This window comes from Rhinoderma darwinii, chromosome 3 (genome assembly GCF_050947455.1).
Source record: "Rhinoderma darwinii isolate aRhiDar2 chromosome 3, aRhiDar2.hap1, whole genome shotgun sequence".
In the NCBI taxonomy this organism is placed as follows: Eukaryota; Metazoa; Chordata; class Amphibia; order Anura; family Rhinodermatidae; genus Rhinoderma; species Rhinoderma darwinii.
The window spans coordinates 353087435-353375792 of NC_134689.1; the positions used below are offsets into that span (position 1 = coordinate 353087435).

At 42.9% G+C, this 288358-nt stretch overlaps 3 protein-coding genes across 5 annotated transcripts; all 3 read left to right on the top strand.

The window, feature by feature from the left end:
* The first annotated feature begins 5497 nt into the window (after nucleotides 1-5497).
* Nucleotides 5498-21262, top strand: TMEM230 (transmembrane protein 230). Its single transcript, XM_075855342.1, has 4 exons — nucleotides 5498-5587; nucleotides 11259-11394; nucleotides 16471-16593; nucleotides 19491-21262. Exons 2-4 carry the CDS (start codon nucleotides 11299-11301, stop codon nucleotides 19629-19631), a joined length of 360 nt encoding a protein of 119 aa, XP_075711457.1. The 5' UTR covers nucleotides 5498-5587; nucleotides 11259-11298; the 3' UTR covers nucleotides 19632-21262.
* A 33788-nt stretch (nucleotides 21263-55050) lies between these two features.
* SLC23A2 (solute carrier family 23 member 2) lies at nucleotides 55051-176338 on the top strand. 3 transcript variants are annotated; one of them, XM_075858542.1, is made up of 17 exons: nucleotides 55051-55210; nucleotides 68376-68438; nucleotides 105429-105698; nucleotides 119920-120018; nucleotides 127106-127222; nucleotides 132464-132621; nucleotides 134664-134752; nucleotides 138981-139048; nucleotides 139386-139567; nucleotides 143096-143216; nucleotides 144732-144888; nucleotides 151623-151770; nucleotides 153454-153559; nucleotides 159784-159913; nucleotides 159999-160136; nucleotides 169915-170010; nucleotides 172841-176338. In XM_075858542.1, the coding sequence occupies exons 3-17, from the start codon at nucleotides 105594-105596 to the stop codon at nucleotides 173071-173073; spliced, it is 1947 nt and encodes a 648-aa protein (XP_075714657.1). In that variant the 5' UTR covers nucleotides 55051-55210; nucleotides 68376-68438; nucleotides 105429-105593; the 3' UTR covers nucleotides 173074-176338. The 3 variants fall into 3 exon arrangements, with proteins under 3 accessions (XP_075714657.1, XP_075714656.1, XP_075714655.1); XM_075858541.1 differs by lacking the exon at nucleotides 68376-68438; XM_075858540.1 differs by lacking the exons at nucleotides 55051-55210; nucleotides 68376-68438 and adding an exon at nucleotides 82537-82702.
* A 31707-nt stretch (nucleotides 176339-208045) lies between these two features.
* RASSF2 (Ras association domain family member 2) lies at nucleotides 208046-267119 on the top strand. Its single transcript, XM_075855343.1, has 11 exons — nucleotides 208046-208252; nucleotides 216185-216275; nucleotides 220424-220499; nucleotides 223884-224035; nucleotides 230141-230208; nucleotides 251643-251806; nucleotides 253448-253549; nucleotides 255562-255613; nucleotides 262482-262603; nucleotides 263329-263426; nucleotides 265303-267119. Exons 2-11 carry the CDS (start codon nucleotides 216217-216219, stop codon nucleotides 265370-265372), a joined length of 963 nt encoding a protein of 320 aa, XP_075711458.1. The 5' UTR covers nucleotides 208046-208252; nucleotides 216185-216216; the 3' UTR covers nucleotides 265373-267119.
* The last annotated feature ends 21239 nt before the right edge of the window (nucleotides 267120-288358 follow it).

Genomic DNA, 288358 nt, shown 5'->3' on the forward strand with positions numbered 1-288358 from the left:
AAGATAGCGCCCCCGGGAGGCGCTTAAACTCCGTAGCTGAGGCCTAGGAGCACAGACCGAGGACCGTTTTGTCCGGTCCCCGGTCACATGATCGCGTTATTCAACGAATAACCGATCGCTGTAAAAACAGCGGCGGTTCGTTCTATCGTCTCAGAATATATTCTGAGACGAGAGAAATGTTCTAAATAAGGGCCAGCAGCACCCTATTACATCCCCCCGTCTACCCCCACGTGCCTAACCCGGATCTTCAAGATGGCGCGTGACTGACTGTCCCGTCACAATGACAGAACTACGTAGGTAGTGTAATGTGTTCTAGCAGCGATCAGAGCTGCAAGTCTAAGGCGGAATTCACACGACAGGGTTTTCCGGCCGTTCATAAATCGGCCAGCACCCGGCTGCATTAGGAACAATAGACCCCTAATGGGGCTATTCACACGACCGATTTTTTTTGGCGGGCCGGGAAAATTGGCCGTCAAAAAATGGGACATGCCCTATTTTTGGCCGGGTGCCCGGCTCCCATAGAAGTCTATGGGGCCGGGTAATACACGGCCATCACCGGAATGTGTTCCGAGTGATGGCCGGGTCTACCGTTGCTCGCGCTCTCCTCACAGTGCAGAGTGCATGTGAGGAGGAGGAGGAGGGTCTTTTTTTGCTCCCTGTAAGAGTCGGAATCCCCAATCCCTGGCCGGGGATTGGGGATTCCGCTACAGGAGAAGTGAGTGACTACACTGTACATATATGGACACAGCGAAGTCACTCACTTCTGCAGCAGAATCCCCGACTCTATGGCTGGGGATGCCGCTACAGGAGAAGTGAGGGACTACACTGTCCATATACGGATACAGTGACATCACTCACTTCTGAAGCGGAATCCCCGACCTGTGGCAGGGAATTCCTCTCCAGGAGAAGTCAGTGACTACACTGTCCATATATGGGGGCTGGGTGGCATCACCTACAGGGGGCAGGGTGGCATCACCTACAAGGGGCAGGGTGGCATCACCTGCAGGGAGCTGGGTGGCATTAACTGCAGGGGGCTGGGTGGCATTATCTACAAAGGGCTGTGTGTGGCAACAAATTTAAATGAAATTCATCCGATTTTAAACGGATGCAAATCGGGTCCAAATCGGCCGGTAACAACGCCAACACGGCTCGGAATGGATGCAAACCGGCTGGGAAAAACGGCAGATTTTCCTGGCCGACACTCAGACCCTGTCGTGTGAATGAGGCCTAAATGTCCCCTAGTGGGAAAAGTGTAAAGCGTAAAAAAAAAAAAAAGATAACTTTTTTTTCAAAAAGTGTAAAAATAAAAGTTAGAAGTTACATAAACAAAAAATGCTTTTTTTCCTATAATAAGTCTTTCATTACAGGAAAAAAATGAACACGTTAAAAAAGTACACATATTTGGTATCTCCGTGTTCGGAACGACCCCAACTATAAAACTATAATGTTTTTCCGCATGATGAACACCGCAAAAAAAAAAATTAAAAAAAATACTAGAATCACTATTTTTTGGTCACCACCCCTCCCAAAATATGCAATAAAAAGTGATCAAAAAGTCGCATGTACGCCAAAATAGTACCAATACAAGCTACAACCCGTCCGGCAAAAAACAAGCCCTTATACAGCTGTTTTGACGAAAAAATAAGTATGGCTCTCAATATGGTGACACAAAAAAAAAAATATTTTATAAATAAGTGATTTTATTGCGCAAACGCTACAAAACATTAAAAAAATATATATACCTATGGTATCGCCGTAATTGTACCGACCCGCAGAATAAAGTAGAATGGTAATTTATAGCCCAGGGTGAACGCTGTAAAAATCTAATAAAAACCAGTCAGAATTGCTGGTTCTTGGTCACCTTGCTTACCAAATAATGGAAAAGTGATCAAAAAAATCGCATGTACCCCAAAATGGTACCAATGAAAACTACAGATTGTCCCACAACAAATAAGCCCTCACACAGCTCCGGTGGAGAAAAAACAAAGAAGTTCTGGCTCTCAGAATATGGCGATGCAAAATGTGCAGAGTGTCCAAAAGTGAATAAGATCGGGCACCATTTATCATTGCGATGCTGGCCACATATCTGCGGATTATTGTTTATTTACCCCTTATTATTATACCCTCTTATTATGCCCTGATGTTCTCCGCACAGATAACATATGCCCCCACATTATAAACTGAAACACCAGTAAAACCCCCAAACAACTACCCAGCAAAATCTGCGCTCCAAATGCCGCTCCCTTCCTTCTCAGCCCTGCAGCGTTCACAAACAGCAGTATACGTCCACAGATCTGGCATCGCCATACCCGGGAGAACCCAATTAATATTTTATGAGTTATTTGTCTTCAGTGGCACAAACTGAGCATAATATATAGTGCACTAAAATGGCATATCGGCGGAAAATTTTAATTTTCACTCCGCCCCATCCGTTGCGCATTAACCCCCTTCGCGCACCACGACTTAATAGCATGTCGTGGTGTGGGGGTGAATTATGAAGCGGGCTCATGCACTGAGCCCGCGCCATACGCTGTGGGTGTCAGCTGTGCATTACAGCTGACACCCGGGACTAACGGACAGGAACTGCGATCTCGCTGTTACAGGAGCCTGTAAAAATGACATTATACTGCAATACATTAGTATTGCAGTGTATTGTACCAGCGACCTACTGATTGAAAAGGATGTTCCAAAAATGCTGCAAACATAAAGTAGACATATAGAAAATGTAAATTTGTAATTATTTTGTGTAGTATTACTATCTGTTTTACAAGCAGATACGTTTCAATCTAGAAAAATGCAAATTTTTGCAAATTCTCTAAATCTTGGTGTTTTTTACAAATAAATATTGAATTTATCGACCAAATTTTTTTACTAACATAAAGTACAATATGTCACGAGAAAACAATCTCAGAATCACTTGGATAGGTAAAAGCATTCCGGAGTTATTACCACTTTAGACTGGATTCACAGGAGCATGTTCGGTCCGTAAAGGACGGAACGTATTTGGGCCTCAAGTCCCGGACCGAACACAGTGCAGGGAGCCGGGCTCCTAGCATCATAGTTATGTACGACGCTAGGAGTCCCTGCCTCGCTGCGGGACAACTGTCCTGTACTGTAATCATGTTTTCTACATTTTACATCTGTACTGTGGAGCGAAGGGAAGACAATATAATCTGTCTTTTCTGTCTGAATTCAGGTCTATACTTTTTTGCCATATTTCAATACAATAAGAGCTCATACACACTCTTGTATCATAGCTCCATATAACCTCTGAGTTGCACGGAGCCCTAATATAGCATGCATAGGAGTCTATGGGGCTCTAGTTTACCTCCAATTCTATACGGAATTCAACAGGAAAAAAAAGTGCCACGTACCATCGCCTCCCGCGTTACGGAGCTATTCTCCCCTGAAAGCATTACGTCTGCAATACGGTTCTCTATGGATCTCTAGTACTGTAGGTCTGGGTCCCTATGATACTTTTCATTCAAGTCATCAAACCTGTGGTAGGGCCGGGATTTGTATCCATAATACTTGTGTGCTCCTGAAACTGCTATATGTTGGTCAATATTTTTCTTCAGTATTTGTAATCCAAAATCAAGAAGAACATAGGAAAGAAAAAAGTATAATGAAAAGTTTGGCACCTCTTCTATATTTTGGATTCACTCCTGGTTTTGGCTTCTAAATACTGATACAAAATACTGACCTAAATACGCGTGTGAATGTGGCCTAAGGCTATGTTCACACGTCTTATTTTTAGCCGTTCTTCGGCCCGTAAACGTCCCGAAAAACGTCTGAACGCCTCCAAACATCTGCCCATTGATTTCAATGGGAAAAACTGCGTTTCGTTCCAACGGGGTGTTTTTTACGCGGCTATTTTTAAAAACTGCACGTAAAAATACGCCCCGTGAAAAAGAAGTGCATGTCACTTCTTGAGCCATTTTTCATTGTCTCAATAGAAGAACACCTCCAAAAATGCATCAAAAAAAGCCTGATGCATAAAAAACGGGTGTAAATTAAAGGGTGTTTTCCCTTGAAAACCGCTTCGTATTTTACAGCCGTTTTTAGTTTACCTTAGGGCATGTTCACACGGCTTATTTTCGGCCGTTTTTCGGGCCGAAAAATCCGAAGCAGAACGCATCTAAACATCTGCACATTGATTTCAATGGGAAGAACAGCATGTTCTGACAGCTCGAAAAACACAAATTTGAATAAAAAACGGCTGAAAATCAGTATTTTCAGAGGATTTTGTGTTGGGCGTATCAGATTCACGAGCGTGAAAAACGTGCGTGAATCTGGTCTGTTATGCATCAGTGTGCTTGGCGAGTGGCATGCGTTATTCACGCACTTGCAAAGCATTTTTTTTTCAATTGAATTGATGCGCAAATCACGCATCGCACACGGATGTGCATCTGTGCGGTGCGTAGCTTTCACACACCCATTGACTTCAATGAGCGCCTGGGTGCGTGAAAACTCCTGCATATGTGAACGGCCCCATTGAAATCATGGATCCGTGTGCTGCGCGTGATTTTCATGTGCAGCACACGGCGTTATTCACGCTTGTCTGAATGAGCCTTGAGGGTATGTTCACATGGCCTATTTTGTCGTTTTTCGGGCCGTAAACGCCCCGAAAAACGTCTGAAAATACGGGGGCTGAACACATGTCCTATATTGGTGCGTTATAACGCAGCTACGCAGCCATTAAAGTGAATGGGTGCGTGAAAACCACGCGCCACACACGGATGCACATCCATGTGCGGTGCGTGATTTGCGCATCAATCCAATTGAAGATAATTAAAGATAAATATGTGCTTTGCGAGTGTGTGAATAACGCATGCCACTCGCAAAGCAACACACGGACCAGATTCATGCACGTTTTTCACGCGCGTGAATCTGATACGCTCATGTGAATGAGGCCTGTTTGTAAGTAACCTCTAATTTCCTACATGTAGCAAAGACTAGATTTCTATGATTGGGAAAAAATAATTCAGACTATAGCATGATTATCTATCTATCTCATATCTATCTATCTATCTATCTATCTCATATCTATCTATCTATCTATCATATCCATCTATCTATCTATCTCATATCTATCTATCTATCTATCTATCTATCTATCTATCTATCTATCTCTCATATCCATCATCTATCTATCTATCTATCTATCTATCTCTCATATCCATCTATCTATCTATCTATCTATCTATCTATCTATCTATCTATCTATCTATCTATCTATCTATCTATCTATCTATCTATCTATCTATCTATCTATCTAATCCATCAATCAATCTCTCTATCTCTCTATCTCTCTATCTCTCTATCTCTCTATCTCTCTATCTCTCTATCTCTCTATCTCTCTCTCTATCTATCTATCTATCTATCTATTCTAATCTATACACTCACACAACACTGTAAATAAAGTTAATTGAAACTGACAGACGAGTCCAATACTACTTCCTGCTCCAGTCCCAGTGGCTGCTTTTGGGCATGTGACAGGTCACATGATCGTGTCATCGTATAGTCACTTCCTGTTAGCTGCACTATAACCCGCTGGTTACACCTGCACTATGGACTCACGGATCAGGTAGATTGTATTATACATGATCAATTCTGTCATGGGCCAGCGTGTGTGTGGCCCCTGCAGGGCTCCGTAGTCACCGAAGCATGCCTTGTGAGAGCTGTTCTATCAGTGTTAGTGTATGGGGAGGATTAACCCCTGCTTCACTGACTGCCCTGTCATTTACTACGTCAGTATCTGAAGATAATCCTTACTAGTGTCTGTAACTCCGCGTGTTGTTACTGTGCAACTGATTGGGCTGTAGATGAGAGCCCCCATAGAAGTGGCAGGTATAGGGGATAATGTGCATAGTAGAAACCCCCATAGTATAAACGACTCTGGATTCTTATTCAGCAGTTTCTTATTCACGTTTTCAGTATTTTGTTTTTTTTAATGAACATATTAAAGGGAAATCTTATACTAATAATAAAATATGTTGCACTGAGCCGCCAGAGGTGATTAAAACAGCCTAAAAACAGAAAGAGCTGGCACAAAAATCGGCATCAAAGTGGGCAATACAAAGTGTGATATATAGTGTTAAATAAATTTGGCCAATTTATCTCACACTGCCAACACACAGAGAGGAATGCACCGCATCAAAATCAGTAGAGATCAGCCTGTCCCGAACAGGTTCTGGGCATGAAAGCTGGCATCAAAGTGGGCAAATTGACAATTTTTACAGATTTGAATAAGTAACTGGTATTTTTTAAGGGTTAAATGACTTTGGGCCACTCATTTCACACTGCCAACATACAGAGAGGAATGCCGCACTTCAAAGTCAGTATAATTCAGCCTGGCCCAAACAGCTTCTGGGCATGAAAGCTGGCATAAAAGTGGGTAGACGGATACTTTTTCCAGATTTTAATAAGTAACTGGTATTTTTAAAGGGTAAAATAACTTTGGGCTACACAATTCACACTGCCAACATACAGAGAGGAATGCCCCGCATCAAAATAAGTTGAGATCAGTCTGGCCCGAACATGTTCTGGACATGAATGCTGGCATCAAAGTGGGTAGGCGGATACTTTTTCTAGATTTTAGGTTCTGGCCATAAAAGCTGGCATCAATATGGAAAAATTGTCAATTTTTACAGATTTGAATAAGTAACTGATGTTTTTGAAGGGTCAAATGACTTTGGGACACTCATTTGACACTACCAACATCCAGAAAGGAATGCTCCGCATCAAAATCAGTAGAGATCAGCCTAGCCGGAACAACTTCTGGGGATGAAAGCTGGCATCAAAGTGGGCAAACTGAACATTTTTACAGATTTAAAGAAGTAACTGATGTTTTTGAAGGGTTAGATAACTTTGGGCCACTACTCTCACACTGCCAACATACAGAGAGGAATGCCCCTCATCAAAGTCAGAAGAGTTCAGCCTGGCCCGAACATGTTCTGGGCATGAAAGCTGGCATCAAAGTGGTTAGACGTACACTTTTTCCAGATTTGAATAAGTAACTGATATTTTTAAACAGTTAAATGACTTTGGGCCACACATTTCACACTGCCAACATACAGAGAGGAATGCCCCGCATCAAAATCAGTTGAGATCAGCCTAGCTCAAATAGGTTCTGGGCATGAAAAATGTCATCAAAGAGGGCAAATGTAATGTTTTTCTAGATTTCAATAAGTAAGTGGTATTTTTAAAGGGTTAAATGACTTTGGGTCAATGATGCTACAGTCAGTCCACAGGCTAGCGTAAATGCTGCAGTCAGTCCACAGTCTAGTGTAAATGATGCTGCAGTCAGTCCACAGTCTAGAGTAAATGATGCTGCAGTCAGTCCACAGTCTAGAGTAAATGATGCTGCAGTCAGTCCACAGTCTAGAGTAAATGATGCTGCAGTCAGTCCACAGTCTAGAGTAAATGATGCTGCAGTCAGTCCACAGTCTAGAGTAAATGATGCTGCAGTCAGTCCACAGTCTAGTGTAAATGCTGCAGTCAGTAAGTGTACGATCACTAAAGAGACTGTCACCACATTTAGTGTCCTATCTCCTACATAATCTGATCTGCGCTGTAATGTAGATAACAACAGTGGTTTTTATTTTGAAAAACGATCATTTTTGAGCAAGTTATGAGCAATTTTAGATTTATGCTAATTAGATTCTTAATGCCCAACTGGGCGTTTTTTAACTTTTGACCAAGTGGACGTTGTAAAGAGAAGTGTATGAGGCTGACCAATCAGTGTCAGACACTTCTCTCCATTCATGTCCATTTGTACTCAGCACAGCGTGATCTTACACATACACCCACTTTACTGAAGTGTCTTGAGAGTGAATAGACATTGCCTCCAGCCAGGACGTAGCTATATATGACAGCTTACAGCGTGATCTCGCGAGATCATGCTTGCTGTCATTTAGTCCCACACAAACGTTACCGAAGTGTCGGGGTTGTGAATAGAAATCGCGTCCTGGCTGGAAGCGATGTGTATTCACTCTCAAGACACTTCAGTAATGTTAATGTGTGAGTAAGTGACAGCACATCATGATCTCGCGAGATCGCTATGTGCTGAGTACATGAATGCAGAGAAGTGTATGACGCTGATTGGTCACTGATTGGTCAGCGTCATACACTTCTCTTTACAATGCCCACTTGGTCAAAAAGTAAGTAAAACACGCCCAGTGGTCTATTAGGAAAGTCATTAGCATTAAGCTAAAATAGGTCATAACTTGGTCAAAATGTATTGTTTTTCTAAATAAAAACGACTGTTGTTATCTACATTACAGCGCCGATCACAATATGTAGGAGATAGGGCATTTATAATCTGGTGACAGAACCTCTTTAACTTTATTAACATGACAACATCACCTAGGGACAGGCGGCCAGTTTATAAATCATCTAGAGACAGTGAATACAGGCACAGTGAAGTAGCTGTTCATCATTATTCCACCCTTAGGCTGGGTTCACACGACCTATTTTCAGACGTAAACGAGGCGTATTATGCCTCGTTTTACGCCTGAAAATACGGCTACAATACGTCGGCAAACATCTGCCCATTCATTTGAATGGGTTTGCCGACGTACTGTGCCGACGACCTGTAATTTACGCGTCGTCGTTTGACAGCTGTCAAACGACGATGCGTAAAATTACTGCCTCGTCAAAGAAGTGCAGGACACTTCTTTGGACGTTTTTGGAGCCGTTTTCTCATAGACTCTAATGAAAACAGCTCCAAAAACGGACGTAAAAAACGCCACGAAAAACGTGAGTTGCTCAAAAAACGTCTCGGGCTGTTTTCCCATGAAAACCGCTCCGTATTTTCAGACGTAATTGCAGTTATCGTGTGCACATACCCTTACTCCTATTCACTTAGCCCATGTTACCTAAACATATGTGTGTCATTGTAACCCTGTTGCTAACTGAATGTTAGGAATCACATGATGCATGGGGGGGTCACATGACTCACGCCATGTTTAGTCATATTCAGTTAGCCCATGTATACACAGGACTGATGTGTGGGCTATACCATTCTACTGTGAAGAGAGAGAGAGACAGGGGCAGACTACACTGATATAAGAAAGGTATGTGAGTAGAATTATACATGTATATTAGAAAACTATGACTTCCTATTATATGAATGAATAGATTAAAAAAAAAAAGTGGACAACCCCTTTAAGCCCCAGCATATCCCTGGTAAGACAATAGATATAATGTGAAAAATCCAAACCTTCTGAATGTTATTTTTCTGCTGTTCAAAGACAAATGATTGATACCTGATCCTACTGCAAATGGTCAGGTTCTCTCAAAGCCTATGTCCGTCAAAGGCCATGTTCACACCGGTCGGATATGCTGTGTTAAATTACACACTTAGAACCCGCAGGGAATTCCAGCTGAAAAACGGCACCAAATTGTGGTGCAGATTTTTGTCTGAAATCGCCACTGCGGAAACAGGCTGGAAAAAAAGCCAATAATAGCCTTCACTGGCGTTGCCATAGCTGCGTGTCCCTCTATTCTTCATGCAGCCCGGCCGCCAGTAATGACGCTGCAGCCCACGTGACCGCTACATCCTGTGATTGGCAGCAGCAGTCACATGGGATGAATCATCATTCTAGGAGGTCAGCAGTATGGAGAACAGCCAGGGAAACAAGCCGTCGCTATGACAACTCCAGGGGGTAAGTATAGATTTTTTCATTAAATTTAAACTTGAATAAAGGTTATTTTCGCAACGAAATCGACACTTTTCCGTTGAAAAAAATCGCAAGATTTGCAATTTGTTGCGGCTTTTACCTCCCTATTGAACTCAATAGGGAAAAACCACAACAAAAGTGCAACAACTCTGCAGCATAAATGTAAAAGCTGCAGATTAAAAAATCACGTTGCAGGCGAATGTATGCCCTTTTTCTCAGCGGATTGTTTCTGCAGCGTATGGATGACATTTGTTCAAATCTGATCCATTTTGCTGCTACTGGAATACGCTAGAGATTTTCCACATTGAAATCCGTTGCGGAAAATCTGCAGCAAATAAGCCCTGCGTTAGCATACCCTAAATAAAAACAGCTTTAATGTTTAGCTATGCGGGAAAAAATGGCAGTGACCTGTGGAAAAAATCTGAGTTACGTTGTGAGTTGTGGTAATGCCACGATTTTACTCAATGTTTTCTTGTGGAGCCTAGCCTTAAAGGGTTGGTCCAGTCCCTAAAAATGTATAGCCTGTCCACAAGATAGGCCATTAATATCTGATCGGTGCGGGGTCCGACTCCCGGGACCACCGCCGATCAGCTGTTTTGAAGGAGCCGCAGTGCTTTATTCAAGTTAATGGCAGAAGGCTACAATACTGTGAACTTCCACTACAAGCGTGTCGGCTATTCTCTGTACGTACGGATAAGGAATGAAGGGGAAGCAGCTGCGGCCCCCTCAAAACAGCTGATCAGCGGGGGGTTCCAGGAGTCGGACCCCGACCCATCATGTTGATGGCCTATCCTGAGGACAAGCCATCAATTTTTCTTAACTGGACAATCCCTTAATCTGAATACAGACATAATACAGTTTTCAGCACGGCTGTAATGGCAGGAAGGAGGTGAAGGGAAAGTGAGCCCTAATCTACCCACCGCCCTGTCCCTGCCTACTTGCAACGACCCGCCCTAGGCGACGAGGTACAACTGGGCGGCGGTCCCTACGCTGGCTAAGTGCACAGGAAGACAAACAGGGAACACGCAAGGGAAGGGGCAGTAGCCACGGAACGCCACGAGGAAACGGGGCGGCGAACGAACAGTCAGGACCAGGACGAAGTGAGTACACCCGAGCGGACACGGAGACAGAAGCAAGCCAGGGCAAGCAAAGCAGGTCAAGCAGAACTGCAGCAAGGCAGAAGCACGGCAGAAGCAGGCTGGAGCAAGCAGCAGTGGGGCCAGGAATCCAAAAGAATTACAAGCACTGAGGAGAGCACAGGGCAGGTAATAAAGGGCAGGGGGCGGAGCTAACTCCGAGAGACCAGGCCGCGATAGGCTCTCCCACTCCTGAGCCTGCCACCCTGGTTGGTGGGAGAAGGTGTCAGTCGAACAGGTCTGGCCTCAGGTGTGGATTGATTAATCCCAGGAGTGTAGCTAGATGAAGTACCTGGCAGATCCCTAACAACGGCACAATGTTTGGACGTAATGAAGTCCTCCTATGACAGACAATCTAGAGATGAGGGGACGCTGTTGTTTCATGACAGAAGAGCACTTGGTCTGTTACAAACATTTTGTCTCCATGTTTTTTTTTTAGGATTTAAGTTCTCTTTGGTGTGTAATAAGCCGTATATGCTATGATGCCCTCACGCAGCAATGCATCCGCCACGCCAAACAGCAAAGTGAAGTACTCCAAGCTCGCCGATACAGATGATGGCTACATCGACCTGCAGGTGAGGGACAATTATAGAGTCTTCATACCTCTATCTGGAGGAGATTTACTGGTAGTGTTGTAGGTTGATATTACAAGGTTATGAAATGAAGCCAATTGCACCAAATTTGTCAAAATGGCACATAAAGCATGCGGTGCACCTCGTACAGCGGCATCTCAGACACTTTTCTCTTCTTTTTCCACCTCATGGTTGTCCTACATATACGCCAATATGTTGTGAAAAAGATGGTGCACGGCTTTAATACATTTGGCATGTTATAAAATGCATAATAAATCTGTCTGCCGCTTAGCTCACCCCCCCCCCCCTATTGAAATAAAATGAAGTTCAGTCGAGCTGACTGTGCGTGTTAATAGTGGAGTTGAGGAAGAGCGCTGTCTTGTCTCTCAGGTCCTTTCCTCCTACCACATGATAATATTACTGCTTATATAGTCATGATTCTGTCACTTGGATTGCAGAATTATGTTATTACCACTAGATGGCGCAAACCACTAATAATCTACAGTAAAGCTACAGCCAAGTAGAAACATTGCGCTATAGAAAGATGCCAAGCAAAACCATCCTTAATGCCAAGATAAACCGCTAAATATCCAAACAGAGATTTCATAAAACTGGTTCTGAAAACAGTTGTAGCGAGTGTTCAGGGTAATAAAACAATATAGTCCAGCTTCTAAGGGTATGTTCACACAGCCTATTTACGGACGTAAATCGGGCGTTTTTGCCCCGAATTACGCCCGAAAATAGCGCCTCAATAGCGCTGACAAACATCTGCCCATTGAAAGCAATGGGCAGACGTTTGTCTGTTCACACGAGGCGTATATTTACGCGCCGCTGTCAAATGACGGCGCGTAAATAGACGCCCGCGTAGAAGAAGTGACCTGTCACTTCTTTGGCCGTAATTGGAGCCGCTATTCATTGACTCCAATGAATAGCAGCGCTAATTACGGCCGTAATTGACGCGGCGTTCAAGCGCCTGCACATGCCGGTACGGCTGAAATTACGGGGATATTTTCAGGCTGAAACATCCCCGTAAATTCAGCCGTTACGGACCCCCGCCGTGTGAACATACCCTAACACTTCAGCAGCTTCCGTAGACTGGTCATTCCAATGACTCTCACTATATTATGCATGTCCGGGCTGATACCCAGGGCAGGGGGAGCGTGAATACTAAATCTAAATGTTTAACTACATAAATAAGAAAACAATCGCAGCGCTGCGCTCTTCCAGTGTTTACGGTATGAAGACGGGTGCAGCAGTCCACCTTTTCCTCCAATTCCAGGAACAGTTGTGATCCCCGCAGACTGATATAGACTCCACGCTTTCAGTCCGAGATCATCTTGTGTACGGCTTGTGTAGAAATAGCCACGTAACAGTTATGTTTTTCTCTTTACAAAAATATATCCTTTTATCGAAAGTGTCATGTTGATGACATACAAAAATAAATGTAAATATCACCCAACGTGTTAAAGTCCATAATAAATCCTGATGAGTTCTCCCCGGTAGTTTTATGATTCTTTTGCACAGACTTCACGTGGAGGAGGATTGGCATCTTACTGCGCCTGATGCGACGTTTCCGGGGTCAGTCCTCTTTCTGAAGCATGCGTGGTTTAACATACAATAGGCCTCTACAAAGAGAAAAATACATCCGATCTGTATATTTTAATTTATTAACCTTTGGGGTTTAGTGAAATATTCCATTCATCTGATGAAAAGGATCCCATATATTTCTTCATGAAAGATCTCTCTCTTTTTAAAGGGAATGTGTCGCTAGAAAATTGTTTTCTTTTTTTTTTTTTTTTTCAGTTAAACAATTAGTATTTAAGTGATTACACATTGTTTTAATTTTTTCACAAGTCAGGAAATATTATAAATTAGATTCTATTTATCAAATTTCCATGTGCTGGCCACTAGAGGGAGCAGTTCTCAAAATTGCAGCATGGTCAATGTGGTAAAGCAACCTCATAGCTTTATGCTGCAAATTATGGGTAGACACTCTCTCTCTAGTGTCCTCACACAATCCCTCCTTCTTTATTCTGGCTAGTGCCAGGAGAAGGAGGGGGTTGAATCTTCAAACCTTCTACACTGTGTGCCGCCATTTTCTGAGCGACTGCACAGTGTAGGAGGATTAGATACAGGGCTCAGCAGACCGTATCACACGAACATACGCGAATATAATACACACATCACATACACGAACATAAATTACCTGCTCCTGCCGCCTCCGCTCCTATTCCTTGCGCCTTTGCTTCCTTGAACATATGGCCGGAAGCCGCAGCCGGAAGTCATCATTTTACTGTCCGGCAGCGGCTTCCGGTCCACATGAAAATCGCGCCGGATTTCACTCTACGAACGAGCTTAGCTTTGGTCTGTGTGGGAGCGGCGCATGCGCAGTTCCCACACAGACGGCGCACGCAACTGAGAATGGAACGGCTTCCATTCACATTCTCTATGGGGTTGTATGTGCCGTATTCCATCTCTGTATGTGTCGTTAATCGACACATACAGAGATGAAAAAAAAATGGCAGCCCCAAAGAGAAGTAAAAGTCAGAAAACATTAAAAAGTAAAACGTGAGAACACAAATAAATTAAAATGTTTAAAATATTATATTAAAAGCAATATGATAAAAAAAAAAATTAATGACACCTTCCCTTTAACATCAGATAGGATTGTTGCGCATTAGACATTTGTCGTTTAACACTAAAAATCGGTTGTTGTCCTTTAAGAAAATAAATTGCACTAGGAGAACATTATCCCTATTAAAACAAAAACGTGTTACAGACTTTTGTCTAATTTTTAACCGTCTCAATGCTTGTTTTTATAGTTTTAGGTATATAAACTTTTGCACTCTTTCATTTTTCACTTTGTACATTTAGAAGTCGTTTTTAATATTCAAGACTATTTAAACTGGTGATGGGCTATACCACACATGCTTGAGAAAGGGGGCGGACCCCCGAAACCTCACATCAGGCATAGCAAAACGCCAATCTTATTTTTTGTACGTGATCAACGGGACACTGAATTTTCGATAAAAGGAAATATTTTTGTAAAGAGAAAAACATAACTGTTACGTGCTTATTTCTACACCAGATGCATAACAGTTACGAGACATAGGAAACGTCTCGTTTAGCACGCGCTATACCCTCGTGTTATTTCAATTATGGGTTTATAATCTATTGCCTTTCCTGAGATCTTTTACACAGATCATCCACTATTTAGTGAAAAACACAACACGAGCATACTACAATATAACCTCTATGTAAAGGATCTGCCAGGCACAGCTTCGGGGTTAACTCCCAGAACTAATCAGTCAGCACCTGAGAATACATCCCTGAGACTGACTCCTGCTTCCACCATTCAGGCTGGCAGGCTTAGGAGTGGGAGAGCCTATCGCAGCCTGGCCAGACTCAGCTAGCTCCCGCCCTCGGTCTATTTAAGCCTGCCCTTCCTGACCCTCGGTGCTTGTGATTATTTTCGTGTGGTTTCCTGGCCCAGCTACAGCTCCTGCTATTTTTGATCCTGCTCCATACAGACCCTGGCTTACCGACTACTCTTCTGCTTTTCGTTTTGTACCTCGCACACTCCTGGCTTGACTCGGCTCGTTCACCACTCTGGTTGCTCACAGTGTTGCCGTGGGCAACGGCCCCTTTTCCTTGCTTGTGTTCCTTTGTATGTTTGTCGTGTTTGTCGTGCACTTACTGAGCGCAGGGACCGCCGCCCAGTTGTACCCCGTCGTCTAGGGCGGGTCGTTGCAAGTAGGCAGGGACAGAGTGGCGGGTAGATTAGGGTTCACTTGTCCGTCTCCCTACCCCCTGCCATTACACTCTAGCAAGATATAAAAACCTTGATGGGGCTTATTTATATTCAAAGACAAATGTTAACAGACAGAATGTAACAATGTGTAGAAATCCACATGGCATCCAACATGAAACCAGCCCGACTCCAGTATCACCAGGAACCGGGGATTGACATTTATTATTTTGAAAAAAAGTGAAAAATATTGCTCAGCACATCCACAATGTGAAATATAAAAAAGAGCTTTATTCGGTCATTTGTTTAAAAGTCCATAGAGGACACAAGTAGGGGGTGTCTTACTCATAGCATAAAGTAACAGATTCGATACATGTGTTTTAAAATCACAGTTATCCAATCCTGACACATCTCAGTAAAAGCAATACTACACACCATTTTTCGAAACCGATTAAATGTTTAACAAGGTTACAAAATGTGTAGACGCATGTGAAACGTATACAAAGTCATTTGAAACAAGATTATAAAGTATAATTCATATTCTGGAGAAAAGTGGAAAAAGGAGATATCAAAATATAAGCTAGGAAATGTCCACTAAATGGGAAATGTAAAATATAAAGGGAAAAAACAGTCCCTATATTAATAAATGGATTTTGAAAACTACACGTATATAGGCCAAACATAAATTATACCAAAAAATTTCAATAATCTCAAATGACTTTGTATAAGTTTCACATGCGTCTATACATTTTGTAAGCTTGTTATACATTTAATCTGTTTCTGAAAATGGTGTGTAGTATTGCTTTTACTTAGATGTCAGGATTGACTAACTGTGATTTTAAAACACATATATCTCATCTGTTACGTTATGCTATGAGTAAGAACACTTTGTTCGAAACGCGTAAGCGGTAACACGCCCTGCTTGGACTTTTAAACAAATGACCAAATAAAGATAGTTTTTTAGATTTCACATTGTGAATGTGCTGAGGAATATTTTTAACTTTTTTCAAAATATTGAATTCCTTGTCTGCCTACAAGCTCCTCCTTCCAATTGCACTCCATTGAGGAACTCCAGATCCCAGGATGAAATATTGGGTGAGCACATGTGTGGCTTCTGGCTGCTGTCTTTTTTTTTTTTCTTGTTCGTATTGACTTTTATTCCTGAAATTGGAGGAAACGGTTGAACTTCTGCCCCCCTCTTCACATTGCAAACACTGGTAGAGCGCAGCGAATGTTTCTTATTTATGACTTGGTGTTTAGTGGGTGGATTCGTTTTTCACTTTCTGATATTTTAGATAAATATTTAACATGTTTGTTTGTTTCGCCTCCAGTTTAAGAGGAGTCCTCCAAAAATTCCATACAAAGCCATTGCTTTGGCCACTTTCCTGTTCTTAATCGGTACTTTGCTGATTGTGATTGGGGCCCTCCTGCTTACTGAGCACATTGGCAATGCGGTAAGCTGCATTTATAATCTTATATTTCCCTGTGGTATTAAAGAGTAACTGTCGTTTTAAAGCAAACTTTTGACATTTCATAGTGGCATGTCAAAAGGTTTGATTGGTGGGGGTCCGGGTGACGAGACCCCCATTGATAGCTAAAACGAACGGGCAGAAGCGCCCACCCGAGCGCTTTGCTGCTTCAGTTGCGATTGGCAATCCTAGTATTTATCAGGCTGAAGACGCTCTCATTGACTTTCCATATTAGCCTGCCTTCAGGCATACTAGGATTGCCGATCGCAGGCAAAGCGCTCGGGTGAGCGCTTCTGCCTGTTCGTTTGAGCGATCGGTGGGGGTCTCTCTCTTTATCTATTTTAAATGTTCAGCAAGCATATACTGTGCAATAAAGGGGTTGTCCCAGTAAGACAACCCCTTTCCCTACGCTATATTAGGTCGTATGGACACCATAGAGGCATTCCCTGCAGCGGGAGAAATGTGTGGATGACCTCCACCTCCTCTGGCGATATCCGCTATTTGTAAAGGGTTTGAGAAGCCCGTCTGGCCGATATGATGAGATAATATGGTTGTCCTGGACTATGAAATGTCATCCAAGAGTTTAGAAAATATTTTTTGAGGACATTATAATCATGCTTCAATTTTGGACATTTTAACACCTCTAAGACATTGGAAAGCAACCTCGACATTGTGACATTCGTTAAAATCAGTGCTGACTTGTGCATCCTGTATTATATATGCAACTCTTGAAGGGGTTGTCCCCTTTGGATAATCTCTTTTTATTAGAAGGTCCCCCTAGTCATATAGGCTAATCACAGGTTGTTCTGCTGCCTAGACCCCCAGCGATTAGCTGGGGGAATTTAGCAGCAATTTTTCAGTTTCCCTGCAGCGCCACCACAGGGTAAATTAAGCATTACACAGTGCCGATTTAAGTCAATGGTTTGTCTGTGAAATACTTGGATGTGCTTGGTTCTCCAGAGATAGAGGCGCTCCTAAATATGTGACACCCCCCCCCCTCTCTATTACGTCAGTATTTTTTTTATAGCAGAGTGATTGAATTATTAACCCCTTCCCGACATTTGACGTATCCATACGTCATAGCCGGGTAGGGGAAGTATGGAACGGGCTCACGGAGTGACCGCACTCCATGTGATGCGGCTGTCGGCTGTATGTTACAACCGTAACTTCACAGTAACAAGCGGGATCGCGTTCGAGCGTGATCCCGCTCGTTTAACCCGTTAAATGCCGCGGTCAATAGCGACCGCAGCATTTAAATCGTTAGAAAGAGGGGGGCGACCCCCTCTAGCAGCTCATTGCCCCCCCCCCCCGCAATGCAATCGCGGGGTGATGATGGTTGCTATGGCAGCCTGGGGGGGGGGCTAATGAAGGCCCCCAGGTCTGCCATCTTTGTACACCTATTAAGCCCTGCCTCCAGCTTAATAGTTGCCTGTCAGAATGACGATATACTGCAATACATTAGTATTGCAGTATATCGTGCAAGCGATACAACGATCGCTGGTTGAAGTCCCCTAGGGGGACTAATAAAAAAAAAAGTTAAAAATTAGTAAAATAAACATAATTGGCATCGCCGCATCCGTAAAAGTCTGATCTATTACAATATATTATTATTTAACCTGCACGGCGAACGCCATTAAAAAAAAAATGTAAACGCCAGAATCGCTATTTGTTTGGTCACCTCATCTCCCACAAAAAATGGAATAAAAAGTGATCAAACCGTCGCATGTACACCAAAATAGTATCCTTAAAAACGACAGCTTATCCCGCAAAAAATAAGCCCTCATACCACATAATAGACGGTAAATAAAAAGTTATGGCTCTCAGAATTTGGCGACAAAATAAATTACATTTTTTACACTTAGTTTTTTCCTTATAAAAGTAGTAAAATATAGAAAAAACTATATATATATATATATTTGGTATCGCCGTAATCGTATTGACCCGCATGTTGTTTTAATTGCACAGTGAATTCTGTAAAAACGAAGCACAAAAAAGCATGGAGGAATGGCTTTTTTTTTTTCATTTTCTACCCCACAAATAATTTTTTTCCCATTTCCTAGTGCATTATACGGCAAAATAAATGGCGCTACAAAAAACTACAACTCGTCCCGCAAAAATCAAGCCCTCATAGGACTATATCGATGGAAAAATTAAAAAGTTATGACTTTTGGAAGGTGGGGAGGAGAAAATGAACATCTGACAGTTGTTTACGACGGGAAGGGGTTATTCCGGTTACCAGCTATTTTTTCAAAAACTGAAAATAATTTATTGTTCACCTGTATACTCTCTAATGTAATATGTGTGGCTGTGCCGATATTCCTCCTTACCTGATTTTCCGCTCCAGCTGTTCCGGCAGCGATGCGTTTTCCTAATGAACTAGCACGGCGCCGCCGCTGTTACCAAGTGACCTCCTCGCCTACATATCCCATCATACCCCACCGCACAAATCTGTTTGCGCGTTCACAAGATTCTCTGGTCCGTCATTGGTTAGAAGCAGAGAGTCCCGTGACTTAAACCTCGATTGTACCACTACGTCGGGAATAAAGATGAACTCAATGCGCATGTACGACCAGATACTACAGGTCGTAGCTATTAGGAACGGAGAACAAGATCAGGGCACTATAAAGTTATTTTATACTGACCGAACGATGCAAAATGGGTTATTACAAGTAATTAGAGACTTTTATATTTTGTAAAGATGTCTGACATAGGTCCTATTTAAAGTAACCGGAATACCCCTTTAATGATTAGGTTTTATTTATAAAAGACAGGACAACCCCTTTAAATCACACCTGAGTTTTTAGATTTTGATGGGATTTATGCTGCTGCAGTATACTAGGATTATAGACTGTTAAATCTGATCCTATTTCGTCTTGTTTAAGGGGAAGGAGCGCGGCATACCCGTACTGATCATCGGAGTCCTGGTTTTCCTGCCTGGGTTTTACCACCTCCGTATCGCATATTATGCATCTAAAGGCTACAGGGGTTACTCATATGATGACATCCCAGACTTTGATGACTGAATCACTGTGTGGCTATTGGAAAAGCACAAAGAATACTGCTCTACTAAGGCTCAACCGGTAGGACCAGCAGAAGAAGAAGATTGGCAGAGCAATGTATATACAATGCAACGTAAGGCAGCGGTGACAATTCTGTAGCCTGTTTTCTCTTATAGCGTACCTTGTCTTATCAGGGGATGTACCTACAAGCTGACAAGACATGGCAGGGATTATTTTTCAGAAAATTGTAAAAAAAAAATATGGACAATGATTAATATAATCGAGAAGATATGTTCTCAAGATGATACTGAGGTTACTTGAATAGAAGTCTAGGCAAATACATGAATGGTGGAACATCTGCACCTGGAAGAGTATAGTAAAGCAAGCAGAGGACTCTTCTAAGCTAAATGGATAATATTATTTGGATATTCTACAAGGCCAGTTGGAGGAGTACTTACTTATCCTTTATTGTCTTTCTGGCAGCGGCCTCTTCGAAAGGTCTATACATTCTCTACAATATCTTGTAGATAGAAGAATGATGTGAAATCAGCGAACGAGCATTTCCTGGTCCTTGGATCATCCACTTTTCAAGATTATGGCCACCTTTAAAGCCTCCATAGGTGTTCACTTACTTTTCTGACTTCTACAACAACAGGAGATCGCAGCAAACTATACACTATATCATGTAGTGGGAAGCCGAATGGTAAACCCAGCTTAAACAGTAATGGTGGTAATATTGGTTGTCACCCAGATTACCCCCAAAATATATACGGTTAAGTATAATCTTTACAATATAAAAGGAGCGGACACGTTAGATCTTTTATTCAGTTTTCAATGTAAATTCTATTTTAGAATGTATCTCTTTTTTTCTGTTTGCTCCTCAAAGATATAAATATATCAAGTACTTTGAGTAGTTCGGTCCGTAAAATTACAAATAAATAGTTATTACAGTATCAGATTAATTTTGGGTGCAGTTTTCTTTATGACCACTACTCATTGTGGCACTGTTTCTCTAACTTCATTATCTCAATGTCTAGATTAATGGGGAAGCCTGTATCCAAACTACTGCAAGGGTAAGGCCCCATTCACACGAGCGTCAATAACGTCCGTGTGCTGCGCATGGAAATCACGCGCAGCACACGGACCCATTGATTTCAAGGGGGCCGTTCACACATGCGGGAGTTTTCACGCAGCGAGAGTCCGCTGCGTGAATATCACTGCATGTCCTATGTTGATGCGTTTTCACGCACCTACGCGCCCATTGAAGTCTATGGGTGCGTGAAAACCACACACTTCACACGGATGCACATCCGTGTGCGATGCGTGATTTGCGCATCAATTAGATAAAAAATAAAAAAAATATGTGCTTTGCGAGTGCAGGAATAACGCACCCTGATGCATAACGCAGCACACACGGACCAGATTCACATGCGTTTTGATACGCTCGTGTGAATGGGGCCTAAAGTGGAGGAGTTGACCATAACAAGCAGTCACATTCATTACACAGAAGTCCCAGGGACAATGATAGCAGCAACCTGACGGGTTGCTATGTGTAACGTCTACACTTTTCATTTGCGCTAGCCTTGATAAATGTTCCTGATTTTTTTTTTTTAAGTTTGAATGCTATTAATAAAAAAATATATATATATACAGTATATGTGCGTGTTCTCTTTAATTGTGAACTCTTGCTAGATGTGGAGATTTTTTTTATTTTTCATATACTTATTGGTGGATTTGTTACATTGTGTGTTGATTCTTGTGACAGATACTTCTTACTTTTTTTGTGGCCCAGGTTAGAAATGAGGAACCTGACAACACATGACTTTCTAGGACTACGTAAATAGTAAAAGTGCGCTATAGATCAGCTGACGTGTCCTAATAGTTTCTACACGGTCGGGGTCAGTGAGCTCTTAGTGTTGGTAAAATCGATATCTTTTTTTCTAGGGTATTTCATGTTCTTCTCTTTGGAGGGAGAGAGGCACAATTAATTGGCTTATGAGTAGACAGCAGGTATAAAGTCTGGTTTACATTTGCCGATAATAACGGGATCGATCAGCGCTTGTTAAAAGGCCCTTTACATGAGCTGATGTAATGCAATAGTTAATATGATTGTTCGGTCCCCATACAGTTTGCATATTGTCAGCAGTACAACCCGTTTACAAGGGGAGATGTGCTGCTGACAACGATTATTTTTAAGGGCCTGTTCACATCAGCACTGGTTCCGTTTTGTTTTTTTGACGGAATCAATAGCGCAGTCGACTGCGCTATCGATTCAGTCGAAAAGACGGAAACCTGCCGGAACGGTGACAAACGGAAACCATTAGCAATGTTTCCGTCACCATTGATATCAATGGTGATGCAAACGGAAGCTGTGGTTTCCGTTTGACTTTCCGTTGCGGGGTTCCATGACGGAAACCTCAGACGGAAGCCCTGAACGGAAAGCGAGCACTGATGTGAGCCAGACCTAAGGCTGCATAAAACATGTTTGCTCATTCGCCGCCTGAGCGTTGCCCTGTTTACACAGGGTGATGATCGGGAATGAGCGTTTGAACGAACACTCCTTTACCCGATCATTGGCCCGTAAAGATGGGCCTTAAAAGGGTGTTCCCAGAATCATAAATGATCACATGTCCACAGGATAGGTGTTAATTTTCTGATCGCTGGGACTCCCACCAATTGTGAGAATCCCACCAATTCCTACTCACTGATCGACCACTGTAAAGAGGACATTGTATGGAGCGGCTGTTGAGTATGTGCGCTGCCGCTCCATTCACAGTCTAAGGGAATAACGGAAACATCCGAGTACAGCGCTCAGCTGCTTGCATCATTCTCATAGACAGTGAAGGTGGTGGCGGGTGCACGCTCAACCACTGCTCCATTCAAGCTCCTTCTCACTGTCACTGTGGGGGTTGTAGTAAGGCAGATCTGGGGGTTTGGTACACCCGTTCTCACGATAGGTGTGGGTCCCAGCGATCAGAAAATTAACAACTATCCTGTGGATAGGTGATGATTTATGATTCGGGGAAAACCACTTTAAGGCCCTGTTCACACGGAGTTTTTTGCAGGAGGAAAATTCCTCCTGTAAAAACTGACCCTGGAGGTTTTCATGTTTGATGTGGTTTTTGACGTGGTTTTTGACGTGGTTTTTGAGGCGGTTTTCCAGGCGGTTTTTCAGGCTGTTTTTGCCGAGGTTTTCACACGCATGAGGCTGGGTTCACACAACCATGTTACGTCCATAATGTACGGAACGTATTTCGGCCGGAAGACCCGGACCGAAGACAGTGCAGGGAGCCGGGCTCCTAGCATCATAGTGATGTACGACGCTAGGAGTCCCTGCCTCTGCGTGGAACTACTGTCCCGTACTGTAATCATGATTACAGTACGGGACAGTTGTCCTGCAGCGAGGCAGGGACTCCTAGCGTCGTACATCACTATGATGCTAGGAGCCCGGCTCCCTGCACTGTCTTCGGTCCGGGTCTTCCGGCTGAAATACGTTCCGTACATTACGGACGTAACATGGTCGTGTGAACCCAGCCTGACATCCTTCTGTCAACGGATCTGTCACCATTGAAATGAATGGTGATGCAAACGGAACTTACTTCACACTTGCCTTTCCGTTGAGGGGTTCCCCTGACTGAAAGCACCGACGGAACCCCTCAGCAGAAACCACGCTGATGTGAACAGGCCCACATTAAAAAAAAACATTGTTTTCTGTTTGCATCATCATTGACTTCAATGCTGATGGATCCGTTGCTAATGGGATTCCCTACACTGCGGTATTGGTTCAGTCGAAACGACAGAACCCTTTGCACAACGGGGACAAACAGAAACCATTAGCAACGGATCTGTCACCACTTCACACTTGCCTTTCCGTTGAGGGGTTCCCCTGACTGAAAGCACCGACGGAACCCCTCAGCGGAAACCACGCTGATGTGAACAGGCCCACATTAAAAAAAAAAAAGTATACTTACTTCTTGAATCAATTTCCCAACATCAATGTCCATTCGGTGGTACACCTCTGCTGTCGTCATTTCTGTTCCTGAAATGTTAAAAAAAAATAAAAAAGAGATGACATACATGAACAACTGCATAACAAAATTAAAAAATTAAAAATAAAAAAATCTAAAAAAAAAATCGAAAAAAAAAATCGAAAAAAAAAAATGCACAGCTCCATACATGTATAGCATGTATGGAACATAGGAGCAATTGCACTTACTTGTATTCGATTTGGATGCAGGACTTCGGTTTTCTGTATCCCTGAGTTCTGTCCACGATTTTTTTCAGGCTCCACGAGCAGACAGGAAATGACAGCCCCTTGCTGGGCTGGACTAGCAGCAGGAGACGACTCCTGCAAGAAACTCCTCCAAAACACTCGGCAATATACTCGTCAGAAAACACCTCACTAGTTCGAGGTGTTTTTTGACGTGTCCCCATTGCTTTCAATGCGGTTTTGGACGCGGAAACCGCATCAAGAAGGGTCATGTCCCTTCTTTTTGCCGCGAGGCGTTTTTTTTACTCGCGGTAAAAAAACGCCTTTGTCTCCCATTGTAATCAATGGGAGTCATTTTGGGACGTTTTTGGCGCGTTTTCCGACGCGTTTTCCGCGTCAAAAAACGTGTCAAAAAACTCCGTGTGAACAGGCCCTAAAGAGGATCTGTCACTAGTTTATTAATGCCCTATCTCCTATCGAGTAGGTGCTATGATGCTGATCACTAAGTGTGATTTGTTTTTCAAAAACGTTTGTTATTTGCAAAGTTTTGTGTATTTTTCTAAATAAGTTAAGTTGGCTATACTTGCCAAATGGGAGGTAACTCGTTCTTTTCACTCTGGCCAGTGTAATGGTTTCAGTATGACGCTGTCCAATCAGCGTCATACAGTTTTCCCCTTCCCAGCCCAGCAACACAGTGTGATCTTATAGTGTACAGCTTCCATTCCCGACTGTGTTTTCAACTGGTGATATCTCTGGTTGTTTCACAGCTAGAACTGTGATCCTGCCATATGAAAGATTAGAACTTCTAGGTGGTCCACAGCCGGAGACACGGCTATTTGAACAGATCCCCCTTCTCTCCAGCCTCAGTCTCTCACACTGTGTGAAGCAGCTTTATGCTGATAGGACAGCGTCAGAGGGTGTGAGGTGGCTCCACCTCAGGAGAATCGCTGGTGTTGACACCCACTTGTCTAGTATAGCCTCATTTGCATATTTAGAAAAAGCTCATAACTTTTAACCCCTTCCCGACGATTGTCATATGGATACGTCATGGAAAGATAGTACTTCCCGCATTTTGCCGTATCCATACGACAAATGCATGGCACCGGCTCAGAAGCGGAGTCGGTGCCATCATCGCCGGATGTCAGCGGTGTATTACAGCTGACATCCGACTGTAATGGCAGGGACCGAAATTAGCTTCGATCCCTCCTATTAACCCCTTAAATGCAGCGGTCAAAAGCGATCACTTCATTTAAGTTATCGGCACCGGCTCATCGGCACCCCAGAAATGAAATTGCAGGTGTTCCGGTGGCTGCAATGGCAACCGGAGGCCTAATACTGGCCTCCCGGTCTGTCTAGCATGGAAGCCTTTCAGGCCAAGACAGGATGCAGAGTCTGAAAGGCTTCCGTAGCCGATAGCAAGATGGCGCTGGCTCAGGAGCTGAGCCGGCGTCATCAGCGGAGGATGTCAGCTGTATGTTAGCTGTCAGCTGCCATTAATCCCTTAGATGCAGCGATCACTGCATCTTAGAGGTTGCTAGGAGATCAGCAGCCAGCCCTGCCTATGGCAACAGGAGGCCTAACAATGGCCTCCTGTTCTGCCATTACGGAAGCAGATTAGGCCCCGCCGGGAGGCGAAGCCTAATCGGCTTGCTGTCAGTGAATGACTGACAGATCTAATACATTGCATGTATTAGAAAAAAAATAATCACAGTTGGACCTCCAAGTCCCCTAGTGGGGAAAAAAGAATAAAAGTTTCAAGTAATAAAATCAAACACAATCGCCCTCTTTCCCTTATCAAGTCCTTAATTATTGAAAATATATATATATTTATATATATATATATATGCATATTTGGTATCGCCGCAACCGTAACGGCCTCAGCTATAAAAATATTATCTTATTTATTCCACGCGATGAACAGCGTAAAAAAACAAACTATAAAAGAAACTATACCAGAATTTCTGTCTTTTGGTCACTTTCGACTACATATATTGGAATAAAAAGTGATCAAAAAGTCGCATTTATCCAAAAATGGTACCTATATAGACTATGGCTCGTCTCGCAAAAAACAAGCCCCCATACAGCTCCGTCGACGAAAAAATGTAAACATTATGGTTCTCACAACGTGGCGACAGAAAAAATACATTCTTTTTACAAAAGAAATGTTATTGTGCAAAAAGTTGTAAAACATAAAAAAGTGCTATAAATTAGGTATCGCCGGAATCGGACTGACCCGCAGAATAAAGTTAACATGTAATTTATAACGTGTGGTGAACGCTGTATAAAAAAAACGATGCCAGAATTGCTGTATTTTGTCACCTTGCCTCCCAAAAAATAGGATAAAAAGTGATCAAAAAGTCGCATGTACCCCAAAATGGTACCAGTAAAAACTACAGCTCGTCCCGCAAAAAAACAGCACTCATACCACTACGTCTATGAAAAAATTAAATTACTTAAAGAGGCTCTGTCACCACATTATAAGTGGCCTATATTGTATATGATGTGATCGGCGCGGTAATGTAGATTACAGCAGTGTTTTTTATTTAGAAAAACGATCTTTTTTGACGGAGTTATGACCTATATTAGCTTTATGCTAATGACTTTCTCAATGGACAACTGGGCGTGTTTTACTTTTTGGCCAAGTGGACGTTGTGGAGAGAAGTGTATGACTGACCAATCAGCGTCATATACTTCTCTCCATTCATTTACACAGCACACAGCGATATAGCTATATCGCTATGTGCAGCCACATAAACACACTATAACGTTACTGCAGTGTCCTGACAATGAATATACATTACCTCCAGCCAGGATGTGATGTGTATTCAGAATCCTGACACTTCTCTAATACAATCCCGACACTAGAGCACAGGAAGCGTAATCTCGCGAGATTACGATGTAACCTGTCATCTCAAACGAGATTACATTTGCCTTGCTGTTAATATCACAGACGCTACAGAAGTGGTCCGGATTCTGAATACACATCACGTCCTGGCTGGAGGTAATGTATATTCATTGTCAGGACACTGCAGTAACGTTATAGTGTGTTTATGTGGCTGCACATAGCGATATAGCTATATCGCTATGTGCTGTGTAAATGAATGGAGAGAAGTATATGACACTGATTGGTCAGCGTCATACACTCCTCTGTACAACGCCCACTTGGCCAAAAAGTAAAACACGCCCAGTTGTTCATTAACCCCTTAGTGACCAGCCTATTTTAGGCCCTAATGACCAAGCTATTTTATTCGTTTTTCTATAGTCGCGTTCAAAGAGCTATAATTTTTTATTTTTCCGTGGACATAGCTGTATGAGGACTTGTTTTTTGCGAGATTAGTTGTACTTTTTAATAGCACCATTTTAGGGTACATATAATTTTTTTATTAACTTTTTTTTGGGGGGATTATAAAAAAAACCTGAAATGCCAGCATTGTTCAATGCATTTAAAATTGACGCCGTTCACTTTGCGGCGTAAATAACATGTTACCTTTATTCTATGGGTCGCTACAATTACGGTGATACCACATATGTAGAGGTTTTTTTATGTTTTACGACTTTTGCACGATAAAAACACTTGAACTAAAATTATTTGTTTTTGCATCGTCGCTTTCCAAGAGCCGTAATTTTTTTATTTTTCCATCAATGTAGTGATTATTTTGGGCTTGTTTCTTGTGGGATGAGACGTAGTTTTGATTGGTACTGTTTTGGGGTGCATGAGACTTATTGATTCATTTTTATTATGACTTTTTTAAGGGGCAATGGAAAAAAATTGCAATTTCGCCTATGTTTTTTGCGTTTTTTTTTTACGGTGTTCACCTTGCGGTTTAAATTACATATTAACTTTATTAATTGAGTCATTCCGGTCGCGCCGATACCATATATGTGTACTTTTATTTATTTTTTACACTTTTACTAAATAAAACCACTTTTTATGGGAAAAAAATGGTTTTATTTATTTTTTTACTGTCATTTTTATTAATCATTTTTATTTCACATTAATTGCTTATTTTTTTAGTCCTACTAGGGGAATTTACTGTGCGATCTTCAGATCGCTGCTATAGTGCTTTGGTATACTTAGGGCTTATTCAGACGAACGTAAAATACGTCCGTGCAACGCGCGTGATTTTCACGCGCCTCGCACGGACCTATGTTAGTCAATGGGGCCGTGCAGACAGTCAGTGATTTTTGCACAGCGTGAATCCGCTGCGTAAAACTCACGACATGTCCTATATTTCTGCGTTTTTCGCGCATCACGCACCCATTTAAGTCAATGGGTGAGTGAAAATCACGCGCACCACACGGAAGCACTTCTGCGGGACGCGCGTGATTCGTGCAACAGCAGTAAAAAGTATGAATGAAAACCACCACGTGCTTTTCTGTTTACAAACATACACACAGAGTGTCATAATGATGGTGGCTGCGCGAAAAGCACGCAGCGCGCACGATATAATCATGACACACGAAGCTGTTAAGTGCCTTTTGTGCACGCAAAATGCAGCGTTTTTTGCGTGCGCAAAACGCACGCGCTCGTGTGAATCCGGCCTTATTATACCAGAGCATAATTTCCTGTCAGTGTAAATCTGACAGGCAATCTGTTAGGACGTGCCTCCAGCGCGTCCTAATAGGCATATGTCCAGGGCAGACCTGGGGGCTTTTATCAGGCCCACAGCTGCCATGACACCCCATCGGAGGCCCGCGATTGCATCTGCGTGCCGCCGATGGGTGAGAGAGGGAGCTCCCTCACTCTGTAAACAAGTTAAATGCCGCCATCGCTATCGGCGGCATTTAACGGGTTAAACGGCCGCGATCGAAGTAAACTTCGATCGCGAGTGTTGGAGCAGGAGCCCAGCTGTCATCAGGACTTAGACTGGGACACAGTGAAAAGGTGGCAGCCTAGCCTAAGGCCCCTTAGTGACCACCGTGAAAAGGCGTATTGGTGGCCACTAAGGGGTTAAGAAATGATAGTTTTTCTAAATAAAAAACACTGCTGTAATCTACATTACAGCGCCGATCACATTATATAAAATATAGGGCACGTATAATGTGGTGACAGAGCCTCTTTAAGGCTCCAATAAGCCGGGAAAGAAAAAATATGCAGTTGTGCAGGCCCGAGGGGAACATTTCTTGTGTTTCAAGAGGCGATTTATCGAGGCCCTAAATTTAGGGAACCAGGAAGGCGAGGGCCCAAACATATCTGCTGGAAGCGAGGGTGCCCGTATTATACCAGGACAACACATCCCAGCAAAATTCCCCAAACTGCAAAGGTGCGGAGTGTGGACCAAAAGGGATAAGAAAGGACATTCATCAGAGCGACACCGGCCTGTGCAGAAAGGATTGTGTCACAGCGTAACACACATATATGGATTATTTTATTGTTTTTTAATAACCCAATTATTATAACACCTGACTATGCCCCTGATGTACTCTGCCCAGCTTACATATGCCCCCACATTATAAACGGTAACACCAGCAATACTCAAACAAAACTACCACCAAGAAAATCTGCTCTCCAAAGCCAAACGGTGCTCCCTCCGCTCGGAAACCTGCAGCGTGCCCAAACATCAGTTTACTTCCACATATATGGCATCGCCATACCCGGGAGAACCCTTTTAACAAATTTTGCGATGTGTGTCTTCAGTGGCACAAGCTGGGCATTACGTATTTCCCACTGAAATGTCACATCTAGGGAAAGATTTAAATTTTTACTTTGCACCATCCGCAGCACAATCATTTATGGAAAAGTCCTGTAGAGTGAAAATGCTCACTACACCCCTTAATAAATGCCTTGAGGGGTGCAGTTTCCAAAATGGGGCTACTTCTCAGGGGTTTCTTTTATTATTTCACATCAAAGCCTCTGCAATTGTGAACCAATACTTTGTAAACCACCAAATTAGGCCTCAATTTTACATAGTAGTCTTTCATTCCTTTGAACGTCCTTTTATTTTTCTAGGACGTTACAAGGTTTAGAACTTTAGCAGCAATTTCTCATATTTTCAAGAAAATTTCAAAAGGCTATTTTTACAGGTACCAGTTCAGTTCTGAAGTGCCTTATATATTAGAATCCCCCAATAAATCAATACATTTGAAAAACTGCACCCCTCAAAGTATTCAAAACAGCATTCCGAAAGTTTCTTAACCCTTTAGGCGTTTCACAGGAAATAAAGCAAAGTAGAGGGAAAATTTACAAATTTCATTTTTTTTTTACGAAATTCATATCTAATAAAAAAAATTGTGTAAGACAGAAGGTTTTACCAGAGAAACACAGCTCAATACTTATTGCCCAGGTTCTGCAGTTTTTAGGAATATCCCACATGTGGCCCTAGTGCCCTAATGGACTCAAACACAGGCCACAGAAGCAAAGGAGCACCTAGAGGATTTTGGGGTCTTCTTTTTTTTTTTAGATTATATTTTGGGCACCATGTCCGGTTTGAAGAGGTCTTGTGCCAAAACAGTGGAAACTCCCCAAAAGTGACCCCATTTTGGAAAATACACCCCTCAAGGAATTTATTTAGGGGTATAGTTAGCACTTTGACCCCATAGGTATTTTGCTTATTGGAGTTAGTCTGTGAAAATGAAATCTACTTGTTTTCTGAAAAAACATAGAAATTTGTAATATTTACAAGGAATAAAGAAGAAAATGCACCCCAACATTTGTAAAGCATCTTCTCCCGATTACGGATATACCCCATATGTGGTAATAAACTGCTGTTGGACTCACAGCAGGGCTCAGAAGGGAAGGGATTTTGGAGCACTGATTTTGCTGGATTGGTTTTCAGTGCAATGTCGTGTTTGCAACGCCCTGGAGGGACCAAAACAGTGGAAACACCCCAAAAGTTACCCCATTTGGGAAACTACACCCCTCAAGGAATTTTTCTAGGGGTATAGTGAGAATTTATACCACACAGGTTTTTTTCAGAATTTAGTAGAATTAGGCCGTGAAAATGACACTTTTGATTGCTTGAGAAAGGCCCCATGGAGTTGGGCTGAAACGTTGCATGTGGTGATTAAAGATCCATTTCTTTCACTGATCTTGGAGTGCTGTCCTGTGTATTGGATTTCGGTATATATATATATCTTAAAGCCTTCGGTGTGCATCTGCATTCTCTTATCCTGTGGATATGTCATAAATGTCTCTCATGGGAAAACCCCTTTAAGGATACCATACATCCACATGGCTGCTGCAGCCAATCATTGGTCTCAGAGGTCAGGCTCACATGTACGTCACCGCTGAGGCCAGTGATTGGCTGCAGGGGTTGCAGGAAAGGCCATTTTCTGTTCCAGGATGACTCTGCCCCGGTGCACAAAGCAAAGTCCATAATGGCATGGTTGAATGAGTTTGGTGTGGAAGAACTTGACTGGTCCACACAGAGCCCTCACCTCAACCCCATCAAACACATTTGGGATAAACTAGAACGGAGATTGTGAGCCAGACCCTCTTATCCAACATCAGTGTCTGACCTAAATGTTCTTCCGAATGAATGGGCAAAAATTCCCACAGGTCCACTCCAAAATCTTGTAGAAATCCTCTACAGAAGAGTGGAAGCTGTTGTAGCTACAAAGGGAGGGATTTAGAATGGGATGTCATAAAACCTCCTGTAGGTGTAATGCACTGGCGTAGCTATAGGGGTCGCAGCGGTCGCAATTGCGACCGGGCCCCGAAGCCAGGGGGGCCCACGGCCCCCCGCACCACATCAATAAAAAGTTACTATAGTAACTCGGGCCGCGGGCCCCTGTTACTATAGTAACATACTTTACTTACCTTCCTGGTTCCGGATCGCAGCGGAGGTCCTGACGTCAAGCGCTGTGCGCAGCGCATGACGTCGCAGCGCATGACGTCACAGCGCTATGCCGCCGCGCACAGCATCGAGACTACAGAACTCCCGCCGCGGCCGAAGAGGAAGGTAAGGTTAGCCCTGACTGGCGGGGTCTGACTCCGGGACCCGCCAATCAGCTGTTTTGAAGGGGCCGCAGCACTCGTACGAGAGCTGCTCCCCTTCATTCCTGTCACTTCATTCCGGTCACACTGTGAATCGGTGTCGGCGATTCACAGTGTGGGCGAGTAGTGAAATGAAGGGGAAGCAGCTCTCGTACGAGTGCTGCGGCCCCTTCAAAACAGCTGATTTGCGGGTCCCGGGCGACACATCAGCTATTGATGGCCTATCCTGTGGATAGGCCATCAATGTTTAGGGACTGCACAACCCCGAAGCCTACGATGTAGCAGGCTTAGGGGGCCGATGAGACAGGATCACAGATTGTGTGATCCTGTCTGCTGGGCCCTGTATCTAAGCCAATCACATGGTAGGCTTAGATACATGGCCCATGCGTGATCCTGTCTGCTGGGCCCTGTATCTAAGCCTACCACACTGTAGGTTTAGATACAGGGCCCCAGCACACAGTAATCTTATACTGTATAAGATTACTGTCTGCTGGACCCTGTATCTAAGCCTACCTTGTGGTAGGCTTAGATACAGGGTCCCACAGACAGTATCACACATGGGCCCTGTATCTAAGCCTTAGGGTATGTGCACAGACACTAATTACGTCCGTAATTGACGGACGTATTTCAGCCGCAAGTACCGGACCGAACACAGTGCAGGGAGCCGGGCTCCTAGCATTATAGTTATGTACGATGCTAGGAGTGCCTGCCTCGCTGCAGGACAACTGTCCCATACTGTAAACATGTTTTCAGTACGGGACAGTTGTCCGGCAGCGAGGCAGGGACTCCTAGCGTCGTACGTAAGTACGACGCTAGGAGCCCGGCTCCCTGCACTGTGTTCGGTCCGGTACTTGCGGCCGAAATACGTCCGTCAATTACGGACGCAATTAGTGTGTGTGCACATACCCTAACACATGTGTTACTAATCATTTTTTGTGTGTTTTCTTACAGGATCGGTCGTTGGACTACGGCGGATTCCAGGACTACTTCGATGACAGCTTTTTTTTTATTAATAAAATGGTTAATGAGGATTGTGTGGGTTTTTTTTTTATTTCAATAAAATATTTTTTCTATGTCTTTGTGTTTTTTTTTAAACTATATTACTACCGCCTTAGTAATGGCCGCCGGCTGATTGACAGCATCCATTGCTAAGGCGGGGCTTAGTGTTAGCGGATGCAGAGGCTAACACTAACCCCCATTATTACCCCGGTACCCACCGCCACCAGGGGTGCTGGGAAGAGGCGGGTACGATCCAGTACCTGACCATCTGTAGTGATGGTCGGCCACTGGGTTGGCCGCAGGCTGGCATTATCAGGAGGGGAAAGGCCAAAAACAGTGGCCCTTCCTACCCTGGTAATGCTAGGCTGCTGCTGCTTTATTGTATCTGGCTGGTTATGAAAATGGGGGGGACCCCACGTCATTAAAAAAAAAAAAAAAAAAATAATTGGAAAGAACGATGTCGGGTCCCCCCCAATTTTCATAACCAGCCAGATACAACACAGCAGCAGCAGGCAGCATTACAAGGGTGGGAAGGGCCACTGTTTTTGGCCTTCCCCAGCCTAATACTACCAGCCTGCGGCCACCCCGGTTCCTGCCCGTCACTACAGATGGTCGGGTACTGGCTTGTACCCGGCTCTTCCCAGTACCCCTGGTGGCGGTGGGTACCGGGGTAATAATGGGGGTTAGTATAGCCTCTGCACCGGCTAACATTAAGCCTCGCCTTAGTAATGGAGATTGTCAATCAGCCAGCGGCCATTACTAAGGCGGTGATAATAAAGTTTAAAAAGATACAAGCACATAGAAAAAATATTTTATTGAAATAAAAAAACACAACCCTCATTAACCATTTTATTGAGAATAAAAAAAAACGCCGTCATTGAAGTCCTCGTATCCGAAGTCCAACAACCGAACCTGTAAAAAAAACAAACACACAAAAATAATCAGTAACATAAAGAAGCAAAATTATTATTCTTACCTATCCTGGGTCCAGCGCTGGAGCCGCAATGTCTAATCCTATCATGTGTGATACAGTCTGCTGAGCTGTGTATCTAATCCAATCATGTATGATACTGTCTGCTGGGCTCTATATCTAATCCGATCATGTGTGATACTGTCTGCTGAGCCACTGTATCTAATCCTATCATGTGTGATACTGTCTGCTGAGCCACTGTATCTAATCCTATCATGTGTGGTACTGTCTGCTGAGCCACTGTATCTAATCCTATCATGTGTGGTACTGTCTGCTGAGCCACTGTATCTAATCCTATCATGTGTGATACTGTCTGCTGGGCCACTGTATCTAATCCTATCATGTGTGATACTGTCTGCTGAGCTGTGTATCTAATCCTATCATGTGTGATACTGCCTTCTGAGCCACTGTATCTAATCCTATCATGTGTGATACTGTCTGCTCAGCCACTGTATCTAATCCTAGTGCTATAGATATGCTATGCTGTCTCATATACACACATTTTTTTTTTGGGGCGGACACATACGTATTGGGGCTATTTCCCGGACATTTTAAGCCCTGAGGGTATGTTCACACGGCAGCGTCTGTTACGGCTGAAATTACTGTGCTGTTTTCAGGAGAAAACAGCACCGTAATTTCAGCCGTAATGGCATGTGCAGGCGTCTTTTGCTGCGTCCATTACGGAAGTAATTGAAGCTGGTTTTCCATGGAGTCCATGGAAAACGGCTCCATTTACGTCTGAAGAAGTGACAGGCACTTTTTTACACGCCGCCTTTTGACAGCGGCGCGTAAAAAAAAAATGACCGTCGGCACAGAACATCGTAAGACCCATTCAAATGAATGGGCAGATGTTTTCCGACGCTTTTGAGCCGCATTTTCGGACGTAATTCAATGCTAAAACGCCCGAATTACGTCCGTAAATAGTGTGTGTGAACCCAGCCTTAGTGACGCCCCGGCTGCTAGTGCTGCATTGTTGGGTCACTTAGGAGACCCAGCGATGCAGCTGAAAGCGGACCGTCGGCCATGAGAAGTTTGCGGGGGGGGGGCCCAGTAAGAATTTTTGCATCGGGGCCCATGAGCCTCTAGCTACGCCCCTGGTGTAATGTGTAGGTGTTCCAATACTTTTGTCCATATAGTGTATGTCAAGACACTAAAATATCTGCTAGATTAAAACACTAGAACTATTAATTCTCATGCCTTAGTTGTCAGCACTGTAATCCCATCATTAAAGGGCACTTTATGTATCATCTATCATGAGGCTTTACACAAAAAAATGCCATATACATGTTTAAAATTTCCGGGACTTTGATATTGATGACCTATCCTAAAATGATGTTAACACTATATCTTTGGACAGGTCCCTTGACAATAAACTAATCACAAAGGGTTCCCCTGCTGGGACCCCCCAGTGATCATCTGATTTCTGTTGGGAAACCTAAGGCCACATTCACACGAGCGTATCAGATTCACACGCGTGAAAAACACGCGTAAATCTGGTCCGTGGGTGTTATGCATCAGGGTGTTTTATTCACGCACTTGCAAAGCACTTTTTTTTTATTTTCAATCGAATTGATGTGCATCCGTGTGCAGTGCGTGTTTTTCACACACCCATAGACTTCAATGGGCATGTAGGTGCGTGAAAACGCACCAATTTAGGACATGCAGTGAGTTTCACGCAGCGGACTCTCGCTGCGTGAAAACTCACGCAAATGTGAACGGCCCCAGTGAAATCAATGGGTCCGTGTGCTGTGCGTTATTTCAACGCACAGCACACGGACGTTAGTCACGCTCGTGTAAATGGGGCCTAACAGGCTAGGGCTACACAGCAACTTTGGCTGCGACAAACGTCACATGACCAAGGATCGCTGTGTCGCCCTGCCTGCATCGCAGGTAATGACTGTGAATGTGGGTAGTTTTTTTGGCGACTGTCGAGTCATAGTCGTGGCAATCTGCGGGTCGCAGCGAGACCACATTTACTTTTACTAACTGCGATGCAGGCAGGGCGACACAGCAATCTTTGGTTGTGTGGCTAAAGTCGCCAAGTAGTCCTAGCCTAAGTGTTCAATTTCCCTGCAGCGCCACCACAGGGGAAATTAAGTATTTCACAGTGCCCATTCAAATAAATGGGTTGTCTGTGTAATGCAGGACATGACAGGTCCTTCAGAACAAAAGTTACTTCTATATATGCCTCTATATATGCTATACATGCTAGAATAAGAATAATGTGTATCTTAATTCTTTGATTGAAGAAATACAATGTAAATGAGTTGAAAATGGCAAATTGTGTTCCACTATTCACTTGATGGAGTGTATGTTTAGTACTGGCATACTTACTGTGCAGCGTCCACGCTAACTTCACACTCGTTCGTTCCGTGTATACAGCAGTCACAAAGCCTATGCCTTCTAATGTAATAGGGAGCCGGTGTTTACTCCAGTATTCAGCTTTTTATCACCCGACTCTGCCAAGTAAATATGCTGGTCGGATAATCCGGTTTTCTGACTGTGAGTAATTGAATTTCTGATGTCTAAATGGCATGAACATTCCAATAGATGCTCAAATGAACAATTCTGGATCTGATGGAAAGGTCACCTCAGGCAGCAACCAGCACCATATTGGCGTTTTAAAATGTATTTTCCATTATATATCGCCAGCATCCTCCGTAGCACTGTACAGAAATGATAAGAATTTAAATTGGCCATACACATGAGAGAAAAGTTGGCCAAACCCACAAATATCATCCGAAAACCACGTGTATATGGGTCTGCCGATTCTTCCCCGATGCCAGATGTTGGAAGAAAGAGGGATCGGTCATGTTGGGAGGAAGCCAGTAACCTATCAATATATTTTTGTACTGTGGGAGGAAACCAATGCACACATATAATCTCCATGCCGATGCTTCCCCAGGAGTTTGACAAGCTAAGGATAGCAAGGCAGACACGCTGGCCACTGAGCCACTATGCTGTCCTTGTATTTACACCTTTGCTCAATGAAAGATGAACCTACACTGACAACTGAGTGAAATGCAATCACAGCCATTTCTAAGGCCCCATGCACACGAACGTATTTTTGCGGCCGCAACTCACCCGCAAATCTGTGGGTGAATTAGGGCCCCATTCATTTCAATGGATCCATGCACACGACCGTGGTTTCCACGGTCCATGCATGGCCCAGGAGCCTGGACCGTAAAAAGAACAGACATGTCTTATTACAGCCGTGTACTGCGGTCCAGGCTCATAGAAATGAAGGCACGTGGCCATATGCACGGCCCGCGATTTGCGGGCAGCCCGCGGTGACACCCAACGGCCGTCCGACCCGAAAATCACGGCCTTGCACATGGCTACGGTCGTGTGCATGAGGCCTAAAAGTGCAATCCTTGTCCATCTATTCCAAAATCATGGGCATTAAGGGGGGTTAATGAAACAATAAGACAACCCCTTGTAATATGCCCATAATATGCATGGACAAAATATAGGGGGTCCCCACTTGGGAACCCATCTATTAAACAAATTGGAGAGCTCCTGCTCTGGAGGACTCAGCACTACCATTAATTACAGGGGCTTCAGGTAAACAACGCTGCAGCAATTCTCATACTAGAAGATTGTTAGGTGATTGCAGATTGTGCTATCTGATGTAAAACACAATTCCACCAGGCCCTGCTGTCCCATCTATCCGTTCTAAAGGTTGCCGGCTTTTCATTTATTGTCGATTTGCTTTTGGGTTTTTTTCCTGCAATGTGCAGTTTTCCATGTGTTTAGATACCACTTACCCCTATTCCCTAAATAGACATAAAGTACATTCAGACAATCTAAGAATACCTTTTGTCCGGTACCTCTCCGAACAAGTGACACCCTTTTTAGTACTTTCATCAATTCCAGCTCTGTTATGGAGACTCTGGTGCTGTCACTCTTATGGGAATATTGTACCTGGTAGTATTGAGGTCACTGAGCTAGGGACTGAGGCACTGTGAGTGAACTATGACTGGCACTGATCGGGAGAGTGGCTGAAACTTTTGGTAACGTTTTGGCTGTGGCACAATAGGGGACACTACAGCTATATCTATTATGGGGCCACTGTTGCTGTTAAAAGGGGCATGTGAAAAATCTAACTAGGCATGTATATACTGTATGTGTATGTTGAGGGGGTAACTGCCGCCTGAACATCTTTTAATGTGCTATATTCTCCATCAAATTGTGAATATATGATGTACAACACGGACAACTCACGGCTGTTTCCTACCAATTAAATACAGATTTTATTTCTCATTAATCTTTTTATCCCTTTTTATATTACACTGGGATCTAGAGCGCAGAGAGCTGGTCATGTGAATTCCTTTAGTCTGTGCCTAAACATGTTTAACGAGGCTCTGTCACCAGTTTATAACTGCCCTATCTTCTACCTAATCTAATGGGCGCTTTAATGTAGATAAGTAATGTTTTTTTTGTTTGTTTTTTTTTAAAAACGTTTATTTTTTACAAAGTTATGAGCATTTTAAGTGTTATCCACATTTGTTCTTAATGACCGACTGGGCGTTTTTTTACACTTGACCAAGTGGGCGTAGTAAAGAGAAGTGTATGACGCTGACCAATCAGCGTCATACACTTCTCTTCATTCAAGTCCAGCTTAATCCACAGCACAGCGTGATCTCGCGAGATCACGCTGTGACAGCACTTACTCCCGTAGTCCCTTTACACAAACAACGGGAGAATGACCGGACATCGCCTCCAGCCTGGAGGCGATGTCTGGTCATACTCCCGTCGCTTGTGTGAAGGAACTACAGGAGTATAAGTGACAGCACAGCGTGATCTCGCGAGATCACGCTGTGCTGTGGATTAAGCTGGACATGTATGAAGAGAAGTGTATGGTGTATGGTGACAGCGCCTCTTTAAGTTATAATGCATGGCTATATTTGCTCTTTTAAATAAAATGCTATGGAAATAGTTTTGATTATAAATGTAACACTCTGTAGCCAAAAGAACTTGTCAGAAATGGAGCTGTGCTCCAGCGCAGGAAAATTTTGACAGCAGACATAGAAAAGATGAGTGACAAAAAACGTTATTGAGTTGGCGCTGGAAAATCCGGTTTGCAGAGTCTAAGGACTAATTCACACGAACGTGTCCGTTTTGAGTGTAAAAAATGCAGCGTTTTTCCTGCGTTGCAGTTCCGTTTGACATCCGTGTGCGCCGCGCGTCTGCGTTTTTTATGCGCATATGTCATCTGTATCTCACACGTTTTTTAAGTCAGCAAAAAAACTGAAGAAGGTGTTTTTCTTTTTCTCATCATTTCTTAAGCAACTGTTGCTTTAAGGCCTTAGGGCTCATTCAGACGAGCGTAAAACTCGTCCGTGTTCTGTGTGTGAAATTCACACACAGCACACTGACCCATTGATTTCAATGGGGCCATTTAATCATACAGGAGTTTCATGAAACTCACTGCATGTCCTATATTGCTGCATTTTTCACGCCCATTGAAGTAAACGTGTGCGTGAAAATCACGCACAGCACACGGATGCACATCCGTGTGCTGTGCGTCATTTACGCATCAATTCCATTGAAAAAAAAAGATGTGATTTGCGAGTGCGTGAAAAACGCATGCCACTCGCAAACCACACTGATGCATAACGCAACACACATGGACCAAATTCACGCGTGTTTTTCATGTGCGAGAATCTGAAACGCTTGTGTGAATGTAGCCTTAAACCCTTCAAGGAGGTATTGACTTTGCTGGTAGGATTCCAAGGTCACGGTCCCCAGGATAGTCCCCAATAGGATGTTCGGGCTACAGATATCAATATCACACGACCCCTGACAAACATAGCCTAACGCTTCTCATATCTAGGAGGCTGATACAATTGTAAGCAGCCTAGACAATCCTCGGAGAAGGAAACAAATTAGCAACCAAAATTTCTCTTCTGTTGTTACCAGATCATATTAATGGTTGGTTATTTTAGTTTCAGTTATATCTATGGCATATTTGCCATCCTAATGCCAGTTGCATACAATCGAGTGCCACTTGGGCAGTTACTCACGGCATCCAAGTGGTGCCCGATAGTCCTATCTTTCCACGGATCACTGACGGGACACGACCGTGTGCATTAGGCGTAATGGATTTTAAAGTGCAGCTCTACGTTGGAGGCACTTTAAATATTATATGAGTAAACTGCATCACCAGCAATTGCTTATTTTATACATACATATATATATATATCACTCAAATTACCCTAATAATTCACTAATATAAGGTTTACAGTTGCTTAAAAGTGAAGACTCACTACCTAGGTCTTATATGGAGACCCCACTTCAAACAAATTGCATACTCGCTACAAGCTGTACGCTGTATAGTAGATGTCCTTGGCCCTGGTTGTTCATGATTAGAAAAATAGTCCTGCTTTCTTCCAAAAAAAGTGCCAAACCTGTCCTCAGGTTGTGAGTGGTATTACAGCTTAGCATCATTTACTCCAATGTAGGTAAGTTCAATATCAGACACAAACACCAGGTGTGGTGCTGTTGTTGGAAGAAAGCAGCCATTCTTTTCTAATCCTGGGCAAACCGTGCAACACTTTTTCGGACGGATGTACTTTTTGATAAAGACTTTTTGGTGAGAGACATGTATGTTACTGCAGCCATCATGGCAAGTTGTCTCTTCTCCTTCTCTTCTCACCTTCCTCTTATCCTTCTCTTGGTAACCTGATGTCTGATATGTTTCCAACAGACACCAATAACTTTATTAACCTCTCTTTAAAGTGTAAATGCCCCTGAGGACAGATAATGGGGTAATAGAAAAAGGTCACTAGAGGTCATTTTATGGCTATCTGACTTCTATGTGGTAAGCAAATTCACTGACTCCTACAGAAATATGTGTAGACAAAGGCATTTCTGTGGGAGTCAGTGAATTTGCTTACCACATAGAATGTTAACACGGAATATATGTAGCATTCTCTTCTCAACTGTAAACACTAAACAGACTAAGATTAGGGCTACAGGCCATTCATCTTTAGCTGCACCAGCAGAATCTGCTGCAGCATGAGGACTAACCACTCATTGTACCAGGTTGTCCGGACAGCTCTGTCAGGGTGGGTGCTTGGCACTGCCTTCTCCTTGTGCAGCACAAGTTACCAAGTAGCCATAGCTTACAGTTGGGCACAGGCGTGACAATAATTTATCTGGTCTGATTATATCTGATACTCAATGTGATCATCGGTTCTTTTTATAACAGAATTTTAGATTGGAAAGTTGTAAATCTGTTCATGCATACATTGATTAATAGACAATTACAATTGGTTGAGAACTTCACTTTTAAGACCAAACAAATGTTAAATCCATGGACATCCAAGTCAAAAAATCTGTGCGCCTTTAGGTTCAGTCAAAGGGGTTGTCCGGGCATGGGGCGTTTTTCATACTGATGACCTATCCACAGGATAGGTCATCAGTATACGATCGGTTGTGGTCTGACACAGAGGCGTAGCTAGGTTCTCCAGCACCCGGGGCAAAGATTCAGTTTGGGGCCCCCCCCAACCTCTTTCCCGACATCTCCTTCCCCCTCGCCGTGTTTGTTTTCTCTACCAATCGACGTGTCATTTCTTTTTCTGTAACGCGAGCATAAAAACATTTGTACATTTTACAAGCAATATGGTTCTATACACAACACCAGAAGCAAGCTCAGTACATATATACAGCCCCAGAACCAAGCTCAGTACACATATACAGCACCAGAACAAATACAGCTCAATTTAGTGCAACCCCTGCCGTATAGGTGTGTACGGCGTAAAACTACAGCTCCCAGCATGGCCCGAACAATGGTAAGGATATGCTGGGAGATGCTGTTTCACAAAAAATAAATCATATCATAATCATATCACCCATCATCTCGCTGCAGATCATACAGTGACTACAGTGCTGATTAAAGGCAGAATAAATATTTACATTAAAGGCATGGTGTCGCCCCAAAAACATGTTTTTTTTTTAAAATTTAAACATTTAGTGTGTGGGTGATTAAACATTGTTCAAATTTTTTTTATTTTTTTCGCGAGTCAGGAAATATTATAAATTTTTTCAAATTTATAATACTACCCATTTTTGGTCACTAGATGGAGCTGTTTGGAGCTAGTTCCCAAAATTGCAGCATTGCAACATTGGGTTAAAAGCTATCGCTCTAGTGAGCTCTCAGCATCCCCCCCTCCTTTATCCTGGCTAGTGCCGGGATAAACGAGGGGTTTGAAAGGTTTAACCTCCTACACTGTGTGTCGCCATTTTTTGAGGTAACCCACAGTGTAGTAGGTTTACATGCAGTAGTAAACACACACAAACACTAACATACATTGAAATCGCTTACCTGCTCCTGCCGCCGCGGCCCGTCCGCTCCCTTTGCTGCCGCTGTTCCATGTGCACTTGTCCGGAAGCCGCGACCGGAAGTAGTAATATTACTGTCCAGCCGCGACTTCCGGTCCACAGGAAAATGGCGCCGGACGGCGCCAATTTCGAATAGGACTGTGTGGGAGCGGCGCATGCGCAGTTCCCACACAGACGCCGTACACGGCAGTCAATGGGACGGGAGCCGTTCGCAGTCCCTATGGGACTGTGGCTGCCGTATTCCATGTCTGTGTGTGTCGTTAATCGACACACACAGAAATGGAACAAAAAATGGCAGCCCCCATAGGGAAGAAAAAGTGTGAAAATAAGAAACAGTAAAACACAAACACACAAATGTAAATAAACGTTTATATTAAGGCACTAACATCTTTAACATATAAATAAATTATTTGTGATGACACTGTTCCTTTAAGTGACTCACCGGTGACGTCTCAGATTCTAGTTCTTTTTCTCCATCCGGTCCAGACCTCTATGATGAATTCTCCTGGTCACAGCCCATTTCTGCACAGTTTGCCGCTCACATGTCTTCAGCTTCTCACTTTACCAACATTTCTGCACCTATAAACAAAGATAAAGTTATCATTATACCACACACTACACCCCTAAATATAATAGTGCCATACACTGCACCTCTAATTATAATAGCACCATACACCGTGTCCCACACACACACTGTGCCCCCTGTAGATAGTGCCCCCATATAGCCCACCCCTGTATATAGTGTCCCACAAATAATTCCCCCTATAGTGCTCTACAGATAGCCCACCCCTGTATATAGCCCCCTGTAGATATAGCCCACCCCTGTATATAGTGCTCTACAGATAGCCCACCCCTGTATATAGCCCCCCTGTAGATATAGCCCACCCCTGTATATAGTGCTCCACAGATAGCCCACCCCCATATATACTATATACAGGGGTGGGCTATCTGTGGAGCACTATATACAGGGGTGGACTATATGTACAAGGGGGCTATATACAGGGGTGGGCTTTCTGTGGAGCACTATAGGGGGAGTTATTTGTGGGATACTATATACAGGGGTGGGCTATATCTACAGGGGGACTATATACAGGGGTGGGCTATATCTACAGGGGGACTATATACAGGGGTGGGCTATATCTACAGGGGGACTATATCTACAGGGGGACTATATCTACAGGGGTGGGCTATCTACAGGGGTGGGCTATCTACAGGGGTGGGCTATATCTACAGGGGTGGGCTATATCTACAGGGGGGCTATATCTACAGGGGGGCTATATCTACAGGGGTGGGCTATCTACAGGGCTCGGCTATCTACAGGGCTGGGCTATCTACAGGGCTGGGCTATCTACAGGGCTGGGCTATCTACAGGGCTGGGCTATCTACAGGGGGGCTATCTACAGGGGTGGGCTATCTACAGGGGTGGGCTATCTACAAGGGTGGGCTATCTACAGGGGTGGGCTATATCTACAGGACTGGGCTATATCTACAGGGCTGGGCTATATCTACAGGGGTGGGCTATATCTACAGGGGTGGGCTATATACAGGGGTGGGCTATATACAGGGGTGGGCTATATACAGGGATGGGCTATATACAGGGGGACTATATCTACAGGGGTGGGCTATCTATGGAGCACCATATACAGGGGTGGGCTATATCTACAGGGGGCTATATACTATATGGCCCCCCCTGTAGCTATAGCCCACCCCTGTATATGGTGCTCCATAGATAGCCCACCCCAGTATATAGCCCCCCTGTAGATATAGTCCCCCTGTATATAGCCCACCCCCTGTAGATATAGTCCCCCTGTAGATAGACACCCCCCCGTGTAGATAAAGTCCCCCTTGTAGATAAAGTCCCCCCGTAGATACAGCCACACACTTTTATTACAATAAAAAATAATAATATTCAAACTCACCTTATTCCCGCTCCCACGCCGTCCGGCAGCCATGGAGACCTGCTCTCTTCTGCGCAGGTCTCCAGGGGGTTGAACGCGGCGTCTATGAAAGGCGCTGATTGGCTGGGCAGGATGACTTTCCCTGTCAGTCAGTCAGCGCCTTTCATGGACGGAAGCTTCACTGGTACAAAAGGTACCAGTCGCTTCGTTCGTGGAAAGGCACTGAATGGCCGGTCACGGAATGTGCCCGGTCATTCATTGCTTCTAATTGTACCTGTGTCCTTGCGACACAGGTACAATTATAGTGCAGGAGGAGGTGGCGCTGGCGCCCCCCCCCTAGCTACGCCCCTGGTCTGACACCCAGACCCCCGCACTGATCAGCTGATCCGGCTGCCTGTGGGCGTCGGAAGCTATGCAGGGTCGGTACCAGAAGCAGATGGCTCTGACCACTGTATAGTGGCTGTGCTCGGTTACTGCAGCTCTGCTCCTATTCACTTGGAGCCACAGCAACCCAACCACGAAGTGGCAGACCACGTAATGTTACTGAGCGGGGTTGCCGAAATCTTAGGCGCATAGTGTATAAAAGTCGCCAACGCTCTGCTGACTTAATAACTGCAGAGTTCCAAACGTCCTCTGGGATTAAAATCAGCACAATAACTGTGCCCCGGGAGCTTCATGGCATGGGTTTCCATGGCCGAGCAGCTGCATGCAAGCCTTACATAATCAAGCACAATGTCAAGCGTCATATGGGGTGGTGTAAAGCACGTCGTCACTGGCTTCTGTGGAGTGACGACTCACGCTTCTCTATCGTCTAGACGGATGGAAGAGTCTGGGTTTGGCAAATGCCAACCCCATATTAATGCTTATGGATATAAAAATGGGTTGTCATCAAAGCCCCTGTAGATATAATGTGTAGGTGTCTTAATACTTTTATCTATATAGTGTATGTGCATATAGGCTGCTGAGATGTTAATCCCATACAGGAGACAGATATTTTTACACATAAAGTCAGGAGAGAGTGGTCCCTTCTACTCCGTCACATTGTGTTTACCTATGGAAAAATGATAAATAGACATCTATATAGCAACCCAAAAGAATATATGTATGGGAAGATTCAGGGCTTATTCAGACGAATGTATAAATAGTCCATGTGACGGGCGTTTTTTTTAATGTCCGTCACATGGCTGCATGTATTTCTATGGGGCTGTTCACACGGCCGTAGTTTTAATAGACTGTGTGAAGCGCCCATAAAAAATAGGACATGTCTTATTTTTGTCAGTTTTCACGGATTCCTCTATACACTCAAGTCTATGAGGGATCCGTAAAAACTGGACGTAAAAAACATCAGTTTTACACGGCCGATTTTGCACAGGTTCGTCTGACTATAGCCTTACAGTGTCGGTTTACATTCAACCTACAAAGAATTGTTTAACTAAATATATTGTTATTATAGATGATACTATAAATGTGAGAAATTTCTAAATATTTGTTGGACTACGATGAGCATTTCACTCCCTAAGATTATCTCAGATTATAGATTGCAGTTTATGCACCTGCAGGGTATAGTTGGACTAAAATAGTCTGTAGACAGGTATTGTAAATTCGTTACCACAACTAAATAGAAGAATGCAAATATCTCTGTAAGTAAAAAAAAAAACAATTGTGAATTCTTACATTTTCAGGGGGTAAATCCTCTTTAAAAAAACAAACACACTTTCCCTAAATATAGTGCTTGTCAGTTGAGGGTGAGTATATATATATATATATATATATATATATATATATATACTATATACAGTACAATGCATTCGGAAAGTCTTCAGACCCTTTCAATTTTTTCACATTTTTGTTACGTTGAAGCGTTGTGCTAAAATAAAATAAAAATTACGTTTTTCCCCATCATTCTGCACTCAATACCCCATAATGACAAAGAGAGAAGAGAATGTTAGTCATCTTTGCTAATTTATTGAAAAGGAAAAACTAAAATATTACATTGACGTAGGTATTCAGACCTTTTACTTAGTTGAAGCACCTTTGGCAACAATAAGAGCCTCCAGTCTTCTTGGGTATGAGGCCACAAGGTTTGCACATTTTCTCTGCAGATCCTCTCAAGCTCTGTCAGATTGGATGGGGACCGCCGGTGGACAGCCATTTTCAGGTATCTCCAGAGATGTTCGATTGGGTTCAAGTCAGGGCTCTGGCTGGGCCACTCAAGAGCATTCACAGAGTTGTCCCTAAGCCACTTTTGTGTTGTCTTGGCTGCGTGCTTAGGGTCATAGTCTTGTTGGAAGGTGAACCTGCTGCCCAGTCTGAGGTCCAGAGTACTCTGAAACAGGTTTTCATTAAGAATATTTCTGTACTTTGCTCAATTCATCTTTCCCTCAACCAATAATGGTTGACCTTCCGGAAGTTTCTACCATCTGCACACAGAATCTTTGGAGCTCAGCCAGAGTGACCATTGGGTTCTTGGTTACCTCTCTCACCAAGGCCCTTTTCCACCGATTTCTTAGTTTGGTGGGGTGGCCAGCTCTAGTAAGGTTCCTGGTTGTTCCAAACTTATTCCATTTAAGAATTATAGAGGCCACTGTGCTCTTGGGAACTTTCAGTGCAGCAGAAATTTGTTTGTACCCTTCTCCAGATCTGGGCCTCCACACAATCCTGTCTCAGCTCTACAGGCAGTTCTTTCCTCCTCATGGCTTGGTTTTTGCTCTGATATGCATTGTCAGCTGTGAGACCTTATATAGACAGGGGTGTGTCTTTCCAAATCATGTCCAATCAAATGAATTTACCACAGGTGGACTCCAATAAAGGTGGAGAATTTCAAGTGTCATAGCAAAGGGTCTGAATACTCATTGCTACGTCTATGGCCACGGCCCGTCATTCCGACTTACCCCTCAACGACCGTGGCCACGGACATGTGTGCTCTCCCTGTTTGTCCTGTCCAAGGCCGTCAATCCTGTGCTGCTGGGTTTGCACGACTGGATTGGAACTCTGGAGAGGTTCTCCAGTGGGGTCCCAAGTGTCTCGACTGCTGTCTGGGTCATATCCGGCCACCACAGCCTCCACCGCTTCAATCATTGGCAGGGTTGCCTTCCTGTTACTCTATGTTATCTGATGTCTTTGATAAGAAGGAAGCCGAGACCTTGCCGCCACATGGAGCATATGATTGTCCGATCTACTTGGTTCCTGAGTCCTGAGTCGTCTCCTCCTCGCGGTAGAGTGTACTCTCTCTCCCTGCCGGAGACCCAGTCTATGTCTGTAAAGGATCTGCCAGACACAACTTCTGTGTCGACGCCCATAGTTAATCAGTCTGCACCTGCTTCTATGTCTGTGAGACTGACTCCATCTTCCACCACCCAGGATGGCAGGCTTAGGAGTGGGAGAGCCTATCATAGCCTGGCCAGACGGAGCTAGCTCCCGCCCTCTGTCTATTTATACCTGCCTTTCCTGTTCCTCCTTTGCTTGTGATTCTTCTCTGCTGGTTTCCTGGACCTGCTGCAGCTTCTTGAACTACTGATCCTCTGCTTGTGATTCACCTTGGCTTTACTGACCACTCTTCTGCTCTGCGTTTTTGTACCTCGCTCATCTCCTGGTTTGACTCGGCTCGTTCACTTCGCTTGTTGCTCACTGTGTCCCCGTGGGCAGCTTCCCCATTTCCCTGGCTTCTTTGTACCCTTGTCTGTTTGTCTGTCGTGCACCTATTGAGTGTAGGGACCGTCGCCCAGTTGTACCCCGTCGCCTAGGGCGGGTCGTTGCAAGTAGGCAGGGACTGAGTGGCGGGTAGATTAGGGCTCACCTGTCTGTCTCCCTACCCCGACATTACAATGTTGTCCTACATTAAAGAGAATCTGGAGAGGGGCTTCATTCATAAATCCTCATCCCCGGCCGAAGCTGTGTTCTTCTTTGTCAAGAAGAAAGATGGATCCCTACGACCCTGCATTGACTACCGAGGCCTCTACCAGATCACGGTGAAGAACAGGTCCCCGCTGCCTTTAATTTCAGAACTGTTTGATCGCATACAGGGGGCAATTTTTTTTTTCTAAACTGGACCTGCGGGGGGCCTACAATCTGATCCGGATTCGTCAAGGTGGCGAGTGGAAGACTGCTTTTAATACTCGTGATGGGCACTATGAATACCTAGTTATGCCCTTCGGCCTGTGTAACGCCCCCACGGTGTTTCAAGAATTTGTCAATGACATTTTTCGTGATCTCCCTTATGTTTGTGTTGCGGTGTATATCGATGACATTTTGCTTATTTACCCAGATCCAGTAACTCATCAGAGTCATGTCTGCCAGGTGTTGCTTCGTTTAAGAGAGAATCATCTTTATGCAAAGCTGAAGAAGTGTGTGTTTGAGAAAAAGTGTCTTCCCTTCCTGGCCTACATCATCTCCGATCGGGGCCCCAAGATGGACCCTGAGAAGGTAAAGACTGTCCTGGAGTGGCTACGCCCCCAAGGCTTAAGGGCCATACAATGCTTCCTGGGATTCGCCAACTTCTACCGGCTGTTCATTCCTAACTTCTCATCTTTGACAGCTCCCATCTCTACCCTCACTAAGAAGGGCATGAATGCCAAAGTGTGGACTCCGGAGGCAGAAGCCGCATTTGAATCCTTAAAAAAAGCCTTCATGTCAGCCTCTATTCTTCACCACCCTGATGTATCCCTACAGTTTTCTTAAGAGGTGGACGCTACCTCTGTTGGTGCTGGTGCACTGTTGTTCCAAAAAGGCTCGAAGGGCAAGACTGTAGTATGTGGCTACTATTCTAAGCTGTTTTCTTCCGCAGAGCGCAACTACTCGATTGGGGATTGGGAGTTACTGGCCATCAAGCTGGCTCTGCAGGAATGGAGACACCTACTGGAGGGCGCAGTCCATCCTATCCTGGTCTTCACGGATCACAAGAACCTGACCTACCTACAGACGGCCCAGCGGTTGAATCCTCGTCAGGCCAGGTGGTCGTTGTTCTATGCTCGGTTCCGGTTCGAACTCCACTACTGACCTGCCGACAAGAATGTGAGGGCCGATGCCTTGTCTAGGTCATTTGAAACACTGTGAAGTCCCCACAGAATATTATTGATCCTTCCTGCATCTTCTCTGTGAACCCTCTGCAAGTTAGAGACATTCCTCCGGGAAAGACTTTTGTGCGTCTGGCAGAGGAATAATCCTTCGCTGGGGTCACAGTTCCAAGCTGGCAGGTCACGCGGGTGCTCGTAAAACCCAATATCTAATTGCCCGTCAGTTCTGGTGGCTCACGCTGCCCAAAGATGTCATGGACTTTGTCTCCTTATGTACGGTATGCGCAGCAAATAAAGTTGTCCACTCCAGACCGGTTGGTCTGCTCTAGCCGCTGCCTGTGCCCGTTGCTCCCTGTCAGCATGTCGCAATGGACTTTGTCACGGATCACTCTCCCTCTGCGGGTTGCAGTGTGATCTGGGTGGTGGTGGATCGATTTTCTAAGATGACTCATTTTGTCCCCTTGACTGGTCTGCCTTCTGCTGCGCGAATGGCCGACCTCTTCATTCAACACATCTTCTGTCTGCACTGCTTGCCTCTGCATATTGTCTCGGACCGAGGGGTCCAGTTCACCTCGAAGTTTTGGATAACACTCTGCGGTCTCCTCGGTGTAAAGTTGGACTTCTGTTCAGCCTATCATCCCCAATCCAATGGGCAAGTCGAGAGGGTTAACCAGATTATGGATAACTATCTGCGTCACTTTGTTTCCAGACGGCATGATGACTGGGTGTAGCTGCTCCCGTGGGCAGAGTTCTACTATAATAACCATACTAGTGAGTACACCACGTCCTGTCCGTTCTTCAGTGTCTACGGCCAACATCCTCGTATACCTCTTCCTGTCTCTACTATGTCCCAGGTGACTGCAGCTGATGCTACCTTCAGGGACTTTCTGCAAATATGGCAACAGACCCGATCTTCTATCCTGCTGGCGGTGGACCGCATGAAGAGAAAGGCATATACAAGTAGACGGGCTCCTCCTCATTTTCTTCCAGGTACGAAGGTCTGGTTGTCTTCTAAGAATATCCGGCTGAGGGGTGCAGTCCTGCAAATTTGCCCCTAGGTTCCTCGGACCCTTCGAAATCCTGCTACAGATTAACCCGGTGTCTTACAAGCTGCGTTTGCCTCCTACCCTCAAGATCCCTAACTCCTTCCATGTCTCCTTGCTGAAACCTGTGGTCCTGAACCGCTACTCCAGGACTCCTATTTGCGCAGTGGCTCCGGCTGGCTCGTCCGGGACCTTCGAGTTAAGGGAGATTCTGGCCACCAAGGAAGTGGGAGGAAGGACGTTTTATTTAGTGGATTGGAGGGGGTTCGGTCCAGAAGAGAGGTCTTGGGAGCCAGAGGAGAACATCGATGCCCCTATCCTCGTGAGGAAGTTTCTCTCCCGCTCTGGTCACAAGAAGAGGGGGCATAAGAGGGGGGATACTGTTACGTCTATGGCCACGGCCCGTCGATCTGACTTACCCCTCGACGGCAGTGGCCATGGACATGTGTGCTCTCTGCTGTGTCGTCCCCCAGTGAGGCGCCGGTACTCACTTCCTGGTATCGAGACTGTCTCCCGGAGGGCGCGCATGCTCGTGCGTGCACGGTCTTAAAGGGCCAGTGTGCACATAATTGCAGGAAGTCTTCAATCAAGCCCAGAATGCTACTGGGCTATAATAAGGGTCCTGCCCTCTTGTTCTTTGCCTGAGCATTGTTCGTTTCTCAATGTTTGTCTTGCTAATGGTCCCTAGTGTCTTCCAGTTTCCAAGTGTTCCCTGTTCCTGTATCCTCTATCCTGTTTCCCATGCTATCCAGATCCAGTACCGTGCTGAGCTGTTGTCGTGTTGTGCTGCATACCAGGTCTGTTCTGCTACACCACGCCTGACGTCTACCTGCCGCCTAGTCCCAGCCGAGCCTACCTTACTGACCAAGTTACCACAGGTACCCACTCTGGACTATAGACTCTGTACTTACCTGTTTGGTCAGCTGCCGTCCCGCTATGCGGTACGGTCCTGTGGGTCCGCACCCGGCATCGTGACACTTATGTCCATGCAAAATTTGAGGTATTCATTTTTAATACATTTGCAAAAAATTTCTAAAGTTCTGCTTTTATTTTGTTATTATGAGGTATTGAGTGCAGTTTATTTTAGCACAAGGCCTTAATATAAGAAAATGTGAAAAAAAGTGAAAGGGTCTGAGGATTTGAACACAGGATTTCGATTTCCATGCATGAGAATTTCTTTGGCCACTATCCACTTTTGCCATTTATTTAAGGATTAGCTCTTCAAGCTTGGACATGTTAGGAGGAATACAGATTTAATCCCGGTGGCAGAGTCAAATCATGAAGGATTGTGGTGTATTTTATGTATGAATTACATACAAAGCACTCTTCTAATACACACATTATTAACTGTGCCTCCTAATTTTTTTCCAAAAATGGTTTCCTGTAAAGGCTCTGTCACCATAATCTTTTATTACATTCATTAATTAAATTCCTATGAAATTAGCCCTAGTGTGCAGGGGTGAGATAGGGTAATTAGATTGTGAGCCTCATTGGGGAGAGGGACTAATGAAGGTAGTGACAAACTTTGAACAGTTCACAGAATATGTTGGCTGTTGTAATATGGCAGGAAAACAAATTCACAAAAATTTTTATTGTGAAAAAGTTGTTTAACACAAAAACCTTATATAAATTTGGTTTCAACAGAACTATACAGACCCACAGAATAAAGTTAATATGTCATTTATACCACATGGTAAATGCTGTAAAAAAATATAAAAGACAATGACAGAATTGCTGTTTCTTGGTCACCGTCCCTCCCAAAAAAATGGAACAAAAAGCGATCAAAAAATTGCATGTACCCCTAAATGATACCAATAAAAATTACTATTCGTCCTGCAAAAAAAACAAAACCCTCACACAGCTCCATGAACGGAAAAACAAAAAAGTTACAGCTCTCTGAATGTGGCACCACAAAAACATGATTTTTTTTAACGTTTTTATTGTGTAAAAGTAGTAAAACATAAAAAACCTATATAAATTTGGTATTGCCATAAGCGTAATGACCCGCAAAATAAAGTTAACGTATCACTGAGACCGCATGGTGAAAGTTGTATTAAAAAAACAAAAAACTATCCAGGAATTGCTGTTTTTTGATCACCTTGCCAAAAAAAATGTAATAAAAAGTTATCAAAACCTGATATGTACCCCAAAATTGTACCAATAAAAACTAAGGCTTGTCCCGCAAAAAACAGCTCTCATATGGCTATGAAAAAATAAAGAACATGATGGCTCCCGTAATACAAGGATTACAAAACATTCCAATATGCAGACCAGAGGGGAACATTTCTTCCTCTCAAGAGGTGGTTATCAAGGCCCTAATATTTGAGAACTAGGAAGGAAAAACCCAAGCACATCTACTGAAAGTGAGAATGCTCGTATTGTACCTGGGCAACACTTTCCCAGTGATATTCCTCAAATTGCAAAGGTGTAGAGTGCCTGAAAAAATCTGGCCTGTTCATAAAAGATTACTGTACTTCAAAGCATACCACACATCTATGTATGACTGTATTATTTATTTATCCCATTATTATACCCTCTTATGATGTCCTGATGTACCTAGCCCAGTTTACATATGCACTCACATAAAAAATTGAAATACGAGTAAAACCCCAAACAAGACTACTATCAAGCAAAATCCGCTCTTCAGAAGCCAAATGGCGCTCCTTCCCTTCAGAGTCCTGACGTGTGCTCAAATAGCAGTTTACAAACACATATGGGGTCTTTCCGTACTTGGGAGAAATTGCATAATAAATGTTGGGGTGCTTTTTCTCCAGAGTTTACTCGTGAAAATGAAATGTTTTTTAGCTAAAACGACATCTTTGAAAAAATTTCATTTTTCATAGCTCAATTCAAATAAAATACATGAAACACCTGTGGGGTAAAAATTTTCACTATACCCCTAGTTTCCAAAATTGGGGTCACTTCTGTTTTTTTTTTATCACTGTACTGGAAGCTCAGGGGTGCTGCAAATGCCAAAACAGCAATTCACGACCACAAGTGGGGTTTTGCCATATTTGAAAGAAATTGCATAACAAATTTTGGAGTGCTTTTTCTCCCGCGTTTCTTGTGAAAGTGAAACATTTTCAGCTAAAACCACGTTCTTGAAAATAAAAAAATCGAATTTTTCATTTTCACGGGCCAATTCTAATAAAATCTATGAACCTGTAGGGTCTAAATGCTCACTACACCCTTAGATGGATTCCTTGAGGGTGTCGTTTCCAAAATGTGGTCTTATTGGGGGTATTTCGTATATTTTGGCACCTCAAGGCCTCTGCAAACCTATAGTGGTGCCTGGAAAACATCCAAATAAAAAGGAGTCCCCAAAATCCACAAAGCGCTTGTTCGTTTCTGACGCCTGTGCCTGAGTCAAGTAGCAGGACCACATATGGAATATTTCTATAAACGGCAGAACCAGGGTAATAAATATTTACTTGCATTTCTCTGTCAACTCCTTCTGTGTTTCAGAAATAAATTGATTAATACTGAATATCTGCAAAAAAAAAAAAAAAGTGACATTTTGACATTTTGACATTTCACCTCCACATTGCTTTAATTTCTGTGAAACACCTAAAGGGTTAACAAACGTCCTAAATGCTGTTTTTAATAATTTGACAGGTGCAGTTTTTAAAATGGGGTGCTTTATAGGGATTTCTAATATATAGCCTCGTCAAAGCCACCTTAGAACTGAATTGGTCCCTAAAAAATTCTGTTTTGGAATTTATTTTAAAAATGTGAAAAAATTGCTACTAAACTTATTAGCCTTCTAACATCCTAAAAAAAAATGGTGACAACATAAAGTAGAAATATGGGAAATGTTTATTAGTAACTATTTGGTGTGGTATTACTATCTGTCGTCGTTGCACCACAATTGTGGCACACGGCCGGCCAAAGCATGAGACACATTTATTAAGAGACGTTCGCCTCTTAATAGAAAGAAAGTTGAAGTAAGATGCGACATATTTATTAAGACTGGCGTATGAAACGGCATCTGCCCCACAGTCTGTGTAGATTGGGGACAGAACTTCAGGTAGGGGTGGTATTGAGGAAATGCTTATGGCAGGGATAGGCTTGTCACAACAGGTGGGGCTTTAGATTGTACTTGAGGGCTTGAAGTCTTGGAGGCCAAAGTTTGAGCAGGAGATAAGAGAAGGACATATGTCGAGTGGAGATTGAGCTGGTATTCGGAGATTAGTGCCGAGATGTACGGCGGGGCTGGTCTGTAGAAGATCTTGTATACCATTAGTTGGATGATTAACGATATTGTGGTAGAGAAACAAGAGGACAACTGGGTGAGCCAAGCAGCAGAATTGACTGTCGACTGGATGGGCACAGGTCTGTTTGATGTTTGCCAATTTGCCGAATTTTGATCAGGGCTGATCTATACAAGTCTTTCTACATTGTATTTTTTAATTCCGGCACCTATGCTAACACTATGGCTGTAGTGACATCTCACCCCTGTGACTTCTTGTCTGTATATGACATAACCATACGGGTTCATGTCTATGGGCTCTGAGGCTGCACACGTGTTCTGTGCTGGACATGTATACACAGATGTATATACAGCACCAGATGATGTGACCACAGGATTGTGACATATAAAGGACCGCGCCACATTCTTAACATACGCCTATGACTTTAAGAGAGTTTAGGGAAATATACTGGCCGGGTCCTCATTTAAGAACTTGCAGATGTTATATATAATATAGAAATACACACATGTATATGTATTATGTATATGTATTATATATATATATAAATAAATAATTGGTCACAGAATTTTTTTTAAATGTGGAATTGCCCTAAACTGTTGAATCTGCATAAAACCATTATAGCAATAATCAGTAGAAAGCAGTAATCCGATCTGGCTCAACTGAATGACATTCTCAGGGTATGAGCAGCTCCGCTCTGAGCACATGTCTGGAAAGCTTCCACTGAACAGGAAGTGATCAGGTGATGGCAGTACGTCACGCTTCTGAGCTTCATGCCAGAACTCGGCGTCGTACGCAATAACATAGACGAAGGCGGGGTCAACTGTGAACTGTCAGTGGCGCTCTGGTGAGTGTGTGGGGTCCGCCTCCATCCCCTGGCAGTGCCGCCGCCACCGCCGCTCCTTCTCATAGGGGCTGGCAGACAAAGCCCCGGGTTACGGGCCGCTGCAACGAGTCGCCATTGACAGCCAGTGATGGCAGGTAATACAAGTGTGCAGGATACCAGAGGGGGCGCTGTGTATACAGGATATATGTCTATCAGGACAGAATAGAGATGCGAGGGCATAAGGTGTTAAATCTGTACCTTGGTATGGGCCTGGAGGGTACTAATGTGGGGTGACAAGGTGATGCAGTTGGTATGGTGCCATTCACATCTACTTGTGCCATGTGATTCCTAGTGTAAGAATACTATCTGCATGGTGCAATGCCATAGCCATAGGGATGCGACAAAAGTTGGCACTCACAAGTGATGGTCACTCTTCAACCTGTTTCTCTCCAGCTGTTACATAACTACAACTCCCAGCATGACCTGGCATACTAAAAGTTGTCGTTTTGAAACCGCTGGAGAGCCACAAGTTAGAAAACAACGCGCCAACTCGTGGCTTTCTCGGCTGTCGTTGTCGTGTGTGATTTCTAATGAGAATATTCTGATGCTGCACTAAATGATTGGCTGTGGCCTGTGGCACGAGTCTGGTCCACGGCTAATTCTATGACGTGGCTGCTTCTGGCGTGTCACGTCCACTATGCTGGCTCTCATTCATATGATGCAGCTTTCTGGCATTTTCATTTTTCTTCCCACAGAATTGTTCTTTGTATTGTCTTGTATGTAGTGCACTGTGATGATGTGATCGCTCCTGCCCTGCATACCTGAAACCATCATCTCGCCCTTCAGTGGGCATACGCAGAGCAGACAGAAAAGGGTGAGCAGGATATCGCGATGTTAACGTGATCCTGACCAGTTAGAAAGCTGCCATTGGCCGGATTTAAAAGGATTGTTTAAGATTAGAAAAAAGTTTTTTATTTTTAGGTACGGCATCTCTTTTGTCCAAGGGGCCGTGTCCGGTATTGCAGCTCATGCCCATTCATTTGAATGAAGCTCAACTGCAATGCCAGACGCAACCCATGCACAAGAGTGGCGCTGTTTTACTTATTTGTTTCCTCAGCCAATCTAAACCCTACAATCTCATAAATACATAATATGGACAGAAGTATTAGGACACCTGCACATTACGCCTACAGGAGCTTTTATGACATCCCATTCTAAATCCATAGGCATCAATATGAAATTGGTCCCCCCCCCCCCCCCCCCACTTTGTAGCTACAACAGCCTCCACTTTTCTAGGCGGCTTTCTACAAGATTTTGGTGTCTGGGAATTTTTTTCAATTCATCAAGGAAAGCATTTGTGAGGCCAGACACTAATGTTGGGGGAGAGGGTCTGGCTCGCAATCTCTAGTCAGGTTCATCCTAAAGGTATTTGATGGGGTTGAGGTCAGGACTGTGTGGGCCGGTCAAGTTCTTCCACACCAAACTCACCCGACCATGCCTTTTATGGACCTTGCTTTGTGCACTGGGGCACGTTCATGCTGGCACAGAGAAGAGCCGAACCCCAAACTCCAGCGGTTAGGTTAATACCAGAGGCGGTTTGTAAGGGTATGTTCACACGTAGTCAACAAAAACGTCTGAAAATCCAGAGCTGTTTTCAAGGGAAAACAGACCCTGCTTTTCAGACGTTTTTTTACCAACTCGCATTTTTCGCTGCGTTTTCGCGGCGTTTTTTACGTCCGTTTTTGGAGCTGTTTTCATTGGAGTCTTATGAGAAAACAGCTCCAAAAACGTCCAAAGAAGTGTCCTGCACTTCTTTTGACGAGGCTGTATTTTTACGCGTCGGAAACGACGACGCGTAAATAACAGGTCGTCTGCACAGTACGTCGGCAAACCCATTCAAATGAATGGGCAGATGTTTGCCGACGTATTGTAGCCGTATTTTCAGACGTAAAACGAGGCATAATACGCCTCGTATACGTCTGAAATTTGGCCGTGTGAACATACCCTAACTCTGCAGTTATTGAGTCAGCGGAGCGTTGGTGACTTTTTATGCACTATGTGCCTCAGCACTCAGCGACCCCGCTCTGTAAATTTCGTGGCTGAGTTCCTGTGGTTCCTAAGCGCTTCCAGATTACAATAATATCACTCACGGTTGATCGTGGAATATCTAGGAGGGAAACATTTTTCACAAACTGACTTGTTACAACGTTGATTTCAATGGGGGGCGGATTTTCTTTTCCTTTTCCAGCTTTTAGCCGCTCGCTGTAAAAAAAAAAAAAAAAAAAAAAGCGGCATGTACTTTTTTTTGCCACAGATCTGCCTCTGTTCTGCCAATGAAGTGAATGGGAGCCGTAAAAATAATGTTTTGCTGCGTTTTTTTGCCCGCGGGCAGTGGAAAAAAAGCGCAAGCAGGTTAAAATCTGCAGATTTTTTTCCTGCCTGCAAAATACTCTGTGAACAAGGCCTTATAGTGAAAAATAGCAGAACACAGGTTGGATCAGGAGAAAATCTTCCCTTTTAGGCTGTGTTTACACAGGGTGGATACGTTGTATAAAAGCACGCAGCGTATCCGCCCTGTGCGCCTCAGGGAATTCCAAGCAAAAACTGCACCAAACTGCAGTGCAGTTTTTCGCCTAGAATGTCCGCTGCGACAAACTGCAGCACATGGCCGGCCTCCTGGGATGACGTCTCATCACAGGAGTCCGTTGTGGCCTGTGATTGGCTGCAGCGGTGGTGACATGGGATGAAGCGTCTTTCCAGGAGGCCAGCCCTCTAACGTCATCCAGGCCGGGATCCTGGGATGATGTTTCATCCATGTGACCGCTGCTACAGCCTGTGATTGGCTGCAGCGGCGGTCACGTGGGATGAAGTGTCATCCCAGGAGGTCAGACTGCAGGAAGGAGGGCATTCTGGGTAAGTATGATTTTTTTTTTTCCCGAGTTATGGATTTTGCGGCGTAACTGCTGCGATTACACTGCAAAAGTTGCGACACTTGGCTTTCTGTTGCATGTTTTGCATTCCCATTGAATTCATTGGGGAAAACCGCATCAGAAAATAAACAAAAACGCAGCATAAATTGACATGCTGTGGAATTCAATTCTGCACCGCAGGTCAATTTATTATCATTTATGCTGCGTTTTTTTCCCGCAGCGTGGGCATGAGATTTTCTAGAACTCATCCACTTTGCTGCTACTGTAAATCTGCGGAATTTCCGCAAATAATTCTGTTGCGGAAATTCCAAAGCTGCCCCCACACAATATAAAGCACCTAGAGCTGCCCTCCACACAGTATAATGGCCCCTAGAGCTGCCCTCCACACAGTATAATGGCCCCTGGAGCTGCCCTCCACACAGTATAATGGCCCCTAGAGCTGCCCTCCACACAGTATAATGGCCCCTGGAGCTGCCCTCCACACAGTATAATGGCCCCTGGAGCTGCCCTCCACACAGTATAATGGCCCCTGGAGCTGCCCTCCACACAGTATAATGGCCCCTAGAGCTGCCCTCCACACAGTATAATGGCCCCTGGAGCTGCCCTCCACACAGTATAATGGCCCCTGGAGCTGCCCTCCACACAGTATAATGGCCCCTGGAGCTGCCCTCCACACAGTATAATGGCCCCTGGAGCTGCCCTCCACACAGTATAGTAGTGGCCCCTGGAGCTGCCCTCCACACAGTATAGTAGTGGCCCCTGGAGCTGCCCTCCACACAGTATAGTAGTGGCCCCTGGAGCTGCCCTCCACACAGTATAGTAGTGGCCCCTGGAGCTGCCCTCCACACAGTATAGTAGTGGCCCCTGGAGCTGCCCTCCACACAGTATAGTAGTGGCCCCTGGAGCTGCCCTCCACACAGTATAGTAGTGGCCCCTGGAGCTGCCCTCCACACAGTATAGTAGTGGCCCCTGGAGCTGCCCTCCACACAGTATAGTAGTGGCCCCTGGAGCTGCCCTCCACACAGTATAGTAGTGGCCCCTGGAGCTGCCCTCCACACAGTATAGTAGTGGCCCCTGGAGCTGCCCTCCACACAGTATAGTAGTGGCCCCTGGAGCTGCCCTCCACACAGTATAGTAGTGGCCCCTGGAGCTGCCCTCCACACAGTATAGTAGTGGCCCCTGGAGCTGCCCTCCACACAGTATAGTAGTGGCCCCTGGAGCTGCCCTCCACACAGTATAATTGCCACACAGTATAATTACCCCATAGCTGCTCCCACACAGCCCCAACAGTGCCTAATAAAATTCATAACTTACCCCGTTCCAACGACGAGTGGAGGAGATCCCTCTACTCCTCCGGTCTGTGTGGCTCGGTGCAGACAGGCGCGATTACATCACTCCCTCGCACCCGTCTTCTGTGAGCGTTCCGCGATACATAGTGAATGGTAGAGCAGGGACTTTACGGCTTCCTGCTCTACCATTGGATTCAACTGTATCTGTGTCCTAAATACGCAGATACAGTTGAAACGGGGGGAGGGGGGGGGGGGAAATGTGCAAGATGATGTTGGTTAATTGGGCTGAATTTCGTTTTCCGTTTTTTTTTTCCCGATTAACTGCCCAGACCTAGGTGGCATCCCTTTTGACAATGTTAGTTTTTCTTGCGTGCAAAACTGTTCCTGAGCTAAAACTCAAAGCTGTGGATTTTGCTATAATCCAGTCAATACAAATGTAGCGGCACAAATCTCTCCTGTTTCATTGTATCCGTGAAGGTTAAATGTATCAGTTTGGAGTCCACGCTGTATAGCTCACAGAGGATGGACTAGCAAACTCTCAGAAGCGTCCATTACGGCTGAAATTACGGAGCTGTTTTCAGGCGAAAACAGCTCCTGAATTTCAGACTTAATGGCATGTGCAGGCGTTTTTCGCAGCGTCCATTACGGACGTAATTGGAGCTGTTTTTCTATGGAGTCAATGGAAAACGGCTCCAATTATGTCTCAAGAAGTGACAGGCACTTCTTTGACGCGGGCGTCTTTTTTACGCGCCGTCTTTTGACAGCGGCGCGTAAAAAAAATGACTGTCGGTACAGAACATCGTAAAACCCATTCAAATGAATGGGCAGATGTTTGCCGACGCTTTGGAGCCGTATTTTCGGACGTATTTCGAGGTTAAAACGCCCGAATTATGTCCGTAAATAGGGTGTGTGAACTCAGCCTTAGGCTAGGGCAGGTTTTTCCGCATCTGGATGTAAATGGGAGAATTTCCATTCACTTACAGCAAGCATATGTTTTAAAAATTATTGCAGAAGAGTTATTAAAGGGTTTTGTTATAATAGACAACACCTTAAAGGGGCCATCAGGGGGGAAAATACTTACTAATACCTATTAATTTACTTCTGGTGGCAGATATTGGGCAATACGTGATTTCACTTTGTAGTTTATTCCTGTACTGTAACATATCGCCACAGTGCCACGTGACTGAGGGCGACCTCCCCCTCCCGTTTGTGTCGGCTCGTCACAGGTCATGTGAGCACAAGCGGCTTCAACAGAGAAGGATTCCAGCCCCTTGTGGTCATGTGATTGCTGATGTTCCGACATGAACGGGAGGGGGAGGCCCGGGGCCCTTTCACATTGCTGGGAGCTGAGACCTAACCACATGACTGCAAGGGGCTGGCACTACCACTGTGTTCTATAACAAAGTTAGCCCCTTGTGGTCATGTCTCGACAATGAAAGTAGGGGACACCAGGATTTGTAGTCCCACCTCAAAGCTGGAAGTAAATGAGCCGCGTGGCCATCGTATCGGGATAAGTATTTAGAATAATTATTCACATTTTTTCTATATGGGAGGATTAAAAACATTTTACATGTGTTTTGGACCTTTCTTTTCCCACAATCAATATTTAGGTGATAAATATCTGACTGTGGGGTTCTGAATGCTGGGACCCCCACTGATCACTAGAACGGGCTTACCTTGCCGTTCCTGGGAGCCCCATTGGAATTTAGCAGTACTGCACATGCTCAACCACCTTCAATTATTTCTATGGGGATGCTGAAGTGCGCGGGTACTAGCACTCTATATGTGGGCACTATCTACAGTGGGCACTGTTGTTTTCAGGGGGTTGGGATAAAAGAGACCCTGATAAATGAAAACGGATGGCAAATGGATGACAAATCACCGTTAAAAACAGTCAGACGGCCGGGAATTGTATGAAACGCTCCCCCCCCCCCCCCCCACTATCGTGTGAATGTAGCTTTATAGGCATGCACTGATCGCTGACCTGAGGGACTTTGTTGGGACCCGGGCTGCTATGGAAACCATCGGCACCTTACGATTCTGTCGCGTGCCTGCTGATGGGGTCTAAGGGGGAGCCCCATCCCTCTGAAACCCCTAAGATGCCGCAGTCGCTATTGACTGTCATCTAAGGGTTAAACGAGCTGAATAGAAGATAACTTTGAGCCCAAGACCCGCTCTAGCCGCACAGGACACCTGAGACTCCAAGCTTCAATGTACATAGAACAGGAAATCTCATGTAATAATTGTGTATTGAAATGTTATTCATCTTTCTAATATACTTTGTGTTTCAATTCTTCACCATTTTCCAGATTTCTTCTTGCTGTCTGTGAATGGAAACATTCCTGTTTTAAATTTAGGGTCTGAAAACATCTTGACATGCTTCTGGTCATATCTGGTTTGTTGCAATGTAACAGTGTAGGTATGAAATATGGTGGAGTAAGATGCGCTAAAGTTATAAGCGCCTCTTAAAAAATTTGTCGCATCTTCGGCTTTCTGTGCGCCAGCAGTTGAAATCTACGCCTGCTATGAGCAACTGTAGATCACCGCCATAATTTATGCTAATTTCTAAATTATGGGAAATCTGTCAGACTGACCGTGGCCTCACCCCTTCCGCTAAAACCTGCCCCCTTTTCACGTCCCTTTTTAAAAAATAAAAAAAAAGTGTGGTTCAAATTCTGTAATAAATTTCCCTCGCTGACTGAAGTTCAGGATAAGAGATTTGTGCTCACTAAATATTGCTTGACTCGATACAATTGTAGCAAACCTCCAGCTGCGTGAGACGTATCGGTTCAGGATTTCAGCTCTGAATGTGATCACAGATGTTCCCATTCATTATAGGCAGCAGAGATCTTAAAAACTACGAAGAACTGAAACACGGCGTATATTCGGAAGTTGTATACGTTTTTTTTTCTTTTATACAATGATGAAGATTTTATCTACAAATTACATAATCACCCTCATTAACCATGCAATAATACGCCCCGGGGTGTAATTGTCATGCGTCTGCCGTTTTGATATATCTAATCTAATAGTTCGGACCGAGTCCTTTCCAGTAATTCGCTGTGACTGATGTTTCCGAACTACTCCCACCCGCTCCTTCACCACAGGGAAGACGTCATTACAGTCCTGATAGACATTTTACGTTATCTGTGGACTTCTGTTAATAAAATAAATATGCACCAATTCTAGAAGTGCTTTTTTTGTGATCTTAGATTTATGTTTATGTGTCTACTCAAAATGAATGGCTGTGGCTACTAGAAAATCGGCTCTTTGGACCAGCTGTTGCTCCCCTCCTGCCGTCAGTGGCCGCGTTCTTCCGTTTCTCCAGCAGGAGGGATCACTGACAGCTCCTGCCTAGCGGAAAATCGCACAGACATATAATGACGGCGCTGTCTGCTCCATCTTCATTGGTCTTAGTTATCAATAGGCGGCTTATATATTTTCTCCCAGCACGGGGGGCAATGTTGGAGAATTTGGGAGGTGAATACATGGGGTGTTAAAGCCTTGACGCACCTGGCTGGGGGAGTCCTGATTTGACTACCTGCTGAGGAAGGGGTTAATGGCTCTGCTGTCATCATAGGGAGAGTCTGCTGTGACTACTGGGGAAATTAAAGTGGCTTGTGTGACTATTGGACAACTGGGGGGGGGGGGTACCGTCTGTGACTACTGGAGGTGGCTACTGTGACTATGGGGAGCCTCTGCTGTGACTACCGCTATTGGGATGCTCTGCTGTGAGTACTGGAGGAGTGGGGGGGGGGGGGGGCGGGGGGCATACATTTTCCTATGAAAAAGGGGAGCACAATGCTTCCATTAAGGCCCCATGCACACGACCGTGCCCGCAATCACGGCCCGCGATTGCGGGCACGGCCGGCCGCTGACTGACAGCCGCATTTTCGGGCCGTGCTCCCATACAAAGTATGGGAGCACGGCCCGCAAAATGCGAAAGAACGGACATGTTCCATAATTCCCGGAACATTTCCACGGCACTGACACCCTTCCGTAGTGCTATGGAAAGGTGTCAGTGGTCAATGAAAGGGAATGGCTCCGTTTTTGCGGACCGCAATTGCGGTCCGCAAAAACGGAGGTTTTTTGCTGTCGTGTGCATGGGGCCTCAGGGAAGCTGTATTCTGACTCCTGGGTGGACAAAACCACAAGTCCAAGTGTAAGTCCAGACCTTGCACTTTGACCGTTGGGAGCCTCTGATGTAACTACTTGTAGAGTAGGGGGCATAGGTTTTACCATTGGAAGGTGGGCACAATGAGCTCTATTCTGACTACTGGGTGTACTAGACCTCCATTGACGTGTACGACCTGACTTGCACATATCCGTTTGTAGTTCCTCTTGAGGTTTTTTTTTGTTGTTGTTTATCATTGCTCCTCTACTTTGACCTGGTCCTATGGAGTATCATTGCTGGCTCCAGACTTGTCCAGGTTTAAGCCAGTTCCGAATAATGATTTCTTTATTTTTCCTAATGGATAATGAGTACAGATAGGATGTATGTCCGTGCTTGTGTTGTGTGATTAATCTTGTGACATCTCTCGCGTTCGGTTAGGCGTCCATGAGAAGTCACTGGAAGGGCTTATTCCCACTATCGGGTCAAATCGTGGTTTTGCTGCAATTTTGCAAAAATTGTGGCTTTTTTTTCTTTTTCTTTTAAGAAGATCAATAATAGCAGACCTGACAATACTGTCACTTTTTAACCCTTTGACCTGTAGTTCATTGGTGTTGACTACATATACAGTGAAGTTCCTTTAATCTGGCATGTGATAATTGAGACGCTTTTATAACCCAGCACTTGTTTCTATCACAACTGCAGGACATTCTTGAATTTTCGAGGACTGAGCAGAGACTCCTGCCATAGTTTATATTAGCGTTTTATTTTGGGCTGTCTTCCTCTAGTCTCACTACCCTTAAAGTAAATTTCTATAAATGTCCAATAATCCAGAATAGCTAATAAACCGGCGTCCGTCCGGTCCCATTAATGCTAAATTAAAGTATTTTGTTTTATATTACCAGATCTTTGTAATTCCCAATGTTGTAAGGAAGTGTGTGTGTGTGTGTGTGTATATAGCATCATATTCATATCTCATAGCTGGAATGTAGAGTTACCTGATTATTGGAGGGGAAAGGTTAGGGACACAAAACTGAGAAATACATGAGAAAAAGGAGGCTTATTTGTCACATGCATTTATGTGGCATATGAAGCAGGTGTCCATCTTTTCTTGGTGCCTCCTGTCTGTGGCAGGGCTTAGCTTGTCTGGTCTGTATTGCATTCAGAACTACAGGGGAAGGTTTTCGATGCCGCTAGCAGGTCTTCAAGAGGAGAAGGGTTCATGTTATCAGAATCTCAGTAGTGCAAACTCCGGCTTTGGGCCTGTAACATCAAGTGATTTATATCTACTCCATCCAAATCTGTGGACATACAAATTTACAAAAGATTGTTTGGCATGCAACCCCATATCTGATGAGAGTCCAACATTATAAATGTGTCAGTGAAAACTTCTATCTTATGCAGGGTTCGGCAGATCCCATTCGCCATGGGGACTAGAAAATCCACAACTGGGTTTTGCCTTTTGCCCATCGTGCATTTGACGGCTTGGTGACTTTCACCTAGTTTTGAATGCATCGAGCGGAGAACGATCACTGATCGCATCCAGCTCTCTCTCCACTCCGAATAAATCACACACCGCTCCCGCAGGGCAGGGTAACCACACAGTAGCATCATACAATGCGTATCAGCAGAAACCGAAGCAGGAACTACATACTCCAGCTGTGGGCCCTTGTAGCATACAGCCACCAGAGGGCGCATTGCAGGAGCACGTTGGAGGTATTTGGGGCTGGGGGAAGCCTTGCATGGATTACGGAGTGTGAGGAGGTTTGCTGTGACCACTGTTATAGAGGGAGGGGGGACTTAGTGAGACTTTTTGTATCTACTGTGAGGGAATGGAAGTTTGCTGTGATTACTGGGAAGGGCTGGTGGAGTTACTATGGGGAAGGGAGATGAGACCTTGCTGTTAATTACTACAGGGAGGAGGATTTTATGGGTGGTAGCTTGCTGATTATTGAGGAAAAGGGTGCTGCTGTAACTACTAGGGTAGTGGGGGACTGTTCTGACTACTGGAGGGGAGCATTGGATACAATTTTTACTACTAGTGGGGAGGTGAATCACTGATGTAACTATGAAGGGGAGCTCTATTCTGACTACTGGAGGGGCAAAACCTGTAAGGCTGGGCTCACACGTTGCGAATTTTACCTTTTCCAATTCAAAAGGGATGATATCGGCATCAAATCAAATTCTCAACAAAGTCTCCGCCTATGGCCAGGCTTGCACATCTGCGGTTGCAGTGCAGACCCGGCCCTATAACCGGTCGTTGCTGGCTTCCATCTTTTTGAGGGATAGACACGACACCTATAAGTTTGTTGGCTATACAATTCCAAACCCAAGGCCCCCCCCCCCCCCCTTGCACCTATTACGTCCTCCACTCTACTGGGAAGGTTTTCCGCAAGATTTTGAAGTGTCTGTGGAAATTTGTTCTTATTCAGCCAGAAGAGCATTGATGATGAGAGGGCCTGGCTCGCAATCTGAGTTCCAAGATGGTGACAATGTGATTCATCGCTCCAGAGACTGTTTCCCTGCTCCAGAGTCCAGTGCTGGCGGGCTTTACACCGCCCCAGAGTCCAGTGCTGGCGGGCTTTACACCGCCCCAGAGTCCAGTGCTGGCGGGCTTTACACCGCCCCAGAGTCCAGTGCTGGCGGGCTTTACACCGCCCCAGAGTCCAGTGCTGGCGGGCTTTACACCGCCCCAGAGTCCAGTGCTGGCGGGCTTTACACCGCCCCAGAGTCCAGTGCTGGCGGGCTTTACACCGCCCCAGAGTCCAGTGCTGGCGGGCTTTACACCGCCCCAGAGTCCAGTGCTGGCGGGCTTTACACCGCTCCACTCCAGCAGACGCTTGGCATTGTGCATGGTGATATTAGTCTTGTGTGCAGCTGCTCAGCCATGAATTTCATGAAGCTCTGGATGAACAGTTCTTGTTCCGAGTTAGTTTAGAACTCTGTAGTGAGTGATACAACAGAGGAAAGGTGATTTTTGTTTAATATGTAAGGACCACACATGCCAGTTATGTCAGATATTCCTTGAGTCCAGCAGGCATGAGAAGTAAAATTACATCTAGCACCTCTTTTAACCCAATTAGAGTTTTTTGGAAGCGTATACATCTTCACGATACTATCCTATGGGTTCATTACTTGGTATCTAAGATGGCTAAACAGTGTCCCTGAGAAAAGCTTAGCATATTGCATGATAATTCTATGGCTGAATTCACACGAGGATGGAAATGCTGCAGATTTTCTGCAGCAAAATCCGCACTTGTTACATGTTGATATTGCTCTAGGCTTTCACCCCTTCTGCAAAAAAAAAAAGTTTAATCCACAGTGAACATCCATAACTGAATGGGCATGCTGCCCGCGGATGAGAAAATTGACCGCATGCTCCGGTTTTCAGCCGGAAAATTTTCAGCAGCGTGTGGATGGGATTTATTAAAATCTCATCCACGTGGCTGGGACTGTAATCTGCTGTGGATTTTCCGTCTTGTGTGAATCCAGCCTAAACATGGCCGCAAATATCTTTCACTTTATAGGGTCTGAGGAGATATGGATTGGAGAATATACTGCGTCGCGTCTTATGTGTATGTACATATTGTTACATAATGAAAGCTATGAATGTATCACAAGAAGGTATCCGTGTGGATGGTATAAGAGCTGCTCAGCAGTGCCGTGCCATCACATGTTAGTCTCCGCTAATTAGAACACTTGGCACGCGTGCTTGGGTAGTAAAGTGTCCGCTCTAATTTTATAATGGTTAGTTGTTCCCCGTAGAGAACCGGTTTATGATGTGCTAGTCGGGGAAACTTGGAAATCTGTAACACTAAAAGCAGAAATCCCCCATGGGGTCCCTTGAACATATTCGTACCCTGGCTGCTATTTTTTCCAACTTAACATAATGATCTGTTTACAAAATGAGCCAACGTGGTGTATGGCACAGATGCTTCACTTTAGAGAGGTCCATCATAGTGACAGGTTCTCCACGTCTATCCCATCACAACCTGACGATCAGACCGGTACTAAAAGTGGGTTAGGTGGGGGGTCTGACCATGCGCTTGTTCCGAAAGCCCCAGTCACTGTAAATGTGGTTATCAGAGACCGCATAATGAGTCCCTTCAGCTATTTTTGATGCCTCCATTAAGGGGCTTTCCAGCCTAGAAAAGCAACTAAGGCCTCATGCACACGACCGTGTTTTTGCGGCCGCAATTCCCCCGAAAATCGACATGAGAATTGCGGCCCCATTCTTTTCTATGGGGCCGTGGACACGACAGTAGTTTTTGCGGTCCGTGCACGGCCCGGGAGCCCGGACCGCAGAAAGAACGGGCATGTCTTATTACGGCCCGGTTCTGCGGTCCGGGCTCATTGAAAACAATGGCCGCGGCCATGTGCATGTGCGGGCGGCCTGCGGCTGACAGTCCGCAGCCGGCCGACCCGAAAATCACGGCCGTGCACACGGCTACGGTCGTGTGCATGAGGCCTAAGGATTCCTCGCTCTAGGCAGTGGTTGGAGTCCCAGAGGTCGGACGCCCACCTATCTTACATTTTTAACCTGTGTGACATGTTGTTAAAGTAAAAAAGAGGTTGTCGTCAATTCATAACTGGATGAAAGGTGAATTGCACAACCGATTCAGACTGATGTCATTTTGTGGATTAGCTGTCTAATCCATTTTCATTGACCTTAATAATAAATCATATGCTGCTGTGTGTCTTTGGGTTGGGTCTTTAAAAACCAAAAAAACAACCTGCCAGAACTGATGCGTCTCGCATATAGAAATACACGTTACATACATGCTTGGCAGCGGATACTGGAACATTGGAATCAGAAATGATTTAGTAAAACTGTCTCATTTGTTTTCTCGTAATCGGCCATATCATGAAAGTGCTGAAAGAAGTCTCATGTTGTGTATACAGACGCTGAATCATAAGGTCATTGACTAACAAGTCAAGCTACAAGCTCTGCAATTATTAGTAAATACCGAATTTTATTTTTTTATTTTAGGATTTTCTTTTGAAGAGAAAATAATGCCCAGGTAGCGTTAAGCAGATATTTACTCAAGAAAAGGTAGGATGGTGCCATTGCTGTGGTGTAATAATTTCTATATCCATAGGGTTGTCGCTCACATCATGAACTTTTCTTCGGCGTAGTGCAGGACCTGAGGGCGTAGTGCAGGACCTGAGGGCGTAGTGCATGACGCAGGGAGTCAAATTGAGAATCCCTTTGTCATGCAGCACTCCCTCAGGCCCTTCATTACGCATGCCATAGTTTGAGTTATACCAGGAGTGTTCTACACCATGCTACAGTGATCAGAGCAATAAGACACTATACATGGCCATCCTATATAAGTAGGGTCTCCCAGGTTTCAGATGTGTTGTCTAAGCATTTCTGAAGAAGAAATGGGCAAGGTTAAATACCCTGTTTGGCCATGAATCTGCGTTCAGCAGACGAGACCTTCGTACCAAAGCCCTAGTCTAGCACTGCTATCAGCTCTGACCTCTCGAGATAAGGCTACTCCAAACTAAAGAGGGGTAAACTTATCAGAAACGGCTTTCATTAAATAGTTGCTACCGAAAATGAACTGAAAGTGGAAACAAAGCAAAGATTCTACCGCATGTAAAAAAATGAGTGAGAAGGAAGGGGGTCAAACAGGAGGCGTTCTGTGTTGTAGAAGAACACTAGTCGGATGAGTTTCTCCAGCCAACAATAAAGCATGGTGGAGTTGGCCTACATTTCTACAAATGGGATTGGTGTGATCAGAGTTCACTTCTACAAGTAGGGGTCTATGGGCATAAAATATAAAATACAATTTTCTAAATTTACCCTTTAAAAACTCAAAATTGGAGCACCGTTTCTCATCCATCTCCTAACACCATCCTAGACCCGTCCAATTGTTCTGAACTTCATTGTGCTTCAGGACAGATGGATGTTTCGCTGAATGTATCAATAAAATACCTGCCGGTGCATGACCACCCTAAAGCCGCATTCAGACCAGCGTGTCCGTTGCGGGCCTGCAAATAACGGGCCGTGTTTCACGCATATGACTGTCCGTGTGGCATGCGTTTTTCTCATCCGTGTTTCTCCTCTGCAAGCACTTCCGGGTTTAACTTTTATTTTCTGTGCATTTCTTTAGCAACTGATGCGTGAAACCCAAAAAGAACGTGGCAGTCGTCGCTGTGGTGTCCGTTGTTTTGACACATCCATTGACTTCAAATGGGTGACGAGGTTTGCAAAAACAGACCAGAATAGGACATTCGGTGACACTTGCTCCGTGAAAAAACACGCATGTGTGAATAGCCCCGTTGAGTTTCATGGGTCAGTGTGCTGTCCGTTATTTCAACAGACCTCACACTAGCATGAATTCTACTCAACTGAATGGGGCTTAAAGAGGATCTGTCACCAGTCTATTAATTCCCTATCTCCTAACTAATAGACGCTTTGCTGCTGATAACTAGTGTGATTTGTTTTAAAAAAAAAAAAAGTTTATTATTTTAAAAGTTATGAGCATTTTTCTAAATATGCTAATTTTGTTTTAATAGCCAAATAGGAGGTGACACTTTCTTTTCACTCTGGGCAGTGTAATGTATCCTGTATGACACTGTCCAATCAGCTTGCAGCTTCTCCCCCCTTCCCTGCCCAGCAACTGTGTGATCATATAGTATACAGCTTCCACTACCGACCCTATATTCAACTGGTGATATAGCACTGCGATCCTGGTGTCATGTGAAAGATTAGAAACTCCTCTTTCATATGCCACCGGAACCACTGTTCTAGGTGGTCTACAGCCAGGGATGTGGCTATTTGAAGTGATCCCCCTTCCCTCCAGCCCGAGTCTCACACTGTGTGAAGCAGCTTCATGCTGATAGGACGGCGTCAGAAGCTGTGAGGTAGCTCCACCCCAGGAGTATCGCTGGTGTTGAGACCCACTTGTAGCATAGCCTCATTTACATATTTAGGAAAAAAGCTCATAACTTTTAAAATAATAAACTTTTTGGGACACAATTTTCACTAGCATTATCAGTGTGACAACGGGTATTAGACTAGCTAGGAGATTGGGCATTACTAAACTAGCGACAGAGGCTCTTTAAGGATAAGTTTACATGTAGCATATTTAGGGTATGTTCACACGGCTTAGCAAAATACGTCTGAAAATACGGCGTTATTTTCAGGCGAAAACCGCTCCTGATTTTCAGACGTTTTTGTAGCAACTTGCGTTTTAGGAATGTTTTTGGAGCTGTTTTTCAATGGAGTCAAGAAGTGACATGCACTTTTTCGCGGGCGTCTTCTTACGCGCTGTATTTTGAGAGCGACGCGTAAAATAACACCTCGTGGGAACAGAACACCATAAAACCCATTGAAAGCAATGGGCAGATGTTTGGAGGCGTATTGGAGCCGTTTTTTCAGGCGTAATTCGAGGCTTAGAACGCCTGAAAACAGTGCGTGTGAACATACCCTTACTGCGGAAAATTCATCCACTTTGCTACTACTGTACGGTGTGAACATAGACTTACTGCTTTCCCCTCAGAGCTGACCGTACAAACCAGCTGAGATTTTTCTCTTTGGGTGGTGACTGCACATTTTTCTATCCCTTATTTGAGATTCCTGAATTTCAATCACCAGCCATTTGGTGGTATTAGAAAATGTACGAGAATATTAGTCTAAACAATATTTTTATTATTATATTGTAAATTATTGCAGATTTCTGTAGAATCCTCACCTGTAATCTGAGATAAATGTGCCTGTGTGCAGATGTAGGTTTGAAGGAAGAGTTTAATCATTTTGGAATTTTTGCAAATTAACATTCTACAATTTTTGATAGGGAGAAACAAATTATCTTTAGAAGTTCTGATACCCCCCCCCCCCCACACATCCATTCTTCTGATACCCCCCCCCCCCACACATCCATTCTTCTGATACCCCCCCCCCCACACATCTATTCTTCTGATACCGGCAACGTCCCCGTATCCTGGCAGTCTTTCCGGAGGCCTTGAGTATTGGAATGTGGACAAAGCTCAAGATTATTAACCCTTCACTGATACTAAATGTCGGTTTTTTGTATTTGTGTATACTCAGAAAAATGGAATTGATCTAGATTTTGTATAATATTATATATACCGTATTTTTCGGACTATAAGACGCAGTTTTTACCCAGAATAAATCTTGCTAAAAAGTCCCTGCGTCTTCTAGTCGGCAGTCAAGGGATCCGGCAGCGCCGGGCCCCCCAACCGCTTCTTACTTAACCCCTTCCCAACCTGTGATGTGCCGGCACATCATGGGGAGGGGATGATGTTTGGAGCGGAACAGGCTCACTTGCTGAGCCAGCTCCATACTCTCCAGATGTCAGCTGTTCTTTACAGCTGACACGCTGCTCTAACAGCCAGGAACAGCGATAGCGCTGTTCCTGGCCATTTAACTAGTTAAATGCCACAGTCAATAGCGACCGCTGCATTTGTAGGGGTCTTCCCATGAAAGACTTTTATGACATATCCAAAGGATATGTCATAAATGTCAAATAGATGCGGATCCGACCTATCTCTAGAACGGGGCCCCCTAAACCCCCTTCTATCTTACCCGGTTCCGCTGTCTCCCGGCTACTTCCTGGTTACGTGGTTGAGTTACGGTAACCGCGTAGCTCAGCGAGTTACGCTGATTCCTTAACTCATCCATACATTGCTGTGTATTGTACCAGCGATCCAATAATCGCTGGTTCAAGTCCCCTAGGGGAACTAATAGAAAGTGTAAAAAAAAAAAAAAAAAAAAAAGTTAGATACATATTCAGGAGTGTACATTTTTTGGGAAGTTAAAAAATAAACAACCCTTTTCCCATTTTTTCCCCAAGCACAATGTAAGAATAAAAAAAAACTGGTATTGCTGTGTCCGTAAAAGTTAGAATCTATTACAATATAGCATTATTTGACTCACACAGTGAACGGCGTAAAAAAAAATTAAAAATTAAAACCCCAGAATCGTTGTTTTTTTGGACACCATAGCGATAAAAAGTATAACATAAAAAGTGATCAAAAAATTCTATGTACCAAAAAAATGGTGCTAATAAAACTAGAGCTTGTCCCCGCAAAAACTAAGCCCTCACACGATGAAAAAATATAAGTTATGACTCTCAGAATGTGGTGAAACCGAACTAATTTTTATTTTAACCAATAGTTTTTTCTTTTGTAAAAGAAGTAAATTATGAAATTTTTTGCTATTTTCTGTTGTCCAAAACCTAGATGCGTCTTATAGTCCGAAAAATACGGTATATATATGTATGTATTTTATTTTTTTCTTTGTGTAGAGCCAGTGAAATGTGGCTATACAAACTTAAAATGCTTAGAAGTAGACAATGGTTAAAGCGTATCTAACCTTTTCAGAATAAGCGGTCATATGTCTGTACATGGGGAATAAGGGTATGTGCACACGGCTGAAATGACGGACTGTTTTCAGGAGAAAACAGCTGCCTCGTTTCAGCCGTAATTCCTCCTCCTCGCATTTTGCGAGGCTTCTCTGACAGCCGTAAATTTTGAGCTGTGCTTCATTGTGTTCAATGAAGAACGGCTCAAATTACGTCTGAAAGAAGTGTCCTGCATATAATGTATATAAGTGTCCTGCACTTCTTTTGACGAGGCTGTATTTTTACGCGTCGTCGTTTGACAGCTGTCAAACGACGACGCGTAAATGACAGGTTGTCTGCACAGTACGTCGGCAAACCCATTCAAATGAATGGGCAGATGTTTGCCGACGTATTGTAGCCCTATTTTCAGACGTAAAACGAGGCATAATACGCCTCGTTTACGTCTGAAAATAGGTCGTGTGAACCCAGCCTTACACTATTTATGGTCATTATATGACTTGTATCCTGCATTTTTTAGCTGGTGGGTGGAGCCTAGCTACTATCATGTCTTCTATTCACTGCACACTCTTGTGTTTTTGTAGCACACCCTCAGAAGCAGCAGCAACATGGAGGACATCATACAGCAGTAATGAGCAATATAGCTGTAAATCCAGCGCTGGGGTTAGATATAACACTTGGGGTATGTTCACGCGCAGTGACCAAAAACATCTGAAAATAAGGTTTTTGTAGCAACTCTCGTTTTTCGCGGCATATTTTATGGCCGTTATTGGAGCTTTTTTTTGCAATGAAGTCAATGACAAACGGCTCCAAAAATGTCCCAAGAAGAGACATGCACTTCTTTTTCGCGGGCGTCTTTTTACGCACCACATTTTGACAGTGACGCGTAAAATTACACCTCGTGGGAACAGAACATTGTAAAACCCAAATCTGCAAGCAATGGGCAGATGTTTGTAGGCGTATTAGGGGCATTTTTTCAGGCATAATTAGGTGTTTTACACCTCGAATTACGCCTGAAAAAACGCCCCTAATACGCCTACAAACATCTGCCCATTGCTTGCAATAGGTTTTACTGTGTTCTGTTCCCACGAGGTGTCGCTGTCAAAATACGGCGTGTAAAAAGACGCCCGCGAAAAAAGTGCATGTCACTTCTTGGGATGTTTTTGGAGCAGTTTTTCATTGACTACATTGAAAAACAGCTCCAATAACGTCCGGAAAATACGCCGCGAAAAACGCGAGTTGCTACAAAAACGTCTGAAAATCAGGAGCTGTTTTCGCCTAAAAACAGCTCCGTATTTTCAGACGTTTTTGGTCACTGCGTGTGAACATGTCCTTACTAGCAAGCTGCAGCAGCGTCTGTGTGTCTCTCTGCCTCTCAATGTCACTGTCTCTTGCTCCCGAGACACAGCTTTTCCAAGCGAAACGCGGGTTGGGTGGGTATGCATGGGCACTTGCCATTTTAACATTGGTCCTCCCATTTCCTTACTCAGGAATGCCAGGTTATTTCTCTTGTACTTTACTGCTTTGTTTGTTCTGTCTTGTTGCATCCAGTCATTTTACCCCTATTAGTTTGTCTGGTGGTCTGTGGAAAATTACTTTCCCTCCTTTTTTCGACCATATTATTGTCCTGCATACTCACCATTGTCTTTTATGTGATTTGTACTGGGTTTTTTTTTTTTGGGTTTTTTTTTTTCTAGCCACAACCAGAAACGGAACCTACACAAAAGAAGTATATAAAGACAGACCTGGATGCTCCCTTTAGCAGCAAATTCAGAATGAGTAAACCGTTAGGAAGGAGAGGAGCTTGATTCTTCTCTAAGATATATTACAAAGATTGTTTATTAATTTATACAAAGTTTGTTGAAAGGTTTCGGACCGTTTAAAGTGAATGTCCCCCTTTTTGTGTTTTTTAATGATAAAATATCCATTCGTCTATGCAGACTTTCATTCGTATGTCTGTATGAGGGTTGAGTTGTTCCATCACTATCTGGTTCTGTAAGGCGTTTGCAGAGTCCACTTGACTAAGCTTTTTGTCCCCCGTCGAGCTGGTTTATGGCAGTGTACCCTTTTTTGAACTCTATAGAATAACATAGTCTGCTTCACTATTTCACACAGAGGCATATACATTGGCATCCATTGGAAGTATACATCGGGAAATCCTCCTAACGTATACGTCCAACGTGCACTGCAAACGGGGTGAGTAGACTCTAAAAGCCGGGTGACAACGGATATTGCTTCCATGCAGGGTTTGTCATCCAGATCTCCTAGGCTCTACAGTGGTAAATCTTCCTGGTTACGCAGACACAACGTTTTGATGTGGTTTTTGCTCCGTTTTTTTTTTTTTTTTAGCCAAACGCAAAAGAAAGGAGATGCAGTACTCTATTCTTTACACCTATTGGATCCACTTCTGACTTTGGCTCAAATAACAGCCAAAAACTGAATCAAAACTGTGTGTGTGTGATCCTGGCCAAAAGGAATGGTCTCCGGTCTCCTTTTTTTTTTTTTTTTTTTTTTTTAGTTAGAAGCCAGCATGGGTCCAGGTTCTCTAACCACCGGTGACAAGCTGTTATCGCTGGGGAATGCCAGCTGTTCTTGTAATGCGGGTCCCTTCTGGCTCAAAGTGGGCGACCCGAACGGGAGGACCCCCCCAATGACGTGCCTTTTAAAAGGAAACCTGAATAAGGGTTGTCTTTGAGATAACCCCTTTTTAACTGGGCAGTTTTGTCTTTGAGGAGTCTAGGATAAGTCGGCGACAACTCCTGTTAGAGACTTAATGGAGCCATATTTGTAGTCCCCTAGCTTTCACTGGTACAGAAATAATTTAAAGGGATAATGCAACGACTTGGGCTTCATTCATACAGCTATATAAATAGTCAAGTGACATTTTATTTATTTTTTCCCAGGGGTTCACATGACTCATATATGCTGTTTTTTGTTTTTTTCTGGGGCTCGGTTTTCAGTGTAGCATTTTGCATTGAAGACTGGAGTAGTCCCATTTGTATGTAATCCCGGCGCACAGAGGCTGTGCAGCGGTCTGCAGTGACACTGTGACAACCGTTTCGGTGAATAAAGGATTTTATAATGATCTAACATCTTGTGGCAACTTGTGCCGTTCTAAAGCAGTTAAACAACAACCGCAGGCCAGAGGCAGCAGAAACCACACTTGTCCCAGGCAAGCTTTCGTCAGAGGCTGGGATTAAATAGTGAACATAGTGTTTAATGGGATTATCAGATGAGCGCGCCTTTTATGTGGTTGCCGTAATGATGTTATGAGTTATTGCTAGGGTGCAGCTCGTATTTAACCCATTGACTGTATTCACTGCTCAAGGTGTATACTTCAGCTCTTCAGATACTGTGCCTATGGCGGGTTCTGAGTTCCTGTAGACAAGCAGATATTTTTGCAACATTAAGTCCTTGTATCCGTTTCCATTTTCTGTATGATGAGCCCAACGAAACAAAACATGGTCACATTGCATTAGAAACTATGTTCTGAATACTTCCGGAGGACGTGCTGTAATGTTTCAATGAAGGCTATTCTCCATAAAATAAGAAACGAAATCTGGAAATAGAAGTCAATGGGTTTTGTTCTTTTGCTAATCTATCCGCCAATAGTAAGTTATCTTGATCTCCTACACAGGTAATAATTGCTGGTTGACAACACTAATGGCAGCCATTACAGTAACCTCGGGGCTGTCATTCAGCTTTCTACATACTATGAGGCCTCATGCACATGGTCATGCCCGTAATCACGGCCCGCGATTCCGGTCACGCCTGGCCACCGACGGCCGCAGCCCGCGTTTTCGGCACGTTCTTCCATAGAAAGGATGGGCGCACGGCCTGTTAAACACAAAAGATAGAATGTGTTCTATCTTTTGCGGTACAGTTCTACCGCATGGACACCTATCCGTAGCGATACGGAAAGCTGTCCACGGCCAATAGAACTGAATGGGTCCGGTCCGCAATTACAGATTATTTTTGCGGTCTAGGTGCCGTATAAATCCCCATTATTGTGCGAGGTTACATCTCCTTGGCTTCTCTCCTCTGCCGTTCTGCCTGTGAACATCCTCAGTGTTGTTCCGGCATTCTATTCATGCACTAGGTAGATCAGGATGAGTAGAGATGTTGGATTCTCTCCGGTTTCTCAGGTAGCTATGCCTATATGATGTTCTGGTTGAGAGAGATCCATGTTCATACATGTACTTCAGTTTATGACCATGATATCTGATAACGATAACCTCCCCTGTGTCAGTGAAGACCAGAGAAGGAAGTTCACTACTGGGCGCATTTTGGTGGGTTTGGTGCAAAAGTTTTGAGTGCCCCCCCCCCCCCCGCCTGAACAGACTGGAGCGCTGAGGGTAAATATTGTCTTTGTTCCCAGTGATCGGGCTGCACTGATGGTCGTGAGTTCCTGTGTGTCCTGTACTTATCACATGGTCTCCCAATCTGCCACGCAACCCTGCCCTTACACCGGGGAAGGCACACAACAATGCCGTGCTCCCCCCTTTCTTTGGGTGTCCGCCCCCAAACGCCCATTACAAGTTTTCAACTGTGTCTGCGTCTAAAGGACGCAAACACAGTTGAAAATGGTGCCGCCAAGAGAGGCCCCGGTGTAGGTGCACTGTTTGCCCTATTGTTAAATCGTCCCTGACTTGGGGTGCCTGCAGTCTCAGAACCGCTAAAGCGAACAGGAAGACCGTATTAAGGCGAGTACTTAGAGGCGTTCTCTGGTGTTTTTACAAACCGTTGCAACTGTCCTGAAATAATAATAAAAAAAAAAAAAGTAAAAAACAATCAGTCATCTATTCTTTGCCTGGTGATCCAGTGCCAATACTTCTGTCCTCCCGGTGTTTAGGTTTATATGCTGCGATAAACTAACAAGCAGAGTATGATCCTGGCCTTACTACGTGGTGGTTGTTCGTACTAGCTGGTGTCACTCTTCCGTTTAATGCTGCAATTCATTTGTGACTGATTTTACAATAATATCGGGACTGTGAGAAGTTTATAAAAACTTTGTCCAACATAACAGCAATTTTTTTTTACCCAAACCAATATAACAAAGCATAGGTTATTTTTTTGGGTTGGATGACCAAATGCAATATTAAGCCTTCGTTCACTGGAAGCTGGGTGTGCTGGTACTTGTAGGCAGAGCTGATAATGGCTGTGTAAGGCTGGGTTCAGACTTTGCGTCACGCTAAAAACAACAGCATTAAGATGTATATAAATGCCAATGAAATTTGTGAAAAAAATGCGGCATGCCTTATTGGGTGTCGTTTTTTAGCTCCCCCTACTGGCTTAATTGAGGCAGACAGCAACATTGGAAAGTGCACTAAAAGACATGATCGCCTTTTTGCCGCCTGCTACTAGTACATGTGATTTTTCTGTACCCGTAGTCAGGGTGTAAGGCATGGGCTTCAGGGCACGTGCTCTTGAATAATGGTTTCTAGGTATTTTAGTGGGCACACCCAATGTTTTTCATGATTTTATTTCACAATCTTTGCCGTGGTGCTTCCTAGTTGATGTGTTCCTTGACAACACCCACCCAGTATAAGAATGGGTGAGCAAATAAATGAAGGTCTCGCCAATGTGGCAACGTGTGATGCACTCTATGGGGCAGATTTACTTATACTGTGTAAGATTCAGACAGTGTAAACTTAGACCAGGCAGTCAGGAGATTCGTCAAATTTCTTACAGTAGTTCATGCTGTATGATAAATTTGATGTCTTTCTTGGCCTGTTAGGCTTCGTTCACATCTGCGTTGGGGTCCCGTTCTGACGTTCCGTTGGAGCTTTCCCTCAGAACGGGGCCCTGAAAGGGACAAACAGAAACCAGAGGTTTCCATCACCATTGATTTCCTACTGAACAACAACAAGCAGAGATCTTGAAAACCGTGATGAATTAATACAGAAAGAATATTGGAAAATGATATAACTTTTTTTAAATTCTATAAAAAATAACATTAATTTTCTGAACCCGGAAACCACTTTAAATTTAGATAGCTTGGAATTAGACTAGTTGCGCCAAATTTATCACAGTGGCTCATGCTAGATGATAAATTTGGCGCATCTTCAGATACTTCTGTCTAACTTTATACCACCTCCTGGTCGGCTTACTTTAGACCAGTTTGACGCATGCCCCTTACCACTCGGTCACACCACATTTCCTACTAAGCCACGCGACCTGGCCGTATAAAGTGCAAAAAGTGTCTAAAACACTTTACAAATTTGGCGCACGTCATATGCGACAGAATCCTGTGTCAACTTGATCCCAGATTTTGTCACGTTTTTATTAGTAAATCTCCCCCTATATGTGAAAAACTTGCTAGAGCAGCCTGTTGGGCAGTCATTAAACACCGCCCCCCCTTTGTAGTCATTGCGCCCAATTTGCGCAATTGACAACTTCATTTAAGCAGCCATATTCCTCTAGGTATGCTCATTGCAAGCAGTGCAGGCGCTGGATTTCTGGTAGATTCCTTTGTGGATTCTGTATTCTATGAAGTGTAATCGCTTTCTAGTTCAGATGCTTTGGCAGTTCTCCAGAGTTCATTTACTCCGACGGCCTCAGGTGGCTGATAACTAATGCACCGTCTATTTTTAGGAATCTTTCTGTCTACTTGAAATGAATTATCAATGTTCCCTGTGTATTCTAGTACAAACTTACTAGTCTCTGCTGAAATTGTAAGGCCAGGGTTTTCTGGATGATGTTTGAGGAGACGGTGAAGCCATCCTGACAATTGTGTAATCCTGTGAGTCCTGCTTCTCCTGCTGTCCCCGTATGCCAGCTCACACAGGAACACCTGTCAATCACTGTGTGGGCGGGAGAAGCAGGACTCACAGGCTTTTTCTATGAGTCCTGGCAGCTTTTAAACTGCTTTTCGACATGAAAATTCAGTGTTAAATGATAGAAAGCTACATATCCCCGAGCTCAGCGTCTGCTCCTCTATCCTATGCTGCCCTTAAATAAGAGCGGATAGGAGGCCTGACCGATTGTTTTACTGGGAATAGTTATATTGCATTCAGTTAAATCCCTGTGTCATGCACCGCCCCCTCTCGTCCAGCACTAGTCATAACACCGTGTATCCGTTTTAAATGTAGTATTTTTTTTTAAAGGCGAAGGAGCTTTTGAAACCAATCTTATGTTGTTAATCATATTTTGTGCTAAAAAAATCCCTACGTTTTCTAATTGGACTTAATTAAAAATGTTGCTTTGTTCGGCTTCTGCTACAGCTATGTGGTCCAGTTGTGCTAGAAACACAACATCCAAATAGATGTGGTACCAAAACACTCTTGAGAGTAATGGTTAGGCACAGTTGCAGCCTGGATCCTAAACTGCCGATTCCGTCCAGAATATTAGAATGGAGAAGTTAAAAACAAGTAAAATTTTGAATCCCCTTTTTTTCTGGCACAACAGGATAAACAATATTGATAATATGACAATGTGTCAAGAATCGATTTTAATTTCAGTGGTTTATTGTAATATAAAACTATGCGTTTCGGGGCCGGACCGGCCTCTTCCTCAGATAAAATACAAATAAAGTATTAAGAGAAATAGAAATTGAAAAAGATGTTCTAAACGAATTTATGGCCAAATCAAAGTTAAACACAAAATTTGAAAAATAGAAAAAGCCTATTCAAATGATTACCAAGTTATATGGCTCTTATTGTCCTACTGTTAAAGAGGCTCTGTCACCACATTATAAGTGCCCTATCTCCTACATAAGGAGATGGGCGCTGTAATGTAGGTGACAGTAATGCTTTTTATTTAAAAAAACTATCTATTTTCACAACATTAGGAGCGATTTAAGTTTATGCTAATGAGCTTTCTTAATGCCCAAGTGGGCGTACTTTTACTTTCGACCAAGTGGGCGTTGTACAGAGGAGTGTATGACGCTGACCAATCAGCATCATGCACTCCTCTCCATTCATTTACACTGCACTAGCGATATAGATATATCGCTATGTGCAGCCTCATACACAAACCCTAACATTACTACAGTGTCCTGATAATGAATACACATGAAATCCAGCCTGGACGTCATGTGTACTCAGAATCCTGACACTTCTGACTCTTTTTTTTTTTTTTTTTTTTTTTTTTTTTGTGAGATTCCGGCAAGTGAAACGAAATCTCGTTTAGATCCGTGAACTCGCGAGATTTGGTTTCACTTGGCGGAATCTCACATAAAAAGATTCAGAAGTGTCAGGATTCTGAGTACACATGACGTCCAGGCTGGATTTCATGTATATTCATTATCAGGACACTAGTAATGTTAGGGCTTGTGTATGAGGCTGCACATAGCGATATATCTATATCGCTAGTGCAGTGTAAATGAATGGAGAGAAGTGCATGATGCCGATTGGTCAGCGTCATACACTCCTCTGTACAACGCCTACTTGGTCGAAAGTAAAAGTACGCCCACTTGGGCATTAAGAAAGCTCATTAGCATAAACCAAAATCGCTCGTAGCGTTGTGAAAAAAGATCGTTTTTTTTAAAATAAAAAGCATTACTGTCACCTACATTACAGCGCCCATCGTCTTATGTAGGAGACAGGGCACTTATAATGTGGTGACAGAGTCTCTTTAACAATACTGAAGTGTTTAGACTGTGAATAGACATTCCACGAGATGTCTATTCACAATCTCTTAGTGACTTATTGGTTGGTTGAGACCCTCACCTATCGCTAGAACGAAGCAGCTGAAGCGCTCGTGTGAGCTCTCAGCCACTTCATTTCCGTTCTGCTTTTTCCGGAAATCCGATTTATCGGAGTACCGGCTCATAGACTTTCTCATACGAGCGCTTCAGCTGCTTCGTTTGAGCAATTAGTGGGGATCTCAGTGCTCGGAGCCCCACCAATCAAATCTTCTGACGTGTCACTATTACATATCAGACGTTTGTTAAACTTTTAGCTACACTTTAACTTTATATAGAATTACCTATGTGATGTAGCAGGGGTATAACCGCTGCAGTCTTGGGGGACTGGTGTCACTTTACGTATATCTGTAGAATTCTATCATTCGTGACTAGTTCCGTCCTCTATGGTCTTAACATTAACTTAGATTCGTATTTCTATAATGAACTTGTATCTAACTTTGTAAAAAACGTTGTGTTTCAATCCCTCACCCTTTCAAGACCAGCCAGCTGTCAGTGAGTGGAAACAATTGTTTACATCCATAGGCTGAAACCCTGTCCAGACACCGTTCTTTATAAGGCTGTGTTCACATCAGCGTTGTCTTTCCGTTGAGCGGTTCCGTCTGAGCTTTACGTCAACCCGTCAACAGAAAGGCAAACGGAAGCCTTCGCTTCCGTTTGCATCACTATCGATCTCAATGGTGACGGAAACTTTGCTAATGGTTTCCGTTTGTCACGGTTGTGACAGGGTTCCGTTGTTTTTGACAGAATCAATAGTGCAGTCGACTGAGCTAAAGGTCTCCAAAATGATGAATGTACCTACACTGATACATTGTAGCAAACTATTCGGACAGGTGCGAGATTTGTGTTGCTGATGTATCTATTTAGCTAATGGATTGCCAAGACTCAATACAATTGCAGCAAACTCTCAGCAGTGAGTGGGTTGTGTGTACAGTTTTCCAACCTCTGGATGTAAACCATTTACTGAAAGTAAACGGAGATCTTCAAATTGGGGAAGAATTAAAACGTAAAGTATATTAGAAGGTCGCAGAACTTTTCTTTATATAATGATTGTTTTATTTACGTAAAAGCAGGCAACCTGGGTAGATGCCATTCTGTTGAGATCGCTGCTGTTGCAAGCCATGACCCCTAGGTGGCAGTCTTAGATGAAGCAAGTTAGACTGCAGTGCTGTTAGTGAGCCAGGACTGTAGAGCTCTTATTTAACGTGCCGGAAGACTGCTGCATTGCATAAGCATGCTGTGCTATTGTATAATGACACAGACATGCTGGAAGGGATCGCAGACAGGGAGCGATCCTCGCAGAAGACACATGTGGTTACGGAGCAGTGACCTGCCATCAAGGTGAGAGAACGTCAGCTGCCTCGTACACCTCACCGGCCACATCATTCACGCTCTTCTAGGCGATTTACCGTCCGCTCAGATCAATTACTATTTTTAAAAAAAAATCTTTTTTAAGCATTTTTTTTCTTCTATTTTAGCGTGTGCTGTCTGTGTTGCTGGCACAAGCGGTGGGTGGTTGGGCAGAGCTGGGGGCAGTATTCCTGGGCACTGTCTTTGTTCTCAGTAGTGGATCTTCCTAGTGATCAGGTACCGTCTTATAGAGGATATGTTCCCTTTAATGCTCTTCTTTTTTTTTTTTTTTTTTTTTTTTTTTTTTTTTTTTTATATTATTGTAGTAGTCCGTCCGTATGTGTGTGAAATGGGCATATACATGGGCACGTATACATTGCCCTAGAATGAAGGCTTCTAAATTTCGTCCTTCCTCATACTTCCCTGCCTGATGTGTCACGTTACTAAGAACTCTACAGGAACTATTGCCTTTTTCCTGGAAACAAGTGCGAAACAATAGACCCAGCTGCGTTCTCGTGATCTAACGTACGTTACATATGTGAAAACCTACTGCTGAAATACAGCTTATCTGGGAGTGGGTTGTAGGGTGGGTCAGGCTTTGTGGAAGTGACAATCCTTTTATAACCCTGCTGCCCATGACAACCACATTTGCTTCTACGTTCAGCCGGAGTGGCTGTCACATGATATAGAACGATTATCCCGTTTTTGTTCTTTCCCCTTGTTTTAATTACTTGTGAGTTTTTAATGTGACCCCCCCCCCCAAAAGGATTGGCCATTGCTGTGCACGTGCCGGTGCGTAGCCCCAGTGATATGTAATATGAGCCTTTTGTCTTAGTCATACCCGACATTACAGTATATACAGTTTCCACTAATGATACAGAATAATGTTATTGCTTATATACTTTGTATTTCTTTTGGTGCAAACGTTTACTTTTTTTGTATGGGGTTTATTTTCCCATTGATGGCATTTACATACAGTAAGTGACTACCTGATGGCTAGAATGCTGCTAGCCCATATTTATACTACTAGTCAATGATGCTACTATTCCGTGTATATTTACAGGGGGGTATGGTGATATTGTAGTAGGCACCAGGTAATAACTTTAGGATACTCAAATCCGGCTGGATTGTAGTGCAATGTGACCCTTTATAGGGCATTTACCTTAAATTAAAACGGTGAAATGATTACCCCAGGGACACCGATTTAGGTAAGGATTTTATAGCTTCGGTTATGTGGCAGCAGTGAAAACATTTGTAGGGGGTTGGAAAAAGGAAGCCGGCTCTCCTGACTTGTCTGTTTTAGTAAATTGCATTCCCTGTGCAATTAACATTCTGCAGAATCTTTTCTTAGAACTGTCTTGTGCCAGTCCTCTGTTATTCCTCTTGAAAATGTATAAATTGCCAACTGGGTTTTACCATTTAAGGTGCGTTTCCCTATCGTCTGACTCTGTCCAATGAATACTAACGGTGCTAGACTGTGTAGAAACACGTAGCATTGGCAATAGGAATAGCAACATCCAGTTGTCATTTTAGTAATTTATTTCCAGGAGGAATAACAGAGGGACAGCACAAAGCAAAGCTCTAAGGCCCCCGTAACCCTCTAAGGTGAGTGATTACGGGCACAGACGGCCGCGGACAGTCACCCACGTTAGCAGGCCGTTCTTCAATTATAAAGTATGGGAGCACGGTCCGTAAAATCAAAAGATAGGACATGTCCCATTTTTTTCAGATCATTTCTACGGCCCGGACACCTTGCTGTAAATATACGGGAAGGTGTCCGTGGGCCATAGGAATGAGTGAATCAGTATTTTGATTCACAATTATGGTCCATAATTGCAGATCAAAATTACGGCCGTGTGCACGGGGCCTTAGAAAAGGTTCTCCAGAATTGTTTATTTAATGGGGAATTCAAGTATTTACTAAAGCAGATGGGTCCGGAGATGTGACCGGTCCTTTTTAAGCTTGCATGTCCCCCGTATACCAAAACGCTGAACCTGAAGTCCACAGCTTACAGTTACATGTGGATTTTGCAGCGGAACTGCAGTGGATTTCACCCTTTTGTATTGTGAAACCGCAAGTAAATCCGCAAAATATGGGGCATTCAGTTGGGGGCAGATATTTTATGGGCTTTCTGTCTGTCGTCTCATTGAAGTACCCTACACGCTCCCTGAAACGGCTGACCACAGGCAACAATGGATTGTATTCAGCCGCATAGTGAATGGAAATAGATGGACTTTGGGGTCATTGTACATTTGAAGTTAGAATGTGTGTAACGCTTGTATTACAGAGCCGCCATGTTTTAATTGCTTTGTGTGTAAAATGTGACATTTTCCCTGCATTTAGACGGAGTCTGGATGGAACTAATGACCACGTATCCAGTGAATGAATCCTTTCTTAGTGTCTATAAAGAGGTTACTCCAAAAATGAACATGTCCGTTTGACCTGCCATTGAAGATGATCAGCTGGAGGCCAACCTTGGGTGAAAGGTCTATTCTAGTTAGACTAACATCTACATTTCAGTTTAAAGGGGTTGCATGATATGCGAAAACCAGTCTGCCCCCCTAGAGGAACAGCGCTGCTCTTGTCAATGGGCTGTGTCTAATATTACTGCGCAGTCTCATTCAACTTAATAGGGATGAGCTGCAATACCAGTCAAAGCCCATGGATAAAAGTGGCGCTATTTGTGGATAAAAAGTTTTGTGTTTTTTTTTGGTGCACACATACAGACACACGCGTGTGACAAAGGGCGTGCCTTGGCTGGGAAGGGGAGTGGTCTAACAGAAAAGGGTGTGGCTTAAAATGTGCTGCAAAATGAGAGGAAAAAAACAGGTGGAAACGAAGCAATAAAGAGGTGGTATAAGGAAGAGAAAGTTGACTAGTATATCTAGCGATGTGCCAAATTTATCATGCAGCATGCACCACTTTGATAAATTTGGTGCATTTTCGAAATGCCTGGTGTAAGTTTACACTGTCTAAATCTAAAGGTGGGTTTACAGGGGCAGATTTCTACTTATAACGAGTGCCGATCGACGATATAACAAGTTGATTAACATAACATTTTTATTTATTTTTTACACGGGCTGATGCTGTACTGTATACGGACAAACTATCATTACTACGATCATTCAGTCCCCATCAGTTTGCATCATTGTCGGCAGTGAATCAGCGGTTTACACAGGGCCGTTTAGATAATATTCGTAAATTTGGACCATTGTTTTAAGAATTTTTTTAAATGTTTTTTGTTTTTATTTTTTCATTTTTTTGTTTTCTTTTCTCGTAATTATTTGAAACCTCCCCCCCCCCAAAAAAATATAAAATTCTTGCAGTTTTCACTCTGGCCACTGAGCCTCACAGTGTACTGACGTTTCCTGTTCTGTAGAGATCACTTCTCAGGAGTCTAACAGCAGCTGAGGCAAGATGGCTGCCCCCTTAGTCATGTACAGAAAATAAAAAAAAAATTGGCATTCAGAAAAATAAAAACAGATAGTAAAAACATATGCTTTTCTTTTTTTAATCTGGTTTCAATTGGTAATAAAAAAAAAAAAAAGGTTAATTATAGAGGATACATTCACTTTAACTTCCTATTCTCATACAGTCAGACACATACTCGAGCCAATTTCATAGAAAGTCATTTAGCCGATCGGTATATATTCATAGTGCGTAAGGGAACCAGAGCATCAGAGGAAGCCCTATCTAACCCTAGAGAGATCTACTTGCTGCAGCCGCTTACTGTATGTTGGTAAATGGGATTTAAAAATAAAAAATATATATTCAGCGATCTTTACATTTTCTAGTACGCTTTTGTTTTTATAATTTTAGAAAATAATTTTTTTTATTTTTTTTATAGCATTTTTGTCTTCTGCCCCTTAACGGCTATGCAGCGCTCTGGACCCGAGTGCTGCCGTTCTGTCCCATGTAGCTGCAATGATCTACTCCCTCTGACGTCTCTTCTATAAGTTTCCACTCCCACGCCATGTGCCTCTGTGTACAGCCAATTCTAAAACTCAACATTTCCCGTTTCTTATCTCCTGGCAACACTTCATAGGACGGGTGCACTGGTGAATGAATCGCACAATGGTGACAGATTAGCGCCTTTCTTTACACGTTTGCCTGTTTTATTCCATTCACAGAAATTAAAATGACTTGGTACTTTAGGCCCCATGAACACGACCGTAGATTTCTGTAACTGCGGGCAATAATTACGGACCTATTCATTTCTATTGACCACAGACACCTCCTATATTTGTGGGAATGTGTCCAGTCCTTAGAAAGCCTCCGCAAAAGATAGGACACGTCTTATCTTTTGGTTTTTACAGACCGTGCTCCTATACTTTGTATGGGCGCACGGGCTGTCTGCGGCCTGCCGTGTTCGTAATCGCGGACTGTGGTTTCGGGCACGGCCGTGTGCATGGGGCTTGATTCAGTAAAATCAAGATGTGCTCATTCTAAAAATATTCGTTGATCTTCATTTATGTAATCAACATTTTGTCTGCATCTTGCAGTCTGAGGGTATGTTCACACGCTGTGTTTTCCGGCGTGTTTCAGGGCTTAAACGCCTCCAAAATACACCTGAAAAAACGGTAGCTAAACGCCTACAAACATCTACCCATTGAATTCAATGGGGAAAACTGCGTTTGGAGACGTTCAGCCTCTGTAATTTCAGCCATTTTTTGGGGTGTTTAGGTGCCGAAAAACGGCTGAAAATAAGCCCTGTGAACACACCCTAAGTTCACACGCAGAATCAAAAATGGCTGAAAATTGCGGAGCTGTTTTCAGAGAAAACACCCCCTGATTTTTCTGCCGTTTTTTTGAGGCTGAACTTTTTTAGAGGCGTTTTTTCTAGACTTTTTGGAGCTGTTTTTCTATTGACCCTATGAAAAACAGCCCAAAAAACGACTCAAGAAGTGACATGCTCCTTCTTACGCATCGTTTTTTTTTTTACGTGTCACTTTTTAAAACCGCGGTGTAAAAAAACGCCCTGTCTGACCAAAACGCTGTTTTTCCCATTGAATTCAATGGGCAGATGTTTGTAGGCATTTAGCTACCGTTTTTTTTAGGGCGGATTCACACGAACGTGATTTGCGTCCGTGCAGCCCGCATGGTTTTCACGCGGGTCGCACGGACCTATGCAAGTCTATGGGGCAGTGCAGACTGTCCGTGAATTTGCACAGCGTGAGTCCGCTGCGTAAAACTCGCGACATGTTCTATATTTCTGCGTTTTTCGCGCATCACGCACCCATTGAAGTTAATGGGTGCGTGAAAATCACGCATGCCCCACGGAAGCACTTCCGTGGGGCGCGCGTTATTCGCGCAACAGCAGTAAAAGAATGAATGTAAACAGAAAAGCACCACGTGCTTTTCTGTTTACAAACATCCAAACGGAGTGTCATAATGAAGGCGGCTGCGCGAAAAGCACGCAGCCGCGCATCCATATGAACAGGGCACACGGAGCTGTCAAGTGCCTTTTGCGCGCGCAAAACGCAGCGTATTTTGCGTGCGCAAAACGCACACGTTCGTCTGAATCTGGCCTTAGGCATATTTCGAGGCGTTTACGCCCCGAGATATGCCTGAAAACACAGCATGTGAACATTCCCTCAGCCTCGTGTGAACAGCACGGTGTATTTTCAAACTCCGTGCAGGTTTATTTCAAGTGTATTTTGGAGAGTAAAACTAGGCTTTTCTGCTCCAAAATCAGCCTGAAAATAAGCCGTACATACCCGAAACGCTTCTCTTAGATGCCTCCTAGTTGTAAGGCCTTATTCATTTCGAGGATTTTTCCAAATCAAACGTGTTTGGCTGAGGTTCAGCGGCAGAAATCTGAGCCTGACCCTTGGATTTCCCCGCGGTCTTGCAGTAAAAACCGCTGCGTTTCTACACGTAGATTAGCCCCATTCAATGGGGCTAACCTACCTTTGACTACCTGACATAGTTTTTGCAGCAGAAAAAGCAGCGAAAACCACATCAGGAAGTTACATGTCACTAAAAATTCCACCCTAAGGGTATGTTCACACGGCGGGGGTCCGTAACGGCTGAAATTACGGGGATGTTTCAGCCTGAAAACATCCCCGTAATTTCAGCCGTACCGGCATGTGCAGGCGCTTGAACGCCGCGTCAATTATGGCCGTAATTAGCGCTGCTATTCATTGGAGTCAATGAATAGCGGCTCCAATTACGGCCAAAGAAGTGACAGGTCACTTCTTTGACGCGGGCGTCTATTTACGCGCCGTCATTTGACAGCGGCGCGTAAATATACGCCTCGTGTGAACAGACAAACGTCTGCCCATTGCTTTCAATGGGCAGATGTTTGTCAGCGCTATTGAGGCGCTATTTTCGGGCGTAATTCGGGGCAAAAACGCCCGATTTACGTCCGTAAATAGGCCGTGTGAACATACCCTAACTGTTTCCAATTGAAAACAGTAGGGGGCTTTTTACATGTGGAATACATGCTGATTCCATTGTGGAAAACGCGTCAGAATCACCATGATTTTTTTCACTTAAAAGAAAAAGATTCCAGTATTCGTAGAATTGAATTAACTATGCAGTCAATTTCACAATAACTTAAAGTTGCATGAGGGTGGCATGAAAGTCGGAGTCTCACTTCAACTTCTATGCTTTTACATGAGGAAAACCTTTGCATGCGACCTTGCAGAAATTTCAACATGCAACTTTTTTTTATTTATCCGGAATAATTTAAGTTACATTGTGACTCTGGCTTTTATACCACCCGCATACAACTGCGTAGCCCCCAGCCAAGGTAAATATGCACAGAAGCCGTAGGCGCAGGCTCTGAGCCCCAATGATCATTAGAATGGAATTGTTCTTCAGCCCCTTTTAGGTCCCTTCTCTCTTAAAAAAGACCATTGAGCAGTCCGACCGCATCGCTACCGATCAAACACAATGGGAACCTTAATAATGCTGCAACCCCTTTGTTATAATGTTTGCTACTCCGAGCCCCACGATGCAATCTACTGAAATTTTAGGAGCAACTTTATGAATGACGCTAGACAACTGCATCGTATGTACATGTAGCGTGTATTCGTGTTAGAATCTCTATAACCGTTAGTCATCCGTAGCGGCGACAGAATACCGGCTGTTGTATAAGGGTCCATTCCAACTTTTGCGGTGCGGCTAAAATCGCATTGAAAAACCGCATGCCGTTTATTGAGCTTTTGGTTATGGTAAAAACACGCCCACATCAAAAAACGCATGCGGTTTTAACGGCACCAGAACGTTTGAAGGGACCCTTAAGTGACCAGGGATTTCTCTTCTAGGGTTTTAATAAGTCTTATAAAAAGAACATTGTCATTTATATTGGGATTTCCTAAATAATCTCAATATAATTAAAGAATCTCCACCTGACAAGGCTTTTTTAGTGGCATCTGCAGCAAACTACGCCACGTGTGTTATATTTCTATGCACCAACATATGTAACTGGCAGTGACACTTCATGCTATGCCATGTGTACATTGCCTTTGCCAGCTTCCTCTGGCAGGGAAATGCTTCATTTGGCAGAATAAGACCCGGCTGTTTCAGGCTGTTACAGACCTTGGGGTTGAGCCTCTCAGCCGCTTTATGATGTCGTTCGGTTGAGCAAATGACAGTGAATTCAGGAACCAGTGAGTCACATCTGGAATAAATGGGTTAGATAACCTCTTAATATTCTATGTGCCGCAGCACACCACTAGGAATAGGGAACTCCTGACTCATCCAGAGCTTCTCTGTTCATGAATAGAATACCAATACGACAGTGAACACTGACACCTACCTTTTTTTTCATTTTTTTCCTAATCTGCATATCCACGCAGGTTTTATAACATTTAGACTGTGTGTAAATCTGCTGTTTTGTTTCCCCCCATGATTTGTATAATTTCTGGTTCCGGTTCGGACCATAACATGGAGGGCAGGCCTGTCAGCAGGCTACAGGCATAGATAATGGTAGTCGTGAAATAGTCCATTTTCTGCTGGCATATCTTCAGGGCCGAGATTTCACACCTCCCTGCAATTTTTATTGAACCACTCCTGTAGCTAAAGGGAGTAAATCCAGTAACTGTATATCGGTCATAGGATTTTATAGGGTGGTGGGTTTCCAGTATATAGCCCCGTTACTAAGTGATCCCCAGTGACTGCCCGTCTCCTCTATTCAGATAATGTCATTGGTAGATATTGTACTGAAACGTGTCCGTTTTACAGGTTTTCTGAATGCGTTTGCTGGTGATGACTGGGTTAACTTGTGCTGTCACCGCACTTGCAAAAGAGGAAATGGCAATTTTTAGGACACTGATTCATCCTGGTGATGAGTCATCACGTGTCTTCTCCTGTTCCACAAAAGACAGGATATTGCCACCTCCTGGAGCAGAGAGCGGCTTATGCGCAGGAACGTTGCTCCTGTGTGGAGGGACCGCGCACCTTCACACACCAGCCTGTTCTACTCCGCAAGGAGCTTAATGGGATCTTAGTGTTAATCTGTGGATCAGTCAAGGTTCAGACATTCTCTCACTACCAGGCCGCACTTCCTACAGGTCAGGTGAGATCTGGCTGTGCTTCTCTAGCCCGTCAGGAACAACAAGTCCCAGCGAGCCCTTCTACAAAACCATATACTGGAAGAGGTTAACTAATCCTGATTGAACACATTTGATTTGCAGTCCGGACCCAAATTTTATGTTTAGAAAAATCTGATTTCTAATTGTACCAATTTAGATGTGAGCTGATCTAAGCGGAGTCCTGTCAAATAGACCGGTTGCTAGGGACACGCTGCCTAACTACACTCCTTTACATAGGCTAGACATGTAACATGTCCATAGTAACTAGTCTGTCTCATATTACTTAAGGAGTTACTACGCTTTCATCAAACTTTTAACGTGTCCTAGAGATGCAAAGTTTGGATCGGTGGGGGTCCGGGTGACGAGACCCTCACCCTTCCAAAAATTAAGGTGCAGAAGTGCTCAACTGAGCGCTTTGCTCCTTCGGCTGTGATCGGCGCTCGCGGTCAAGCTGAAGACGACTCGCACAGACGTTACATGTGCGCCATCTTCAGCCTGACGAGGAGCGAAGCGCTCAGCTGAACACTTCTGCACCTTCGTTTCAGGAATGGTGGGAGTCTTCGCATCGGGACTCCTACCGATCCAAACTTTTGATATGTGTCCATGACATATTAAAAGTTTGAAAGTGCTCATTCAGACAAACGATTTTCGTGTGAGCGGACAGCACCCGGACTGAACACTGGCACGTTCTAGTTAAAGGGACAACCATCCACCCATGATGATAAAAAATGGGTCTTGCGTAAAATAAACTAATGCCACGCGGATGCGTTTTTTACGGACGTTGCCTGGAGACACTTGAGAAGTAAAACCAGGAAGTCGAGGCAGAGCAGTGTGGTCAGAAGCCGAGGAATCTCTCACAATGCTCCCTACGCTATAAGCAATAGAAACGGCATTTCTGTGGTCATGTGACCATCCTGGTAGGGTTTCTCGGTGGGTGGGGACAATTGGGGACATTTTTCATTGTGTTTTTTGTTAAATTTTTCACGGACGTGAATATTGCATGTCACACTGATGCCAACGCACCGAAAAAACTGAAACTGAAAGCAATTGCAGAAAAAAATGATTCACAAAACTCAATTTCCTTGACTGAATTTAAAGGGGTATTACAATTTCAGCAAATAAAGGTTATTCAATGTACAATGAAAGTGTATACAATTTTCCAATATAATGTTTGTAAACATTCCTCACTTTTCAAGATTTCTGATTGCTGTCATTCAAAAGAAAACTTTATTCACTTTCAGTGGCTACAAATCCATCCTGATCATGTGATGGACATACAGGTGTACGGCTTGTTACAGGGTCATGTGATGGACACACAGGTGTACGGCTTGTTACAGGGTCATGTGATGGACACACAGGTGTACGGCTTGTTACAAGGTCATGTGATGGACACACAGGTGTACGGCTTGTTACAGGGTCATGTGATGGACACACAGGTGTACGGCTTGTTACAGGGTCATGTGATGGACACCGGTGTACGGCTTGTTAGAAGGTCATGTGATGGACACAGGTGTACGGCTTGTTAGACGGTCATGTGATGGACACAGGTGTACGGCTTGTTACAGGGTCATGTGATGGACATACAGGAGCTCTGCTTGTTACAAGATGCGGCTTTGATACGCTGGGCATGTAATGAGCCGTGCATCTGTGTCCATCACATGACCAGGATGATTTTTATCCAATTGAATTAAACTATTAAGACACCATTCAGGAGCCATATATTTAGTGCATCTAACGCAGTTGATTTTCACCAGCAGGTGAAATCCACATTTAATCGTGCATTTTTAGGCGCGAAACTTGTCAGATGCAATTCTAAGGGCCAGTTCACACAGAGTTTTTTTTAACGCGGAAAACGTGCCAAATAACGTCCGAAAGTGCCTCCCATTGATTTCAATGGGAGACGGAGGCGGTTTTTCCCCTCTAGCGGAAAAACCGACTCGCGGGAAAAAGAAGGGATATGCCCTATCTTCCGGCCTTTACGCCTTTTGACCTCCCATTGACATCAATGAGTGCAGGCAGAGAAAAATCTGCTTCAAAATTCTGAAAGGGTTTTCCTCCTGCAAAAAACTCAGTGTGAACCCAGCCTAAAGCAAAAACACAAAATAAATGGACATGTTGCGAATTTTAAAATCCGCACCACCGGTCAATTTATGTGTGGAAATATTCTGCAACGTGTAGATGAGATTACCTGGGATATCATTTTACTTTGCTGGTACCGTAATACAAAATTTGCACGTAATACGCATCGTGTGCATGTGACCTAAGGGTGCGTTCACACACCGCGCACATACTGCAAAATTGACGCCTTCATTTTCCGTGTGGAAACTCCACCGAGTTTTCGCAAGAGAAATTGGCGTCCTGCAGATTGAAAATCCGTATCACGGATCATTTTCTGCGTGTTTTTTCCGCAGCGTGTGGATGAGATTATTTAAAATATCATCCACTTTTCTTCTGCTGTAATATACTGCGGAATTTCCCTACAGAAAATCCAGATGGAAATTCTTCAGTGTTTACACTAAATCTACTTGACTATGCAGAGCCGCGTCCCTGAATTGCTCTTTACTGCTGCTTTTGTGAGCTTGAGGCCTCGTCTCCCCGCCGTAGCTGTGTGCACGGTCCTTTTACAGCACGGACGGCCCGAGGAGTGTCATCCGCGGGCCGTCCGCAGTCACAGACCGTGCACAAACAAGTGCATTGAGTTTAGTGATTCCGGACCGCAAATGCGGCCTGTAAAATGACATGTCCTATCTTCTTTTTTTTTTTTTTTTTTTTTTTTATTTATTTTTGCAGGCCGGGCTCCTGGAAATGAACGGACTGTGGAAACAAGGCTGGCCTTAGATTGGATGGCGCCCTGTGCGGACTCTCTCTTGCTGCCCTCCACAAACCAAAAATGAACCACATATATAGACACGCACATACTGGAACATGTATAAAAAGTTCATTTATTTCAGTAATTCAATTCAAACAGTGAAACTCATATATTATATAGATTTATTACACACAGAGTGATCTATTTCCAGCATTTTTTTCTTGTAATGCTGATGATTATGGTAACAGTTAATGAAAACCCAAAATTTAGTGTCTCAGAAAATTAGAATATTGTATAAGCCCAATTTCAAAAATGATTTTTAATACCGAAATGTTGGCCTACTGAAAAGTCTGTCCAGTATATGCCCTCAATACTTGGTCAAGGCTCCGAATCTGCATGAATTACTGCATCAATGCGGCGTGGCATGGAGACGATCAGCCTGTGGCACTGCTGAGGTGTTATCAATGCGGCGTGGCATGGAGACGATCAGCCTGTGGCACTGCTGAGGTGTTATGGAAGCCCAGCTTGTATGATATCGGCCTTCAGCTCGTCTGCATTGTTGGGTCTGGTGTCTCTCATCTTCCTCTTGACAATACCCTATAGATTCTCTATGGGGTTTAGGTCAGGCAAGTTTGCTGGCCAATCAAGCAGAGTGATACTGTGGTGATTACACCAGGTATTGGTACTTTTGGCAGTGTGTGCAGGTGCCAAGTCCTGCTGAAAAATGAAATCAGCATCTCCATAAGGCCTGATTTACACGAGCGTGTGCATTTTGCGCAAGCAAAAACCGTGGCGTTTTGCGTGCGCAAAAGGCACTTAATAGCTCCGTGTGTCAACAGCGTATGATGCGCGGCTGCGTGCTTTTCGCGCAGCCACCATCATTATGACACTGGATGTTTGTAAACAGAAAAGCACGTGGTGTTTTTCTGTTTGCAATCATAGTTTGCCTGCTGTTGCGCGAATCACGCAGTTTGCATGGAAGTGCTTCCGTGCGGCATGCGTGGTTTTCACGCACCCATTGACTTCAATGGGTGCGTGATGCGCGAAAAACTGCAAAATATAGAACATGTCGTGAGTTTTACGCAGCGGACTCACACTGCGCAAAACTCCCGGACTGTCTGCACTGGCCCATAGACTTGTATAGGTCTGTGCGACCCGCGTGAAAAGCACGCGCGTCGCACGGACGTATATCACGGTCGTGTAAATGATGCCTAAAACTTGTCAGCAGAGGGAAGCATGAAGTGCCCTAAAATTTCCTGCTAGACGCTGCGTTGACTCTGGACTTGATATAACAGTGTTCACCTTTTTAGGTTGGGTTCACACTGAGTTTTTTTTTTGCAGGCAGAAAAAAATCTGTTTGGAATTTTGAGGCAGATTTTGCTCTGCCTGCACACCGTGGGCAAAAAACGCAGCTAAATGCGCTTTCTCTGCCTCCCATTGATGTCAATGGGAGGTCAGAGACGTAAACGCCCGAAGATAGGGCATGTTGCCTCTTTCTTGCGAGCCGTTTTTTCTGCTGGCGGGAGAAAAACGCCTCCGCCTCCCATTTGAAATTAATGGGAGGCACTTTCGGACGTTTTTAGCGCGGTTTCCACGTCAAAAAACTTGTAAAAAAACTCTGTGTGAACTGACCCTTAACCTTCTGACATTTTGGAATGTATTCACTGATAAAATAAGAACACGTCAGACATTCTGCTGCTTTCAGTTGTCTTTGTAATGTCATTTTGGGTGAGAAGTCTGTGAGATCCGCGTTATTTTAGTCACACACAGAGTGCCGCCCTGTTCATTATATACACTTGACCAGAATCTAGACGGAGAACACTTGTTGTCCTTGGGTCTATCCTGCAAATTTAACTCCTGCCGTCCTGTACAAAGAATTCACTCCTATCACACCTTGTTCCGAGCCCTAAAGGGATAATAGGAGTTCATCTGTATCTAATCAAATTCATCTTCAGTTGGGAATTGAATAAGGGGTGGGGCTTACTTAGGCTCCACCCCTTTACTCAAATTTCCAGTCACTTTTTTTTTGTGTAATATTTCATCCTTTTGGATTACCATATAAAATGAGGTCAAGAAAGCGGAAAATACCTTGGTACGTGTTTACCATGTAAGAGTCTCATTAAATTAGCGCTGTAATTTTTGAACCCACAGGCAACTATTCGGACCAGGTACAATGTTCTTTTATACATTGCTTCTACATTTTCCCTCACTGCAATGATTTCAGGGATGTAAGGAAAATAGTTTTTGTTTGGTCGTGTTCACACGCTGAGGATTCTTTCAGGATTTAGGCGTGGATTCTGTGCCTAAATCCTGACAATCCGATACCATTCTGCCAGCAATTCATGTGCAGGGGGGGGGGGTATTTTATAACCATTCACACGCTCATGAACATATCTGTGCGGAATAACAAATGAGTTTTTTTTAGCTCCCACTGTACTAAAACTTGTGCATCTGGGAGTCCGGATGAAACACTGATGCCCAACCGGAGTTTTTTGCTATCCGACGGACCACAACAGACCCGTGGTTTTGCGCACCGCAAAACCAATACGGTCATGTGCATGAGACCTTACAAGGACCAACGATCAGGCAAATGAGCGCTCATACGAACGCTTGTCCTCGATCCTTGCCTTGTGTTTACGGGGCAGTGACCAGCCGACAAACGAGCAAACGCCCATTTGTCGGCTAATTATGTCTTTTATGTGGGCCAAAAAATGGTCGCTTGTCGGCAGTACGTCTCCCCATGTATAAAGGGGATGTGCTGCTGACCAGATGCAAAATGTGTGGGGACGAACAATCGTACTACCAATTGTTTATCGCCATATATTCCGATCGTTGCTCCGTTTTTAAATGGAGCTAAATGAGTGCTGATCTAAATACTGCTCTCTTTGATCAGCGCTCGTTACCGAGCATATCTTATGTCACTCCCCGGTTACTAGAGAAGGGGCTGTACGCCATCACTTCCTGGAGACAATAATCTAACATTTCTCTGTCTATTTACCCCCATTAATTTCATCTGCCATAAAGCACACACGCCGTGATGTTATGACAATACAGAAAAGTCCCAAGATATTTTTCCTGCAACATAATGCAAAACCCAGTAATTCTCTTAAACTTACATCTTTTTTTTAATGAAACAAAAATTTAATTCAAGTGGTGTTCCTAAAGCGTATATGCACCTTTGTCATAAAAAAATCAAAATACATATTTTTACATATGTATCTGTGTTGGACTATGTTGTTAGCTTATTTCTATGTTGCTTTTATTTTCACGACCTGCTTTCCCTGACTATGCCTGCTTGTGGAGCTGCAAGTTCAGAGCTTAGTGGGCATTCCCTGTGTATTTTGCTCTTTCAATGCTCTAGTTCATGTGCTTCCCCGCTCAGTATTATTAATATATTGAGCATGTGTTCATAGCGACTCCACGTCTGCTGCTTTTAATATAGACGCTTTTCAATAGCAAGAGACCACATATGCACTTCTCTTTTTAAATATTTATCAATTTCCTTTTTGTGATAAGCTATTTTCCATTCATTTCAAGTTTGTTCTATTCGTACATGAATTAGAAAGGCATCGGCTAGTTAAATTCCCATGGACCTGGGCAGGCTGCAATGCTTCAGGGGTCCTTCCCTTTCTCAAGCATGTACTGGAAGAAATCGCATAAATCTTGGCTTTACAGCGTTTTTTTTTTCCTATTCCACATCAAGGCCACTGGTTTTGAGTTGTCGCCCCCCCCCCCCCACTTAGCAGTGGTCACGGACCTCTCACCTCTACTGATATGTCTATTTTAGTAAATATGTGTATTCCCCAGAAAATCACAATTCTAGAGCATCTTTTCATAGAACTCTCCGTTCAATCATTCCTCTGTTAATCCTCCTAGAAATGCATGAATAAATTGACCACTCTGTTACCATTCCCATTTTCAGAGGTGTTTACCTAGACAGTCACTCTGACGGCACTGATTGAGCACTGTCAGATTGTGTAGTGACATACCCCCAACTGGTAACACCCAGTTATCCATTTAGTTAAAAAATTGTGGGAGGAATAACAGAGGAACAGGACATGGCAGAGTTTCAAGAAAACATGCTCCAGAATTGTTATTTAATGGGGCATATAATTATTATCTAAAACAGAAAAGTAAGTAAAGGGGACAGGTCTTCTTTAAAAGGGTCGCAGGAGCTTGGATCCCCTGTGATGTCCAGGGTGTCAGCACTTTCTGTAATGGAGAGATACACTTATAATGGAAAGTCTTTTCTAGGTGCAGAAATGGTCAGGTCTTAAAAGCTTTGTACACCTTTGATGGGCATTTTTTTTTAAATAAACCTGTCTGTCCGTGTGATTAGTGCAACTTTTTAATTTAGTCTTTAGTAAAAAATAATTTGTACTTTTTTAGATATAGCTGCTTTTGTATCCTGTATACAGAGCAGCTGTATGTAGCGCTAAATCCTATTTTCGTCAGGTCCTGACTGGTTCAGTGACAGTGGGTCCTGCGTGTCTGACACGCGAAATCCACCTAAGTTTATAACTTAGATGAAAGAAATGAAAATGCGGCACTCACCCGTTTGCAAATCTTCTTAACTTTATTGTGTCACCTTGGCGAGGGTAAAAGCATTACAGGGAGGACACCTACAACTAGCTGTCCTCCCTGTAATGCTTTTACCCTCGCCAAGGTGACACAATAAAGTTAAGAAGATTTGCAAACGGGTGAGTGCCGCATTTTCATTTCTTTCATCTATATTATACTACAAGACCGTCTGTTTTTATGCTGAGCACCGCCCGAAGTTTGCTTAAATGAGGAAACCCTGACTCCACTTGCATCTATCTGCCTGTTCCATGCTGTGAAGATTGAGAGTGGTGCCGACTTCCTTCTACTGTGCTTAGTTTATAACTTAGATGTGATAGATTACAGGTAGGGCCTGCGTGTCAGAGAAACGCAGGACCCGCTGACACTAAACCCGTTAGGTCCGTAGGACTGACGGATTCGGATCGTAACGAGCGATACAGCTGCTCTGTATACAGAATATAGAGCAGCTGTATCTCAAAAAGTAAATCAAATTTTTAATAAAGACTAATTTTAAACAGTAACACCAAACACACTGACCTGTATGAAAAAAAATAAAAAATGCCCCTCAAAGGTGTATGTAGCCTTCAACGTGGATGTGTTGAGGAATGGCTACTCACATTGGATAAGATTCTACACTTGGTTACCTAAGTCTCTTGTCTGCCTATCCGGTAATTCTCCCATAAATGAAGACTTTGTTGTCAAGTGCTTGTACCATATGACTTCCAAAAAAGCCGATATTAGATAGGAATCTATAATGGCGCCCTTTTTATGTGTGTTTTTGTATAACAGTAAGTCATATGACGGATAAACACCAGCCCATAAAACCGAATTTCTTAACTGATTTACCCTACTCTAATTTCTGGGAGAAAACAATAACTTTTTTTGTATAATTTGTTTGGGTGTATTTCTGCAAGTTCCATGTCTCCATCCTTCAGTCGTTGCGCTAGTTATGCAAAGGAAGAGAGTCTGTGAAATCTAGGAGGAGATTTGTGTAAGACTTGGATACACTGGTCTCGACAAAAGTTGTGTAACTTGCGGAACTCAACCCAGGGAACATCATTTTCCTACCACCGGTTTGTTAACGAATCTTTGGTTTAACCCCTTAGTGACCACTAATACGCCTTTTCACGTCGGTCACTAATGGGCTTTAGGCTAGGCTGACGCCTTTTCACGTCAGCCTAGTCTAAGTCCTGCACGGGTCTCCCGTGCAGGCTGGAGCCGGGGCTCTGCTGTCTGATGACAGCTGAGCTCCTGCTCCAACGCCCGCGATCGAAGTTTACTTCGATCGCGGCCGTTTAACCCGTTAAATGTCGCCGTCAATAGCGACCGCGGCATTTAACTTTGTTTACAGAGGGAGTGCGCTCCCTCTGTCACCCATCGGCGGCCCGCGAATGAAATCGCGGGTCTCCGATGAGGTGTCATGGCAGCCGGGGGCTGGATAAAAGCCCCCAGGTCTGCCCTGGACATATTCCTGTTAGGACGCGCCGGAGGCACGTCCTAACAGATTGCCTGTCAGATTTACACTGACAGGCAATAATGCTCTGGTATACGAAGTATACCAGAGCATTATAGCAGCGATCGGAATATCGCACAGTAAAGTCCCCTAGTGGGACTAATGAAATAAGTCATCAAAGTGAAATAAAGATGATTAATAAAAAGTACAGTAAAAAAATAAATCCATTTTTTTCCATAAAAAGTGGTTTTATTTAGTAAAAGTGTAAAAAAAAAAAAAAAGTACACATATGTGGTATCGCCGCGACCGTAATGACTCCATTAATAAAGTTAATATGTCATTTAAACCGCAAAGTGAACACCGTAAAAAAAAAAACGCAAAAAACCATGGCGAAATTGCTTTTTTTTCCCCATTGCCCCACAAAAAAGTCATAATAAAAATGAATCAATAAGTCCCATGCACCCCAAAACAGTACCATTCAAAACTACGTCTTGTCCCGCAGAAAACAAGCCCAAAAAATCACTACATTGATGGAAAAATAAAAAAGTTACGGCTCTTGGAAAGCGACGATGCAAAAACAAATAATTTTAGTTCAAAAGTGTTTTTATTGTGCAAAAGTCGTAAAACATAAAAAAACCTCCACATATGTGGTATCGCCGTAATCGTACCGACCCATAGAATAAAGGTCACATGTTATTTACGTCGCATAGTGAACGGCGCCAATTTAAAAACGCATAGAACAATGGCGGAATTTCAGGTTTTTTTTATAATCCCCCCCAAAAGGGTTAATAAAAGTTAATATAAAAATTATATGTACCCAAAAATGGTGCCATTAAAAAGCACAACTAATCCCGCAAAAAACAAGTCCTCATACAGCTATGTAGACGAAAAAATAAAAACGTTATAGCTCTTTGAATGCGACTATAGAAAAACGAATAAAATAGCTTGGGCCTAAAATGGGCTGGTCACTAAGGGGTCAACTGTGCAGATAAATAGACTGTTAACCTACCGCTCATGTTATATACCGTGTTCTTACAGCCTCCTTATTTTTATTTTTTTATGGACATTGCTTACCCTTTTTAGTAATGGTTTAGGGGTAGTACAATTTTTTGATATAATATTAAGGAAAAATTTTCCCCCCTCTGAAATCCTCATCAAAAGAACACTAAGAGTTTTTGTTGCCTTTTTTGTTCTTAAAGGGAACCTGTCACCAGCATTTCACCTATTAAACCAGCAATACCTGGTGGAAGTGGGTGAAAATGAATTTTTATGTAACCTATAATTCTCTTCTAAGTCGGCTCTGTATCTTTAGTATTCAGTTTTTTTAGTGTTCCCGTGCCGTATGCTAATAAGCATAAGCGAGTCATATCTTCATTCCTCAAGCCTTCCGAGTTAATCCCGCCTCCTTACTTAGCTCGTCTTCTCCCTCCCGGCACTCACAAAATCACGCGCTAGTGCATCGATGTTCTGGTGCGTGCAGACAGCGTGACACCATAGCGGCGCATGCACAGTACTTGATTTGAGGCCCGGACGAAGCAGGGGAGGGTGTCGGACCATACATGACGGGATATATGTATATTAGGGGGACAGCATTACATTGATCAGAATATTTATGTTTGCAATATTTATTTTTCCTGTATGGTGGTTTTCCTGGTTTTATTAGTTCATTCAGTAAATCCTCGGTAAAGGAAGACCAAGAAAACTTTGCATCCATCTGCTTTGACTGACTGCTCTTCTGGAACACTGGGGGGGGGGGGGGGATTTATCAACCTTCCTACGCCAGAAACGGTGCCTTCATTACTTTTGTGGAAAGGGGTGTGGCTTCATAAAAGGGGCAGGGCCACACAATCCCGACATATTTATTATAACTTATGTCAGAAAACTGTCGTAGATTTCTAACTGTGTGGCGTAGTGGTGGTAGAGGCCCCGTACACTGTATTACAGCCTGAGGATAGGCCATCAGTTTCTTATGAACCTATTTAAGTTAAAAAAAAGAATGTCCCGTCAGACTCCTTTAGCATGCGATGGCTCATACAAGATCCTCATGCTGGGCAGCGTCCGGGTGCTGTATGTGACACACCACTAATGATATTGAAGTGCTGCGTTGCATATGAGGCCCTAATGCAGCGTATGAAGCGCCATTCTTAGTAAATCTGCTCCTGTGTGTATGTGTTTAGGTTTGCCAGCTCTGACTCCATTATTCTAGGGCCACGTTCACATGGCTGTGTTTTCTTCAGTATTTTGCTGCAGCTTTTTAAAGCTGGAACCATGAATCCAGAACACGGAAAAAGTGTATGTCTTTTATATCGTTTTTATATAGTAGGTTCCACTCCTTATTTTGACTTTCGAATACTGACCAAAATACGTGAGTGAAACTGTCCGAAGTCTCCCGGCTGATTCATGAAGATTCTTTGATCAAACTCCATGTGCTCCAAGAAGTCGGGCTGCAAAGCAGGTCCAACTAAGTTCACCAGAGCTGTTCAGTCAGGGTATGTGCACACGATAACTTCATTTACGTCTGAAATTACGGAGCTGTTTTCAGGAGAAAACAGCTCCTGCATTTGAGACGTAATTGCTCATACTCGCGTTTTGCGAGGCGTCAATTACGGCCGTAATTTGGAGCTGTTCTTCATTGGAATCCATGAAAAACGGCTCAAATTACGTCTCAAGAAGTGTCCTGCACTTCTTTGCCGAGGCTGTTATTTTACGCGCCTTTTTTTGACAGCGACGCGTAAAATGACAGGTCGTCGGCACAGTACATCGGCAAACCCATTCAAATGAATGGGCAGATGTTTGCCGACGTATTGGAGCCGTATTTTCAGACGTAATTCGAGGCGTAATACGCCTCGTTTACGTCTGAAAATAGGTCGTGTGAACCCAGCCTAATAGTTGAGGGCTTGTTGCAGTATTTACAGGGTTAATAACTGGTATCGACAAGCATTTGGGATATAAATTGAGAATCACAATGAAACTTCATACTTGGCCAATCCTCAACGTGTATAAACACCTTAATTCTCACTTGGGAATAAAGTGGGATTAATGTCATTCTTTTGTGTGACGCAGAATTTTTAGGCAACACCCTGCGTCTGGTACATCTCCGATCACCGCATGTAAGAATGATGCCTCGTTCTTCTTTTCTCGCATTACTCTCAGCCTAAATAAAGGTGTTTTTTCCTGCATTCACTGGAGACAATATGATCTATTAAGTAGTGTGTATAGGTTCAGACAGCACCAGATACGTGGAAGGGTGAGGTTTTGCACGGATAGGGGCCCAACCCAAACATAAATATAAAAGTATCCGGCACACCAAAACAAAATAAAAAATACCTTTGTTTCAAAATTGGTGTGCCGGATACTCTTTTATATATTAATGATGCTGTCACTGTAGCGGTGGTAAATCCTTTTCTGGTTAATCAATAACTCAAATCCATATTCTTCCTCTTCAGTAAAGTCAACTCTGAAGGGGTCTTAACACCCGGAGCCCTCTTACCAGCGCTCATAATTTGTCGAGACTGATTAGAAACACATTGTTACCACTTCTGAGCTCATATTTAAGCGCACTAATAGATTTGTATAGTTTAAACCTAGGACGGACACCTTTTAACCACTTCACGCTTTAGCCATTTTCCATATTTTCACTTTTTTTTTTTTCCTCCCCACCTTCCAAAAGCCTTAACTTTTTTTTTTTTGGTCAATATAACCTAGGGCTTGTTTTTGTAGTGGTAAACGCGAAAAATTTATTTGTGGGGTGGAATGGGAAAAAAAAGTGGAGTAAAAATGGCATATTCGTTTTATTATGCGGGTCAATACGATTACGGCGATCCCAAATTGTATATAGTTTTGTTACTTTTACAAGGAAAAGTCTGTTTTGTCGCCATATTCTAAGAGCCATACATTTTTTTGTTTTCCATTGTTTGAGCGGCATAATGGCTGACCGTGTGTTATGCAGGGCGAGCTGTAGTTTATATTGGTACCATTTTGGGGTAAATGAGACATTTTTTTTGTTGGAGATGAAGTGACCAAAAAACAGCGATTCTGGGGTTTTTTAAATCATCATGCGGGTTAAATAATGATATATTGTAAGGGCATGTTCAGACACCGTGACCAAAAAGTCTGAAAATACGGTGCTGTTTTTCAGGCAAAAACATCTCCTGATTTTCAGACGTTTTTGTAGCAACTCGCGTTTTCCGCGGTGTATTTTACGTCCGTTTTTGGAGCTGTTTTTCAATGGAGTCAATGAAAAACGCCTCCAAAAAGTCCTAAGAAGTGACATTCCCTTTCTTTTTTGTGGGCGTCCTTTTACGCGCCGTATTTTGACAGCGATGCGTAAAATTAAGCCTCGTCTGAACAGAGCGCCGTAAATCCCATTGCAAGCAATGAGCAGATGTTTGTAGGCATATTAGGGCTGTTTTTTCAGGCGTAATTTGAGGCGTAAGACGCCTGAATTACGTCTGAAAACACTGCGTGTCAACACACCCTAATAGTTCGTACTTTTATGGACGCAGCGATACCAATCACGTTAATTGTTTTTGTTTTTACATTGCGCTTAAGGGGAAAAAGGTCGTCTTTTTTTTTTTTTTTAAACAAAATTTTTAACTGACCCAGTGAAAATTTGGATTGCTTGCATGTTGTATAATGTATTGCAGTATATCGTTCTACTCTATGAAGCCATGCCAACTATCAACACCCGACTGGGGGTGGGGAATTCAACGTCACAGGGGGATGCCCCCTTTTTCTAATGGCTTACTCTATGGAGCGGGCCGAGCCTGCTCCATACTCCCCCACCCGACCTCTTCCATATATATATACAGCAGATGTTGGGAAGGGGTTAAATTACGGTTTCCTCACATCCTTCAAGCCTAGAACCTTTCTGCTAAAAGTTTTACTTTTCCTCTGCGGAGACCGGTGGCCATGTTCCCAAGAGACTTTTCAGGACCGATGGGCTGATGACAAGTCATCAATACATGTCACCGGAGTTTTCTGAGAATAGAGACTGACCACACTGGGCTCTATCGGGAACATGGAGATGCACCGTAGTCCCCTACTGGCATTGGTCTCTGTTGCTAAATAACAGCCAGAAGTTCTTCAGAAAACTGCCTTTTACAGAGGTGATTCTCAAGGGCTCTAAATGGAAACTGGATTGCCTGCTGGCCATGTAGAAAGTGGCTTGGTACATGTGGTGTCTTTCTTCTGGTCACTGGCATTTCCCTGCAGGCCTGATACCTTCGATACAGGCAAAGTAATTTTTCTAAGAAGTCTGAAGGTTTTTTTTTATGATGTCTCTGACTAGCAGAACAAGACTATTTCGCTTTGATGTTCAAGTAACTGTCATTGTTTGTTTTATCACACATCCAGGTATCGCTGAAGACCGTCCATTCAAATCTTGTCAGTCTGGATTCTTAGGGTTGCAGACCCATCTTTCTGATCCCTGAGGCCACGTCTCCTTAACAAAGGAACGCTGCATTGTCCGAATAAGCCAGGCGTAGCCAAAGCACGACAGAAGTGGACACTGCTCCAGCAATGGGCATTGGTCGGAATCCCTCATCTAAGGCAATGGAATCCACAAACTCAACCGATGGGAAGTACGAGGAGGAGCCCAAACATACAGCCTTTTTCACTCTTCCGGTAAGAGCCATTGACTCCACTGTACCACTGTTAGGGTATGTTCACACGGCCTATATTCAGCCGTTTTTCGGCGATCTGTTCCGATGGGCCGTTTTTTGACAAGGCTGTTTTGAAAAATGGCCGCGTAAAACAATGGCCACGAAAAAGAAGTGCAGGACATTTCTTGGGACGTTTTTGGAGCTGTTTTTCATTGACTATTGAAAAAAGCTCAAAAAACGGGCGTAAAAAACGCAGCGAAAATAGCGAGTGGCTTAAAAAACTTCTGACAATCAGGAGCTGTCTTCGACGTTTTTGAGTTTGTGTGTGAACGTACCCTTAGGGGTTGTTTTTCTCTATCCTCTAATTGCTATAGGAGTAACCTTTATAATGTTGGACTGGTTTTCAGCTGTTGGCTAATGTAGGGCTCTGGTTGTAAGGTAGATGTATGGGCTCTGGTTTATAGTAGTGGCCTGCAACCTGTGGCTCTCCAAACATTGTTACACTACAACTCCCAGCATGATACGACGGCCACATGCTGGGAGTTGTTTTCTTGTTAGAGCTGGAGAGTAAAAGGTTCTCTGATTTATTTTTATTTTTTCATTGGCATATAGAGAATCTGTTGAGCTCCTCACAGTTGTTTTGCACGTAAACATAGTTTTCTATTTAAGTGAGCATCAAAGTCATCCGTTTCTAGCTATAAATGTCCTGCGATCGGACTCAAAAATACAACCCAATTCACTTCCAATAAATGGTTCAGAGGTTTATGGTGGTGACTCTGCCCATAGGAACATTTCCACAGAACATTACCGCATGGGATCCCCGGAAACTTTGTAAGGATAGCGGTTTAACTTGTGTCGGAGGTGACTGTCTTATTTTTGTTGTTGCGTCTTAGGTTTCATGCACATGGCCATATTACATATCCCAGTTGTGCAGAGCCGCAATATGGCTCCCGTAGCCTTCTATGGGCTATTACTATACTTTCATGTGCGTCTGTTTTTATACGGGGTCACCCGGAGATTTTTGTTCTCACTGATCATGGTGGCATGCGGCATCGCATACTATATTCCGCTTCATACGAAGTGCTGCCGTACAGCTAGGTGCACATGGCTTTGCCCACTTCTCTTTATCCATACAGTCCCCGTTAGACCAAGACTCTACGAGTCATGTGAGCATCATCGGCCACTGCATTGAATCAAGTTGTGGTTATTTCTTCATTACCAAGATTTATGTCTTCGCTGTGGGCCGTACAGAATATCCGGTACCTCGTCTTCTGATTGATCACCTGCCTTATTCGTCTAGGCGGGAATCTGATAATGACGGCACTTTCTAAGATGTTTATGGCCCTACTGGAAATGGTTCCTTATCTACTATATAGCAATACTCATAACCTCGACTACCTCCGTTTACCAGGAATCCGATGAAAGTTCACTTTCTCAACATTGCAGGAAAAATAAATAATAACTTGGATCTGATAAGGAATAGTTTATTGCCCTTCTGCTCCACGGGAGGTCTCCGTCCTCTCTGAGCTCGCCTATGTTATGGGTTTTCTTTTGAAGTTTGGAATTACTTATCGTAGAGTGTCTTTGGAACTCGTTCCGGAAGTGAACATTGTCCATTATGAGTGAAGCACTTACTATAACTGTATATGGCAGCAATGAACTGTAGGAGATTATATATATATATCTATCTCATGTTCTAGGGTACTGCTGCATTGTCATTACTGCTTGTGTTTGACATAGGCAGCCAAAGACCTTGGATTTAACTAGTTGTTTCCTCTACTTGAGCAACCTCCAGAGTGACACAATGGTTTTTAGCTGCCTATAAAGGGTTTTTACTTCTGTATTACCAATTTTACAAAACTTTCGAGTTCAAAATAAAATTTTCTGGTTAAAGGACAACTCTAGTTGTTACATAGTATTGAGCTGATAACACTCTCCCAATCAATCAATCAATCAATCAATCAATCAATCAAGCGTCCTTCCTGTAGAATAGAAATGTAAAAGTACCATATTCTGTTATTTTAGATACATCATTCATTTCCAGCTGACGTTTTCTCATTATTTTCCACTCTGGGTGGAGCTTAGTAGTCACATGTTAATGTGTACCTGTCTACTCATGGCTACATAGGTTAAAGGAATCCTCATAAGTGGGTTGAGTGACCCATTTTGCACCATGGGAATATACATCTTGGAGTTAACAGCCAATAGCTGCTACAATGTAGAGTCCGTCCATACTGTTTTACCAAATACAGGGAGCACAAAAGGGCAGATTAAGTAAGACTGCCGTTTTATACGCCGATCTTCGCTATCTTTTCCGCTGGATTAACTCCTCTTAATAAATCTAACGCATCTTCATGCTGGCCATGCATTCATTTCCCCCTATCAGACATGAAATAAGAAAACATGGATGCTCCCCTCACCGCTCCTCTTCACTCCCCCCCCCCCCTCAGGCTCTCACTACCCCCCCCCCCTCAGGCTCTCACTACCGTCTGTGGCTCAAATAAGGCACTGACGCTGAGCAGTGCAAGAGCATTAAATGCAACGCAGTATCTTTACCTTGCTATGCCCCACATGGTGAAACCTACGCCAGCTAGGAGTTAGCATAGATTTCCGCTATAATTATCAGTGTAAATTATAATAAATCTGTCAAGCCATGGCCCTTTTGGTAAGCCATGCCCTTTCCCCAAAAGTGGCAAGAATGGCATAAAAGGCACAAAAGTTGCAAATTCCAACGCAAATTGGGATTTTTGGGCCTTTCAGCAAATTTTCTACACCAGAAAACTTGAAACGTTGATACGTTTTACCCCATTGCTTTTTGGTATAATAGGACCATATAGAATAGAATTTTATTTTATATAAAGAATTGCTGGGAAACAAATGGATGTATTGTCCCTTTTGGATGATGCAGTGGAAATTGGTTCACGGAGCTGTACTGATAAGGATTTTGCTCGCTATCATTGGAACTACTTTACTATTCTCCTCTAGCCATTAAATGCTGGGGATTCTGATTCTTGTGAGACGTCATTTCCCAGAATGATGTACAAGTTCACAGTATATTATAGCAATGACTTTTTCATGAATTTGTTTTGTTGTATGCCATTGATAAAAGGTTATCGGAGTCTGCACACAACATGAAGCCGTGATATTTGAAACCCCCCCCCCCCTCCGTTTTTTTTTTATCGAACTCCTTAATTATTTGCTGCATGCCCTAGATCTGCTGCTTTTATCCAACTGTCTGGTTGCCATGGAAACATGCTCCTTGCCGCTCATTAAAGTAGCATTCTTTATGGTTTGGGGAGAATATTCGTCGCTCCTCCACCCTCCTCTCATCCCGTATCCCAAAATGTGACATTATACAGTGTGCTGAACACTACTGTGCTCTTCATGACTGTGACATTGTCTGGCAGGAATTGAGGTTTAATTTTGTGCTTTTATTAGAGCACAGACCCTATAGACTCATTCCAGTATTAATGTGTTTAATATTTGCTTGGGTTCCATATACAGTATGCATTAATATATAAGCTCACATATAAAGCTACATTCAGCTTAGATTGCAGCATGGTTAGGTAACTATAGGGCACTAAACTTTCCCATCCAGAAAGCAACTAAGTACACATCAATGAACTTGACTTCCACCGGCCGGAGAGAGAACCTATGTTGTCCCATGTTCAACCTCTTCCATGCGTAAGAGAACCTCGTGCAGAAGGGGATACCACGTTCTCCAGCTCTACTTCCTGCTAAGAAATTTCATTTTCTGCCCAATAGTTGTCCAGATCTTTTTAAATTAAGGCATCTATAAAATATTTTTGTTTATATAGTGAGGAAATATTACAGGCTTACAGTATTTACCAATTGAAAGTGAGACAAGGTAATGAACTTTCTGCTCTCGAGCCCGAACTTATGTGTAAAGGGTAACTTAACTTTCAGAAAACTTCTGATATGCCACTATGACACGTCCGGTATTGATCAGTGAGGGTCTGAGCACGGAGACCCCCACCGATCACTAAAACGGAGCGACAGAAGCGCTCGGGTGAGCGCTGAGCCACTTAGTTTCTGATCAGCTTTTCTCGGAAAGTGTACGAACTCAATAGACTATGAGCCCATACACCGTTACATCGGCTTTCCGAGAAAAGCCGATCAGAATCTAAGCAGCTCAGCGCAGCCCCCACCCATCAAAGCTTCTGACATGTCGCAATGTTTTCTGAAAGTTTTTAGTTACCCTTTTTAAGGTCAACTAATGGAGCTGGGAATATCCTCTTAAATGGATGTTGGTCAGATCTTGTGGGGTGGAAAGTTCAGCTTTGGCTGTGATCAGAGTCGTTTCACATCGCTTGTTGTGAGTTCAGAGAAGTTGGTTGGAGAACAGAGTTAGGGTATGTGCACACGTAGTGACCAAAAACGTCTGAAAATACAGAGCTGTTTTCAGACGTTTTTTGAGCAACTCGCGTTTTTCGCGGCATTTTTTACGTCCGTTTTTGGAGCTGTTTTCATTGGAGTCTATGAGAAAACGGCTCCAAAAACGTCCAAAGAAGTGTCCTGCACTTCTTTTGACGAGGCTGTATTTTTACGCGTCGTTGTTTGACAGCTGTCAAACGACGACGCGTAAATGACAGGTCGTCTGCACAGTACGTCGGCAAACCCATACAAATGAATGGGCAGATGTTTGCCGACGTTTTGTAGCCCTATTTTCAGACGTAAAACGAGGCATAATACGCCTCGTTTACGTCTGAAAATAGGTTGTGTGAACCCAGCCTTAAGGACAAAGTAACTTGGAATCACCGGAGCCTCGCATGTTAATGCGGTTTATATGCATTTGGCTTTATTAGACGGTCTGGTGTGCAATATTGTTCTGAGATATGCAGTGGATTTTATCCCAGGGCTCTACAGTGTTCCGCAGATGGGAAGCCCCTTTAATCTGTAAGGCCAGGTCTACACCTAGACTTTTTGTAGTAAAACGTAATTTATTTTCGCTATTGAGCTACAGATGAAGTGAAAATGAGTACATTAAGTTGCATGCAATAGTGGACTGCAGCTGTCACTCAATAGTTCAAATCAATAGTGTAGTTCTACAAAAAGTCTAGATGTAGCCCTGGCCTAACTCAAGGACATGAACGTTAGAGGGATGGACCCACATATGAGACATTTTCTCCATTCACCGGCTACTTTGACCACTTCGTCCCTGGCACAGCTGAAATCCCAACTCATTGGACCTCTTTATCAGTGCAAATGTCTCGCGTGTCAGAATATATAGAATTCTATAGAATATAAAACACTACATATGTCTCAAATATTGCCTCCCTACATACTTTGTAAAATGAATTGATGAAATCTTTTACCTTGTTAAGGCTATTTATTTTAGCCAGAACATTTTATGCCATAACTTATGTTGGATGATATGAACGATCATAAGCCATTTTTATAAAGCTAGTATCTTAAAGGGTATGTCTACCTTTGAAGTAATTAAAATTATTTTGGTTACAATGTATATAAAATACAAAATGAAGCAACTTTGCAAATAGTCTTGGTTAAAAATCTCTTACACTTTTGTGTCTAAAGCTTTTTTTTGTAGACATGTCTCCGTGGTTACAGACCACAACTAACCCCTGTGTAGTCTGATTAGGGCTGGTTGATTATGACCTAAAATCATGATTAATTGAACAAATAACTTGGTGTACAATTAATAAATGATTTTTAGGCCACATCCCTTTTTTCAAGTCACACCCCCTATTTGCATGCCATGCAATTTAACTCATCCCCTGAGCCTTCTGTATACTACTGTATATAATATACCCCCGACACTGCCCCTTACACCGTATAATATCCCTATAGCTGCCCTCCATGCAGTAATGCCCCAATGCAGTATAATGCTCCAATAGTGCCTAATAAAATACATACTCGCCTAACCCCGTTCCAACAGCGAGTAGAGGAGTTCTCTCCAGTCTGTGTGGGATGATGGGCTAATATACAGGGACCCCCATTATCCCTTTATATACCAGCCTGCCATCATCTGTGTATATACCATTAGGACGGGCACTGTCCGCTCATCGTTGCACGTGGGCATTGGGGCTAACCAGAAGTAAATGGGGCGGGCATTGAGGAGACCGTGGACCAATAAGCTGCCTGAAATGCCGGTATATGTCAAAAGTGCAGCGGACTCTGAATACAGAAGCGCTGAGCCGCTCACGGCTCAGCATAGATCAGCACGAGGCAGTGACATCGCACATGTCTGCACCGTGAGCGGCCAATGTTATGCAGTGAATAGTAAAGCAGGTCCCCTGCTCCACTATAGAATTGAACTGTATCTGCGTCCTGTGGAAACTGGGAAGAAAAAACTGAATGCGCAAGATGACCTTCATTATCTGCGCCGAATTTCGGTTTAGTTTTTTTCCAATTTTAATTGCCTAGCCCTAAGTCTGATCCAACTTCTTCCAAACCTAGCAAGTGTATGTTAGCAAGAAACAGAGTTGTTTTATTTGTATGCCGTAACCATAGAGACACACAGGTCTGTCTACAGCTGTAGACACCACGATAAACTCTGTTGCTTAATTATTTTTTCTTTTACTTTAAATTCATTAAAGCAATAAAAAAATATTGCGAAGGTGTTCATATCCTTTAATAGCATTGCCGCCTTCAGCCTGATCCTTGAAGATTATTGTAATTCTGATTGTACATGAAAAGATTGGGTTTGACTGATCACTGGCGATCGACACTATTCTTTGTCATAGCCAATATAGCTGAAACTTCGCTTAGGCTAAATTCACACTGCAAACTAGAAAGCTCCCGGCGTATATGTCTAATGTATCCATAGGGCCCCATGTACCTGATGGAGGCCAAAACATGGTACACGTCAATATATACTTTTCCCCACTGTATAGAATAGTGCGGTCTGCTGCGCTATTTCATACACAGCGAACAACTCGGAAACGAGTGGCCGCGGGTATTTTCTGCCTCCCATTGATTTCAATGGGGGGTCAGAGACGGAACCGCGTCAAGAAAGGACATGCCGCTTTTTCTTCCCGCGAGCAGCTAAAAGCCGCCCATGGGGAAAAAAGGCCTATGCCTCCCATTGAAATCAATGGGGGGCGTTTTCAGACGTTTTTTGGCACGGATTCGAACTCGGTTTCCACGTCAAAATTGGTGCCAATAAACATGTGAACAGGGCCGAAGGAGCCTTGTTCCGCCCGCTAAATCATGGAACCTGGTCCTTATCATTCAGCTTCAAGCAAGTGCGCCCCTCTATACAATACCTCATCCCCTGTGCGGCTTAGTAGACTGCGTTCAGCGCAGTAGGAGGTGGTCGAGTCTCGGCATACAGGCTGCACACTAGATATGGGGAGGGAGAGGAGGCCGGTAAGGAAGACCTCCTATAGGTTGTTTTTTTAACATCAGATCCCATGGGTGACGTATTCCTCTGTATGTAGAGGAATATGCTGTACTAGCCTTTGGGTAACAGATACCTAGTCGTGGCATCTATTAACCATAGGCTTTGTCATCTCTTAAACATATACGTCAGGAAAATGTCATGAGAGTTCATGATGTTAAACGTGTCCCAACATAGTCTGATGTGACTGTTAGGCCTGCGTTTAAGTATACGTTGGGAGTGTCTCCCTGTGGAGAAATGAAACCTAGGCCAGAAACGTGATGTGACTGGGGCCTGGGCTGTCTGCGCCTTCTAGTCACAACCTCCCACTGTTCTTACTATAATGTCATCCTCTTCCTTCACACTGCAGCCCTCCTGTGCCTCATACTTTACCTCTTCCTCCCCTCTCCTGACTGCAGCCCTCCTGTGCCTCATACTTTACCTCTTCCTCCCCTCTCCTGACTGCAGCCGTCCTGTGCCTCATACTTAACCTCTTCCTCCCCTCTCCTGATTGCCCTGTGCCTCATACTTACCTCTTCCTCTCCTGACTGCAGCAATCCTGTGCCTCATACTTTACCTCTTCCTCCCCTCTCCTGACTGCAGCCGTCCTGTGCCTCATACTTAACCTCTTCCTCCCCTCTCCTGATTGCCCTGTGCCTCATACTTACCTCTTCCTCTCCTGACTGCAGCAATCCTGTGCCTCATACTTAACCTCTTCCTCCCCTCTCCTGACTGCAGCAGCCCTGTGCCTCATGCTTAACCTCTTCCTCCCCTCTCCTGACTGCAGCCGTCCTGTGCCTCATACTTAACCTCTTCCTCCCCTCTCCTGACTGCAGCCGTCCTGTGCATCATACTTAACCTCTTCCTCCCCTCTCCTGACTGCAGCCGTCCTGTGCCTCATACTTAACCTCTTCCTCCCCTCTCCTGACTGCAGCCGTCCTGTGCATCATACTTAACCTCTTCCTCCCCTCTCCTGACTGCAGCCGTCCTGTGCCTCATACTTAACCTCTTCCTCCCCTCTCCTGACTGCAGCCGTCCTGTGCATCATACTTAACCTCTTCCTCCCCTCTCCTGACTGCAGCCGTCCTGTGCCTCATACTTAACCTCTTCCTCCCCTCTCCTGACTGCAGCCGTCCTGTGCATCATACTTAACCTCTTCCTCCCCTCTCCTGACTGCAGCCGTCCTGTGCCTCATACTTAACCTCTTCCTCCCCTCTCCTGACTGCAGCCGTCCTGTGCCTCATACTTAACCTCTTCCTCCCCTCTCCTGACTGCAGCCGTCCTGTGCCTCATACTTAACCTCTTCCTCCCCTCTCCTGACTGCAGCCGTCCTGTGCATCATACTTAACCTCTTCCTCCCCTCTCCTGACTGCAGCCGTCCTGTGCCTCATACTTAACCTCTTCCTCCCCTCTCCTGACTGCAGCCGTCCTGTGCATCATACTTAACCTCTTCCTCCCCTCTCCTGACTGCAGCCGTCCTGTGCCTCATACTTAACCTCTTCCTCCCCTCTCCTGACTGCAGCCGTCCTGTGCATCATACTTAACCTCTTCCTCCCCTCTCCTGACTGCAGCCGTCCTGTGCCTCATACTTAACCTCTTCCTCCCCTCTCCTGACTGCAGCCGTCCTGTGCATCATACTTAACCTCTTCCTCCCCTCTCCTGACTGCAGCCATCCTGTGATTAAGGGTATGTTCACACGCTTAATAAAAATACGTCTGAAAATATGGAGCTGTTTTCAAGGGAAAACCGCTCCTGATTTTCAGCAGTTTTTTTTTTAGCAACTCGCCTTTTTTATGGCTGTTTTTGGAGCTATTTTTTTATAGAGTCAATTAAAATACGTCTCAAGAAGTTACATGCACTTCTTTTTACGCGCCGTTTTTTCAAAACAGCCACGTAAAAAAACGGCCTGTTGGAACAGAACGTTTTTTTCCATTGAAATCAATGGGCAGATGTTTGGAGGCATTCTGTTTCCAATTTTTCGGCCTGAAAAACTTCTGGAAATAAGCCGTGTGAACATACCCTAATACTTAACCCCTGCCTCTCCTGACTACAGGCATCCTGTACCTCATATTAACCCTCCCCTGACTTCAGCCATTCTGTGCCTCATACTTAACCCCTGCCTCTCCTGACTACAGCCATCCTGTGCCTCATACTTAACCCCTGCCTCTCCTGACTGCAGCCATCCTGTGCCTCATACGTAACCCCCGCCTCTCCTGACTGTAGCCATCCTGTGCCTCATACTTAACCCCTGCCTCTCCTGACTGCAGGCATACTGTACCTCATATTAACCCTCCCCTGACTTCAGCCATCCTGTGCCTCATACGTAACCCCTGCCTCTCCTGACTGCAGCCATCCTGTACCTCATACTTAACCCCTGCCTCTCCGGACTGCAGCCATCCTGTGCCTCATACTTTTTTCCACTCTTTCATTTATAAAGTGCCACATGCTGAAACCCTCTCTACCCTTCCTAGTAAACGGCTATCCCATCACCCCCTCATACCACTCCTCTCAGTATACCATGAACTTGTGGTGACATTTGATCTTACATTGGGTGCGGAGAGACTGGTAGCGTACTAGGTGGTACAGTTGTCGAGGAGACCATACAATGCCAGAAGATTCTGGTGAACAGATCAGTTACCTTGGCAACTGTACCACTCAGTCTACCTGTGTTTCTTTGTTCCACTGCCCGTTTTTGCATTGTGAAAGTGACACATGGAAATCACAATGACATGACATTTTGTGTCATCCTGTATGTAGGGAAAAATAAGACCCGACTTGCAGTTATTGTCAGATTTATTTTGCAATCACAATTTGTATGCAATATATAATAATGTATTTATAATTTTTATTGTTAGCCAATAAAGGTATCATACCTATTATACTTTTGGCTTTTTTGACACTAAAGTATTTAACATTTCATATGCAATATATAGAAATTGCAGCAGACTGTCATTTGTATGCGAGTGGCGGATCTCGATTACAGAAATGTCTGAAATTCGTCACAAACATCTGAATGGGGTTTGTAAAAATGACACACACGTGCTACAGAAACAACCCCATTCACAAGTATTGCAACCTATCATCAGTGAAAGAAGGGGGCACGAGGGCTCTAAATAGTGCGCGGAGCTGGAAAATAAAAACCCTGTGCAACATTGGCCACCAGGTGAGGGTGCAAGGAATCGCAGCCGAGCAGGGACACCGGAAATGTTTACAAACACGGTATAATTGTTGGCAGATTCCCCCCCCCCCCCCCCAACAATCAAATGTGTGTCTAATCTGTCACCCTGACCTGTCTGCCAGTGGAAAAAAGGATCGATCATGTTGGATTTCAACAGTCCAATTCTTTTTTTTTTTTTTTTTTTTTTTTTTTTTTTTTTTTTGCCGGGATATAAGTAGCGTCAAAGATGTCTTCCATTCATCTGCTGTATAACGGTAAATTTGCATACAGTGGACACTAATATATGTACTGTATGGCAGTGAACTCTTATTGTCACATTGTGACATCATGTTGCCCATACGTGCTGTTTGAATGCATATCCTGCCTAAATGATATTGGAGTGGATAGATCTTGGGCAGGGGCTGCCCATACATGCTGCAACAATGTGACGCAAAGGTCTTGTTTTACGTTCAGGATTAGACGAGGATTTTGACACAGATTCCGCACAGAAATCCTCATTAGATCCGCTAACACTCTAATGTATGTAAATGGGGTCTTTGTAACCCTGTTCACATCCTCCGTTAAGTCCTGTGCAAATTTTTGTCTACTTTGTGGGAAAAATCTCCCACAGGATGAATGAGCATGTTCCTTCTTCTCGTGAATTCTGCTGAAAACGTCGATTAACCCCCTTTAAATTGGTCTAATCCTAGTGCGAGTCCACGGTACATCAACTGCACATCCACGGTAGAAATCAGTGTCAGCCTTGGATTTCTTCCGCATATCCTATTGTAAATACATGTTAAATTTGCCATAGGCAAATCTGTAATGTGTGAGCGTACCCATAGTGTGAGCGTACCCATAGTGTGAGCGTACCCATAGTGTGAGCGTACCCATAGTGTGAGCGTGCCCATAGTGTGAGCGTGCCCATAGTGTGAGCGTGCCCATAGTGTGAGCGTGCCCATAGTGTGAGCGTGCCCATAGTGTGAGCGTGCCCATAGTGTGAGCGTGCCCTTACTGTGAGCGTGCCCTTACTGTGAGCGTGCCCTTACTGTGAGCGTGCCCTTACTGTGTGCTTTCATAGCTTTGCCCTCTGTACGTAGTTGGATACCACAGGCTGTGCACCCCACTGAATGTACACTATATGGGGGATGCAATGATAAGAAGAGGGGATGTTCTTTTGAGGCAAAAAAAAACCCTGCAATTCAGCTGCATAAAATGTTCTTACAGTAAGTGACTACTTTGGCTTTTATTTAATTCTATTTGAAAGTCCAATTTCCTTGAGGTTCCTCCTCAGGAATCGCTTTACTCGACCGAAAGCTGCTGAGTCACTTGAAGTCATCACATATACGTAACCGGCCTGTGTCAATGCTTTTCAGTGTATCTTGTGATACTTCATCTGCAAGCACTTGCTTATCTGTAGCCTGAGGTCTTTTCTTCCAAAATGTTGTGTTTGCCAAGCACAATGTAAGAATATTTATAATGCATGATTTAAAGTGACAGTGTTCATAAAATACTTCCAGTATCTACACATATTTGGATAGATTCATGACAGAATAAAAAATAAATCTAATATTTGACTTGGGGCAGTCAAGTAATAACAATGTAAATGTAGTGGATCCCTAGTGATGTGCTTTTCACTAGAAAATGTAATATCCTGTGGCCAATAATGACCAACAATTCAGCCAATTTTAGGGGCATGGAACTCGAATTCAAAGATCCCCAAAGAGAGATTTCTTGTCATGCTCCGCCCCCTCAGACCCGGCACTAGTCCTATTAGTTTTGTCCAGAATTCAAATGATTGGTGGTTTTAAAAACTGCTATTTTATGATGACCTCTTTCGTACATACACCTCCATTTTTGAGCGCAAATTCAATTATGACTGCAATGTACTTTTAATAGGAAAAATTGGATACAGAACGTTTACATTAAACAACTTACTTCGCAAATAACATTACCATTCTTTTTATGTATGATTGACCAATTTTAAAGGGTTTGTCTCATGAAAAATTAAACCTTTTACAACTGTTATTCCCAGGGAAGCTTTGGCCAGCTATGCGTCTTACCTGCTGCGGCTTTTGCAGGCGAAATGTAGTAATGTATGTCAGCCGTTCAAATGATTGGCCGATCATCTAATACACGGACGGCCGAGTCTGCGAATCCAGAGTAATTGTTTTTTAGCAGCTGCGGTTCCCTGATGGGGGACGCTTACTCTAGAATGTCCATTTGCTGTAATGGGGTATATAGAAACGGGTTGTATTAGCGAGATAACGCCAACAATGATTGTTTTGCGCTTTACACTGGGCAATTTTCGTTACAATAACATAGGGATCATAATGATGATTGATATGTGTACACAGGCCTTTCTAACAACCTATTCATTAGAACGGAGATCACTTTTTACTGTGTAATGATTTTTAGCCACAATCTTAATTCCCACATAATCCGTTTTTGAGACTTTCTAGTCTAGACCTGGTGACATCCCAGTTTTTTAGGTATTGCAGCAAAACTAGTGGAGAACATCAGCCCGCGGGTGCAGGACCACATGGTAAAGGAGTGTATGTTCCTTATTTCTATTGTTATCCAGATCCTCTCTGTTGTTCTTCCATGTCCAGCACTTGTGATGTTACCCAGCATTGTGTTCTATGCCAGGGCAGTGACGAGAACACGTTTGCTTTGGGTAAGGTAGAAGTTAGGGCTCCATGATGTCTACAGAAACAAATTGCTGGTAACATTGTCTCGTGAAGTGTTTTTTCTACTACTATTTGCTACAATGTGGATGTGGTTGATGTTGCCTCCTTCGACTGTAACATGTGATGGCCTTTTATATAATACCTCTGGAAGTTCTCTATGAAACTTTATGTAACGTAACCTCGTGTAGTAGGTGGTGGGGAGCCGGATGAATATTACTGTAACTCTGGTTCATGAGTCTTCATTCTTGAGACAGGCTTTTCCCCCGGGAATGATAGTTGGGGGTCGTGCACGTCGCCATTACATATATTCACTCCCAAAGTTCTCTTCTTGAATCTGATAAGACTAAATAAAACGACAAAAATAGTGAATTTGTAATGAGTCAGGACTTTCATATTGTTCCAGAACAAATATTAGCTTCTATGTGTAAATGTCACTTCTCCAAAGGGCAGCTCAGAGAAAGTAGTTTAAAGGTAAGAAAATCCTTTAACTATTGTACCGCTGGCCAGAACTTGCACAAAAGATCTGCTAGGTATTCCAGTGCCCCCATTATGTCCCTCGATACTCTTACTCTCGTGTTGTCCAACCAACTTCTACTTGTATATTCGATCAGAGACACAGCGGAGAAAAAGCTATATAATGGGTTAAGTTTAGTGCAGGGCCTGAGGGGGAGGTGCATGACACGAGAGAATATCTGAGACACGCCCCTTCTCTCGGCATCACAATACTTTTATTTCTGACTTGCTGGGGACTGGCATCTATCTTTTCTCTTTAGAGGGAATTGGTTTGGAAATGGTTTGTCCTCCATTTGCAGCAACGAGTGACCCTGCAAGAAGATTTCGTGAAAGGGCAATGATTTGCCCGTCACTTCTTGTAGGATTCTTGTTTCATGGCGGAAAGTCTTTACATGTTCTTCCAACTTTATATTCCTTATTACTCAGCCATCCAAGAATATATTTGATAGGATTTTTAATACATAGCCATGCGTAAGTGTATTCATATGCTTCATGTTTATTTTTTATTTTGTTTTCATTGTAGGTGGTGATAAATGGAGGCGCCACACCCAGCGTGGATCAAGATACAGAAGACACGGAACTAATGGCGATTTATACAACGGAGAGTGTGATCGCTGAGAAGGTAGTCCTTTTTAATCTGCATGCAGTGTCACATGATCAGGTAGTTGACATGGCACTTGATGCCCTGTTGGTGGTGAAACATGGTGTGCCCATGTTCGCATAGATAGAGCATTTGTTCAGTTTGTAAAAACGGGCATCTAAGAGAAGTAATGACAGCTAGGGTGGGTATAATGCAGTATTTCCATGCCCATACTGGTAAAATAAGGGCTCATATTTAGTCAGATTAGCCGCCACCTAATATATTCTCCTACCCACATGTCATGTACTTGATTTAACCCAGAATGCAATTCTTCTCTCTACACCACGGTAAGACAATGCGCGCTACAAAGGCTGTATTACTGGATTTGCCAGCATAGGTGCTCGAGGTGTAACAAGTCTTGAGTAATCCGTGATTGCTTGGCTCTCACATTCTTAAGGAAGTATCAGGCAACTACCCTGCATCGCTGTCACATTGATTCCTCTTACTCGCTTCGTGTAATGACTTATTTTTGTTGCCATGTTTGTCTTGCGTATATCCACAAGGCATCACTCCTTTGTCCCCGGCGTGTTTGTACGGAGTTATATTGGCTGCGCTTGACAGCGTAATTATTATTATTTTTTTATCTCCGACAATGAATTCTAACATTTCACACTGCGGCTCTGTCGTAAAAGTTGGGTCATTCATAGCCTTGAAAAAATAACTAGAGCAAGGTTATAAATTATCGCAACCTAGGTTTTTGTCAATTTGGAAAATAAAAATGGCTGCTTGGTATTCATTTTGTGCAGGGTATTTTTCAGACAAACTCCTGCTTTATGGCGTCCCCTCGATGTAGAGTTGTGCGTGTGTTTAGTTGAAAGTGAAGCTCCATTTTTGTGGAGTAAAATTTTTTTTTTTTTCTTTCTTGTAATAGTTCTAAATAATAATCATTCATGTATGGCCCAGTTCACACAATTTGTTGACGCAGAAACCGCGTCTGAATCGGCGCCAAAAAAAGACACCAAATCTCCATTTATTGATTTTAATGGTAAGTAGAAGAGCTTGCTTTTTTTTTACCTCAGGCCTTTTTTTTGATCGCTTGCAGGGGGGAAAAAAAAGCGACATGTCCCATTTTGGAGCGGTTTCCACCTGTAAACCTTCATTGAAATCAATGGGAGGCAAAGAAAAGAAAAAAGAGCGCTGATCTATGAAGCATTCTTATGACATGGCTTTTTCATTTGCTTAATACAAAAAAAGGCTATATTCACACAGATGTTAAAAACAGATCGACTGTCAGTTTTTCAGAGTCGTTTTGCTGACGCTCTGGTCGGGAATTTTGGCATCTCAAAGCCCCTAACGTCACTGACATATGTCGTGTGAATACAGCCTACAAGAAAAGCCTAAAAAACACCTAAAATCCTAAAGGAATTTTGAGGCAGATTTATTTTTCTAATAGTAAAGGATATTCAGTCTCCTGTGCTGGTAGTCTAAGGCTATGTTCACACGGAGGAATTTTTCTGCCTCCCCTTTAATATAATAGTAGTTGAACTCTTCTTTTTCCTGCTAGCTGATATTTTATTTTTTTTAGCTAGTGGGGAAAGGAATCGTTCTGCCTGATCTTCGGCCAGATTCCGCCCGAACCTCCCATTGAAGTCAATAGGAATCTTCCTGCCAACCGCAAGATTAATTCCGTGGCGGATTTTGCGGCAGGACCCGCCACAAAAAAATCCACCGTGTGAACTGACCCGTAACCTATTATTGAAGTGAATGGGAGTAGGAATCTTTTGCGGGTGGGTTTTGCGACTGGACCCACCAAGCAAAATCCGCTGTGTGAACGTAACCTAAGAAAGTAAAATGAGCACAACAAAGTGTAGTCACCAGGAAGGGTTCGGTTTTTAGTTTAGGGTATCTGTACAATGTATTCTCCACGCTGAAGCTCCTCCAGCCAAGGGTTAATCAGTAGGCCAGAGGGCTTGACCTCCTTAGTTCTATCTTAGAGAGAGTCCTGTTCAAAGGATTTGTGGCTTCAGGGAGGTTACCTCTCACGGCCCTCATGTCCGGCTGGAAAGACTCACCGGGGGGAGCGGAGCCACCAGAAATGCCTGCGCATAAAGGAGGAAAATACTGATGAATAGTGTTTTTTTTGTTTGTTTTTCTTCACGTTTTGAGGTTTTTTCTTTCCCCACTAAAGCCACGTTCAAGCATTTCACACACAAGTATTTCATTGATGGAATGAGCATAGACTTGATGCCTAATTTGTCATTGAATAAAGCGGGTCATACATTACCAATTCCAGAGGGACGTTTTCTGAACAACTTGACGTTCATGGTTGGTTTGTGAAGGTTGTTGTTTTGGACGACAACGCCATAAGTTTTAATGGCAACTCTCCAATCGATATCTGCCATGATCTGTGGTCTGGTCTGGGCTTCTATTGCCTTCGGTCAGTCTGTCATGTTCGACCGTGACGTGAAAAGGCGCCGACAGTTGGCAGAAAATGATCTAAATCTTATCAAATGTCCAAAATCAGTATTGTTTGACCAGCTTAAAGAGGCTCTGTCACCAGATTTTGCAACCCCTATCTGCTATTACAGCAGATAGGCGCTGCAATGTAGATAAGAGTAACGTTTTTATTTTTAAAAAACGAGCATTTTTTGGCCAAGTTATGACCATTTTTGTATTTATGCAAATGAGGCTTGCAAAAGTACAACTGGGCGTGTTGAAAATTAAAAGTACAACTGGGCGTGTATTATGTGCGTACATCGGGGCGTGTTTACTACTTTTACTAGCTGGGCGTTGTGTATAGAAGTGTCATCCACTTCTCTTCACAACGCCCAGCTTCTGGCAGTGCAGACACAGCGTGTTCTCAAGAGATCACGCTGTGTCGTCACTCACTTCCTGCCCCAGGTCCTGCATCGTGTCGGACGAGCGAGGACACATCGGCACCAGAGGCTACAGTTGATTCTGCAGCAGCATCGGCGTTTGCAGGTAAGTCGATGTAGCTACTTACCTGCAAACGCTGATGCTGCTGCAGAATCAACTGTAGCCTCTGGTGCCGATGTGTCCTCGCTCGTCCGACACGATGCAGGACCTGGGGCAGGAAGTGAGTGACGTCACAGCGTGATCTCTCGAGAACACGCTGTGTCTGCACTGCCAGAATCTGGGCGTTCTGAAGAGAAGTGGATGATACTTCTCGTCAGAACGCCCAGCTAGTAAAAGTAGTAAAAACGCCCAGATGTACACACATAATACACGCCCAGTTGGACTTTTACTTTAAACCCTACCCACTTGGACTTTTGCAAGCCTCATTTGGTTTTTCTGTATGTATCGGCAAGTCAAAAGATCTCTCTAATGGTTTATTATAGGGACATAGATCTGATTGTAGTCAATATTCTTACATGTACACCGCCTTAGGCCTCATTCACATGCGCGTGAATCACGTCCGTGTGCTGCGCATGGAAATCACGCGGAGCACACATACCCATTGATTTCAAGGGGGCCGTTCACACATGCGTGAGTTTTCTGCGTGAAACTCACTGCATGTCCTATATTGGTGCGTTTTCACGCACCTACACGCCCATTGAAGTCTATGGGTGCGTGAAAACCACGCACTACGCGGATGCACATATGTGTGCGGTGCGTGATTTGCGCATCAATTCGATAGAATTTTTTTTTTTAAAAAAAAGATGTGCTTTGTGAGTGCGTAAATAACACATGCCACTCACAAAGCACACTGATGCATAAGGCAACACACACGGACCAGATTCACGTGCGGTTTTCACGCACGTGAATCTGATACACTAGCAGAATTGCTGCGTGTTATCCGCCCGGAATTGCGGAAGGAAAATACACAGCAGAATGCAGTAGCAGCAAATTGGGTGAGATTTAACAAATATCATCCACGTGCTGCTTAAAATTTGAGCAGAAATTGACCTGCGGTGCGTATTTTTCATACCTTCAGCAAGTCCATTCCTGCTGCGGAAAGTGGACTGAATTGCGGCGTAGCTTAGTTCATGCGGCCTTATTAAAGGGATTGGCCACTGTATAGAAAAAAAATCAGAAAAGGCAATAAACCGTAAATGAAACTTGTAACATCACCACTTCTCTTTATATCATCACGCCGCTGTGCAAATAAAGGCCCCCAGCTGCCCATGTCTGTAGTGTGGAAACAATTTTGTCGCATCCATAAGAGGGCGCCGGTCATTTGAATAAATCACGTGACTTCTACCTCAGCACCCTCTGCTTTCGCCCGGGTGCTGAACAGTAGCTGAGCGGTGCTTTGTTTACTTTGCTGCACCAATGACATGCCTTTATGCCCATGTGACCACTGCAGCCAATCACTGGCATCAACACTCGTGCCGATCACCGCTAAGGTGGTGATTGACCTCAGCGTGGTCATCACTGTATCTAAGTAAACCAAGACCGGCGGGGACCACAGGTGCGGTGGAGCTAGAGCAGCAGGGGATTTAACAGAGTATTACTTTTTGTAATTATTTTAGCATAATTCCTGCTGTTAAACACTTTATTTTTTTATTTTTACAATTTTGGAAAATCCTTTTAATAAAGAGCTGACGCCGTTTGCGTGAGGCCCCCTCTATTGAGGTGTATGGGCGTTATGGAAAGTGCCGAGCATTGCCCCTTTCCCTCCTCCATAATGCATGATCATGGGGTGAGCGAGGATCACCACTTTGGTCCAGCAGTTCTCTCCACCGTTATGACCACCCTTAGAATGAATCTAGTTCATGTTGGTTGTATTTGCCTTGAGAACCTCTCTCCATCCTGGCACGTTATGTCGCACACCCACAAGGTGAGCAGTTTGGGGTTTTGTCTTTTTTATAATTCTTGGGGGATTACATTTCCATGCGGCGTCTGAAACCACCTGATCCACATAATACGGGATTTAGTGCACATTTCAAATCTGGCAAATGTCTGGTCAATTTGGCAGACAGAAGTATTGTTTTAAGCTGCACGGTCTGAGACCAGATTGCAAAGTTTAAGGTCACTGTCCTAGTCAGGCCGTGTTTCTGCATTATTACATGACATGCATGGGAGTCTGATAATCCTCTTTTAAATCGTTCTGAGAACTTTAAGGAAAAACCCTTTCATGACCTCAGAATTTTCTGGTGCGTCTTGTCTGGTACGAAGTTGTGAAATGCTGCTGTTTTTTAAAGGCTATGTTAACCAGTGTGGTTTTATTTTTTAATTTAATAAACAGGTCAGTCAGTGCGATTAGTGCAACTTTCTAAATAGTTTTTATTAAAAGTTATTCTTACTTGTTGTGATAGAGCTGCTCTGTATTCTCCATACACAGCAGCTGTATCTAGCGCTAAATCCTGCATGGGTCGGGTCTGTGGGACTGATTGGTTCGAGGACAGCGGGTCCTGTGATACGGGACCCACTTTCACTGAACCAGTTCTATCTCAACAAGTAAAATAAATTTTTAATAAAAGCTATTTCGAAAGTTGCACTAATCTGACCGACATATATATATGTGTGTGTATGTATGTATGTATATATGTGTGTGTGTGTGTGTGTGTGTGTGTGTGTGTGTATATGTGTGTGTGTATGTATGTATATATGTGTGTGTGTATATATATGTATGTGTATGTGTATGTGTATATATATATATTAGTAACGGAATAGCATTACTTTTTGTAAACATTAATTTCGAATGCAAAATGTTTTTGGTATTTTTAACTAAAATTGAGTCTTTTATTTTTTGTCTCTAATTTTTGTTTGTTGCTGCAAGTATGCCCATCTAGCAGAATTACTCTAGAAACATGGGTACCTCTGATGCTGCCATAGCCCACTTGACTACACACTGTTTGGGTTGTCGCATCCATGAGGTGCCCAAAAATTATGTCAACTCATCCTTTCACACATTTGAACCAGGACTTTTCTATTTGTCTATTTTAACTTGTTTTTATGATGGTCGCTTTCAGGATCACAAAGTGGCAGGGTAGCATACCTTATCAATAAACCCACTGGTCTAGTACACAATGGTAATTATGACTTAAAGGCGTATTCCAGAATTAGATTGTATGTGGTATTGCGGCTCAGGTCCATTTACCTGAGTGGAGCTGAGCTGCAATACCAGACACAACCTCCAGATAGGTGTGGCGCTCTTTCTGTAAGAAAGCCACAATCTTTCTCTAATCTTGGACAGCCCTTTAATAAGCTTCCCGAACATCTCACACGAGTGTCTCAGGAGATTCTCTGCAGTCACCAAAACGGCTCTTATTAGTGGTTGCTTATGAAAGTTCTGGGTCCTTCCCTTCTTCTGCGCTCCCGTGGCATTCTAGAGTGGACACCTGCACCTACCCACCACCTTCATTCAGCGTCTGTGGCAAATATCTTTCTAATGTCTAGTCTAAAGTCATGGCGCCATCTGTTGGCATGACTACCGATATATTAAATCTTGTGGCTATTAGCCGTTAGTATAATTACTATGCAAATAAAATGTCAAGACTGAATTTAATCAAAACCCCCTTTCCTCCGATCTGGAATTGTACGCTTTATTGCCTCTGGGTACATTTATTTTTTATCTTGTGTCTATTTTGTTTACGGATTGTGTTTTTGTAGGGCAAGAGGTAAAATCCTGGGGTGAGGGTTTCACATTGTGAAATCCCGCTATCCATTCTCCTTTATCACCATGCCTTGAGTATAACGGAAGTGTGTCAGGACAGTCTGGAAATCCTCTTATCAGAACACAATGTCTTCATGTTGTCAGACAAGGTTGTTTGGGGTCTGCCAATGTCAAACATGAGGGCATCGGCACACGGACTGAGCAAGGCAAAGCAACGTCCTTTAATAACTAGGTTGATAGGCAGCATGTATTTGCTATGGAAAACAATTAATATAGATGTGAGTCGTTGGTTTTCTGGTAATACAAAGTAATTCTGTCGGTTAATGTCAGACGTTCATATACAGAATGTCAAGGAGCGGTGGTTATAGGCCCCAGGTCTTTAATGCCTATACTTTAGGTGACCACTTTACGATACGTGTTTTTATTTATGTATATGGGTCTATCGCCAGAATATCGGGAACGTTGGTCTACCACTAAACCTTTCTGGACATCAGTGACTCTCTTCCATAGACTCAACGCTTCACCATCGTATCTTCTTGTCTGTTGCAGAGTTCTTTGGCAGAGACCATGGACAGCACGGAAAGCTTAGACCGCCAGCGGATGGACATGATCTATACGGTGGAGGATGTGCCTCCCTGGTATCTCTGTATCTTCCTAGGCTTACAGGTATGATACTTGGCTTGATTATTTCTATTACTTTTTAGTAGGGATGTCACGATACCAGAATTTGGACTTCGATACCGATACGATGTGTAGTATTGCGATTTCGATACCAAAACGATACTTTGCCAACAGTAATAAAAAAAAAAATTGTGATGTGAGGCACGTGGTGTGATGAATTTAACCTCCATGTGCCTCACATTAAGGCCGGATTCACAGGAGCGTGTTCAGTCCGTGATATACGGTCCGCAGGTCGGCCCCATTTGCCGGACTGAGCACACTGCAGGGAGCCGGGCCCCTAGCATCAGTTATCTATGACGCTAGGAGTCCTTGCCTCTCCGGAACTACTGTCCCGTACTGAAAACATGTTTTCAGTACGTGACAGTTTTCCCGCAGAGAGGCAGCGACGTCTAGCATCATAGATGACGATAAGAGCCTAGCTCCCTGCAGTGTGTTCAGTCCGGGAAATGGGGCCGACCTGCGGACCGTATATCACGGACTGAACACGCTCCTGTCAATCAGGCCTAATAGTAATTAACCCCATTATGTTTCTCAGTCATAATGGGTTAATGTGTGAGGTACATGATGGGGTTAATTACTATTAATGTGAGGCACATGGAGGTTCAATTCATCACACCTCGTGCCCCACAATAAGTGAAAGCAGTTTTTCTTTTATTTTTTTTTACAGCGTAAACCTCATAAATGACGCAAAAAAATTGTTGTGCAGGTTATTACGGCCGCGCCAATACTGAATTTGTGTATGTTTTATGTATTGAGACTTATTTTAATGTTTATTGTAAAAAAGGTGTATGTGTATTTTTTTTAAATTTAATATTTGTTTTTTACTTTATTTTTAAACTTTAATGTACTGGAATATATCTATATGCCAGTACATTAGCCTGTGTACGGATAGTACAGAGGCAGTTGTTAGGATATACCGAAGTATGCCCTAACAGGAAATATGGTAAGACAGCCCTGGGGTCCTTCAATGGACCCTGGGCTGTCTGTCCATACATGGTATGTCCCTCAAACGTGTTCAGGGGCATCCCCCTTCTCATTTTCCCCTGAATGCTGCAGTCCGCTTTCATCGCAGCATTCAGGGGAATAGCGGTGGATGTGAGAGTTTTTTCTGATCTCCGTCGTTATAGAGCGGGGCTGCGGCTGTGTAATACAGTCATTGCTCCGCTCCTGACATTAAGTGCGTGTGCGCGGTCAGCATGAGGTGATGCGGCCGGCGCTGCACTATAATAAGCAGCGGCGCAGGCACTGAGGACAGAACATGGGGGTGATTTGCAGTGCGCCCTCCATGTTCTGTCTTCAGTGCCGCCGCTCATTAGTGCAACGCTAGACGCATCGGATCATCTTGACGGCGCGCACTTGTCAGGACTCTGGAGCGGGGCAATAGCTGTATTACACACATCATACAGCCGCAGCCCCGCTCTCATACATTCATGTGTTACAATACTGAGCTGTGCAGCCGCACAACTTAGTATCGAAATACATGAAATAGCGGTAGCGAACCGTTTGAGGATGCACAGTATCGAAACAGTATCAAAGTTTCGAGGTATCGTGCATCCCTACCTTCTAGTATCAGGTCTTTGGATCTAAGCCTTCAACCTGGGGAAACTGTCAAGCATCCTGCAGACTTTCCCAATGAGTTCATGGAAGCAATGTCATTTTAAAGCAGGCCTGCAGGGGGCATGGTTATGGCACCTAGTCTGGGCAGCCTTGTTCACTAACACTGGTACCATTACATTCTTCCAAGGGTGGAGTCCAAGATGTCCTTGGTTATTTATGTTGCATAGTTTTATGCCTTCGGTTCTGTTCGCACTTCCGTTATTTCTTTTCCATCAGGTTTCTTTTAGCTGTTTTTGGCCACAAAACCATGACATGGTGTTCTTTTCTATTCAGTAAAAAACCAAAGCAAACAATAAAATCTGATGGACTTCTAAGTCCGCCCGATTTAATCCGCATCTTTAAGAAAATGGAAGCCATGATGCTACTGTGAACAGGCCACGTTCACACTTGTGTTATATAATCCGTTACTCTGATCCGTCTTTAGATCAGAATAAGGATAAAAACGGATCCATTAGAAATACCATTGAAATCCATGTGATTTTTAATTGCATCCTTTAGCGTCCTTTTATTTTATTCATCTGGTTTGTTTTTTTGACGGAGGTAAAAGTGCAGAGTTTTTAGTCCATTAAAAAAAACGCATGTCTAGCAGATGGGTTACTTTTATCATTGGTGTCAATGTAAAATTGAGACTAATGATGAAATCCATTTGCATCCGTTACTTTGATTTTAATGGGTTTTTTGATCCGTTTTTATCATTATTCTGATCTAAAAACGGATTATACAACGCAAGTGTGAATTTAGCCTTTTGTGTCACTGTTGGAAAGATGTATGGAATGCGGTATAATGTATATATTTTTATATCTGTATAGGAACCCTCTCCTGCAACCTGTGAGGGGATAAATAATATGGATAATACTTGATTGATATTCAACTAATCACCACTTTTATTTCTTTTTTCCTTGCCTTATAGAATATAGGTGCTTATAGAATATAGGTGCTTATAGAATATAGGTGCTTATAGAATATAGGTACATAGAATTATAGAAGCCAAGTTTTTAGGGGTTTTGGCATTTGTTTTTGGTTTTTGTTCTGTCGCTGCACTGAAGATTTCTCCCTGCTCTCAGATGAAATTATCTCTGAAGCATTTATATCAGGAATACGAATACTGACATGACCGACTCATCTTTACCGCGTTTATTCCACAATGTCTATATAACCCCGTAGATAATAGGAAGGGGTCTATATGTAGTGCCAATTGTCATTTTTCTCTCCATCTTTCCTTGCTCATCTGTAGATTTTACCTGAACCTGCATTAATATATTGTCACAAATCCCTAATCTAATGTTCTCTATATGTTTCACTGTAGCACAGAAGTAATGTGTGTTCAAATTATCATCTGTCACAAAAGCAACCGGCTCCCATAAATAGCTGCGCTTTTATTATAGGAATAGTCTGGCTGCTGAACAAAGGGAATCTTGATATTAGTGCCATCTTCAGCTGCCTGGGTGAGCGGCCGAATAATCTGTACTAGTTGTAGGGATTACTGATCTTTCTGAAGGCAGAAATAGACTGTAAAATAATGCCATGTTGCGATTTTCCGACATGCCATAATACTGTAGTTGTAGTAGAGCAGTCGTGACTTATTGATGGCACACGCCCGTTTTTTTTTTCGTGTTTTTTTTATATCGGTGTTGGCATCTGTGCTCTGCTGTTCTTGCCTTCTGCCCTTTCACACAGTATAATCCGCACCACATCGGTTTGACTCGCCTAGTGGATAATTTATGGAGACTGATTAGGTCAAATATTGTATTTATCAATAAAAGGGTAAAGTACAGAATGGTCTGGCACAAGAAATCCGTTTTCAGACCTTTGTCCTTAAAGGGGTTTTCTGCTTTTTGCAAATAAATGTCCTTTCTGTAGTGAAGTTATATTTTCTCTATCTATTCCTTATGGTTCTCAAGATCTCTGCTTGCGGTCTGTCAATGTGACATTTTATTGTTTACATCCAGTGGATGTAAATCTCTCCTGGTCATGTGATGATCACACAGGTGAACAGCTCAGTATAAGACACAACTCTGATATACATGTGGTAACTGTAACGAGCCTTACACCTGTGTGTCCATCATGTGACTAGGATCGATTTTTTTATCCACGAGGAATTGATACAGAAAATATATTGGAACAGTGCATAACTTTTTATTATACAAAGAATAACTTTTATATGCTCAAACCAGAATACCGCTTTAATCCGTTTTGATTAGAGCTCACAGACTATGCCCATAGACGAGCGGGTCACTATATGGCATGGCTTGCCCATTTATGGTATTGCTAGCCCAGCTTTATGGGATAATTGGAAGGAAGCCTCCTTAAGTCATAGTTGTAACATGCAGAATAAAATTTCGAGACGCTATGTCTAATCCAGATTAAGAGATTCTCAATGGATATCCTCTAAATAAATATGAGGAAACTGGAGCTAAGTAGTGGAAAGCTGATAGGGAAATGTGTGAATTGTGAAATCTGGTTTCACAACATCTTTGTGTGTGACTTGCCCTATATTCCTCACGTGCAACAACTGTTCTGTATAAGTGGTATGTAACCTCATGACCCATTACTGTACTGCGCTCCGTTCACTTCTGTACATAGCGAATAGTTAGTGATGCAATCCGATCATTACTCGGCCACTCCTGTACTCTTTATTCTCCTATTAGTTGTGATGATTGCCAACCAAGTTTCCAAAGCTTTTCCTGGCAATTGTTCAATAACATGCAGCACTATCTTAAGGTCTCTTAAGGTCTACCTGCACTGCAGTAACCTGTGCACATATGCACATGGCCGTATATTTAGATCCGAAGACCAAGATTCGCTCCGTCCACTTCTCGTAAAAAAAAAAAAAATGTGCGACTTTTCCATGCGAGAAAACTGGCCTAAAAAGTTGATAAATTTCCCCCAATCTGTTTCCCTTCAGCCGCCAAGCACATACATAGTAGATTATATACAAATTACGTGAAATAATCCAGTATATTCAGCCTCATGTTTGTCGGCTTTCAGGCATTGTGATAACCATTCGTATGCATTTTATTTTTTTTACCAGAAAAGAGGGAGTAAGACTTTCTAACCAGCTGGTGGTTTTTAAATTGGTTGTCCACCCAGGACAGTCCACTTTCTTGATGTGAGGTGACCACCAGTGGTCAGACTGCTGGAACTCCCGGCCTTCTGCTATGATTGCCTAGGGGTGGCTGCCAGTATATACACACACTTCCCTTGTAATGATGCTGAAGGTAGAAATGTAATAATAAGCGGCATGATCGAAACATGTCCTCCAAAGGGGAAGCTGCTAAAAACAAGTTATAAAAAATGCTTTAGAGACCGATTGATTATGTTGGATCTGGGAAGTTGATCTACTTGTGGTATCTCCTAGAAAGCTCAAAGAAGAGGTCCTTATTCTAGTAAATGGTGTTATTGGGGGACTCGCTGTTTAATTTATATATCTTTATAGGGAGTAGTTGTACGCCATCCATAGAATAATCAGACGTAACCATCACATGACCAGTGTTCTTCACGCTCTTTGACGCAGTCTGTCATTCTGCTATCGAGCATAAATGGCGCCATAATGTGTGTACATAACATTTATCTGTATCCTACTAATGTATGTAACACTGTTCTCCTCAGCACTACCTGACCTGTTTCAGCGGGACCGTAGCTGTGCCATTCCTGCTTGCAGAAGCCATGTGCGTTGGCTTTGACCAATTGGCTACCAGTCAACTAATTGGGACCATTTTCTTCTGTGTAGGAATCACTACTTTGCTTCAGACAACTTTTGGGTGCAGGTGAGGCTTTTAACCCTAACATTGCTGTTTCATGGGAGAACCTTGATGTGGCAATCTTGTAAATAGGTTTTTCTTCTTCTTCTTTATTATTATACTGAATTCATCGTCTCTAAGTTGTCCTCTGCTGGTGCAAACCACTAAAGCCTTATTAAAGTGGTTGTCCACTTTGGACAGTCCCTACTTACAAACTTCCCTAGACAATAAGCAGATCAGCTGTTATCTGTGGGGAAGCCTCGAAGTAATTGTGCCATTTTCCTGCAGTGCCACCACAGGAGAAACTAAGCATTACACAGTGTCCATTTAATCAATAGGTTGTCTGTGTAATGCAGAGACACTCTTTGTAACTGATATCCACTGTGGCCTCAACAGAGGGTGCACCTCTATTAACCTAGAATTCTCTGGTGGGGTATATGAAACTAAAGGTCCTTTAACACGGGCCAATAATCGGCAAACGAGCGTTCATATGAACGCTTGTTCCCAATCCTTGCCCACTGTAAACAGGGTGATGTGCTGCCAACATGATAGAAATGTATGGGGATGAATGAACGTCTTCACAATCGCTTATACATAAGGCCCCATGCACACGACCGTAGATTTCGTCCGTAATTGCGGACTGTAATTATGGTCTGTAATTATGTACCCATTCATTTATATTGACCACAGACACTTTCCCATATATTTGGTGGAAGGTGTCCGGGCTGTAAAAAGCCTCTGCAAAAGATAGGACACGTCCTATCTTTTGCTTTTTACGGACAGTGCTCCCATACTTTATATGGGAGTGCGAGCCGAAAATGCGAGTGGCTGTCTGCGTCTGTGCCCGTAATCGTGGACCGTGATTACGGGCACGCCCGTGTGCATGAGGCCTAACTGATCATTGCTTCTTGAGGAGCAGACGAACGCATATCAACGAGCCCTCTCTTTGATCGGCGCTCATTTTCATGGCCCACATTGGCCAGTGTAGAAGGACCTCACGTTTTTTAAACTGGACCACCCCTTTAAATAGAGCCGTGTGAGAGGAAAACATTTTCTGCCTTTTTATAAATGGGTATAAAAAGGTTTATCATGCAACTTTAATAAGCAGTATAAAGCTATATAGACATAACTGGTTTTGCATTATGTTTTTTGTGTCTTGCATATGAAGGTACTTTTTAAAAAAAAAAATTCAGTTCTCCTATACCATCTTCCATGGCTTGTCCTGCTTTCACACTGTGATTTATAATGTATACACCGGAAATATAACGTATTGACCTAAACACCGGGAAAAGTTCAAACGGAGGTTGTGACTGATACCCAACAGTGGCCTCCGTCATCACCGATTTATAATGATATCTGTTTAATGGATACATTGTGAACTTTCATGACATAACCGTTAATTGAAACCATTATAGTCAACGGGTGACATGTGCCATTGTTAGGCATCCATTTAACGGATCCGTCACCCATAGGGTATGCGTCAGGAGCTCTCCCAACGCAAATGTCAAATGTGTAGCTAAGAAATTTTTTTTAGTTGCTTAAGGTTTTCTAGATCTTTGCTTGTGGTTAGTGAATGAGAACATTGTTTTTCATCCAGATGAAAACCTGTATATATCTAGTCCTTCTCGCAGCTTAGGGTTTGCTTCAATTGCACCCAGTGTAGATGACACTCTGCGCTAAATACAGCAGAAGCACAAATCCCTCCCCTGCCCTGATTGTTGTTTAGCTCCGATAACATTATTTTACACTGGATACGAAATATTAGGTCTGTATTGGTTGTCAGCCTCCGAATGTAAACAATATTCATTTCAGTCACTGACTGCAAGTAGAGATCTTAAAAATGCTGAAGAATTGAAGCACAAAGTATAGTAGAACGTTATACAGGGATTAAGCTTTATTTATATGCCTATTTTATTCTGCAATGGTAAACCGGGTGGCACAAGATGTATTGTCACCCATGTTAAATGACCGCAAAATGCATCCATGCCTTTAAGCACGACTGCGCTCGTCATGTCCCTAAATCTGTAGATGTGACCCGTTTTCCCTTTTCTGCCATGATGTTACTGCAGGTTACCCTTGTTCCAGGCCAGTGCGTTTGCGTTCCTTGCTCCAGCTCGTGCCATCCTATCCCTTGAGAAGTGGAAATGTAATACTACAGGTAAATAACCAACTGATTTAAGCCCTCTAATATTGCAACTCCTTGTCACACCCTACTGCTATCTTTTGTATTTGTGGACGGGCACCAGCTAGGGCGGCAGATCTCTGGGAAGAACTGGCGTGAGACTCTCCTGGGATTATTTTTCTTGCTGGCAGCCCGTTAATCCATTTCTCCTCAGGGAGTGGGGGCACCTTTTGTGAAGGGAAGAATGTATATAATCTCTGACACTGGAGCCTTTGGGTTTAACTAAATGGGGAAAGGAATTTTAGCTGAATTTGTACTGAAAACCACAGTGTCAGGGAAATAAAACTACAAGAACTGGAGGTCACGTTCTCAGGCATCGAGCTCGGGAAACCATAGCGGTTTACGGAAGTACTTGTAGTTGGTGGACGCAGGAGGCTGGGAACCATTTTGGTTTAATGTCCGTGTAGAGTTTCCATGTCGCACTATTTTTATTACTACTGCTTTGTGGCATCTCCTCTAGTTATTTAGTACTATCCTAATATTAGCATAGTTTCTCCCCGGCGTGCATGAACTACATGTTTACCGACCTACTACGGCTGCAGAAAATATTTTCCTCCAGGTTGTCCACTGTGGAAAACTATTCTGTATGAAATCCAATAGCATATACAGTATCTTGCCGTATTTCCCTGTTTTCTTAACTTTTTATGTGGACTAAATCTGTGGCCTATTGTCAAGTGTCATTAAAGAGCAGAATTTCCTTTTAGGCCTTATTCACACAAACGTATTTAGTGTCCGTGTGCTGTCCGTTTAAATAACGGACAGCACATTGACCAATGCAATTCAATGGGGCTATTCACGCTTTCCGTGTTTTTTCACGAGGCCTGTCTTATTCTGGTGTGTTTTTGCGTATCAGACTCGCCCATTGAAGTCTAAGGCTCTGTTCGCACTGAGTTTTTTTGCAGGTAGAAAAAAAATCTGCCTCAGAATTCTTCAGGAATTTTGAGGCAGGTCTTGACCTGACTGCGCTTTTTTTGCCGCGGTTTTGCCATTGAAGCTAATGCAAGGAGCATGGGCAAAAAAAAGGCTTGTAAAAGTGCGCCGCAGGTTTTTTCTGCCTCCCCATTGATTTCAATGGGATGTCAGGCGGAACCGCGATATGCCGCTTTTTTTTTTTCCCCGCGAGCAGCTAGAAGCTGCCCGTGAAAAATACACCTCTGCCTCCCATTGAAATCAAAGGGGGGCAATTTTGGCCACTTTTTGGCGCTGATTCCGATGCGGTTACCGCGTCAAAATCTGCGACAGAAGACTGTGCCCAAGGGCCCAAGGGTGCGTAAAAAACTTAAAAAACACAGACAGCACACAGACTACATTCGCAAGCTGTAGGTCACGCATCAGTTGCTAAAAAAATTCAGAGGAAAAAATGACAACCAGGAAGCGCTTGCAGAGGAGAAACACGGACGAGAAAAACGGATGACTAACAGAAACCACACTGAGGCAACACAGTCATATGCATGAAAAACTGCCTTTTGTTGCGTATACAAACCGGACACACTCGTGTGAATAATGCCTTAAAGGGGTTAAGCGGGGACCAAAAATTATTAGCAGTGTACTCACTGCAGTATGTGAGTACACTGCTAATACACATTCCAGTCCCCCGTCGCTCTGATTCTGAGATTTTTATAGCGCTGGCGGGGGACTGGTAGTCTAGTTACAGTCTTGTTTGTGGTCCCCGCATAACTCCTTTAAAGAAAATATCAACCTTTTTGAAAACAATTCTTTCAAAAAATAAAAATTAATTCATTTTTGTTTTTATTAATTTCTTAATATAACTTTATAGCAGTCAGAGCTTTGTTTTATCTGATACAGAACTCCAATCGCCATCATGGACATAGATTTGACCCCTTTCCGACAGGGTCGGTCAAGTTGGGGGGAGTATGGAGCAGGCTCATGGGCTGAGCCCGCTGCATAGAACAAGCGTGTTGGCTGTATGTAACAGCCGACACATCAGTGGAACGAGTGGGATCCTGCTCGTTTAACCCCTTAGATGCCACAGTCAAAAGTGACCACGGCTTCTAAGTTGTTAGAAACAGGGGACAGCACCCTGTCATGTTGCATATCCTAATAAAGGCTCCCAGGTCTGCCATCTTTGTACCCCTACTAAGCCCAGGGCTTAATAGACTGTCAGTATCACGATATACTGCAATACATTAGTATTGCAGTATATCATGAAAGTGATCCAACGATCGTTCGTTCAAGTTCCCTAGAAAGACTAATTAAAAAAAGTTAGTTTAAAAAATAATAAAATAAATGTAAAAAAAATAAATATATATATATATATAATATATAAATAATCCAAAAAAATAGGCAACACACCGTAGTTAAAGTACAAAAAAAGAGGGTACAAACAGAGAAAGGCTCTAGAGGACAAAGCTGAAATGTTGCACATGGGGCAATAAAGTACCCTCTTTTTTTTTTTTTTTTTTACACTTTAACTACAGTGTGCTGCCTATTTTTGGGGATTACTGTTTAGCTAGGATCTTGGTCTGCTCCCCAGGGCTTGCACCCACATCTTTTCCGGTGTAGCTGGACTTTCTGTTTTTTATTTTATATATATATATATATATATATATATATATATATATATATATATATATATATACATACACATCATAAAAAAGTCACCACTAGAGGAGGGAGCTTAGCTCCTATACTCCCTCTAGTGGTGGTTGCCGTCAGCCAGAACTTAAATGTCTAGAGAGGAAATTTGGAGCCGTGTACCGGAAAAACAGAACTCCTGATGCAATTTGAAAGAAATCTTCACAGAATTTTAAAACTAAAAATGACCTGATGATAAAAGTTGAATATTTACTTTTAAGGTTCATTGCGTTTTCTAGGTTGTGTGCTTCAGCCCTTCTTGGGTATCTATATATTTTATAGGTGATGTCATCAGAGCTGAGATCCGCGTCCAGGCACTGCCTTTCAGCAGAGAATATATCAGAAAGTTAGATCTACAGTACTATTGGGTTAGCCATGTTTGTCTTCTCCGAGAACTCTTTTTGACGTGCTCCAGTATAAATGTGGCCATGGAGTAGCCTCTGTAGCACGGATTGTATTCTACTGGACTATGACTTGGGATAAACTCTGGAGTTTCTAGTGACCGGTAATATAAGGGCAGTTTTGGCAGGTGATGTGAATGTTCTTGTAACCTTCCGTCTCCTCTCTGGATTGTAGATAAAGGGGGAATAGTTGATTCATTAAAAAGATCAAAGATCAGATGTTGTTATGAACCATCCCTGGGAATATCTTGAATGGAAATTTCCAATGAGCAGAATATTTTTATTTAGATTTTCTAGCTGGAATGCTGTGGATAAAGTGAACATGAAGGCGCCACGTCAGGATTTCTTTGTGCTCAATTTATCAGTTTGTGCGGATTGTAACTGTAAATGATCCAGAACGTTGATCTTTGGGATTATTTAGCGAGATTCTCCAGTATTTGACAACTTTTCTCGTACGATAGCTCTACCTTTGTTAATCGTAGTAGGAGATAATTTTTTTTTTTTTTTTATTGGTACACTGGTCCTTAATTTTCTCAAATTTAGTCAAATATATTAGTGTTTGGATATTACATTGCTCTTGCTTTTGAGGGCTATGCGTTTGTGAGTAATTGTACAACATTTTATTCAGTTTAGGGCACCCCCTGTTGGTGCACAGGACACATAACCGGAGAATCTGTAGGGGGGGAAAAATGTATTTTGTTCTTGACCAGTAGCTTCTGTATGAAATGCATTTTTCTAAAGGAAATTCCTATTAATTCTGAAAAAAATTGATTTTGTTTTAAGATTTTTATTATTATTATTATTATTTTTTTTATCATTATGCTAGTGTTAATAGTAGTAATAATAATAGAATGTCTTGTGCTGTTCCAGTACTTAGGATTCTTCTTGCTCAGTATCTCTTCCATGTAGTGGCCTTTTTCAAAAATGTTTCGAAAAATATAAATGACGTGTCAACTTCCACCCAACAGGATCTGTCTTTTCTTCAGTATTCAGCCTATTATTATATACGATAATTCTTTACCTCTTTTAATGGATAAAATCCAGTGTCAAATATTACAACTTAAGAAAATAGAAGAACTCTATAGCGAGATCTCAGTTCTGTGGGACTTGTTCAGGTCCTTATTGTTATTTTGAGCTGGAGACAGGGGGATCATCCATTATACCAGTTCCTGTGAGATTTTGATTGAATGTGTTTTTGTTTCCTTTAGATATATCTTTCGCTAATGGAACTGAGCTGCTTGACACCAAACACATATGGCAGCCGAGGATACGTGAGGTAACGTGCTTGACGCAGTAGTAGTGCCGTTATTACTCCGCTCCATATTTTTACATATGAGTCCCCTTTATATCCGACTTACCCACGTGAGTTGTGGTAAATGACGGCTGTATTACAGTGGTAAAATAAGATTGATATTACGGGCTGAACTTGGCGACCGTTACTGACCATCTTTATGGTTGGTTTCAGACCGTTTTTGATATTTTCTAATACGACCTCTGTATCTGTCTGGCACAACTTGCCGATGTAAGAGATCTAACTTACTAAATAGAGAGATGATTGATTCTGTATGTGTGCTGCTGTCCTAACCGTTTTACTTGGTGACTTTCTCTTGTAGATACAAGGTGCCATTATCATGTCCTCACTTATAGAAGTGGTCATCGGCTTCCTTGGTCTTCCTGGAGCCTTGTTGAGATACATAGGACCGCTGACGATAACTCCTACTGTGTCTCTTATCGGCCTGTCTGGGTTCCAGGCTGCTGGGGAGAGAGCAGGCAAACACTGGGGCATTGCTATGCTGTAAGTAGAATGAACAGTGACGGAATCTGCAGACTTGGTGTGATAACGCAGTATGCCCAACGTTCAGTAGGACTGTACAAGCTATGAGCAGTTAATAACCGATAAAGGCGCAATTACCACTACATTACTTCTAAACACCCTCTGTTGTAATAAAATGAGAAAATCTTTTCATAGACTCACAATGACAACCCTTTACATAAGGGGCATAACTAGGAAAGACTTGGCCCCATAGCAAACTTTTGCCTGGGTGCCACACACAGCCCCTTTTGTAGATCGTCCCCCCCATAAATAGTGCCATACAGCTCCCCCCGTAGATAGTGCCCGCCACCTCCCCCCCCCTTGTAGACCGCGCCCCCAAAACAAATAAAACAAAAAAAGTTATACTTGCCTAGGCCCCGTTCCCGCGACAAATGGAGCTGCTCTAAAGCATAAACGCAGACGGGATCCTTGAGTAGGCCGGCATGATCCAGTGACGTCATCACGCCGGCATGCGCAGGGATCCAGTCCCTGCACCTGTTAGGCAGCAGGCCGAACGTGGCCTGTAGCCTAGTAAATGGCAGAGCAGGGAGATATCTCCCTTCTCTGCCATAGTGTTCAATAGTATCTGCGTCCTAAGGATGCAGATACTATTGAATGTGGTGTTGGTACCGCTGTAGCAGCCATAGCTGCCCCACCAGGCATCCTGCCACGGGCCACGTTGCAGCCGCTACAGTGGTAGTTACGCCACTGCTTTACCTGAAGGTCACATCTGCATTGGAGGCTCCGTTAGGGGCCTCTGACACCGATTCCGTTGTCTTTGCCAGACAAAATAGCGCAGCAGGCTGCGCTACTATGACTAGCAAAATTACGGAAACCATGCAAAGTCCTGCCGGAACCTATTAAAGTCAAAAGGGTCTGTCATGCGCTAATGGTTTCCGTCATGCAACAAATCCCGAGCTCACAGCGTTTTTGTTGTTCTACTACTATGATGGAGCAGAGCAACGGAAACCTGAACGCAGATGTGAACCCGGCCTACTTTCTATTTGTAGTTCCTAGATTATTTTGGGGAAATTGTTTTATTCAGAAAGTTTAGATCTATTTAATAGGTATATAAGATACTTAAAAATATGAGTACAATAAACAATGGTAAAATAATAATATCCACTCCCTGTAGGATCTGAATTGCGGCATTCATCTAATGTGTACAGCATGACATTAAATTAAATTATAATCCCATGCCTAAATGTCATATTTTAGCAGGTTCAATTGGATAATGGGTCCTTTAGTTTAATAATAAGTCCTGTGATAAAGCTGATCCTTGTGCCAAAGAATAAGGAAAATGACTAATACTGTAGAAATGTACATACCGTTTTCTGCTCCTTTTCACTTAAACCTCATTTACGGTATGACTTTATTGTTGTCCTGCTCTGTCAGAGGAGCAGAACGGAAATACCGGCAGCGCTGGTTCCGTTGCACAACAGGCACCGCCGACGGTACCCATTTACTGTAATAGGTTCCGTCGGGTGTCTGTGGTTTTACCGGAAACAATAGCGCAGTATACTGTATACAGTAAACACAGGAAGGGCCGTTGACCTCTGCACCTTCTGAGCATAAGATTATATTCACTCGACAGTGAAAAAAAAATGTCTGTTAAAAACCGATCAAACTGTATATTTTTCATAGACATTTTCACACGAGTGGCTTTCTGAAAACGTCCCTTAAAAAAACTGATTCATTGACTCATGGGGGCCGTTGGGCTGTGAAAACTGATGAAAATAGAACATTTTCTATTTTTTTGATGGACAGTATTCGCGGTCCTATAACAAAAAATAGATGTGTGAATATACCCATAGAACTTCATTGACATCATTGACCATTAAGTTGTCTATAATGTTGCAGGGAATGAATTTGCTCCTTCTCAAAGTGTGTGGTTTAGATGTGTTTTTCAAGTACCTTGCATTACCGTTTTCTTACACATAACTACTTTCTTCTGGTTGCCCTTGGAAACAGACAACTGGCTATTCCACTCCTGTCAGACATGTGACCCAATAGTTTAATCCTAAGGCTTGCTGTACATTAGAGATTTTGAACAGCAGACAGATGAACTTGTTTGTAGGTTTTCTGGCTAGATTGTTGTTTTGGCGACACTGCCATTCATTGTGGCAGACTAAGTGCAAATTCTCTTTTACTCTGGAGGACCCTAAATTCCCCTTCAGCGCCACCACATGGGAAATAAGCTGCCTGTCCGTCCCCCCCCCCCCCCCAACAAAGTGTTAATCACTGTCATGGGAACCCTCTAACAAAAAGTGATCGTCCAAAGCGGACAACCCCTTTAAGTGTGTAACTGTCATCTGAGCTCCCACAATGCACTGCTGTGGTAACCTGATACCAGCAGAATTCTGAACTCTGAGCTTTAGACCGTAACAGAGTCGAAAACATGTTGCCAAAATCAAGAAAAGTAAAGCAATGTATTTACAAAGTTACTCAACATTTTATATTATTTACAGTTAATTGTTGTTCAGAAGCTGAGGTCCATTTATGATCCCCATGTCACCTGGAAGGCCTTTTGGCCTAGAACGATAACAATCCCACCTCTTTAGGCTTCCTTAACCCTTTTTTTTTTTTTTTTTTTTTCCGGTGTTTTAAATAAGTTTGTTTTACAGTGTTTTTAGTGGCGTTTTTCTTTTTAGTGTCATTTTGTACATCCTTTTTTTCTGGCATTAGAGAAGCCCGAGGAGATGTACAGAACCAACTGCTTCTGGCTCCGTACATAGCATAATGGGCCATAACATCCAGTGTCTGGAAATAGCCGGAGCGAGCGGTTAACGGTGCGGGGTCCGGGTGTTGGACCCGGACCAATGATATACTGATGGCCTATCCGGTGTATAGGTAATCTGTTGGTCAGTAGTGGACAACCCCTTTAATAAAAAACGCCACACCCAGAGCATGCCGGGTTTGGAAAAGAACGTCACAACCAAAAAACTTGTATGTAGTTGTTTTTATATTTTAGTTTTGGCTTTTAATGTAACATCTGGCTACACAAAAACAAAATGCACCATAAAGCAGCCATTAGGCTGGATTCTCACACTGTTGCGTATTTCGTATTGTTTTTTTTTAGCATGGCCAGATGTTGCATTAAAGTATAAAGTAACATATGAACATATGAAATTCACTACATACAACTGCATTTTGGTTTGTGGTGTTTTTTGTTGCTTTTTTTTTGTCGTCCGTGGCGTTTTTTTCAAAACGCAGCCTGCTCTGAGTGGTATTTTTTCTGGCGTTTTTTCCCCATAGGCTTCTTTATACGACTTCAAAAAGGCTAGAACAAAAGTATGTTCAAAATGGTGCTAAATAAAAAATGTCCTAAACACCGCTATTCCATTTTACAAATCGCTGCCGTTATACCTTGCATTTTTCGCATGCGGTATGAAAGAGGTCCTACTAACGCAGCAAAGTGAAACCAGTCTTAACATGACGCACGCGTTTACGTTATTATTGCTGATAACAATCTCCAAGCGTTAACATGACCACTATGTTTTCTTCTTTCAGCACCATTTTCTTGGTCCTTCTTTTCTCGCAGTACGCCAGAAATGTCAAGCTGCCTCTCCCTGTGTACAAGTCTAAGAAGGGCTGGACGGCCTACAAGTTTCAACTGTTTAAAATGTTCCCTGTAAGTTGCTGACGTGGTTGTTGCACGATAATCTGTGAAGGAACTTGGTTTAGGTGTCCGCTTTCGAGTATTACTCGATTACTTTGTCAATATTCGCGTTAAACAACTGTGTATCACACTGTAATAATGTGTATATGTTTATCTGGATGGAGCCTTCTGATGCAATAATAGCTGTAAATGTGTGTACTTGGGTCCCTACCGCACGGCTACTGTAATGTGTGAACACGGCCTGACTGATCACACAATAGGTACTGTAAGAATAAGTTGTAGATCCATTAACACGTGACTTTTATACTGCCTTACTTGTGTGGCAGACCTAGGTGTCTGTTTAGGAATGCCAGGTCTGCTGTAGACCAAAGCCAGGAAGGCGATGATGACCGCTACAGAGCTGTGTGTCACGTTTTACAGGGGCAATAAACATAAACTGCACTTTTATTACTTACAGTTAGTAATAAATTCCATTTTAAAACCTATGGGAGGAGGAGAAGGATACAATGGCTGATCATGGCGGTGAAGACAAGTTACATTGACATCACTTATTTTGTTTTGGACCCCTTTATCGCTAGGATCCGACTGTCGGGACCCCTACTGATCTTGAGCATAAAGTAGTTGCAGTGCTGCTTTTGTTCTGCCTTAAATGGAACCTGTCAGCAGTTTTGAAGTGTCAAAACTTTTGACAGAGCGATTTTAGAGGACATCTTAAACCTTTTTTCTCAGTCATGCAAGTTTCATGAGCGATAAAACAAAATTTGATTCCCCCCAGCGTGGCGGTCGCCAGTGCCACTTTGCTCTAAATGACGGGTCTATCGGCCAATCAGGAGACGCTAGGGCTGTCACTTAGAGCAGGGGGTGGGGCTTGCAACGTGCAGTGCGGGAGCACTTGCACATAAAGTCCCGCCTTAGTGGCACTTGTGATTGACTCGCCAGAGGAATGAAATGTAATTTTCTCGGTCATGCAACTGTTTAAAATGCCCTCCACCTTCCCCCTCCGCTATTTTGCTCTGTCAACAGTTTTGAGACCTCACAACTGCTGACAGTTTCCATTTAATTGTGATGTAAATCTGAGCAAAACAAGCACATTAGTGGGGTTAGACTTTATCTGACAGTGTCTGTGGGCAGCATTATAGTCAAATTACTTGGGTAAAACTTTAATAGAATAATAACCGCTCTTAGAATGGGACAGTGAGAGGTGCAGAACGTATAGTTTGATCTGAAATCTGATCCGCCATGTCGCTGAGCGCTCGACCACGTCTGTAGTTCTGCCTCTTCTTAAGGCTAGGAAGGGAAGGATGCGTTAGAAAGTTAATTGCCCTGAGGGGTGAAGGAAGGCATGTCATCTTATATGGGTGATCCTACATGTAGTGGTTGTTATATGGCCGGGCTTGTTAGTAACAGTTCAGTTAACCGGACACCTAGGGGAGCAGATTGGATGTAAAAACATGAATAAAAAGCTCCCCCCAATGTATGAATAATAATGTTAAACGTGTTCAAGAGATGTTCTGTTTCCTTCCTTAGATTATTATGGCCATCCTTGTGTCCTGGCTGCTCTGCTTCATCTTTACTGTGACCGATGTTTTTCCACCAGACAGTAGCAAGTATGGGTTTTATGCCCGCACTGATGCCAGGCAAGGGGTTTTGGCAGTTGCCCCTTGGTTTAAAGTTCCCTACCCATGTAAGTGTGTTTCTTTACAGTATCTTGTACAATTGTTTGTTTCTTTATTCTTTTATCTTGAAGGCAGTGCCTAATTTTTGTTTGTTTTTTTTGCTTCTTTTTTTACTGCATCTTTAAAACGTAGCTCTACTTTTGATGAACAATTCATGGTTTACTTCTAGATAAACTATAATTGCCTCCTAGCAAAAACTTAGATGGGTTGTCCCGTGACATCCCCTGTCCTTCTACTTTATCAGGGCATATGGATGTCATAGAAGGGATCCTCAGCTTGCGACCACCTTTAATAAGACAGAATGGCTGCCACGTTATACTACATGATCATATGTGTACGTGCTACGATGAGCAGCCAGCTGCATTCCCCCCCACACACACACACATGTTCGGCTGTTTGCCAATGGTCTGCCTTCTGAATCACCTGCCAATCAGCCGATCGATGCGGCGCCTCTCATAATAAAGTCGTTTTCTGCTTCGGGACAACCTCTTAGAAATTATTTTTCATGCGAGTTATAGCGCACTATATGCCTCCAAAGTTTTACTTAGTCTCTTGACATCTTTCTAAAACCTGGCTATTAACTCCTTATAAGCCTCAGCAGTAGCCTGTGGCAGACTTCAGCACAGCATTGTCTTGAACTGCCTGGGAATTGTTATAGGAAATACTCATTATGACCAGCAGAGTGAGCATCTCCTATAGAGACCTATGACTACGCCGGTTGGGAGTTACGACCTGACACATGCTTCTGTTGAGGCATAGAGGAAAGTGGTGGTAAATCTACGGAAAGTAAAACTTTGGGAGCATGTACAGCATTAGAAGTCCTGGTAAAAGATTAATTTGCCTTTTTTGCACAGGGTTTTACTTTAATTGCAGGAAAACTTGCAAATGTTTTTTGTTTTCATTTATCTTTTGCTAATCCTGCATGTCTCATCATCCATTTATAATCTGTAATACCTTCACAATTGGGTAATTTGCTGCTTGCTATCTATCAGCACTGCCCCCCCATTCCACCACCAACATTTTAGCTGCACCCCTATAATATGATGCAGTATGCTTTGGTGCATTGCGTTCTGGGGGAAAGAATTCTTTATATACTTCTGGATAAATTTGGGCTGTAATTTATTTATGTCTATCTAGATGTAAAACCTAATGAAAAACAAATATGGAGCTACGCTTTAAGTTTTCATTTCTACTACTAAACTGCACCATTGTTATCAGAAGTAATGTGTTAAACCTGTAGTGTTGCAAATATATAGAATTAGTTTAGCAAAAAAAACCACATTGTTTACATTTGTATAACATAGAACTCCACAAATAAAGAAGCCCCCTTAAAGGGGTTGCACCACTACATCCACAGGATTGGTGATAAGGGTTTTAGTGCCAGGGATTCCAACGCTGGGACCCCCTGCCGATCAAGAGAACATGGGTCCCAGACACCTGTATAAATGGAGCAGCAGGCTACGCACGCTGCCGCTCCACGCATTCTCTATGGGACTGCCGGAGATGGCAGAGTACAGTGCTCCGCTAACTCCATCAGTCCCATAGACAATAAAATGGATCTGCAGCGCGCTTGTGTGACCTGCTGCTCCGTTCATACAGGGGTTTGGGACCCCCGTTCCCTTGATCGGTGGGGGTCCCCTGCAATCAAACACTTATCACCTATCCTGTGGATAGATGAGAAGTTGTTGTAGTGGGAGAACCCCTTTAACTTACACCCAGTAACCACTGAGTGTAAGCATCTCCTTCATGATATGACAGGTGGCAAGGGGTTAAGCTGTGCCCTTCCACTAGACCGCATTCTCTGTGTACACTGCTCTGACCTATATTGTGTGTTTATATCCCAACGATCAAAAAAGGGATAGTAGTAATAATGCAGAAGTGTTGTTACTGCCCCCCTCTGGCTGTTCTGGGATTGTACTGGAGAAGATACCGCAGATGGCTAAGCCCTTTAGAAATCACCTTGTACTTTTGCCGTTACAGCATTAATATCACCGCTTGTGGCTTTCCCTCCATTAGAGCAGTGTACACAGGGGCTTGCATATCTTGTGTTTTCGAACGCTGGTTTCAGGACGCATCATTCTTTGACAACGATTCTTGTAGAAATCAAGGTAACATTGTATATTCCCTTAATATGTTGTTTTGGTCACTACAAAAAAAAAAATGAAAAATGTAACAAAAAAAAAGTTGTATTTTGATGAAATTTTCAAATGTCCTGTTAAAATAGAGCATTATTAGCCCTTAAAGAGTATTCTCCCTGAAAATAAAATTCCCTTGTAAATATAAGTTTTTGTGTTGCCCTCTTCTGCCAAATTCTATTCAGTCTCTTCTCGGCTCTTTCTATTTAATGGAAACCTGGGTGACAACCTTGAGTAGTAATGGTTACCATACTGGTAGTCACCCAGTTTTTCTTCAGTCCTACATCGGCATATCAGTCCAGTTATGAATCGATATGGGAGTATACAGTACTGTTTAAAAGTTTTTGGGCAGTTGTGGAAAAATGCTGTGTAATGAAGTGTTAATAGTTTTGTTTTGTTTTTTATTCACAAATTAAAGTTTATTGTAAGACATCCGAATAGTTTTCTTTTTAACAATTAACAAAAGAGAAATCTAAATCAAATTAATATTTGGTGTGATTACCCTTTGCCTTCAAAACCGCATCAATTCTCCTTGATTATATTTGCACAAAGTGATGACTTTTGTTGGATTATAGTCAGGTGTATGATTAACCAATTATACCAAACAGGTGAGAATGATCATCATTTTCATATGTAGGTTGAAACCGTCATTAATTGTAACAGAAATAGCTGTGTAGGAGGCTTAAAACTGGGTGAGGAACAGCCAAACTCTGCTACAAAGGGGAGGTTGTGGAAGACCGTTTCATGTCACAGGTCAACCATGGCAACACTGAGCACAGCAACAAGATACAAGGTAGTTTCACTGCACCAGAAAGCTCTCTCACAGGCCAAGGCTTCAAAGCAGACTGGGGTTTCAAGATGTGCTGTTCAAGCTCTTTTGAAGAAGCATAAAGAAACAGACAATGTTGAGGGCCGTAGACGCAGTGGTCGGCCAAGGAAACTTAGTGCAGCAGAACAAAGACACATCATGCTTCCCTTCGAAATCGAAAGATGTCCAGTAGTGGCATCAGCTCCGAACTGTCAGAAACCAGTGGGACCCAGCTACACCTATCTACTGAACGGAGAAATCTGACTAGAAGTGGTCTTCATGCAAGAAGTGCGGCCAAAAAGCTATACCTTCGACGTGGAAACCAGGCTAAGTGACTCAACTATGCACGAAAACATAGGAACTGGGGTGAAGAAAAATGGCGGCTTTTGTGCTCTGGAGTGATAAGTCAAAATTTTAAATATTTGGCTGTAACAGAAGGCAGTTTGTTCGCTGAAGGGCTGAAGAGCGGTACAATAATGAGTCTCTGCAGGCAACAGTGAAGCATGGTGGAGGTTCCTTGCAAGTTTGGGGTTGCATTTCAGCAAATGGAGTTGGGGATTTGTTCAGGATTAATGGTGTCCTCAATACTGAGAAATGCAGGCAGATACTTAGTCATCATACAATAACATCAGAGAGGCGTCCGATTGGCTCCAAATTTATTCTACATCAGGACTACGACCCCAAACATGCAGCGAATATCAGCAAGAAGGATCTTCAGCGTAAAGAAGAACAAGGAGCCCTGAAAGTGATGATATGGCCCCCACAGAGCCCTGATCTCAACATCATCGAGTCTGTCTGGGATTACATGAAGAGACACTAGGATGCGAGGAAGCCTACATCCACAGAAGATCTGTGGTTTGTTCTCCAAGATGTTTGGAAGAAGCTCCCTGCCGAGTTCCTTCAAAAACTGTGTGCAAGTGTACCTAGAAGAATTAATGCTGTTTTGAACACAAAGGGTGGTCACCCCCAAATATTGATTTGATTTTAGATTTCTCTTCTGTGCGCTTGCTTATCATTTTGTAAGGCCTCATGCACACGACCGTAAAAACTCCCGTTATTACGGGTCGTAATTACGACCCGTAATAACGGGCTCATAGACTTCTATTGGCGACGGGTGCCTTCCCGTTTTCTCACGGGAAGGTGCCCGTGCCGTTGAAAAAGATAGAACATGTCCTATTTCAGGCCGTAATAGCGGCACGGACAGTCCATAGAAGTCTATGGAGCTCTCGTAATGACGGGTGGCTACATGTGTGCACCCGTCATTACGGCAGCGTTGCTAAGCGACGTCCGTAAATAGTCACTGTCCAGGGAGCTGAAAGAGTTAACTGATCGGCAGTAACTCTTTCAGCACCCTGGACAGTGACTACCGATCAGTATAAACCTGTAAAAAATAAAAATAAAAGACGTTCATACTTACCGAGAACTTCCTGCTTCCTCCAGTCCGGTCTCCCGCCCGTTGCCTTGGTGACGCGTCCCTCTCGACATCCGGCCCGACGTCCTGGATGACGTTTCAGGCCATGTGACCGCTGCAGCCAATCACAGGTCAATCACAGGCTGCAGCGGTCACATGGACTGCCGCGTCATCCAGGGATGTCGGGCTGGATGTGAAGAGAGGGACGCGTCACCAAGACAACGGCCGGGTAAGTATGAATTTCTTTAACTTTTATTACAGAAAGGGCTGTCCCGTCTCTCTATCCTGCACTGATAGAGAGAAGGGGCTGCCGATTAGTGCAGTGCTATTTTGCCGCCAAAAACGTGCCCGTAAATACGGGTGGAATACGTGTGACACCGGACCCATATTTACGGGCACGGGTTCGTAAATACTGGTGCAAAACGGGTCGAATACGTGTGACACCGGACCCGTATTTACGCCAGTATTTACGGGTGGGAAAAAATACGGTTGTGTGCATGAGGCCTTCATTGATCAAAAAAAATGAACACTTTTGTTTTTTAAAGCATTCTTACTTTGCAACATTTATCCTCAACTGCCTAAAACTTTTGTACAGTACTGTAAATCACTGTATATCTAGGCATGGAGTCTGGAAAATCTTTAATGGTGGCCATATTGGACATTCAGCTTAACAGATCTAACGGAGACATCTCTTAATAGATGCATAACAAAAAGGCAACTTTTAGTCTTATATTTTTTTTTTTCTGATTTTTATTTCAGGGGGATGCTTCTTAAGCAGGGTTACCATATGGCATAATTATATCAAAAGGAAAAACCCACAATCCACTTTTTTATTAATATAGTTTAGGACTGAAGTGATGGGAGGATACCAACGTATATATGCCAAATGATTAGGACTCGACCAGCATTTCATCTTGGGCTCTGATACCATGACACTGAGTAGTCTTAAAGAGGCTCTGTCACCAGATTTTGCAACCCCTATCTGCTATTGCAGCAGATCGGCGCTGCAATGTAGATTACAGTAACGTTTTTATTTTTAAAAAACGAGCATTTTTGGCCAGGTTATGACCATTTTTGTAGTTATGCAAATGAGGCTTGCAAAAGTCCAAGTGGGTGTGTTTAAAAGTAAAAGTCCAAGTGGGCGTGTATTAGGTGCGTACATAGGGGCGTTTTTAATACTTCAGAACACCCAGCTTCTGGCAGTGCAGACACAGCGTGTTCTCGAGAGATCACGCTGTGACGTCACTCACAGGTCCTGCATCGTGTCAGACGAGCGAGGACACCGGCACCAGAGGCTACAGTTGATTCTGCAGCAGCATCAGCGTTTGCAGGTAAGTAGCTACCTGCTAACGCCGATGCTGCTGCAGAATCAACTGAAGCCTCTGGTGCCGGTGTCCTCGCTCGTCTGACACGATGCAGGACCTGTGAGTGACGTCACAGATCTGCACTGCCAGAAGCTGGGCGTTCTGAAGAGAAGTGGATGATACTTCTCATCAGAGCGCCCAGCTAGTAAAAGTATTAAAAACGCCCCGATGTACGCACCTAATACACGCCCACTTGGACTTTTACTTTTAAACACACCCACTTGGACTTTTGCAAGCCTCATTTGCATAACTACAAAAATGGTCATAACTTGGCCAAAAATGCTCGTTTTTTAAAAATAAAAACGTTACTGTAATCTACATTGCAGCGCCTATCTGCTGCAATAGCAGATAGGGGTTGCAAAATCTGGTGACAGAGCCTCTTTAAAGGGATTGGCTCACGATGGCGACCCATTTCCGTATACCCTATAAGGGCATATGGAAGTCATAGAGTGGAGTCCTCTGCTGAGCAAGAATAGAGAGCTCCCATATAAGAGCGGCTCCCCCTCAGGCTCCTTAATACATTACATGGTTAACCACTCATTTGAATGACTGGCATGTAATACCGTCTATAAGAACACTAAAAGTACCAAGTGCGAGACCTTTCCATCCAGGGTTCTTGCTCAACACCCCACTGAGTTAAAAAGCTGCCTTCAGAAGAAAAGAAAGACAGGCATTTTGGATGCATCATCAAGTTTAACACACTATTGTCTAATCGGAGGGTCACTTTTGTCACCGATACCCTAGGTTATCTACCATTTATAGCCGGTTAAATTCTAACCTAGGTCCTGACTCATTTTGTAGGTCAGAGTGAATACTTCATAATCGCAATCCATTGCAAATATTGTCAATAGTAAACATTATTGCTACATGAACAGAGGTCAATGGGACTTAAGTCAGCACTGTATTACACCAGGTAGTAATATAATCATACTGAAACTATGTAATGGCTCTTCCTTGCTTAAACTTACAGCATTAACCCTTTACTGTTCTGTCTCTAATGAATCTTATATTTGTTCTCTTGCAGTTCAGTGGGGTCTCCCTACAGTGTCTGCTGCGGGGGTCATTGGAATGCTGAGTGCTGTAGTAGCAAGTATTATTGAGTCTATTGGTGATTACTATGCCTGTGCCCGGCTGTCTTGTGCTCCACCTCCTCCAATCCATGCGATTAATAGGTTAATCATTTTTTTTTACTCGTATGTATGGTTGACAAAGTGTAGACACCCAAACATCCATATGTGTTGGATAAAACAACTCATGATAAAATGTTGAGTTGGTCCATATTTTGCTGCCTTAGTAGCCGTCACATTTCCGGTAACTTTCCTCTATGATCATGTCCATTCAGCCGTAAGTGTAGATGAGTTTGGACGTGAGCATTCGGCAATTAGGACCTCACTTTCTGCATTGGGAGATTGTTTTGCGACACTGGAAACACCATAAAGTTGGAAGCATACAATTCTCTAAAAAGTATGCCATTTCCCTCCACTGGAAATTAAGCTGGGTACGCAATTGAGGTAGCTGTCCCCTGATCGGCTTTAGTGTTTATTTTAATGGGGAGAGAGGAATGAGCCGATGCCAGACCCCTCTGAAATTCAACATATGCAATCGCCTTTCCCCCAACACCTGCTGTCAGGTATGTTCTGGAAACCCCCATACATTTTAAATAGTTCACTGATTCTGCCAAAATCCATGGGTTCATATGACTTTAGTCTTAAGTTTTTTTTTTTGGCTAGCTTTAGAGGGCCTAGGCCATACTATGGAAAATAGCCGAGTTAATTATCCCTCTACCACCAATTTTTCCTATTTGTTCTACACATTTAAAGAAGCATTCCAGCAAAAAATGTTTTGCACATATAATGCATATAACTCACCAGCAATATTCTAGCAGTGTCATTTGTTTATTCCCAGCTCAGTTGCATCTATACATTTTGAACCCTTTCATTATGGGCAGCTGTATCGTGTGTCCTCAGTGTGACCACCAGTATAGACCATGCTCATGTGTAGACAGGAGGTCTGACTTCCTGTGAACTACAGGATTACATCATCACCTATCAAATCCCTCCTGGCAGCACTGAGACCCCTCCCCATCCAGCTCCACCCTCCTTGTTCCTCTGTATGCCCCCATGCATATAGTGTTACTCTAGAGATCATTTCTGCCCTATGTCAGGGAGCAGGAGTGCAGTGATATAATAGGTGAGTCCATACAATGACTAGCTGCAGAGTTATAAAACTCCCCTGACTCACACTAACTGTCTATACTATCTGTGTGTGCTGTGTGCAGAGCGTCCAGTGTAGTTATATGAAATGCTGATCACTGTCTCCTACTTGTAAGAACTGACCTGGAGAAATCTATCACTAGCAGGAGGCAGAGGAGACAGCCTGAAGCTACATTACATAGGATACACTGAGACTCTGCGGTGTCAGTACAGTTCTATGTCTCTGATCTATCACTTGCTACACTTAGTTGGAACTCAGAGCAAGTGCAGTGTGATGAGATTCCGCCCCCTCTGCCTCCACAAAGTCAGAAGCATCATGGGAAATGTAGTCCTCTGCATTAGTGGAACCATATCAGAGGGAGGGAAGGAACCATGGTGCCAGACAACCCATAAATGGCACATCAATAGAACAGGTATACGCAAGCCATACACAAGAACCTCTACATTATTATTTAATAGCAGTCTATGCTGCACTATATAGGTAAAAAAAAAATTGCTGGAGTGTTTCTTTAATGTTAGGACTGGCATGGGGTGGTTCATGATGGATTACTCCAGAGGATGGGAGACGTGAGATAGGAGTGTACATAATAATGACATATTTGTATGTAACCTCTTCTCAATAACCTGTTGTCTACATAACAGGGGGATTTTCATAGAAGGTTTGTCTTGTGTGCTGGATGGAATGTTTGGTACTGGAAATGGATCCACGTCATCCAGTCCCAATATTGGCGTTCTGGGAATAACTAAGGTAAGGCCACCTAAAATACATTGATGCGTGTTTTACATAAACTCAGAGGGGTAATCTCACAAAGAGAAACCCTGTCCATATGCCCTATCAGGGTAAATGGGCATCATGGAGGGGGGGTCTTTCATTTGGGATCCCCTTTATAAACTAGAGTGGTCTTTTGCTAACAAACAGAGGCTCTTAGCTCTTGTGAACCCAAGCCCTTCACTTTAATGGCCAACACACAATACTACATTTCCGGTTCAGCTGTTTGCCGAGTGTGTAAGGAGTGCTGATGAGCTGATCGGTAGCAATGTAGAATGGAGAACCATTAAAGTTACCAGAAGTTTATATGTGCGGAATTCCAAATATAATGGCATTAGACAGACGGGGATGGGGATTGAATTTGTCCTCCGTTGCTGAGCAGCTCTTCCAAAAGTGAAAAACAATACTTTTGTCCCTTTTGCAAAAATAGCTGTCAGAACATTAAAAGACCAATATCTATAAGTAAATTAAACTTCGATTCCGAACTGTGAAAATCTTCATTAGGGTCTATTTACATGGTGGGGTTAAATCACAATTACTTTCCGCAATTACCACAAAATGCTGCGGTTTGCAACAGCCGCAGAGTTTTGCTGCAATTTTGCAATTACGAACCGCGATTTGACCGCAGCCTTGTGAAAATGCCCTTAAATTAAACTGCTGGTAAATAGAATGTGAACAGTGTTCTTTGTGATTTGAAATATGGTTTTAGCTTCACCTATTAGCCCTCTTTACATTAGAGTATCTGTTGCATCCACTTATCATCCAAAAGCTAGAGGGTGCACACACTGGACTGCCCCTAACTTGTAACCGCTTGTCCCTCCATGACCTCCTCAATGGAACAGTGCAGTGGAGCTGGTTACATAACCCCCCTCCTCCAGCCCAGAGCATCCACTAGCTTTACCGTTCATTCAGTAGATGCCCTAATTTATGGAGATCTGTATAGTGACAGATTGTCTTTAAGCTAGACATGATGAGGATGAGCATTTGAGCATTAGTGGTGATTAATAAAGAACAATGCCCAAAATGCTGTTTTTAAAGTGCCGAAATAGACAGGTTATATAGATCTTCTGTCTGTGTAAAAGCTGAACTTCGCCATAGACTTCTGTGTAAGGGAAGCAGATTAACAGCCCATATGGTGTCAGGAATACTGTAGGTATTCCAGGTGGAGTTGCTTCTTATGTAATGTCCTTTGCAGGCACTCATGTAGGGCACTAGTGATGTCCCGGTCATGGAGTGTGTATTCTTTAGAACTTTACTCTGCTTTGTCTGATTCTCAATATTCTATGTGTTAGTGAATACGTACTACAGAAAATAAGCATGCATGGATGAGATAGTAACCTAAAAAAGAAAAAAGCACAGAGCCTCATCGTGCAGATCACCTAATCGTAGAGTGGTAAAAGATACAGGTGAAAATATGCTCCCCTGTGCAAGCGACCGGCACAACCCTGGTGTAAATGTAGAAGACGTGTGTTAAGGCCCTTTTACACCGGCCAATTACCGGGCAAACGATGTGTAAACAGGGCAGCGATCAGCCGATGAACGAGCAAATGCTCGTTCATCGGCTGATTGCATTGTTTTACGTGCCGAAACTATTATCGTTGTCGGCCACACATTTCCCTGTGAGACATGATACCGATATTATAGAAATGTATTGGGACGAGCGATCGGCGTAATGAGCACTCGTCCCCATACTAGCTCCTTGTGAAAGGAGCAAATGAGCGCCGATCAACGAGCTGAGCTGTCTTGTTGATCGGCGCTCGTTTACGCGGCCCACGTCCGGCTGTGTAATAGCAGCTTTAGCTGCAGTTGGGCCTCCGACTGGTTTGCACAGCGTGCCTCTACTGGTAGACCGGCTCAAGAAATGAGAAAAAAAATGCTACCTCTATCAAAGCGCTGCTGACTAAAGCCAAAAAAGCCAATACAAACGGGATGATAACCTCTGATAAGATTAAATGGTACACAAAAAATCTTGTTTCCGTAACTGCCATAGTAGTGTATGGCAGTTACGGAAATAGCGTAGCATGCGAGCGACGCTGTTTCCGTAACTGCTATTCACTTCTACGGGACTTATGGAAACAGCCATCTACGCGGTTTTCTTCTTATATGGTCGGAGATCACAAGCATCAGTGGGAACACAGAAAGCTAGAACGTGGGTTTAGGGGCCCCGTTCCAGAGATAAGTGCGGGTCCCAGAGGTGGGACCTGCATCTATATGACATTTATGACATATCCTGTGGATATCCAAAGAAGTAGTAGGACAACAGCACACGTCTTCAAATCATCAAAGTGGTTTTATTGTCAAGACATCCACAAACGACAAGCAACGTTTCGACCCATAGTGAGTGAAGGGTCTTTGTCAAGCCTGTAGGCTTGACAAAGACCCTTCACTCACTATGGGTCGAAACGTTGCTTGTCGTTTGTGGATGTCTTGACAATAAAACCACTTTGATGATTTGAAGACGTGTGCTGTTGTCCTACTACTTCTTTGGATATACATCGTGCTGGAGTGGGTTTGCCTGGCTTGACAGCGTGCACCGCACCATACTCGGGACTAGTGCTGCTTCAAAAATCCCCTTTTTTCTGATATCCTGTGGATATGTCATAAATGTCTCTGATGGGAAAACCCCTTTAACTGTAGCAGCGATTTATGTCATCTGTCTCCTCCGATGTCCTTGCAATCTGCAATACGTACGTCGGACCGTTCAGTCATTGCGAGCCAGATTGAACAAGCATCGCTCCACTACTACTTTAGGTTATCTTAAGAATAATGTTTCTAGATATTTCTCGCATTCAAATTGTTTATTATGAATAGCAATCACCGTAATACCCATGTAACTCGTAGCTGCTATCGTACATAATAGATTTACTAGGTTCATTTTTAGATCTGCAAACTATCCTGTCTTCAACCGGGGGCCTTCATGTTATAGTTGAATCATCACTTGACCGTCATAAGCAACACACCTTAATTTTATGGTCCGTGTATCAATTATCCATATAGTGTGTGTGTGTGTGTGTGTGTATACGTGTATGTATGTATGTGTGTATATATATATATATATATATATATATATATATATATATATATATATTAGCCCTTCTCAATGAATTAGAATATCATCAAAAAGTTGATTTATTTCAGTAATTCCATTCCAGAGTCAATTCAGCCGTCTATCAGGAAATTTTCCAGCACTTCATGCTTCCCTCTGCTGACAAGCTTTATGGAGATGCTGATTTCCTTTTCCAGCAGGAACTGGCACCTGCCCACACTGCCAAAAGTACCAATACCTGGTTTAACCCCAGCCTATTTTAACCAGCCTATTTTAACCCTTATTTAAAAGTTTTTTTCCATCGTCCCATTCCGAGAGCTATAACTTTTTTTATTTTCGCATCGACATAGCTGTATAAGGTCTTATTTTTTGCAGGACAAGTTGTGTTTTTTAATCGCACCATTTTGGGGTACATATAATTTATTGATTAACTTTTATAAACTTTTTTTGGGGGGGAATAGAAAAACAACTGAAATTTTTCCACTCTTCTTTTTTTTGCGTCCTAAATCTACGCCGCTTACCGTGTGGTATAAATAATAATAACTTTATTCAGCGGATTGTTACAATTGCAACGGTACCAAATTTGTATAGTTTTTTTTTTTTTTTTTTTTTTTACACAGTAAAAACGCTTTTTTAAAAATTATTTGAAGAGCCATAACATTTTTATTTTTCCTCTGATGCTGTATGAGGGCTTTTTTTTTTGCGGGACGACTTCTAGTTTTTATTGGAATTTTTTTTTGTGTCAGGATTCACAGAAAACAGCAGTTTTTGCATTGTTTTTTATTTTATTTTTTACGGCGTTCATCGTGCAAGTTAAATAATGTAATAGCTGTATAGTCTGGGTCGTTACGGACGCGCCAATTCCAAATATGTGTAACTTTTACTTTTTTTTTTTTTTTTTTAAATAACAAAGCATTTTGTAAGGGAAAAGTATGTTTTTTGTTTTTGTTTTTTCACTTTTTTTAAATTAATTTTATTAAACTTTTTTTAAAACTTTTTTACTAGTCCCACTAGGGGACTTTAATATGCGATTCTCCGATCGCTTTTATAATACACTGCAATACTTTTGTATTTCAGTGTATTGCTGCCTATCCGTTTAACACGGACAGGCATCTGTTTGGCCATGCTTCCGGCATAGCCTAGCAGGCATTCACTACAGGTAGACCTTGGGGGCCTTTATTAGGACCCCGGCTGCCATAGGAGTCACGACACCCAGCGATCTTCTTGCCGGGTGCGATGAGAGAGGGAGCTCCCTCCCCTCCCCAAAACCACTCAGATACAGATATTGATCTCACCCATTCGAGCAAGGCAGCCTCCAGCCCTCCGCTACCTCTGGTAGCTGAGAGCAGGGAGATTTAACGGCTCCCTGCTCTGTTTATTTATTCTGATGCAGCGACGTGAAAAGGTGTATACATCAGAATACAGCCCATTAGTGGCCGTGAAAAGGCGTATTGGCGGGCACGAACGGGTTAATAACCACAGTATCACTTGATTGACCAGCAAACTCGTCTGACCTAAACCCCATAGAATATCTATAGGGTATTGTCAAGAGGAAGATGAGACCCCAGACCCAACAATGCAGACGAGCTGAAGGCCGCTATCAAAGCAACCTGGGCTTCCATAACACCTCAGCAGTGCCACAGGCTGATCGCCTCCATGCCACACCGCATTGATACAGTAATTCATGCAGAGTCGGAGCCCCGAACAAGTATTGAGGGCATATACTGGACATACTTTTCAGTAGGACATTTCGGTAATAAGAATCATTTTTGAAATTGGGCTTATATTATCTAATTCTCTGAGACACACACACACATATATACATATATATATATATATATATATAGATAGATAGATAGATAGATAGATATAGATGGATATATAATTAGATTATTCTTTTTCAATGCAACACCTCCTTTCCCTGGGTCTCTCTTGGTTTGTTATTACTAGATTGACCCAGTTGTTCCTGAAATAACCACATGACTGATTTTATTGAAAATGTAATTTTTTTGTTATTACGAATACCATTTCTACATCATTTCAATGTAAACCTGTATTCTATTTTCTTGGTTTTTCAGTTTTATGTGTATCCTTTCCTTATGTATATTTTCTTCATGTATGCTTTGCTTTGCACCCGGCAAGTGTATGCATAAACCTGCAATTTTTTCATTGAACCCATTTGGTTCATAGCGCCTTCCCTTCCATTTCTTTGCGTTTGGCTCGTGGCCCTCTGTTCTGTTGGTTGCACACAGACACGAGCACAGCTCCTGACCCTTTAAACTTCCATGGTAACCCTCGCATCCTCTAGGTCCCATTGCTATCGGGACATTCCCCCTACATACATGCCCCTTAGTGCACTGCGCTCTACCCCCTGTATCACAGTGACCATTATACACACACATTTCCCTGTGCTTTTCACATTAGTGCTGAGGTTTCCTTCGGCGCTGCTTGTCTTTTTTTTGCGGAGCTCCTGGAGTCCTCAGGCGTCAGTTGGTCGGCTTGGCAAAGAGCGCTGCTCCCACTTTTTGCCTGACACACCAGTGTTTCCCTCCAGTGTGATCTTGTCTTCTGTGCCCCTGCTGTGACACATAGTGATACAAAAGTTTTTAATACATTCTAATATTTGACTGTGCATTGTTATGTTTTTATTTAAACTATTAATTTACTTATTTAATTTATTTATTCAGCACCATTTTTATACATTTTATTTGTTTATTCATCATCGTATGTATAGATTCATTTACCATTGGTACATCGCATTGAGATCAGGAGGGTGTGTCTGGCGGGTTTTTGTTTTTTTGTCTGTTTTTCTGTTATATAAGCCTTTTCAGCCCCTGTTTCTGTATTACTGGCCTGAGGAAGACACTAGTACAGCGTCAAAACGTGTAGCCAAAATAAAGTTTCTTAGAGATATCAATATCACCACTCTCTTATTTACAGTCAGGAGCGCTTTGATAGAGGTTCCATTTTGTTCTCACTTAGTCCTGGATGAGACAGTATGCTGGTAAATGAGCAGAGGACATATACAGTAAAACTAGATTCACATTATTTTTCACAGCCAAACCAGTGGTGGAAAAACTAGCCATGCGTGAATTTAGCCTTCGTGTTCAAGGCATGAACCTTCTTACCAATGCAGCCGTGTTGTGTTTCTTCGTAGGTTGCCAGTCGCAGAGTTATTCAGTATGGTGCTGCCTTCATGCTGCTGCTGGGCATGATTGGGAAGTTCAGTGCCCTCTTTGCCTCTCTGCCTGACCCAGTTCTTGGTGCCCTGTTTTGCACCTTATTTGGTAAGCCATGATACGTAAAACCATACATGATATACAATCCTAAAATTCTGTCCATTCCCATTTAACACATGTTGTATCTTCTCAGGCATGATCACTGCCGTCGGACTCTCCAACCTTCAGTTTGTGGATTTAAACTCGTCCAGAAACCTATTTGTTCTAGGTTTTTCTATTTTCTTTGGCCTCATGCTTCCTAGTTACCTAAAGCAGAACCCACTGGTGACCGGTAAGTACAAACTGACCTTCTCGGAAGAATTCTAAATTGGCAATTTTTTTATGTTACATTTTTCAGCAGAACATTTTTTAAAGGGGTTGTGGTCGTGAGTCAAAGATAGTCCCTAACTTTGCCTCCCCCTCTATTAGCCAGTATGGGGAGCTGCTCAGAAGATATTATGTCGCCGCCAGGTGTTTCAGGACAATTGTTAACATTTTTTACATAAATAAAACCTGAATTATTATAAAATAAAAATACCATACCCCCTTACCCATATGTTTTCTGAAAGTAGACATCTGGCTCATTGTAAAAGTGCCACACAGCACTTTATACTCATTGTCATGCAGACATCGAACATTTTGTAAAAAATATGGCTAAAGTCTGACCCAAGCAGAGCTTTAGACCCTACATGTCACTCTTGCCTATGTCGACATGCAAATATATGGAAAATCACCAGAGCTGAAAAGACCAAAACTCTCTGCAATACAGATGGCACAAAACATTTGAATCCCAAAGCCGACGAAGTAGCAGCTGGGGGTAATTAAATATGCAAAGGCTCATCTTATCACTCCTTTAGTAGAAAAAAAACAATAACAACCCCTAAATGTGTCTGTCCGAGAGAACATATCTCCTCTAATTGGTAATAGGGGTGATAACATGAAAAAAAATTCCTGTGACACCCCTGGGGCATTGGAGGCTGTACAGTGGAAAGATGACAGTAATAGGTTGTCTCCTTTCTTCCTGCTGGAACTTGCTTCCTCTCCCCTCCCTTACACAGACACTGAACTCGGAATTCATTCTGCTCACTGACGTCAAACAAGCGCTGCACCCCAAATATGCACTTCTGCAGCTAGAGTTTTTATCCTGGTATCACTATATATTGTAGGCATGGCAATTCTTTAAAGTCATGACCTATTACATATAGTTAGGTCCAGAATTATTTGGACAGTGACACAATCTTCATGATTTGGGCTCTGCATGCCACCACATTGGATTTGAAATTAAACAACTGAGGTACAATTGAAGTGTAGACTTTCAGGTTTAATTCAAGGGGTTGAACAGAAATATACTGTGAAACGTTTAGGAATTGCAACCATTCATTTTTCTACACAGCCTCCTCATTTCAGGGGCTCAAAAGTAATTGGACAAATTAACATTACCATAAATAAAATGTTGTTTTTTTAATACTATGTAGAGAATCCTTTGCAGGCAATGACTGGCTGAAGTCTGGAACCCATGGACATCACCAAACGCTGGGTTTCCTCCTTTGTGATGCTTTGCCCGGCCTTTACTGCCGCTGTCCTCAGTTGTTGCTTGTTTGTGGGTCTTTCTGCCTTAAGTTTTTGTCTTATGCAAGTGAAATGCAGCTCGATTGGGTTGAGATCTGGTGATTGAGTTGGCTATTGCAGAATATTCCACTTCTTTGCCTTAAACTCCTGGGTTGCTTTCGCAGTATGTTTGGGGTCATTGGACGTCGCTTCACAGTACAGATGGACAATCAACCTTGCTGCATTTGGTTGAACCTGAGCAGAAAGTATATCCCTGAACACTTCAGAATTCATCCGGCTGCTTCTGTCTTCAGTCACATCATCAATAAACACCAGTGACCCAGGGCCTTTGACAGCCATGCATGCCCATGCCATCACACTGCCTCCGCCATGCCATCACACTGCCTGCACCATGTTTTACAGAGGATGTGGTGTGCTTTGGATCATGAAACGTTCCAAGCCTTCCGCATACTTTCTTCCTCCAATCCATTCTGGTAAAGGTTAATCTTAGTTTCATCTTTCCAAAGAATGCTGTTCCAGAACTGGGCGGCTTCTTTACATTTTGTTTGGCAAAGTCTAATCTGGCCGTTCTATTTTTGAGGCTGATTAATGCTTTGCACCTTGTGTTGAACCCTCTGTATTTGCTCTCATGAAATCTTCTCTTTATGGTAGACTTAGATACTGATACACCTACTTCCAGGAGAGTATTCATCACTTGGGTAGATGTTGTGAAGGGGTTTTTCCTTCATCATGGAAAGGATTCTGCGATCATCCACCACTGTTGTTTTCCGCGGACGTCCAGGCCTTTTGGAGTTCACGTGATCACCAGTGCGCTCTGTTTTTTTTTTAAGACTGTACAAAACTGTTGATACGGCCACACCTAACGTTTGTGCTATCTCTCTGATGGATTTCTTCATTTTTTTCAGCCTAACGATGGTCTGTTTCACTTGCATTGAGAGCTCCTTTGACCTCATGTTGTGGGTTCACAGCAACAGCTTCCAAATGCAAATGCCACACCTGGAATCAACTCCAGACCTTTTATCTGCTTAATTGATAATGGATTAATTAGGGAATAGCCCATGCAGCCCATTAAATAGCTTTTGAAATAATTGTCCAATTACCTTTTGGTCCCTTGAAAAAGAGGCAGCTACATATTAAAGCGCTGTAATTGCTAAACCCTTCCTCAAATTAGTATGTGAGTACCCTCAAATTTAAGCTGATAGTCTGCACTTTAAGCCCATATTGATTATATAACTGTATACTAAATAGGTTTTGGTAAACAGAGAAAATGCCAAAACTTGTCACTGTCCAAATAATTCTGGACCCAACTGCACGTTTTCGGCAGTTAAAAAGTTAATCCCTCAACAAATCTGGTAGCCATTCAATCGCTATTAATGTAACTTGTAATACCTTGTCTTTCCCTGATGTCTTTCTTGAAGTTTAGGTATGGTAAAATATAATAGGAAACATGGCATTGGACCATGGTGATATAGGTGTCTTGAGTACAAACTGACATACCTGTGGAATTGAGGCCACATTAAAGGGTGTTTCCAACATCGTTTTTGAAGGGAAGATAATTTAATCTTTCATGATATTTTGATTTAGTTATGTTCGGGTACTAATCAGTCTCAACCGGCAGGGATAATACGCTGAGTTCGTACGAAAGGAATTACACCACACAGAGTCTGGTACAAAGCTCCTCACTCAGCATCAGGCGTCACTGATTTATTTATTACACACATTTGTTCTATATCCCCTTTCTCCTGGGGGTGGGTACATGTTATCACACTTTTATAAAAGCACGTATCACTGTAAGCCTCTTGATACTTGTGTCATCCATGGATAGGTTCACCCTTATCTGGTCCTTTAGATATGTCTTCCTAGTTCATAGTTCGTTCATACCAGGAAGTGACTTGTTATTTTATTAGTGCGTAGTCCCTGTTCAGGGGCCATCTTGCCATGTATACTTATCTAATCCTACTATTGCTTCATCACAATTATGTACACAACTCTATAGTCTATATTTTATTAAAGAAAGAAAATTATTATAAACATTAACTTCTGTCCACTCCATCCTTCACAGTCCCCCCTTTTATCATTATTTTCTTCATTTCTTAACCTAAGTGTGTCCGTGCTCTGGGAAAGGGGAGTAAAAGGATTTTTTCACCAGTTTGAGACGAGCCTCCCCTATTAGGAGACCCCCCTTTGTAGCTGGACTTAAAGAGTCGGTGCACACCCTACACTATCTATTCATCTTCAGAACAATAGTCTCGATAAAGGGTGGTTGTTCTCATGGATGGAGTTGGTAAAAGTCCTTCAATTTCTGAAGAAAACATAAAAGTGGGAGTTACTTCAGTTATAGTTTTAGTCATTAATTTCTTTATACATGGTAATACACAACAAGCAATAACTGCGAAAAGCACTAGAAAGATTAAGATTACAATCCCAATTTGGGCCAGAATTTTCTGCCATCCGGTTAACCATGAGAAATACTGATCCCATGGGTCTGTGAAACCTGAATTTCGTTTTAATTCCTCGGATAAAGAAACAATCTGTTTGATTGCCATGGTTACTTTGCCGTTTGGTCCTGTGTTATCTGGAATAAAAGTACAACAGGTAGTACCTATCATGGCACAAACGCCTCCTTTTTCTGCTAGTATCATATCAAGGGCCATACGGTTCTGGAAAGTCATAGTAGATGTGGGTCCTAACTGGTCAGCTAGACCTTGTAAAGCGTCCCTAGTATAGTTAACAAACCGTTGCTGGTTGTAATAGATATAATTTATCCAATCTACATTTTTGTTAACTGTGATCATAGGGATTAATGATTCAAATCAAGCTGCTACCTGATCCCGGGCCTTGAATTCATCTGGGACCCCCCTTGGGACTCCTATAGCATCTATATACACATGGGGGTCAAAACTTCCTTTCAGATCTCTTTTTTTCCCCTTGTAAATATGTGACTATTTTGAGAGATGGTCTCTTGGGTTTCTAACTGTATACCATTCAATACTCCTAAATATCTCTTAAAATTGTTATCAAGAATACAAAATATCTCCTATTTCTTATTTGGCTATTATTCATACATAATATCATCCCATCAGTCTCTTTTATTACAATCGTAGAGTTGAGCCTCTCCTTGTTGCATCTTTCATAAGTCTTATTTATCATTTCGTTTCTATTTTTACTGGTTGTATATTTCTGTAGATACTGTAAATCTGGTTCAAAACAACAAAACCACAGTCCCAGTCTCTTCTTGTATGCTAATGTTGGCTGTTTTGTCTATGTGAAGGTACACAGTCCCTCCATGTGGCCCTTTTTTCCAAGTCCCTTCGGTTGTAGTCACATTTGTAGTATAACACGGGGCATTGGCCTTACAGGTGTAGTTACCCTGCTTTCTATCCACTGTGGCATTCGCCCACCCTGTCCTGAACTGTTCCAGTGATTCTGTACTGATTACGTGTACAGGAGTAGCAGTTCTGCCTTTTTGTATAAGAGCACACGCAACAACCGCCGCAACAACCGCAAAGATCTTCATTCTTCTGGCTGAAGAACCTTTTTACAATGACTGGCGTGAATCCAGCTTGCCTTTCCTTCGAGCTTCACTGAGGTGCTTGTAACGAGCAAAACTTGAAAAGGACCATCAAACCGTGGCTCAAGGCTCTTTCTCACGTGTCTTTTGACAATGACCCAATCTCCTGGTTCTAGCTTATACGTCCCTTCAACTGAATCAGGACCTGGAATGGAAGCAAATACTTGTGCATGCACCTTGGTCAATTGTTTGTTCAGCGTTGATACATAATCTGTTAGTCTACCATACTGCATTTGGAGCACCTGTGGAAAATAACATCCTAATCTGGGAGCCGACCCAAATAAGATCTCATATGGGCTGAGACCTGTTCTTTTTGTGGGCGTGTATCTTACTGAGAACAAGGCTAATGGTAGACACTCGGTCCATGGTTTCCCGTTTTCTACCATTGCTTTTTGGATTTTCAATTTGAGAGTCCCATTTAGTCTCTCAACCTTCCCACTGCTCTGTGGATGGTATGGTGTATGTAGGGCTTGACTTATGCCTAGAGCTGACAACACATGGTTCATGATTTCACCCGTAAAATGAGTTCCTCTGTCTCTCTCGATCATCTCTGGAACTCCATATCTGCACACCACCTCGTTGATCAGTTTCTTTGCTGGGGCTACGGCTGTAGCTTTGGTTACTGGAAAAGCTTCTGGCCATCCTGAAAAGAGATCAATACAAACAAGCACATACTCCTAGGTACCAACTTTGGGTAGTTGAATATAGTCTATCTGCAGTCTCTGGAACGGATATATAGGTCTGGGTGTGTGCTTCTGTGGTACTTTTACAGTTCTTCCAATATTATGTGTTGCACAGATCATGCATCCTTGTGTAAAACTGCTGGCCATGACACTAAACCCTGGAGCATACCACACCTTGTTTACCAAGTCCATCATTGCCGTTTTTGACTGGTGTGTCTCTCCATGTGTTATTTGGGCCATCATTGGGAACATTGTCTTAGGCAGGCACAGTTTATTCTGGCATTGCCAGAGGCCATCTTTTCGTAGCGTTGCTCCTTGGGCCGTCCACTTGTCTTTTTCTTCTTTTGTTGCTTGTCCTTGAAGTTTTTTGCCGTAGTTCCGGGCTTACAGCTGGTCTTGTTTCCTCTGGATCTTTTATCTGACATACGGCTGCTAACACGGGTAGCTTCTGTGCTGCTTGCTTTGCTGCTTGGTCTGCCAAAGCATTTCCTTTTGTCTCTGGTGAACTCACCTTGGTGTGAGCTTTTAATGTTTACTACTGCTACTTCGAGAGTCAGTGTATATATTTGCTGTCTTTCCTTCTGCATGTTGGCATGCTGCTGCCAGGGCCTTAAGCTCCGCTTCTTGTGCTGAGCGGGACGCTGGTAAGGAGGCTGCTTCTAGGACTACATCTTCGGTGGTTACTGCATATCCTGTAAGAAAAGATCCTTCTACAAAATACCTTGAACCATCCACAAAGAGTATTAGGTCTGGGTTTTGGAGTGGGGTATCTTTTACATGTGCGAACACCACTGTTTCCTGGGCCATAAGGGCCATACAATCATGTTCATCAGTTTCAGACAAAAATTGTGACCATACTTTACCTACGTCTTCTCCCCCCTTGCTCCAAAGGCAGTAAGGTAGCTGGGTTCAATGTAGTACAGCGGTGTAAAGTAACCTGCTCAGGGAGAAGAAGCGCACAGGTTAATCTCAAATGTCTTGCAGTGGACAAATGCTTAGGTTGTACTTGAGTTAGAATAGCAGTAATATATATATCATGTGGTGGAAATGCCAGGACCAAATCTGAGGCCTTGTTTAACATTGAATTTACAGCAATGATAGCTTTCACACATGATGGGGAACCTCGGGCCACAGGGTCTAGTCTAGCTGAATAATATACTATCGGGCTCTGCTGTGGTCCATGACTTTGTGTGAGAACCGCAGTGTCATGTCCATTTTGTTCAGTACAGTACAAAGTATATGCTTGCGTAGAGGTACTCCATGGATTGGTGTCACAAGCCGCTACCAAACACAACTCCTCCTCATTCAGCTGATAATCCAGAATACTTTGAGAATCTCACTTTTATCAGGTTCTGCAAATACTTGATTAATACAAAAACAAATAAAAATAAAACATCCCTAAAAACTTTACATCAAATTAACAATGTCCAGACAAGTTTTGTTTTGCCTTCTCCCTCATCTAAATCCATAAAGACTCGTGTGAGTGACGTCACATCGCCTCCTGTGTAACTTTGCTGGAGGGGGATGGTCTCTTACACATAAACCAAAATTGTACCTGATCAGTTCCTTCACCCTTCCCCCCTTTGTGGACTCTGCGAGAGTGATGTAGCAGAGTTCAAAACTACATCTCAACATAACACTAGTTTAACCCCTTGTAATGTACAACAGCCTGAAACAAAAATGACTTTTTCCTGACAAAATACATTTGATCTTTACAATGACATAATTTCTATATGAAATCAAAAATAGAACAATTGTAGTTAGTTATTCAATAAAACAGAAAATATTATCTCTGATCACATTAATTACTGCAAACCAATAAACAGTATATAAAAATAGGGAACGGTGGGGGCACATACATTTTCAAACCCCCGTGTCTCACCGTATCTGTAGTTTAATACATCTGAATTAACATCAAAACACATGAAATCTGATCACATCATAACACATAAATATTGTAACTTTTATAACCAACAGCGCTTGCGCAAAAGAGAAGAAATGTATTTAGGTTTGTAGACATTACTGATATATATATATCTCAGCAGTGCATATTGAGATCCGTTTGTCTCATCAGCCCTGCAGACTGCACCCAGTCAGCCCCCCTCCTCCTCCTCCCAAACACAGCACACTTTAGGGGGGAGGGAGGTCACAAACTCGCAGCTTCTCACAACTTCTTCTCTCACCATCTTAACACTTTCAATGCCGGCAAAACAACATACGTATCTGCAATCATTTATCACACCATTGTACAGGAATTATCTACGTTAATGTTTAACAGTACAATCTGACGGCCACCATCTCTATATTATGATGACGTGTTGTTTCATCAGTGAACTAAAACTGGAACTTCTGTAAATAGAAAAAACACTACAAATTACAAAATTAACAAGGTGATTATTTCATACTGATTTGGTTGGGCCGGGCGTGGCCACATCCTACGGAGGGGGCTTATAAAATCCACCTTCTTGTGTGAGTACCGGATATAACGGAACAACAGGTTTAGGTGTACCAAGATGGCCTCCTGGGGCGGGGAGTGGTGCCGAAGGCGTGGCATATATGGGAGGATCGGGGCGTGGAAAGTGACATGATACACAATATTCAACTTGGGGCGGGTTCTGTTAACCACAACTGGGACACTCCCACGAAGTAAGAATTCCACCGTCGCCATTATAGGGCGGTGGCTGGACACGTTCTTTGTAATACACATATCTGATGATTTTACCCTTTCTGTCTCGTATTTCTTGCTCAGTAAACTTGTCTTTAGTTATGGCTATGGCTGTTCTTTGCCAAGCTAATGCTTCATCTAACTTTCCTTCGTCACTTAATCTTCCCTTGTTTTCCCTAAGAGCTGCAGCCCATTCTTCCATCTATAAATATGCCACCTATGTGCATAACTTTCTTACTATTTTCTACATTCTTCTTGCCTGTCTCTTTTTTTTTTTTTAAACACATTAAACATACTGTTCTATATTTAACACCGTCCTGAGAATGAAACCTTATTCTCGATGTTTCTGAACACAAAACACAATTTTTTTTTTTTTTTTCTTTTTAACACAATTATAACTGACTGTCTGTCTCTGTCGTCTTAATGGTATCAACCTATACCCTGCGACCAATTAAATTAAATTATTACACTTACACCTGTCGTCTTAATGGTATCAACCTATACCCTGCGACCAATTAAATTATTACACTTACACCTGTCGTCTTAATGGTATCAACCTATACCCTGCGACCAATTAAATTATTACACTTACACTTATCACCTATGCCGGCGAGACGCGACTATCTATACTATGATTCTTGGAACCACACAGCGGGTTAACTCTCTGTCGCTGAGAGTGTGGCCGGGATCGACTCCAAATACCTCGGTATCTTATCACCTGCTCACTCTCCCACACGGATAAGAGCCAATATTCATAAACATGAACTTAACCTTACCGTGTTTTATTTGAAGCTGATCAGACTTCCTGGGAGCGTGGCTGGTGATTCGATGTTGAGGCGTCTGGGGGTCGTCGATCACGGACACGGCTTATCCCTCGAGTGTGGCCCCACGTTGGGCGCCAAAATGTTCGGGTACTAATCAGTCTCAACCGGCAGGGATAATACGCTGAGTTCGTACGAAAGGAATTACACCACACAGAGTCTGGTACAAAGCTCCTCACTCAGCATCAGGCGTCACTGATTTATTTATTACACACATTTGTTCTATATCCCCTTTCTCCTGGGGGTGGGTACATGTTATCACACTTTTATAAAAGCACGTATCACTGTAAGCCTCTTGATACTTGTGTCATCCATGGATAGGTTCACCCTTATCTGGTCCTTTAGATATGTCTTCCTAGTTCATAGTTCGTTCATACCAGGAAGTGACTTGTTATTTTATTAGTGCGTAGTCCCTGTTCAGGGGCCATCTTGCCATGTATACTTATCTAATCCTACTATTGCTTCATCACAATTATGTACACAACTCTATAGTCTATATTTTATTAAAGAAAGAAAATTATTATAAACATTAACTTCTGTCCACTCCATCCTTCACAGTTATATATGTCTTAAACTATTTCATTTGGTGGTGCTTTTAATACAAATTTCAACGTTTGTAATGCAGTCCCCGTTAGGACCTATTGGCACAAAGAACCCCTATAAAACTGTGGATAATATTAGGGCTCTGCTGGGAAAATAGTAATCTACATAGGACCTGTTCGTACAAGGAATTTTGTGACATATCATCTTTTATTTTCCAGGCATTGTCGAGATTGATCAAGTATTAAATGTTCTTCTTACAACAGCCATGTTTGTGGGAGGCTGTGTGGCTTTTATTCTGGATAACACTATTCCTGGTGAGTTCTTTATGGGGAGAACTGATGTTAGTCTTGGCTTATTCACAAGTGAGCTGCAATGGCCTTCTAATAATCATAATAATCTTTATATAGCGCCAACGTATTCCGCAGCACTTTACAATTCAGGGGGTACATTGTACAGATACTATTAAACATTACATAGTGACAAAACTAACTTACAGTTCAAACAAGAGGAGTGAGGACCTTGCCCACAAGAGCTTACAATCTATGAGGAAATAAGTGAGAGACAAAATATAAAAGTGCCTGTTGAGTACAATGGTCCAGCCACCTCTTAAACATATGGGGTAGTACACACAAAGCTGCATGAGCCGGTCATCAGCCAATATCTGTGTATGACAGACATGAAGTGTATTAGGGTGCAAGGAGTGTGGGGATACTGTAAAATGAGGGGGTCAAGTTCTCATGAGTAATTTAAAAGGGGGTCAAGGAAAGGGGTCAGATTAGGGAATGTTATAGGCCTGTCTAAAAAGATGTGTTTTCAGGGCACGCTTAAAACTGGATGTTGGGAATCAATGGGGTTGTCTGGGATGTTGGGAAATAATCTGATTATCTGGGGTAGCTCATTCCAGAGAACTGGTGCAGCACGAGAAAAATATTAGAGATTGGAGTGGGAGGTTCGGATTATGGAGGATGTTAATCTAAGGTCCTTGGCAGAACGTAGAGCACGGGTAGGGTGGTAGACCGAGATGAGGGAGAAGATGTAAGGAGGCATCACTGTGGAGGGCTTTGTGGGTAATACGTTTTTACATTTTATTCTGAAGGGACTGGGCAGCCAGTGTAGTGACTGGCACAGGGAAGAGTTGTTGGTGTAGTCGTTGGTCAGAAAGATGAGCCTGGCTGCTGCATAGGGATAAATTGAAGTGGGGAGAGTTTAGTGAGGGGGCCCATTTAGTAATGAGTTACCGTAGTCGAGGCGAGAATAAATGTCAGACTAATGAATTGACTTATAGCCGTCTGTTTAAAGATCCTATCACTAGATTTCTGATGGTAGGACAAATGGGCCATAACTGCACTCACTAAGCGGCCATTCAGGGGACATCAACATTAGTCCTCAAAAGTCTTGATTAACATAAGGGAAGTCCCTCTTCTTTCTTAAAGAGGCTCTGTCACCAGTTTATAAATGCCCTATCTCCTACATAATGTGATTGGTGCTGTAATGTAGATAACAGTGGTTTTTATTTTGAAAAACGATCATTTTTTAGCAATTTTTGAACAATTTTAGATGTATGCTAATTATTTTCTTAACGCCCAACTAGGCGTTTTTTGAACTTTTGACCAAGTGGGCGTTGTAAAGAGAAGTGTATGACGCTGACCAATCAGTGACCAATCAGCGTCATACACCCTCCATTCATGTCCATCTGTATTCACAGCACAGCGTGATCTCGCGAGATCACGCTGTGCTGTCACATATACCTACAGTAATGCGATGTCTATTCACATTCCCGACACTTCGGTAAAGTTTCTGTGGGAGTAGGTGACAGCACATCGAGATCACGCTGTGCTGTCATTCATGTCCATCTGTACTCACAGCACAGCGTGTTCTCGCGAGTTCACGCTGTGCTGCGTGAGTAAGTCCCACGGAAACTTTGCCTCCAGTCAGGAAGCGATGTCTATTCACACCCACGACACTTCGCTAAAGTTTCTGTGGGAGTATGTGACAGCACAGTGAGTAAGTCCCACAGAAACTTTACCGAAGTGTCGGGAGTGTGAATAGACATCGCAACCTGGCTGGAGGCAATGTCTATTCACTCTCAAGACACTTCGGTAAAGTTACTGTGGGTGTATGTGACAGCACAGCGTGATCTTGCGAGATCACGCTGTGCTGTGAATACAGATGGACATGAATGGAGAGAAGTGTCGGGAGTGTGAACGCCTAGTTGGGCGTTAAACTAATTAGCATAAATCTAAAATTGCTCATAACTTGCTAAAAAATTATCGTTTTTCAAAATAAAAACGACTGTTATCTACATTAGAGCGCTGATCACATTATGTAGGAGATAGGGCACTTATAAACTGGTGACAGAGCCTCTTTAGGTTTGGAATCTCTTGCTTCATCTGCATGATATTTACTAAGATTACTTTAGCCAGAGGGTTTGCAACTGGTGTACCCCCAATTAATGTACTTCTTTATCTGGATACTACTAATCCGTAATAGTTGTCTTAGTTGTAGTTCTTATGGCACCGTATCATATCATTGATTTTACAAACATTTGAAGGGTCTTTGACATTTAAAGAGGCTCTGTCACCGGATTATAAGTGCCCTATCTCCTACATAATCTGATCGGCGCTGTAATGTAGATAGCAGCAGTGGTTTTTATTTTGAAAAACAATCATTTTTGAGCAAGTTATGAGCTAGTTTAGATTTATGCTAATTAGTTTCTCAATGGACAACTGGGCGTTTTTTTACTTTGTACAGAGAAGTGTATGAGGGTGACCAATCAGCGTCCTACACTCCTCATTGTTCCAGCCCAGCATGATCCACAGCACAGTGTGATTGTGCAGTGAAAGAAGCTGGGCTGGAACAATGAGAAGTGTATGACGCTGATTGGTCAGCGTCATACACTGCTCTTCACAACGCCCAGTTGGTAAAAAGTAAAAAAACGCCCAGTTGTCCATTGAGAAACTCATTAGCATAAATCTAAACTAGCTCATAACGTGCTAAAAAATGATTGTTTTTCAAAATAAAAACCACTGCTGTTATCTACATTACAGCACCGATCAGACTATGTAGGAGATAGGGCACTTATAATCTGGTGACCGAGTCTCTTTAAGTAGCTCTCCATGTGACTTGAAATAATTGTCTTTCCAGGAACTCCTGAAGAAAGAGGTATCCGGAAATGGAAGCGAGGAATAGGCAAAAGAGGCTCAGCTTCTGAAGGCATGGAATCGTATGACCTGCCATTCATTATGAACTTCCTCCGGAAGTACAAATGCTTCAGTTACTTCCCTATCAGTCCCACATTTGCGGGGTACCGGTGGAAAGCTCTTAAGAAGAACAGCAAGTGTCGAAGTGCGGAGGAAGAATCCGAGCCCACCGTATAACCCCGGCCTCCAGATCCAGTTTTGTCGTACAGTAATATGTCTCTGCAATCTCTTGTCAGATTTACCAAGCCTTGAAGCAGAAGTTTTGTGTAGTAGACTCTGTATATTTACATAGAAAAATTCCAGGACTGAGACATTGGGTATATTGTGGGCTTAACTCTTTGACCTCCAGGTTGATATTGTGCCTCTTTTGCTGTGTTTTCACCTCTTTCCTACTTTTTTACCCCCTTTTTACCCTTGTTACTCTTAAAAGCAATATGTCCTGCCTGACTTTGTCACTCACCGTTTCCCTTCTCTGTGCATGGCCGGCTTTCTGGTATATCAGTGGGTAATTTGACACTGGCTGTTAAACGGGTACCGTGCCAGCTATAGGCACATTCTGGTTGTTGCCCCTTTTGTCTCAGCTCTGAAAAATTTCAATTATCTTGGTCCCACGTTTCCACCAGTCCCCTCAAAGCCCAAAGTGCAATGTTGAATGTGAGGATCACCCTTCCCATTGTCCTGTTTTTATACCAGGGGACTAAAGCTGTGGGCAGGGGGCTGGGTTTATTTTTCATTAAGTGTAGAGGCCAGTATACCCACTAGGTGGTGCTCAATTCTGACCATCAGCCGTCTAAATGGAGATGACTTCTGAAGTATATGTACATTTATTTATGTTGTCGTTTGCACAGCCATCTTACCTTGCATATCGTTCATTTAGTTTACCGGTGCAACAAAATTCTTTACTTGTAATATTTATTTTTTATTTTTGGTATTTATTGGATTCCATTTGCCTTAATGATACTTCAATGATATGTCATATTTTAGGGATTCCAGTTCCATTTAAAAAAAAACAAACAAAAAACCACATTGTAATCCATAGTATATATCTGTGCAACTAAGAGGATGCCCAGTTAAATTCTACTTTTATTCTGCATAATTATGTCCAGTCTTATTTGTGTCCAGCACGGGATATTGATCTTAAAGTGTACATGTTACTGACATGTAATGGAAACAGCCATATTGGCTTAATATTCATATTTCACAATGTGTGAGGACTTGGTAATATCACTGAAGTATAAAGGCTTGTTCACACCAAATGGCGGAGTGCTGCACTTCTAAAAAAAAAACGAAACATTTTATACACGTTATTTTTTTTGCATTAAATTACCAAGATGGCAGGGTTAAGGCACAATGAAGGTAAATTATTAAGACTGAATTTGCAGCGTTTTCTACCCATATACCCTAACAAGGGGCATTCCTGTTGGTAATATGGTAAAAGGTTTACTTGTTATTCACCTTCCACTTTTTGAAACTAAAATGTGACAGAAAAGTTTGACTTTTTTGAGAATAATCTAACACGCTGTCTTGGTGGCTTTATAAATATGGTAGTACAAATGCCATCCTTTTTTTTTATTCTTATTCCTTTTACGCAATTACACCAGAAAACTAGCCTTATTGTATTAAAATTTAGCCAAACTACCCTGAAGAAGTATGACGAGGCCTTAGGACCACTGATATCCCTCTTTAGTCTCCTCTGTATTATTGGTCTCGGCAAGTGGCAGGTACACTTTAAAAGGAAACTGTTTTCTTATCACAATTAAAATGTTGTCTTCTGTCCCATGAGAGGGCCGACCTTTTAGTAATCATTTTTTGTTGTTTTTTTTTTAATGGTCCTCAAAATTGTGTCAGAGAAATGTCTGCCTTTTTGTGCCATTAGTAACCAATCAGAATGCATGTTACATTTGTATGGTGCAGCTTAGAAAATAAAACCTAAACTCTGGTTGCTATGGGAAACTAGGACACCATTTCTTGGTGACTGCTTTGATACACGAGGCTCAGTGCATCTGTATATTTGGGATTATTCAGTTACAAGGCTGCATCATAAAACAAAACGCACATTTAGTACACAAGGCTTGCTGTCTCGGAACAGACACATAGGGCCTCATGTATAGAGACCATGCAGACAAAAACAACCAATGAGATTGCAGCTTTCGTTTTAAAACATGCATTAGAAATATGAAAACTGCAGCCTGGGTACCACGGGAAACATGAGGCCTACATACACCGTATAAAAAATAGTAACACTTTTTTCTCATGACCGTAAGAAGTACTTTCCTGCGACTTGTTCACACAAATCTATCAGAAGGGCCATGGCGAATCTTAAAATTGTTCTCTAGTCAAATAAAGAATTTCTTTGAACCAACGTTCTTCTTTAAACAGTTGGTGCTCCCTCTGCTGCTGTACTAGACGGCTTCCAGGGTTTATACATTATTCCTGGTAGAGCATTGTGAGGAGAGGGCTGACCGCTACTCTCAGCCAATCACAATGGTTGACAACACTTGACCCGTTGGAAGACGACCCTCAAAAACTTGTGCTGTTTAACCCTTTACGCAGGGCGGAAATCTTATCTACATGCTGCAGAATTTTTCCACACGGTCATTGACCGGCGGTGTGGATTTTAAAATCCGCAGCCTAACAATTTCTGTTGCGGATTTTCACAGTGAATTTAACTCCTTTCAATACAATCAACTCCACAACAAATTCTGCAGCAAAATTCGCAGATACACTGCAGGTTTTCTGTGCAATTTTGTTTTTTTGTCCCATATGCGGGGTACCCTTAAAGTGGCTCTTGACGGTCATTCTTTAACTACTCTACAGATTCTTTCTAGACCCTGTTCACACTTGATGTCAGCAGTACTGCATAGAAAAATAACGATGCCATAAACCACATATTTTAAATGACCTTTGTTGTAATTTTTTTATTTTTTTTTCTTGTATTAAAATCACGTCGTTTTTTTTAACAGGACGTGACAGCTATTGGAGTAAGGGACACTCACCTATAACGTTGTTGCAGTTGCTATGTGTGAACAGGGCATTACTTTAGTAAAGGTCATCTTGACACTGATTTGGTGTGCAGCAAGAGAAATCTCTTGTGTGTACAAGTCCTGGTATATTTTGGGGGTACTGGAATATCTTGTGAACTAGTCATCTCTCTACAGTGCTTAGAAGGATCTCTCTGTAGGTTTAACGTTCTATATAATAAAAAAAAATCCCGGTTATTATACATACCAATCTTGTAAGTTCTACCAAGCGCAGCTTTTTACACCTGTCTTGAAATACTACCGATTGCGCTTGTTTTGAGAGATTTCCTGTATAATGTGGGTACATTTATCTCGGTGACCTGGTAATTATCCCACCAATTATTACAGTAGGAAATCCTGATTATTCCTAACTATATCACATTGATGATTTCTCCTGAAATAAAATGTCCGATTTCTCGTGATGTACTCTATAGTGTAAATCCTTAATCTCTGTTGGTTTGGATAGCTATTTATTATATTCTGTGTTTTACACCAATATAGTATATAACTAAAATATATTAGCGGGATGGAGCCATAATGGGAGAGAACCCCGCTCACGCTATCATTCACTCATCTTCACGTCTGCTTGCTTCCATGTTTTATGAATTATCCACCTACCATTTCCGATTTTAGATAGTATATTTGTCTGTCACCATGACCGATTCCTTTTCAGATCATATCATTCTTCCACGTTATATCAAAGCTGAACCAGTGGTCCCAATGGTACCCACTAAAGGGCCGCAAAAAGTCCAGCACAATTGTAATTAGCCCAAACATCCTTACAAATGGGACTCTTATGCTGAGGTTGTGAGGTTCTTAGGTTATGCTGAAGGAAAGTGTTATGTGACCCCCCCCCCCCCTCTGGACTCTTCTAAATGGCTGAAAACAATCACAGAATTTAGGGGCATATAGGGCAAGCTGTCTTCTGGCCCAATCTTCTTCAGGGGATATTTACTGGTGTATTTGTTTACTAGGGGATCTTGTCCCAGTTCCTTTCAAAATCCTTAATTGTTACTATGATTTCGCATTGCACAAAAAATTCAATATATAGAGGAATATGGCCATAGGGAACCACATCGGCAGTTACAAGGGGCATTTGACGGGTAGATGTTGCAAATGGTCAGAAATGGGGTCCTGTGGTCGTCTAGGACAGAGGTCTATCTAGTAAGCTTCTATTTAATGACCAACTATCCGTTTCTTTTTGTAACGTTTTGAGTGTTCATACAGTGATGTCGTCTCTATCTACATGGACATGCTTGCGCAGTATGAATAGTGATGTAGGCCTGAAATCCTTGTTACAATTTCAATTCCGAGATGGTTATGACGTCTGCAATAGTGTTTCTTCATATCCCGATTAAGAGCTCGAAGTAAAACTGTGGAGAATTGGTGTTTTTTGAATCTTTGTGTCATTCACCGCCCCTTCAGGCCCTACACTAGGCATCACCGAGTGTATCAGTTTTGCCTGGAGTGCTCCTTTAACCTACAGCTGTCTGTAACTTAGTTCCTCCATGTTCTTGAAACAAGCAAATAAATATTGGGATTGTACCAGCTTTTACGATATATTTGGCCAACTTAAAACGAATGCTTGTAAATCCTAATATGACGTCGCATTCTGAAATATCTGCTTTTCCTCTTTTAGCGCCCACATTACCATCTACTGCCCTTTAAATATGACTGATCTTAACGTGTCCTACTCTTGCCTCTGACTTTACCAGTATGTTACGTTCTTTTCTTACGCATTTACGTTTTCTGTTGCTGTGCACAAATAGTTCTAGAACTACAGATCCATTCATGGTCGGTCCACTTTAGGCAAATTAGATGCTTATTTCGGAATGTAGTCCTGCCCGTTCTAATCAACCCTGAATACTCAAATAGGTCTGGTTTTGAAATTTTATTCACTGACCCACTTCTATGTGAAAATGGATACAGCCCGACCTTTGGGATTATCATTTTATACGCACAATTGGGTATGAGTGGCATCCTTGTCTTTATTAATTTCATGGTTCAGTACATGTTACCTTTGCAGCCAATCAGCCAGTGTGTTCTTCTGTTTCAGTGTTCAAACCTAAAATCCTCTATGAAAAATAAAAAGTGCAGTATTATATAAAGTATATAAAAATATCGAGTATAGTTTCAGTATTTAGGCTCCCAACAAATTTTACTTTCGAAAATAGAATTGGGGTTCTTGCAGAATTGCATTGTAAAAGTGTCTCAAGTGAAGGAGAACTACCAAAAGATCTACTGTATATTAAATCTCTATTAATTTAGAGCCTTTTATTTTTATGTATAACTAAAGATGTTTTTCAGGATTAGAAAAGCATGGCGGCTTTCTTCTAAAAATAGTACCACACCTTTCTACAGGTTGTATGTGGTATTGCATTTCAGACCTATTCTCTCCAGTAAAGCTGAGCTGCAATACCAGACTCAACCCCTGAACCTGTTTTTTGCGCTGTTTAGGGAAGAAACAAGCCCATGTATAACCCCTTTAAGAAATTTAGTGCTTGTGTCTCAAAGACTACAATTCCTGCCTTTATAGTGTAAGCTAGTTAGTGTCAGATTTGAATCCAGCTTTTATTGATCTAGCACAAATTAAATGATTAGTTGGCAATAGTCGGGGGCAGGCAGTGTTATCATATGGACACGGACTCCTAAATCCATCTCACTCGAGGCCCCTTTATGAGGTTGTCTACCTTGGACAATCTCTTTTTTGTTAGCAGTGTCCCTTGACTAAGCTGATCACAGGGTGTCCTGCTGCTTGGACCCCAGCAAGCAGCTGTAATCTGTCGGGGAACCTAGCAGCATGTGTTCAAATTCCCTGCAGTGCCACCACAGGGGAAATGAAGTATTACACAGTGCCCATTGAAATCAATGTGCTGTCCGTGTAATATAAAGATATACAATGTTCTCCAGAGCAAGAGACACTTTTTGTAGCAGCTCTGTACTGTAGCTAAAAGAGGAGTCCTAAACAGGGGACCCACTTTTACCAACGGGCTCCCCTAATAGGGTTTACATTTTTAATAGATTGTTTGGTAGTTCTTTTAATGGGCAGAACCTGGCTTTACACAGCAATTATCGTTGTGATCTGACTGAAAATGTATCCTTATTTCTAGCGTGTAAATTGTGATACGAAATAGAAGGGTTTACGTTGCTATAAAGGGAAATGTAATTTTTTTTCCCATCGAAGGAAAATGCCCTGGTATGTACTAATAATTCTCTGGTTGTCTGATGCACAGAATGTGAGTGTGTAATTCTGCTACGAGAGGGAGCAATTTTTTGGGCAGCCCTATATTTTGTAGTTTTGCAATGTTGCTGGCACTTGTAGCTGGGAACTGGATAAAGCTCGGAAAATTGTGCCATGATCAACATTTCATACATTCCTTTTATTTTTTTAAATATTTGTCATAATGGTCAAACTTTGTAAAATTTGTAACTGACCTAGTACATGCACTAATGGATGTTTTTGCTTTTTGCTAATGTATCGAGTTGAAACTAAAAGTATAAACCCTTAAATTATATTTTATTTAATAAAAAAAAAATATTTTTTTTTTTTTTTTTGTTGAAGGTGATTTGTATGTATAATTCTTAGACTGCTCGGAAGAATATCTTATTTCTTCCAGGAGTTATTGAGTTATTTGCTGGAAGCTTTTGTTTTATTTTTGACTGAAATATAAGGTTTCTTTACTCCCAAGATGTAATTTGTTATGATTTTTTTTCAAGAAATGATTTCCTATATAGTGTTTTTTTTTTGTTCTTTTTCTAACATGACTTTCATTTATCGTTAAAATATATTTAAGAAAAATATGTAATATTGGACCAGATGTTGTGAATAATAGTAAAAAAACAAACTATTTTATTCTGTATTTTTAAAGCTTGTTAAATATAAATAATAAAAATTGATATACCTGCTGGTCATTTTATTTTTCTTCCCTCCCTAAACATTAGAGGTAGGTTATTACGTTTCAATTTAAGAATTGTTAACGTGCAAAATAGATATTTGTTGTATTATGATGAAGCAGAAATTGGATTTTAACCCCTTCCCGCAAAGGGGCGTGAATGTACGTCCATATTGCAAGTGCTTTACCGCAATCTGGCGTACAGTCACGCCCTGGCTTTAAACGGTCACCGTGTTAAGGGACATGGGGACCGCGTCCTGACTGCAACTGTTACTGACAGTTGCCGGGCAGGACTCACTGGCACGGGACCAATCGGAATGGTCCTGTGTCGTCAAGCGCTGTGATTGGCCCGTCAGTATTGACTAGCCAATCACAGCATAGGAAGCAGGATTCACAGGTATTGCCGGCTCTGACGAGCTCTGTTGTGTGTGAAAGCTTGTCAGTCGGTCGTGGTAAACTATTGTGAAGAAAAGAGAAGTAGAATCTTATTAAACCCTCAGATCTGCCCACTGTCCAGTGATCACCACCTTTGGTGCCCACTGGTCATCTGATTAATCCACCCAAAGTGCCTTTCTGTGACCTGTGCCCAGCCATCAACTGTCACATCACTTGTCGCAGTACCCAATTGCCAATGCACTGCTGTGTCCCTAGATTGCCCACTGCCCGAGTTCCCTGTTAGGTAGCAATGACACCTAATTTAGAATTTCCCTAGTAGGTAGTGTATCCTCACTTATCAAATACAGGGTTGCTGGTCGCTGCTCTGTTCTCGTTGCTCAATTGAGAGTAGCGGAGCTTTTTTTTTTTGTGAAAACAAAAAATTACAAGAAAATTACCGTAGTTGTTTTTCGTTTTAGTTCGGATTTGCAAAATCCCCCAATTTGGCCAGGAGGGCTTTCACAGCTGAGGAAGCGTATGAAATGTTCTGCTCCAATACGAACAGCGAAGGTGAAGCGCAGTTCGTGCTCTCATCTTCGTCCGTATCCAGCAACTCTGAGTCTGCACCCCCACGTCAGCGCAGAAGAGCCATAGGTCCTGCTCTGCCTGAGTTGACCTTGGTAGCTGCGGAGAATTATAACCCCCAGGTGCCTGAATTTCCATTCACCTCAGGCATTCAAGTTGCTAATACAGGGTTCAGCCTCCCAGATTATTTTAAACTTTTCTTTTCTGACACCCTTTTAAATTTAAGACTCCAGCAGACCAACCTATATGCAGGTCAATTCATATCCCAGAACCCCGTCTTGTTTTACGCGAGAGGCCAAAATTGGACCCACACAAGTGCAGGGGAATTAGGGAAATTTTTGGGCCTATTTTTTTAGCTTTGGTCTCGTCTAAAAGCCAAGTATTAGAGACTATTGGTCCCCTGATCTTTTATATAATACACCCCTGTACTGCACAATTATGAGCAGGACACGATATGAAGCTATCCTGAAGTTCCTGCTCGACAACAGTCACTGCCCACCCCCACAGGACCCAAATTTTGATAGGCTCCATAAAATTAGACCATTAATTGCCCACTACTCTCAAAGTTTTTCCCAATTTTATACCCCCCAACAAAACATTGCAGTAGATGAATCCCTAGTGAGCTTCAAGGGTAGACTGCACTTCGAGCGGTATCTACCCAATAAAAGAGCCCGGTACGGCATTAAACTTTAAGTTATGTGAAAGTGCCACTGGTTACACCTACTCTTTTAGAGTTTATGAGGGGAAAGACTCCCATATAAATCCCCCGGAATGCCCCCCTTTCCTGGGGATTAGTGGAAAGATCGTATGGGATCTTGTTCATCCTTTGCTCAGCAAAGGCTATTTATATCTGGACAACTTTTACAACCGTGTCCCATTGCTAAAAGTTCCCTCGTCTCGATCCACATTGGCATGCAGAACAATCTGCAAAAATCAGAAGGGCCTCCCCAAAACTTTGCTAGGTCAGATACTGAAATTAGGAGAGAGCAGAGCTATCTGCAGCTAAGATCTGCTGCTCCTGATATATAAGGATAAAAGGGACGCCCTTATGCTGACCAGCATCCATGACAGCAGCTGCAGCCTTGTTGCTGTATGCGAATCCACCACCCAAGTCCCCAAACCATGTTGCGTACCGGAGTACAATAAATATATGGGTGGCATTGACCTGTCTGACCAGGTCATAAAACCATACAGCGCCATGCGCAAGACAAAGGTGTAGTATAAAAAGCTATCTGTCCATTTACACAGATGGCTTTCTACAACGCCTTTGTCCTCTGCAGATCTGCTGGCAGTAGGGACACGTTGCTGCAATTTCCAGAAAAAGTTATCAAGTCCCTGATATTTGCTGACCAGGTAGGAGGGGGCAGCTCATCTGGTCCTTCCATCAGCAGGATCATTCCCAGCCAGCATTTCCCCACAGAAATCCCCCCCCCCCCCACTGAAAGCAAACAAGCCCCAAAAAAATGTGTGTATGTGTGCGCCAAGGTCACCTCATACCAATGTGAGACGTGTCCCACAAAGCCTGGCCTGTGCATGAAACAATGTTTCCAAATATATCACACCTCCTTGGATTTTTAATTCGATTTATTCTTTATCCACCTTTTCTGTCTCCCTTATTGGCCATGACAAAAAAAAATTCTTTACTGACCAGCCCCATTGCTAATTTAAAAAAAATAAAACTAAAAATTCTCACTATACTAAGAACCTGAGGGAGTGTCTATCTCATCCAGATTGCAAAACTGGATGAGCAGAATAAATCCAGATGAGATTAGTTGTCTCCGCAAATCTTTTTTTGCTGAGGCCTTGGATTTGTTTTTTGGGCTGAATTTAATGGAGTGGTTGGTATTGGGACCTGCCATTCCCTCTCCCTCCATTGTGGGTTTTCCAGGTAGTCCTCAGTTACTGCAGAAATTAATAATTCTTACTATACCCAAAGATGTATACCTAGAGGAGTAACACTTGACAAATGTTTTTTTTTTTAATTCACAAATAAAGTTTATTATAAAACATCAGAATTAAATACAAAGCGTTGATATGTATAGACATGTCCACTGCAAGTGCAAAGAACTCGGTAGTGCAATACAGCAATGTGTCAGAAAAATTTATAAGTTCAATCAATTAGGGCAATGAAAGTTATGGAGTATAGAAATGTCATACAAAACCATAGCATACAAAGCAATTTAAAGTGAGCAGGGTATCTGGTAATTTGCACTCCTTGAATATTTAAGACCCAGCGTGTAGAGTCAATCGCTGCCAATGTATAATATAAAGGGTTAACCAGTTAACTAAAACTCAAACAGTTTCCATATGTAGAGATGCATAAATATAAAACAGACATGTCAGGTAATATTCAGTGGAAGCTCAGGACCTATAGCCGTACCATGTTGAAAGTAAAAGGTCCAAAGTGTGTAATGTAGACTGTATACATGAAATATAAGAGGGGCCAACTGGACATGAGTAAAACATGAGCCACGTTCGTGACAGCCAACCGATCAAGGGCTCGGGGGCGTCTTGGCGGTAAGGCAGCTGGCCAACAGGACGCAGGTCAAAGTCTATAGTTCGTATAGGGTACCTGTGGCAGCTCGGACAGTAGCAAGGCCGGCTTGGCAGGAACTTGGCAGCAGGTGGACGTCAGGAGTGGAGAAGCAGGTCGGGCGTGGAATACAGCACGGCACTAGATCAGGATACAAGTATAGGAAACAGGAACACTGGGAGCAGGAAACATTAGGGGGCCATAGGCAAGACAGACTTGGAATACACAATAAAAATCAGGCATAGAATTTGGGGGCTGGACCCCTCTTATAGTCCAGAGTACTCACGGGTCAAGGTTCAAGAACGAGGTCCGGTGCGCGCTGCCCCTTTAAGAGCAGACACGAGCGTGCGCTCGCACCCTACAGGATCCGGCTGTGGTTAGTAGGCGCGAGCGCTGGCTTTGCCTGAGGAGGAGGAGGCTGGGGCCAGCGCTTGCCGACTCGTGGCTGCGGCTGTCAGGGGGAGAACGGAGCTGACAGCCCGCAGCCATGAACATTACACACAGGAAAGGACAAGGTATAAGTCAGCAAAAAACAGTGCGTTTGCAGGTGACCCACAAACAGGATTGGCGTAGTATCTTGGCAACAGAGCAATGTTCAGGCCGACAGCACAAGAGAAATACATGTAGATAAGGCCACAGGATGTACCAACAGGGCTTGTTATGCAGAGGAAAAGGTGCCTCCAAAGAGGGGACTCACCAGCTGGCGTTGTACAGTCCCAGGGTATCTGGCCACAAATGGTGCAGAGAGGGACCACCTTAAGGGATCAAAAATGGAGGCCGCGACCAGCGTGAGCCGCTTCACAATGGCCGACTGAGTCCTCTGTGAGGCAGGCAGGCCGGTTTCCACCAACCTTATAATCCTGGGTAGGTAGCTGTAGGTGTCTCCAGTACACCGGAGGAGCTGCGGGGTGCCGGTCCAGCCAGAAGTAGCCTGCTTCCGGCCACCGCAATTAATCCAGGCCGGGGATGCAGCCCCAAAAGCATTGGGCCGCAGAGAACAGCCAGGAAGAGGGATATAACCGCAGGAGGTCGTCGCTCTGTAAGGGGAGCCCACTCCATAGACCCCAGATCACACTGGAGGAAAGGTGTAACAGCTGCCGATGCGCGGCCTCCCTGACTTCCGGCCACCAGCCGCAACTTAAGCCCGCGGCTTCAGACAGGTCAGTAGGCCGCAACTGCCTGAAGGTAGCCAGGAACCCGAGACAGGTCTTAAAAGATGCACCAGCCTCCGCTGGTTAGGGTGCACCACCCAGATAAGAGCTGGGTCCCCGTAAAATCGGAGGATTGCTGGGGATAGCGTTTCACAGATGAGAGTCCCAGTCAAAGGCGTCCGGCCAGCTCCACGTCCAAGCCACGCCCCAACACTTCACAAATGTAAAATTCTCACTATACCCCTAGATGAATACCTAGGGGGTTGTCTCTTCACAAATTAACCTATTTTCGCTGTACCCCTAGATGAATACCTTGAAGGGTGTTACTTTTCAATCTAAAATTTCTCTCTATACCTCTAGATGAATTCGTTTGGGGGCTTTGTTTCCAAAATGGGGTCACTTTTCTGGGCTTTCTAATATTTTGACACCCTAGAGCCCCTGTTTTCATGACACAGGGCAGTTGTAAGGAAGGGGTAGGGAGACAGACAGGTGAGCCCTAATCTACCTGCCACTCAGTCCCTGCCTACTTGCACAACCCGTCCTAGGCGACGGCGTACAACTGGGCGACGGTCCCTACGCTTAATACGTGCACAACAGACAAACAGACAACGGTACACAGAAGCTAAGGGAAATGGGGCAGTTGCCCACGGCAACACCTTGAGCAACAAGAGTAGTGAACGAGCCAAGTCAAACCAGGAGTGTACGAGGTACCAAACGCAGAGCAGGAGCGTAGTCAGTAAAGCCAGGGTCAAAATGAAGCAGAGGTCAATAGTAGTAGCTGGAACAGCAGAGCCAGGAAACAAGATAGAATCACAGGCAAAGACAAGAAGTAAATGAAGGTATACATAGACCGAGAGCGGGAGCTAGAACCGTCTGGCCAGGCTGTGATAGGTTCTCCCACTCAGCCTACCAGCCTGAGTGGTAGCAGATCGAGTAACTATCAGACCTAGGAGCAGATGCAGACTAATTAACCACGGGCGTCGACACAGAAGCTGTGTCTGGCAAATTTATTCCCGGATCATAGAGAAACGGAAAATCAATTTCCTCCCTTTCCCCAATGCATCCGTTCTAATCATATAGCCAATTTCTCACCTTTTTTTAGCGTCATGCACTGACTAGACTATACAGACTCTCGGGGAGGGCAGGGAAACACGTCTCATGCCAAAGGGCAATATGACCTGTGTCCCCACCCACCCCGAGAGTCCGCAAATCCATTGCCAATCTGCCAGAAAGAAAATTCTTTCAATAATGCGATCTTAAAACATAATTTTTATTTATATCACCATTCTATATGGAACCAACAAGATATTCTCTAATCAATATACAAAGTGCCTACTTATGAAGAGGGAGAATTATTTATATTATAGTACAATCTGATCATTTCATAATCTTTTAATATGAGCTTCCAAAAGCCAAAATAGGACCATCTATATAAATATTCCATATTTCAAAGACCGTATTTTCCATTAATTGATTGCCTTTTGAACAAAGAGGATCGAGGGGGATTTATTTAGACCTTGCGTCTACCAAATGGACTGCCTATTATCATTTATCATCCCCAAAATCCAAGGCTATATGCAATAGGAGGGAAGAGCTAAACAATATAAAAATCTGCCGTCCAAACAGCTTATGTACCATGGGTTTGTCATTCTCCCAGGATTGGAATTTCACTATATAGGAGATTATATCTTTAAAATATTTCCACTTGTCATAAATAGGTATGGTGGCCACCTTGAGGATATAAAATGTATTTTGTCAAAAAACGCAAGTGTGAATACAACCTAGCGATTGTTCCAAATTTATTATCTGTCCCTATGCTTAGGGAGAACAAACGTATTATATGAGGGAATTAATTAATATGTAAAGGTGTATCAGATTATATGTCATCCTTCCTCTCTTGGCCAGGAGATTTTTTTTTAAACTTTTTGTATGTATATATTAATGTATCTGAAAATATTCGGAGGTTTAAATAAAATTGACTTTATATAAATTATGTTTACCTGAGAGTGCCTTGATATATTTCTGGATCTTTTTTCTTTTTCTTTTTTTGGTATATATCTTCTTCAGAAATGTCACCGTGCTATATGTATATTGCACTTTTGGGTATGATTTTTGGGTATGGTTTAGCCATAACCTGTTTCTTTTTTGTGTAAATCCTTTACAGTACCCTGAGGGGCCACTGGACTCTTCCTAGGTGGACCTGGCTTATTGGGGAACCGAAGATGGAACCTCCTGAGCAATACCCCAGCGTGAACATCCCAGGCGGGTACCCAAGTCCTCTCAGACCCGTATCCTCTCCAATGGACCAGGTACTGGAGGGAGCCTTGGACCATCCTGCTGTCCACAATCTTGGCCACCTCAAATTCTACCCCTTCAGGGGTGAGAACAGGGACCGGAGGTTTCCTCGAGGTAACCAAGGACGGGGAGCGGCTTTTCAGGAGGGAGGCATGAAACACGTAGTGTATTTGAAGACGGGGGTAACTCCAGCCGGAAGGAGACAGGGTTAAGGACCTCAATGACCTTGTACGGCCCTATAAACCGGGGACCAAATTTTTTAGACGGAACCTTAAGGCGCAAATTTTTTGAAGACAGCCACACCAGATCCCCGATCACAAACAAGGCGTTAGCAGAACGTCTTCTATCTGCCTAAGTCTTTTGTATGCTCTGGGACGCCTCTAGGTTCTTCTGAACCTGGGCCCAGACTGTGCACAGTTCCCGATGAACGACATCTACCTCGGGATTGTTGGAACCACCAGGTGAAACGGAGAACCGTGGATTAAGCTCAAAATTACAGAAAAAGGGGGAGAGCCCTGACGAGTTACTGACCCGGTTATTAAGGGAAAATTCGGCGAGGGGAATGAAGGAGACCCAATCATACAGTCAGAAATAAAACACCTTAAATATTGTTCTAGGGACTGATTAGTCCTCTCAGTTTGGCCATTAGTTTCAGGATGGAAGGCCAAGGAGAAGGACAGATCAATCTCCAACTTTTTACAGAAAGCTTTCCAAAACAATTAAACAAATTGTACCCCTCTGTCAGAAACAATATTGACAGGAACCCCATGGAGTCGCAGGATGTGTTTGACAAACAAGGTAGCTAACGTCTTGGCATTGGGTAGTTTCATGAGGGGCACAAAGTGGCACATCATACTAAAGCGGTCTACTACAACCCACAGATGGAGGCAGATCGGTGATAAAATCCATGGAGATATGGGTCCAAGCTCTCTGGGGAATGGGCAAAGAACGTAGTAAGCCCGCTGGTCGGGACCTGGGAGTCTTGGACCTAGCACAAATTTCACAAGCGGCGACGTAGGCCTTAACGTCTTTAGGCAAGCCAGGCCACCAATAATTTCTATAAATGAGGTGCTTGGTACCCAGGATGCCTGGATGGCCAGATAGTGCAGCGTCATGATTTTCCCTGAGTACCCTTAGCCGGAATTGCAGGGGAACAAACAGCTTATTCTCAGGAAGGTTCCCGGGAGCTGAACCTTGATCATCCGCAATTTCGGAGACTAAGTCAGAATCAACAGAGGATATTATTATACCTGGGCGCAAAACACAAGCAGGATCTTCCTCCGAAGGAGGGCTGGCCATGAAGCTACGCGACAGTGCATCAGCTTTAATATTTTTAGACCCAGCCCTATAAGTGACCACAAAGTTGAATCTAGTAAAAAAACAACGCCCATCGAGCTTGTCTCGGGTTTAGCCTCCAGGCAGATTCTAGGAAGACCAGATTCTTGTGGTCGGTAAGGACCGTTACCTGGTGCCTAGCCCCCTCCAAGAAGTGGCGCCACTCTTCAAATGCCAATTTAATGGCTAAGAGTTTGCGGTTGCCCATGTCATAGTTACTCTCAGTGGGCGAGAACTTCCTGGAGAAGTAGGCACAGGGACGGAGATGGGTGAGGGACCTGGTACCCTGGGACAAGACAGCACCCACTCCCACCTCGGAGGCGTCAACCTCCACGATGAATGGCTCCATTTGGTTAGGCTGAATCAGCACTGGGGCAGAGATAAAGCACTTCTTAAGGATCTCAAAAGCCAGGACCGCCTCCGGAGGGCAGTGGAGGAGATCAGCACCTTTGCGAGTAAGATCCGTAAGAGGCTTAGCGATGACCGAGAAGTTAGCAATAAATCTCCTGTAATAATTAGCAAACCCCAGGAAGCACTGTAACGCCTTCAGGGAGGCAGGTTGGACCCATTCGGCCACAGCCTGAACCTTGGCATGGTCCATGCGGAATTCATTAGGAGTGAGGATTTGACCCAAAAATGGTATCTACTGCACACCAAACACACATTTTTCGGGTTTTGCAAAGAGTTTGTTTTCGCGAAGGGCCTGGAGCACCTTCCTGACATGCCCAATGTGGGAGGACCAGTCCTTGGAAAACACAAGTATGTCATCAAGGTACACTACAAGAAATACCCCCAGGTAGTCTCTTAAAATCTCATTTATGAAATTCTGGAAGACCGCGGGAGCATTACACAACGCAAAGGGCATGACGAGGTATTCGAAATGACCTTCGGGCGTGTTAAACTCAGTCTTCCACTCATCCCCTTCTCTGACTCGGATAAGGTTATAAGCCTCCCCGAAGATCAAACTTAGAGAACCATTGGGCCCCCTGAACCTGATTGAAGAGATCAGGAATCAAAGGAAGGGGATACTGGTTTCTTACAGTGACCTTATTCAAGTTTCGATAATCGATGCACGGCCTAAGACCACCATCCTTCTTCCCTACGAAGAAGAAGCCAGCACCTACCGGAGAAGTAGAGGGGCGAATGTAACCCTTGGCCAGGCTTTACTGGATATATTCTCTCATGGCCTCACGTTCGGGACAAGAGAGATTAAATATCCTACCCTTAGGGAGCTTAGCTCCTGGTACCAAATCGATTGCGCAATCGTATTCTCTATGAGGAGGTAACACTTCGGAGGCCTTTTTAGAAAAAACATCAGCGAAGTCCTAAATAAACTCAGGTAGAGTGTTCACCTCCTCAGGGAGAGAAATAAAATTAACAGAAAAACAGGACGTATTGTATTCATTACCCCATTTAGCAAGATCCCCAGTACTCTAGTTAAACGTGGGATTATGCATCTGCAACCAGGGAAGGCCTAAAACCAAATCGGACGATAATCCCTGCATCACCAGTACAGAACACTGCTCCGTGAGCAACAAGTTTAGTGAACAAGCCGAGTCAAACCAGGAGTGTACGAGGTACCAAACGCAGAGCAGGAGAGTAGTCAGTAAAGCCAGGGTCAAAATGAAGAAGAGGTCAATAGTAGTAGCTGGAACAGCAGAGCCTGGAAACAAGATAGAATCACAGGCAAAGACAGGAAGCAAATGAAGGTATACATAGACCGAGGGCGGGAGCTAGAACCGTCTGGCCAGGCTGTGATAGGTTCTCCCACTCCTCAGCCTACCAGCCTGAGGGGTAGCAGATCGGGTCACTCTATCACACCTTGGAGCAGATGCAGACTGATTAACCACGGGCGTCGACACAGAAGCTGTGTCTGGCAGATCCTTTACAGCAGTAAATACAACCATGGTAAGCCTCAAATGTTGCATGGTGCTCTTTGCATTCTTCACAGCCTTTTATGACCACAAACAGCCGTTTATGACCACATATGGGGTATTGTTGTACTTGGGAGAAACTTCTCTACAAATGTTGGGGTGCTTTATTTCCTTTCGTTTTTGTGGAAATGTTATTGAAAAAAAGTGTAGATTTTCATGGCCTATTTCCAATAATTTCTGCAAAAAACCTGTGGGGTCAAAATACTCACTATACCCTTAAATAATTTTCGTGAGGGGTGTATTTTCCAAAAAGGGGTCACTTTTCTGGGGTTTCTAGTATTTTGACACCCCATAGCCTCTTTTTTCATGACACAGGGCAATAAATGTCACCATAAAATGTTAAGAGTACCATGCAACATTTGAGGCCTACTGAGCCCTGCTGTATACTCAAACAGCCGTTTATGACCACATATGGGGTATTGTTGTACTCGGGAGAAACTGCTCTACAAATGCTGCAGTGCTTTTTCTCCTTTAGTTCTTGTGGAAATTAAAAAAAATTAGCTAAACCTACATTTTATTGAAAAAAATGTAATTTTCATTTTCACATCCCACTTCCAATAATTTCTGCAAAAAACCTGTGGGGTTAAAATGCTCACTATAACCTTAAATAATTTTCTTGTGGGGTGTAGTTTCCAAAATGGGGTCACTTGTAGGGTGTTTGCACTGTTTTGTCCCCTCAGAGGCTTTACAAATGCGTCATGGCCTCTGCAAACCATTCCTCCTAAATTTGAGCTCCGAAAGCCAAATGGCGCTCCTTCCGTTCTGAGCCCTGCCGTGTGTCCAAACAGCAGTTTATGACCACATGTAGGGTATTGTTTTACTCAGGAGAAATTGCTTTACAAATGTTGGTGCGCTTTTTCTCCTTTAGTCCTTGTGTAATTTAAAAACACTTCGTCTTATTGTAAAAAAAAATAATTTTTATTTTCAAGGCCTAATTTTAATAAAATCTATGAAACACCAAAATGCTCACTACAGCCTAGATGAATTTCTTGAGAGGTGTAGTTTCCAAAATGGGGTAACTTTTGGGGTGTTTCCTTTGTTTTATTATCACAAGACCTCTTCAAACCTGACATTGTGCCTAAAATATAATCCAATAAAAAGAAGGCCCCAAAATCCACTAGGTGCTTCTTTGCTTCTGAGGCCTGTGTTTCAGTCCAGCAGCACACTAGAGCCACATATGGGATATTTCTAAAACTGCAGAATCTGGGCAATAAATATTGAGTTGTGTTTCTCTGGCAAAACCGTCTGTGTTATAGAAAGAAAATGGATTAAAAATAAATTTCAGCAAAAAAATGAAATTTGTAAATTTCACCTCTACTTTGGTTTAAATGCTTGTGAAATGCCTAAAGGGTTAAGAAACTTTATAAATGCTGTTTTAAATACTTTGAGGGTGCAGTTTTTAAAATGGGGAGATTAATGGGGGTTTGTATTGTATGGGCCCCTCAAAGCCACTTCAAATCTGAAATGGTCCCTGTAAAAATATCCTTTTGAAATTTTGACATGTTCTTGAAAATGTAAAAATTGATGCTAAATTTCTATGCCTTGTAACGTCCTTGAAAAATGAAAGGATGTTAAAAAAACTATCTGTCTTACAATGAGATACTTTTAAATAAAAAAAGTTTCGCTCAATTTTGATGTTTTTCAAGATTAAATACTGAATGTATCAACCAAATTTTATCACTAACATAAAGTCCAATGTGTCGGAAAACGAGTCCAATTATATACTTACGCTGCAAGGCTATATATACACTACTCCTTTTATATGTAACACTTTTTTCTACAGCATTGTAGTTTTTTTTTCTTTTTTAGTAATTGCTTATGTATACCATTACTATGTTTATATTAGGGAGAAATAATTTAAACCATGTTACAATTTGTACATTAATATGTAGCACACAAAATATTGCAAGTGGAAAATCATTCTATAATGTATAACAATAATCCAAGAGTAAACAACTGTAGAACGCACATTTAACAACTTTAAAAATAAGTTTCGGAAAACTATAGTATCCAATGGGATAAATAATCAGCAACTATGTGGAAATACAAGGTTCACACTGAGTTTTTTTTGATGGCAGCACATCGCTTGTCTCTAAACATAGCTCCTTGTGAAAGTGCCATGTCGGGCCGTGTAGGACGCTTACTGTATCCCTACATGCTCTATGGACTTATCGAGTTGATGACTGTGTGCTAAGAGGACTCCCTACATGCTTCTGACTGATTTGTTTATTTTTTTAAATTTAATAAATTGGTCTGTAAATTAATTTAACCACCATGGATTTATATAAAAACTTAGGCTCATTTCAGACTTAGTAGGACTAATGAAATAACAACAACGCTTCAGGAAAGAATTAAATCTTAAACAATAAGACGCAATTTTACACAGCTTTGTGTTGTGTTGTTCACACTCCGTTTTTGCCTCCTGTCAGCGTACACACTACGTCGGGAGGGTTTCCCAATGTATACCTTTGACGTATGCCACTGTATAGGCATACTGCTGCATAGATTTCCAATAGGCTCCCATTGTATAAATCAACGCTGCGGATAGTTTTTTTTGTTTTTGTACTGTACACGTTACGCTTTCTTATATAGTGGGGGGAAAAAAAGGAATGGTGATGCGTATCTCCCAGATGTGCCGAAAAGGAAATTTTGTTGGCATACGTCTGGTGCACAGGGCCCTACGGATATATTTGGTGTATTTAACTGGAGCTTTCCCTACACATATGCTGAACATGGGTAAAAATCGAAGTGTGAACAGTCTAATACAGCCACATTTTTGGGTTCATATTACACCGCAGTCTGGCTGTTCCCGCCTTTATATGGGCCCTAAAATGTAGCCGTGTGAAACCGGCTTAAAACGGAGTAAAGATTTTGGGCCTCATTTATCAAAGCTTTCTAACAGGAACTTACCTTGTTGCTCATAGCAACCTATCAGAGCTCTTAGTACGTTATTTTTCACCCTCCCTGGGTGAAAACACACCATGATTGGTGGGTCTGAACAAACCCACCAATCACAGCAATCGCCAGCAATGGACTGTTGCTATTGGTCCATTGCCGGTCACATGGGGCAGGGGGACGACGACCATAGTTACCGTTCCCAGACTTAACTACAAGTCCTGGGAACGTTTTTTTAACACTTTATACTTAGATATAATGTGATTGGTGGATCTGTACAGATCCACGGATCACATTGATCTCTGGCATTGGACCGCTATTACGGGTCCATTTCCGGTGTCTGGGAAGTGTTAGCTGTCAGGGACAGCTGCTCTATTACCGGTTCCTGGATGTACAATGTCACTCACAGTGTGCACCGGTAACGTCTCAGTGACTATACGTCCTGGTGCGCGAAGAAACCTCCCGCCAGGACGTACAGTTGCGTCCTGGTGCACCTAGGGGTTAAAATAAATTTTTGAAATGCTTTCACTGTTGGCTGACCTGTTTGTGCAGACTATGTTACCAACTGATTCATCCAATTATTACTAGAGAATGGACTTACTGGAAAAAAGACCTGACCCTCAGAATGAGGCCTAGATATGCAGGACGTCTGTTTTTTATGCTCCAGTAGGGTCATTCTAAGGCTGGGTTCCCACGTAGCGTAAACGTTGCGGAATTTATGCGGAAATTCCACAGAATTTACAGTAGCAGCTAAGTGAATGAGATTTAATAAATGTCAGCCACATGCTGCTGAAAAAAAACGCAGAAAAGTTGTGTCTTCCGCGGTGCGACTTTAAAATTCCGCAGCATGTCAATTTATGTTGTGGGTTCTATGTGAAGATTCTGCGTGATTGGCCCATAGACTTGAAAGAGGAGCATTAATCCGGCAACAGATTAGTTTTGTTGCAGTTTATACAGCGTTTACACACCGGAAACGCAGTAAATAACTGCTGGAAATCCGCAGGTGCACATATACTTTGCTATAATCAATGTTTTATACTAAATCCACAGGTAAAACCGTTATGGAAAAACCGCATTGTTTCTGCAGCAATAGGCGCAGCAAAAACACGGATTTCTGTGACAGATTTATCTGCCTTTTTCTAGATTCTGTTGCAGATTTTTTGTTGCAGAAATTCAGCAGCATATCCTGTGTGTGGGAACTTACCCTGAGGCCGGGTTCCCACGAGTCAGATACGCTGAGTAAAAGTTTGCAGCGTATAGCTAGACCTAGAACCCGCAGGGAATTCCACCAGAAAAAAACGCACCAAATTGTAAAATAGTTTTTCGTGTGGAATCTCCACTGCGGAAAATAGTGCTTAAAAAAAACCCTATACTTACCCCAGTTAATTGTCATGGCGACGCATCCCTCTGTACACCGTGCAGTCCTGCCTCCTAGAAAGTCACTGCGACCCATGTGACCGCTGCAGTTTGTGATTGGCTGCAGCAGTCACATGGGATGAAACGTCATCCCAGGAGGCAGGACTGCACGGAATACAGAGATACGCGTCGCTAAATCAATGGCCGGGTGTAAGTATAGACTTTTTTTATTAATTTTAATTCAATGGGGAAAACCTGCAATAAAAGAGCAACAAATCCGCAGCATAAATTGACATAGGGCATGACCAGACGTGGCGGAATTGCTCTGGAATTCTCCTGCGGACAGTCCGCTGCGGAAATCCGCAGCGTACACGTTTCTCCATTGCTTTCCACAGCTTTTTAGTTAGGTTAGTTTACACGTTGCGGAAAACTCAGCTGCGGACCATAGGCTGCGGTGCGGTATTTGGTGTCCGCAGCATACACTGGCTGTTGCGGACGTGTAGCAGACTTGTTGCGGAATTTCTCCATTGACTTCAATGGAGAGTCAAAATTCCGCAATGAAGTCCGCAGATGTTATGTGTGTTGCGTAGCGTATTTGTTTTACGAACATGACATTTCTTCATTCTGGCTGGACCAATGTATTTCTAGGTCTACAGACAGACTGAGGCCCCATGCATACTAACGTAAAAACGCCTGTAATCACGGGCCGTTATAACGGCACGGGCAGGCCCATAGAAGTCAATGGGGCTCCCGTAATTCTGGGTGACTACGTGTGTGCACCCGTAATTACGGGAGTGTTGCTAGGCGACGTCAGGAGATAGTCACTGTCCAGGGTGCTGAAAGAGTTAAACGATCGGCAGTAACTGTTTCAGCACCCTGGACAGTGACTTCCGATCACAATATACATCAACCTGTAAAAAAAATAGAAGTTCCTACTTACCGAGAACTCCCTGCTTCTTCCTCCAGTCCGGCCTCCCGGGATGACGTTGCAGTCCAAGTGACGGCTGCAGCCAATCACAGGCCAATCACAGGCTGCAGCGGTCACATGGACTGCCACGTCATCCAGGGAGGTCGGGCTGGATGTCAACAGAGGGACGCGTCACCAAGGCAACGGCCGGGTAAGTATGAATTTCTTTTACTTTTACTAGGGAAAGGGCTGTCCCTTCTGTCTATCCTACACTGTCTATCCTACACTGATAGAGAGAAGGGAAATTTTGATGCAGAAGCCAGAAGTGGATACAAAAGGACGGAAAGGTATAAAGAAAAGACAGATGCATCTTTTTTCTTTTGTGTCGTCTTCTGTGTTTGGCTAAAAAAACAGAGCCAATAACCGGATGAAAAGTGCGCGTGTGATCCTGGCTAAAAGGGGACACAATGCCTGAGTATGTATGCTCGTGCTAGCTGGTCTAAGTATCCACTCTATGTTGTTGCTGCAAGCCCCTGTGTAATGGCAGGGGGTAGGGAGACGGACAAGTGAGCCCTAATCTACCCGCCACTCTGTCCCTGCCTACTTGCAACGACCCGCCCTAGGCGACGGGGTACAACTGGGCGGCGGTCCCTGCGCTCAGTAAGTGCACGACAAACACGACAAACATACAAAGGAACACAAGCAAGAAAAAGGGGCCGTTGCCCACGGCAACACCGTGAGCAACCAGAGTGGTGAACGAGCCGAGTCAAGCCAGGAGTGTGCGAGGTACAAAACGAAAAGCAGAAGAGTAGTCAGTAAGCCAGGGTCTGTATGGAGCAGGATCAAAAATAGCAGGAGCTGTAGATGGGCCAGGAAACCACAAGGAAAGAATCACAAGCACCGAGGGACAGGAAGTGCAGGCTTAAATAGACCGAGGGCGGGAGCTAGCTGAGTCTGGCCAGGTTACGATAGGTTCTCCCACTCCTAAGCCTGCCAGCCTGAATGGTGGAAGCAGGAGTCAGTCTCAGGGATGTATTCTCAGGTGCTGACTGATTAGTTCTGGGAGTTAACCCCGAAGCTGTGCCTGGCAGATCCTTTACACCCTGGCTGTACAATTTCCATCTATGGCACCCATTATGACATCATCATCACCTATTGCACTGTCACCATACTTTCTAGACCCTACACGGAGACACACAATGCCTATGTATCCCTGCGCTAGAAGGTGTATATGCCCGTGCTTTGTTGCTGATAAAGTCCTTGGATATAAATCTTTACACTTATAGGAGTAAGTATTCGTGTGTTGGTGCTTAATACCCCTAGTATTCTCTTTCCCTCTTTCTGCCCAATCCTGTTACCTAAACATTCTGCATAGGTTATAGTTCCACACTTTTCTCCAGTTCTCTGCTTACTGTCGGTGAATGGAAATATTATAGTTTACATTCAGAGGCTGGATACCGTCCAGACCTTAATCTGCACACACATTTAAACAGCTTGTTAACCCCTTCAGTGCTGAGCCTGTTTTGTCCTTGAGGACCAGCCCCATTTTTTCTAATCTGACGTGTTATTTTATGTGGCAATAACTTTGGAATGCTTTTACCTATCCAAGTGATTCTGAGATTGTTTGCTCGTGACATATCGTACTTTGTTTGTGGAAACATTTGGTTTAAAAATTCAGTATTTATTTGTGACAAACACCAAAATTTTGAGAAAATTTGCAAAAATTAGCATTTTTCTAAATTTAAATGTATTTGCTTGTGAAACAGATAGTAATATCACACAAAATAGTTACTAGTTAACATCCCCCATATGTCTACTTTATGTTTAAATCTTTATTTGAACATTCTTTTACTTTTTTAGGACGTTACAAGGCTTAGAACTTTAGCAGAAATTTCTCACATTTTCAAGAAAATTTCATAAGGCTATTTTTGAAGGACCAATTCAGTTGTGAAGTGGCTTTGAGGGCCTTATATGTTCGATAGACCCCATAAATCACCCTATTTTAAAAACTTCACCCCTCAAAGTATTCAAAACAGCATTCAGAAAGTTTTTTTTAACCCTTTAGGAATTTCACAGGAATTAAAGCAATGAAGAGGGGAAATTTATAAATTTCATTTTTTTGCCGAAATTCATATATAATACATTTTTTTCTGTAACACAGGTATAGAGGAACAAAAAACACGGCACCACATGGTTCAGGTTACCCAGGTAAAATGTAGTAAATTGAATGAGATACTACTAACCTGGTAAAGGGTGATAAAAGGCTCTTAATCGTATATGTGCTGCTGCTGCCAGGACTCAATGAAGGTGATCCGAAAGAAGACCGCAAATAGTGTGCTGGAGGTGCAGGAAAAAGAGAGTCTCCAACTGCGCTGCTACACTTTGGTCAACACATCAACTCGTGAATGTTTCGACTGGATCCGTTATATCAAGAATCCCCAGCGATTGTAGAATCCATTGTTCACGAAAATGTCTCTAAGTGGGTGGGTGAAAACCCGTTCCCAGCAGGAACTGTCTGCGTCCTGCTGGGAACGGGTTTTCACCCACCCACTTAGAGACATTTTCGTGAACAATGCATTCTACAATCGCTGGGGATTCTTGATACAACGGATCCAGTCGAAACATTCACGAGTTGATGTGTTAACCGAAGTGTAGCAGCGCCCTTGGAGACTCTCTTTTTCCTGCACCTCCAGCACACTTTCTGTAACACAGAAAGTTTTACCAGAGAAACGCAACTCAATATTTATTGCCAAGATTCTGCAGTTTTTAGAAATATCCCACATGTTGCCCTATTGCGCTAATGGACTAAAGCTCTGGCCTCATATGCAAAAGGAGCACCTAGTGGATTTTCAGGCCTCCTTTTTTAGAATAGATTTCAGGCACCATGTCAGGTTTGAAAAGGTCTTGTGGTGCCAAAACAGTGGAAACTCCCCAAAAGTGACATGGTTTTGGAAACTACACTCATCAAGGAATTTATCTAGGGACACAGTAGGCATCTTGACCCCACAGGTCTTTTGTTATATTTATTGGAGTTAGTCTGTGAAAAAAATCTACTTATTTTCTGAAAAAACATAGAAATTTTTTCGCAAAAAAAAGAATAAAAAGCAGCCAAAATTTTTAAACCAATTTCTCCTGATTATGGCAATACCTCATATGTGGTAATAAACTGATGTTTGGACCCACGGCAGAGCTCAGAAGGGAAGGAGCGCCATTTGGATTTTGGAGTGCAGATTTTTCTGGATTGGTTTTCCGTGCCATGTCGCTATTGCAATGCCCTCGATGGACCAAAACAGCAGAAACCCCCTAAAAGTAACCCCATTTTGGAAACTATACCCCTCAAGGAATTTTTCTAGGGGTATAGTTAGCATTTTCACCCCACAGTTGTTTTTGCTGAATTTAGTGGAATCAGACCGTGAAAATGAAAATCATAGAAATGTTACATTTTTACAAGGAATAAAGGAAAAAAAGAACCCCAACATTTGTAAACCAATTTCTCCTGATTACGGCAATACCCCATATGTGGTAATAAACTGCTGTTTGGACCCACTGCGGGCTTAGAAGGGAAGGAGCACTAGTTGGCTTTTGGAGCTCAAATTTAGCTGGAATGGTTTTCGGGTGTCATGTCACATTTACAAAGCCCTTGAGGGACCAAAACAGTGGAAACCCCCAAAAGTGACCCCATTTGGGAAATTACACTCCTTAAGGAATCTTTCCAGGATGTATAATGAGCATTTAGACCCCACAGGTCTTTTGCAGAATTTATTAGAATTTGGCCGTGAAAATGAATATCAACATTTTTTCCACTAAAATGTTGAACTTTTTAATTTTCACAAATGAGGAAAAGGAGCAATAAGCACCAAAATGTTTGTAAAGCAATTTATCCCGAGTACGGCAATACCGCACATGTGGTCATAAATGTTTTTTTTTCCTTAGAAATTTATTAACCCTTTCAGGACTGATCCATTTTAGTTTTTCCCTCCCCATATTCCAAGAGCCATAACTTTTTTATTTTTCCATCAATAGAGCGGTGTGAGGGCTTATTTTTTGCCGGAGGAGGTGTAGTTTCTAATGACGCCATTTAGGGTATGTCCACACACTTAACAAAATACGGCTGAAAATACGGAGCTGTTTTCAAGGGAAAACCGCTCCTGATTTTCAGCCGTTTTTTAATCAAACTATCTTTTTTCGCTGCGTTTTTTTACGACCGTTTTTGGAGCTGTTTTTCTATTGAGTCAATGAAAAATGTCTCAAGAAGTGACATGCACTTCTTTCTACGGAGCGTCTTTTTACGCGCCGTTTTTTGAAAATGAGGCATAAAAAAACACCCCGTTGGAACAGAAGGCCGTATTTCCCATTGAAATCAATGGGCAGATGTTTGTAAGGCGTTCTGCTTCCGATTTTTAGGGCCCGAAAAACGGCTGAAAATAGCCTGTGTGAACATACCCTTAAAGTACCATTTAACTTAGTGACCAGCCCATTTTAGGCCTTAATGACCAAGCTATTTTATTCGTTTTTCTATAGTCGCATTCAAAGAGCTATAACGTTCTTATTTTTTCGTCTACATAGCTGTATGAGGACTTGTTTTTTGCGGGATTAGTTGTGCTTTTTAATGGCACCATTTTTGGGTACATATAATTTTTATATTAACTTTTATTAACCTTTTTGGGGGGGATTATAAAAAAAAACTGAAATTCCGCCATTGTTCTATGCGTTTTTAAATTGACGCCGTTCACTGTGCGACGTAAATAACATGTTAACTTTATTCTATGGGTCGGTACGATTACGGCGATACCACATATGTGGAGGTTTTTTTATGTTTTACGACTTTTGCACAATAAAAACTCTTTTGAACTAAAATTATTTGTTTTTGCATCGTCGCTTTCCAAGAGCCGTAATTTTTTTATTTTTCCATCAATGTAGTGATTTTTTGGGCTTGTTTTCTGCGGGACAAGACGTAGTTTTGAATGGTACTGTTTTGGGGTGCATGGGACTTATTGATTCATTTTTATTATGACTTTTTTGGGGGGCAATGGAAAAAAATTGCAATTTCGCCATGGTTTTTGGTGTTTTTTTTTTACGGTGTTCACTTTGCGGTTTAAATTACATATTAACTTTATTAATGGAGTCATTACGGTCGCGGCGATACCACATATGTGTACTTTTTTTTTTTTTTTACACTTTTACTAAATAAAACCACTTTTTATGGAAAAAATGGTTTTATTTATTTTTTTACTGTACTTTTTATTAATAATCTTTATTTCACTTTGATGACTTATTTTATTAGTCCCACTAGGGGACTTTGCTGTGCGATATTCCGATCGCTGCTATAATGCTCTGGTATACTTCGTATACCAGAGCATTATTGCCTGTCAGTGTAAATCTGACAGGCAATCTGTTAGGACGTGCCTCCGGCGCGTCCTAACAGGAATATGTCCAGGGCAGACCTGGGGGCTTTTATCAGGCCCCCGGCTGCCATGACACCCCATCGGAGACCCGCGCTTTCATTCGCGGGCCGCCGATGGGTGACAGAGGGAACGCACTCCCTCTGTAAACAAAGTTAAATGCCGCGGTCGCTATTGACGGCGGCATTTAACGGGTTAAACGGCCGCGATCGAAGTAAACTTCGATCGCGGGCGTTAGAGCAGGAGCTCAGCTGTCATCAGACAGCAGAGCCCCGGCTCCAGCCTGCACGGGAGACCCGTGCAGGACTTAGACTAGGCGGACGTGAAAAGGCGTCAGCCTAGCCTAAAGCCCATTAGTGACCGACGTAAAAAGGCGTATTAGTGGTCACTAAGGGGTTAATGTACTGGGAGACTGAAAATAAAATTCTTTGCAGGCTGAAATAGGAAAAAGCTGCGATTCCTCCATAGTATTTTGGGTTTCGTTTTTACGGCTTTCACCCTGTGCTAAAAATGACTACTTACATTTTTTCTGCGACTTAATATGATTACGGTGATACCAAATTTAAATAGTTTTATTTAATATTTTACTACTTTTACAAAGTAAAAACTATTTGTTTTAAAAGAAAATTGTTTTGTTTTACCACATTCCGAGAGCCATAACTTTTGTAATTTTTTGGTCGACTGAGCGATGTGTGGGCTTATTTTTTGCGGGACGAGCTGTAGTTTTTATTATTTGTACCATTTTTTTGGTATATACAACTTTTTTGATCACTTTTATTTAAAAAATTTTTAAAAGCTAAGGTGACCAAAAAACAGCGATTTTGGCTTTTTAAATTCTTTCATTTTTACGGCATTCACCGTGCGAGTTAAATAATGGTATATTGTAATAGTTCAGACTTTTACGGATGCGGCGATACCAATTTTGTTTATTTTTTTTATTTTTTACATTACTTTAGAGGAAAAATGGAAAGTTTTAGTTTTTTTACTTTAAATATTTCATTTTTTTTCACTAATAATAACTTTATTTAAATTTTCTTTACACATTTTTTTTAGTCCCCCTAGGGGACTTGAACCAGCGATCATTAGATCGCTGGTACAACACACTGCAATACTAATGTATTGCAGTATATTGTCAGTGTTATAGGCTTCTGTAATAATCACTGTTCCTGTCCGTTAGTCCCAGGTGTACAGCTGACACCCGCAGGGTATGTCACGGGCTAAGTGCATGAGCCCGCTCCATACATTACCCCCACACCACGACATGCTATTAAGTCGTGGTTCGCAAAGGGGTTAATGCGCAGGGGATGGTGCAAAGTGAAAATTAAAATTTTCCACTGATATGCCATTTTAGTTCACAATATGTTGTGCCCAGTTGGTGCCACTGAAGACAAATACCTCATAAAATGTTAAAGAGGCTCTGTCACCAGATTTTGCAACCCCTATCTGCTATTGCAGCAGATAGGCGCTGCAATGTAGATTACAGTAACGTTTTTATTTTAAAAAAACGAGCATTTTTGGCCAAGTTATGACCATTTTTGTAGTTATGCAAATGAGGCTTGCACAAGTCCAAGTGGGTGTGTTTAAAAGTAAAAGTCCAAGTGGGCGTGTATTATGTGCGTACATCGGGGCGTTTTTAATACTTTCACTAGCTGGGCGCTCTGATGAGAAGTAACATCCTCTTCTCTTCAGTACACGCCCAGCTTGTGACAGTGCAGATCTGTGACGTCACTCACAGGTCCTGCATCGTGACGGCCACATCGGCACCAGAGGCTACAGTTGATTCTGCAGCAGCATCAGCGTTTGCAGGTAAGTCGATCTTACCTGCAAACGCTGATGCTGCTGCAGAATCAACTGTAGCCTCTGGTGCCGATGTGGCCGTCACGATGCAGGACCTGTGAGTGACGTCACAGATCTGCACTGTCAGAAGCTGGGCGTTCTGAAGAGAAGAGGATGTTACTTCTCTTCAAAGCGCCCAGCTAGTAAAAGTATTAAAAACGCCCCGATGTACGCACCTAATACACGCCCACTTGGACTTTTACTTTTAAACACACCCACTTGGACTTTTGCAAGCCTCATTTGCATAACTACAAAAATGGTCATAACTTGGCCAAAAATGCTCGTTTTTTTAAAATAAAAACGTTACTGTAATCTACATTGCAGCGCCTATCTGCTGCAATAGCAGATAGGGGTTGCAAAATCTGGTGACAGAGCCTCTTTAAGTGGGTTCTCCCGGGTATGTCAATGCCTTACATGTGTAAGTAAGCTGCTGTTTGGGCACGCTGTAGGGCTCAGAAGGGAGGGACGCCGGTTTGCTTTTGGAGCGCAGATTTAGCTTGGTAATATTTCTGTTTGGCGTTTTACTGGTATTTCAGTTTATAATGTGGGGGCATGTGTGAGCTGTGTGGGGTACATCAGGGTATAATAAGAGGGTATAATAATGGGATAAATAAATAATAATTCATAGATATGTGGCCGGTGTCGCACTGATAAATGGCGCCCAATCTTATCCGTTTTGGAACGCTCTGAATAATTTGTGTCGCTATATTCTGAGAGCCAGAACTTTATTTTTTCTCCCCCATGGAGATGTGCGAGGGCTTTTTTTTTGGGGGGACAATCTGTAGTTTTTATTGGTACCATTTTAGGGTACATGCAATTTTTTTTATCACTTTTTATTCCATTTTTTGGCAAGCAAGGTGACCAAAAACCATTAGTAGCGTTTGCGCAATAAAATCACCCTTTTATAAAATAATTTATTTTTTGTGTCACCATATTCTGAGAGCCATAACTTCTTTATTTTTCAGTCAAAAAAAGCTGTGTAAGGGCTTGTTTTTTGCGGGACAGGTTGGAGTTTTTATTGGTATTATTTTTACTTTTTGATCACTTTTTATTCTATATTTTGGGAGGGGTGGTGACCAAAACAATATTGATTCTGGCATTGTTCTTTACTTCTTTATTTTTGGCGGTGTGCACCATGCGGGAAAAATAACATTATAGTTTCATAGTTTGGGTCGTTACGAACGCGGTGATACCAAATATGTGTGCTTTTTTAACATGTTAATTTTTTGGTATAATAAAAGTCTTATATTTTTATTTTACTTTTTTTTTTTTTGTTCCACTAGACCTGCAACTCTGATATCTGCTATAATATATTACACTATCTAGGTAGTGTAATGTGTTATAAACTGTCAGTGTGACTCTGAGCGTCACACTGTCAGGAAGCCCATGAGGACCAGTTTCCTGCTGGCCCTCATAGGCTTCCGTGCATGGCAGACCCGGAGGTCATTGTTTGGCCTTCGGTTGCCACGACAACCAACGCTAACACCCGCAATCGGTCCCCAGGAAAGTTTGTTGCTACAACAAACTTTCCAGTTTGTTGCTATAACAAACTTTCCCTGCGATGTCACATGATCGGGACCGATCATGTCTAGGGGACCAGAGGCGGGGGTTAACAGCGCGATCCGGGTGTCAGAACTACTTTGAGACACCCGATGGCTCTGTTAACACTCACCGTGAATTCACGTCGGCGCTGTACAGAGCCCAGCAAGCGCCGACGTGAATTTACAGTGAGCGGTCGGGAACCAGTTAAAGGGGTATTCCCGAATTAAACATTTATGGCATATCCACAGAATATGCCATATATGTCTGATAGATGCAGGTCCCAGATCTGGCTCGGCTGTTGCTCAGTTGTTTCCGTAACTCGGCCACCTCTCCAATAATTTTATGCCTCGATGCGACGGTCGCCTCACAAGGTTGGAAAGGTTTAGGTAACCCCAGTTCTGGAGATAGGGTTGGTACCCGCATCTATTACACATTTATGGCATATTCCGTGTATGTTCTATAAATGTTTAAGTTGGGAAAACCCCCTTAACTGTATCTAATCTCTTTTAGGCCTTCTATACACACACATTATTTTTTTTTTAAGCATTTTAAAACAAACGTATTTTTAAAACGCATGGCTTTTTAATAGCGTTTTAGATTTTGTGACATTTAAATGTCTTCTAATATTTTTAAGTCCTATAGAGAAGCCTATAGAAAAAAGCGCCATACCTAGAGCATGCCACCGACCTAAAAAACACTACAAACTGCTGTGTATGCAGGCTTTGCCATATTTTCCTAAAGACATTAAAGTAACATCTTGGTGGGTAAAAACGCAACTGAAAATGAAAGATTTTCAGCCTCTGATTGTAAACAAAGAATACTTCTATTTACTGAGAGCAAGCAGAGATCTTGAAATATGGCAAGGAATTTAAACAAGAAGTATATTTGGAAGTTGCAGAGCTTTTCATTATAGAGTGATTAATATTTGCTGTTGGACCATGGACAACGAAGTCAGGTTCACAGTACATGTCACATTTTAGTGTTGTCTTTTTAATATGTTTTTTTTTAAAGAAAATGCAGGAACTGAAGGTTATCTATCTATCTATCTATCTATCTATCTATCTATCTATCTATCTATCTATCTATCTATCTATCTATCTATCTATCTATCTATCTATCTATCTATCTATCTATCTATCATCTATCTATCTATCTATCTATCTATTCTATCTATCTATCTATCTATCTATCTATCTATCTATCTATCTATCTATCTATCTATCTATCTATCTATCTATCTATCTATCTATCTATCTATCTATCTATCTCATGTCTATCTGTCTATCTATCTATCTGTCTGTCTGTCTGTCTGTCTGTCTGTCTGTCTATCTATCTATCTATCTATCTATCTATCTATCTATCTATCTATCTATCTATCTATCTATCTATCTATCTATCTATCTATCTATCTATCTATCTATCTATCTATCATCTATCTGTCTCATATCTATCTATCTATCTATCTATCTATCTATCTATCTATCTATCTATCTATCTATCTATCTATCTATCTATCTATCTATCTATCTATCTATCTATCTATCTATCTATCTATCTATCTATCTATCTATCTATCTATCTCATATCTATCTATCTATCTCATATCTATCTATCTCATATCTATCTATCTATCTATCTATCTATCTATCTATCTATCTATCTATCTATCTATCTATCTCATATCTATCTATCTATCTATCTATCTATCTATCTATCTATCTATCTATCTATCTATCTATCTATCTATCTATCTATCTATCTATCTATCTATCTATCTATTATCTATCTGTCTCTCTATCTATCTCATATCTATCTATCTATCTATCTATCTATCTATCTATCTATCTATCTATCTATCTATCTATCTATCTATCTATCTATCTATCTATCTATCTATCTATCTATCTATCTATCTATCTCATATCTATCTATCTCATATCTATCTATCTATCTATCTATCTATCTATCTATCTCATATCTATCTATCTATCTATCTATCTATCTATCTATCTATCTATCTATCTATCTATCTATCTATCTATCTATCTATCTATCTATCTATCTGTCTGTCTGTCTGTCTGTCTATCTATCTATCTATCTCATGTCTATCTATCTATCTATCTATCTATCTATCTATCTATCTATCTATCTATCTATCTATCTATCTATCTATCTATCTATCTATCTATCTATCTATCATCTATCTATCTATCTATCTATCTATCTATCTATCTATCTATCTATCTATCTATCTATCTATCTATCTATCTATCTCATGTCTATCTATCTATCTATCTATCTATCTATCTATCTATCTATCTATCTATCTATCTATCTATCTATCTATCTATCATCGTCTGTCTGTCTGTCTGTCTGTCTGTCTGTCTGTCTGTCTGTCTGTCTATCTATCTATCTATCTATCTATCTATCTATCTATCTATCTATCTATCTATCGATCTATCTATCTATCTCATGTCTATCTATCTATCTATCTATCTATCTATCTATCTATCTATCTATCTATCTATCTATCTATCTATCTATCTATCTATCTATCTATCTATCTATCTATCTATCTATCTGTCTCTATATCTATCTATCTATCTATCTATCTATCTATCTATCTATCTATCTATCTATCTATCTATCTATCTATCTATCTATCTATCTATCTATCTATCTATCTATCATCTGTCTGTCTGTCTGTCTGTCTATCTATCTATCTATCTATCTATCTATCTATCTATCTATCTATCTATCTATCTATCTATCTATCTATCTATCTGTCTCTCTATCTATCTCATGTCTGTCTATCTATCTATCTATCTATCTATCTATCTATCTATCTGTCTGTCTGTCTGTCTGTCTGTCTGTCTGTCTGTCTGTCTATCTATCTATCTATCTATCTATCTATCTATCTATCTATCCGCAGCGGCATTCCAGAGCAATTCCGCCACGTGTGGTCATGCCCTCATAATGATGGCGGCTGCGCGAAAATCACGCAGCCGCGCATCATACAGGGCTGACACACGGAGCTGTCAAGTGCCTTTTGCGTGCGCAAAACGGCGCGTTTTTTGCGCGGGCAAAACGCACACGCTCGTGTGAATCAGGCCTGAGTCTATGGAGGGCTCCATGAAAACGTAAGAAAATAGGACATGTTCTATTTTTCAACGGACCCTTCACACGGTCCGTTGAAACCACGGCCGTGTGAACGGCCCTATTGAAATACATGCATCCATGTGATGGCCGTTGTTTTAACGGTCGTTACACGGACATAGTCAACGTTCGTGTGAATAAGCCCTTGGTATTAGGCCTGATTCAGACGAACGTGGCGTTTTTGCGCACGCAAAACACGCAGCGTTTTGCCTGCGCAAAAGCCACTTACCTGCTCAGTGAGGCAGCATCGTATGATGCGCGGCTGCGTGCTTTTCGCGCAGCCGCCATCATTATGACACGCCATTTGGATGTTTGTAAACATCCTTTTGACAGCTGTTGCGCGAAACAGGCAGTTCGCACGGAACTGCTTCCGTGCGACCTGCGTGGTTTTCACGCAGCCATTGACTTCAATGGGTGCGTGATGCGCAAAATACGCCGAGATATTGAACGTGTCGCGCTTTTTACACAGCGGACAAACGCTGCGCAAAAAGCACGGACTGTACTGCCCCATAGACTTCTATTGGTCCATGCGTGCCGCGTGAAAACCACGCGACCTGCACGGACGCAATTCACGTTCGTGTGAATCCGCCCTTACACTTGTATACTGCCTATGATCATTTCTTTACATTGCTCAATGCTTGCTGTAAACTTTTCCGTTTTTGTTTTAATGTCTTCTGTTTTTGTCTGCCGCTGCTACGCTATGTACTGACGGGCTTTACTTCTTGGATGGATAGTTTCCATGTTCCTGGGGCATGCAGCATATCGGATGGCCTATGTATCACTTAGCAACTTTCCCACGTCTCTTGATGTATGACAAAGGCTGTTGTCCCCCCTCCATCTCCTCCTGCCATGCACCAGTATTTTAGGGCTGCTTTCTCAGACAGATGCTGTGACCAGCACGCCCCCTCCCTTTCTTAGCATTGTCTCAAAGAGTGTACGCCCAATTGAGCCCAGGCGATCCAATGGGTGGCAGGCCTAGGCACCACCACCAGCTGTTATTGGGCAGCAGGAAGGACTATTGAGCGATCTATCACAGTGTGAGTATAGACACTGCTCCACCATACACTGACTTCCCTATATTGATGGGGAGAGGGGCAGGACTGCTCCCTGGGAGGACACATTCACAGGAGGACACTATAAGGTGAGAAGACTCTTCATTTTTCTGTTACATTGTGTTGTAATTATCTGCTGATAACCCTATTTGTTTCTATTTTAACCAAATCTTGTTGTATTATCATCTCGTGTTATTCACAGATCCTGTAGATACATGCAGATGTAGCAGAGCTTATTTTCTCATTTAAGTATTTTAGGCTGCATCATGAGAAGCTGCTGAGATAATACAGTAGGGTTACCATCAGTCCTATGTAAAACCGCAGATAACACACCATGATATTATGACGAGTTGTGTCAAATGACATACTTAGCTCTGCTACATTGGTACACAGCTAGGCCATCCAAATAAAGAAAAGTTGAATTCTTCAATCTATTTGCCTCTGTGTCAGTAGAAAGGGTTAAACTTGATTCCTTGGTGTACAGGCTGGATGTTTTTGTGTATGTGAGTAAAATGCATTCTGCTGGCAGGACGGCAACTTTCCGACATTCCCCGGCACTGCTCATTCTGCGTTAACCCCTGTATTGAGGATCCTTAGGTTCTTGGTTATTCAGAGCTGAATGCATACATTGGTGACGTGCAGATGTAGCAGAGGTGAGTAAGTCATTTAGCCAAGTAATATAGTGTTGTGTTAATCTTGGTTTTACATAGGTCTGCAGGTAAACCTACTGAGTTATGCATGTGATCTGTGTATGCATGCTACTGAAAAATAAAATATATGTAACCAATGTACAAAACTGGTGCAAGATCCATTATAACTTGGGCCCTGACCTGTCAGACATCCGCACCGATGTTACTTTTACAAAAGGGAACAACATCATGACAACTACACCCCCATTATACTTCTCCCCACAGATTCATATTGGACCGCACGTACTATACATGTGCCATACACATTTCCTACTGTCCATTCTCCAGCTTCATTGACGGTTCACAGGACGGTCATACATGGGCCCCAGCATTTAAGTCATATCTCTTTAATACTTCAACTTGGGAAAACAGCTCAGCTGACCCATGTAAATCCACTAAAAGGGTTAATAATCTTCATAAGTATAAGGTATTAGTCCACGCATTGCTGTGCGCACCTTACTCTTATGGTGGCAGCACCCATAGCCATAAGTGCCTTCCCATAGGGGATTACCTCTGTAATACTGCGTTGGAGCATGCCACCATTTTTTTTCCTTACAGATTGACATGAGATCCATGAGAAAAACCTCCATGTGCCTCTGTATATAAATAATCCAGGTGTAGAGTATGGGCCGATGTATTATGGAGTCGTATAACACAGATACGACTGTGTTCATGAGGCCTAACCGACTAAAAATGCAGCTGTGTGAATTCAGTCTAGTAGTGCAAACTGTTATGAGGCTACTTTGACTAGTACCACTACTGGTGCAGAAGAAAGTCGCACCACATTTGTAGGACAGTCTGATAGGTGTCACGCAGCCGTACTATGTCCATATATTGTTTGGAGCCAAAATGGATCACATAAAGGGAGAGTAGGCAAAAAATATATGGACATACACTGTCTGGCCAAAAGTATGTGGAGACCTGACCATCACACCTATACGAGCTTGTTGGACATCCAGTTCTAAAATCATGGACCTTCATATGGAGTTGGGCTCTCTTTTGTAGCTTTAAGAGCCTCCACTCTTGTGGCAAGACTTTCCCCAAGATTTTGGGGTGTGTCTGTGGGAATTAGTGAACATTTGACCAAAAGAGCATTTGTGAGGCCAGACACTGATGTTGGATGAGAAGGTCTGGCTGGGGATGGGGTTGAGGTCAGGGCTCTGAGATCAGAAAAACCTGGATGAGAGCGTCCGTGGAACTTGTAATGGTGGCAATACTGGTCGTTACCAAGGAGCTGTCTCTTAGCTTTCCTGAATGGCAAATCTGCCCAGTTGTGGTGTGATTCATCCCTTGCTCCTCTTTTACTATATACTTGGACGATTTGCCTTTAGCACTCTGGATTCTATAATGACTGAATCAAATGTTTAATGGAGTGATAGATGACAACTTAAGGCTGGGTTCACACGTGGCGGAATTTCACTTTAATTCCGCTGCGGACACTCCGCAGCGTTAATCCGCAGCGGAGCCGTTTCTCCATTGACTTCCACTTCTATTTAGAAGTGTTCGTTTAGACGATGCGTAAAATTCCGCTGCGGAGCATAGGCTGCGGTGCGGAATTTGGTGTCCGCAGCATGCAAGGGATGTTGCGGAGTTGTGGCGGACTGGTTGCGGACTCATGGCGGAATTTCTCCATTGACTTCAATGGAGATTCTAAGTTCCGCAATGAAGTCCGCAGCTGTCATGCACATGTTATGTGTGCTGCGAATGCGTCTTGCTTTTTTGACATGACATATCTTCATTTTGGCCGGACCTATGTATTTCTAGGTCTACAGCCAGACTGAGGAAGTCAATGGGGCTCCCGTAATTACGGGAGCGTTGCTAGGAGACGTCAGTAAATAGTCACTGTCCAGGGTGCTGAAAGACTTAAGCGATCGGCAGTAACTGTTTCAGCACCCTGGACAGTGACTACCGATCCCAATATACAGCAACCTGTAAAAAAATAGAAGTTTATACTTACCGAGAACTCCCTGCTTCTGTCTCCAGTCCGGCTTCCCAGGATGACGTTTCAGTCTAAGTGACGGCTGCAACCAATCACAGGCTGCAGCGGTCACATGGACTGCCGCGTCATCCAGGGAGGTCGGGCTGGATGCCGAAAGAGGGACGCGTCACAAAGACAACGGCCGGTAAGTATGAAATTCGTTTACTTTCACTAGGGAAAGTGCTGTCCCTTCTCTCTATCCTGCACTGATAGAGAGAAGGGAAGCACTTTTACCGCAGTCCGCAGCAGCTAGTCCGCATCAATTTACTGCACATTTTGGGCAGATCCGCCGCAGAATCTGCAACGCAGATTCTGTGTGGCATTGATGCAGACAGTTGCGGAGGAAATCCGCCACGTGTGGCCATGCCCTAACTGTTCACTAGCAATTTTGTTTTAGTTTTAGACACAAGGTTAATTTCTTACGAAGCAACTGTTTAGTATCCTATTTCTGTTTAAGACACTAAGAGATTATCTGAAAAAAAGAGTCTACCTTTTTTCCCCAGAAACAGCGCCACTTTTCTCCATGGGCTGTGTCTGGTATTACATTCAATTGAAAGGGGCTGAGTTGCAATACCAGTCACAGCCTTTGGACAAGAGTAGCACTGTTTCTGGCACTCTTTCAAAACTTGTACAACCCCTTTAACTCTACTGTATATTACTACATGCAAAGATGCAGCATAATTTAAATATAATGAAACACACAAACTATTGAGACCTGGATCTACTGCAATAAATGGAGCTCTGTCAACTGTGATCACTTCCCTTTTTCTTCTTTTTTTTTTTTTACTTGCGATGTGATGTGGTTTCCTGTCGCCATTACACCGCTGTTACTGTCATTTCATGTTCATATTGTAACTATAGTTTCTTCTTTATATTTTTTTTCCTTTTACTTCTTCTTTATACATGTGTATAGAATGTGATTCCTTTCAAAACCCATAAAACTATCCTGGATAATTACTTGCAGTAGTTCTGTAAATCATTTATCTTTTTTAATTTTTGATTACTTTTTCTATCTCTTAAATTTTCAGCAATAGTTACATAGTACGATTGAAAAAATTAAAGTTCAACCAAGTGATGGGAGAAAGGGAAGGGATGGGAGAAATGATACAACTTTATTTTACCCCTATTGAACCATGGTTTAAAAAAATAAAAAAAATAGATAAATATAAAAATGATCCATAAAGGCATTAACCAATCTTCCCTAAGGCTACAAGCACACGTTGCATATTTTGCTGCCGAAAATACGCACCAAAACAATACGCAGCAAATTCGCAGGTAAAAAAACGCGCCTAATCGTGCGTTTTTTACATTTTGATTTGTTTTTTGGCGCATTTTCATGTTTTCGGGTTTTGGTGTGATTTTCCACAACACTAGATACAGATACAATTCGCAAGCGGAAACGCAAGATAAATAGACATGCTGCGGATTTTAAAATCCTATAAAGTTTCGTTGGAAAAGGGGAAGTAGGGAAAGAAAGGTGTGTGTGGCTCCAATAGGAATGTATCCAAAGTTAATAAGAAAAAATGAATAAATTGGTATTTTTGGTATTAAAAAATCCAATGTCTGTGTACAGTTAGGCTATGTTCACACAGAGTTTTTTGACGCGGAAACCGCGCCAAAAAACTCGTCAAAAACGGCCCGAAAATGCCTCCCATTGATTTCAATGGGAGGCGGAGGCGTCTTTTTCCCGCGAGCGGTAAAACCGTCTCGCGGGAAAAAGAAGCAACATGCCCTATCTTCAGGCGTTTATGCCTCTGACCTCCCTTTGACTTCAATGGGAGACAGAGAAAGCGCATTTCGCGGCGTTTTATGCCCGTGGCACTCAATGGCGGCGGGAAAAAAATGCAGTGAAAAACGGCATGCAGAGAGAGGAAAATCTGGCTCAACCTTCCAAACGGAATTTTGAGGCAGAAATTCCACCTGCAAAAAACTCTGTGTGAACATAGCCTTAGCGTGAAGATGTCCCCTAACGCTGCACTAAGGACAATAAAGTCCCAATGAGAAAATTGTACTGCAATATTATGAGTTGGAAAGTGAAGACTCAAAATTATGACATGCTAAAGATGAAGAATGAATCAAGTCTTGTCATAGTGTTGAAAATTGCCCGAAAATTGCTGCCTTTGATCAAAAGGACTGCTATATTACTAGTGCTGACTGTATGATTTAGTCCCTTCACCGGGATGTAAGTTAGCCCAGCAGTGAACGGACCACACTACACAAGCGGTAAGGTGCACAGCCAGCAGCCGTGCCGTCTGTATCACAGTGGACACAGAGGGCAGCAAGTCAAGGACCAGGTGATAGATGTTGTTAAGGACGCCGCTGTGTGAGCGGAGTACGTTGTGACCAAGCAACAATGCCGCCTGTGTCACAGTGAACACAGAGGGCAGTGGACTGAGGACCCTGCGGTGAGTATTTCTCCAGGTGGTGGTGCAAGTAGCCTCAACGGCTCTACCGTAATTCCACAAGACCCGTGCAGGGTGAATGTGGAGAACGGTGAGCACGTGTGCCAGTGAACCTAAGTGGTTCACAAAGGCGGCAGCGAGCTACACAAGTATGTCTAAGACCAGGCACATATCCAGGTCAGAATTAGACAATATAAAAATTATTGCAGGTATTTAGAGACTGACATTGTACCAACTAAAACCGTGTTGCTACGATCGTCCGTCCCCATACATTTCCATTATGTTGGTAGCACATCTCCTTGTTTGCAGCGGGAGATGTGCTGCCCACTAGCAACTATTTTATTGGCCGCGTAAATGAGCAGATCAGCCGATAAACGAGCGTTTGCTCATTCATCGACTGATCGGCCGAGCGATGATCGGGAATGAGCGTTTGTATGAATGCTCACTTTCTCTATCAGTGGCACGTGTAAAAGGGCCTTAAAAGCTCTGACATTGTTCTAATGACAATGAACTTCATCGTCTTATCTAAATAGAAGGTGAGGAGATACCATTGTCACAACTATTACAACATATTCACCCTTATCAAGTCTTTGTCAATTGCTCCCCCATCAGCATGTAAGAAAGGAAACCAAGTGACTTTAGGAAGGAAGTGACTCTGCTATCACACGGCTCAATGACAGGCCACATCTATAGTTCCATGTCTGCAAACAGGAAGCCTAATACAATTTCAAAAAGGGAACAGAAATTCTAATATTGTAAATACACGCAGAAGTCCGCACATCTGTGAATTGTATTAGGCTAAGTTATTCCAGTCAGTCACATGCGTTTGGAACAGGTAATTATATCAGAATTCCTGGAAACGCAATTGTGTCTTCGATAGAATGAATTTTTAATCTTCTGGTATCTTAAGGCTGTATCACATCACGTTTTTTGTCCCCAATGTATACATGAAACATAGGTTAATTGTAATAAATTGCCTCTTTAAAGGAGCACTCTGGGTAAAACTAACATACTACAATGCGCCACATTACAGTGCTAGCCACACAGTGCTACTGGGGGCCACACAGAACAGCTTTGAGGGCCACAGGTAGTTCACCCCTGCTTTAAACGGATACCAATTACGTGTATCATACAGTGGCATACGCCACGCATAGGCTTTTATGTTAAAAAACCGTATACCGCGCGATATACGTCTGTTTGCGTACCCCCATTGTATGAAATAGCGTAGTCTACAACACTATTCCATATTTTTTGTTCTCCATCTAGCTACTGGAGCCCTATGGAAATGTTAAGGATGTGTTCAGACGCCTTCTGTATAAAGCAGAAAAATACGAGCCTGTTTTCAAGAGAAAACAGCCTCCAAAAACCAGCTGTCAGTGAACAGAAACATTCTTGTCTCCAGAGGCTGGAAACCATACAGACCTTGTCCTACTCAAGCAGAAAGCTGCAATTGTATCCAGTCATAAAAATGGTGACTCTCAGAAACACAGAATAGTGTACAAACTATATTATAAAATGACATTATTATACGATTAAGAACCATTTACATAAAACCTCTGTAAGAATATGTGGCAGAACTTTTGCCGAAACTTCTGCTTCTGAAAATCTGTTCTATACGTACATGTCAATGGGTTGTTTCTGCAGCAGATGCACGGTCTTCTGCAAATTCCATTCAGATAAATAGGACAGTTGCAAAAATTTCTGCAACAAATCTGCCTCATGTGAATATACCCTGAGACCCCGGCTAGCAGGTGACTATAGACGTTCTATTACTCACCATTCAAAGTGGTTCCAGTGACTCCAGGTTGTGCAAATTTTGCAATGACTACAACTTCAAGGTTTAACTTCAGGGACTTGCTTTTGCTCGTCATTACACAGGTCAAATAACAATAACATGAACCATCTAATGCAAGAACGAAAAAATGTAATTACGAAAACAAACAACTTACTACAAAAATGTGTAGACCCACCTTCACAGGATAGATGACAAATATTAGATTGCTGGGGCCCTACCGCTGGGCCACCACCGCCCCCAGCCCCCCATCCTTCCATACTGCTGCTCTATACAACTCTTTTCCGAAAACAGCTAAGCACTTTTACTTTTTGTATCTCCTTTAGAGTTGTATGAAATGGTAGAGCGCATGCTCGACCACTGCTCCTTACATGTCTTCCCCATCAAGGACATGCTGGTGGGGGGCTGGGATCCACCATTGGAGTAATCGGTGGAGGTCCAAACAGTCTGGCCTTATCGATCTAACATTTATCACTTATCCCCTGTACAGTTGCATTACCCCGTAAAGGTTATGGAAATTGACATCTACTGACAAACATATCTGTCATAAAGTGATAAAAAACATAATTTGGGATTTTTATCAATAAAGTACTACACAAAAAGCAAAAAACAGGAAAGAAATAAAACAGAAAATAAATGGCTAGATCTCACAGCTGGACTTACACCTGCCAGCTACAGGCTCTTTGATCATATGATAAGATTAAAAGGGTTGTTGAATTCAGTGATGTTATTGACACACATAATGGCTCAATTCTAATGTGTGAAAGAGATAAGGAATAGATTGTAATCCCCACTGGAGACATGGACTGATGTGAGGAATATGTTTCTTGTTATGGGGGCACTGTGGCTAGCTCTAATAAAGGAGTACTAATTGTGAAAAAGTGTTGAGTGTGTGAAAATTGGTGTTTGTCTGTATGTAATAGACTATGCCTCCTTTTTCCCCTACAAAATACTGCATTACCCCCACTCTAGTGTAAATATGATTTCCGCTAACGAAGTTTACAAACATACAGGTAAACGAATGGAGTTACGTGGCCCGTTAAGTAGTGTGGAGGGAACTTATGAAACGTGGCATTACTGACCTATAATGATGAATGTCCCTGACCTGACTAATATTACTCGCAGAACATTGATTGCTACCTGATACTATTCTCTTTCAGACTCTCCCTCCTATAGACCAAGGGATGAACACATGGACCTGTTTCTGGATCCATCACTAGTCCCATGCGGAAAGGACAAGTACATTTCCAAGTGAGTTTTTCCTATTGATGCCTTCCAGTCCTATAATCTGTCCTTAATATATCCTTTGATATCAACTCTGTCTTATCTTCTGCCCTTTGACATTCTGAGGGTCATGGATAACAACTAGTGAAAAGTAAAAAAAACAGCAGTTTACGATAACAGGACTTCCTTTAGGACTCACACACAGAATTTCTTGGGCAATTTTAACTGTATCAAAAAAAGCTTCTAAAATGCTAGCGTTATTAAAATGTAACATGTATATTTGAAGGCATTTTTAGTTGCTTTTTAGGTGGCAATTCTGTTTGGTGTCCTTTTGTACATGCTTTTTTTTCTGCTGTTTTTTTTGGTCCTATAGAGAAGCCTATGGGAAAAACGCCTGAAAAAACGCCATACCCAAAGCATGTTGCGTTTGAAAAAAAAAATACCACTGACCACAAAATTGCCTCAAAAGTGTCACAAACCGAAACAGTTGTGTGTAGTGCATTTGATATTTTACTTTAAACTTTAATGTAACATCTGGCTGCACTAAAAAACGCAGAAAAACGCTGTGTTTGAATCCACCCTAACAGACAGCTTACATCTAATTCTCTCTTCAGATCCCCTTGTTCGGGTATGTGCACACACAAAATCAAAAACGTCTGGAAAAACTGAGCTGTTTTCAAGGGAAAAGAGCTCCTGATTTTCAGCCGTTTTTTATTCAAAGTCGCGTTTTTCGCAGCGTTTTTTTACGGCCGTTTTTGCAGCTGTTTTTCTATAGAGTCAATTAAAAACAGCTCCAAAAACGTGCACTTCTCTTTGGCGGCCGTTAAAAAAATGGCCCGTCAGAACAGAGCGCCGTTTTTTCCATTGAAATAAATGGTCAGATGTTTGGAGGCGTTCTGCTTCCGATTTTCCAGACGTTTTTCGGCCGTTTACGGCCCAAAAAACGGCCCAAAAATTAGCCGTGTCAACATACCCTAAGGGTGCACCTTATTCCTACTTTACACCAACAAAGTTGGCTAAACATTGCGAGGAATTAAGGGAATGTCAAATACAAATAAATTGTGCTGGCAGGTGCCAATATATTTTCTAAGGGAAATACAGAATTGTTAAAAGGGGTAACATACAAGTGACAGGTCTGGGAATATTACTGGGGTAAATAGTCATTTTCCTCTTCGTAGGCTCACAGGTGTTCTAGCCGCTGGGCCTGGGACTGTTGCCAGGTAGGGGTTAACTTACTTTCTGTAGGTAGGAGAAGTGCAGGGCTGATCCCCCTCGTACCCCTCCGTTCTCTCTCAGTCCTGGGGCTTGATTGTAAGCCTATGAGTGGGAAGGGGGGTGGTTATGCCAATAGGAGGAGCTTATAAACTCATCATTCCCCCATTACTTCTTCTTTTGGCCGTGAAAATTCCCCGCTCTCCCAGGTTTACCGTGGTTGATGGCGGTGGTGTGTTTTTTCTTTTACACTCTGGTGATTGTTACATTTTGTGTCTCTTATTTATTTTTATTTTTTTAAGTAATAAAAAAATAATAATAATAAGCGCATTATAAAAAAACAAAACAAAAAAAAAAACAAGAAAAGAAAATACTGCTCTTATTTTACATTTTGGTTTTGTTCTATTTTCAATGCTTGATTTGTCATGTCTGTTTATGTCACAGCTGGCGGGGGTTTTAGTTTATTACCTACATGCTCTTAGGGATAGGCTGGCATGCAGGTTTTGTTGACCTCTGGTTTAGGTCATTGAGTTTTTGATAAATCTATTTATAGATAAAGTTATTTTATATTAAAATTAATCTAATTATTTTCAAAATAAAGCTGTGGCCGACCCCCGGGTCAACCCCACATTCTAAAGAAATTTGATGTTGGTAATATTATTTATACTTCTTCTCTACACTTGGTTTAGGTAGTTACATATGCACATAGTCCCGTCTAGGACACGCTGTGACATATTCTGCTTTCCACATTTCCTCTCTGGAGGCCCTTGAGGGTGTCCTTCACTGTCGGGAACTGTATGTAGGACATCACAGCAGTAGTCACCATTCTTAGAGCCACCTGATCCCATTTTGGGCACATCCAAATCTCCCTGTGCTATCCTGATTTGATGTGTAGATTGTGGGCGCTTAGTCCATACAAATACAGAATTTATTAGTCTATGAGGGTATCTCTTGCCTCCAGCTATGAAACCAGTTTGTAGTCTCTCTGGAGTGAATGGTTAATTTTCCTAAGGCTGTCCTTGATTCTGGCTTTGTCAGGCTATGGCGATTGGGATTTCGGGTACACAGTGTGTGAATGAAGTGTTTCTAGATGACATCATTTGCCTTCTTCCTATTGAGTTTATGAGGTTTTGTAGTGGAAAAGCAAGCGCTGCTCTATGGCATTTGTGTATGATGAGTGATAGCGACATCTTCTGTAGTGTTATCAATGGAGGAAATATTCGCAGCTCAGCTCTACAGCCACGTCTTGAGATGCCCAAATGGGTTTCTGGGATTGTTAGAATATGGTGTAGGTATGTAGTGTGTATTACCACATGAAGTCTTATCTTGAAAACAATGGCTAATAACCACTGCTGGCCAGAATAAGATTTCATAAATCCCATAAGTGGTGGACACAGACGGCAGTGGGTCCCTGTTCAAGAACAGTCTGCAGACGTCTTTCTCTCCAGAAGCTCATCTTATAGCACCCACTTTTATCTCTCTAACCACCCGCCATAATGGTGAGCTTTGTACGGTGAAGCCTCTTTGAGACAACCACCCGAAATTGCATTTAAAAAATGGAGTTCTAGAGGGGTGGTCATCTCAAAGAAGATGGATGCATAGAAAATAATGGTACAAAATAATCTGTCACAGGAAATCTGATCTGGATACAGGGGTGGACTTCTCAAAGAGCTGGTCTTATGGGGAGGTTAATGTAATTTATCAGTTCAGTCCCTTACATACAATCTAATAGACAGTAGGACACTTCTATTAAGGCGGCATTGGACCCTCTATCTACTGCACAGGTTCCACATATGGTATGTCCTACTAAAATTATTTTCCACCAGAGCTAGTATTAGCCAAGAGCCAAGACTACGGACAAAAATTCAATAATTTGGCTATGGTATTATATACACAATATAGCAGTTCATCCTGGGCTGTCTGTCCATCTGCAGTCTGTGGTCAGGAAGGAAATTTTCTAGTCTGAAGACATTGGTGGTAAAATTTATCAATCTTTCTATGCCTATTTTTCTGGTCGTAAGGGGCCCAAAAATCTCTATTTGCATTGAAAATTGTGTTTTTAAAAAAAAAACAAAAAAACGCTGCCCTGGCCACAGAAATCTAAGCCAACTCCTAGCCAGAATACCACCCCTTCTCCAACGGACATTAAAAAAAGAAGAAAAAAAAGAAAAAAGATGTACACTCATCTCACTGCTTCTCTTCACTTCTCCTCTCCGGGTTCCCTCAGGACAGCGTCAGGATGTTGTATGTGACGTATTACTCAGGACGTTGAATGTAGCATTCATATATGGCCCTGGCGCTGCTGGGCTGGATTGCGCACGGCCGTGGACATTACACCACAATTGAAGTGAACGGCCAGTGAAAAGACGCGTGCGCCTCTTAATAAATCTGTCGTAACTTACTCCAGTGTAGCAGAAATCTAAGAGTAGCGTACGAAACGCCAGTCTTAGTTCATCTGCAACAAATTATTTTCTTTCACTGTTTTTGCCGTCTTCTGCATCTCTCAAGGCTTTGCTGCTGATCATTTTGTCTCGAAAGGACATTCTTTTTTTTAATACTAATTAGTCATGAAATATGTAGAATATTATATACTGATATAGTGGACCCACTGGTTAGTATTCTGTCAAGGCTGTTCATATTCGCCTACAGTAAAAGTCTGACGTGACCTAGATAATTCAAGGACTCACCGCGCTTTATTTATACTCTGTGCTATAATCCCACTAGTGGAAACAGTTTATTGAAGGGTTCTTTAATATAAATGTGGATGTAGGATAATCTACTGCTTCAATGCATGGAGCGGGTGGTGTCTGGGTCTGGGGGTTTAATATTATCGTACAGTCCTTCCCTCCTCTATTGAGGGTGCACACATGATGGACTGTTCTATATATAATTGCTCCAGATTTCACTAAGGGAATTCGTAGTATTTGCAAACACATTTAATAATGCAAATCTGTCTTCTCTAGGAACGAGTTGCTTGCACATCTGAGGAACTATAATTTTTATTATGAAGGACAGAACCTACAGCTCCGACATCGAGAGGTAAAGAAATACATCACTATGAAATAGAGGCCTATATCTTCAACTATGAATATTTTACAATTGAATAACTGATATCCCTGTAGAAAACTTGATGTTTGTGAAAAGGTTTTCTGATCACTGTAAACTAATATGGCCTAATATACAGCTGCTACTCGGAATAGCACACAGATGACTTCCACACACACCTCCCCTCCCAATCCCACCATGGACATTTATTAAATCTTCACAGGAATACAATGCTCCTCATTTTCCATTAGCCCCATAGACTTTAAATGGCGCTGTACCGCCGCTCCTTTCAAACTCCTCCTCACGGCGGTCGTGTGGTGAGGAGGAACAGGCAACCCAGGACCCCGCAATCTTCTGATCAATCGGGGGCCCAGTGGTGAGGTCCCCAGTCATCATACATTTCTCATCTATCCTATGGTTTGGTGATAAATGTCCATTGTGGAAAACCATTTTAAAGAGTATTTTCCAACTCTCCTGACATGTCTGTTTTAAGTAATGCTTGGATTGCTTACCAAATAACAATTCTGAAGAATATTTTATTTTTTATTTTCTTAGAACTCTGCATTGTGCTATTCCCTCTGTTATTCCTCCTGGAAATGTATGAATAAATTGATAACTGGGCACTTCCATTCTCCTTGTCAATGTGATATTTCCCTAGACACACAGTGACAATATCCAAATAGTTCTGACAACACTGTTTGGATAGACTGTGTAGGGTCACACCGTATTGGAATGGCACAATGAAGAGTTCTAAAGCTCTGTTCACACTGCTTTCTGTATGCACATTTAGCGTATGTGCAAGGGAATACACCCGGTAGGTTCACTGAATGGCTCCACAGACCCCTATAAACCCAACAAATGCCAACAGAGTGTCCTCTGAGTGTCCTTTGTCAAAAATCCGCTAAACAGATGTACGTCTGTATACCTTTTTTCTTGAAGGGGTTTTGCCACTAAGCACATTTATCACCTATCTATGGTGATAAATGTGTGATTGCTGGGGGCCCCACCGCTGCGACCCCTAACGATCAGTAGAACGGGGGTCCTGACCCCAGCTCCTCCTCATTGCATGATCCTAGTGAGGAGGATTTTGAATCGATCAGTGGTTGCGCATTTGCGCTGCTGCTCCATTCAATGTCTATGCAACTGATCAACACAGCCAAGCGCTGCACTCAGCTTTCTCTGTCGGCCCCATAGACATTGAATGGATTGGCAGCGGAGAAGCCCTCAGCGATCACACATTGATCACCATCCTGCGGATAGGTGATAAATGTGCTTAGTGGGAAAACCTTGCATGGTTATAGTCATCTAACCCAGCTGTCATCTAACCCAGAAAGAGATCTAACAAAGAAAAGGCTGTATAGACATTTAGCAATTTGGCAAGTATAATATATTCATGTGTGATTTATTGATTTTAAGGGGAAGAGCTTTTTAATTTAATGCTCCAATGTCTCAGACAGGACTAACATGTCAGGGTGGAATCAGTGCTCCAGCAACTTTAAAGTAATGAGGATTATGCCATGCTGATATTATTTGGAGTTGTTCTGCCCATGACTGGGCATACATGGCTGGATTTTCTTCAGACAGTCTTGATCCTGTTGCATTGTGCCCTATTTGCATAATGGGTTAATGGTTGACAAACTATAGACTGTGGGTTGCGATGAGCTATAGTTTGTCTGTGAAACGCTGGTTAGAGACAGTTATAAAATTATTTATAGTCTTTTCATGGGCTGCAGGGAACCTGTGAAGAATTTGATTTCCCTGCAGCTCTCCTGTTCTAGCTGAGGACTGAGCGCCAATATATTAAGGAAATGCCAAGTCTGCCCAGGATTATAAATGTGAAGCAATTCTCACGATTTCTCTAGTCTCACAAAGGATGCTGGGAAAGCCTAAAAAGGTCAATTCACATGCAGCAGATTTGTTGCAGAAATATCTGACACTGTCCCATTCATCTGAATAAGGGTTGCAGAAATCTAGGCACATGCCGCAGAAACAACCCCATTCACGTGTATGACATGGATTTTGAGTCGCAGAAACTTCTTCAACAAGTTTGCCACGAATGAATAAAAACCCTAAGATTGCCCCTATTACATATTATGGACATTATTTAACATTCAGAAAATGACAATTGGTCTGTGGCACCCCTGAGACATCTTAAAGGGTTTCCCACGAAAGACATTTATGATTTGAAATGCCCAAAATTACTGATTGATACCAACAATATCTGTACTAAATGATAATGGAGTGATCCTAACCCTAAGGCCCCATGCACACGACTGTAAAAACTCCCGTAATTACGGGCCCATAGACTTCTATTGGCCACGGTTACCTCCCCGTATGCTTACGGGAAGGTGCCCGTGCCGTTGAAAAAGATAGAACATGTCCTATTTCAGGCCGTAATTACGGCACGGTCAGCCCATAGAAGTCTCTGGGGCTCCCGTAATTACGGATGACTACGTGTGTGCACCCGTAATTACGGGAGTGTTGCTAGGCGACGTCAGTAAATAGTCACTGTCCAGGGTGCTGAAAGAGTGAAATGATCGGCAGTAACTGTTTCAGCACCCTGGACAGTGGCTACCGACCACAATATAGATAAAGCTGTAAAAAAAAAAAAGACGTTCATACTTACCGAGAACTTCCTGCTTCTTCCTCCAGTCCGGCCTCCTGGGATGACGTTACAGCTCATGTGACCGCTGCAGCCAATCACAGGCCAATCACTGGTTGCAGCGGTCACATGGACTGCCGCGTCATCCAGGGAGGTCGAACTAGATGTCAAGAGAGGGACGCGTCACCAAGACAATGGCCGGGTAAGTATGAATGTCTTTTACTTTTATTACGGAATGGCTGCCCCTTCTCTCTATCCTGCACTGATAGAGAGAAGGGCTGCCGATTAGTGCAATGCAATTTTGCAGCCCAAAACGTGCTTGTAAATACGGGTGGAATACGGGTCGAATACGTGTGACCAAGGACCCGTATTTATGCCAGTATTTACGGGTGGACAAAAATACGGTCATGTGCATGAGGCCTTACGTAAAGCTGTTACACGAATCAAGCAGGCACCAGGACATCTAATAAGGCTTTGTTAAAATCTGCGTTGGGGTCCCGTTCTGACGGAAAGCTCAGACAGAACGTCAGAACGGGACCCCAACGCAGATGTGAACAAAGCCTTACTCATCTAACTCAAAATAGCTGCTTTCCCTAGCACTGTCTACAGAATAGAATTGTGTTTGTAGCTGATGTTCAGATACCACATGGTCCTTAAAAATCTGATAGTTTGGCATCATCCTGTTTCAATGAATGGCAGACTATAAGGATTTGTATTTGTAATCTTCTTCATAGTTATATGTCCTCATATCATGTATGTAAATGCTCCTTCCACAGGAAGAGGAGGAGTTGATTGTGGAAGGATTGCTAAATATCTTCTGGGGCTTGAGACGTCCTATTCGGCTTCAGATGCAGGATGACAATGAAAGAGTTCGCCCACCTCCATCATCTACGTCTTGGCATTCGGGCTGCAACCTGCTTAGCGAAGGGTCAGTAAAGCATTATATTTTGTTGTGGGTGTATTCTATGAGCGTCAAACTAGTTATGTGTATGTACATAAGTCAAATGATCAATAAAAAAACAGGACTATAGGCAAAAAACTAAACATGACTCCCACAAGATAAACCCGATGTCACACAATTCAGGTAATCAAGAGTAAAATACAGATCATATTATCCCGGAGCCGACTTCTGCAGAACAATTTTAGTATTAAACCATAAAATTTATACATATATTAGTCCTTCTCAATGAATTATAATATCATCAAAAAGTTAATTTATTTCAGTAATTCAATTCAAAAAGTGAAACTCATATTATGTAGCTTCATTCAAGTCCAGAGTCAGCGCAGCCGTCTACCAGGAAATTTTCAAGCACTTCATACTTCCCGCGGCTGACAAGCTTTATGGAGATGCTGATTTCATTTTTCAGCAGGACTTGGCACTTGCCCACACTGCCAAAAGTACCAATACCTGGTTTAATAACCACAGTGTCACTGTGCTTGATTGGCCAGCAAACTCACCTGACCTAAACCCCATAGAGAATCTATGGGATATTGTCAAGAGGAAGATGAGACACCAGTGTAAAGGATCTGCCAGACACAACTTCTGTGTCAACGCCCATAGGTAATCAGTCTGCACCTGCTTCTATGTCTGTGAGACTGACTCCATCTTCCACCACTCAGGATGGCAGGCTTAGGAGTGGGAGAGCCTATCACAGCCTGGCCAGACGGAGCTAGCTCCCGCCCTCTGTCTATTTATACCTGCCTTTCCTGTTCCTCCTTTGCTTGTGATTCTTCTCTGCTGGTTTCCTGGCCCTGCTGCAGCTGCTTGAACTACTGATCCTCTGCTTGTGATTGACCTTGGCTTTACTGACCACTCTTCTGCTCTGCGTTTTTGGACCTCGCTCATCTCCTGGTTTGACTCGGCTCGTTCACTTCGCTTGTTTCTCACGGTGTCCCCGTGGGCAACTTCCCCATTTCCCTGTCTTCTTTGTACCCTTGTCTGTTTGTCTGTCGTGCACCTATTGAGTGTAGGGACCGTCGCCCAGTTGTACCCCGTCGCCTAGGGTCGTTGCAAGTAGGCAGGGACTGAGTGGCGGGTAGATTAGGGCTCACCTGTCTGTCTCCCTACCCCGACACTACAACCAGACCCAACAACGCAGACGAGCTGAAGGCCGCTATCAAAGCAACCTGGGCTTCCATAACACCTCAGCAGTGCCACAGGCTGATCGTCTCCATGCCACGCCGCATTGATAACACCTCAGCAGGGCCACAGGCTGATCGCCTCCATGCCACGCCGCATTGATAACACCTCAGCAGTGCCACAGGCTAATCGCCTCCATGCCACGCTTCATTGATAACACCTCAGCAGTGCCACAGGCTGATCGCCTCCATGCCACGCCGCATTGAAGCTGTAATTCATGCAAAATGAGCCCCGACCAAGTATTGAAAGCATATACTGTACATACGTTTCAGTAGGCCAACATTTCGGTATTAAAAATCATTTTTTAAATTGGGCTTATATAATATTCTAATTTTCTGAGAGACTAAATTTGGGGTTTTCATTAACTGTTACCATAATCATCAACATTAAAAGAAATGAATGCTGGAAATAGATCACTTTGTGTGTAATGAATCTATATAATATATGAGTTTCACTTTTTGAATTGAATTACTGAAATAAATGAACTTAGTACCACTCTATCTGTAAATGCCTCAGGACACAAGTACAGCGATGTAGAAGTTCATGGAATTTGATAAATCTATAAATACATACAAAGCGCACATTGTAAATGCCATTATGTCCAAATTGTCAACCAAGGTCTGGGACACATAAAGAGACCTGAGACCAAGTAGCATATGGAGGTGTATATTGTCTGTATTTTCTGTGCCAGTACGGTCATACAACAGTATATATTGTTCATAAAATCACTTGGTAAAGGGCAGGGGACTCTAGTCACACAAAAAGAATAACCATGGCCGACCTTCTGTATATGGAAGACCAACCTGTATTCGTAGATTTTTCACAGAGATAGTTCATATTCAAAGATTTACGGTACTTGCTAAAAGCCCTGGAAGTAGAATTGGACACAGATCCAAAACGTCTTTGTTTTCTCTTTTGGCAAAACCCTTTCTCATCTGTATTCCAGATGCTTCTCCCAAACACAACAAAAAGTAACGCCACGTGTAGAAAACATCTGGAGCATTGTCCCTATTTAACCGCTGTGTTCCTAGAGAAATCTTCCCATGATTAGTTTAAGCTGTGTACAACACAGAGCACCCTGAGAACAAAGAACTTCTATTAAATTTCACTTATGAGGTGCTGTTTGGCAAGACACTACAGATATGGTGGTCATATGGAAAATATTTATTTTTGCTTTATTTAGGTTCACACAGAGTTTTTTGCAGGCTGAAAATTCTGCTTCAAAATTCCGTCTGAAGTTTTGAGGCAGATTTTGATCTGGCTGCACGTCGTTTGCCGTGTTTTTTGCGGCATTTTTCGCCCGCGGCCATTGAGCGCCTCGCGGGCAAAACTGCAGTGAAAAATGCTTTCTCTACCACCCATTGATGTCAATGGGAGTTCAGAGACATAAACGGCCGAAGATAGGGCATGTCGCCTTTTTTTCCCGCGAGCGGTAAAAAAAAGGCCTCCGTTTTCGGCCGTTTTTTGGCGCATATTCTGACACGGTTTCCGCGTCAAAAATATGTGTCAAAAAACTCTGTGTGAACAGGGCCTTAAGAGGTTTTTTACCCTTATTTATTTTTTCAATTTGATTAATATGATAGTAAGGGCGGATTTACACGAGTGTGTGCGTTTTGCGCACACAAAAAACGCGGCATTTTGCGTGCGCAAAAGGCACTTAACAGCTCTGTGTGTCATGTTCATATGGTGCGCGGCTGCGTGCTTTTCACGCAGCCGCCATCATTATGACACTCCGTTTGGATGTTTGTAAACAGAAAAGCACGTGGTTTACATATTTTTTTTTTGTACGGCGTTCACCGTGCGGGTTAGATAATGATATATTGTAATAGTTCAGACTTTTACGGATGCGGCGATACCAATTATGTTTATTTATTTATTTACTATGCTCTAGGGGGAAAATGGTAAAAGGTTTTCCTTTTTTTCTTTTAATATTTATTTATTTTTTTACATAAAAAACAACTTTATTTGACACATTTTTACTTTTTTTATTAGTCCCCCTAGGGGACTTCAACCAGCGATGTATTGCACTATATTGTGATTCTGAGAGGCCTCTACTAAGCCCTGCCGGAGGCAGCGCTTAATAGGAGCACAAAGATGGCGGACCTGGGGGCCTTCATTAGGCCCCCAGGCAGCCATAGCAACCATCCCCACCCCGTGATTTCAGTGCAGGGGGTGCGATGAGCTGTTAGAGGGGGTCGCCCCCTCTTTTTAACAATTTAACCGTTATTGACCGTGGCATTTAACGAGTTAAACGAGTGGGATCGTGCTCGAGCGTGATCCCGCTCGTTACTCTGAAGTGTCGGCTGTAACATACAGCCAACACCCGCATCGTATGGAGCGGGTTCACTCCGTGAGCCCATTCCATACTTCACCTACCCGAATATGGCGTATGGATACGTCAAATATCGGGAAGGGGTTAAAGAATTAACCATCACAACATCATGTGGCAGAAAGTTCCATAGTCTCACCAGTGGCATAACTACTGCTGTAGCAGCCATAGCGGCTGCTACGGGGCCCGCAGCATGAGGGGGCCCGTGCACCCCCCCATGGCCGGAGGCTCCACTAGCAGCCGCTATGGCTGCTACAGCGCGACGCCACTGAAGGGGTTGTTTCTACAAAAGACATGCATGGTGTTATCTACAGGGGGGCTGTATGGCGTTATCTACAGGGGAGGGCTGTATGGCGTTCCCTACAGGGGGGCTGTATTGCGTTATCTACAGTGGGCTGTATGGCGTTATCTACAGGGGGAGGGCTGTATGGCGTTATCTACAGGGGAGGGCTGTATGGCTTTATCTACAGGGGGGCTGTATGGCGTTATCTACAGGGGGGCTGTATGACGTTATCTACAGGGGGGCTGTAAGGTGTTATCTACAGGGGGCTGTGTATGGTGCTATCTACAGGGGGGCTGTATGGTGCAATCTATAGGGGGACGCTGTGTGGCTGAATCTATAGGGAGGCACTATCTACAAGGGGGGATGTGTGATACCCAGGGGAGGGGGGGCCCCAGTCAAAAGTTTGCTATAGGGCCCAGTCTTACCTAGTTACGCCCCTGAGTCTCACTGCTCTCACAGGAAAGAATCCCGTCTGTGACGGTGGTGAAACCTTTTTTCCTCTAGACGTAGATGATGCCCCCTTGTCCTTGTTACAGGCCTGGGTGTAAAAAGATCATTAGAAAGATCTCTCTACTGTCAAATTATATATTTGTACATTGTAATTAGATCGCCCCATAGCCGTCTTTTTTCTAAACTGAATAGCCCCAGGTTTGATTCGATTTTTTTGGTACTGCCCATTCCCTTAATTACATTGGTCGCCATTCTTTGTACCCGTTCTAGTTCAGCCGTATCCTTCTTATACACAGGTGTCCAAAATTGTACACAATATTCCATATGTGGTCTGACTTGTGATTTGTATAGAGGTAAAACTATGTTCTATTTTCATGCATCCCATGATTTATTTGCATTGGCAGCAGCTGCCTGGCACTGGTCGCTAAAGGTATATGTACTGCCCACCAATACCCCCAAGTCTTTTTCAGTAGCAGTTTAACCCAGTGTTTTACCTCCTAATACATAATTGTAACATTTCTTTCCTTGTCCAAGTGCATAACCTTACATTTATTTTGCCATTTCTCTGCCCAAACCCCCAGATTCTCCAAATCTCTCTGTAGTATTACCTTATCCTCCTCTGTACTGTCATTTTGCTGGCGGCAGAGAAGAAGTAATATAACTTTTAGATCATAACAGCTCTTCAGTGTCAACACCTTGCCTAACAGCTCCCCATATCTCAGCTTCCTGGACAACTGTGAGTAACACATGATAGGGAACTGTGCGACAACTGTTAGGCCTAAGGCCTTATTCACACGAATGTGTCCATTTTGCGCACGTAAAAAACGCAGCATTTTGCGCGCATTGCAGTTCCGTGTGACTTCCGTGTAGGGTGCGTGTCTGCGTTTTTTACCTTCGTCAGATTGCGAAACGCGCATTGAGGTGTGTCCTCAGGGGAATACTTTATTTTGCCATTATGTCCACCACAGGTAGCTAACCTATTTAGGGAACGTTATTACTTTTGTACTGTTGACCACTTCACCTCTGTATACTATGGTACAATAGGGAGGATAGCCCTAGGTTACTCCTGCCTTTGATGGGTTTACTTAATATTTCTATAGTTATTGTGGCACAATCCTGTCCGGTGTGACCCTCATTCTCCTGGGACTGTTTTTACTTATGTTTTTTAATTGTTTTTGTACTATGTCTGTTTTAGTGGGGTATCTCGTCCTCGGAGTGGGGACTAATAAAGTTTATAGATTTCTTATACTTTTTGATTGATTTATTTATTAGTTCATTAGACATATTGGTTTTGTGTATATTATATTTTTGTCTCATGCTATAGATAATGCTCTGATATATATATATATATATATATATATATATATATATATATATATATATATATATATATATATATATGTTACTAATTTAAGTTAAGAGTTCTGAGTTTATATTGGATATGCAAACAGTAGAATCCAGTTGTATAATTCGCCAAAAGGGAACAGCACCAATTCAAGGGAAGATTTTTGATGTGTTCGCCTTACCAGAGGTGCACCATCACTGTTGACCATAGTGAGTGGAGTGATGGGAAAAAACGATGAGCTCAGCCATGAGGTGCAGGTGGACAATCACATTTCAGTTTTTTTGGGCCGTGGGATCTTTTGTGTGCTGTGATAGCTCATTATGTTAATAAAACTCGGTAGGTTTCCATACAGTCCTATGCAAAATCACAGATAACACACCATGATATAGAAATAAGTTGGGCCAAATGGCATACTCTTTGGTTTCTCTCTATGTAGTGCAGCCTGTGCTGATAACTGTGATAACTTAAAAATCTGTTTTCTTCCAGACAAGTCACAAAGCCTGCCACCATCCCTGATATCCAGGTGACAGAGGCTGAAGATGCCCCACCTGTTGGTAAGTTGGCAGGAACATGTAGTAATAATTTTACATGAATAGATCTTTGCTCAGAATTTAAAGGGTATCATAGACATTTATGGCATATCTGCAGGATATTTTAAAAGGCCTCATGCACACGACTGTAGTCACGGGCCGTGCACATGGCCTTGTACATTAATGTCAATGAGCCTGGACCGCAAAATGCGGCCGTAATAAGACATGTCCTATCTTTTTGCGGTCCAGGCTCCAGGCAATGCATGGACCGTGGAAACCACGGTCGTGTGCATGGGCCCATAGAAATGAATTGCGGCCGAAAAACACGTTCGTGTGCATGAGGCCTAAATGTTTTATAAGTGTGAGTCCCGTGTCCCACCTGGGGAGGCTGCTCCTGGCCACTGCATTCAGGCGGATAATGAATGTAGATGTTGCCGTGCAGATAACTTTCCATTTTTTACTCGCCCAAAAACGTGCGAATGAGATCTAATAAGAATCAGAGAATAACTATCTGTAATAATGCTCAGGAGTACGAAAGGAACGGGTGCGCAGAGAGGAAAGTTGATTTTGCTATATTTATAGCACAAATCACCATGTCTTGCTTCTATCCATGTACTGAAATATATGAAATTAGGTAACCTTGTACTTTGTAGCTTCCTTCTTATAATGATAGATGATTGTAAATATGGTGCCAGCCCAAAAAAGGCTATTGTCTTCTGCTTGGCTACAATTACAAACACTACACTCAAAGTCAAGCGCTTAAAGGGGTTGTCTAATTAGAGACACCCCATTTCATATAGGGGCTGTCTCGGCAATCAGCTGTTCACTGCGGGTTTGGCTCCAGACAACCAGGCAAATGTTTTTTTTGGCACGGGTTGATGTACTATTAGATGGCAGCCGTTCAGATGATGTCCATATGCTCTTATAAGGCATATGGACAGGGGCTGTCTTCATGATCTAACTCCTCCATATGCAGTTTCGGGATGGAGTACCTTGGGCCCACCAGAAGAAATAATTCCTGGGGTCCACCCATCAGCTATATAGAAATAATGCAAAAACTCTTAATTGTGTAGTCAAACGTGTGTAGTAAACCAAAGACCAATATTACCACCACATTGTAATGATGGGGGTAGGGAAACGGACAAGTGAGCCCTAATCTACCCGCCACTCTGTCCCTGCCTACTTGCAACGACCCGCCCTAGGCGACGGGGTACAACTGGGCAGCGGTCCCTACGCTCAGTAAGTGCACGAGACAAACAGACAAGGGTACACAAAGCTAAGGGAAATGGGGCAGTTGCCCACGGCAACACCGTGAGCAACAAGAGTGGTGAACGAGCCGAGTCAAACCAGGAGTGCACGAGGTACCAAACGCAGAGCAGGAGAGTAGTCAGTAAGCCAGGGTCAGTATGGAGCAGGATCAAATAGTTAGAAGCTGTAGCTGGGCCAGGAAACCACATGAGAAGAATCACAAGCAAAGGAGGAACAGGAAAGGCAGGTATAAATAGACAGAGGGCGGGAGCTAGCTCCGTCTGGCCAGGCTGCGATAGGCTCTCCCACTCCTAAGCCTGCCATCCTGAGTGGTGGAAGATGGAGTCAGTCTCAGAGACATAGACTCAGGTGCAGACTGATTACCTATGGCGTATACACAGAAATTGTGCCTGGCAGATCCTTTACAGTACCCCCCCATTTATGAGGGGCCACCGGACCCTTTCTAAGTGGACCTGGTTTATTGGGGAAACGAAGGTGGAACTTCCTGACCAATACTCCAGCGTGAACATCCCGGGCGGGTACCCAAGTCCTCTCCTCAGGCCCGTATCCTCTCCAATGGACCAGGTCCTGGAGGGTGCCTTGGACCATCTTGCTGTCCACAATCTTGGCCACCTCGAATTCCACCCCCTCAGGGGTGAGAACGGGAACAGGAGGTTTCCTCGAGGGAGCCAAGGACGGGGAGCAGCGTTTAAGGAGGGAGGCATGAAACACGTCGTGTATTCGAAAAGATGGGGGCAACTCCAGTCGGAAGGAGACAGGATTGAGGACTTCAATGACCTTATACGGCCCAATAAACTGGGGAGCAAACTTCTTGGACGGGACCTTAAGGCGCAAGTTCCTATACGATAACCACACCAGATCCCCGACCATAAACAAGGGGTTAGCAGAACGTCTTCTATCAGCCTGAGTTTTTTGCACGCTCTGGGACGCCTCTAGGTTCTTCTGAACCTGGGCCCAGACTGCGCACAGTTCCCGATGAACGACCTCTACCTCGGAATTGTTGGAACTACCAGGTGAAAGGGAGGAGAACCATGGATTAAACCCAAAATTACAGAAAAAGGGGGAGACTCCTGACGAGTTACTGACCCGGTTATTAAGGGAAAATTCGGCGAGGGGAATGAATGAGACCCAATCATATTGACAGTCAGAGATAAAACACCTTAAATATTGTTCTAGAGATTGATTAGTCCTCTCAGTTTGGCCATTAGTTTCAGGATGGAAGGCAGAGGAGAAGGACAGATCAATCTCCAACTTTTTACAGAAGGCTCTCCAAAACAATGAAACAAATTGTACCCCTCTGTCCGAAACAATATTGACAGGGACCCCATGGAGACGCAGGATGTGTTTGACAAACAAGGTAGCTAACGTCTTGGCATTGGGTAGTTTCTTGAGGGGCACAAAGTGGCACATCTTACTGAAGCGGTCTACTACAACCCACACCACCAACTTGCCTTGAGATGGAGGCAAATCGGTGATAAAATCCATGGAGATATGGGTCCAAGGTCTCTGGGGAATGGGCAAAGAACGTAGTAAGCCCGCTGGTCGGGACCTGGGAGTCTTGGACCTAGCACAAACCTCACAAGCGGCGACGTAGGCCTTAATGTCTTTAGGCAACCCAGGCCACCAATAGTTTCTGGCAATGAGGTGTTTGGTACCCAGGACACCTGGATGACCAGATAGTGCGGAGTCATGATTTTCCCTAAGTACCCTTAGCCGGAATTGCAGGGGAACAAACAGCTTGTCCTCAGGAAAGTTCCCGGGAGCTGAACCTTGATCAGCCGCAATTTCAGAGACTAAATCAGAATCAATAGAAGAAATGATTATAACAGGAGGCAAAATACAAGCAGGATCTTCCTCCGAAGGAGGGCTGGCCATGAAGCTACGCGACAGTGCATCGGCCTTAATATTTTTAGACCCAGCCCTATAGGTAACCAAAAAGTTGAATCTGGTAAAAAATAGCGCCCATCGAGCTTGTCTCGGGTTTAGCCTCCGGGCAGATTCTAGGAAAACCAGATTCTTGTGGTCGGTAAGGACCGTTACCTGGTGCCTAGCCCCCTCCAGGAAGTGGCGCCACTCTTCAAATGCCCATTTAATGGCTAAGAGTTCGCGGTTGCCAATATCATAGTTACTCTCAGTGAGCGAAAACTTCCTGGAGAAGTAGGCACAGGGACGGAGATGGGTGAGGGACCTGGTACCCTGGGACAAGACAGCCCCCACTCCCACCTCGGATGTGTCAACTTCCACGATAAATGGCTCCATTTGGTTGGGCTGAACCAGCACCGGGGCCGAGATAAAGCGCTTCTTAAGGACCTCAAAAGCCTGGACAGCCTCAGGAGGCCAGTGGAGGAGATCAGCACCTTTGCGAGTGAGGTCCGTAAGAGGCTTAGCGATGACCGAAAAGTTAGCAATAAATCTCCTGTAATAATTAGCGAACCCCAAGAAGCACTGTAACGCCTTCAGGGAGACAGGTTGGACCCATTCCGCCACAGCCTAGACCTTGGTGGGGTCCATGCGGAATTCATGAGGGGTGAGGATTTGACCCAAAAATGGTATCTCTTGTACCCCAAACACACATTTTTCGGTTTTCGCAAACAGTTTGTTTTCCCGAAGGACCTGGAGCACCTTCCTGACATGCTCAATGTGGGAGGACAAGTCCTTGGAAAACACCAGTATGTCATCAAGGTACACTACAAGAAATACCCCCAGGTAATCTCTTAAAATCTCATTTATGAAATTCTGGAAGACCGCAGGAGCATTACACAACCCAAAGGGCATGACGAGGTATTCGAAATGACCTTCGGGCGTGTTAAACGCAGTCTTCCACTCATCCCCCTCTTTGATGCGGGTAAGGTTATATGCCCCCCGTAGATCAAACTTAGAGAACCATTGGGCCCCCTGAACCTGATTAAAGAGATCAGGAATCAAAGGAAGGGGATACTGGTTCCTTACAGTGACCTTATTCAAGTTACGGTAGTCAATGCATGGCCTAAGACCACCATCCTTCTTCCCTACGAAGAAGAAGCCAGCACCTACCGGAAAAGTAGAGGGGCGAATGTAACCCTTGGCCAGGCATTCCTGGATATACTCTCTCATGGCTTCACGTTCGGGACAAGAAAGATTAAATCTCCTACCCTTAGGGAGCTTAGCTCCTGGTACCAATTCGATAGCGCAATCGTATTCTCTATGAGGAGGTAACACTTCGGAGGCCTCCTTAGAGAGAACATCAGCGAAGTCCTGAACAAACTCAGGTAGCGTGTTCATCCCCTCAGGGGGAGAAATAGAATTAACAGAAAAACATGACGTCAAGCATTCATTACCCCATTTGGTAAGCTCCCCAGTATTCCAGTCAAACGTGGGATTATGCAACTGCAACCAGGGAAGGCCTAAAACCAAATCGGACGATAATCCCTGCATCAACAGTACAGAGCACTGCTCCAAATGCATGGAGCCAACAAGGAGTACAAAAACAGGGGTATGCTGTGTAAAATAACCATTAGCAAGAGGAGTGGAGTCGATACCCACTACCGGGACAGGTTTAGGCAAATCAATCAAAGGCATAGCTAGAGACATAGCAAATTCCACAGACATGATATTAGCAGAAGACCCTGAATCCACGAAGGCACTGCCGGTAGCAGACCTACCACCAAAAGAGACCTGAAAGGGAAGCAAGATTTTATTACATTTCATATTTACGGGAAATACCTGTGAGCCCAAGTGACCTCCCCGATGATCACTTAGGCGCGGAAGTTTTCCGGCTGCTTATTCTTACGCCTAGGACAGGTGTTCACTTGATGCTTGTCATCCCCACAATAGAATCAGAGACCATTCTTCCTGCGGAACTCTCTACGTTGTCGGGGGGACACGGAGGCCCCGAGTTGCATAGGTACCTCCGAGTCTTCCGTGGAAGAGCGAAGCAACGGGACCTCGGGAGGCATCATGGGGGAGTCAGAGGGGAAAACACAAAAACGTTCAAGTTGTCGTTCCCTGAGACGTCGGTCAAGTCGTACCGCTAAAGCCATAACCTGGTCTAGGGAGTCAGAAGAGGGATAGCTAACTAGCAGGTATTTCAGGGCGTTCGACAGACCCAACCTAAACTGGCACCTTAAGGCAGGGTCATTCCACCGAGAAGCTACGCACCACTTCCTAAAGTCAGACCAATACTCCTCAACAGGTCTCTTACCCTGACGTAAGGTCACCAGCTGACTCTCGGCAAAGGCAGTCCTGTCAGTCTCGTCATAAATGAGTCCGAGAGCAGAAAAGAAACGATCAACGGAGGAAAGTTCAGGGGCGTCAGGAGCCAAGGAGAAGGCCCACTCTTGGGGCCCTTCCTGGAGCCGGGACATAATTATACCCACCCGCTGGCTCTCAGAACCTGAGGAGTGAGGCTTTAAGCGAAAGTAGAGCCTACAACTCTCCCGAAAGGAGAGAAAAGTCCTCCGGTCCCCTGAAAATCGGTCAGGCAACTTGAGGTGGGGTTCAAGAGGTGAGGTGAGGGGCACTACCATGGTAGCGTCAAGCTGGTTGACCCTCTGAGCCAGGGCCTGGACCTGTAGGGAGGGACCCTGCATTTGCTGGGCCAGGGTCTTAAGGGGGCCCATAGTAGTGTCAGGGACCAGGGTAGACTAGGTATATGGGCTTGTGATTATGTAATGATGGGGGTAGGGAAACGGACATGTGAGCCCTAATCTACCCGCCACTCTGTCCCTGCCTACTTGCAACGACCCGCCCTAGGCGACGGGGTACAACTGGGCGGCGGTCCCTACGCTCAGTAAGTGCACGAGACAAACAGACAAGGGTACACAAAGCTAAGGGAAATGGGGCAGTTGCCAACGGCAACACCGTGAGCAACAAGAGTGGTGAACGAGCCGAGTCAAACCAGGAGTGCACGAGGTACCAAACGCAGAGCAGGAGATTAGTCAGTAAGCCAGGGTCAGTATGGAGCAGGATCAAATAGTTAGAAGCTATAGCTGGGCCAGGAAACCACACGAGAAGAATCACAAGCAAAGGAGGAACAGGAAAGGCAGGTATAAATAGACGGCGGGAGCTAGCTCCGTCTGGCCAGGCTGCGATAGGCTCTCCCACTCCTAAGCCTGCCATCCTGAGTGGTGGAAGATAGAGTCAGTCTCAGAGACATAGACTCAGGTGCAGACTGATTACCTATGGGCGTATACACAGAAGTTGTGCCTGGCAGATCCTTTACACACATAGTAACTATATAGTGGTAGACACCAGTCCTACTCAAGCACTCTGCAGACTATATAACTTAAAGGCGTTTTCCCATCTTAGACATTTATGGCATATCCACAGAAAATGCCAAAAATGTCTATATGCGGGTCCCAGTTCCGGGACCTTCATCTATATCAAGAACGGTCTGCAGAATCCAGGCGGAGACCAGTGGAGAGAGGGTCACGCGTGCCTGCAGCACTCCCTATTCTGTTTAATGGGTGTTATGGAAATAGCCGAGCAAGAGCTGCTCGGTTGTTTACATAACAACCATACAACAGAATAGAGATAGCTGCGTGCCTTTAAAACAGATGTAGACGTCTTTACCTTGACTTTTAACGCATTAAATAAACAGTGGCTAAATCCCTTATCTTGACTTTTTCAATGACTTTTCAGTGGCTTCTGTTGTGTGATATCACGCTGCAGCAAGTTATTAGAGTCAAATGAAAGATGGCTACATCCGTACAATAGAGTGAAATCCAGTAACTCACCAGTGACGTCTTCTCAGATTGGAGTCGCTCACTTTTCCTTTTCTTCTTTATCTGGCCCAGATTGTCCTGACACCTTCTCCCAACTACGAATCGCCTCTGCAGATCTTGCAACACAAGCATCTTTGACTTCTCGCTTTTCTAGCACCTCCCCACCCTCTACAAAAACGTCACCATTTCTAGTGCCCCAGATGGAAATAATGCCCCCTTGGTGCCACACACTATAATAATACCCCCTTTAGGCCCCACAGCTCCCTGTAGATAGTGCCACACTTAGCCCTCTGTAGATAGTGCCATACACAGCCCCCTCTTGTGGATAGTGCTACACACAGCCTCCCTCTTGTAGATAGTGGCACACACACAGCCTCCCTCTTTTAGATAGTGCCACACACAGTCCCCTCTTATAGATAGTGGCACACACAGCCCCCCTCTTGTAGATAGTGCCACACACAAGCCCCCCTAGTAGATAGTGCCACACAGCCCTCCCCTGTATAGTACCACACAGCCCCCCCCAGTAGATAGTGCCACACAGCCCCCCTAGCAGATAGTGCCACACAGCCCCCAGTAGATAGTGCTGCAAGGCCCCCAATAGTAGATAGCGCAACACAGCCCTCCCCTTGTATAGTGCCTTACTGCACTCCCCCCTGTATAGTGCCACAAAGCCCTCCCCTGTATAGTGCCACATAGCCCCCCAGTATATAATGCCACACAGCCCTCCGCTGTATAGTGCCACACAGCCCCCCAATAGATAATGCCACACAGCCCACCCCAGTACATAGTGGCACAAAGCCCCCCCCAGTATATAGCTCCATACAGCCAGCCCTCCAAATATTTTTTTTTTTACTTACCTAGCCCTGTTACTGCGATGGACGAAATGCTCTACCGTCTCAGACGGGACCCTAGCGTAGGCCAGTGTGATGCAATGATGCCATCACGCCGGCCTGCACAGGGATTCCGCTCCAGCGTATTATAGGCTGCAGGCCTAATGTGGCCTGCAGCCTATACTATTCAATTGTATCTGCGTCCTGAAGACGCAGATACAAGTGAATGTGGCAGTTGCTAGCACCGGGGCCCCCTTCGGCTCTAGCGACGCCACCGGGCATGAGGGGGCCCCTGCCGCCCGGCACATAACTTTTATGTGCTGGGTGGTATGGGCCTACTCATGCTTCTGGCCCTGTAGCAGCCGCTATGGCTGCTATAGTCAGCAGGGGGCCCTAACGCTGGCCCTGCCTACACAGGTAAGCAGCGGGGCAGGGAGACAATGTTTCTCTGCTCCGCTGCCGGATAAAAGCAGCTCGTTGCCTGGGCCCACAGGAGGATCCTCCCGTCCTCCGGTGGGCCAGTCCGACACTATCCATAGTATTATAGAGCATATAGACAAGGCATATGACATGGGTTGTCTTCATTAGACAACTCTTCCATATGTACAGTAGAGCATATGGAAAGAGGTTGGTTTCATAAGGCAATCCCTTTAACTAAAAAAAAAAAACTTAAGGTAAACCAGCCATAACTCTAGCAGTTCTAATATAGGGTACAGAAAACATTGTATTATCAGTGAGCACAATGCCTGTCCTCTTACAAATTGAAGGATGTCGAATATGGGCAACATGTGATGTGTGATCACATGTACAGCAGTAAATGCAAAAATAGTACCCAACGAACAATAAGGTGCTTGTATGTATGCAGTTTAAATTTACAGAGTATGTTTACAGCTGTGTATGACACAATGGAAGCAATTTATAAAATGTAGTGCAAAGAAAATAGTAGTGTAGGCCATGTTGACCCATTATACTATAGCTCTTATTTTTCAGGCAGGTAAGGAATAATATTTTATATTGTCCTTGTTTGTAAGATATCAGACCCTAATTTTTCAGAATATAATGCACCAATGTTGCCAGATACCAAACCTATATTTTCCTAGATTCCATACCCTGCATTTGCCACATAACACTTTTTGTCCAATTAACCATTTCCCCAGGCTCTTAGTTTTAACATATCACACTCTGATGTTGCTTAATATGACACACACACTTTTTGCTAAAATTTTGTTACCTTACTAAGGCCCTTGTTTTTGAGGTACCACACTCTGAATTTATTAAATACAAGTTTGCCACCCTGAGTTATTGAGTAACTATGCCCTGATTTTGCAATTTACTACACCCTGGTTTACCCCTAATTTTGCAAAAATGTTCCTTCTTTCTGTCTTTGTTTCTAAGATGCTACATTTTGCAAAATATGATATCTGGTTTATGAAATATGATATCTGCTCTGATTTAGCAAAAATGTTGTTACTTTTTCCAAGCCCATACCACACCTTGCATTTGTTAAATGTATCAGCCTGATTTTGCAAATATAGCACCTTGAGTTTTTGAGATACCAGGCTCTGATTTTGCCAGATACCACCCTGATTTCCCAAGCCCTTGTTTGTGACATACAACACCTCGATTTAACAAGATATCATACCCTGATTTTGCCAGATACCACATCCCGATCATGTGAGATTCCTTACCATGATTTGTCCAAAATGATCACTCTCTCGTGTCTTTTTGTAGAATACCACACACTGACTTGACTAAATTTTAATAATCTGCCATATTGTTCTTCGTGAGATACCACATCTTGATTTTATTAACGACATCCTAATTTTGATAGATTCCACACCTTGATTTTGCCAGATTTCTCAGCCTGATTTTGCAAAAATGTTCAAATGGTCCTATTCTCTTTTTTTTGTGAGATACCACATCCTAATTTTACAAAATATGACATCTTGCTTTATGCAAAGCAGGGCACCCTTATTTTGCCAGATACCACACCTTGATTTTGCTATATATTTGACCATGATTTCACAAAAATTTTCATATTTTCAAATACCCTTGTATTCGAAATACGACATCCTGATTTTACAAAATATGACATCCTGATTAATGCTAAATATGACACCCTGATTTTGCCGAATACCTCTCCCTGATTTTTCCGGATTACTTGGCCTGATTTTCCCAACATTTTCATATGCTCCCATTTCCTTTGTTTGTGAAATACCAATTCCTTATTGCATTTAATATGACATCCTGGTTTTGCAAGATATAACACTCATGAATAAACCACATCCTGATTTTACCAGATACCACCACCATTTTTAAATGCTCCTATTTGCTTATTTTTGAGACACCACATCATGATTTTGACAGTTTTCTCAAATTTCCATAGTTGTACGATAGCAATTTCTGATTTTATTTATTATGACTGACAGATTTTGGAAGATGTCACACCCGGATTTTACCAGATACTACGGTACACCCTTATTTTGCCAACATTTTCATATGCTTCTACTTATTTGTGAAAAACCAATTAGTTATCTGTTTTTCAATACGACACCCTGATTTTGCCAGCTTTCACTCCCTGATTCTGCTAAAATGTTCATATTTCCCCATTTCCTCTTTTGTGAGAAACCAAACCCTGATTTTGCAACATATGACATTCTGATTTGTGCTAAATATGACAGATACCACACCCTGATCTCACAACATTCCACACCCTCATTTTGACAGATACCAGATTGTGACAAAATGTTTATATGCTCCTATTTTATTTATGAGATACACCTTTATTTTTATATAATATGACACCCAGATTTTTCTAGGTGCCACACCTTGATTTTGCCAGATTTCTCACCCTGATTTGGCAAAAACTTTCAAATGCTCTTTCTATATTTGTGAGATACCATTTCCTGATTTTATTTAATATGACAGCCTGATTTTACAAGATACCATACCCTTTATTTGCCGGATACTACAATACACCCAGATTTTATCAGATTTCTAACCCTAATTTTGCCAAAATTTTTATATGCTTCTGTTTTCTTTTTTGTGAGAAACCACACCATAAATTTTACAAAATATGAAATGATGATTTATGCTAAATCTGACACCCTGATTTTGCCAGATACCACACACTGATTTTGCCAGATACTATGCCCTGAGTTGGCCAGATTACTAGCCCTGATTTTGCCAATCTTGTGGTATGCCCCCTTTTCCTTTTTTGAGAGAACCAATTCTTATTTCATTCAATAAGACACCCTGATTTTGACAGATCTTTTCCCCTGATTTTGTCAGATATAATATCCTGATATCTAGTCCTGATTTTGGCACAATTTTCATATGATCCAATTGTCTTTATTTGTGGAAAAAACACCATTATTTTTTACAAAATATGACACCCTGATTTTTTCTAGATATCTCACCCTAATTTTACCAGATTTATCAATTTTCATATGCTCCAATTTTTTTTAAATCAAAAGAGACACCTTTATTTTATAAAATATGACACCCTGAATTTAGCAGAATATAGACCCTGATTTTGCCACAATTTTAATATCCTCCAATCATCTTTATTTGTGAAAAAACACCCCTTTATTTTTACAAAATCTGACACCCTGATTTTGCCAGATATCCCTCCCAGATTTTGAATTTTTATATGCTCAGAAAATGCATTATTTGTAAAAATAAAGACACCTTTATTTTTACAAAACATAACACCCTGATTTTACCAGATATCTCATCCTGATTTTGCCATAATTTTAATATGATCCAATTTTCTTTTTATGTAAGACACTCCTTTATTCTAGAAGATACTACACTACACCTTGATTTAGCCAGATTTCTCACCCTAAATGTAATAAGATATAACACCATGATTTTTTCATTTTCTCACCTTGATTTTAAGAAAAATCCATATACTTCGTTTTCTTTTGTTTGTTGAAAAACAAATCCTGATTTTACAACATATAACACTTTGATTTTGCCAGATATCTCGCCCTGATTTTGTCAAAACTTTTATATGCTATAATTGTTTTTTTGTGAGAAACCACACCTTTATGTAGCAAAATATAACACCATGATTTTTCCAGATTCCCCGCCCTAATTTTTCCAGATTTTTCGCGCTAAATTTTGCCACAATTTTCATATGCTCTAATTGTTTTTATTTGGTAACTAAATCTTTATTTTACACAATATGATGCCCTGATTTTGCCAAATTTCTTGCCCTGATTTTTCCGTATTTTTCACGCTGGTTTTGATAGATACTACAGCCTAAATTTTCCAGATTTCTCACCTTGATTTTGCCAAAATCCATATGCTTATTTTTCTTTTATTTGTGCAAAAATTACACCCTAATTTTACAATATATATTTGCAAGTTCTCATCCCTGATTTTACTACAATTTTCAAATGTTCCAATATTCTTTTTGAAGAGGAAACACTGCTGTATTTTTTTATTTTACAAAATATAACACTCTGATTTTGCCAGATTTCTCTCTAATTTAGCCAGATATCTTGACCTGATTTTGCCAGATATCTTGCTCTTATTTTGTCACAATTTTCATACACTCTATTTGTCTTTATTTGGTGAAAAAAACACACCTTTATTTTTACACAATATGACACCCTGATTTTGCCAGATATGTCGCCTGAATTTGCCAAATTTCTTGCCCTGACTTTGCCCAAATCCCTAGGCTTCTTTTGTTTGTTGTAAAACTACACCCTAATTTTCCAACATATTACACCTTGATTTTGGCAGCTACAATGCCCTGATTTTACCAGATATCTCGCCCTGGTTTTACTTCAATTTTCATATGCTTTATTTTTTAAAATGGGATACCATGATTTTGTCAGATATCTCACCATGATGTTGCCAGATTTCTTACCCTGATTTTTCCAAAATCCATATGCTTCTTTTCCTTTTGTTTGTGGAAAAATTACATCCTAATTTTACAACATATAACAACCCTGCTTTTGCCAAATATCTCACTCTGATGTTACAAAAATTTTCATATACACTCATTTTTTTTAATAGAAAACACACCTTCATTTTAAAAATGATGACACCTGATTTTGCCAGCTATCTCACCCTGATTTTTCAACAATTTTCATATTCTTCAATTATCTTTTTTTAGGAAAACAACACCTTTATTTTTTTACAAAATATAACACCCTGATTTTGCCAGATATCTTGCCCTGATTTTGCAACAATTTTCATATTCTCCAATTATCTTTATTCTTAAAAAAAACACACCTTTTATTTATTTTTTTTACAAAATATGGCACCCTGATTTCTGTTTTTCCCAGATATTGCCAGATTTCTCGATCTGATTTTGCCAGCTATCTCACCATGATTTTACTACAAATTTCATATGCTTCAATTTTCTTTTTTAAGAAAAAGAAAACATTTTATTTTCCAAAATAAAACAGCCTGGGTTTGTCAGATATCTTGCCCTGATTTTGCTAGTTATCTCGCCCTAACTTTGCAACAATTTTCATATGCTCCAATTTTCTTTATTAAGAAAAACACCTTTATTTTTTTACAAAATATAACACCCTGATTTTGCCAGATTTCTCGCCCTGATTCTGCCAGATATCTCGCTTTGATTTTGCAACAATATTCATATGCTCCACTTATCTTTATTTTTTTCAAAAACCTGACCTTAATTTTTATACTAAATATGACACCCTGATGTCGTCCGTGTTATGCCAAATTTCTCACCCTGATTTTGCCACATTTCTCCCCCTGATTTTACTACAATTTTCATATGCTCAATATATCACCCTGATCTTGCCAGATATCTCACCCTGATTTTACTACAATTTTCATATGCTCTAATTTTCTTTTTATTATAGAAATCAGACCATCATTAAAAAAATTATGACACCATGATTTTGTCATAAATCTCGCCCTGATTTTGCCAAATATCTCACCCTGATTTTGCAACAATTTTCATATGCTCTAATTATCTTTATTTGTAAAATACCACACCTTTATTTGTTACATAATATGACACCCAGATATCTCGCCCTGATTTTGCCAGATTTCTCAACCTGATTTTTCCAGATATCTCACCCTGATTTTACTACAATTTTCATATGTTCCAATAGTGTTTTTTTTATAGAAAACACACCTTCATTTTAAAAATGATCACACCATGATTTTGCCAGATATCTCGCTCTGATTTTGCCAGATGTCTCGTTTTGTTTTTGCAACAATTTTCATATGCTCCAATTATCTTTTTTAGGAAAAAACACCTTTTTTTTTTTTTTTACAAAACAGAACACCCTGATTTTGCCTGATTACAATTTTCATATGCTCTAATTATCTTTATTTGTAAAAGACCACACCTTTATTTCTTACAAAATATGACACCCAGATTTCTCACCCTGATTTTGCCGGATTTCTCACCCTGATTTTTCCTGATTACAATTTTCATATGCTCTAATTATCTTTATTTGTAAAAGACCACACCTTTATTTCTTACAAAATATGACACCCAGATTTCTCACCCTGATTTTGCCGGATTTCTCACCCTGATTTTGCCCGATTTTACTACAATTTTCATATGCTCCAATTGTTTTTTTTTTTTAATAGAAAATACACCTTCATTTAAAAAATGATCAGACCATGATTTTGCCAGATATCCTGCCCTGATTTTGCAAAAATTTTCACGTGCTCCAGTTATATTTTTTAACCCCTTAGTGACCACCAATACGCCTTTTCACGTCGGTCACTAAGGGGCCTTAGGCTAGGCTGACGCCTTTTAACGTTCGCCTAGTCTAAGTCCTGCACGGGTCTCCCGTGCAGGCTGGAGCCGGGGCTCTGCTGTCTGATGACACCTGAGCTCCTGCTCCAACGCCCGCGATCGAAGTTTACTTTAACCCGTTAAATGCCGCCGTCAATAGCGACCGCAGCATTTAACTTTGTTTACAGAGGGAGTGAGCTCCCTCTGTCACCCATCGGCGGCCCGCAAATACAATCGCGAGTCTCCGATGGGGTGTCATGGCAGCCGGGGGCTTGATGAAAGCCCCCAGGTCTGCCCTGGACATATGCCTGTTAGGACGCGCCGGAGGCACGTCCTAACAGATTGCCTGTCAGATTTACACTGACAGGCAATAATGCTCTGGTATACGAAGTATACCAGAGCATTATATCAGCGATCTGGAGATCGCACAGTAAAGTCCCCTAGTGGGACTAATGAAATAAATAATAAATGTGAAATAAAGATTAATAATAAAAGTTACAGTAAAAAAATAAATCCATTTTTTTCCATAAAAAGTGGTTTGATTTAGTAAAAGTGTAAAAAATAAATAAAAGTACACATATATGGTATCGCCGCGACCATAATGACTCCATTAATAAAGTTAATATGTCATTTAAACCGCAAGGTGAACACCGTAAAAAAAAACGCAAAAAACAATGGCGAAATTGCTATTTTTTTCCATTGCCCCCCAAAAAAGTCATAATAAAAATGCATCAATAAGTCCCATGCACCCCAAAACAGTACCAATCAGAACTACGTCTCGTCCTGCAGAAAACAAGCCCAAAAAATCACTACATTGATGGAAAAATAAAAAAGTTACGGCTCTTGGAAAGCGACGATGCAAAAACAAATAATTTTAGTTCAAAAGTGTAAAACATAAAAAACCTCTACATATGTGGTATCGCCGTAATCGTACCGACCCATAGAATAAGGGTAACACGTTATTTACGTCGCATAGTGAACGGCGTCAATTTAAAAACGCATAGAACAATGGCGGAATTTCAGGTTTTTTTTATAATCCCCCCCAAAAAAGTTAATAAAAGTTAATAAAAAAATTATATGTACCCAAAAATGGTGCTATTAAAAAGTACAACTAATCCCGCAAAAAACAAGTCCTCATACAGCTATGTAGACAAAAAAATAAAAAAGTTATAGCTCTTTGAATGAGACTATAGAAAAATGAATAAAATAGCTTGGTCATTAGGGCCTAAAATGGGCTGGTCAACTAAGGGGTTAAGAAAAAAACACCTTTATTTTTTTTACAAAATATAACACCATGATTTTGCGAGATACCTTTCCCTAATTTTGTAACAATTTTCATATGCTCCAATTTTCTTTATTTGTAAAAAAACACAGCTTTTATATTTTTTTACAAAATATGACACCCTGATATCTGATTTTCCCAGATATGTGGCCCGTATTTTGACAGAAATTCTCGGCCTTATTTTGCCAGATATCTCACCCTGATTTTGTCAGATATCTCGCCCTGATTTTACTACAATTTTCATATGCTCCAATTTTCTTTTTTAAGAGAAAACACCTTTATTTTTTTTTAATAAAATATAACACCCTGATTTTACCAGATTTCTCACCCTGATTTTGCCAGATATCTCGCCCTGATTTTGCAACAATTTTCATATGCTCCAATTATCTTTATTTGTAAAAAACACACATTTCTCACAAAATATGACACCCTGATTTTGCCAGATATGTCGTCCGTGTTATGCCAGATTCACACCTTCATTTTAAAAGTTATGACACCATGATTTTGTCATATATCTCACCCCGATTGTCATATACATCGCCCTGATTTTAGTACAATTTTCATATGCTCCATATTTCTTTTTAGAAAATATAACACCCTGATTTTGACAGATTTGTCACCCTGATTTTGACAGATATCTCACCCTAATTTTACAACAATTTTCATAAGCTCAAAATATCTTTATTTGTAAAAAGCTACACGTTTTAGTTTTTTTTTACAAAATATGACACCCTGATTTCTAATTTTCCCAGATATGTTGCCCGTATTATGCCAGAAATTCTCGCCCTGATTTTGCCAGATTTCTCGCCCTGATTTTGCCAGATATCTCGCCCGGATTTTCTTACAATTTTCATATGCTTCAATTCAATTTGTAAAAAAACACCCACACCTTTATTTTTTGCAAAATATGACACCATGATTATGCCAGATATGTAGTCTGTGTTATGCCAGATTTCTCTCCCTGATTTTGCCAGATATCTCGCCCTGATTTTACTACAATTTTCATATGCTCCATATATCACCCTGATTTTGCCAGATATCTCACCCTGATTTTACTACAATTTTCATATGCTCCAATTTTTATTTTATTTTTTATAGAAAATTTGTTTTTAAAATATGACCTCACTTTATTACCTTAATCCATAAGCACTTCTGTTTAATCCTAACAATTTTCTTGCCCCAAATAAGATCATTGATAATTTAAATACCTTGCTATTGTTCCATACCGGACAAGATGATACGACATATAAAAATTGAGGCAGAATTATTTTCACAATAGATATTCTATCGTTCCTTTATAGGTGTGGTTTACCCTACATATGCACCTTAGCTCTAATTTTGGAGATCAATGGCATAATATTCAAAGAGATATGGTTTTCCAGATTACCATCTATCTTAATTCCTAGATAATCAAGGTGTTGTGAGGGATACAAGACAGATAATTTTCCGGATGGATCATAATCTATTGCATCCAATAGTAGCAGAGTCGATTTGTTCAAATTAATCTGTATCCAGAGAAAGAACCAAATTCTTCTATTACCTGTATGGCCCTCGGGACAGATCTCACTGCATCGTTCAGGCATAGTAAAACATCATCTGCCTATAAAAGGATTTTATTCCTCATCCCTCCACAACCAAATCTCTTCCTCTCTGATCAGAATTGTCAAAAGTTTAATATATATGTCAAATAAGAGCGGAGAGATTGGACACCCCTGCTGAGTTCCTCTAGAGAGCTCAAAAGGATGAGATAAGTCCCCACCTACATTGACTCTAGCGGTGGGGGAACTATACATCGCCTTTAACATATCTATAAAGTTTGTTCCAATCCCAAATTTTGCAATAACCCGCCAGAGAAAAACTCACTCTACCCAACCACGTGCTTCATAGGTAAGTTTGTAAAGAGTGAGAGTGGAATTAACTAGTGCAATCCACGCTTGTGGCGTAGGGATCTTAGGGTACTTCCAGTTGAGAAGAATAATGAGCCAGCTTCTTCTTAACCTCAGAAAAATAACGTCTCTTCTGTTGGGTTGCCCTAGAAAAATCCGGGTACAAAGCAATTTGGCACCCATTATATTAAATCTTCCCGGATTCATTCGTCTTCCTAAGGATAGTGTCCCGATCATTAGAACACAGGATTTTTACAAGAATGGCTCTAGAAAAGCCTGGCAACGGTCTTCTACCCGGTTTGCGATGAGCACGTTTTACGCCAAAAAGCAGAGATAGTCCCTCACTGCCAACCAATTCAAGCAGCCATTTTGGTACAAACCCACCAACATCATTTCCCTCAGAACCTTCTGGAAAGCCCAACATGCGGATATTAGATTTTCTAGTCCTATCCTCTAGGTCAATAATTTTTTTTAAGCTCTTTATTTTCTTCCATAACTTTAGTCACTTCCTTTTTAATAGCACCTGATTCCTTGACCAACAATACAATTTTTCCTTCCACATCTTTGAGGCGGTCACGCATTTTATTTAAATAGTCTCGGATTAAAAAGATATCACTCTGGACTACACCAACTTGTGCTGTTAGATCTGCAAGTGCGAAATTACTTTTTTCACCTGCGCCAAGATCTCACCAAGAATATCACCAGTTAGATCACCCTGCTAAACCTCCTCAACCTCCAAGGACGCATATCTAGAGCCTGAAACATTGCATTGTGGAGCCTCCTGTATAGACACCACATTTAGATTTTTTTGAGCAAGTCAGGTTTTCCGCTATGGTGATTTCCAAAATGTATCCATTCTACGCTGCGCTTCTGACTTGCTAAATTTATCTTTCGGAGAACAACCAACCAGTGATTTTCTACTGACAGGTTTTGGCACCATGCCAGCACTTCGCTATCCTGCGCACTCTTCAATGTCTCCAGCACTCCTCCCCCAAGATTACATGGGGGAGATGCGCTTATTTACAGAGGGTTGAACAGAATAAAGCTAAGAAAATACTTGAGCTTAGAACAAAGCTACAATGTGCACAAACATGTTCACCAGGTAGAGTAGGCATAGGCAGGCGGCCTTGAATTCCCAGCAGTTCTCCAACAATACAGCGGACAGAAATTTTCGAGAATTTAACAAGACCCTATATCGCCATAATCTCAGCAATACGGTTTCCCCAGAATTTCATACATCATTATAAATAATGGATAGGAAAAAATAAAAAGTTCACACTTAACTTCAGGGGCCAGCAGCAGTTTAGCAGGCAATATCATGCAGAGCTAAGGGTTCCTCAGCCAGGCGCAGTCAGGTTGTATCAGGCTATATCAGGGCTCAGGAGCACGTATGAGCATATATGAGACCAGCAGTCATAAGGCATCAGTGGCAGTGCCAATGGAGACACTAGAGGCGCTAATTTCCTGCAATCCGCCCAGACTCAATCAGCAACACCCTCAACAAGTGCTGAATACCCCAAGAAGTGTGCAAGGAGGAGAGGCAAGCGAGAGGGGGTGCAGCGAGGCACAGTAGCACGGTGGTCATTCAAATATACCGCTCACAATGCTCCATCACATGGAGCGAGTGGCGGCATCACAAGCTGGACGGAGCAAATGGCGGCACATCCTCATGTAATGCCATCACGTCGAGCTATTGTTATTTAACTTAATTTACATTTTTTGTTGCACTAGGTTAATTTGAAGCTATGATCAATTGATGGCTTGTATAGTGTAGTGTAGTGTCATTGTACCACTGACAGGCAATCTATAAATCCATGCTTCTAGCATCACCAGATAGGCAGATGCCTGTGGCATACTTATGTTAGTGTTTTCTGTGAGTTTTGGCCCGCAGTTATTGTAGCAAAAACACAACTATTTTGCAAAAAATGGCATGGTTTTAGCACAATTACCAAGACTGCGGAAAAAAATAAATCACAAAAAACGACTCATGTAAACATACCCTTAGGCACCTGGCTGTTGGGTACCGATGGGCTGACAGAGTTTTCTCTGATCCCGGCTGTTAAAGCAGGAGTACGTCATGGAGCACCAAGGGTATAAGGTATTGATACGTACTTAATTCTTCCTCAAAAGAAAATGGAATATCTAGTTTTTTTTAAATAAATGTTTGCAAAGCCTATTCTTTACATGCTTCCTTTATATACAGTCTGAACAAGGATCAAATATTGATCTATCTGCACATGTTAAAAAATATAAAACTTCACATGGCGTGTCTTTACTTTTTTACATGACTTTGTATTCCATATTATGTACAACTATCTCTACTAGTACATTTAAAATGAAAATGAAGTCACTTGTTTAGTCATTCAAGGGTGTCAGGCCATCAGGCAGCCTTACTGTCACCTGACACAATCGGTACTGGGATAACTCGTTCATGGGAAGGTCACACTGACAGCTGGTCCGTCCTTATGAATTATGCATGTTATCAGCTGGTCGTAGCCTGGGCATGTGAATAATTTAAGAATGTCTTCTAACATTGGCGCTGTATGTCTGCTGAACTTAGAGATCATAGCAACCTGGGTCCTCTCTCTAGACCTGGGCACTAATACAGAGAAATTAGGAACTGATAGCAGATGATGCCGAGCTCTGACACTTACTGTCACAGTTCACCAGCTAGTAGCCACACATCCAGTGAGGGATAGGTTTACCATGGAGGCATCACACCACCAGGTACACTTCTAGTCAAATAAGAACAATTTTACATGTTTTTAAGTATAGGGAGTCTCTTCCAGATTTTACTGCACAGGGTTTACTATGTTTAAATTAAGTTTTTATGTTAATCATTGGTGGGGCATTAAAATAAAATTTAAAAAAAACTTTCCTCTGTTCTCTTGCTGCTTCTTTTCTGGCTACAAGCTTTAGATGAAAGCATTTTGGCAAACGCTGGTGAGTGATGTCACCAGCTCTGCTTTCGCACTCCATTCACTTACACTATGCTGACGTCTAATCACAAATGTCAGCACAGCGTAGAACAATCTTATACTACCGCTTCCCCAATATTGCCACTGTGGGGAAGTGGTAGTCTAAAGTCACAGCATTATTGGTTGCCATGACTGTCGCTGGGTTTATAGTAGCAGCAAAATCAGTTACCGTGATTATTCTATTAAGGAAAGGATGGCCGAGCTGACATGACATATGCAAATTGACTTACTGGAAAATCGCTCCAAACATATTTTAAAAATGTTGGTGGTGTTTATTTTTTTTTCCTTATGCCACATTCGACATCAAAGAAAAATCCTGAAATATTGCAATTTTTACACTGGCCACTGAACCCTCACATTTACTTCCTGCTTGTAAAGAAACATAAGACATATAAAAGACTGTGTATAGTCATGGCTGGGCTTAGGGGTGTGCGACCAGTGCAGTCAAGGAGGCTGCATTTGCCACTCCTTCTGAAAGGGAGCTCTACATATCTACTGCCACCCGAGGCTTGTGACTACAATTAATTTTAAAATTAATTGTATAGCAATATTATTTCAACATTTCATAGAATTCTTATTCGAACACTTTATGAATGCAGCTTCAAAACTGTGAAAAAATGATACAGAAAGTGTGCTGGAAAATTGTGTAACTTTTCATTATATAAAGAATAATATGCATTTGCTAAAACCCCTTTAGGGTGTATTAACAAGAACTCCACCCAACATGATTCTGAGTATGACCCACTGTACATTTCTTTTTAATTTACAGATGATGAAGATGAGAATAAAGAATCTCAAGATGAAACTCCTCAACTAATGCGTACTAGGAGTGATGTTGGGGTACGGCGCAGGGGTAATCTTCGCACACCAGGAGAGCAGAGACGGATTAAACGTCATAGGTTTTCAATAAATGGGCACTTTTATAACCACAAGGTACAATGTTAGTTCTAAATATTACATGTTGCTTTTGTGGAGTGGATGTGTGAGGGCTACTGAAAACTATAAGGATTTATACTTTGGGTGCAGCAGGCTGTGATGTCTTACTATGGAAACTTTATTTATGTTATTTTTAGTACACTTAAAGGGTAACTAAACCTTTAACAAACTTCTGACATGTCATAGTGACATGTCAGAAGTTTTGATCGGTGGGGTTCCGAGCACTGAGACCCCCACCGATCTCTAGGACGAAGCGGCAAAAGCGCGCGGTTAAGCGCTGAGACGCTTGGTTTCTGATAGTCTTTTCGTAGAAAACCGAGCAATTGGTGTACGGACTCAATAGAAAGTCTATGAGCCCGTACACTGCTACATCGGCTTTCCGAAAAAAGCTGATCAGAAACGGAACGGCTCAGTGCTCATCCGAGTCCTTCTGCCGCTTCATTCTAGCGATCGGTGGGGGGCTCAGTGCTCGGACCTCCACTAATCAAAACCTCTGACATGTCACTATGACATGTCAGAAGTTTGTTGAAGGTTTAGTTACACTTTAAGTAAATTCAACCACAGAGATATTGACCTTTTTGTATTCAGTTGTTTTGTGGCTTTGTGTGGTGTTTAATCAATGTTTTACCATCAGTCGAAAGTAATTAATTATAGCCAAACATTTGCTATTGATCTAACTTTTCATATACTAATATATGACCAATTCTATTTTATTTTTTAATTTGGTAGAAGGCCTTTTTATGTCTTCACAAATCAGTAGATATGTATGGGGGAGGTTCAATATGCTGGTGAGCTGCTAACTTCTGACAATTTAATGTGTATGGGGTCCTCCCGTCTGTTCCCCGAAAGCAGATGTTTGGGAAATGAAAATTGGGCTTGTTGGATTTTAACATGTCAGATCTTTTGTCCTTGTGACAGGTAAGCCGATGTCAGAAGTGCCTGTCAGCAGCTCCCCATTGAAATAAACTTGAACGCTCAGCTGAGCTAAACATGTATGTTCATGAGGAGGTCATTGGAGATAGCTGTTGGTTTAACCCCTTCCCGACATTTGACGTACATATACGTCATAGTCCGAAAGGGGTGTGTATGAAGCAGGCCCATGAGCTGAACCTGTGTCATGAGCATGGTATGAGCACGTGTCAGCTTTTTATTACAGCTGACACCTCACAAATAAATAAACGCCAAACGTGCTTTTTTTTGGTAATCTTAAAGGCTATGTATGGCTTTTTTTTTTTTTTTTTTTTTTAATAGATCAGTCAGTTTGATTTCTGAATTAGTTTTTACTAAAACTTAGTTTTACTTTTGGAGATACAGCTGTTCTGTAGTCTATACAAAACAGCTGTATTATTAGTTTTACACTGAATCCGTCAGTCCCGCGGACCTGACAGGTCACAGACATGTAGGATCCACCACTAAACGATCACATCTAAGTTAACATTTATGTGATCGCACTTGAAGAGCACGACACACAACCTGAAATGGCCGATATCAAGAAATAATAGATTCTATTTACCTGCAGTGCAAAGGGAGATTAGAAAGTTTTTATACTAGATGTTATCCCTGAAATATAATTATCTCCCCTCATGATACTCTCTAGTCATGAAGATGGTGCTGACTTCTCAATTTTTTCTTGTGTAGACATCTGTGTTCACCCCAGCGTACGGCTCTGTAACAAACGTCAGGATAAACAGCACCATGTCCACTCCACAGGTCCTGAAACTGCTACTCAACAAGTTTAAGGTGAGTCACCAGGAGTCCCATTGCTTACTAACATAAATCACTGTTGTCTTCACACTCCAGCCATAGGTGCGTCTCAAAACCATTGCATGGAGTCGGCAAACCTTTTTATCAGGTCTTGTAAGAAAAACCACACTGCTGTTAGTAAGATTCCAGGGAATAAGTATATTTGATCCAGTAGTTAGAAAAAACAATAAGCCACATATTCTGGACCATAAACTGGGGGAGTTTTACAGAGAGGTGATGGCTCTGATATAGAAGGTATATAAAGTTTGGGTTCCAGGATTGTCAAGAGTGGGGCTGTTGGGATGTGTGGGGGAGTTAGAAGGGACACAGAGGAAGAAAATGGAAATAGCAAAAATCCTTCGCCATATGAGCAAACTAATTGCTAAATATTGGCTACAAGAAACTCCACCTTCCTTAACGGAATCAAAACGCTCCATTAACACAACGATACTGCTGGAGAAAGGGGTATACTTTAAATGAAAGGCTCTAAATTTGAGAAGCAGTGGGGCAAATGGATAGACCACCGAGGGTTGGCTTAAATGGAATTGGTGAGAGTGAGAACACTGGATAGATTGATGCTGGGAAACGTGAGACAAGATAACTTAATATTATCATTGGGTGGAACAAGAAATGATACAAGAAATGCTGAGTGAAAAGACAGAAATGTAGAGGAGGATTCAACACTGGATAGGGGGAGAAGGAGTTTGAATAAGTTGGGGGGAGGGAGATGGAAGGGAGAGATCATATGTATTTCTACTGAATGTTCAATGTGATCCCATAAAATGCATGTAATGCATTACAAAATGTAATAATAAAAAAAAGTTTTGATTAAAAAAGAAAAGAAAAAAAGAATACTGTCAAAACGAAGGATGTCCCTAATTTAAATGAAAAGTATATTTACGCCAAAAAAGTCATTCTTGGACATGAGCCACCAGGTGGCACCAGTGTTTAATAATGTCGGCACATTTGTCCCGTGTTTTATATTAGCCACTTCGAAACCTGATATAAAATTTGATGGTAGGGACCAGACCTGTGACTCCCAATTTTTAGGCTAGGTCTACATGGTGGCTACTTTGAATTATGAAACATTGCACAAAGTTGCATGCAAATAAAAATGTGATGATTTATTTTTTTTTGTTACTTTTTTTGTCTCCAAAATGCACAGATAACTGTAAAATACTAAACCATGTTTAAATATTCAATGGATTAAATCCACATAAAAATATAAAATGACTTTCCTTATACTTTGTTTTATTCTTTTTGCACCAGTTTTCAGTTATTTTATGTTTTTTCTATACATTAATTTATTCATTCATATATACATACATACTGTACATACATACTTTAAAAATTCTGCTTGTTGTTCCTGGAAATAAAAAATGCTTTATCTCCGCTTTGCTTGTTCTATTGGGAAAAAATCTTTATGGCCAGCCTTATACCTCATGCAAATGACAGTCGGGTGCACGGAGCCTGTGCAGCAGCATATGGGGGTCCTGAAGCTCTGTAGTATGGCTACTGTGTGCTGCCTTACAGGCTCTGTCGGGTTGCAAATGTACTTAAAAGCACCTCACCGGTTGGATTCTACCTAGCCGTGTATTACATGGTCACCTTCATACCTTCCCTTATTGATAACAGCTGATCTCAAGGGATTTCAGAAGCCGGTTTCGTTGTGATCAGCTGATTGCTGGATCATCTTCCTTTTAAAGAAGGTTTGGCATGTTAAGACATCCACTTTTAGAACTTGTTCTAACGGTGCAAATTTATCACAGATTTTGCATGCATTTTTTTTAAATCAAAACCAGAATTGGATTTTACATTTTTTCCTTTACATATTTCTCCTGCTAAGTTCCATCCCTAGTTTTGTCTTGAAAAATGTATGAAAAATCAGTAGCAAATCTGCACTTTGGGAACAGGGCCTAAAGCACATTTTTGTATCTGAACACGATTGCACAATATATATTTAACTTACATGTTGTTTACTAACGTCATTTTTTTAAATTAAATCCTAGATTGAGAATTCTGCCTCCGAGTTTGCCCTTTATATAGTGCACACAAGTGGAGGTAAGAGATGGATATTACAACTGTTCTAAACAACCTATTATCCAGTAGTTTGAGTTTGAAGTAAAATCCTATTTTTTCTCATTAGATAAGGAATTATACTACTGCCATAAGAAATCAATAAACCTCATGTATAAAATACGGTTCAGAGAAAAAGTTGTGGTGCTTCCCGTAGAAACCAATAAGATAATTTTTCTCTTTCTCTCATCTTCTCTAGCAAAATAGTTGCAATCTGCGCTGGTTCCCATATATGTGGCCCACTGCAAACACCTCCTTAATCTGCCCCATGGTCTTCCAATACTGTTTCATCTTTTTACCTATCCTTCAGTTAGTGACATTGGTCATACTGGTGTCCTATTGGTGTCCATTTTCTTAGCCCTTGGCCTGGCCTAACTATGATTAGAAATGTTACATCCAGTTGTAGTTTAAGTTGTTTCTTAATTCTAACGTTCATCATGAACCAGTCTTGGAGTGATTGTTTATTCTGTAACAAGTCTGTGGTCACAAATCGAACAATACCTGCTCATTAAATATGAGGACATGCAAGGCCGGCCTTAGGTTGGATGGCGGCCTGTGCGGGACTCTCTGTTGCTGCCCTCCACAAACCAAAAATTAGCCACATATATAGACACGCACATACTGGAACATATATACTGTACATACATAGGGGGACATGTTTAGACAAACAGGCAAATATATACACACACACATTCTGGAATATATACATAAATAAAGGTAAATATATAGACATACATACACATACTGTATATACACACACACACACACACACACACACACACACACACACACACATAAATACACTGACAGGAACATATACAAATACATAAAAGGCAGATATATACAAGCACAAATACACATTCGCATACATACCCATATATACACAGTGAAAATAATGTAGTAGATGTCACCTGCAGTCCTATGTAACACCACAGATATCACACTCCAATAGCTATACCCATGGCCGGCCTTAGATATGTTCGACCAGTGCGGTCGCACAGGGTGCCAGCCACCACACTGCAAGAGGGGCGCCAATGAGTGTGTGTATCCCCGCGCCGTTGCAACTACCAGCGGGGATACACACACTAACTGCAGTCGCCTTACCATCCGGGCGCTTTTTCACTTTGCGGCTGCTAGCGGTGACATCGGGCATGAGGGCGGTGGCGCCGCTAGCAGCTGCTGCGGCTGCTATAGTGGCAGATATCTCCCTGCTCTGCTATCTATTAGCACCACTGTAGCTCCCTGAAGGAGCGGAATCCCCGTGTGGCCGGGGATTCCGCTCCCGGAGCGCTGCTTGATGTTTCTGTCCATATATGGACAGTGACATCAGGGGAAACTCCTGAAGCGGAATCCCCGGTCACAGCGTTGCAGACGCTGTGAGCGGGGATTCCGCTTCAGGAGTTTTCCCTGATGTCACTGTCCATATATGGACAGAGGCATCAAGCAGCGCTCCAGGATCGGAATCACACGGGGATCACACGGCCACACGGGGATTCCGCTCCTTCAGGGAGCTACAGTGGCGCTATCTATACTGGAAGGGGGGCGGGTTTGATATCTACAGGGGGGGCTGTGGGCTGTGTGGCACTACCTACATAAAAGGACAACTGTGCAAGAGCACACAAAATAACCAACTTTCCCGGGTATCAAAAAAAAGTGTGGAAATAAACTAAGATATAACGTTTATTTAATCTAGCTAAAAGGATTAATCCTTTACTCAGACTAAATAAAAGTTATATCTTAGTTAATTTCCACACATTTATTTGATAGCTGGGAAAGCTGGGTATTTTGTGTGCTCCTGCATAGTTGTCCTTTTTTGAATGTCTATTGCCCGCCAGCTATCAGGGTCATTTTGTAGTTCTTGCACTACCTACAAGGGGGCTGTGGGCTGTGTGGCACTACCTACCAGGGGGCTGTGGGCTGTGTGGCACTACCAACCAGGGGGCTAAGGGCTGTGTGACACTACCAACCAGGGGGCTGTGGGCTTTGTGGTACTACCAACCAGGGGGCTGTGTGGCACTACCTATTAGGGGGTTGTGTGGCTCTACCAACCAGGGTGCTATGGGCTGTGTGGCACTACCAAGCTGTGGGCTGTGTGGCACTACCAACCAGGGGGCTGTGGGCTGTGTGACACTACCAACCAGGGAGCTTTGGGGCATTACCAACCAGGGGGCTGTGCGGCACTCCCTACAGCGGGCTGTGCGGCACTCCCTACACAGGGCTGTGTGGCACTGCCTACAGGGGGCTGTGTGGCACTCCCTACAGGGGGCTGTGTGGCGCTCCCTACAGGGGGCTGTGTGGCGCTATCTACAAGGGGGCTGTGTGGCGCTATCTACAAGGGGGCTGTCTGGCGCTATCTACAAGGGGGCTGTGTGGCGCTATCTACAAGGGGGCTGTCTGGCGCTACCCATAAGGGGGCTGTGTGGTGCTACCCACAAGGGGGCTGTGTGGTGCTACCCACAAGGGGGCTGTGTGGCGCTACCCACAAGGGGGCTGTGTGGCGCTACCCACAAGGGGCTGTGTGGCGCTACCTACAAGGGGGCTGTCTGGCGCTACCTACAAGGGGCTGCGTGGTGCTACCCACAAGGGGCTGTGTGGCGCTACCTACAAGGGGCTGCGTGACGCTACCTACAAGGGGCTGTGTGGCGCTACCTACAGAGGGAATCTGTGAGTGGGGGGCTGATGGTCATTTTACTGTGAGTGGTGGGCTGATGGTCATTTTACTGTGAGTGGGGGGCTGATGGTCATTTTACTGTGAGTGGGGTGTTGATGGTCTTCAAGTGGTTTCCACCTCTGACCTCCAATTAAAATTAATAGGAGGCAGAAAATACCTGCCGTGCCCGTTTGGAGCTTTTTTTCCTGCGTCTTTTGCATTCGCTTCAACAGCTTAAGAAAAAACCCAAAAAAAAGGTCACACAACGCTGTCAGTTGCTGAAGGAATTTTGAGGCAGATTTTTTTTGCCTTACAAAAAATGTGTGTGAACATGCCATACGAGTGGAGTGCTTGTCCTTAGCCATTTTCTGTCTTTCTCCAAACAATTTTTGGTAGGGGGGCCCTGAGGAAATTTTGTTTTTCCAGTGCTGCCTCGAGTCCGAAAAGGTTGGGAAACTCTGTACTAGACTACAGGGTCCCATCATGGAGCAGCTCAGTTCGTCGTGGGAACGGAGCCTCGGTGAGTACAATTTTTGTTTATGTTTGGGGGCACTGTCTACAAGGGGGAGGTGCGGGGACTGTATGGCACAATCTACAAGGGGGAGGTGGGGGACTGTATGGTGCTGTCTACAAGGGGGAGGTGGGGGACTGTATGGCACTGCCTACAAGGGGGAGGTGTGGGGGGCTGTATGGCATGATCTACAAAAAGGAGGTGGGGGATTATGGCACTGTCTACAGGGAGGCTGTATGACAAAATCTACAGGGGGGCACTATAATGTGTGGGGGCCACTAAGCGGACATTATACTGTGTAGGGGTACTACAGATGGCATAATAGAGTGGGTACAATTAGAGGACAAAATACTGTGTCCTTGAAGAAGTTGTAATATATTATTATTATACTGTATGGGGGCACTAAAGGGGCATTACATTTTTTTATGGGGCATTTTTTTTAATGATGGGGTGGGGCGCCGAAAGATCATTTCGCACAGGGCGCAATCTATCCTAGGGCCGGCCCTGGCTATATCCACACATATAGAAATACACACAGAGGCATACATATATACACACTAACTTAGAGACATCTACATACACATATACACACACATACTGGAACATATACACAAACAAACACAGAGATACATAGGCACTTACCATCTCTCCTTGCTGACAGGCTCACAGGCTTCTTGCAGGATGGGCTGTGGGAGGAGCTTCCTCTTCTGCTCTTGCTCCTCAGCTCTTATTTCATCTGTGTGTGTAATGAGGAGCAGAGGACAGAGCAGAGGCAGAGTGTAAAGGATTTGCCTGACACAGCTTCTGCATCTGTTCCTAGGTCTGCTAGGGTGACTCGATCCGCTGCCACTCTGCCTGGTAGGCTGAGGAGTGGGAGAGCCTATCGCAGCCTGGCCAGACGGTTCTAGCTCCCGGCCTTGGTCAGGCATCCTGGGTACCAAGCACCTCATTTCTAGAACCTATTGGTGGCCTGGGTCGCCTAAAGATGTTAAGGCCTACATCGCCGCTTGTGAAATTTGTGCTAGGTCCAAGACTCCCAGGTCCCGACCAGCGGGCTTACTATGTTCTTTGCCCATTCCCCAGAGACCTTGGACCCATATCTCCATGGATTTTTATCACCGATCTGCCTCCATCCCAAGGCAAGTCGGTGGTGTGGGTTTTAGTAGACCGCTTCAGTAAGATGTGCCACTTTGTGCCCCTCAAGGAACTACCCAATGCCAAGACATTAGCTACCTTGTTCGTCAAACACATCCTGCATCTCCATGGGGTTCCTGTCAATATTGTTTCTGACAGAGGGGTACAATTTGTTTCATTGTTTTGGAGAGCTTTCTGTAAGAATTTGGAGATTGATCTGTCCTTCTCCTCGGCCTTCCATCCTGAAACTAATGGCCAAACTGATAGGACTAATCAGTCTCTAGAACAATATTTAAGGTGTTTTATCTCTGACTGCCAAGATGATTGGGTCTCCTTCATTCCACTCGCCGAATTTTCCCTCAATAACCGGGTCAGTAACTCGTCAGGGGTCTCCCCCTTCTGTAATTTTGGATTTAATCCACGGTTCTCCTCCGTTTCCCCTGGTGGTTCCAACAATCCCGAGGTAGATGTCGTTCATCGGGAACTGTGCACAGTCTGGGCCCAGGTTCAGAAGAACCTCGAGGCGTCCCAGAGCATACAAAAGACTCAGGCAGATAGAATACGTTCTGCTAACCCCTTGTTTGTGGTCGGGGATGTGGTGTGGCTGTCTTCAAAAAATTTGCGCCTTAAAGTTCCGTCCAAAAAATGTGCTCCCCGGTATATAGGGACGTACAAGGTCATTGAGGTCCTTAACCCTGTCTCTTTCCGGCTGGAGTTACCCCCGTCTTTTCAAATACACAACGTGTTCCATGCCTCCCTCCTGAAACGCTGCTCCCCGTCCTTGGCTACCTCGAGGGGACCTCCTGTCCCTGTTCTCACCCCTGAAGGGGTGGAATTCAAGGTGGCCAAGATTGTGGACAGCAGGATGGTCCAAGGCTCCCTCCAGTACCTGGTCCATTGGAGAGGATACGGGCCTGAGGAGAGGACTTGGGTACCCGCCCGGGATGTTCACGCCGGGTTATTGCTCAGGAAGATCCACCTTCGGTTCCCCAACAAGCCAGGTCCACCTAGGAAGGGTCCAGTGGCCCCTCATAAAAGGGGGGGGTACTGTAAAGGATTTGCCTGACACAGCTTCTGTGTCGACGCCCTTGGTTAATCAGCCTGCATCTGTTCCTAGGTATGCTAGATTGACTCGATCTGCTACCACTCAGGCTGGTAGGCTGAGGAGTGGGAGAGTCTATCGCAGCCTGGCCAGACTGTTCTAGCTCCCGCCCTTGGTCTACTTATACCTTCATTTGCTGCTTGTCCTTTGCTTGTGATTCTCCTGTTTCCTGGCTCTGCTGTTTCTGCTGTTACCATTGACCTCTGCTTTATATTGCCCTGGGCTTGACTGACTTATTCTCCTGCTCTGCATTTGTTACCACGTACACTCCTGGTTTGACTCGGCTCGTCCACTACTCTGTTGGTCGCGGTGTTGCCGTGGGAAACTGCCCTACTTCCCTTGCTTCTGTGTACCCTGTCTTGTTTTGTCTGTCGTGCACATATTGAGCATAGGGACCGTCGCCCAGTTATACGCCGTCGCCTAGGACGGGCTGTGCAAGTAGGCAGGGACTGAGTGGCGGGTAGAGTAAAGCTCACCTGTCTCTCTCCCTATCCTGATATTACACAGAGCCCAGTGACGCTCCCTACATGCTGGGAGGGCGCAGCGCCATGTGCACTCGCACAGGTCGCACACCCCTAAGGCCGGCCCTGAGGACATGTGATCAGTTCCGCCGTCATTGCAGAGATTTACAGTACAGATCCGTTACTGTTGAATTTGTAATTTGTTGCAATGTTTTGTGACATCACAATGGGTCAAATGTTTCAAAGCTGGTGCAAAGAAAAGTAGAGTATTGCCCATAGCAACCTATCAAATTGCTCTTTCATTTAAAAAGGGCCTGAAAAATGAGAGCTGAAATCTAAATGGTTGCAATGGTAAACCTCCAATTTTCTTTTGCACTAGTGTTGACAAATCTCTCCCATTGTATTATCTCTGGTTTTTCATGGGACTGCAGGTGAACTACTGTACTTAGTTATCCAAACAAAAGAAATAGTTGAATGACAAAATACACCCTACTAAATCAGTTGGTTACCGTTTCTTAACACGGGGGCAATATGGTGCAATTTTTTTCCAATGTGTGGCATGAAAAATCCATGCGTAAATTTGCATTTATTTTCATGTCTTGGATTTATTGGATTTCTTTCATTTCAATGAGTGAAATCCTTAGCATTTCCACCAGGAAGTCACAACAAAATAGAGCATACATTTGAATATGTGCAACATGTCTTCAAATTCACACAGACCTTTTCTGCATGTGGTTTTGAAATACCTCATTCACTTACATTGTGCTGTTTATCGGTCCACAACAAATTTGCCACCTGTGAATGTGACTGTAAGGAACGGATCAGTTGATGGACGCCACTCCACAAAATATTCCACTAATCAATATTAATATTGAGGTTTCTTTTCTGTGAATATTGGTTTGGCCCACAAGCTCCACAGTACATAGATACGCTTTATATAAGCATATATCATGCATTAACAAGATTTCTTCGTCCTGCCATCCTAACCCTTACAGAGAAAAGCAAACTAAAAGACTCGGATTATCCACTCATTGCCCGGATTCTGCAAGGTCCATGTGAACAAGTGTCCAAAGTGTTTCTTATGGAGAAGGATCAAATAGAAGAAATCACTTATGATGTAAGATTCTTTGCTAAACCATAAATGTAGCTTGTATAACAAATGAGCCGTGATGTGATGGGTTGCAATGTGTTACAGCAGTGGTCAGTACTGTTAGGGTATGTTCACACGCAAAATCAAAACTGGCTAAAAATGACAGAACTGTTATCAACGGAAAACAGCCTCTGATTTTCAGCCGTTTTTGTAGCCGAAAACGTTTCTTGAGGCGTTTTTTGGAGCTGTTTTTCCATTGACACAATGAAAAACAGCTCTTAAAACGACCCAAGAAGTGACATGCTCTTTCTTTTTACGGGGCATCTTTTTACGCGCCGTTTTTTAAAAACAGCGGCATAAAAAAACACCCCGTCTGAAATAAACGCAGTTTTTTCCATTGCATTCAATGGGCAGATGTTTGTAGGCATTTTTTAAGGCGTATTTCGAGGCGTTTACGCCCCAAAATACGCCTGGAAACTCTGCATGTGAACATACCCTTATAAGGGTTGTAGAGATAGTCAAAACTATGCCCCATCAGTTAGTGGGCATATAGGTCCCACTGGGCAGAGATGTGGTGATAATGTACATAGGGGCATGGGGTGGCAGGAAATGCTCATTTATCCTTTTTGTGTTCCTCCCCCATTTTTTGTCTTTTTTTTTCTTCCCTTTGGGAGACAGACCAACCACTGTATTATATAGGGAGAATAAGGATGTATAACTACTGTACTTATATGTAACTCTGCATTTCTTAGGTGGCGCAGTATATAAAGTTTGAAATGCCTGTTCTTAGCAGTTTCATTGAAAAGCTCAAGGAAGAGGAAGACAGAGAAATCGCCAAACTGATGAGGAGGTAAAGTCAGGATTTCCTGCAACTTTAACATCTGTACACATGAAAATGCGTCAATGAAATACTGTACCGTGTTTCTTATTATCCAATCAAAAACTGCGTTATGGCACATTAACATTTACATAGCTGCATATACTGAGCCTCAGAAATCAGCTGTAGGAAGAAAAAAAAAAGAGAGCATTTATGCCTAAAGTAAAAAATTATCTATATTTCTCTTATGTATTGTCCTTTTTTTTTTTTGTTAAATTGATGCAATGAGGTCATATCCTGTTTTTTTGCCATGATTTTTTCAAACTGCGCTCTTAGAATATGTTCACACGCTCAGGATTCTTTCAGGATTTAGGCGTGGATTCTACGTTGTGTGAACATTGCCATATCAGCCAGCTTTTCTAGTCCTGAGCGACATATTTGCCCATACACTGATGCAGTGATGTTTCCCCTCTTCCTGTATAATTAGGCAGATTTGGTGTTCAGGACTCTAGTGAAACTAGGAGTTGTAATGGCAGCCATATTTGGTTCACCTAGATTTCCCTGGAAGAAATATAAGGCTGAGTTCAGACGTGGCAAATTTGTCACAGATATTCACCTTTGCAATGAAAAAAGGTGAGATCTACGTCAAATCCGCAACAAAATCTGTGACATGTGAGCCCCAAGGCCTTATACTTGCAGTTGATTGGTTTAGATAATCTATTTTCAAATACCCTAATAAGGAATTCTGAGTTAATAGAGGGGGGTACCGCATTCATAACTTCAAATAGCCATTGTGGAAGCAGCTACAGAGCGTCTCTCACTCTGGAGGACCTGACACAACCATGCATTACATGAACAGCCCTTTGATTTCAATGTAATGCTTAATTTTTACTGTGGTGGTGCTGCAGGGGCATCAAACACTTATTTCCATGTTCCCCTGCTGATTACAGCTGATCGCTGGGGTTCCTAGACGCAGGACGCCCTCTGATCAGAATATTTTCTGGATTCCCTTCTAACAAAAAAAAGGTTACCACCCCTTTAATTTTAGAGGGAAATACTCCTTAATTTATCTACGTAATATTGCTTCTTCTGTAGAGGATATATTGATAATTTGCATGGCTTAGCAGTATGTTGCTTCTATAACAGATGGATAATTCACTTTCAGACTTCTTATTTTATTTCTTTTAATGTATTTTATGTTCATACGTTTATTAAACCTTGTTCACATGATCTTATTTACTCGTGTATGAGTTCCATATTTTTGAGGTGCTGGATATAGAGCTAATGTTACTCTACGTATCTATTCACACGGCCATATTTCTATCAGTTCTGTATGTCAATATGCAGTCCATATTTCAAATACTCAACATATTCTACTGTTTCCTATATTGGTACCATGTTATATCCATTGAAGCCAATAAAGCTATGGAGGAATAGATAGTGTTTCTTAATAAGAGAAGGGAACCATATATGACTTATCAAGTAAAACACTCCAAACTACTTATGTTACTGGTTTTTAAGAAAAAGATTGTAAGGTTAAGCACACTTCAGATTTATACATTAACAAAACACAGACTAAATTTTGGGTTTCCATTAACTGTTACCATAATCTTTAACATTAAAAGAAAAACATTCTGGAAACAGATAATTCTGTGTGTAATGAATCTATATAATATATGAGTTTCACTTTTTGAATTGAATTACTGATATAAATTAACTTTTTGATGATATTCTAATTTATTGAGAAGGACTGGTATATATATACTGTATATATTTATTTATTTTTCAAGGTGTACAGCAAATAATGTCTGTGATTGCTACTTCAATAGAATTGATGTTGGCGGTATTTGTAGCATGTACCTGATGTACTTTTCTTCTTATGTTCTGTATTTTTTTCCCTGTGTTTCAGGTACACATCGCTCCGCCTGCTTATTGAGCAACAATTGCATGATATGGCTTACACTCCTGCAACCATGTAAACCCAGACCACTGTTATTTGTGAATGAGCTGAGATCAAATGCGCCAGATCCTTCCTCTGCTTGGCCCTACACCAAGGAAGGAGTCAAGCAAGATATTTAATACTAATGCAATGACGCTACATTCAGCTTAACCTTTCTACTGCAGGGGAACTCCACTGTATTGTAAGGCTTCCAGTTATACGGTCACCCAGGTAGTAGTACATTCTTTCCAGACTAGAATACGTGACCTCTGTATAATGTATTTAAAGCTGAATTTGTATCACCTTACACTAGGGCTAGAATAGGACAATTAGGGGACGTCATATTTTCCTTAGGCCAGTAGCAATACAGAAATGGACCAAGTTTTTCTATGCTGAAAGAGCATTTGACCAAATTACCGAAAGGTTTGTACAAACCATTTGAATGTATGTGGAACCAATGGCTTCCTATCCCTACTGTTATAGCCCGTATCAAAGGCTTATGGGTAATTATGATAATTTTTTAAAACCAAGTTAAGAAGCACAAGGTGTAAATAAAGTTTTGTTTTTGTCATGATGAAAAGTGTTTTAGCAAGCACGTCCATTGTAGGTACTTTACAGAATGTATAAGGGAATTGCTTATATAGCAATTCATTAAGTATTGTATTATGTACAAAATTGCTCTTCTTAGCACCAGGAGAGATATAAAATTCCCTGCTGCTTCCCTGATATCTGTGGACGGGCTGTGGGCTTTTGTTATTGATGTTATTGATGAAGCCTCACGACGACAACCCCTGCCCTACTTGCATGAGGACGTCTGCTCTGGCACTCATTTCAATGCCCGCCATGTAATGCTGCTTTTCCCCTGCTGGTGGAATTTATGGCCAGATATGGTTTAGTCTGGCGATAAGAGCTGATTGGCCAGTAGTTACGGAAGCCAGACATGTGGCGATCAGCTTGCCGGGCCAGCTTCTATTTAAAAAGGGGTTGACTTAATTAGACAACTCATTTAACAGCAATATATAACTTGTTGTCAAATATTGAGGGTAACTGCAGGGAGTTATATTTTCAGACTGTTCATATTATTAATGGACATTATGCCATTTATAACTCAATATTATAAATTGCCATTAATTTCCTCATTCCTTCAGTACAATACTTCCAGAGGTAGAGGAACCTTTTAAATGATGCAAAAAATAAATAAAAAGCACAAAAAAATCTAGTGTATGCAGCAGTGAGGGTCTTGATACCAAACCCAAGGATGGTACTTATAATCTCCATGCAAGAGAATGAGCCAGGTATTACGTAAGGTTATGACATGAGCCAGGAACAAAATGACTGTAAAGCCCATGCCATAACAGTTCCAACTATTAATCCAAGATGCATAAGGGTCTCCAAATAATATTCTTATTCCGGGTCCCTGGCATGTCATCTCCACTATAAATATGAACAAACCCGACAACCAGAAGTATCAGGGATATTTGGGGGTCACTACCAGCACCTGTAGGAGCACTAGATGCCATAGTAAGTCTTTAGAGACACATTACCAAATTGATGTTGCTGTATTTAGATAAGGGATATGAGTTGTATAATGGGCCTGTGCATTGATGCATTGACAAATGTTTTGTGTTTTGTAATACTGCTAAATTATATGTGCTGAGCTTCTGAATTATATGTCATGTCTGTGTGGTTTTCTATCTAACAAATGTGAATTTTTGCAGCAGGGAATACTGATTTACAGTACTTGTCCAATGTCCTTTCCCTATGGAATAAAGCACTTTGCAGTAAAATGGTCCCAGTGTCTCAATCTATAATATCCTATTCTAATGCCTCGTGCACACTTCCTTCACCGTTTTAGCGGCCGTTTTTAATGGATCCGTGTGCCCGTTTTAGTGACCGAGTGGTTTCCGTGTGCACTCCCGTGTGCACTCCTTGTTTCCGTTTCCGAGCGCCGAGCATGGTACTTACTGTCCAGGGTGCTGAAAGAGCAGGGTTGTTCAACGCTAGTCACTTGTCCAGGGTGCTGAAAGAGTTAATGGGCTGCACTGATCGGTGGTAACTCTTTCAGCACCCTGGACAGTGACCAGCGCTGAAGAATGACCATGCTCGGCGCTCGCAAAATACAATTTTAATTAAATAAAAAATAAAAAAATAAGTTCATACTTACCCAGAACTCCCTGCATTTTCCTCCTATCCGGCCTCCTGGGATGACGTTTTATCCCATGTCACCTCTGCAGCCAATCACAGGCTGTAGTGGCCGTCACGCCGAACTGGATGACGTCAGAAGGCCGGCATCCAGGGATGACGCTTCATCCCACGTGACTGCCTCTGCAGCCATTCACAGGCTGCAGCGGCCACATGGACTGCCGCATCCTACAGAAAGGTCGGACTGGAGGAAGAAGAGGGATTTGTCACCAAGACAACGACGGGGTACGTATGAACTGATTTTTATTTTATTTTTATCAGCAGCCGCCGCTTCTCTCTATTAGTGCTGGATAGAGATAAGTGGCTGCCGATTAGTGTAATATCTCTAATGTACTTCTGCCTGCCCGTTGCTAGGCAACGGCTCCATCACACACAGACGGCACACAGATGCCTTCCGTGTGCCTTCAGTTTTTTTGACGGCCCTATTGATTTTCATGGGCCTCACGGTCACGGAATCTCGGACCAAAGTAGGACTTGCTCTACTTTTGTCGGAACGGAGCAACGGGACCGTCAAAAAAACTGTAGTGTGCATGGCCCCATTGAAATGAATGGGCAGGGTGCTAGCCGTCAGAAAAACAGCTAGCACCCTGAAGAAAAAGACTGAAGTGGGCATGAAGCCTAATTGTTTATGATGCTACAAGGATATATTAGGGTCTCCATATAGGGGGAATAGTATATTTTTCATATGGGTGTGACTGTAAATGGTGCTAAAGTTCAGCAACATTCAGGAGTGTTGTTGTGCTGCAGTACCAGGCAAAGCTACACTCGCCACTGCCTCTTTGTTGGGGTCTCACAAGTGTTATGTCTTGGAAAACCCCTTTGTTACATGTTACAATCACAAAGGTCGATAAAGCTGAGATCTAGACTGCTGTTTGACATACTGGAAGGCTATCTAATTATTTTTAGGCAGTACTACCAGAGTAGCAGGTATAGCAACTTCTACGAGGCAAAGCAGATAAGGAGGACCAACTGTTAAGAGTCTCAATGGTGAGTGGGGAGGCAATGTATACTGTAGTGGTCTATAGAGCATGGAAAGTCCAGGGAAGATAGGAGAAGACCCATGGGACAAAACAATGGCCATGATTATCGTAACCTTTTTGTTTCTTGAAAATGCACACTTCTGATGGTTGTCATTACAGAGTGGGGTTCCCATGCACCTGCCTATAACATTGAAGGAGAAATGCTAGTCACTAGTGGCTTTTGGTGAAGGGGAGGGGTGGTATATTTTTCTTAATTCGATTTCAGTACAGTTAGGGCTTATTCAGACGAACGTTGCGTTTTTGCGCGCGCAAAAAACGCGGCGTTTTGCGCGCGCAAAAAACACTTGACAGCTCCGTGTGTCATCCGTGTATGATGCGTGGCTGCGTGATTTTCGCGCAGCCGCCATCATAGAGATGAGTCTAGTCAACGTCAGTCACTGTCCAGGGTGCTGAAAGAGTTAACTGATCGCCAGTTAACTCTTTCAGCACCCTCGACAGTGAATGCCGATCACAATATCGAGAAACCTGTTAAAAAAAAAGAAAAAGTTCGTACTTACCGAGAACTTCCCTCCCGGCCGTTGCCTTGGTGACGCGCCTCTCTTGACATCGGGCCCCACCTCCCTGGATGACGCCGCAGTCCATGTGACCGCTGCAGCCTGTGCTTGGCCTGTGATTGGCTGGAGCTGTCACTTGGACTGAATTGTCATCCCGGGAGGTCAGACTGGAGGAAGAAGCCGGGAGTTCTCGGTAAGTCAGAACTTCTTTTTTTTTTTTACACGTTCATGTATATTGGGATCGGAAGTCACTGTCCAGGGTGCTGAAACAGTTTAACTCTTTCAGCACCCTGGACAGTGACTATCTTCTGACGTCGCGTACCGGAAATTTTTTTGCCGGGTTCGGCCAAAACGAGTTCGGCCGAACCCGGTGAAGTTCGGTTCGGTTGTCCGGGTTCGCTCATCTCAAAGACACTCCGTTTGGATGTTTGTAAACAGAAAAGCACGTGGTGCTTTTCTGTTTACATTCATCCTTTTGACAGCTGGTGCGCGAAACAGGCAGTTCGCACGGAAGTGCTTCCGTGCGACCTGCGTGGTTTTCACGCACCCATTGACTTCAATGAGTGCGTGATGCGCGAAATACGCGGAGATATTGAACATGTCGCGCTTTTTGCGCAGCGGACAAACGCTGCACAAAAAGCACGGACTGTCTGTACTGCCCCATAGACTTTTATTGGTCTGTGCGTGGCGCGTGAAAACCACGCGGCCCGCACGGACGCAATACACGTTCATGTGAATCCACCCTTAGTCTGGATTCACACGAGCATGTTGGGTCCGTAAAGGACGGAACGTATTTCGGCCGCAAGTCCCGGACTGAACACACTGCAGGGAGCCGGGCTCCTAGCATCATAGTTATGTACGACGCTAGGAGTCCCTGCCTCGCTGCCGGACAACTGTCCCGTACTGTAATCATGTTTTCTGTATGGGACATTAGTTCCACGGAGAGACAGGGACACCTAGCGTCGTACATAACTATGATGCTAGGAGTCCGGCTCCCTGCACTGTGTTCGGTCCGGGACTTGTGGCCGAAATACGTTCCGTCCTTTACGGACCGAACATGCTCGTGTGAATCCAGCCTTAGGCTTTATAGAAGTACATTTTCTCAACGTCATGTTTTGTAGGTATATATTTTCTGTGCTTCTCAATATAAAATTCTTTCTATGCATTTGACCATATTTACTGAATTATCTTTACATCTTTACAAGATAGTCCATGTGGATAGACCAGTAAACTCCCTGGTCCATACAAATTAAACCACTTCTGGTCTCGAATTTGTATATTTATGTCTTATCTGCCGATTGTACATACAGATGAATTCTGAGAAGACATACTGTAGATTATGTAATCCCAGGGGTAAGTAGTTAGTAAAAAAAAACAAAACAAACCCAAAACATTGATACTGTACTTTACTTATACATTGTAGCAGACTATCAGGACAGGAGAGAGATTTCTGCTGCTACTGATATAATTAGTTCACATGCAATTGTCTAGATTGGATCCACTACATATCAAAACTTGTGCAAAGGAAAATTGGCATATTTGCATATGGCAACCAATCAGATCAGGGCTTTTGGAAGATGAAAGCAGCAACCTGATTAGTTGCCATGGGCAACTACTCCACTTTTTCTTTATACCACTTTGGATATATTTCCTCCAATGTTTCTACCTCTCAGCTACATGAGCAGGACTAGGTCTGTACAGGTTTCAGCTTCTTAATGTAAAACAATATTGATCCTCATTTATTAAAACTGCCTAACAGAAATACTAGTCTCGTTCCTAACAGCAACCAGTATAAATACAGGCCTTGTAGCCCATAGCAACCAATCACAGTGCAGCTTTCCAAAGTAGTGAAATCAATGAGGGCGGAGCTTTATGGTTGTATGGACAACAAAGCCAGTTTTGATAAATGAGGCCTAATATTTTCAACCACTGACAGCAAACAGATAGGTTGAAAGTGATGCAGGATTGAACACAAAATATATTAGAAGCTTGTAGAAAGTTTCATTACATATTAATTACGCATTATTTAGTCTAAATTCACACCTGCAGTTTTTGGTGCTGTTTATTTTAACCAAAGCCAGGAGTGGATACATAAATGGTTATCTGTCAGGCATTACTAGTCCTTTTCAATGGATTAGAATATCATCAAAAATGTAATTTATTTCAGTAATTCAATTCAAAAAGTGAAACTCATATATTATATAGATTTATGGCTAACAGTTAATGAAAATCCAAAATTTAGTCTCTGTTTTGCGGTGTATTGCTCCATTGAAAATGATTCTAATAATAAAATAAAATACCCCTTACATTAAAGTGGACTCTAAATAAAAAAAATGCCCTGTCCAGAATGTTTTAGTGTGGATTGCCACACTATGTATATAATTACATAGGCGTACATACCTACTTACCCACACATTATATTAAACTCACCCATTACGTATAGACCTACACTACCGTTCAAAAGTTTGGGGTCACCCAGACAATTTTGTGTTTTCCATGAAAACTCATACTTTATATTTATCAAATGAGTTGCAAAATGACTAGAAAATATAGTCAAGACATTGACAAGGTTAGAAATAATGATTTTTATTTGAAATAATAATTTTCTCCTTCAAACTTTGCTTTCGTCAAAGAATGCTCCATTTACAGCAATTACAGCATTGCAGACCTTTGGCGCTGAGGTAATCGGGAGAAATTTCACCCATGCTTCCAGAAGGCCCTCCCACAAGTTGGATTGGCTTGATGGGCACTTCTTGCGTACCATACGGTCGAGCTGCTCCCACAACAGCTCTATGGGGTTGAGATCTGGTGACTGCGCTGGCCACTCCATTACAGATAGAATACCAGCTGCCTGCTTCTTCCCTAAATAGTTCTTGCATAATTTGGAGGTGTGCTTTGGGTCATTGTCCTGTTGTAGGATGAAATTGGCTCCAATCAAGCGCTGTCCACAGGGTATGGCATGGCGTTGCAAAATGGAGTGATAGCCTTCCTTATTCAAAATCCCTTTTAATTTGTACAAATCTCCCACTTTACCAGCACCAAGGCAAACCCCAGACCATCACATTACCTCCACCGTGCTTGACAGATGGCGTCAGGCACTCTTCCAGCATCTTTCAGTTGTCCTGCGTCTCACAAATGTTCTTCTGTGTGATCCAAACACCTCAAACTTCGATTCGTCTGTCCATAAGACTTTTTTCCAATCTTCCTCTGTCCAATGTCTGTGTGCTTTTGCCTATATTAATCTTTTCCTTCTATTAGCCAGTCTCAGATATGGCTTTTTCTTTGCCACTCTGCCCTGAAGGCCAGCATCCCGGAGTCGCCTCTTCACTGTAGACGTTGACACTGGCGTTTTGCAGGTACTATTTAATGAAGCTGCCAGTTGAGGACCTGTGAGGCATCTATTTCTCAAACTAGAGACTCTAATGACTCTAATGTATGAGCCTGTTTGTGCTGTCCTCTGAAGGGAGTAGTACACACCGTTGTAGGAAATCTTCAGTTTCTTGGAAATTTCTCGCATGGAATAGCCTTCATTTCTAAGAACAAGAATAGACTGTCGAGTTTCACATGAAAGCTCTCTTTTTCTAGCCATTTGGAGAGTTTAATCGAACCCACAAATGTAATGCTCCAGATTCTCAACTAGCTCAAAGGAAGGTCAGTTTTATAGCTCCTCTAAACAGCAAAACTGTTTACAGTGGTGCTAACATAATTGCACAAGGGTTTTCAAGTGTTTTCTAATCATCCATTAGCCTTCTAACACAGTTAGCAAACACAGTGTACCATTAGAACACTGGAGTGATGGTTGCTGGAAATGGGCCTCTATACACCTATGTAGATATTGCATTAAAAACCAGACATTTGCAGCTAGAATAGTCATTTACCACATTAACAATGTATAGAGTGTATTTCTGATTATTTTAATGTTATCTTCATTGAAAAAAACTGTGCTTTTCTTTCAAAAATAAGGACATTTCTAAGTGACCCTAAACTTTTGAATGGTAGTTTATATGTGCACATAAAATATCCTAAGCGTGCTCAGCCCATTTAGTTAGGCTGTGTACATGAGAAGGGTTGTGGACAGTGCGGCGTGCGCAGTAAACCGCGACAACTCTCCCGGATAATGCACAGATACGGTGCCAGGAGCAAGCTCAGTATATATATACAGCACCAGAATCAAGCTCAGTACATAAATACAACACCAGAACAAAGCTCAGTACATATATACAGCACCAGAACAAAGCTCATACATATATACATCCCCAGAACCAGGCTCAATACATAAATATAACACCAGAACCAAGCTCAATACATATATACATCCCCAGAACAAAGCTCAGTACATAAATACAACACCAGAACCAAGCTCAGTACGTGTATATATAGTACCAGAACCAAGCTCAGTACATAAATACAGCACCAGAACCAAGCTCAGTGTAACGTCCATGGATGCTGACCACTAACTCCTTCCATCCGGTCGACGCCCTTCTCTCCAGAGATGTCTGCACATGTGGCCGTCCTGTTCCACGGTGACCACCAGGGTGCGCTCGCAAGCTCAGTCCAGACAGGTGGGAGATTGAGCTGATTGCTCCCAGAGAACCCTGGACTATAAGAAGGGCTGTGCCCCTCCCTGCAATGCCTGAGCCTTGTTGTCGTTATCCTAGTCTGTCTATGCAAATGGTCTCCTAAGTGCTTTCCAGTTCCCAGTGTTTCCTGTTCCTGCTACCTGTAACCTGTATCCCGTGCTATCCTGGTCAAGTGCCGTGTTGAGCTGAAGTCATGCTGTGCTGTGTTCCACGCCTGGCGCCTGCCTGCTGCCTAGTCCCAGCCGAGTCTGTCTTGCTACTGTCTGAGCTACCACAGGTACACTATACGAACTATAGCGTGTAACCTGTGTCCTGTTGGCCAGCTGCCATACCGTCAAGGCAGTACGGCCCAGTGGGTCCACATACCCAATGTGTCAGTAGGCTCAGGCCATGGACCCCGCTGGTCAATCCAAGACCATGATGATGTCACAGGAGATGCGGGCAGATATGCTAGACCTTCGGTCTCGACAGGACCAACTCCTCCAGGCACTGAACATTTTTGCACTTCGGCTGGAGGTGCAAGCTAACGTTCTTCCTACTACACCTCCTGGCAGTACTGATCCTCCAACTACACCTCCTGGCAGTGCTGATCCCCAATATTCTTTGCTGTTTCCTGAACGCTATGATGGAGACGCGAGGACATGCCGTGGATTTTTGAACCAGCGCCAGATCCTCTTTAGCCTGTATGCAAGGGCTAACTTGTCTGATGGTGCAAGGGTCACTTTCATCGTCTCTCTCTTCTCACTGGCAGGGCCCTTGCATGGGCGAACCCTATCTGGGAGAGACAAGGACCTGAGACCTGTGACTTCCAGGGGTACCTACGGACATTTCGCACGGTGTTTGAGGAACCTGGATGAGTCTCGTCTGCAGCCGCCTCCTTGCTGAACCTACGCCAGGGAGACACATCCGTGGGCGAGTACGCCATCCACTTCCACACCCTTGCTGGTTAACTGTTGTGGAACAATGAGGCCCTGGTGGCTACATTCTGGCAGGGACTGTCTCCTAGGATTAAGGACGAGTTTGCTGCCCGAGATCTACCGTCTACCCTGGATGACCTCATCCTTCTGGCCACCCGGATTGATATAACGATCCTAGAATAGTTCCAAGAAGCTCGTTGGGAGGGAGGACTCCTAGTCCGGTTCCTACTTTGCAGCAACCCCTGCTTTCTCAGATTCTGATCCTCCTAAGGAGTCTGTGAGGACGGACCAGTTTAAGCTGTCTACCCAGGAGAGACAATGCAGACGCACCTCGGGACTCTATATTGTGGCCTCGGAGGCCATCTTGTGCGTCTGTGTCCCCAAAAGCCCCAGAGCCTAGTGTTGGTGGGAGAGACAACCCTGGGTAAAGAAGGTCTTTCGTCTAAATTTTCCATTCCCGTAACCATAGTGTCCGGCGAAAAAATGCATCGATTCTCTGAGTAATCTGGACTCTGGATCTGCTGCTAATTTCATTCGTAGAGACCTGGTGGATCTTCTCCAATTGCCCACAACACCTCTGGAGAGACCGTTGATGGTTGCATCAGTGAGTGGAAAACCTCTGCCAGACCCAATTGTAGCTGTGACCAAGCCGCTGAGGCTCCAAGTAGGAGCCATCCAATCCGAGCTCATCTCGTTCTTTGTCCTGGCTAAAGCTGTCAATCCTGTGCTGCTGGGTCTGCCTTGGCTGCGACTACATGCCCCAGCCCTGGACTGGAATTCTGGAGTGGTTCTCCAGTGGGGTCCTGAGTGTCTCAACCGTTGCCTGGTACAGATTCGTTTGGCTCAGCCTCCTCTGCCTCAGTTCTTGGCAGGATTGCCTGGTCATTATTCTGCACTTTCGGATGTCTTCAGCAAGAAAGAGGCAGAGTTGCTGCCTCCATACCGGGCGTATGGCTGTCCTATCGACCTAGTTCCCGGTGCATTCATTCCCCGTGGTAGGGTATATCTTCTCTTCTTTCCAGAGACTCTGTCCATGTCCGCCTATGTTAAGGAGAACTTGGAGAGGGGCTTCATACCAAAGTCTTGCTCCCCGGCAGGAGCCGGGTTCTTCTTCGTCAAGAAAAAGGATGGTTCCCTGCGTCCTTGCATAGACTACCGGGGTCTCAATCAGATCACGGTAAAAAATAGGTATCCGTTGCCTTTGATTTCTGAACTGTTTGATCGCATACGCGGAGCCAAGATTTTTTCAAAGCTAGATCTGCGTGGGGCTTACAACCTAATCCGGATTCACCGGGGTGACGAATGGAAGACGGCATTTAACACCCGTGACGGACACTATGAATATCTAGTAATGCCCTTTGGTCTGTGTAATGCTCCCGCTGTCTTCCAAGAATTCGTTAATGACATCTTCCGTGACATCCTCTATGTATGTGTTGTGGTTTGTCTTGAAGACATCTTGATTTTTTCTCCGGATCCAATGACTCATCAGAGACATGTCCGACAAGTCTTGCTACGGTTGGTTAAGGGAAAATCGTCTGTACGCCAAGTTGGAGAAGTGCGTGTTTGAGAAAGATGCTCTACCCTGCCTGGGCTACATCATCTCGAATCAAGGTCTCAAGATGGATCCTGAAAAGGTAAAGGCCGTTCTGGCATGGCCACGCCCTCAAGGCTTGAGGTCCATACAGCGCTTCCTGGGATTCGCAAATTTCTACAGACAGTTCATTCCAAACTTTTCCCCACTGACATCTCCTATCTCTAACCTCACCAAGAAAGGCATGAATGCCAAGGTGTGGACTCCAGAAGAGGAAGCCACATTTAATAGCCTGAAGAGTGCCTTCATATCAGCCTCTATCCTCCATCATCCAGATGTTTCTCGACAGTTCTCATTGGAGGTGGACACCTCCTCTGTCGGTGCTGGTGCACTCCTGTTCCAGAGAGGTTCCAAGGGCAGGTCAATGGTATGTGGCTATTACTCCAAGCTCTTCTCTTCCACAGAACGCAACTACTCGATTGGGGATTGGGAGTTACTGGCCATCAAGTTGGCTCTGGAGGAGTGGACACATCTATTAGAGGGCGCAGTTCATCCCATCTTGATATTCACGGACCACAAGAACCTCAGTTATCTCCAGATGGCCCAATGACTGAATCCCCCCCAGGCCAGGTGGTCGCTGTTCTTTGCACGGCTCCAGTTTGAGCTCCACTACCGTCCAGCCGGCAAGAATGTGAGGGCCGATGCCTTGTCCAGGTCGTTCGAGACAGAGGACGCTATGGAGTCTCCACAGAAGATCATTAATCGGTCCTGAATCATCCCTGTCAACCCTCTGCAAGTTAGAGACATTCACCCCGGGGAGGGCTTTTGTGCGTCTGGCAGACAGAAGAAGAATCCTCTGCTCGGGACACAGTTCCGCGGGTGGCAGGGCACGCGGGTGCCCGTAAGACCCGAGACTTGATCGCTCGTCAGTTCTGGTTGCCTTTGACTTTGTTTCCTCCTGCACGGTGTGAGCAGCAAATAAAGTTGCCCACTCCAAACCAGCGGGCCTGCTCCAGCTGCTGCCTGTGGCCGATGCCCCCTGGCAACATATTGCTATGGACTTTCTCATGGACCTGCCTCTCTCTGCTGGTTGCAGTCCGGTCTGGGTGGTGGTGCATCGATTCTCCAAGAAGGGTCATTATCGTTCCACTGACCGGCCTACCTTCCACTTCCCGACTAGCCAATCTCTTCGTCCAACACATCTTCCGTCTGCACGGCTTTCCTCTGCATATTGTGTTGGTTCAGGGGGTTCAGTTCACCTCAAAGTTCTGGAGAGTCCTCTGCGTACTCATCGGTGTGAAGTTGACACTTTTCCTCTGCCTACCATCCCCATCCAATGATCAAGTCGAGAGAATAAATCAGATTATGGAGAACTATCTACAACACTTTATCTCCAGGCAGCATTATGTCTGGGTGCAGCTGCTTCCTTGGGCTGAGTTCTCCTACAATGACCACACTAGTGTGTACACGGCTAAGAGCCCATTCTTCATTTATGGCCAACACCCTCGAATACCTCTCCCTGTTTCCACTACGTCCCAGGTACCTGCAGATGTCCCTGCATTCAGGGACTTCCTACATATCTGGCAGCAGACTCGATCTTCTATTCTGCTGGCTGTCGACCGCATGAAAAGAAAGGCAGACACAAGAAGACGAGAGCCTCCACAGTTTGTTCCAGGTACTAAGGTCTGACTGTCCTCTAGGAATATCCGGCTGAGGGTGCCATCGTACAAGTTTGCTCCCAGGTTTCTTGGACCCTTTGAGATTTTGCAACATATCCACCCTGTCTCCTACAAGCTTCGGCTGCATCCTACCCTCAAGATCCCCAACTCCTTCCATGTCTCCCTTTTGAAGCCTGTGATCTTGAACTGCTACTCCAAGACTTTCACTCCTGTAGTGGCTCCCAGTAGTTCATCAGATACTTTTGAGGTTAAGGAGATCTTGGACACTAAAAAAGTAAGAGGAAGAACGTTTTATTTAGTGGATTGGAGGGGGTTTGGCCCGGAGGAGAGGTCCTGGGAGCCAGAAGAGAATCTCAATACTCCTACCCTCATTAAAAAGTTTCTCTCTCGTTCTGGTCCCAAGAGGAGGGGGCGTAAGAGGGGGGATACTGTAACATCTGTGGTCGCTGACCACAAACTCCTTCCATCTGGTCATCACCCTTCTCTCTGGAGAGGTCTGCACATGCGGCCATCCTGTTCCACAGTGACCACCAGGGTGCGCTCATGAGCTCAGTATAGACAAGGAGCCTGGTCGCACACAGGTAGGAGATTGAGCTGATTGCTCCCAGAGCACCCTGGACTATAAGAAGGGCTGTGCCCCTTCTGGCAATGCCTGAGCCTTGTTGTCGTTATCCTACTTTGTCTATGCAAATGGTCTCCTAAGTGTTTTCCAGTTCCCAGTGTTTCCCGTTCCTGCTACCTGTAACCTGTATCCCGCGCTATCCTGGTCAAGTGCCGTGTTGAGCTGAAGTCGTTCTATGCTGTGTTCCACGCCTGGCGCCTGCCTGCTGCCTAGTCCCAACCGAGCCTGTCTTGCTACTGTCTGAGCTACTACAGGTACACTATATGAACAATAGACTATAACCTGTGTCCTGTTGGCCAGCTGCCATACCATCAAGGCGGTACAGCCCAGTGGGTCCACATACCCAACGTGACACTCATTACATATATACATCCCCAGAAAAAAGCTCAGTACATAAACACAACACCAGATCAAAGCTCAGTACATAAATACAATACCGGAACCAAGCTCAGTACATAAATACAGCACCAGAACCAAGGTCAGTACATAAATACGGAACCAGAACCAAGCTCAGTACATAAATACAGCACCAAAACAAAGATTAGCACATATATACAGCACCAGGACCAAGCTCAGTACATAATTACAGCACCAGAACAAAGATTAGTACATATATACAGCACCAGGACAAAGCTCAGTACATATATACAACACCAAAATCAAGCTTAGTACCTAGATACAACACCAGAACCAAGTTCAGTACATATATACAGCACCAGAACAAAGCTAGGAACTTATAAACAGCACCAGAACAAAGCTTAGTACATATATACAGTACCAGAACAAAGCTCAGTGCATATATACAGCACCAGAACAAAGCTCAGTACATATATACAGCACCAGAACAAAGCTCAGTACAAAAATACAACACCAGAACCAAGCACAGTACATAAATACAACCCCAGAACCAAGCTCAGTACATATATACAGAACCAAAACCAAGCTCAGTACATATATACAACACCAAAACCAAGCTTAGTACCTAAATACAACATCAGAACAAAGTTCAGTACATATATACAGCACCAGAACAAAGTTAGGAACTTATATACAGCACCAGTACCAAGATCAGAACATATATACAGCACCAGAACCAAGCGCAGTGCATATATACAGCACCAGAACAAAGCTCAGTACATCAAAAGTTAATTGATTTCAGTAATTCAATTCAAAAAGTGTCTCTCATATATTCTAAAGATTCATTACACACATAGTGATAAATTTCCAGAATTTTTTTCTTGTAATGTTGATGATTATGGTAACAGTTAATGAAAATCCCAAATTTAAGTCACTCAGAAAATTAGAATATTACATAAGCCAAATTTCAAAAAAATATTTTTAATACCGAAATGTTGTCCTACTAAAAAGTATGTCCAGTATCTGCCCTCAATACTTGGTCGGGGCTCCTTTTGCATGAATTACTGCATCAATGGCATGGCATCAGCCTGTGGCACTGCTGAGGTGTTATCAATGCGGCGTGGCATGGAGGCGATCAGACTGTGGCACTGCTGAGGTGTTATGGAAGCCCAGGTTGTATGATAGCGGCCTTCAGCTCGTCTGCATTGTTGGGTCTGGTATCTATCATCTTCCTCTTGACAATACCCTATAGATTCTCTATGGGATTTAGGTAAGGCGAGTTTGCTGGTCAATCAAGCACAGTGATTTTGTGGGTATTACACCAGGTATTGGTACTTTTGGCAGTGTGGGAAGGTGCCAAGTCCTGCTGGAAAATGAAATCAGCATCTCCATAAAGCTTGTCAGCAGAGGGAAGCATGAAGTGCTGGAAAATGTCCTTCAGGATGCTGTGCTGACTCTGGACTTGATATAACACAGTGGACCAACACCAGCAGATGATATGGCCCCCAAACCATCACTGTCTGTGGATACTTCACACTGGACCGCAAGCAACGTGGATTCATGCCTCTCCACTCTTCCCCCAGACTCTGGGACCTTGATTTTTAAATGAAATGCAAAATTTACTATGTAAAATTCCCACTGTCAGTAATGAAGCAACCTGGGCTTCCATAACACCTCAGTAGTGTCAAAGGCTGATCGCCTCCATGCCACGCCGCATTGATGCTGTAATTCATGCAGTGTCGGAGCTCTGATCAAGTATTGAGTGCAGATACTGTACATACTTTTCAATAGGACGACATTTAGGTATTAAAAATCTGTAGTTACTGTTCCCTATAGTCCCCTGTAGTTTCTGTTCCCTATATAGTTCCCCGTAGTTAGTGTTCCCTATAGTCCCCTGTAGTTACTGTTCCCTATATAGTCCCCTGTAGTTAGTGTTCCCTATAGTCCCCTGCAGTTACTGTTCCCCATATAGTCCCCTGTAGTTACTGTTCCCCATATAGTCCCCTGTAGTTACTGTTCAATATATAGTCCCCTGTAGTTACAGTTCCCTATATAGTCCCCTGTAGTTACTGTTCCCTATATAGTCCCCTGTAGTTACTGTTCCCCATATAGTCCCCTGTAGTTACTGTTCCCTATATAGTCCCCTGTAGTTCTGTAGTTACTGTTCCCTGTATAGTCCCTTATAGATAAGGCCCCCAACGCTGCCCACGGTAGAAGGAAAAGGAAAAAAAAACATTATATTCTTACCTGCCCCGTTCCCGCTGTGTCCTCCAGCGGCACCAGTCCTCCAGCGGAACGATGCAGCGGCGCAATGATGTCATCGCGCCGACTGCATCATCACTAAAGCGCCGAAAGGCGAAGCATCATGTGCCTCGCCAGGGTAGCGCTAGTGAAGTCAATTGTATCCGCGTCCTAATGACGCAAATACAATTGAGTGCAGGGGACCGGTTCCGGCTTCATCCGGTACTGTTAACCGGCTGTCATTTTTAAAAACCAGTTAGGGGGAGAGGAGGGGCGAACCGGGCCGAACCGGCCGGGTCCCACCCCTGCATGGAGGCGATCAGCCTGTGGCACTGCTGAGGTGTTATGGAAGCCCAGGTAGCTTTGATAGCGGCCTTCAGCTCGTCTTATTTGTTGGGTCTGGTGTCTCATCCTCCTCTTGACAATATACCATAGATTCTCTATGGGGTTTAGGTCAGGTGTAGAGATGAGCGAACCGGGACAACCGAACCCGGTTTCGGTCCGAACTTCCGGTAAAGTTCGGTTTGCAGCGAATCCGAACTTCACCGGGTTCGGCCGAACCCGTTTTGACCGAACCCGGTCAAAAACATTATACAAATCGGCAGCCACTTATCTCTATCAATCACTGATAGAGAAAAGAGGCTGCTGATTAAAAATAAAATAAAAAGCATTTCATACGTACCCGGTCGTTGTCTTGTTGACGAGTCCCTCTTCTTCCTCCAGTCCGACCTTTTCTGACGCGGCAGCCTGTGATTGGCTGCAGAGGCCTCTGCAGCCTGTGATTGGCTGCAGAGGCCGCGGCAGCCTGTGATTGGCTGCAGCGCTCACATGGGCTGCATCGTCATCAAGGAATGTCGGGCCGGATGTCGAGAGGGACGCGTCACCAAGGCAACGGCCAGGAGACCGGACTGGAGGAAGCAGAAAGTTCTCGGTAAGTATGAACGTCTTTTTTTTTACAGGTACTGTGATCGGTAGTCACTGTCCAGGGTACTGAAACAGTTACTGCCGATCAGTTAACTCTTTCAACACCCTGGACAGTGACTATTTAGGGTATGTGCACACACACTAATTACGTCCGTAAATGACGGACGTATTTCGGCCGCAAGTACCGGACCGAACACAGTGCAGGGAGCCGGGCTCCTAGCATCATAGTTATGTACGATGCTAGGAGTCCCTGCCTCTCTGCAGGACAACTGTCCCGTACTGTAATCATGTTTTCAGTACGGGACAGTAGTTCCACGGAGAGGCAGGGACTCCTAGCATCGTACATAAATATGATGCTAGGAGCCCGGCTCCCTGCAGGGTGTTCGGTCCGGTACTTGCGGCCGAAATACGTCCGTCAATTACGGACGTAATTAGTGTGTGTGCACATACCCTTACTGACGTCGCCTAGCAACGCTGCCGTAATGACGGGTGCACACATGTAGCCACCCGTCATTACGGGGCCTCATGCACACGACCATAAAAACACCCGTTATCACGGGTCGTAATTACGACCCGAAATAGCGGGCCCATAGACTTCTGTTAGCCACGGGTACCTTCCCGTTTTCTCACGGGAAGGTGCCCGTGCCGTTAAAAAGATAGAACATGTTCTATTTTTTTATTTTACGGGCCGTGCTCGTAATTACGACTCGTAACTACGAGCACGGCCGGCCGGCCGGCCACGGGCAGCCGGCCGCTTTTGCGAACCGTGCTGTCATTATAATTATAGCAGCACGGCCCGTAAAATAGAAAAATAGAACATGTTCTATTTTTTTAACGGCACGGGCACCTTCCCGTGAGAATACAGAAAGGTACCCGTGGGTAACAGAAGTCTATGAGCCCGTTATTGCGGGTCGTAATTACGACCCGCAATAACGGGTGTTTTTACGGTCGTGTGCATGATGGGAGCACGGCTCGGAAAAACGAACGGCTGCCCGTGCTCATCTCCTGAAATAATCTGTGCTGCCTTAAACTCTGTGGACAGGTCAGGATCCTGTTTCTTTTAAATGCTGCTAGGGAACCCGCTCGATCCACTATATAAGGCTACGCTACAGTGCAGCATTTAAAAGAAACAGGATCCTGACCTGTCCACAGAGTTTAAGGCAGCACAGAGTATTTCAGGAGATGAGCGTGCAGATTCAGTGCTGTTGTGAACTCTGCTCTTACCATTACGTAGCTCTCAGTCTGTTATCTCTCCTCCACTCCTGTCCTCAAGAACACCTTCACATGATTGGCAAGTCACCACGTAATGGTAAGAGCAGAGTTCACAGCAGCACAGAGTATTTCAGGAGATGAGCGTGCGGATCTTGTGCGTGGTGGTGACTTGCCAATCATGTGAACGTGTTATAGAGGACAGGAGTGGAGGAGATGTAACAGACTGAGCTACGTAATGGTAAGAACAGAGTTCACAGCAGCACAGAGTATTTCAGGAGAGGAGCGTGCAGATTCAGTGCTGCTGTGAACTCTGCTCTTACCATTACGTAGCTCAGTCTGTTACCTCTCCTCCACTCCTGTCTTCAAGAACACCTTCACATGATTGGCAAGTCACCACTGCGCACAAGATCCGCACGCTCATCTCCTGAAATACTCTGTGCTGCTGTGAACTCTGCTCTTACCATTACGTGGTGACTTGCCAATCATGTGAAGGTGTTCTGGAGGACAGGAGTGGAGGAGAGGTAACAGACTGAGAGCTACGTAATGGTAAGAGCAGAGTTCGCAGCAGCACTGAATCTGCATGCTCATCTCCTGAAATACTCTGTGCTGCCTTAAACTCTATGGACAGGTCAGGATCCTGTTTCTTTTAAATGCTGCACTGTAGCGCAGCCTTATATAGTGGATCGAGCGGGTTCCCCAGCAGCATTTAAAAGAAACCGTGTTTGTGTATGTGTGTGTTTGTGTATATATGTGTGTTTGGGTATGTGACTTTGTCTGTTTTTGTTTTTATATGTGTGTGTGTATATATGGGTGTGTTTGTGTATATGTGTTTTGTGTATATGTTTGTGTATATATGGGTGTATTTGTGTATATGTTTGTGTGTAGATGTTTGTGTGTGTTTTTGTATGTGTGTATATGAGTGTGTGTTTGTGTGTATATATGGGTGTGTTTGTGTATATGTGTTTGTGTATATGTGTGTTTGGGTATGTGTGTTTTTGTTTGTATATGTGTTTGTGTATATGTGTTCGTGTATGTGTGTATAACTGTGTGTGTGTGTGTGTGTGTGTGTGTGTTTGGATATGTGTGTTTTTGTTTGTATATGTGTGAGTTCGTGTATATGTGTGTGTTTGTCTGTTTATGTGTGTGTGTATATCTTGTTGTGTTTGTGTATATATGTGTGTGTCTGTGTATGGTTGTTTGTTTGTGTGTGCGTGTATATATGTGTGTAGGTGAGTAGAAGTATTGGTATTGTTCACATTGATAACTGTTTTTTTATGTTGTTGCAGATTTTGATGTACCGATTGGACTACATCTTCGATTCGTTGGACTACTGCGTAGATCTGCGTTTTTTCAAATTTTAATAAAATGGTTAACGAGGGTTTTGTTGGGGATTTCTTATTTCAATAAAAAAGAATTGTCTTTGTGTTTTTTTTTCAAACTTTATTAGTGCCTAGATAATGGCAGTTGGCTGATTGACAGCGTCCATTATTAAGGCGGTACTTAGTGTTAGCCGGTGCAGAGGCTAGCACTAACCACCCATTATTACCCCGGTACCCACCACCACCAGGGGTGCCGGGAAGAGCTTGGTACGATCCAGTACCCGACCATCTGTTGTGATGGTCGGGTACTGGGGCGGCCGTAGGCTGGTATTATGAGGCTGGGAAGGGCCAAAATCAGTGGACCTTCCCACCCTTGTAATGCTAGGCTGCTGCTGCTGCTGTGTTGTAGCGGGCTGGTTATAAAAATGGGGGGGACCCCCACGTCGTTTTTTTTTTGGAATTTAACAAATTTAGCAATAGACGGGTCCCCCACATTTTTAATAACCAGCCATATACAAGGCCGCAGCAGTCTGGCATTACATGGGTGGGAAGGGCCACTGGTTTTGTCCATTCCCAGGCTAATAACACTGTGTTGTATGTGGCTGGTTATGATAAATTGGGTGGAACCCCATGTCTTTTTAAAAAAAAAAAAGTAAATAAATAATTTAAAAAAATGACGTGGGGTCCCCCCCACTTTTATAACCAGCCAGATACAACACAGCAGCAGCAGCCTAGCATTACAAGGGTGGGAAGGTCCACTGTTTTTGGCCCTTCCCAGCCTCATAATACCAGCCTGCGGCCGCCCCAGGGCCCGACCATCACAACAGATGGTCGGGTACTGGATCGTACCTGGCTCTTCCCGGCACCCCTGGTGGTTTTGGGTACCGGGGTAATAATGGTGGTTAGTGTTAGCCTCTGCACCGGCTAACACTAAGCCTCGCATTAGTAATGGATGTTGTCACTCAGACAGCGGCCATTACTAAAGTGGTAATAATAAAATTTGAAAAGAAAAAGACAAAGATATAGATAAAATATTTTATTGAAATAAAGCACCCCCAACACAACCCTCATTAACCATTTTATTGTAGAAAAAAAAAACGTCATCTAAGTAGTCCTCGAAACCGACGTAGTCCAAACACCAAACCTGTAAAAAAAAAAATAAAAAAAAAATGAAATAAAACATGTCGTAGGCTTAGATTCAGTTTAATGTGTGATACTGACTGTTATACCATGTATAGAAGCCTCCCGTGAAGTTGACTTAGATACAGGGCACCAGCAGACAGTATCATACATGGCCATACATACATATATACAAATATACATACATACATATATACAAACATACATACATATATACAAGCATGCACATATATACATGCAAATATACATACATGCAAACATACACACATATATACATGCAAACTATCATACATACATGCATACACACACACACACATGAAAACATACATACATACAAACAAACATGCAAAGATACATACATACATATATACAAGCATGCACAAATATACATGCAAACATAAATACATGCAAACATAATTACATACATGCACATATATATAAACATACATGCAAACATACATGCAAAAATAAAAACATGCAAACATACATACATGCACATATATACATACATACATGACAACATACATACAAACATACATGACAACATACATACATGCAAACATACATACATGCAAACATATATACATGCAAATATACATACAAACATGCACATGTATACATACATGCCAACATACATGCAAACATACATGCACATATATACATACATACATGACAACATACATACATGCAAATATACATACATACACACATGCACATATATACATACATGCCAACATACATGCACATATATACATACATGACAACATACATACATACATGACAACATACATACATATATATATACACACATGCAAATATACATACAAACATGCATACATACATACATGCAAACATACATTCATGCAAACATACATACATACATACAAATATACATACACACATGCACATATATACATACATACATGACAACATACATACATACATACATGACAACATACATGCAAAAATACATACATGCAAACATACATACATACATGCAAATATATACATGCAAATATACATACAAACATGCACATATATACATACATGCCAACATACATACATGCCAACATACATACATACATACATACATACATACATACATACATGCCAACATACATACATGCCAAAAAATAATAATAATACGTTATTAATAATTACTTTCCTCCTGTCCGGCCTCCAGCGATGACGTTTCATTCATGTCGCCGCTGCAGCCTGTGATTGGCTGCAGAGGCGGTCACGTGGGATGAAGCGTCATCCTGACGTGCGTGACCGCCACTACAGCCTGTGATTGGCTGCAGCGGCGAAAGGGATGAAACGTCATCGCTGGAGGCCGGACAGGAGGAAAGTAAGTACGAACGTATAATTTTAATTTTTTTATTACATTTAAATGGTATTTTCCGCGCGCCGAGCATGTACTGTGAAGGTTGCTGAAAGAGTTAGTGCAGCCCATTAACTCTATCAGCACCCTGGACAGTAGCATGCTCGGCGCACGTAAGTGACAGGTTCGGTCAGAACTAGTTCGGTCCGAACCGAACTTTTTTGTGAAATTCGGCGAACTAGCCGAACCGAACTTTTGATAAGTTCGCTCATCTCTAGTCAGGTGAGTTTGTTGGCCAATCAAGCACAGTGATGCTGTGGTTATTACACCAGGTATTGGTACTTTTGGCAGTGTGGGCAGGTGCCAAGTCCTGCTGGAAAAAGAAATCAGCATCTCCATAAAGATTGTCATCAGAGGGAAGCATGAAGTGCTCTAAAATTTCCTGGTAGACGGCTGCGCTGACTCTGGACTTGATATGCACATTATCAGGACATGTTTTAAGGATATGGATGTAAACAAGAAGGTTTCCATTCACTGACAGCATTTTCAAGCAAGATCTTGAACATGGCGAGGAATTGAAACATGACACATTTAAAAGTTACATATACAATGAAACATGTTTTATTGCTATATATGCTACATACAGCAAACAAGAAAGAACCCTTTACCTCTTTTTTTCCCTTTACTTGAAGAATAAATGAATAACAGTATAATATTACAATTAAATGGCCTATGTTTCATTACCTTAAAGTCTGTTGTATTAGGGTCCTTTAAGATGGCCTGATACTGGTGGTGAAAATAAGCACCGATTGACTATACGGCACATCGTTCAGTAGTCGTTTGCTCCATTTACAAGGAGCAACAGTTGCTAATGTATGGGGATGAATGATTGTTAATACGATGCATTTGCTTCGGCACAGACAGTTGTGCTGTGAGATATGCAGAGAGATGTGCTGCTGACTAGTGACCATTTTTGGGTTCGTATAAAAGATGCAATCAGCTGATGAACTAGAGTTTGCTCGTTAATCGGCTGATCGCTGCCACCCTATTTACACAGGACAATGATCGGGAATGTTCGTTCTAATGGTAATTGTCCTGTATAAAAGGGCCTTCATAAGCACAACCGACCTTACAGTTTTCTGATCTCATTTTACAACAGTTAGAATGCCAGCTTGGAAGTGGGCGGGGATAGAACACCTCGTAGCCAATCAGATCCTGAGAATAATAAAAGCAGAATTAAATGATTGTGATGATTTTGCTGTGGTCAGTGACTCATCCACCTTTGTGACAGACTTAGATCTCTTTCACACTTGCATATTTGGTCAGTATTTTGCATCGGTATTTGGAAGCCAAAACCAGGAGTGGAAACTAAACAGAGGAAATGTATAATGGAAAGATTTGCACCTCTTTTGTGTTTTGGACCAGGATCAGTGTCATGATGTTTAGA

Excerpts from the sequence above, each read along its gene's own strand:
- TMEM230 (XM_075855342.1), top strand. The coding sequence starts at position 11,299 with ATGATGCCCTCACGCAGCAATGCATCCGCCACGCCAAACAGCAAAGTG. Across the intron at positions 11,395-16,470 it reads ATGGCTACATCGACCTGCAG|TTTAAGAGGAGTCCTCCAAA; the intron begins GTGAGGGACAAT and ends TTTCGCCTCCAG. Across the intron at positions 16,594-19,490 it reads CTGAGCACATTGGCAATGCG|GGGAAGGAGCGCGGCATACC; the intron begins GTAAGCTGCATT and ends GTCTTGTTTAAG.
- SLC23A2 (XM_075858542.1), top strand. The coding sequence starts at position 105,594 with ATGGGCATTGGTCGGAATCCCTCATCTAAGGCAATGGAATCCACAAAC. Across the intron at positions 139,049-139,385 it reads GGCAGCCGAGGATACGTGAG|ATACAAGGTGCCATTATCAT; the intron begins GTAACGTGCTTG and ends TTTCTCTTGTAG. Across the intron at positions 139,568-143,095 it reads CACTGGGGCATTGCTATGCT|CACCATTTTCTTGGTCCTTC; the intron begins GTAAGTAGAATG and ends TTCTTCTTTCAG.
- RASSF2 (XM_075855343.1), top strand. The coding sequence starts at position 216,217 with ATGGACCTGTTTCTGGATCCATCACTAGTCCCATGCGGAAAGGACAAG. Across the intron at positions 224,036-230,140 it reads TGCAACCTGCTTAGCGAAGG|ACAAGTCACAAAGCCTGCCA; the intron begins GTCAGTAAAGCA and ends GTTTTCTTCCAG. Across the intron at positions 262,604-263,328 it reads TAGAAGAAATCACTTATGAT|GTGGCGCAGTATATAAAGTT; the intron begins GTAAGATTCTTT and ends TGCATTTCTTAG.